The 205,522-nt window shown below is 52.7% G+C and overlaps 4 protein-coding genes and 1 pseudogene across 24 annotated transcripts; 2 read left to right on the top strand and 3 right to left on the bottom strand.

The window, feature by feature from the left end:
• LOC100510887 (leucine-rich repeat extensin-like protein 2) lies at positions 13,260–30,354 on the bottom strand. The gene is made up of 4 exons (XM_003122252.5): positions 29,975–30,354; positions 18,824–19,299; positions 17,958–18,101; positions 13,260–17,037 (listed from the first exon to the last, which is right to left on the bottom strand). Exons 1-4 carry the CDS (start codon positions 29,982–29,984, stop codon positions 16,888–16,890), a joined length of 780 nt encoding a protein of 259 aa, XP_003122300.3. The 5' UTR covers positions 29,985–30,354; the 3' UTR covers positions 13,260–16,887.
• Positions 39,223–44,672, top strand: UCK1 (uridine-cytidine kinase 1). 2 transcript variants are annotated; one of them, XM_003122250.4, is made up of 7 exons: positions 39,223–39,464; positions 39,852–40,011; positions 40,781–40,877; positions 40,961–41,103; positions 41,190–41,284; positions 43,037–43,085; positions 43,516–44,672. In XM_003122250.4, exons 1-7 carry the CDS (start codon positions 39,357–39,359, stop codon positions 43,695–43,697), a joined length of 834 nt encoding a protein of 277 aa, XP_003122298.1. In that variant the 5' UTR covers positions 39,223–39,356; the 3' UTR covers positions 43,698–44,672. The 2 variants fall into 2 exon arrangements, with proteins under 2 accessions (XP_003122298.1, XP_005654644.1); XM_005654587.3 differs by lacking the exon at positions 41,190–41,284 and having other exon boundaries at positions 39,250–39,464.
• POMT1 (protein O-mannosyltransferase 1) lies at positions 44,450–60,838 on the bottom strand. Of its 8 annotated transcripts, none has more exons than XM_013986968.1 (22): positions 60,665–60,824; positions 59,726–59,871; positions 59,427–59,581; positions 57,999–58,105; positions 57,779–57,829; positions 57,088–57,234; positions 56,297–56,408; positions 55,758–55,823; positions 55,581–55,674; positions 55,324–55,479; positions 54,235–54,365; positions 53,860–53,955; positions 52,648–52,740; positions 50,884–50,980; positions 49,273–49,365; positions 49,057–49,177; positions 48,755–48,852; positions 48,081–48,194; positions 46,959–47,085; positions 46,736–46,828; positions 45,980–46,157; positions 44,675–45,386 (listed from the first exon to the last, which is right to left on the bottom strand). In XM_013986968.1, the coding sequence occupies exons 3-22, from the start codon at positions 59,546–59,548 to the stop codon at positions 45,212–45,214; spliced, it is 2,271 nt and encodes a 756-aa protein (XP_013842422.1). In that variant the 5' UTR covers positions 59,549–59,581; positions 59,726–59,871; positions 60,665–60,824; the 3' UTR covers positions 44,675–45,211. The 8 variants fall into 8 exon arrangements, with proteins under 8 accessions (XP_020926178.1, XP_020926168.1, XP_003122297.1 ...); XM_005654583.3 differs by having other exon boundaries at positions 59,726–59,814; positions 60,665–60,743; XM_021070519.1 differs by lacking the exon at positions 46,736–46,828 and having other exon boundaries at positions 44,450–45,386; positions 59,726–59,814; positions 60,665–60,838.
• Positions 62,098–156,254, bottom strand: PRRC2B (proline rich coiled-coil 2B). 13 transcript variants are annotated; one of them, XR_002337933.1, is made up of 33 exons: positions 156,039–156,254; positions 123,965–124,134; positions 122,420–122,597; positions 119,249–119,351; positions 115,723–115,795; positions 111,943–112,086; positions 109,955–110,196; positions 109,382–109,503; positions 108,774–108,916; positions 103,180–103,270; positions 100,476–100,668; positions 95,409–95,724; positions 93,026–93,243; positions 90,425–90,620; positions 85,406–85,622; positions 82,656–84,731; positions 81,138–81,334; positions 80,680–80,825; positions 79,939–80,080; positions 77,894–77,976; positions 77,363–77,548; positions 77,027–77,224; positions 76,590–76,676; positions 75,826–75,930; positions 75,500–75,692; positions 74,721–74,818; positions 74,365–74,425; positions 73,661–73,794; positions 72,893–73,133; positions 70,209–70,385; positions 69,573–69,664; positions 67,432–67,513; positions 62,098–66,271 (listed from the first exon to the last, which is right to left on the bottom strand). XR_002337933.1 is itself a non-coding variant. In XM_021070417.1 (32 exons), the coding sequence occupies exons 2-32, from the start codon at positions 124,077–124,079 to the stop codon at positions 66,137–66,139; spliced, it is 6,726 nt and encodes a 2,241-aa protein (XP_020926076.1). In that variant the 5' UTR covers positions 124,080–124,134; positions 156,039–156,254; the 3' UTR covers positions 62,098–66,136. The 13 variants fall into 13 exon arrangements, 12 of the variants coding, with proteins under 12 accessions (XP_020926076.1, XP_020926086.1, XP_020926101.1 ...); XM_021070417.1 differs by lacking the exon at positions 74,365–74,425 and having other exon boundaries at positions 77,363–77,551; XM_021070427.1 differs by lacking the exon at positions 74,365–74,425 and having other exon boundaries at positions 70,209–70,388.
• LOC100625275 lies at positions 147,509–148,454 on the top strand (annotated as a pseudogene).

The following is a 205,522-nucleotide window of genomic DNA, read 5'->3' as shown; positions in this document are numbered from 1 at the left end:
GGCACATGGCCAGGCTCTGGGTGGAATGGCCAGTTGGGTCGTTCTGGTCCTGGGCTTGCTGGGAACACGTGAGGAATGGGGCCTGCGGCTCGTAAGGGTTCTAGTCCTGGCTCTGCAACTAATTAGCCAGATGACCTTGGGTAAGTAACCCCTTCTCTGCTCCTCGGTTTCTCTAGCTGGAAGCAGGGGTAATAACGGCTCGGTGCTTTAGACCTGGAACAGTGTCTGGTTAACCGTCACAGTTATTCTTACGTAGCATGCACTGAGTACCAAGCACTCTGCAGACAGCTTTACCCCACTGACGTCTCTTAATTTAAAAATCATACAAGTGAGATGCGACAACCATAAAAGGACTACAAAGAAGAGGTACTTGACATTAAAGAAATTAAATTTGAGGAGTTCCTGTTGTGGCTCTGTGGTTAACCAACCTGACTGGCATCCATGAGGACACAGGTTCAATCCCTGACCTTGCTCAGCGGGTTAAGGATCCGGTGTTGCTGTGGCTGTGGAGTAGGCCGGCAGCTGCAGCTCTGATTCGACCTCTAGCCTGGGAACCTCCATCGGCCACGGATGTGCCTCTGGGAAAAAAAAAAAAGAAAGAAAAAAAATTAAATTTGGTTTGAAATCCACTCACAAACATCAGGTCCAGACAAGCTTAACAGGTAATTTAGCTAAACAGGGAGCTTTAGTCTTACATGTCCCTGAGAACAGAAGGGGAAACACTTCTCAACTTGTTTTCTGAGTGGAATACAACCTTGAGTGACCTCAAAGCCAGACAATAAAAGTTCAATTAGTTATGCAACAATTATGACATAATCTTAGCAACACCAAAGCAGCAATGTATATAAATCCATACTTCCCAACCAAGCTGAGCTCATCCTCAAACACCAGGACGTAGGAGAGCAGTAAACTGGTGCGTGTACTTGACCAGATCCTGGACCCTCGTGTGGGCATGCCCAGCTGGCACAGCTTTCCTTCCTGGGGCTCTAAGAATAGGTGTGCCACGTCCACACGTGCTCTTTCTCCACCCTGGCTTACCTGGATTCCGGGTGTTGAGATGGCAGAGCCCTAAGTAGAGGGAGCCCGCCAGGGACCACTCCCCCTGCCCTACGTGGGGCTTCACATGAATGAAAAAATGAACTTGCACTAAACTAAGCTGCTGAGAGTTCAGGGCGTATAGATTTTCACAATATGGCCTAGCCTCTCCTGAATAAACCACACCAACAGACTAAAGGAAGAACACTATATAATTTCCTCAGTAGCCTTTGTTAAAAATGAAGGACTCAGTTTTTATTTTAAAAAGTAGTAAGAGTCTTTTGGTTAAGTGGAAATTGAAAACTTCCTTAATCTAATAAAGGCTATTTTCTAAACTCATACACAAACATTATACCTTATGGTGACATAGACAAACAATTTCCTTTAAAATAGAACAGGAAGTTCCCATTGTGGCTCAGTGGTAAACCCAACTAGTATCCATGAGGATGCAGGTTTGATCTCTGGCTTCCCTCAGTAGGTTAAGGATCCAGCATTGCTGTGGCTGTGGTGTAGAGGCTGGCAGCTGCACCTCTGATTCGACCCCTAGCCTGGGAACTTCCATATGCTGCAGATGCAGCCCTAAAAAGAGGAAAAAAAAGAAAAAAACAGTTGACAAGAAAATCAAAAGGGAAATTAAAAAAATTCCTCGAGACAAATGACAGTGAAAACACAACCACTCAAAATCTGCGGGATGCTACAAAAGCAGTTCTTAGAGGAAAGTTCCATAGCAATACAGGCCTTCCTCAAAAAAAGAAGAAAAATCTCAAATGAACAACTTAACCTACCACCTAAAAGAATTAGAAAAAGAACAAACAAAAACCTAAAGTCAGCAAAAGGAATGAAATCATAAAGATCAGAAAGGAAATCAATAAAATAGAGATTAAAAAACAATAGAAAAAAATCAATAAAACCAAGAACTGTTTCTTTGAAAGGGTAAACAAATTGACAGACCTCTGGCCAAACTCACCAAGGAGAGAGAAAACCCAAATAAAATAAGAAATGAAAAAGGATAATGCAAGAAATACAAAAAACCATAAGAGGATACTACAAACAATTATATGCCAACAAATTTGGCAACCTAGAAGAAATGGACAACTTTCTAGAGATATACAGCCCACCAAAACTGAATCAAGAAGAAATAGATGCTTTAAACAGACCCATCACTAAAAACGAAATTGAATATGTAATAAAAACATTCCCAACAAACAAACGTCCAGGACCAGATGGCTTCACAGGCAAATTCTACCAAAAATACAAAGAAGAATTTGTATGCATCCTTCTTAAACTTTTCCAAAAGGTTGAAGAAGCAGCAACATTCCCAAAGACAATCTATAAGGCCACCATCACCCTAAGACCAAAACCAGACAACAACACTACCAAGAAAGAAAATTATAGGCTAATATCTTTGATAAATATAGATGCAAAAATTTCTCAGTTAAATTTTAGCCAGCCAAATCCAACAACACATAAAAAAGACCATACACCACAACCACGTGGGTTTCATCCCAGAGTTCACAAGGATGGTTCATCATATGCAAATCCATCAACGCCATACACCACATGCACAAAAGCAAAGTCAAAAACCATATGATCATCTCAATAGATACAGAAAAAGCATTTGACAAAATTCCATCATCCAATTTGTGATCAAAACTCTTAGCAAAGTAGGTATAGAGAGAGCATAACATAATAAAAAGCATTTATGACCAACCCACAGCCAATATAACACTCAACTGAGAAAACCTGGGCCTTCCTGCTAACACCTAGAACAAGACAAGGATGCCCACTCTTACCACTTTTACTCAACACAGTGTTGGAAGTCCTAGCCACACCAATCAAACAAAATAAATAAAAGCTTATCTAAACTGGAAGACATGAGGTAAAACTCACTCTATGCAGATGACATGATACTATATATAGAAAACCCTAAGGACTCCACACAAAAACTACTCAAACTACTCAACGAATTCCGAAGAGTAGCGGGATAAAAGTCAACATTCAGAAATCGGTTGCGTTTCTGTATACTAACCGTGAATACTAACCATGAAACATTAGAAAAGGCGTATTTTTAAAACACCTCTTAAAATCGCACCCAGGAGTTCCTATCGTGGCGCAGTGGTTAACGAATCCGACTAGGAACCATGAGGTTGCAGGTTCGATCAATCCCTGCCCTTGCTCAGTGGGTTGGGGATCCGGCGTTGCTGTGAGCTGTGGTGTAGGTTGCAGACATGGCTCGGATCCCTCGTTGCTACGGCTGTGGTGTAGGCCAGCAGCTACAGCTCCGATTCGACCCCTAGCCTGGGAACTTCCATACGCCGCAGGAGCGGCCCAAGAAGTGGCAGAAAGACATACATACATAAAATTGCACCCCAAAATTAAATACCTAGGAATACACCTTAGCAAGAAGGTGAAAGACTTATATATGTTGAGAATGATAAAACTTTAATCAAGGAAATTAAAGGGAATTCAAAGAAATGGAAAGATGTCCCCTGCTCCTGGACCAAAAGAGATAATGCTGTTAAAATGGCCATCCACCCAAAGCAGTCTACAGATGCTGTGCCATCCCTCTCAGGTTAATCAGGTTATCCACGACATTTTTCACAGAACTAAAACGAACAAGCCAAAATTTCATATGGAACCACAAAAGACCCACAATTGCCAAAACAATCCTGAAGAACAAAAACCAAGCAGGAGGCATAACTCTCCCAGACTTCACACAATACTGCAAAGCTACAGTCATCAAGACAGTGTGGTACTGGTACAAAATCAGACACAGGGATCAATGGAACAGAACAGAGAGCCCAGAGGTAAACCCAGACACTTACCGTCAATTAATCGTCAACAAAGGAGGCAAGAACATAAAATGGGGAGTTCCTGTCGTGGCACCGCAGAAATGAACCTGAGTAGGGACCACAAGGTTGTGGGTTCGATCCCTGACCTCGCTCAGTGGGTTAAGGATCTGGCGTTGCCGTGAGCTGCGGTGTAGGTCCCACAGGTGGCTCGGATCCTGCATTGCTGTGGCTGTGGCTGTGGCTGTGGCCGGCAGCTACAGCTCCAATTTGACCTCTAGCCTGGGAAACTCCATATGCCACAGATGTGGCCCTAAAAAGCAAAAAAAAAAAAAAAAAAAAAAAAACACATATATATACACACACACACATATGTATATGTATGTATATGAAAAATGGAAAAAGTCTCTTCAGCAAGTGGTGCTGGGAAACTGGACAGCTGCATATAAATCAATGAAACTAGAACACATCCTCACACCATGCACAAAAATAAACTTACAGTGGCTTAAAGACTTAAACGTAAGACAAGATCCTATAAAACTCCTAGAAGAGAACATAGGCAAAACATTCTCTGACATCAACCAGACAAAAGTTTTCTTAGGTCAGTCACCCAAGGCAATAGAAATAAAAACAAAAATCAACCAATGAGACATAATCAAACTGATAAGTTTTTGCACAGCAAAGGAAATTTTAAAAATTGAAAATAAAATAAACTGAGTTCCTGTTGTGGCTCAGAGGATAATTCTGACTCGTATCCATGAGGACGTAGGTTTGATCCCTGGCTTCGTTCAGTGCATTAAGGACCTAGGGTTGCCATGAGCTGTGGTATAGATGGCAGACTCGGCTCGGATCCCACGTTGCTGTGGTGTAGGCTGGCAGCTGCAGCTCCAATTTAACCCCTAGCCTGGGAACCTCCATATGCCACAGGTATGGCCCTAAAAAGAAAAGAAGGGAGTTCCCATTGTGGCTCACTGGTTAACAAATCCAACTAGGAACCATGAGGTTGCGGGTTCAGTCCCTGTCCTTGCTCAGTGGGTTAAGGATCCAGCGTTGCCATGAGCTGTGGTGTAGGTCGCACAAGCGGCTCGGATCCCGAGTTGATGTGGCTGTGGTGTAGGCTGGCGGCTACAGCTCTGATTAGACCCCTAGCCTGGGAACCTCCAAATACAGAAGGAGTGGCCCTAGAAAAGGCAAAAAAAAAAAAAAAAAAAAAGAAAAGAAAAGAAAACCTACTTAATGGGAGAAAATAGTTGCAACCAGTACAACTGACAAGGGCTTAATTTCTAAAATACACAACTCATACAACTCAACAACAAAAATACAAACAGCCTGGGAATTCCTGTTGTGGCATAGCAGAAATGAATGTGACTAGTATCCATGAGAATGTGGGTTTGATTCCTGGCCTTGCTCAGTGGGTCCGGGATCCTGCATTGCTGTGAGCTGTGGTGTAGGTCACAGACACAGTTTAGATCCTGTGTTGCTATAGCTGTGGCGATTTGACCCCTAGCCTGTTAACTTCCATATGCCATGGGTGCAGCCCTAAAAAAGCAAAACAACAACAAAAACCCAATTGAAAAGGGGGCAGAAGACCTAAATAGATATTTCTCCAAAGAAGACGTATGGATGGCCAACAGGCACATGAAAAAATGCTCAACATCACTAATTATTAGAGAAATGCAAATCAAAACTACAATGAAGTACAACCTCACACTGGTCAGAATAGCCATCATTGGTAAGTCTACAAATAACAAATGCTAAAGAGGGTGTGGAGAAAAGGGAACCTGCCTACACTGTTGGTGGGAAGGTAAATTTGTACGACTATAGAAAACAGTATGGAGATTCCTCAGGAAACTAAATATAGAATTACCATATGATCCAGTAATTCCACTACTGGGTATATATCTGGACAAAACTTTGATTTGAAAAGACACATGCACCTATATGTTCATTGCAGTGCCATTCACCATAGCCAAGACATGGAAACAACCTAAATGTCCACTGACAGATGAATGGAAAGAAGATGTACATATACACAATGGAATACTACTCAGCCATAAAAAAGGAAAAATCATGCCATTTGCAGCAACGTGGATGCACCTAGAGACTCTCATATTAAGTGAAGTAAGTCAGAAAGAGAAAGACAAATACCATATGTTATCACTTATACATGAAATCTAAAATATGGCACAGATGGACCTATCTACAGAACAGACTCACAGACATGAAGAATAGACTTGTGGTTGCCAAGGGGGAGGGGACGGGAGGGGGATGGACTGGGAGTTTGGAATTAATAGATGCAAACTGTGACATTTAGAATGGATAGACAATGAGGTCCTTGAGAGTTCCCATCATGATTTGGTGGAAACCAATCTGACTAGCATCCATGAGGACACAGGTTCAATCCCTGGTCTTGCTCAGTGGGTTAGTGATTTGGCATTGCCATGAGCTATGGTGTAGGTCGTAGATGTGGCTTGGATCTGGCATCACTGTGGCTGTGGCGTAGGCCAGCAGCTACAGCTCTGATTCAACCCCTAGCCTGGGAACCTCCATATGCCGCAGGTAGAGCCCTAAAAAGCAAAGAAAAAAAAAAGAAAAAAAGACGTTGGAGACAACAAATAAATGGAAAAATATTCTACACTCATGGATTGGAAGAATATTGTTAAAACATCCATGCTACCTAAAGCAATCTACAGATTCAAGGCAATTCCTCTCAAAATTCCAATGGCATTTTACACAGAAATATGAGAAACAATCCTAAAGTTTGCATGGAAACACGAAAGACCTTGAGTAGCCAAAGCAATCTTGAGAGAGAACAACAAAGCTGGAAGCATCACACTCCTTGGCTTCAAACTATATTGCAAAGCTGTAGTAATCCAAACAGTATGACATTGGCCCAAAAAAACACATCAGTCAAACGGAAGAGCCCAAAGTAAATCCACATGCATATTATCAATTGCCTTATGAAAAGGAGCCAAGAATACAAAATGGGAAAAGGACAGTCACTTCAATAAACGGTGTTTGGACAACTGGAGCACCATCTTAGACCATACACAAAATTACCTCAAAGTGGATTAAAGACTTGAATCTAAACCCTGACACCCTAAAACTCCCCAAAGAAAACACAGGCAGTGAGCCTTCGACATCATTTTTGACAATGATTTCTTGAGATTTGAAACCAAAAGCAAAGGTGACAAAAGCAGAAACATACAGGTTGAGACTACGTCAAACTAAAGTTTCTGCACAGCAGAGGAACCAGCAACAAAATGAAATGGCAACCTACCGAATGGAGAAAATATTTGCAAATCTTTTTTTTTTTTTTTTTTTTGGCCTTGCCCACAGCATGTGGAAGTTCCCAGGTCAGGGATCAAACTCACAGCCACACTGTGACCCAAGCCACTGGACAACGCCAAATCCTTAACCTGCTGCTAATCATATATTTGATAAGGGGTTGATATCCAAAATACATAAACTCATACAACTCAATAGCAAAAAAATACAATTAGAAAATGGGCAGGTTAGAGAAGAGCTAATACCTATCCTTCTGAAACTATTTCAAAAAATTGCAGAGGAAGGAATACTCCCAAACTCATTCTATGAGGCCACCATCACCCTGATACCAAAACCAGACAAAAAAAAACTACAGGCCAATTTCACTGATGAATATTGATGCAAAAATCCTCAACAAAATACTAGCAGACCGTATCCAACAATACATTAAAAGGATTGTACATCATGATCAAGTGGGATTTATCCCAGGGTCGCAAGGGTTCTTCAATATCCGCAAATCCATCAGTGTGATACACCACATTAACAAACTGAAGAATAAAAACCATATGATCCTCCCAATAGACACGGAAAAAGCCTTTGACAAAATCCAACATCCATTTCTGATAAAAACCCTCCAGAAAGTGGGCACAGAGGGAACCTACCTCAACATAATAAAGGCCACATATGACAAACCCACAGCGAACATCATTCTCAATGGTGAAAAGCTGAAAGAATTCCCACTGAGATCAGGAACAAGACAAGGATGTCCGCTCTCGCCACTACTCTTCAACATAGTTCTGGAAGTCCCAGCCACGGCAATCAGAAGTAGAAGAAATAAAAGGAATCCAAATTGGAAAGGAAGAAGTAAAACTATCGCTATTTGCAGATGACATGATACTATACCTAGAGAATCCTAAAGACTCTACCAGAAAACTGTTAGAGCTTATCCACGAATTTGGCAAAGTTGCAGGATACAAAATCAATACACAGAAATCAATACACAAAAATTGACGGCATTTCTATACACTAACAATGAAAAAGCAGAAAGAGAAATTAGGGAAGCAATCCCGTTCACCATCGCATCCAAAAGAATCAAATACCTAGGAGTAAGCCTACCTAAAGAGACGAAAGACCTGTACTCTGAAAACTACAAGCCACCGATGAAAGAAATCAAAGATGACACAAATAGATGGAAAGATATACCAGGCTCGTGGATTGGAAGAGTTAATATTATCAAAATGACTATAATACCTAAGGCAATATACAGATTCAGTGCAGTCCCTATCAAATTACCAAGGACATTTTTCACAGAACTCGAACAAAACATTTTTTTTTTTTTTGTCTTTTTGTCTTTTTGCCATTTCTTGGGCCGCTCCCGTGGCATATGGAGGTTCCCAGGCTAGGGGTCCAATCGGAGCTGTAGCCACCGGCCTACGCCAGAGCCACAGCAACTCGGGATCCGAGCCGCATCTGCAACCTACACCACAGCTCACGGCAATGCCGGATCGTTAACCCACTGAGCAAGGGCAGGGATCAAACCCACAACCTCATGGTTCCTAGTTGGGTTCGTTAACCACTGCGCCACGACGGGAACTCCTCGAACAAAACATTTTAAAGTTTGTTCGGAAGCACAAAAGACCCAGAATAGCCAAAGACATCCTGAAAAAGAAAATTGGAGCTGGAGAAAGCAGGCTCCCAGGCTTCAGACTATTACAAAGCAACAATCATCAAAACCATATGGTACTGGCACAAAGACAGAAATCTAGATCAGTGGAACAGGCTAGAAAGCCCAAATTAAACCCACGCACCTTACAGCCAACTCATCTATGACAAAGGAGACAAGAACATACAATGGAGAAAAGACAGCTTGTTCAATAAGTGGTGCTGGGAAAACTGAACAGCCACATGGAAAACAATGAAATTAGAACACTCCCTAATACCATACACAAAAATCAACTTCAAATGGATTAAAGACCTAGATATAAGACCAGATACCGGAGTTCCTGTCGTGGTGTTGCCATGAGCTGTGGTGTAGGTCACAGACGCGGCTCGGATCCTGAGTTGCTGTGGCTCTGGTGTAGGCCAATGGCTACAGCTCCTATTCGACCCCTAGCCTGGGAACCTCCATATGCCTCGGGAGCGGCCCAAAGAAATAGCAAAAAAAGAGACAAAAAAAAAAAAAAAAGACCAGATACCATAAAACGCTTAGAGGAAAACACAGGCCAAACACTCTCTGACATAAATGACAGCAACATCTTCTCAGATCCACCTCTTAGAGTATTGACGATAAAAACAAAAATAAGCAAATGGGACGTAATCAAACTTAAAAGTTTCTGCACAGCAAAGGAAACCCTAAACAAAACAAAAAGACACCCACAGAATGGGAGGAAATCTTTGCAAGTGAATCAACTGACAAGGGATTGATCTCCAAAATTTATAAACACCTCCGCAGCGCCATACCAAAAAAACAAACAACCCCATCAAAAAATGGGCAGAAGATCTAAACAGACAGTTCTCCAAAGAAGACATACAGATGGCCAAAAAACACATGAAAAGATGTTCAGCATCACCCATTATTAGAGAAACACAAATCAAAACCACCATGAGGTACCACCTGACACCAGCCAGAATGGCCATCATCCAAAAGTCTACAAACAAGAAGAGCTGGAGAGGGTGTGGAGACAAAGGAACCCTATGACGCTGTTGGTGGGATTGTAAATTGGTGCAACCCCTGTGGAAAGCAGGATGGAGATTCCTCAGAAAACTAAACATAGAACTGCCATTTGCTCCAGCAATCCCACTCCTGTGCATCTACCCAGAGAAAACCACAACTCGCAAAGACACATGTACTCCGATGTTCATTGCAGCAATATTTGCAGTAGCCAAGACATGGAAACAACCTAAATGTCCATCAACAGAGGAGTGGATCCAGAAGATGTGGTACATATACACAGTGGAATATTACTCAGCCATCAAAAAGAATGAAATACCAGCATTTTTAGCAACGTGGATGGACCTCGAAACTATCATGCTAAGTGAAGTCAGCCACACAATGAGACACCAGCATCAAATGCTTTCCCTGACATGTGGAATCTGAAAAAAGGACAGACTGAACTTCTTTGCAGAACAGATGCTGACTCACAGACTTTGAAGAACTTACGGTCTCCGGAGGAGACAGTTTGGGGGGTGGGGGGGATGTACTTGAGTTATGGGATGGAAATCCTGTGAAATTGGATTGTTATGATCATTATACAACTACAGATGTGATAAATTCATTTGAGAGAAAAAGAAAGAAAGAAAAAAGGAAATGGGCAGGAGATCTAACTTTTTTTTTTTTGGTTTTTAGGATCGCACCTGCGGCATATGGAAGTTCCCAGGCGAGGGGTCGAATCCGACCTACAGCCGCTGGCCTACACCAGAGCCACAGCAACTCCAGATCCTTAACCCACTGAGCAAGGCCAAGGATCAAACCCTCATCCTTATGGATCCTAGGTGGGTTCGTTAACTGCTGAGCCACAAAGGGACTCCCATGAACATCTTTCTAAAGAAATGCAGATATCCAACAGACACATGAAAAGATGCTCAGCATCCCTCACCATCAGGGAAACGCACCCCAAAACCACAATGAGATCAGCACACACGTGCTGAAGGGCTACCATCCAGATGAAAAGCGGCGGCAAGTACTGGGGAGGAAGTGGAGAAAGGGGAGCTCTTACGCCCCGTTAGTGGGAACAGAAATTGGCATGACCACTGTGGAAAACAGTACGAAAAAATTAAAAACAGAGCTGCCGTGTGGCCCAGCAATTCTACTTCCAGGCATTTCTCCAAAGGAAACAAAAGCATGAACTCAAAAAATGATATGCACCCATTACACACAAGAGCTAAGACGTGGAAAAAACCCAAGCGTCCACCAACAGATAAACGGATAAAGAAAATGTGGTGTGTATACATATACAATAGACTATTACTCGGCAATAAAACATTGAAAACTCACCATTGGCAACAACGTACGTGATTGCGAGGGCGTTATGCTACGTGACACAAGTCAAAGACAAACACTGCACGATCTCATAGGTGGCATCTGGAAAATAGGAAGACGCAAAAAACCGAGTGCATGGATACAGAGAACAGACTGTGGTTGCCTGAGGAGGACAGGTGTGCAAAATGGTGACAGTGAAAAGAGAGAGGTTCGCAGTCGCACGATAAATAACCGTCAGTCATGGGGTGTCGTGTGTGGCACGGCCACTCAGTGCTGTATTGCGTATCTGAAAGTCACTCATAAGGTAGATCTTGAAGGTGTCATGAAAAAAATTCTTGAAAGTATGTGTGGTGATGGATGCTCACTGGACTTCTTGTGATCACTTCACAATATGCACAAATAGCAATCATTACAGTGTACAGCTGAGGCGTTCCCACTGCGGCTCAGCAGTAATGAACCAAACTAGTATCCACAAGGACACAGGTCTGATCCCCGGCCTTGCTCAGTGGGTTAAGGATCTGACATTGCTGTGAGGTGTGGTGTAGGTCACAGACGTGGCTCGGATCCTGTGTTGTTGTGGCTGTGGCGTCGGCCGGCCGCTGTGGTTCGATCGGACCCCTAGCCTGGGAACCTCCATATGCTGCAGGTGTGGGCCTAAAAATAGGGGGAAAAAAAATTACTTTAACATTTGAAAACATTAAGTCACCATGTTAACAGAATAAATCAGATAATCTCAGATACATAACAGTAATTCAATAAAATTCATTATCCATGCATGATTTCTTTAAAAATCTCTTAGCAAAATAGGAATAAAAGAGTACTTCCTCAATCTGAAAAGAGATGTATTTTTTTTCTTAAACAGAATACTGAGGCCTTCCTTTTTTTTCCTTCTTAGGGCCACACCTGCAGCACATGCAAATTCCCAGGTTAGAAGTAGAATTGGAGCTGCAGCTCCCCGCCTACACCACAGCCAAGGCAACGCCAGATCTGAGGCGCATCTGCAATCTACACCACAGCTCACAGCAACGCCAAATTTTTAACCCACTGCGCGAGGCCAGGGATCGAATCCATGTCCTTATGGATACTAGTCGGGTTTGTTCCCGCTATCAAGCCCCGACAACGAAGTATGACAGCAGTAGCAAGAGTAGACCGACGGGCCTCTAAGGTCTAATCCAGGTGGGTAGCAAATCAATGTGAAAATAAACCAATAAAGCTTCTAGATTTTTTTTTTTTTTTTTGGCCATGCCCACCACACTCGAAGTTCCTCGGCCAGGGATCAAAACTGCAGCTCAGCAGTGACCCACGCCACTGCAGTGACCACACTGGATCCTTAACCCACTGCACCACCAGGGACCTCTACTTAGATCTTGAGGACAACACAGGACCATATCTTCATGACCTAAAGTGGGAACATTTTTCTTAAGCCACAAAAGGAATTATCATAAGGGACAAGACGAATTTGAATATCCTAAAATTGACAACTGCTTTTCATCAGCTAACACTATTACCAGAGTAAAAGGGGAGTTCCTATTGTGGCTCAGCAGTAATGAACCCAACTGGTATCCATGAGGACGAGGGTTCGATCCCTGGCCCTGCGCAGGGGGTTACGGATCCGGCATTGTCGCAGCTCGGATCTGGTCTTGCTGTGGCTGCTGTGTAGACGGGCAGCTGCAGCTCCAATTCAACCCCTAGCCTGGGAACCTCCATGTACCATCAGTGACAAACCCGACTAGTATCCATGAGGACAGGGATTCGATCCCTGGCCTTGCTCAGTGGGTTAATGATCTGGTGTTGCCATGAGCTGTGGTGTAGATCGAAGCTAAAAAGAAAACAAACAAAAAAAAGAGTGAAAAGGGAAGCTGAAAGTAGAAGATATTTGCAATCCCAGAGTCTAACAGGACTCACATCTAAAGAACTCCTCTCAACTGGTAAGAGAAAGACAACCCGCGTGAAAACGGGCACCAGATGAACAGCGAGATCCAAACAGCTGGAGAGCGTGTGATAAAAAGCTCGGAGCATGCATCAGCCAGAAAAATGCAAATCAAAGCCACACTGAAATGCCACGACAGTTTTAACTAGCAGAGGCACAGAAATAAAAAAGACTGGCAACACCAGGGACTGATGAGTTTGTGGAGCAACTGGAACTCCCATCCCTTGCTGGTGAGATGCAGAATGATGCAACCACTTCGGAAAGGCAGCGTCTCGTTGAAGCTTTATTTTATATACAACTTTCTCAGGCAAGCCTTTTTGACAATCCTCCCAGGCCAAACACCCCTGGGCCACCCCAGCGGTTCTCAGACACACACATTTTAACATCTCTGGAAGCAAGATGCACCCTCATGCGTCCGAGGTCTCATTTCATATGTGCCCTGGCCACCTCTCCCTCGTGGCCCTTTAGAAAGGTTGGTAACGACAGCAACAAACAGCTGTAGACACACACCGCCTTCTCCACTCCCGAGAATCCTAAAGCTGGAACGACTGGATCAAAAGGCACGCACATTTTTTCCAGTTATTTTTAAATTACACACGCACGAATCCATCCATGTTGTTAAAATTCGGGGTGCTCTTCACAGACCCTTCTCGTCCCAGTCCCTCCCCAGAGGCAGCCACTGTCAGCAACCTGGAACATGTCCTTCTGGACCCTGTTCTTTGCACTAGATGCATATTAATATACGTATGGTACATGGCGTGGGTCAGCGGAAACAAATCTGACTAGTAACCATGAGGACACAGGTTCGATCCCTGGCCTTGCTCAGTGGGTTAAGGCACTGCCGTGAGCTGTGGTGTAGGTCGCAGATGTGGCTGGATCCAACCCCTAGCCTGGGAACCCCCATATGCCGTAGGTGTGGCCCTAAAAAGACACCCCCCCCAAAAAAATATATATATGGTACACATATCACAAAGTCTACTTTCCACAGAGAGGCTGGCAACCCACATCTACCAGTAATAAACTCTGAAATCCTTCCTTCCAATTTTCTCCCAATCTGCTAAGTAAAAACCCTCTGGCTTAAGCCTGTGCTTCCCTGATACGCGGCACTCAGCCTCTCCGCCTTGCATAGCGGCCCAGCCCCCTGAAGTTACACACCTACGCTGAGCTTTCATCTAATATCAGTAGAGCTTTTAACTTCATACTACATGGCTCTTTAATCCATCTGGAGTTTATTTTTACATGCAATACGAGAATAATTTTTCCAACCAGACGGCCAGCTCTGCTTACCGTAAGCCCCGCACTCCGACTCACTCAATTAAAATGCCATTTGGGTCCGACGTGAACTTCCCGTACACACTCGGGATGCCTTCCAGACGTGCCCTTTTTCTCACTGATCCGTCTCTGCGGCAAAGCCACACCGTGCCTTGATTATTGCAGCTTTATGGTAAAGTTTCAAAATCGGGTGAAGAAAGTCCTCCCGCATTAAACTTTGAAACATGATCGGCCGTCTTTGCACATTTTCCTTCCAGTTGATTTTTTTTTTAAATCAGTTTCCAACGCTTGGCTTTCTTCTTGGAATTTCATTAAATCTCTTTATTTAAGGAAGCTAGCCAGAGAGTTTGTTCTTTGTCTCTTGGTAATTTAGGAGGAGTTGGGGCTTTTCTGAACACGAGCTGTCCTGGACTCCTCCTCTGGTGCCTTACCATAAATGCTTCCCGCCACCCCCACCCCCACCCCCCAAAAATTGTTTTCTTCATTTGGACCTGGATTTTCTTAAGTTCATTCTTAAGTTTTACTGTTTAAACTGTTTCCCTGGTATTTCATATGTACTTTTACCTGAATATTGCTCTCGACTCTTGTGTACTCTGTATCCCCTTCTCTGAGTTCCCTTATTCTGATTTTTTCACTGACTCAGATATTCTAGCTAGAGAAGCATTTGGCCTCTTCTAGTTTTCATACTGCAAATTTCCCTTTGCTGTTCCACAGCGTGCAGCAGCGTGATGTGGGGTCTCAGTTCCCAGTGAGGGATCAAACCCGGGCCACAGCAGTGAAAGCACCGAGTCCTACCCATCAGACCACCAGGGAACTCCTACTTTGCTTTTCTTTACACTAGCTAGAACCTCAAAACCACATTGCATTGAAGAGAGACCCTCGGGGGCATCCATGGCTTGATCCTGTTTATAAAGGTTTCAATAATTCCCCACTTAATGTACCATATGCTGTAGGTTCATATAGCAGCTTTAGGGTCACCTAGGGAGCTCACAAGAAACACAGAATCTCAGGTCCTACTTACTAAATCAGGATCTGCAACTAATAAGATTTCCCTGATATTTCATATATACTACATGATTTCTGCCTATTCGGATTCCTTTGTGGGCCACACCTGCAGCATGCAGAAGTTCCCTGGTCAGGGACTGAACCTAAGCCATAGCAGTGACAACGAGCCACAGTGGCGACAATGCCAGGTCCTTTAAGTGCCAGGCCACCAGGGAACTCCCTTCGTCTGATTTTACGTAAGAGTTTAGTAACAGGAGCAGCTGCGGCTGTTAGGGTCTACATAGTACTTCTTGGCATCTGTCGATTCCTAAACTACAGTTTCCTCCTCCTTTTTCCTGGCGATCATGCACTATAGGGTTTTGTTTTGTTTCTTTTTACAGCCGCACCTGCAGCACATGGAAGTTCCCAGGCCAGGGGCTGAATCGGAGCTGCAGCTGCCAGCCCAGGCCACAGCCATGCTGGGTCCGAGCAGCCTCTGAGACTTATGCCGCAGCTCCTGGCAATGCCAGATTCTCAACCCACTGAGCGAGGCCAGGGATGGAACCCTCATCCTCATGGAAAGTATGTCAGGTTCTCAACCCGAGACACAAGGGGAACTCCCACTTTAGGATTTGATATCCGAATTCTGAACCAGCCCCACGTCACAGACCAGAAGTCCACCTCTCGTGCCCCAAGCATTGTCACTGCTCACTTACTTCCTCAGCCACATCTCTCCAGCTCCTGGAGCACTTCCAGAGCTGAGATGGGGCTGCAGCTCCCAGTGCTGGCACCAGGGCCGGGACCAGCACAGAGCAGGTGCTCAGACAGCACCTGGTGTAACTTGGGCTGCCAGTCTTTTACGGCTCAGCCAGGGGCCCCATCCCCGCCTCCAGCAGATGGACGTCCCTGCTCGCCCATCACCTTTGGCTGCGAAAGACCCGACAGAAATCCCCGCCGTCAGTACCCAGCACCTCCACCTGCCATGGGCTCTCCGCAAGCCGGACATGGCGCTAAACCAGCATCTCTAAGGGGCGGCATGGGAGCCCCAGAGCCCCGGTGTGGACAGGCGCTTTTCCAGCTCACCCTCAACTGCGCCAGGACCAGCAGTGGCCCCGAAGCAGCAATGAGAAGCTCTGCCCAGGGCACTGTTCGTTTACTGACCAGACATTAGGGCCTTGGTTTCTGGAAGTGGAGTCAGCTGGAGAGAGCCTGCCTCCTGGATGGGGCTGGGGCACAGAAGGACCAGGCAGGAGCCACCAAATGAGAAGAGGCCACTTTCTTAACCCCCCAAGACCAGCGGCTCTGTCCTGCGAACACAGAGCTAGGCCAGGGTATGGAGCCTGGGGTTGCTGTGTCCTTCCAGACGATTCTGAGGACAGCAAGGGTGCTGGTCTCTCAGGGATAAGGTGAAGGCCAGGGCTGGGGGCGAGGACACTGCCTGAGGCCACCTGCAGGGGCAGAGGCCCAGCTGCGGGTGTGCCGAGGGCTGCAAAGCCCACCTTCCTTTGGCCCCTACCTGGGCCCCAGCCAGGGGACAGATGTCCACTGGCAGGGAGAGAGGTCCGCAGAGAGAGTCCAGCCAGGCCGGGAGTGCCTGGGCATCCGGGCGTCCCCGGAGGGGCCACCAGCCCTCAGGGGAGGTAGAGCGCTACCACCACGTAGATGACCCAGCTCGTGGACACGAAGACGCCAAAGAGCAGGCTGAAGAGCACGAGCGAGCGGGCCTTGCGAGAGGCCTCCTCAGCGTGGGCCAGGTCCCCCCTGCCCAGGGCCGCGCGGCTCTGCAAGGAGAAGGGGGGGTGAGCAGACGTAGAGCCCCGTCTCCCTCCCGGGAGCCGCCCCAGGGCACCGACTGGAAAGCTGCCCCCGAGAGAGTCGGGGGCCTGCCCGGACCACCGCTCGCAAAGGAGCAGGGGCGATGAGGGGCTGGCTGCCAGCTCTTGGGCACGTGTCACGGGCCTGGCACAGACCTACACCCTCGGCCTCGTCTCCTAAAATCCTCACAAAAACCCTGAGTCTGGTGTCATCATCACCCCTGCTTTGCAGATGAGGAAACAAAGGCTCCGAGAGGTTAAGTGACCCACCCTAGGGCCACACAGCTGGTGGTGGAGCCAGAACGGACAGCAGCCTCCAGAGCCCCCACGTAGCAGAAGCCCCAGGGCCTTCCTGCTCTATGGGGATGTCCTTACACGGGCCTCACCCCCGGCCGGGTGGTGGTCGGTACCCACCAGGAGGGCGGGCGGGACGAAGAAGGAGGGATCTTGAGGAGGCGACGGGTGGGGGATGGAGGGTAGACGGACAGAGAGGGCTGGCCGACGGGGGCCGACAGGTGGGTGCATTAACGGATGAACAGAGAGGTGGATGGATGGGTGGGTGACTGGCTGGAGACCAGAGAGATGGCAGGTGGGTGGACGGATGGATGGGGGTCCAGACCCCCTTAAACACAAGCCCCGGCTAGACGGACAGTTCCCTGGGCCTTACTCATTCCGGTGTGAATGTTTCAGTCGAACTTTCCAGAGCCCAGCTTGAGCAGCAGGAGACAGAGACAGGAGAAGAGGGCAAAGACCACCCCCTCATCCCCAGGCAACTGGGCACTGATTTCGCAATTCCTGCCACCCTTCTGCGGGGCAAGCCCTGGGGACCTAGGTACTAGGAAGGGGCACGCGTGGCTGTACGGAGGGCCGCTCCCACCCCCGCCTACCTCGTGGGAGTAGACAATGGCGAGGAGCCCGGTGAGCAGGCAGCAGAAGAGGGTCACCAGCACGGACTCCATCATGTAGTCCTTGGGCAGGGGCCTGGGCTCGGCCGTGGCAGGGGCTGGCACACCGGCCACGGGGCTGTTGTACTGTGGGGGTGGGGGCCACGGCGCGGTAAGGCCACCGGCCTCCGGACAGCAGGGTGGGGATGCAGCCAGCGAGGGCTGTGGGGCGGTCACTCCACCCACTGCCAACGCCCACCCAGTGAGGCTGCAGGTCGCCCAGGGGCAGGTCAAGGCCCCCCTTCCACCCACTCTTCCCCGGCCCCAGCACCCCCAGCCTGTCACTCAGTCCCCAGGCGTCCCATGGCTTCTGCCTCTACACACGGCTCAGCCCAGGGTCCAGCCACTGGGGTCCCCACCACGGGGGCCTCCGAGCTCTCTTCCACAGGCAGCCAGGAGTTTGTTTGTTTTTTCCTAAAAATCTAATCAAGTTATCTCCTTCAAAGGCCCTGGGGCCCCTCACAGTGGATTCCGCCTCCCCTCCCCACCGAGTGGAACCAACCTGCATCCTCCCCAGGACACAGCCGGCTTGGCCACCCTCCATGCCTGTGCTGTGCCTCCTCTTCTATGCCTGAACTCTCCTATGCATCCCTCAGAACCCAGCTCAAATGCCCCCCACTTCTGGAAAGCCTCCTCTGCTCGCCCAACCCCCAGGCTGAGGGAGCCCTTCTCTCTTCCTCCCCTGGGCACACGGGCGTCCTCCGCAGGGATGCTCGTGGTGACTCACCACCTGTGTGCCACACTCTCCCGCCCAGGGAGGGATGGAGGGAGGGGGGAGGGGTCGTGGAGGGTGACACTGGCTGACTCACCACGGGAAAGGGCGTGAAGAGAGGCTGCACTGCAGGCGCAGGGAAGAGCGGCGAGGGCGGTGGCGGGTACAGGGCCGGGGGCGCAGACACTGGCGGGAAGAGCACGGGCTGCGGGAAGGGCGGGTAGAGCAGGTGCTCTGCCTTGGGGTCAGGTGGCGCGTAGGGTGGGGGCTCGCCCACAAAGCCGATGTTGGGGACCCCACCAGCCGTCGCCTTGGGTGCCTGTTGGGTCTCGCCCGTGGCCTGAGCCTGGGCCGGGGGTCCCAAGGAGGCCTCAGCCAGGGGGTCAGCCGGGGGGTTGGCTGGGGCTTCCCCCGGTGCTGGGGCGCTGCCTCCATCCGTGGCCGCTTCCTTGCTGGGCCCTCCGTCCTCATCTAGGAGCTGTGGGCGGCATGGGAGCTGCGGGAGCTCGGGCCGAGGGGGGCTCTGGGGGTCCTCAGAGGCTGCAGGGCTGCTGCCCCCTTTCACGTCTGCTCCTGGGAAGAAACAGCAGGGGCAGTGAGCCCCCAGACTCCATCAGGCCAGGTGGGAATCCTCCCCCTAAACCCCAAAGCACAGCCCCTCCCAGGAGAAAGTCACAATGACCAGGCCGATCCTGGCCCTTTGTGTTCAAGAGCCCTCTCCAAGCTGGGCTCTTGAACCTTCACCCGAAGTACAACAATGGGACAAGAGCCAGGCTCAGACAGGCAGTCACACAGCCAGTACAGGCCTGCTGGGATGAAAGGCAGGCCTTGCCCCTGCCTGCCAGCCAGCCTCTGGTCCAGACTGCCCCTGCTAGAGGCAGTTCTGCCCCCAGGGTTCTACCGGAGGGGCCCTGCTGCCAGAGACGAAGCTTCAGCCCAGGGTGGCCCCCACAAAGGCTGTGCTGAAACCACCCAGTGGGGGCTGGTTGAGGAAATAAGCTGAGCCAATCAGATTCTTGGCTCTGGAATGGTCAGACCCTGGCTAATGGAGTGACCACAAAAAGCCAGGCAGTCACCAAGGGCCAAGGGCCTACTGGCCACGGGGAGAGAGAAAACAGAAACATGAATGTGGTGGGAGAGGGACAGGGAGGGGCGAGGAGAGAAGCCCACCCAGCAGCTTGAAAGGGGTAGGGGAAGGGGAAACTCAGAGGCATCCAGCTGCCTTTCAGCCCTGGCCCTGGCCTCCAGCATCCACACCATACACTCTGGAGGCACCCCAGCTGCTCCCAACAAGTCCTGAAGGTGGAGGGGGGAGGAGGGGAGAGGGCGAGCGGGAGGGAGGAGGACGACTACTTTCCAATGCATTTTATGAATCCAGCATTACCTTGATACCAAAACTAGCAAAGGACCCCACAAGGAAAGAAAATTACAGACCATTATCCCTGATAAAGATGCAAAAATCCTCAATAAAAAATATTGGCAAACAAAATTCAACAATACATTAAAAGAACCATATATCATGATCAACTGGAATTTATTCCTGGGATGCAAGGATCATTCAACATCTGCAAAAACCAATGTGGTCATTGCATTAACCAAATGAAGGACAAACACATGATCATCTCAACAGATGTTGAAAGAGCATCTGACAAAATTCAACATCCATTTATGATAAAAAAAAAAAAGCCTCTCAAAGTGGGTATAGAGGAAATGTATCTCAACATGATATGACAAAGGTCATATATGATAAGCTCACAGCTAATATCATATATCAATGGTAAAAAAATGGAAAAGCTTTACCTTTAAGGTCAGGGACAAGACAAGGATGCTCGCTCTCACCACTTTTATTCAACATAGGATTGGAAGTCCTAGCCATAGCAATTAGACAAGAAAAAAGAAATAAAAGGAATCTAAATTGGAAAGGGGAAGTAAAACTGTCACTAGTTCAGATGACATATATAGAAAACCCGAAAGACTCTACCAAAAAAAACCCTGTTAGAACTAATAAACTAATTCAATAAAGTTGCATAATATGAAACCAATAGACAAAACGCCACTGCATTTCTACATACTAATAAAAATAGCAGAAAGAAAATTTTTAAAAATCTTATCATTGGGGAGTTCCCATCGTGGCTCAGTGGTTAACACATCCGACTAGGAACCATGAGGTTGTGGGTTCGATCCCTGGCCTTGCTCAGCAGGTTAAGGATCCGGCATTGCCTTGAGCTGTGGTGTAGTTTGCAGATGCACCTCGGATCTGGTGTTGCTGTGGTTCTGGCGTAGGCCAGCGGCTACAGCTCCAATATTAGACCCCTAGCCTGGGAACCTCCATGTGCCATGGAAGCGGTCCTAGAAAAGGCAAAAAGACAAAAAAATTTAAAAATAAAAATAAAAAATAAAGATCTCATTATCAAATAGAATACAAGACCTATCAAATAGAATACCTAGGAATAAATTTAACCAATCAGATGAAAGACCTATACACTGAAAATAACTAAACATTAATGAAAGAAACTGAGGAAACCACAAACAAATGGAAAAATACTCCACTCTCACGGACAGGAAGAATCAATGCTGCTAAAATGTCCATACTACACAAAGCAATCGACAGAGGCCGTGCAACTCCCATCAAAATTCCAATGGGGGGCTTCCCCATTGATATCATGGGTTAAAGATCTGCTGTTGTGGAGTTCCTGGTGTGGCCCAGCGGAAATGAATCTGACTAGGAACCATGAAGTTGCGGGTTCGATTCCTGGCCTCGCCCAGTGGGTTAAGGATCCGGCCTTGCTGTGAGCTGTGGTGCAGGTCGCAGATGCGGCGTAGATCTGGTGTTGCTGCAGCAGCTATAGCTCCGATTGAACCCCTAGCCTGGGAACCTCCATATGCCGCTAATGTGGCCCTAAAAAGCAAAAATAAAATAAAGATCTGATGTTGTCACTGCGGTGGCTTGGGTCACTGCTGTGGCACAGGTTCAATCCCTGGCCTGGGAACTTGCACACACCACGGATGTGGCAAAAAAAAAAAAAAAAAAAATCCAAAGGCATTTTTCGCAATAACAGGAGAAGCAATCCTAAAATGTGCATGGAACCACAAAAGAACTTGAGTAGCCAAAGCGACATTGAGAAAGAACAGAGCAGGATGCATCGCACTCTTTGGGTTCAAACTATATTACAAATCTATAGTAATCAAAAGAGTATGACACTGGCAGAAAAGCAGACACACAGATCAATGCAACAGGAGCGAGAGCCCAGAAGTAAACCCACACTCACATCCTCAATTCATTTATGAAAAGGAGACAAGAATGTGGTGGAGGCCGGCAGCTGCAGCTCCAATTCGACCCCTGGCCTGAGAACCTCCATACGCCGTGGGTGTGACCCTCGAAAGACACAATGGAGGAGTTCCCGTCGTGGCGCAGTGGTAACGAATCCGACTAGGAACCATGAGGTTGCGGGTTCGGTCCCTGCCCTTGCTCAGTGGGTTAACGATCCGGCGTTGCCATGAGCTGTGGTGTAGGTTGCAGACGCGGCTCGGATTCCGCGTTGCTGTGGCTGTGGTGTAGGCCAGTGGCTACAGCTCCGATTGGACCCCTAGCCTGGGAACCTCCATATGCCACGGGAGCAGCCCAAGAAATAGCAAAAAGACAAAAAAAAAAAAAAAAAAAAAAAAAAGACACAATGGAGAAAAGAGAGTCTCTTCAATAAATGGTGTTGGGAAAACTGGGCAGCCACATGCACAAGAGTGAAACTGGACCACTGTCTTACACAACAGTTAACTCAAAATGGGTTAAAGACTTGCATCTAAGACCAGAAACCAAAAAATTCCCCAAAGGAGTTCCCGTCATGGCACAGAAGAAACAAATCTGACTAGGAACCATGAAGTTGCAGGTTCGATCCCTGGCCTTGCTCAGTAGGTTAAGGATCCGGCGTTGCCATGAGCTGTGGTGTACTTTGCAGATTGAGCTTGGATCTGGCATTGCTGTGGCTGTGGTGTAGGCTGGCAGCTGTAGCTCTAACTCAACCTCTAGCCTGTGAACTTCCATATGCCATGGGTGTGGGCCTAAAAAGCAAAAAAAAAAAAAAGTATGTGTGTGTATATATATACACACACACATAATGGGAAAAAGTCTCTTTCTCTCTCTCTCCCTCCTCCTTGACCCCTCTCTCCCTCTCTCTCTCTCTCTCCTCCAAGAAGAAGTGGCCCATGTGACAGCATGGCCCTCAGTCCAACAGCCCAGCCCCAAACATGCTAACAACCAGGTGAAGGAGTTTGGGGGAGGCCCCTTTTTTTATTATTATGCTTTTTCGTCCTTTTCTTTTTTTAGGGCCACACCTGCAGCACATGGAAGTTCCCAGGCTAGGCTGCAGCCACGGCAACACTAGATCCGAGCCACATCTGCAAGCTACACTGCAGCTTGTGGCAACACTGGATCCTTAGCCCACTGAGTGAGGCCAGGGATCAAACCCACATCCTCACGGACACCATGTTGGGTTCTTAACCCAATGAGCCACAATGGGAACTCGTGGGGGCAGTCCCTTCAGCCTCTGTTGAGTCTTAAGGTGCCTGCATCCTGGCTGATGACCTGACTACAACCTCAGGAAAACTCAAGCCACAGAACCCAGTGCAGCTGAGACAGGCTGGGACCTGGGACCCTTTGCTGCAACGCAATGGGACAAACATACCCTCAAACAACGAAATACAGAGGAATTCTAAGGGACTAAAATAACTGTGTGATGCCCGCAGTTGGGGCAAATTATGGACACGGCTCCAAAAGGCCAAAAACCAACTGCCACTTCTGAAGAGCCTGGAGTGAAAACAGGGTACCACAGTGCCCCCCTGCGCATGACACCACCAAAGGGGAGGGCAAACCACCTAAGCCACCCCTCCAGCCTGACCTCTGGACCTGCTGCTACCCTCACCCCATAGAAGGAACCAGCTCATGGCCCGCCCCCAGGGAGGGCGGGAGCAAGGGAACCAATCAGTTGCTCATTTCACTCCTGCAGCAGGGGCCCCAGTAAAGCCTCGCCTGAATTTGTCTGCCCTTTTATCCATTTCTATTGATTAAGGAGGACAAGAATGCTGGAAACACAGCCACACCAGACTGTGTTGTTTAAACGTTAAGAATTGAGAGAGAGCTCCCGCTGTGGTCCAATGGGTTAAGAATCCTACTGCAGCATCTCATATTCTGTTCCCAGCCCAGTGCAGTGGGTCAAGAATCCAGTGCTGCCACAGCTGTGGCATAGGTCACAGCTGTGGCTCAGATTCAATCCCTGGCCCAGGAACTTCCATATGGCATGGGTACAGCTGTTAAAACAAAACAAAACACCTAAGTATTGAGAGTTCAGGTCTTCTTTGAGTTATTATGGGGTTACGTCCTGATAAAATCTTTAGAAGCTCGGAGTTCCTGTTGTGGCTCAGTGGTTAACGAATCCGACTAGGAACCATGGGGTTGCAGGTTCGATCCCTGGCCTTGCTCGGTGGGTTAAGGATCCGGCATTGCCATGAGCTGTGGTGTATGTTGCAGACTCGGCTCGGATCCTGCGTTGCTGTGGCTCTGGCATAGGCCGGTGGCTACAGTTCTGATTCAACCCCTAGCCTGGGAACCTCCATATGCCGTGGAAGCAGCCCAAGAAATGGCAAAAAGACAAAAAATAAATAAAAAATAAAACATTCCCTTTTAAAAAAAAAAATCTTTAGAAGCTGAAAATATCTTAAGTCAAAAATGCATTTAGGGAGTTCCCTGATGGCCTAGAAGTTAAGGACTCAGCATGGTCACTATTGTGGCTTGGGTTTGATCCCTGACCCTGGAACTTGTGCATGTCACAGGCGCAGCCAAAAACAACAATGCATGTGGCACCCTGACCTCTGGAACACCTGCGCTTAGGCTCACCTACCTTCAACGTGCTCAGAACACTTCCGTTAGGCTGCACTTGGCCAAAACCGTCTACCACACAAAGCCTATTTGGGAACACGGTGTTGAATAGCTCCTATTATTTAGTTATTTTCTTTTTCTTTTTTTTTTTTTAGGGCCACACCCACGGCACATGGAGGATCCCAGGCTAGGGGTCCAGTTGGAGCTGTAGCCGCCGGCCTACACCACAGCCACAGCCACGCAGGATCTGAGCCATGTCTGTGACCTACACCACAGCTCACGGCCACGCTGGATCCTTAACCCACTGAGCGAGGCCAGGGATCGAACCCACATCCTCGTGGATCCTAGTCAGATTCATTTCCCCGAGCCAAGACGGGAACTCCTCTAATGTCATTTATTGAACACACTCCTGCAAGTGATAAACGGAATGGCTATGTGGGTGCAGAATGGTTTGTAGGCAAACGGCGCGTTTACCCTCGTGGTCCCGGGGCTGACCCAGAGCCGTGGCCCTGCCACTGCCCAGCAACAGGCCCCAACGTCACGCCGCATCTTGCCAGTGTGGGAAGGATCAAAATCCAAAACTCGGCGTGTGGCTTCCACTGGACACGCATCACCTGCACACCACTGTCAGGTTGAACCACCAGAAGCTGGGGACCATCTGGATGTGCTGGGCAGCGACAGCCAACAGTCACAACTCCTTAGCCATAAAAAGGCCTGAACTCTGGACACACGCAGCAGCCCATGTGGATGGGTCGCTGAATCACCATGCCTGGCAAAGGAAACCCGAGGCCAGGCTACGTGATTCCATCTACATAAAATCCTAAAAGAGTTCGGCTGGTTGGCGGGGTCGCTAGAGCCCTGGGACGCAGGTTCAATCCCCAGCCCGGCATGGTGGGGTGACGAATCCGGTGTTGCTGCGCCGACGATGCATGGTTGCAACTGCAGCTCAGATGTGGTCCCTGGCCAAGGAACTCCACATGCTGCGGGGCGGCCAACAGAATAATAATAAATAAAGCAAAGTCCTGGAACAGGCCATCTTGAAGGACAGAAAGCCGGTCAACAGCTGCAGGGAGGGACACTGAAGACCACAGGGAAATTCTGGGCATGATAAAGATGGCTATTTTGATTGAACAATAACTTGATGGATGCATAACATGTCAAAACTGATCAAAAGGCACATTTTAAACAAAAATTTGGTGTACTTCAATTCTACCCCAAAGTTAAAACATTCTTTAAAGAAAAATATGTTTTAGGAGTTCCTTGGTGGCCTAGAGCTTAAGGATCCAGCATTGTCACTGCTGTGGCTCAGGTCACAGGGTTTGACCTGCTGTGGCGAGGGTTCGATCCCTGGCCCAGGGAACTTCTGTATGCCGTGGGTGGGGCCAAAAATGTTTTAAAGTTTTAAAGCACTTGCCCAGGGGGCCTTGTGCTCTCCCACTGCTGGGAATCCTTCTGCTGCCGCCAGGGGCCAGAACCAACCGGCTGGACAGGCCCCGAGAAGGAGAATGGGGGCCCCCGCCCAGAGCCCGCCAATCCCCGGACCACCCAGCCCCCCTCCCCACCCCGTGAGCTGGCCCCCAACCAGCACAGCTACCCACTGACCTACAAAATCACCAGACACAGTGCACAATTGTTGTTTTAAGCCACTGAGTTTGGGCAGGTCTGTTCCACAACAAAAGCCCGCTGGTAACCGATACGGAAAGTTTCCTCCGGCCGCGGGTGCGGGGCGTGTTGGAAGGACGGGACGGATGAGGGCAGCAGAGCGGGAAGGAGACAGAGGCTGAGCGTGGAGAGGACGGGCAGTGGCCTGAGCCAGAACGGAGGCAGGGGGTCTGAGGATGGGACATGGCCAAGGGGAGGGACTGGGGGGAGAGAAGCTGCCCTGGCTGCATCTGGAGGGAGTCGGCAGGAGCCATGGGCCGGTCAGGCCTCTTTCCTCTCCTCCCTCAGTGCCCAGAGCAGAGCTGGGGGTGGACTCCGTGGAGGCACGCGCTCAGGCGCTCCGCTAACACTGGTTAGGGAGAGACTGGGAGATGAGGAACTGGGGGGGGGGGTCCGGCCAGTTTGGGGAACATATGAGACTGGGGGGACTCACAGCCAATGAGAAATGGGGTCACATGGCAGACAGATCTGTGACTTCTAAGTCTGATCCAGAGAGAGCTAGGCACTTCTAGGAGGCCCTCCATGAAGGGCTGCAGGGCTGCTGATGTACTGGAGGGGAGGGCATGGCCTGAGCATCCCTGGGGGAGGTGCCAGGGCAGCTCCCAGCCGGACCCACCCAGCCAAGGGCTGGAGTTTCTATTTATTTATTTATTGGCTGCACCTGCTGCATGCGGAAGTTCCTGGGCCAGGGATCAGACCCCCACCACTGCATGGACCAGAGCCGCAGCAGTGAAAACGCCAGATCCTTAACCTGCTGCGCCACAAGAGAACTCCTGGAGATTTTAATCAAAGCAATAACAACAAAACGATCCCTGTGGGGAAAGGAAGAGTTCCACTCAGCTCAGGGCCACTGGCTGACGGACTTAGGAAGCTTTCAGCCAAAAGCCACCACCGCCCCTGGTACCTGAAGCAGCCCCTCTCAACCACCCTCTGGATACTTCACCAGGCAGAAGCACCAGGCAAGCCATTCAATCCCACACGTTTTTAATCACGCGCCTACTGTGGACCAGTGTTCTAGGCTCAGAAATACCACTCTGGATAGGCCGAGAGATCCTCACGCTCATTGAAGCAGGTCAGTCAAAGACAAACATCACATGATATCACATATGCGGAACGTTAAATATGATGCAAATGAATTTACAGAACAGAAACAGACTCATAGACATAGAAGACAGATTTAGAGTTACCAAAGGGGGAAGGGGAAGGGAAGAGATAAATTATGAGCTGGGGATTAACAGATAAATAAATTTAAAAAGAAGTGTCTATTTTTTTTAGGGCCACACCTGTGGCATATGGAGGTTCCCAGGCTAGGGGTCCAATCGGAGCTACAGCTGCCGGCCTACACCACAGCCACAGCAACACCAGATCCAAGCTACAGCTGCGAGCTACACCACAGCTCACGGCAAAGCCAGATCCTCAACCCACTGAGCGAGGCCAGGGATCGAACCTACAACCTCATGGTTCCTGGTTTCCGCTGCTTCATGACAAGAACACCAGATATACACTATCTCATTTGAAAGAGATAAGCAGGAGTTCCTGTCTTGACTCAGTGGTTAATGAATCCGACTAGGAACCATGAGGTTGCGGGTTCGATCCCTGGCCTCGCTCAGTGGGTTAAGGATCCGGCGTTGCCGTGAGCTGTGGCGTAGGTTGCAAACGTGGCTCAGATCCCGTGTTGCTGTGGCTCTCGTGTAGGCAAGTGGCTACAGCTCCGATTCGACCCCTAGCCTGGGAACCTCCATATGCCCCAGGAATGGCCCAAGAAATGGCAAAAAGACAAAAAATAAATAAATAAGAGAGATAAGCAATGAGGACCTATATATATATATAGCACAGGGAACTAGATTCAGTATCTTGTAATCGTCTATAATGGAGAAAAATCTGAAAAAGAATACATATGACTGAATTCACTTTGCTACACACCTGAAACAAACACAACATTGTAAATCAACTATACGTCAATTTAAAAAGAAAGAAAGAAAGAAAGAAATAGAGGAGCTCCCACTGTGGCACAATGGGATCTGTGGCATCTTGGAAGCACTGGACCTGGGTTCGAGCCCCGACCCTGCTGGGGGTTAAAGATCCAGCGTTGCTGAAGCTGCGGCTTGGATCTCATATCTTGCCTGGGAGCTCCATATACTGAGGGGTGGGAAACGAAAGAAAGGAGGAAGGAAGGAAAAAAGAAATACAATTCTGTACACAAACCCGATGAAGACACCATGATATCAGCAGGGTCAGACCCCTTTGGGGCTGCTAAGAGTTGGCTTTGCGGGTAAGATACTGGAGCGAGCAGCACCTGCAGTGCCCTAACCAGCAGCTATGGCTATCAAGCATTTCTCAGATGCCAGGCCCTGAGGAACAGACATCACATCTGCATGAACACTGAACCTGCTTTGCCACTTGGGGAACTCTGGCTGTGTGACCTTAAGGCAGGTGACTCAGTTCTCCTGCCTCCCTTTCCTCATCGAACGTGGGGCTAACAGCAATGTTCATTTCAAAACCCTAACTGGGAATACATGAGCAGACTCTGCCCTGAGAGCTCTTACAGCGTCTCGGGTCAGCCTCAGGTGCGCCTCTTTTACGATCCCCCGTTTTACAGGTGAGGGAAGGGAGGCTCACAGCAGGTAACCGGAGCCGGGGAGGTGCTCCCCGCGGCCGCCGAGCCCCTGCCCCAGTTATCATAACAAAAACCGCAGCTACCCCGGGCCGCCAGGGCAAATACCTGGCCCGATGGCGCGGAGATAGGGCTGCAGAGTAAATAAATTTGCTGGCGGGTTTGCCCGGCCCGTGGCCCCAGGTTCTCGGGTTCTCGACATCCGAGCCTCGGTGGGACATTCCAGCCGGGAGGGGGGGCCGGCAACCGGGTGGGGAGATGCTCGAGGGCCCCCGCGGCGGCGGCGGCGGCGGCGGGGGGGCCTTCCTGGAGGTCTGGGAGGTGGTGGCAGCAGTTTAAAACCAGGCGGGGCCGGTCCCTCTTCGCAGCAGCGGGTTGCAGAAGAAATCTGGTGTGCCCTCGCCCCAGGTTGAGGGGTGGGGGTGGGGTGTCAGGCGGGACCCTGCGACGTCTGCGGCTCCGGCCCGCTGCGATCACCCCCAGCCCCAGTCCCGGCCAGCCCTGGACTCCCGAGGTCTCGGTTCACCGCCCCCCGCCCCTTCCAGGGCTGGCTGCGCTGCGGGCCGCCGGAGTCGCTGGAACGAGCCTTCCCCGGTCCCACCCTGCCTGCCCCCCGTGTCGCCCCCCGTCTCACCCCCCCGCCTCTCTCGGTCTCTGAGTCCGCGAGGTCTCTTCCCATCTCTGCCTTTTTATATCTCCCTCCCTGGCCCCGTCTCTGCCCCTCTTGCCAGGGTCGACCCCTCCCCCAGCTCCAAGGACTGAACCAAGTCACCAGAAAAAGGACGGGGCGTAGGGCTGGGGCACATGCCCTCCACGTCGCCACTGCTCGGGGACCCGCTGCCCGCCCGGGGCCGCGCCGAGGGCCGCCCCTCCTCAGGTCTCCCGCAGGGGGGGCGGAGGGGCTCGGCCAAGGCGCCCGAACTTCCCGCAGCAGCCCTGGGGCCCCCCAGATCCGGGCGGGAGGGAGAGGCGTCCCAGGGCAGGGCCGGATTGGGGCCCCGTGGAACCAGCCTCGGAGCCTGGGGCTAGGTCGCCCCCATCTTCCACCCCGGGACCCCCGGGAGCCGGGCTGGGGGTGCGCACAGCGGGCCCGCCGCCCTTACCTGCGTCCATGGCGAGACCAGCCGGGCTGCGCGCCTCCCGCGCCTCCCGCCGCCGTCGGGCCCGGCTCGGCTTTCGCGGGCGGCTCAGGTTTCCTGGTGCCGGCTGCTCCGCGGGTTAATCATTGACCGCCTGGATTGCCCGCGGGTGTGTCAACAGGTGGCTCCCCGCGCGCCCCGGCGCTGGGGCCCGAACCTGGCGCGCGCGCGCGCCCGCCCACCTCGCCAGGACCCGCGCGCAGCGGTCCCCGGGCGGGAAGCTGAGCTGGAGGCGTGTGGGGGCAGGGGAGCGGTCTGGGCGGACCCGGGAAAGGGCACGGAGAGATACCGTCTTTACCACGCAGTGGTGGAGACGGGGCAAACCGGAGCCCACAGCTGGAGGCACTTGTGGGGCCAACGAGGACCGTGGGTTTTAAAATACCGAGTGCGAGGAGTTCCCCGGTGGCTTAGCCGGTTAAGGACTTTGCCTTATCATTGCTGTGGCTCGGTTCGCTGTGATGCGGGTTGGATGCCTGGCCAGGGAACTTCCGCATGCCTCGGGCCGCCTACGTAAATAAAGTAGACATTTCTTTCAGAATATATACATATATATTTCACATTATATATTATAGATATATTTCATTTATACATGTGAGATTTCTATTCCCTGAAATTTTTGCCAGACTCAAAGATTGGAAGTCGCTAGAAATGCTAGAAAGACCGCACTTGCACACCAGACAGCTAATTAACTCACAGATGAGCTCCCAAGATGTTAAGTGGGATCCCCAGAGGCCAAGGAAGAGGATGCCAGCAAGGGCGGGCAGGGGGAGGGCAGGGGTGGTCGTGCTTTGTGGTGGGTCAGTGGTCTCAGGGGTCTAGGGCTTGAGTTTTACACCCCGCTGTGAACAGGGTACGAAGCCTTGGATCTTGGCGGAGCAGGGAGTTGGGATGAAGAGAGATGAGCAGAAAATAACACCTGTCCAGGGCTCACGGAGGTGACAAGGAAGCTGGTCGGACCCAGCCTAGTTCTGGATGAGGAAATAAATTCCCCCTGGCAGTTATAACCTCAGGCCTGTGCCTCCAATGGGTGTGGGGTTCAAATTCAGCCTATTGTTGTGGTCCAAAAACTCCTACTTTAAAATTCTTTTTTTTTTTTTGTCTTTTTAGGGCCACACCTGCAGCATATGGAGGTTCCCAGGTGAGGGGTTGAATAGGAACTGTAGCTGCCAGCCTACACCACAGACACACCGGATCCAAGCCGTGTCTGCCACCTACACCACAGCTCACGGCAATGTCGGATCCCTAACCCACTGAGCAAGGCTAGGGATTGAACACAAGTCCCCACGGGTACTAGTCGGGTTTGTTAACCACTGAGCCACAACGGAACTCCCTACTTTAAAAACTAGCATTAGGGATTTCCTGCCCTGGTGCAGGGGCTCAGGTTAGATCCCTGACCCCGTTCTGTGGGTTAAAGGATCCAGCATATGCCACAGCTGTGGTATAGGTTGGCAGCTGTGTCTCAGATTCAATCCCTGGCCTGGGAACTACCATGTGCCTGGGGTGCAGCCATTTAACAAAAAAAAAAAAAAAAAAAAAAAAAAGTGGCTCCAGGAAAGAGCTCAGGGATTTTATCCAAAGCAAAACACTTCTGGTGGGACTATCCCCATCCAAGCTGACAAGATTCCCACGGAAAAAGCACCCCTGAAGATGAGGGCACACTCTCCAAAGCAAAACACACAAGGAAAATCTACCATGAGCAAGAGTCTCCAGACAACAGCAGAACCTGATAGGGAGGCAATCAGACCCAACCAGGAAAGCAGAAACCTCTTGGCGTATTTAAAAGAAACAGGAGAAAGAAAGGAAGGCAGGAAGGAAAAGGGAGAAAGAAGGAAAGGAAGGAAGGGAGAAAGAGAGAGGGAAAGAAGTAACGGAAGGAAGAAAAAAAAAAAAAACAGAGGATATTTAATGCAGGGAGCTGGCTTTGGAGATGACAGCAGAAGCAAAAGCTGCCCCAGAAAGAATGGGAATAGTCTGGAGCTCAGCATTTGAAGGATGTTACCGACCCACCACAGGCAGGAGGGCGGAAGGGGTCTACCCCGCGTGGGTGCCGCCAACACGAAGGTGCGTTGTTTGAAGGCAACAGTAAAAGTGACAAGCTGATCTGTTTTAATCACCATATGACAGTAATTCCAAATAACGCCAGTGACAGCGTACTCCCCCAGCAAAAAAAAATTTTGCTGGTCTCCATTCTAACCTGTGCTGTGGGGCTTATTCTGTGCTCACAGAAAGCCAGCAGTCAGGACTTCATCCTTGAAGCAGCAAAGAATCCTCTCCTGGGATCAAGACCAGCCCCAGAGCAACGACCAACAGATGTACAGAAATATCAGGGTTTCCACACTGAATATACCCAGCCAGGAGTTCCCCTGTGGTGCAGAGGGTTAAGTAGCTGGCGTTGTCACTGCAGAGGCTCGGGTCACTGGTACAGCTTAGATTTGATCCCTGGCCCAGGAACTTCTGCATGCTTCAGGTGTGGCAAAAAAAGAAAAAGAAAAGAAAGGATAGAAAATACCCAGGCACACAAATCTCGCCCACACGCTCAGAACTTCTACTGATCTTTCAAGTTCCCGCTGTAAAACAGCAACAAGAACAGGGACCACCCCCCAGAGAAGTGAAGAAAGAATCTCACTTGAAAGGGACACAAATAAACAAATGGGGGAAAGTAACTAGTAACTAGGAGGTAAGAGAGGCGATGCAGATATTTTAAAGCTCCGCACAGCGGAAATGAATCCGACTGGGAACCATGAGGATGCGGGTTCGATCCCTAGTCTTGTTCAGTGGGCTAAAGGATCCGGCATTGCCGTGAACTGCGGTGTAGGTCGCAGACATGGCTCAGATCTGGCGTTGCTGTGGCTCTGGCGAAGGCCGGTGGCTGCAGCTCCCATTAGACCCCTAGCCTGGGAATCTCCATACGCTGCGGGTGCAGCCCTAAAAAAAAAAAGACAAAAAAAAAAAAATTTCAGACTCAGAGAAAAGTTGCAAGAATGGAACAAATGACCCAATAATGTCTTTTCTAGTGGCCTGTTTGATTAGTTTGTCTCAGCCAGGACAGAATCCAGTCCAGGATTATGTGCTGCCCTTGGTGGCCAAACACTTTGTGTTGGTGGTGGTGGTCTTTTGGGGGCAGCACCTGTGGCGTATGGAGGCTCCCAGGCCGGGGGTCCAATTGGAGCTGCTGCTGCCAGCCCACACCACAGCCACAGCAACGCAAGTTCTGAGCCTACGCGAGATCTGCCAAAGCTCATGGCAATGCTGGATCCTTAACGCACTGAGCGAGGCCAGGGATAGAACCCAAATCCTCATGGTTACTAGTCAGGTTTGTGACCCGATCAGCTGTGACAGGACCTCTCAGACACTTTCAGAGACCTGATTTGAAATCCTTTCCAAATTGCTATAGTTTCTTCTTTGTGATTCGGTTCATGTGCCACACCTGCTGACTGTTGCACAGGAGGCAGATTTTCTCATGACTCTGGCATCTTCATGAGGTCGCGGTCAGCAGGAGGTACCTTCTAAAGGTACCCTGTGTGTGCCATGCATGTACCGTGGGATACAAGACAGACGTGGGAAACAAGACAGACGTGGGAAACAGGTGGCGCCTATGCAAGTCACCCACTGTGAGCCATCTTTGGGGAGTTTCTCCACTTGGAGTTTTGGCACCATGAGGGTGGCCCACGTGCTGTCAGGCTGTCAGCCTCCACTCTCTTGGGGTGGACGCTACCCAGAGCCACTCAGGTGGTGGGTTTTTTGTTGATTTTAGGGCTGCACCTGCAGCATATGGAAGTTCCCAGGCTAGGGGTCCAGAGCTGCAGCTGCCAGTCTACGCCACAGCCACAGTAATGTCACATCCTTAATCCACCGAGCAAGGCCAGGGGTTGAACTCGCGTCCTCAGGCCTACAGTCAGGTTCATTCCTGCTGAGCCACGACAGGAACTCCCGGGGAGGCGGTTTGTTCCAGTTTCCCAAACCACAGTCCCTTTCAGGCTCTAGCCGCATGCGCATGCACAGGGCCAGTTCCAGAAGCACAAACTCTCCTGGTCTCATGGGCAACCCGGCCTCATGGGCAACCCCTGGTGATGAGGATAAGGACCTTCCTCCCCCACGGCTTGGGGGCCAAATCCCATCTTGTCTTGGAACAGCACCGATGCACCCTCCTGTGTCTGTGTGCAGACTGGCAGCTCGGCTACCTTGACCAAAGATTCGCTTGCAGGCACAAGCCTTGGAGAAGCCGTATCATCTCTCTGCTCCTCAGTTCCCCGCTAGGAAAATGGTTTTGTTAAAATAAAAAACAAAGCCCGGGAGCTCCCTGATGGTGCAGCGGGTGAAGGGTCAGGCTTTGTCACTGCCGTTTGTGGGGGTTCCTGGCCCAAGAACCTCCGCTTGCTGTGGGTGTGGCTGAAAACAACCAAACCAAAAAACAAAGACCAGCTTTGAAAGTTCCCTGAGCGGTAGTTCCCACTGTGGCTCAGTGATAACAACCCAACTAGGATCCATGAGAATGTGGGTTTGATTCCTAGCCTTGCTCAGCCGGTTAAGGATCCAGTGTGGCCATGAGCTGTGGCGTAGGTCGAAGACGCGGCTCAGATCTGGCGTTGCTGTGGCTGTGGTGTAGGCCGGCAGGTGTAGCTCTGATTCAATCCCTAACCTGGGAACCTCCATATATACCGCAGGTGCAGCGCTGAAAAAAACCGAAAAAAAAAAAGGAAAAGGAAAAGGAAAAGGAAGTTTTCTGAGCAGACAAAACTGAGAGCTGAAGCCTTCCCAGAACAGAAACCCCTAAACACACACTCCCTGTCCTCAGCCTGCCTCCTGTCTGTACGAAAACTTTGCCTCCTAGGTCTTCCCCGAGTTCCCAAGAATAAATTTCATCAGAGAAATGAGAAAATGCGGAAAGGAAGGGAAAGAGTCAAGCAAGACAAAATAATAATAGTTTCGCCATTAAACAAAGTCAAGGATCTTTAGTTCCTCCTCAAGGGCTTTAGCTAATATTCTGAGCCACGTCCTTGGAGTTGTTTTGCAGATACTGAAACCCCCACCGGGTGGAAGAAGTTACCCCTCCGCTGCCCACAAGCACGAGACCCCAGACCGGTTGGAACCGGGGAGGCTGACGCCGCCCACGCCCGATGACCTCACCATCGACCAATCAGAAGAACGTCCACGCACTGATCACACACCGGCGACCCCGCCCCGCTCACCACGTGTCTTTAAAACCCTTTCCTTGAAAGCCTTCAGGGAGTCGGGGCCTTTTAAGTCCTGGCTGCCTGGTCTCCGTGCTTGATGCCCGGCGATAAACATGGCACTTTCCTTCGCGACGACCGCTGTCTGGAGATGGGCTTTGCTGTACGCAGGCGGACCAACTCACGTTTGGTTCAGCAGCCGCTGAGCCAGACGAAGTTTAATGTAGCTTATTGTGCAAGACTTAACTTGACTCGGGTCATTTTTTCCCTATGGCTCTGGACATTGTGAGCCCAACCGAAACGCTTTCCCGGAACCGGTGTGAGGCAGCCACTGACCTACTAGACCTTGTCATTTAAGAAAATTCTAATATTGTAACCAATCCCTGCAAAGACGAAAGGGCCTATACAAGCTGCTTTATGATAGCGTAACCTGAGCCTTATTCCATGTTTTGGTTGAAGTGCTCTCGGTTCTAGAACCTTCTTTTTGGGGTGCACAATCAGCTTTACTACTTCCCACGCTGGTGATGTGTGGTTTTCCTCCTGCTATTTCTGCACTTTTGACAGAGGGTGTGAGACTTTTCTGCTCTTTAAGGTACATAACCAAGCTTTGTTTAAGCTCAGGCTATCTTGTGATGGCCATGTCAGACCAGAGAGCAAACACCAGAATACAAACCCCCTGAGTGAGGGGTTATTCATTTGTGTGTAAGGTGCATTTTCTGCAGGGAGCAGGGGTTACACCTGTGATTAGGAGAGTGGCAGTAAATGCTCTGGGAGTTCCCATCACGGCTCAGCGGGTTAAGAACCCGACTAGTATCCATGAGGATGCGGGTTTGATCCCTGGCCTCCCTCAGTGGGTTAAAGGATCCTGCGTTGCTGTGAGCTGTGGTGTAGGTCACAGCTGCAGCTTGGATTCAACCCCTAGGCTGGGAACATCCATATGCTGCAGGTGCAGCCCTACAAAGAAGAAGAAAAAACGCTCTGATGATGACAGGCACCTGGTTAGCTCTTTAAACGCAGCGCTCCAGCTCGTGTTCAACAAAAGCTTAAAGACCCGACCGGAATGAACTGACATTTTTGCAGGTGGCGGGGCTACGGGGATGGGGACGGAGAGCTCCTGTGAACTTGACCTGGTGGGGGGTGGTGAAGACAGGGCAGAGCATCGCAGAGTTCTGCCTCACCTGCTTCTAAGAAAACCAAACCTATGAGTCTCGAGCCCATTGCTCACCTGGCAAGAAGAGATGCTGCCTGCGAGTGGCAGAGAGGTTTGGCCAAACAGGCAGAACTGGGAACAAACATCAAGTGGTGATTGTCGAATCTGCTACTTAACTGTAGCTGTGTTCCGTGCTTTCCAGGAGAAATGCGGCATCTCTGGAGAACACTGGCCTGGTCCAGCTGGGGAGGAAGCATCTTTGGGGAAGGGATGCTGGGAAGAGTCAGCCAGGCGAAGGGGCTGACCCCACTGAGACCCTGAGGGTCTCGGGGGCTGTCTGTGCCTGGGGCTTGGTGGGAGTGTGTAGGGTTAGATGGGAGGTGGTTGGGGATTGGCTGCGTTGCCTGCGAAAGATGGGCTCCCTTTGCCATCCCTGAGGATTGGCTAGCTTTGGGAGAGGAAGGATTTGTAAGGCCCCCAAATGCCAGAGCATCAAGAATACCCCAAATAAGAAAATATAGTTAGGAGTTCCTGCTGTGATGCAACAGGATAGGTGGCCTTCTGCAGCACCAGGATGCAGGTGCAATCCCCAGCCTGGCACAGTGGGTTAAAGGATTGGGCATTGTCGTAGCTGTGCTGCAGGTCACAACTGTGGCTCAGATCTGATCCCTGGCCCAGGAACTCCATGTGCCACAGGGCTGCCAAAAAAAAAAAAAAAAAAAAAAAAAAAAAAGAGAGAGAGAGAAAGGAAAAGAAAATAGAGTTAATACAGTTGACTCTGTGAGGAACGGATGTCACATAGACACAGAAATGACTACACAGAACAGGCACCTTCTCTGGGCTGGGCCTCACACCAGGCCCTTTGTGTGCCTTCTGGCATGGAAGCCTCATGGCATTTCCTGGTCAAGAGTTTGGCTCAGCCCCTCCACAGCCCTGCTGCCTGGCACCCATTTAGTTTGGCCGAGCAGCCTGCAGAGACCCGACACTGACACTAGCCCCGTCACACACGCGCAGGCCCTAGAGAGCAGCCTGCGAGTCACAAGCCAACGTCCACCCTGGTGGTCAACGCTCTCCTGCCATCCGCGCCTTCCCCTCACACGTCCCTTAGATAAAGACCCTCCAAGCCGCTCCCCAAACCCTGCTCGCTCCTTTGGTTCAAACTGACCAACACAGCCTTAGGCCAAGAACCCCAAAGCACTCCACCCGTGACCCTGATAAAGGTGTGTGCCCCGGAGCCTGCCTCTGTGTCCCCACTCTGCCTCCACCTCCCTGCCACGCCCCTCCAGCCACGCCTTAGCCTTCCTTCAAGATCTGCAAGAATGACTTCTCTATTTCAATTTCTCTTTTGGCCTGGTTTTTTTGTTTGTTTGTTTGTTTTTAGGGCCACACTTGCGGCATATGGAGGGTCCCAGGCTAGGGTTCCAATCAGAGATACAGCTGCCGGCCTACACCACAGCCACAGCATCACCAGATCCAAGCTGTGTCTGCAACATACACCACAGCTCATGGCCACGCTGGATCCTTAACCCGCTGAGCGAGGCCAGGGATGGAACCCGCAATCTCATGGTTCCTAGTCAGATTCATTTCCACTGCACCACGACGGGAACTCCTCTTGGGGTCTGTTGTTGAACCTCTGCCACCATGGGGTGCCCCGGGTTCCATTTGTATGTGTTTATTTCACAGTCATTACATTCACCCCTAACATCTGAGATGTAAGGGACACCATGGCCACATCACTGCCAAGGTCACTCAGCAGAGGCAAGGTTGGAACCCAGCTCTCCCCAGAGCCTGGTGTCCAACCTCACCGTGCTGCCCGGAAGCGTGGGAATGGACCTCCCTGTTTTGAGCTAGAGTTCCTCTCAGTTAGGGGGTGGTTTTCCCACACTGGTCAGCTGCCCTTTCATCAGCTTCCCTCTGCCCAGGTCCCAGGGCTCAGGAGGCCCGCGTCTCCTTGTACCCTCTCTGATCAGCAGAACTGTCCTGTAACCCTTCCCGAGATGGGTTAATGCCTCTGCAGTCACATGGGCAGTGACTTCACCTGATGCCCCCATGTTGAAATAGTCTCTCCTGAATCAAATTGCAACATCATCAAATATTCATGGAGAGCTCACAAGACATTAGGAGCTAGACCTGCAAAGAGAGTCTTGATACCATTGGGGGGAATACACAATTTGAGTCAATGTGTATTTGCCTTCTCTGTGCCAGGCACTGAGAGTGCAGGTGGAACCCAGCTGTTTCTTGGCTCACGGCCTGCCTCCTGCCTGAATCTAAAAAGACGACTTCTGCCCACAAGGTTGAGGAAGCCAGGAACTTGCTGCCAGAGGCAGCAGGGAGCCACGGAAGGCTCTAGCGGGGGAGCGGGTAGGTGACAGCGTTAGAAAACACTACAAAGTGCTAGGTGGCCAGTGTGTAGGCTGGGCTGAAGTGAGGGCGAGCCAAGGCAGGGCTAAGGCTGTGCTCAGCCAGGAGAGGTCGGGCCCTGATGATGCAGGCAGGAGCTGAGCGGGAAGGGGAGGTGCAGAGGTGAAGCCGCGCTCAAGGTGACCGCACACGAAGCAGCAAAACCAGTTCTAGTTTCCGACCAGCTCAGGGGGCTCAGCGCTGGCGCTGGCCCAAGTCCCCACTCTAGCCTTTCAGTCCGGAGGGGATCATTTCCAACGGGTGGAGGGAACCTTCCCGGAGGCTGCCCCGCATCTAGAGATGCCTGCAGCTAGTTACGGTACTGAGTGACTTTTGTCCTTTGCAGCAAAAACACAAACCAAAAACACAAAGCAAAAAACCTGCCACGGAGCGGCCGCTCAGCATCCATTGGGAGCAGCGGCCGGGCCCGGCCCGCGCATGCGCAGCGCCTTCGGCTGCCTGGGACTACAAGTCCCGCCGTGCCCCGCGCGCGCCCGCGGCCGCTTGCCTCCCGGAAGTGGAGCTGGGGGGCAGCGTCTCAGATCTCTGCGCTGGGGCTGGCTGGCCGGCTGGTTCGGGGTGGCGGCGGGAGCGAGGAACCCGATGCGGGCGAGCGGCACCGGGGATGGCTGCGGCTGGAGGCGGGGACTGCGAGGGCGCGGCGCCCGAGGCGGACCGTCCTCACCAGCGGCCCTTCCTGATCGGGGTGAGCGGCGGCACCGCGAGCGGCAAGGTAAGGGGCTGGGCGGCGCGGCGGGGCCTGCGCGTCACCCCGACCCCCGGTCCCTAGGGATTCCGGGGCCCGATGCGGCCTTTGTCCAAAGAGAGACCCCAGCCCCAAGCTGCTGAGGCTGGGGGCGGAGGGTCCCCCGAGGACTAGGCTTGGACCCGGCGCAGGCAAGAGGAGGGGGGAGCCGAGCCCTGGACCCTGGGGGCCACCCCAGACTCCCCGCTGGCCTGGCCTCTCGTGGCTTCTAGGCCTGCGCGGCTCCAGCCAGTGCCCCGAGGCCCTCCCGCCAAGTGCAGCCCCGCCTGCCACTGGCCGGTCTGGCAGCCCCTCAGGGAGTTGCTGGGTCAGGGTGGGCGTTTCCAGGCGGGGATCCTGTTTCTCTGTTCCCAGTCAACTGTCTGTGAGAAGATCATGGAGCTGCTGGGACAGAATGAAGTAGACCACAGGCAGCGGAAGCTGGTCATCCTGAGCCAAGACAGGTTCTATAAGGTCCTGACCCCGGAGCAGAAGGCCAAGGCCTTGAAGGGACAGTACAATTTTGACCATCCAGGTAGAGAGAGACTCCAGGGGTGAGGAGGGAGTGGGGGAGGAGGCAGACCGCAGAGACTGGGTCCGGGTTGGACAGGGATAAGAAGAGACCTGAGTGGTTCCGTGAAATCACCGCGGTGGCGGGCTGCGTGCCTGAGCCAGGAGGTCACTCCCAAGCTCTCTGGGCCCTGGGTGGCTCCCTGGGTTGGACTCGCAGGAAGTCCACACCCCAGGAGGTCTTCAGGACCACTGCTCTGCCCCTAACTTCTGTGGTCATGGAGCTGTCCCCCTGCTTCCTGTGCTAAGGGCCCTCTGCACAGGCCACATCCACTGTGGCCTTTCGTTTCCCCACCCTCCCTGGGGGGCAGAGTCCTCCAGAGGCCAGCAGTGGGGGGCAGCGTGTAAACGCGGACCAGAGGCCTTTGAGGCTCCGTTTCCTGGTCTGGTCAGGGGCCAGCGGAACAGGTCAAGATGGGATGGATAAGGGGAAGAGCCGGGCTGCTCCTGCCTGCTGCTACTAGAAGATTCCGCCCTGTGGCTGGCTCCCATCTTTACTTCATTCCACGGGAAGGAGGCCTGAGAAGCGTCAGTTTAGTTATTTTCCAGAAGGGGAGAGAAAAGCCGCCCAGCACCCCGACCTCCCCGGCTGGGTGATCAGAGACCTGTGTCTGCCCTTTAGGGTCTTTGGAATCACCAGCACCCAGCTGTGCTGACCCCGGGGCAGAGCCAGTGCCGACCTGCCCCCAGGCAGGGACAGTGGCATTGCCTGGCCTTTTCCTCCATCCCTGCAGATGCTTTTGATAACGAGCTGATGCACAGGACGCTGACACGCATCGTGGAGGGCAGAACTGTCGAGGTCCCAACCTATGATTTTGTGACCCACTCCAGGTGAGCTGGCGCCCGCGGCCCCCTCCCGCCCGCCGGGATGTGCCCCCGGCCCGGAGTCAGTGCCTTCCTGGGCTTGCCCGCAGGCTAGCGGAGACCACGGTGGTCTACCCCGCGGACGTGGTCCTGTTCGAGGGGATCCTGGTCTTCTACTCCCAGGAGATCCGGGACATGTTCCACCTGCGTCTCTTCGTGGACACCGACTCTGACGTCAGGCTGTCGCGAAGAGGTGAGGCGGCCGCGAGCCTCTCTGCCCCGGCCGGGGCGGCTGCGGGTGTGGGGTCTCGGGGTCACCGCCTGCTCCTGTCGCCGCAGTGCTCCGGGACGTGCAGCGCGGGCGCGACCTGGAGCAGATCCTGACGCAGTACACCACCTTCGTCAAGCCGGCCTTTGAGGAGTTCTGCCTGCCGGTACCGCCTCGCGTGCTCGCGGGCCTCCTTGTGCCCCCCTTTCCAGAGGGCCCGCGCCGCCCGGTCCTCGGAGAGCGGGGCTGGGGGGGGGCGCGTGGCCTGCCGATGAAGGGAGAGTTGAGCTGACTGTGCCCACGCGGCACTTCTCAGGCGTGAATCGCCCTCTGTTCTCCCCCCACCCACTGCCTGCCTCCTCCCCGCTCCAGGCCTTCGCCCCGACACCTGCACGGCCTGCGTCTCTCCAGGGCACTGCCTGTCAGCTGACTGGCCATTTCCTTACGCCCCCCCTTAGAAGAGGGGGCTTCACGGGGGCAGGGCTTTTGTCTCCTCACTGCCAGCCTGGTGTCTGGCATATAGCAGGTGCTTCATTAACTTCATCCAGCCACGTGCTCCTCTGGGCTGCCTTGGGCCGGCGTGGGCGCTGGAAGGTCCAGTTGGCTTGTGGCGAGGAGGCCATCCGTCTTTTTCTCCGTCTTGCCTTTTTGACTAGATGGGACTCATAGAGGGATTTAAAGGGAAATATAACAATATCGTGCTTTTTTTTTTAATGGCTGTACCCACAGCACATTGGAAGTTCCTGGGCCAGGGGTTGAATCAAACCCACAGCTACGGCAGTGCCGGATTCTTGAACGCACTGTGCAGGGCTGGGAGTCGAACCCACACCTCCGCAGCAACCTGAGCTGCTGCAGTTGGATTCTCAACCCACTGCGTCACAGTGGGAACACCAGTGTTTTGCTTTTTAAAGGGAAGAATACAGCACAAAGGAATTAGAATCAGGATTCCTGCTTTAGATGAGTAGGACCCATGAGTTCCAGCTCTGCTATTTTTAATGTTACATTTATGTTCTTTGAAGTTTCTGGAAAATGATTAGAAAAGTAAATTGTTGCAGTTTCTTGCTTACTTACAGAAAGACATTTGGCAAAGAAGGTAGTTTGCAATAAAACTGGGCACCCAGTGTGTCTGGTGCCCCAGGTGGAAGCAGGGCCATTCTCGGCCTGGCTCCTCCCTCCCCCCGCGTTACATACGGCCACACATTGAGGGCCGCGGAGCTGGCCAGGTCGTGGCATCAGCTTTTTGCTGGTCGCCTCCCCCTTCCCCCGGGCCGCCCACCGCAGTGAACCCACCCTGTGGGAGGCGGCCCTGGTCTTCAAGCCTTCAGTGGGTTCCACTGCCTGCAGACACAGCTGCCCCGGGACCCGGTTCCGCCCACCTCTGAGCTCACCTCTCCTCAGGCCTCCTTGGCCCAAATCCACTCGCCAGCGACGCTCTAGGGCCTGCCAGTCTCTTGGCCCAGACCGTTGCCTCCCTCGCTTCCTTCCAGATGTGGCCCCCTCAGCAGCATCTGGTTGGGGCTCTCCTCGGCTGTCACGGGGCTGAGAACACCGTGGCCTGCCCTGCTCACGCCTGGGTTCTCAGAGAAGGTTCCTAAGGGCAGCGGGAGAAGGCCACGTGCAGCGGGAGGGTGCCCGCTCCCCCGGCCCGTGGATCGGGTGGTCAGCAGGGAGAACCAGCCCCCACACGGTGTTCGTGGGGAGAGGAACATCTGAGGCGGCGAGAGGAAAGTGCCATTTCTTCCGGCTGCCTCAGCTCACTTTCCCTGACTTCTGGATCACTGTCTCTCACCCGGCTGAGAGCAGCCGCGAAGCCCCCCATCTGCCACGGCGACCCGGGCCTGCTCCCCTGAATGTAGCCCCAAGCAGGTTGAAGTCACCTCGGGGACAGGTCCTTCAAGACCTTCCTCTTGCCTTGCAGACGAAGAAGTACGCCGACGTGATAATCCCTCGAGGCGTCGACAACATGGGTAAGAACTGGGCCTGGCGGCTGCCCCCACTCCCCCCAGAGCCAGGAAGTAGGCACCGCTCATCCTGTTGTGGTTCCTGAGAGGCCTGTCCTGTGTACACCCGCGGCACAGGTTTAAAATGCACTTAGGAAAACATTTAACGCGACGTGCACCTGAAACTGACACGTCCCTTGTTCTCTCTGTAAAACTGGTAGGAAAAAACATGTACGGAAAACTTAGACAGGGAGTCACTTGTGAGCAGAAAGCACGTAACCAGGGTTAACTGGCAGAGCCTCGCTGCCCAGCTCAGGTGGGTGCTCGGGTCCCGGCGTGCACCTGTCTGGGCCGAGACTCAGCAACACGCGGACGCCTCGGTGGGGGCGAACCTCGCGGTCCACGAGGAGGCCGGGCTGTCCCTGGGTGGGCTGACCCCGCCCCGTCTCCGCTGCAGTGGCCATCAACCTGATCGTGCAGCACATCCAGGACATCCTCAACGGCGACATCTGCAAGTGGCACCGCGGAGGGGCCAACGGGCGCAGCTACAAGAGGACGTTTCCGGAGCCGGGCGACCACCCCGGTGTGCTGGCCTCGGGCAAACGGTCCCACCTGGAGTCCAGCAGCAGACCCCACTGAGGAGCGGGCGCTCTCCCTGAGACGCAGCGGACACGTCCTCTCCGAGGCTGGTACGGCCGGGGTGGGGTCGGGGTCCAGGCGTCCCTCGCCGCCGTGGGAAGCCCGGCCGGGTCACTCCCACTGGGTCTGACGGCTTCTCCGCCCTGACGTTTCCACCCGCTTCCTCGTGCTGAGGAGGCGGAAAGGTCTCTAGCTCCGAGGCAGCCCACAGAACGTGCTTCAGTGAGCCAGGCATGTGTTCTGGGGACGCTGAGGCATCGGCTGAGACCCCGACGGAGAACCCACAGCGCAGGTTCCGCTCGATGTGCTCGCACGCTGACCGAGGTCGAGTCTGAGGACGGCTCTTGCTCTGTGCGTTGCACAACCACGTCTTCTGTTTACTCCAGTCCCTGACACGCGAGCTCCCTGTGGCCACCAGTGGGTCGCGAGCCCGTCTCCGAGGCTGAGCCGGGGGGGAGCCCCGGGGAGCAAGCCTTTCCTTAACCAGCACCCGACAGAGGCGGGTCCCTCGCCCAGCCCAGGCCTGCCTGGTGGGGGTCTGCCTTCCGACAGGCACGGCGTCATCGTGCGGCCCTGCCTGGGACCTCTAAGCCCCGGCTGCTGTGTAGACGGGCCTCCCCTGATGTCAGCTGTGGCCAAGGCCGGGGCGCCCAGCCCGGCCGAGGTGTGTGGACAGGAGGTGTGAGCGGATGTCGCCGCCTCCGGGCACTAGTCCCTTGCCCACCCAGCATCCATGCCTCACCGACACGTGGGGTCCTGTCCTGGTTTGTCCTCCCTCCCTCCCGCGTGGCGGCGCCGTCTGTAGACGTGATCCTCTCCCGCTGCCGCCAGCTGTCAAGCGCCAACTGCAGTCACCCGCGACATCGGTTGCGCTTGGCTGAGCTTGGTGGCTGACCTCTGATGTCTATGTGACAGTTTTTCCAGAATCTTTGTGCCCTTGTGGAGAGAGAACCAATAAATAACTCCCAACACGGATGCCGGTTTGTCCCTGTTTAATGACACCAAGTCAGCAGGACACGGAAGTGCGTGGATGACGGAAACGCCTCTGTGGGAGCGGCTCACGCCTCGCGCAGAACCTCGGGGTGGGGGGTTTCAAGTCAGCAACGTGAGGGGAGCACCCAGGGCCCCACAGCCTCATCCAAGTCTGTCATTCCTGTAGCCCCTGAAGCCTTAGGCTGACTCCTCAGGCCTCACTGGGGTGCTGGGACAGGGGGACAGGGGGACAGGAACAAGCCGGGGGCCTTGTCTGGTTTCGCCTGAACTCGCTCCCGGCCTTCTGTCCCCGTCACCATGTCCCACACCAGCCTCCCCCACTCCGCAGGCCGGGGCGGTGGTGGGGGGGTGGACGGCGGGCCTGCTCTTTACGGCTCAGGATGAGGTGGTTCTCAGACGGCTGCTTCAAGAGAGGAACCCTTGCCAAGCCAGAGTCTCCACCAGGCCCAGAGCCGCTCCTCCAAGGCGGTTCTGCTGCGTCCTGAACTCGGCGCTGCTGTCCTTCGCCGGGTTCATGTGCACTAGTGTTTTCGGATCAAGATGTCCCAGCTGTCTTTCCAGCGAAGGGCCCTGAGCTCGCTGGGGGAGAGCGACCTGTCCCCGTAGGTTAGTGGGCGCAGCATGTTGGACACGTGACAGGCAGAGGCGAACCAGGCCACCACCAGCGCGTGGAAGAGGCTCCTCTGGAGCTGGGACCTGCGGGCCGGAGCAGAGCATGGCGTGGGGGGCTGGCACTCGTGGTCACCTGCCCTGGCCTTTCTCTTCCTGCCCCCCCCCCAATCAGCCCTCATCACATCCCGCCTGATGTGCTGGGCCCTGCCCTCCTCACGCCTGCTTCCAGAACCTCCACAGCCTCTGCTCTATCGGATGCCGGGGACTTGTCCCCCCAAAGCAGCCTAATTACCACCGAACAGCCCCACTGAGATTCTGAGGCCCCTGAGGACCAGAGGCTGCGCCCCTTGCTCTGGCCTCCAGACGGGCTCGTTTAGAGCTTCCTGGTTCATCTGTCACACATCACACCTCCAGCCACAAACACAGGCTGCCCTGGGACACACCCCATGATTCCCCTTTGCCTGCTGTTCTCCAGGCCTGAAGCTCCTTCCCCATTTCCCATCCACGTCAGCCACCTCCACCTCCCACCCGCCTTCGCTCCATCCTCTGACCCCCACGGAGCCTTGCTTGTGCCCCTTTCGTGGCCCTGACCAGTCCCGAGTCCCCGTCACACCGAGATCACCACTGGCCACGCCCCTGGACCCTGACCCCGGGGTGCTGCTGCGAAGGCCGCGCACCTGCAGAGGTGGTGGCTGACGTGCTCCAGGACCACAGGGAGCAGCAGGATCTGGAAGGCGAGGGCGGGCAGGTAGTGGTAGAGGAAGAGCGTCTTCTCCACCATGAAGAAGGGCAGGTAGTTCACGGCCCAGCCCCCGGCACACAGAGCCCCAGCCAGCACCCAGCGCAGCCAGGAGTCTGCAGGGAAAGGCCATCTCAGCCGGTGCTGCCGACGGCTGGAGCCAGGAAGCTCTCTGCGGCCCAACAGGCTGGCTGGCTTCCTTGTCCGCAAGGGACCCACGTGCCCGCCGCTCCTGATTTCTCTGTCCTCCCCCCAGCCCTTCCCAGCACCTCTGGAGGAAGCACAGACCTCCTGTAACTTCCTGCGGTCCTACTGTCCCCTTTGTGAGAAATACCAACCCCTTGGGTCCTGGCCTGGCTTATTCTCTATTCCTCGCTGACCTTGGCTCTCCCAGGAATTGGGAGCTGGGCCTCACTCCACAGGGAGCAGTGTGGGGGCAGGGGGCACTGGATCCTGCACCCGCTCAAGGGAGCAGGGAGTCAGAGGACAGTGACCAGCTTGGAGCTGAGCCTGGAGAAGGTGCCTCCCTGTCCCGATGGCCTTGGGCGCCCTGCCACGGGTGTTTGCTCGTTTCCTGTTTCTCGATGGTTTTAAGGGGGTCTCTGTCCTTGCAAACAGTCACCCTTGACTAAGTGCCTGCCGGCCACTCTGTCCCATCTGCCACTTCCAGGGCTTCTGGGATCCAGGATCCCACCTGTCACTTGCACTTCCCCAGAGAGGCCTGGAAGGCCGTGTGGGAACCGGACTGCAACCCTGTCCCTGGGGAGGCAGACATCATGGACGTTCCCTTGAGACAGAAACAGAGGTCGGCTTAAGGCCCTGCTTCCCACCGTGGCTGGGCTGACACGGAAGCCCGAGGAGCTCCTGTCAGAACCAGGAGGAAGGGGCGTGAGCTGTGCTCGGGCAGCCGCGCTCACCCTCGGGGAGGTCGCAGATGTGCCGCCGGCGTCTGAGCAGGTACCAAAGGAAGAGCAGGACGTAGGCCAGGGTGGCGAGGCTGGCCGAGGCCCAGATCACCACGTTGCCCAGCAGGTGGATCTGCGCCTGCAGGCACAGAGACACAGTCACCCCAGCCAAGCTGCTGCCCGCAGGCCCCTCCCACGTCCCCACCCTGGGCCGTGCCTGCCCCGGTGAGAGCCTCTCTACAGAAGTGCCAAGGCTCCCAGCTCTACAAGCTGAGACAGAGAACCGGGAGGAGACGCGATTTCCTTCTCCCCGCAGAGCTGCTCTCGGAGGGGCTGATGCTGAGCCACTGGGGGCTGAGCAGCCCTCATCCCAGACCCCGATTCCCAGCCCGCAATCGCTGCCCCACTCCCGGGAAGGAGCCGGGCAGCCTCCTCCACACGGCTCACGGTGGCCGAGTCCTGGGCACTGACTCTACGCTGCGTCCAGCCCCCCAGGTGGAGGGAGACGATGCGTAAACAGAGCCCTGACTGCCCAGATACCAGGGGCTTCACAGGATTCTCTTAAAAACCACGTTTGCGGAGTTCCCAGGGTGGCACACTGGTTAAGATCCCAGCTAGTATCCGTGAGGATGCGGGTTGGATCCCTGGCCTCACTCAGTGGGTTGAGGATCTGGCGTTGCGCCGTGAGCTGTGGTGTGGGTTGTAGACTCAGCTCGGATCTGGTGTAGCTGTGGCTCTGGTGTAGGCCGGCAGCTGCAGCTCTGATGCAGTCCCCTAGCCTGGGAAATTCCATATGCTGCAGGTGTGGCCCTAAAGAGACAAAACAAAACAAAACAAAACACCCCGCCCCGAACAACAAAACCAAACCACATTTGCCAGAGAAGCGGAACCACGTGCTCCCGCGTCTGCGGTGAAGCTCGGTTCCCCGTGATCTGCAGAGGCGCTGCGACCTGACGCCCTGGCTGTGTGGGAGCTGTGGCCCCACGCCACCGAAGCACTCGGAGGAAGCAAGGCCAAGGCTTTTGTTAGGAAAGACGTCGCAAGGCTGGGCCTCGGTCACATGCGACGGCTGCTCCTAAGGTCACGGGAGTCTGGGGCACGGGACAGCTCTGCGCGCACAAGCGCTCTGCTTACACTGGTCCGGGGGTGCAGCCAGTAGGCGATGTTGGTCTCCAGCGTGACCCAGTCCAGCGGCGTGGAGCTGTACTTGTGCTCCGAGTCATCGCTTCTCACTGTCAGCATCCGCCACTGCAACAAAGCAGGGGCCTCTGGGAGCCACGGCCAGCCAGACACCTCCATCGCTCAGGGATCTGCCCCTTTCACGAGCGCGTCCAACCTCCAGTTCATCCGGGTCACACACACAGCAGGGGCAGCGCGACGGGCGGGCAGGCGCGCCCGTCGGGAGACCTGAATTACAACCTGGCTGTGGCCCCACTCCCAGCGCCGGGCCCGCGTCTGTCACGGGACGGGGCTGGGTGCCAAGGACACTTTTACCGTGGGGGGCCGCGTCTGGTTCTGACCGCTCTAGGGCTGCATCGTGTTGACGGGGCCCATTCGGACCTGACCTGTGTGGCAATGTCACACTGCAGAGCCTCCTTGGTTCCCGACCGTCCTGCCAGCGAAGCCACAGGCAGGACAGCCACAGGCGGGGGCCGACAGTGTGTGCGTGTCGCTCACAGTGGACAGAGAAAGGCTCCCTCCCAGCCTGTCAGGGCCTGGTGTACAGGCCGACGCAGGGCCACGGAGTGCTACCGGCCTCGGTGCTTTGCCTGTGAGCCAGGTCGTGCTTCCCTCCGCCCGCCTGTCACCTGCAGCTCCGAGAACCTGGCCATGAAGCTCAGGTTCCTGCTGACGTCCATCTGCGTGGGTGAGTGCAGCTCCAGCTCCCTCTCCTTCTGCTCCTGGCCTGACAGACACACCCCAAGCCGAAGCCGCCGGTCAGGGAGCCTGGGCCGCAGTCCTCCCCACCGCGCAGGGCTCCACCCGCTCAGGCTCTTTCGGGTCCCAGGGCTCAGCCTGCGCTGCCTCCCGGGGCCCGCGTCCCGTCTCTGGGGGGCTCGCCGCCTCCGCCCGCCCGCGCAGGGCGCCCCGAGGACAGCCGGGGCCTCACTCTTGCCGTAGCGGTGCTCCTCCACGTTCCACACGGCGCTCTCGTGGTAGCCGCGGGCCAGCTTCTCCCCGACCACCTCCAGCTGCCGGAAGCCCCAGTCCGGGAGGTGCGCGCCGCTCAGCTGCCAGCGAGGGAGACGGAGGGCGTGACGGGGGCGGCGGCAGCTGAGTGGGGCTCGGTCCCGCCCGCGGGAGCTGGGTGGGGGCGGCCGCTCACCTTCAGGACGGCCGAGGTGTTGACGTGCACGAAGCGGACCTGGGACAGGATGGTCTTCCACACGCCCGCGTCCGACTCCCTGTTCACAATGTCCTGCAAGACAGCCGCCCGTCCTGTTCTCCTTAAGGGCGAAGCGAAGAGCAGGCACCAAACGGGGACACTGACTTCGTCTGACGCCAGGGGACAGGCCCCGAAGGGGAGCTGAGGGCCGGTCCTGGGTGTTGCCATGGACGTCATTCCTGACACCCGGGCAAGGGGGTGGGGGCGGGAGGCATTGCCATCCTCCAGAGGCTGCATGGGGGTTGCGGGGGCAGGGCCCCTCTCCAGAGGCTGCATGTGGGGGGGGGAGACCCGCCACCCTCATCCTCGGCCTCGTCCAGAGGCTTCTCAGGGCAGCCTTTTCAGTGGGGAGGGACTTAAAGATGGACGGTCCTCCTTGAGCTTCTGCAATGCCTGTTCACTGAGAAGGCTCAGCCAAACACAAAGATGGAGCAGAGGAAAGTGAGACACGGTCCCTGAAGAGATGCCCTTGGAGTGGACTCACGATGCTGGGAAATAAAAGCCTACTATCTGCAGAGCCTGGCACTGTCGTATTTAACTTATATTTAACTTACTGGTGACGCCCCCATGAGGTCAGGAGCTACTGACGAGCGGGGACTGGGGGCCTAAGTGGGCGCAGGGTGAGGCCTGGCTGGGGCCACACCGCCAGTGAGCCGTCTGCCCTGTTCCCTGAGCCTCGGTTCCTGGAAAAGCGGGCGTGTGGGGCTGAACATGGGGCCCAAGGAGCAGGACAGGGATCAGCAATGAGCCTCAGCAGCAAGGGGGCTGGGGGACCTTCAGGAGAATCCCAGGGACAAGGGGCATGGTAACAATCGCGTCACAGCAGAACCGGGCAGGAGGGGCAGAGGCAGACGGCCTCACTCACACACCATCGAGAGCCCAATGGTGGGGGCGGGGGCGCTGGTGCTACGGATGAGGCTCAAGGGAGCCTGGCTCTCCCCGAGGCTAGCCCAGGGCAATCGCCAGCGCTGCGTTGCGTGCTCCGTCCCTGCCTTCGGACGGTCCAACAGCCCAGTAACAGTCCAGTAACGCAGCTTCCCTCCCGCTGCCTTGCCCAGGGCAGCACGTGCAGCGTGGAGGTGGGTGACCGCTGGCTGGGACTGGGAGGGTGGTGCCGGGATGGCTCCACGGACAGCACAGCCAGTCCCCAGGGAGAGCCTGGCTCATCCTGAGCGAGGGTTGACGAGGTTCCCGGGCAAGGCAGGGTGGCCAGAGCCCCGATCCTGGGTGTTCACAAGGCCCAGAGCCTAAACAGCAGGAGGGCACCTTCTCCCGGCAGCGCCAGCCCAGCCCTGCGGCAGCGCCAGCCCAGCCCTGCGGCAGCGCCCCACACGAGCAGGAGCTTTGTGCCCGGAGCAACACCCTCTGATACAAGAAAACCACCCGATCCCCACATTCTGTACAATGCCGAGGCTGTGCTCTGTGAAAAGAGCTACACCTTTTTTTTGACTGAAAACCACGGGCCTAATTTCGCCCCCGATCACGTTGCTGAAGGGCGCGGTCTGGACCAGGCTCGTGTCGCCGGAGGCGGGGGCTGGGCGTGGGACTCACCAGCCTCCAGAGGTTCTGGGCAGGCATGGAGATGTTGTAGTCCACGTAGCAGGAGACCTCCTGTGAGTGGGGGCTCAGGGGGGCCGCCACATCGTGCCTGGAAAACCAAACGACGCGGCTGAAAAGCACCCACTGCCCCTGGCGGGCAAGGAGGACGGGATGTGACACACTGGCCCCTAAGCGCCGTGAGCAGCCTGTCTGTCTGGTAAGCCGCAGCATCCCTGGTACTGAGGCTGAACAAGTGATCAAGTGCTGGAGGTTTGGAGGTGAGCATCAACAGGGAAGGGTTCTTTTTTCTTTTTTGGCCACAGCACGCAGAAGCTTGATGAGGGAATCTCACTTCCCGGACCAGGAACTGAACACAGGCTACAGCAGTGAAAGCACTGAGTCCGAACCACTAGACCACCAGGGAACGCCCACTCGCTGTCCCTTTAAGGGGGAAAAAAATCCACTTTTCAGGAAACAAAGCCAGCTTGGCCTTCAAGCACCACCACGTGAAGGATGAGCCACCCGCCAGCTTGGCGATAAAGCATGTAAGCGCAGAAGCTCCGCAGTGACCAGCGCCTTCCGGGGACACAGGGTCTGGCAGGTGTCCGTCTAAAGCATGGGTCTCACCATCCCCCTTTCAAAGGATGAACCAAGCCCAGGAGCTCAGCCCACACAGGCTGGTGGCTCCCAACGCCAGGACTTGGAAACGGCTGGGGCGCCAAGAACATTGTGGGATGGCCAAGGGCTCTCTGCGACAGTGACTTCAAATGTCTAGAAACGCCAGGTCCTGCGCTCACTCACGTGGAAATCACGGTTTTCTCAAACCGCGCAGGGCCCTGTGGAGGAGCTGGGGGCCCCACACTGAGCAGAAAGAGGCCTGCACAGCTCTGCACAGCCAGACACGACCTGTGAGCGCGTGAGCGATACAAATTATGCCCAAACATGGCGGGCACAGCGCGGGCACAGTGCGCAAGAAACGCTTTTGGTGATGGGACATTTCAGCTGACAGCTGAATGTAAAGGGGGTTACTGGGGGGGTGTGGAGGGGGCACTGTCCCTGAGTCAAAGAACAACCCAGGCAGACGAGGCAAGTGTGAGGCCGTGGGGGGCTGCACATGTTCGTTCTGGGGATAGCTGGGGGGGAGTGACTGGTATGAAGTTTACCAGGGAGTGGGGGGCCCGCAGGCAGGGAGGGGTGGGTGTTATTCTGCTGTGACAGTCACACCGGAAGTCACTGCAGGGATCTCGGTAGAGAAGTGACGCCAGCAGAGAGGGTTTTTCAAAGGGAGCCGTGGCTGCTGGGTGCAGGGGATGGAGGGACACGGCTGGGGGGCTCCCAACCCCGTGGGACGAAGCAGACAGGGCCTGGGTGGGGGCGTGGGAGTGAAGAGAGAAGGAAGTGAGTCAGGGGAAGGGGAGACGGTGAGGGCCCAGCAAGCAGCTCCTTGAGGGGGCAAGGAGGCACCAATGTGGGGTCTTGAGACCCATGAGATGGCAATGATGGAGAAGCCAGGTGGGGGGAGCAGGTAGGGCTCCCCCTTCTTCAACTCCCTTCTGCTTTCAGTGGGGGCCCCCGTCTGCAAGGGCGCCCACCCTTCATTCTGGATAGGACTCTGCTCATCACCCATGGGCACAGGTGAGAGGCCACTGTCCCACTTAGGTCACTAAGGCTCTCCTCCCCGCCACTGTGCCCCCGCTGCGGCCATCGAGGGCCCCCTCCCGCGTCGAGTGCAGGGCAAGGTCACGCTTTGCTCTGCCCAGGGGAGCGGACACTCACGTGTTGAGGAAGCGGGTGGTCATGCCGTGTACGAGCTGTACCACGTCGCCGTGCCGCACGGGCCTCGGAGGGCTGCTCACCACCAGCTGGTGCCTGGGGAGAGAGCGCGGCCGCGCTCCCGGGGTGTCAAGGGCCCCAGGTAGCACGCGGCCAGAGTGGAGTTGCACGGCCACTCGGTCCGTGGGCACCTTGTGGGAAGTGGACCACGTGAAAACACAGGGCGTACACTTTGTGACAACTTGCTGCAACCTCGGGTCACTTCCCGAGCTGCCCAGTGTGGCCCGTTTGCCATGGCTACATGGCAGCTGTGCTGTACCTGCTACAACGCCTGCACCTGCCCTGAAATCCTCGGACAGACAGACTCTGGCTCCATGTTCACTCAGCAGACGAGGACTAAGGCCTGTGAGGCCTTGACCCTGGGCTGGGGCTGAGCATCAGGAGGAAGCCAGATGAGGCCACCACCCTCGGGTCACTGCACCAGGTGGGAACCACAGAGTGAGCACACAGGCAGCGGCAGACAGAGGACAGTGACAGGGGGAGGGCGTGGAGCCTTGGAGGGCAGCAGGGGTGGCCTCCCAATGCTGACCCTCACTGTTAAGTCAGAGGGCACAGCAGTGGGACCCTGCCAGGCTGTGGGGACAGCCTGTGCAGCCCGCAGCAGGCGTCGGGCCTGGCTCCAGAGATGCAGAGGAGGGCGAGTGCTGGGAGAGCGGGGGCAGGGCTGCAGGGGGGCTGGGGCCCAAGGGCATGGCTGTCCTTCTAATAGCCTCAGAAGCTGGGGGAGGGGCCTGGGCAGGAGTGTGACCTGCCACCTGAGTAGGACACCTGAGCAGCTGCGGGGAACGAGCTGTGGGGAACGGGGGCGATGGGGGAGGCGGGTGTGGAAGCAGATTGCTGGGAAGGAGAAGACCCCAAGACCTCTTTAGGATGCAGAAGCTAGAAGTGGCTGAGGAAGGTGAGCGAGGTGCGGGGCGGAGCTGGGGACATGCCTATGAACACCCAGGAGGAGATGCTGGGCAGGAGACTCGCTGGGGAGACCCAAGTCCCTGAGCTGGTCCCAAAGCTTCCAGAGAGGGAGGGAGGGAGCGTGGACAGGGCGTGGGGGGGTGGGCGGCGGGGGGGTGGACATGGAGGAGGGGGGAGGGGCGTGGACGGGGAGGAGGGAGGGAGGGTGGCTGGACTGAGGCCGAGGTGTCCTGGGCGCATGCTCACCTCCCGGGATCCTTCACGATCCACCAGTTATTGACGTCCTTGAAGGGGTAACAGGTCACCTGCTGCTGGTGGGAGCTGCCACGGCCGTTCTCATATCTGCAAGAAGGGGAGGCACCTGGGGGTGGGGCAGGTCCCTGCAGGGTCCCTGCAGCCGCCACCAGCAAGGTGTGCAGAGCCATTCACGTCCCAGAGCGGCTCAGCCAGGCCCTTTAGTGATTCTTCATGCAGAAATAATGAGACTCGTTGACAATCAGGGTCTGAGAGCTCAATTTCTTTTTGTCTCACAAGCTTCTACACATGAAGTGAAAGTTGGTAACAGCAAAAACATGAGCAGACACAACACTTAATAACCTTCAAGTTACAAACTTTCCTTACATCACGGGGTAGGTGTTCTGGTGGGAGTGAAGCCAGCAGGGCACGGGTTTGCCAAAGACGTTCTTCAGAGTGACCTGGGAACCGTAGGCCACCTCCAGGGGCTGGCCTTGCGTGATCCGCGCCAGCCCCCCCTGGGGCAGAGGCAAAGGGGTGCCAGGGAGGGAGGGAGAGCAAGAGAGAGAGGGAGGGGGGAGGGAGGGAAAGGGGGGAGGGGAGGGGAGAGCAGTTGTGGCAGCCACACCAGCACCTCTGACAGCCACTCCCCCTCCGGCAGGTGCTCGGGGCCGGCATGGTTATCACCCGTCATAAATGAGCCACAATGACACACTGTGCGACAGAGACAGAACCGTAGCCTCTACTGACTGGAGGCCGCCCTGGGGCCGGGCCCTCCGAGAGTCCCTCCCCGCCACCCTCAGCGACGGCTTCCAGGCTTCCTGCGGGAGAGCAACTGTCCCCTGACACTGGGAGTGGGTGAGTTAAGAGAAACCAGCCCGAACACAGTGCTGGCCGTCGGCAGAGCCAGCCCTCGGGGCAGGTCTGTCCACTTCCCGGCCTGCATTTCCAAGCACCTCGACTCCACGGAGCATTTTGACTCCTTCCCGCCACCAGCAAGAGCGGGCGCCAGGGCACGTCTGTGCTGTGCGGCCGGGCTCCCGCCGGCAGTCACACCGCAGAGCCCCCATCAGGGTGCGGTCCCGGGGAGACACACTGAAGCCGGGCCTCGCGTCCTGATTCGCTTCTTCCTCCTGGGCCGCATTTAAGTAGGGAAGCTGAGCCAGTCCAGCGCGGCCTTCTTTCTTTTTTTTTTTTTTGCTATTTCTTGGGCCGCTCCCGCAGCATATGGAGGTTCCCAGGCTAGGGGTCTAATCGGAGCTGTAGCCACCGGCCTACGCCAGAGCCACAGCAATGTGGGATCCGAGCCGTGTCTGCAACCTACACCACAGCTCACGGCAACGCCGGATCCTTAACCCACTGAGCAAGGGCAGGGACCGAACCCGCAACCTCATGGTTCCTAGTCGGATTCGTTAACCACTGTGCCACGATGGGAACTCCCGGCCTTCTTTCTAAGGAGGCCGGGGCCCTCTTTACCTCCAAGCTGGCCTGGAAAGCACTGGACATGATTTGGTCGTGGGGCCCCGAGCGGCAGAGCAGCACCAGGTGGACGTAGAAGAACAGCAAGTACACGAGGACGGGGACGGCCAGCAGGGCCACCGCGCGGGCGAGCAGGTGGCAGAGCACGCGGACCTGTGGAAGGTGGAGTCACGCCCGCCCCGGGAAGGCGCCTGCACCCCGGGCCTTTCTGCCTCGCCCTCCGGCCTCAGCCCACCCTCGACGGCAGCACCTACGTTGGAGAGTGTCCGGTCTCCGATCAGAAGCCAGGCGTGGACGGCGGCAACTCCAAGCACAAGCAAGTACGTGAACGCACCCATGTATTTGATGCTGCAGACACGCCAAAGGGGGAGGTGAAGACGGGACCCTGGGGAGGCTACCGATGCCGCCTCAGCCCCGTGGGCCAAACTCACCCAACTGCGCAGGAGCAGGCCACACCCGTCAGCACCAGCCAAAAGCACCAGCTCGCAGAGAAGGGCCTGGGGCAAAGCAGAGAAGCGGAGCTGGGAGCTGGGAAGGTGGCCTTTCGAGGGCCGAGTTCCAGGCACAAGGAAGGGGTTCCTTGCCACCCAAGATGGCAGGCAGTCTGGAACCAGTTTTTCTTTTCGGCCAGAACAACTTCTCAGTTAGTTTAAGTTATAGAAAGAGGAGTTATTTATTTATACCGTCATGAGCCGAGAGCCAATCTAGGTGCCCAGAGCAGCAGGAAAAGCACTAGACCTGCTCAGGTGGGCAACCCCCCACTCCCAGGCCCTTCTTTCCTTTTTTTTTTGTTTTTTTTTTTTGGCTGTGCCCATGGCACAAGGAAGTTCCCGGGCCAGGGATCGAACCCAAGCCACAGCTGCGACCTGCACCACAGCTGTGGCGATGTGGATCCCGAACCCGCTGAGCCAGAAGGGCACATCCATCCTCTTGCTGATGAACTAGCAAGGACATGTGCCAGTCTCCATACCTGTGTTTCTGGGAGTTGCAGAACTTCAGGTAAGACAGCACGGCCAACAGATTAAAAAATATCAACAGAGATTCCAAAAGCATTAGCCTGGACTGAGTGATGAGGGCGTTCTCTGTCAGGAAGAGGACACGGTGTCGGCTACAGGCCAGCGTCCACGGGAAAGGCCACTTGCCAAACGTCACAGGACGGGAGGGTGGAGAGGTTGGCCTCGGAGAGGCCGGAGGGGACGGGCTCCGGAACCACAGAAGCCGAGCCACGGCTCCTGAGGCCTAGCGACTCCGGGGAAGTCGCTGCCCCTTTCCGGGCCTCATCCCTCACCTGCAGAAGATGCGCAGACTCTGCAGGGCCACCCACGCGGATGTCTGACACCCTGGGGGAGGGGCCCAGTTAGGCTCGTCACGCAACAGACCCAGATTCTGCTCTTTTCATCCAACTCAGTTTCACCTGTTCCCAGGCCTGGGCTGAGGGACCTTTCCTGAGGACCAGCTGCAGACCCCCCAGGCCGTCTCACTGGTCAGGTCCTCCTTTTAGGACAGGTGGCTGGAGGGGGAGGCGCTCGTTGCTGGACGTGGCCTGCACCTCCGTGACGTCACAGTCTGAACCCACAACCCCCCAGCCTGGGACTGCGTGACTCCCAGAGTCCCATCTGGACGAATGGGAGGTGCTTCCCTCCGTCCCGCCAGTAGCAGACGCTGTGGGGGACACACATCTGCTCAACCAGGAGGCTTCCCGGGCTGCACACCGACTCGGGACAAAGGCTACCCCAAAGCGGGCAGGGGCCCAGGCCTCACCGATCAGCATGAGCAGAGCAGCCCCTGTGGCGGCGCAGTGCGAGAAGCCGAGCTCCCTGATGATCTGGTAGGCCATGGGCACCGACAGGGCCCCCGCGAGGGCCGGCAGCAGGCGCAGAGACCACACGGGCACATTGCTGCTGTATTCTGGAGAAGCAAGCGCAGCAGGCTGAGCACACGGGGCACCCCCCCACCCCGCCCACTCTTTTCACACAGAGCATCACGCGCACAGACTAAAACTCAAGTCTGCAAGGCCGGGGACCACGTCAGGGACGGAGGCTCTGAAAAGAGCTTCCCGTGGCCAAGGCCCAGTTCCCAGTCCACGTGGGGAGGATGCTGGGGGCTCTGCGATGAGTTAGTGCTTCTTTCCAAGCTTACCCATCTATTGCCAAAGACATGACGGCAACCCACAAAATTTACAGGGACAAAAGATGACTGCGATCCGACGCCACGTACCCAGAGTGTGCCGTGAGTACCAGAAACCAGAGACAAGAAGCTTACTGTATGTCAACACTAAGGTATTTACCAGACTTTTCGAAAATCTTTCACTTGTGTTGATACAACTTATCACACCCTGGACCCAGATGAATAAACCATAGTTGCGAAGCCCCGTGCGTGCTCCCACCTCGCGTCTCATACAATGTGTTCTAACACACACACGTTAACAAGGGAAGTGAAAACGCCATCTTACCTGCTCCAATTCTGTTCCACAAAAAGTTGCCATCGAAGCCTCCTAAATAACCTACAACGCAAGATTAATCAGTAACTATCCTTTTCGGGAAATATTTCTCAAGTACCAAACTGTGGCAGGCAACAGGGGAACACTGACAAATAAAGCATGAGACGTGGCGTCTGCCCGCAAAGCATTTCACGTCTAGGTGTTAAAGGGCCACTCCTCCTACTGAGCCTACCTCCTAAGGCCAGCAGCATGTGGCCGAAGGGCGGACCACTGCCGTCCAGAAAGAAGATCCGCTTCATGTAAAAGGAGAGGTACTGCCCGTAATACACTTCGTCAAAACTGAAAAGCAAACCCACGTTACTTTCAGCAGCCAAGACTCTTCCCCGTCAACAAAAGGCAGGAGGGGAGGTGAATGACTCTGCAGAGACCAGGAGAGGTCAGACCTTCGCCCCAATCGCTTGGTGTCTCCCATGGGCCGCATCGCACATCCCAAAGGATGGGCGGGGAAACTCCCTCCCCAGGAGCAAGCTCCCTTACATGGATTCTCTTTCTCTCCCTACGTTTGGGTCTCGGAGGAACTATGAGCCAGCCTTCAGAAGGCCTGGGGGACGCAAGGCTTATCAACCTGTCCACCAGTGCGCCTGCAGCTAAGAGTCCGAATCAGACCTGGTGACCAGACAAAGCAATCACAGGGGTAAAAAGGGGGCACGCGGGAGCCAGCTGCAGCAAAAGGTTTCCAGACAACATCAGAGACACCTCTATGACAAGGAAGAACGGCTGTCAATCTTTTAGATGCGGTGATGCTACTGCAGGCACTACTGTGGTTTTTAAGAATCCTGACTTTTTATTTATTTATTTATTTATTTATTGCTTTTTAGGGCTGCACCCATGAAATATGAAAGTTCCCAGGCTAGGGGCTGAATCCAAGCAGCAGCTGCCAGCCTATGCCACAGCCACTCCAGATCCAAGCCATGTCTGCGCCATGGCCACGCCGGATCCTTGACCTACTAAGCCAGGCCAGGGATTGAACCCGCAACCTCATGGATACTCATTGGATTCATTTCTGCTGTGCCACAAGGGGAACTCCCAAGAATCCTGACTTTTCAGAGAAAGAAACTCAGCTGTTTATGAATGAAATATAATGTCCATGATGTGCTTCAAGAAACCCCGCAGCAGGGAGGGGCTGGCTATGAGCTGGTAGCTGCTGAAGCTGGGTGACGAAATACTCTCTGCTTCTGTGTTCGACAGTTTCCCTGATAAAAGGTTAAGTGAAACGGAACACATGTACGAGCCAGGCAATAAATGGCCCTTTAATAACAATGGCGATCGCTGCCCAACATGACAAAGAACACACGCTAACGTCAGCGAGGACTCGCCTGCAAATTCCTCCATCTCCTGCCCTCCACCCTCCAGACTGTCCGTGGTCACCCAAGGCCACTGCACCCATGACAGACCAGCGGGCCGGACCCAACAGGAGGACTCTGCAGGGGCTGTCTTGGGGACACGCGGGCCTCTCCCCTCACTGCCCAAGACCCTCACCACCAGGCACCTCAGGCTTACTCTCCCACTGATGCTGTTTAAAAAGGGCATTTCTGTCACCAAGGCGCTGAACAAATTACAATTCCTTCTAATTCACCCGGAATGGAGTTGTTTGGCTTACACCACAGCCCTTGGGTAGGCAAGTCTCCACAGTCGGCTCAGTAACCCCACCACGGTCAGAGCCACGACATTCAAGTTGATGTCAGCCGTCACCACGACAGGGCGCTGCAAAAATCCCAACATCTTGTAGAAAAGCAGGGGGCCTGGGAGGATGGCCTGGAAAAGCAGGGAATAGCGAACATCAGAATGCGGGTGGCCTCCTGAAGGCGCCAGGAGGCTGTGACAGGACCCAGCATGCACCAGCAGTTAACAGCGGTGGGAACGCGAATCTCAGGACTGGACTTCCGAGGTGGCAGCAACCTGGTTTGAGGAGGTGACTGCAGCCGATCAGGTCGCTGCAGAGCCACGGATCCCGGACCAAGCTCCGTGGCTTCAAGGATCCTGAGTTGCTGCAGGTGTGACATATGTTGCAGTGGAGGCTTGGATTCAATCCCTGGCCCACAGAACTTCCATATGCCATGGGCGGCCATAAAAAAAAGGAATGAAGGAGGGAAAGAAGGGAGGGAAAAGAAAAATCTCAGGACGGAATATTCCCATCAACCAATGCGATGGCCTCCCAGCCCCTCCCTGCCTGGGCAGTGTGGCCAGCTTACAGCCTGGTGACGTCCACCCCCTGAGCCTTGGAGTCTCCTCACCTGCCCCAAGAGCCTCCCTCCCTTCCCGCCTTGTGACAGCAGCAACCCCTGGGCGCCCCTTTTCTTCCTCACTGAGGGTGCATCTGCATAGGGCACCCTGCTTCCTCCCCAAATTTCCATCTTCCCTTGGGCTCCACTTCTCTTAAGGCTGCATCTGTCCTGGGCACCCCCTTTCTAGCATCTGGCCCCTGGCGGTCTCCTTCTATCGGATAGGCTATACCTACCCTGGATGCCCGCTTCTCTCCCTGCAGCTATGTCTGCCCCGAGGACCCCTCTTCTCTCCAGAGACCCTGTAGGCCCTGGGAGGCCCCCACGCCTCTACCGGGCACTCCCTCGCCCTTCTGAGGGCGCTACTTTCCCCAAAGGTTTCTCCTGCCCCGGGGCGCCGCCCTCCCTGCCCCGGGCACACCTGCCCGGGGACGGGGGCCCACAGGCTGCATCTAACTGCAGGCCCCCTTCCCGGTGCGCCCCTGCCCTCGGCCGGGCCGCCTGGTCGGGCAGGACCCCGCCGCCAGGGCCTCGGCTCCCCGCAGGTCGCGCCCGCTTGTCCCCTACGGGCTCTCTGGTCCCGACTGAGCTCTGGTTCCCGACGCCCCAAACGTACCCGCGTTTCAAGTCCCAGCAGAGCCGCTCCCCGCCACGCCTCGGATCCGCCTGCGGGTGGGGCCGGGGGCCGGGGGCCGAGGGCCGGGGGGAAAGGGGCCTGACCGTTGGGGGCGAGGCCGCTCGGCACTCTTCGCGGCCCACTGGCCCGCTCGGCACTCGATTCACCGCGCCTGCGGGGCCCGTCGCGGGTGCAGCGCGCGTGCGCACTGGGCGAGCGCAGCGGGGGGCTCAAGGCGCTCCGGGATCGCAGTGCACGCTGAGCTTGCGGCTGTCCTTTTACAACGACGCAGTGGGAGCCTGTCCGCCTCCCGCTGTGTGGCGCGGAAGCGTGCGCAGGCGAAGGCGGGCAGGGTCTGCTCCGCGGGCTTCTTCTCCCACCCCCCCCGCCCCCTGCTGCGCGGCCTTAGCAGTCCCGGCCAAGCCAGTTCTGCAGCGCGACTAGTACCTTTGGTTAATGACCTGGCCGGTTAAGGGGCAAGCAGGCAACCCTGCTGCCCAGTGCCATCCCCTCGACTATGGGAGCTAATACCCACGGACAGAAGTGTGCAAATTAATGACTGGAATTCCGGCTCTTTAGTGTTTTCCCGTGTTGGTGACTCAACATCCAGCGTAGCGCCGGTTACTCTGGACTTAGCCAGGCAGTGGAGAGGCTCTCACGCAGAGGGCTTCCTGGGATCCGAGGGAGTGGGGTCAGTGGGGCCCTAGGGCTCCTTCGTGGCCAGGCTCCAGAACGTTCCCCAGGAGCAAAGAATGGGGGTGGGTGTGGTCCTGAGAGTTGAGGGCCGCCCCTGCCTGGGTACCTTGCTTCGATAGAAAGGAGGCTCAGTGGGAATCTGCCGGCGGGGTTTCCCCTTGAAATTAATTGGGGATGATTTTATAAGTTTCTTGCATTCTTATCTGGTGCCAGGCACTGTCCTAAGGGCTGCTGCCCGTGACCTCTTTGCATCCCCGATGCCCAAGAGGTAGGTACTGTTCACAACCCACGTTTTACAGTTGTGGAAGTTGTGATTTTGAGTGATGAAGCGTATTTCCGGAGACCACACAGCTAGTGATGGCAGGGCGGAGCGCTACTCCTTGATCCTAAATCCAAGATCTTGACCCTTTCCCCTGCCTGGCCTGTTCTTTCCTGTCCCAAAGTGTAGCAAGATCCTCTCCTACTTACAGCAAAAGAAAAGGGACAACAAAACAGGACAAATCAAATGCCAATCTCCTCTGACCCACCCACTTCTCATAGAAAGTGGGGTGAGGGCAGGCAGGGCCAAGGCCCACTGAAGCCAGGTTTCAGCCCTCCCCCCATACATCCTAAGGCATTTCAGCCTGGTCACTCCTCATTTCCAAGTAAATTAAGGAAAACTCTTCCAGCTGTAAGTCTCTAGTCAAAGGACAAGAGCCAAGGGGCATATAACCTAAAAAGCATGCTCATCTTCAGTATTTTTTTTTTACTTTTTTTTATTTAAATAAGGAGAATTCTTTCATATGGAAAGAGCTAGTACAATCACATATTTGAAAGGAGAAACAACAGGTACTGAACTGGAGGGAGGGTGAAGGGTAAGTGTGCCATCACGGCCTGGTGAACCCACGGTTCCATTTCCCATCCAAGGTAAAAAGCTCCCCCAAACAATGTCCAAACAAGCTGCACGTTACACCTTTAGCCATCGTCTGCCCTTTCAAATATCTGGTCTACATGAAAAGACAAAGAGAGGAAAGGCCAAAATAAGAAAGGAAACAAAAACAAAAACCCTCTCAAGAACAACAAAAAAAAACCCCAAACCGTTTTTACTACGCAAGGCCTGAGGTCAAAAGCTTGGAGTACAGTTTCGCCTCTAAACAATGGAAGAAAGTCATCCAGAGAGCCTTGACAGACAGTTCCGCTCCGAGGCTTCGCAACAGGCTGAAGACAGGGCCCTGGGGACACTGCTCCCATCTTGGAGGCCACCTAACTGGGGTGGAGAAACGGTGAACGGCAGGTTGGACGCGCCTGGACGATCGCTAGCCAGGTGTGCGCTGGTGGTCCCGGTGGAGAGCAGGGCTAGGGGACAGCCGGTGTCTGACCCCAACACTGAGCCATTCCTGTCCGGGTGATCTGTTTGTCTTAGGTCCATGTCATTTTTCAAACAGGAAGAGCCAGCTTTCTGGAAGTCTGCGTTACCCAGTCATCACAAGACATGACAAAGCACAAGCACTCTAGTGTCCTTGGTTGTCAAAGGCCATTTCTAACAGACCTTCTAACCCAGGCTTGCTCTGCAAGAAGGGACAAGGGACAAATACAGATTTGAGAGGTGACATGCGGCTACTTGGCAGAGGGAATCACACAGCAGGGAGGGGCTCGACCAGCTCACACGCACTGCCTCTGCGGGCCAGTTTGGAGCGTGGCCGTGCCCTCGTGTGCGTGCTCTCAGCCTCCTCAGCTCTTGAGCACCAGTCACAAACCTCATCAACTATCCGGAAGGCAGATCCAGAAGACAGGAGGGCGAGGGGAGAGCTGGAGAAGAGTGAGGCCACTATTTAGTGACAAGACATAGCCATATCCCCCTGGAAGTGGCTGGAATGACCATGGCTTTGGAAGTGGACCAACCAGTTTTTCTGTGCATTAGTCATCCTTCAGTTTTCCCCCTTAAGGAGCCTAGAGCCGGAAGTGTATGAATTTCACGTCTGAAAACAGTTACGTCAGTTAAAAGGGGGAAGCAAAGAAAACCGGACCAAACACAGCTGGCAACGAGGCCTCCAGTGGGTGGACGCGGCCCCGTGGATACAGGAACCCACGCTCTGGGACCTTACCCCACTGAGTAATGGACACTGAACACACACCACTGCAGGGTCACCGGTTGCCAAGCAACAGGCCGCACCATCCAGGACCAGGGCCAAGCAGCCTGTATCAGAAGGGAGAGTAAGTTTAGGCAGAGGTACAGTGAGAAGGCGGACACGACCCTCCCTCCATCTCAGCAGCAGAAAAGGTTAAGTGCTCGTCTGTACCTCTTCCTGCCAAAGGCCCAAGGCATTCTGGCAGGCGCCTCTGCATGGATCTGCACTCTGAGGATGGGAATTTGAAGCCCAAACACGAGCCCAAGCCCTATTACCTTGAGCTTGGCTCCAAAACCACATGAAAGGAAGAGATATTGCACCTTAAAACATCTCTGCACTAAAAACTGCATTTAATCAGACCAAGGAAGAGATGGGGTGTTGGGCAGGCCCCAGGCCTGCCCTCTGCCTCCAGAATTCAATTTAAAATCTGTATCTCAGTGGGAAAGAGACCGCAGCTTGGGCACACGAAGGTGGTAAACGCACTCAACTTCACATGCAGTTTCCTGGCCTCTCCTGCACAGAACAATTCAGACATTATATATAAATAGCGCAGTGAAACATTTACTTCTTTTTTTCACCTAGACCTACAACATCAATACATATAAATAAATTCTAGTGTTTTCTGTTCTTATTGGGGGAGGGGGGAGATACAGGGGTAGAGAAATGGGCTGGAGAAAGGTGAGCCTTTTGTTTTTCCTTTTTTTCGAACAGGACGTACTGTCACTGACGGCAGGTTCACCTGAAGGGACACAGCTTGAGAGTCTGTAACAGCATCCAGGATGCAGAGAGCCTTTTTTCCTTTTGACACTGTGCACTGGAATCGGGTGTGAGGGACCTGGACGTGTCTCTAAATGTGAGTGTGTGGCTCCTAGGGGGCGGCCGGGGCAGAGGGGAGCTGCACTCAGGCAGGGGAAGGGCGACTGGGGCACATGGGGAGCTCTGGCCAGCGGGCGGCCCTGTGAGAAGGGACGTCGGGGTACAGATTCAGGGGCTCAAAGAGGAAAAGAAAAGAAAAGCGAGTGAGAAGTAAGGTCTGAGTGGAGGCAAGGAGGGGAGTGCTGCAAGCTGTCGACGAAGCAGGAAAGCATCTTCCAAGCAAACTGGCCCTGCCCAAGGGAGGCCCGGAGACCCCACTTCCTTACGGTGGCGAAGAGCCGCAGGAGGGGACTCCAGCCGTTCCTAAGGCGCTTCTTCTCCTGTGTCCTACACTAGACACAGAGCTTAGGACCACAGCCCGAGTGGCTGTCACATCCCTGCAGGGCGACCCCGGGTGCCTGCTGCGCGTCCTTTGGGCCAGGCTGTCCGGGGCCCACCAGCCGCGGCAGGTAGGTGGTTAGTGCCTCTGAAGAGCGTGTGCCCAACCCAATGTTTCCCTCCCTTCCTCGGGACGACAGACTCTGGCATTTCCTTCTAGTTCTTATCTCAAAACCCGAAACCCAGCACAGAAGGCCTTGCATGAACACACTGGGGGAGGCAGCTCTGCAGACTTTAGAAGCTGCCCAGGCTGTCTGGGAACCACGGTCAGCCCTCCAAGCCAAGCTCCCCTTGGACCCTGCTCTGGCCCCTGTCCTCAGAGCTGGCTGCTGCCGGGGACGGAGACAAGGACGCCCTCGCCGCAGCCTCCCGGCGCCCACAACCGAACCCTGTCCACACGCCCGTCACCACGAGGGACAGGCTGCAGGAGAGGTGGAGGGACAAGGGGACCCGGAGAGAGAGGCAGCTCCGGAAGGAGAGGAGGCATGTCAGGGAGGGCTTCCAGGACAGGGGTGCCGGCGCCCCGCAGGCAGGCAGGCAGGTGCTGACGGGGCTGTGGCGCTGTGGGCGCACAGCGTCCAGGCCCCGCTGGAAACACCAGTGCCTGGCATCTCCACGATTCCCTCGGGTGCACAGCAAGCAGTGTCCCACCAGCTTTAGAAAAGTCCGGGGCAGAAATTCTGTGTAAGTCTTCGGCTGAAAACGTCACCGACGTCACGGGGCTGCCCCCCGACTGCAACACCAGCCCTCCTTCCCACCACCGCTTCCCAAGCTCAGGAGCGGAGTCTTAAATCACCGCTTCTTTTTGCCAAGTAAACTCGAAGGTCAACCAAGAGAGGGCGAGCAGGAGAGGACGCGCTCCTGAGTCCTCTCGCACGGTATCGCAGGGACGTATCAAATCAAACCAGAGAGGCGACAGGGACGAGGGAACCGAAGGGGCGGGGGAGGGATGGCAGAGGACACAGCAAAGTCCAGCTATACAGACACGGCTTGTGGTTTTGTTTTTTCTTTCTCCCTTGTAAAAACCTCAGCTGCTTTTTAAAACGAAAAGCCTCGAACGGAAGTGGCCCTGCTGCCAACCCGCCGTGCTGGGGCGGGAAGCACGGCGGAGGGCGCCCCGGCCGCGGGAGGGCCGAGGAGGGCGGGCGGGAGGGTTGATGGGCGCTGCACGGAGGCTTGGTCACTCCACGCTCGTGACGGAGAGAAGATGGGAACGGAGTCGTCTGCTTTTCTGTTTGTTTCATAGTAAAGCAAGCAGGTCAATGCCATGTATCCACGGGTGCAAGCTGGTTGGACGACGGAGCTTCCAGGAGTGAAGAGGAGATCTCGCAGTCCGGGCCAGGGGGCTGGGCGGCGGGCCCACCTGGGGGCTCCCCGGCCCCAGCGGCGTCTCCGGGGCGGGCGGGGAGCACCTTCAGGCCTTGCTCTCCTCCACCTTCACCGCCCGAGGTTTGATCGCTCCAGTTCGCTTTATCTGGGAAGCGGCTGAGGGGGCCTCCTGCAGCTTCACGGCTCCCAGGCTGGGCTTTTCATCCACTCGGTGTTTTGCCTTTGGACAGATGAATGGGGACAGAGTTACCCTTGCACGGAAACACCTGTCGGACAGTCGGTCCCACCCACCTCCTGCCCTGAGTCTCCGGGGAAAGCTACCCCACGAAGTCCGTCCTCCGTGGAAGGACCCGCCTCAGAGGCGGGTGAGGCTGCTCTGCACCCTCCCGTGGGCTGAGGCAGGAAGAGCCAGGCCCTCCGGGAAGCCCTCCTCGGGCCCACAGGCCTCTGCAGAGCGGCACGGCAAGGCCGACTGGAAGAAACTTTCCAAACCAGTGCACCGCGTGGGTCTTAGAGCTGGCGACTGTGCAAAGGGGCATGGGGCCTCTCGTCCGCCCTGGTTTCCCAAATCTTCCACCCTCGCTGACTCCCGCTTTGTGGAAACCTTTCCCGAGCCCCGAGTTTGACCTCGAGACTCCCAGTCAGGGCCCCATTCATCTGCAGAGCGGTGTGGTGTGCCCAGAGGGAGCAGCCCGGCCTCTGCCCCTCACACAGTGGTGTGAACTCTGGAAGAAAGCTTTGGAAGCTCAGTCCAAGCAACGCAAAGACGGCCCTCGGGGAACCAAGTTAGGAGAAGTGAAAAGAACAAGCAGCCTTCCACCTCCGCCAGCCAGGAGAGCTGTTTTACTAAAACTCCCGCCTGCTGTGTCTGCGCCCTGGAGCCCGGTCACATCTGAGGAGTGAAGAGAATCGTGCCGAAGGCAAGGACACTGAGAAATGGGGAAGTGTCACTCCATCTGGGTCCCACCCGGGCGAGACAAGGACGAGACAGAGCACTTTACTAGAGCCGCTCACGCAGGCACACACGCCAGGCACACACGCGCACGCAACACACACCCCGGCCTCTAGCGCTGACCCGCAGCCCTAACCGAGTCCCAGCGCCTTCACAGCCCGGTCGCTACGGAGGGATAGTCCACCTGGCGTCACCTCCTCAGAGGAACCCACATCCTCCCTTCTCCGCAGGACAAGGAAGGATCCAGACGCCTGGCAAGAGGAGAAGGGCCCTCTCCAGGAGGGACTCGGGCTCCCCGGCTCCCGGGGCCATGCTCTAGCGCCAGGGCGCGGCTCTCTTTCTAAGAGGAGAGCTCAAGCGGGCTGGACAGTCCCTCCTCTTTTGGCGCTTGGAGACGGGGCTGGAGGGGCCGGAAAGCCATCTTCTACCTGTTGAACGTAGTGTCCCTGCACAGAGCCCATGTTAACTGCTGATCCAGAGGGCTTCCCACTGGGGCTAGCAGAGCTAGGCCTGAAAAAACCAAAGGAGGGGGTGAGAACACATGCGTCACCACGGAAACGGAGTCAAGCCTCCGACACAGGAAACAGACCCAGACAGCCAGAGGGCGGGGGAGGGGTCATCGCTGTGCCCTGGCACCTCCAACCCCGCTCACGAGACGCACCTGAGGGGCAGACGCTGACCGGATGATGGACGGGCACTGACTGGCTCTTGGGGTTTGGAGGATCTGGACCAACAGGATGCTAGGACCCAGACAGAAGCCCTATAACCCGATTCGAGACTGTGGATGTGAGAGTATCTTTCCAGTCTTCCAGGGGGGTGGGTGGGGGGGGTGGAGTGGGGTGTGTGTGTGTGTGTCAAAGACAGATACCCAAAGTGACAAAAACGTACAACGTCTTTCTGAACGGGTTCCGCCGACCAGACCACTAGCTCCCAGGTTTGTTAATCACGTGCCGTGTGGGAAAAGGATTCTGCTGTCGGAAAACTGTGAGCCGTTCTGGGTGCGGGCATAGCAGGAGCAGACCCCACGCTGCGCCGTGCCCCCACCTCCCCAGTGGGTCCTCTCGGGCGCAGCACGTAGCCCAAGTATCTGACCAGGGAACCCCTTCCGACAGGGCATGCCTCAGAAGCCCTGTTTCCAGAAAACCTGGGAAACACTGCACTATAGAAACACACCAATCTCTCCAACCCCACCGAAACACCAGGAAAACAAAAGCTACTGGGCAAGGCTTCTATCTTCTACATATTCTCCAAAGAAAAAAGCTGCGGCCGTTCCTTCTGTGAATGGACACGGGCGACTCTTGTTACGTGCGCTTCCCTTTTCTGCATCTGCCCCTGAGGAAAGCTCTGCAGCTAGAGGGGCTCAAGTCGGCCCGTGGTGGCAGGGGAGTGACAAGATGTGTTTATGCTCAAAGCATCCTTCTTCCAAATCACACCCAGTGTTTGGTGCTGCTGTCTGGGTGTATTTTTTTCTTATGGGTCTGTTATTTTGGCCTATGTGGAAAATATGTTTGGGAAACAAAATAAAATAAGAAAAGCCAAGAGAGTGAAAATATGAGCAGAAAAGAAAATGAAACGGGGGGAAATTCACAAGAATCCCATTCTCAGGAACTGCAGCTGGAGCACGGACTGACAGGACGGGAAGGACCCGGCCTCCCACTCCCAGAGCCCGGGGCCTGATCTGCACGAGTGCCCGTGGGGGCCCGGCTCTGCCATGGGCTCGCGCTCGCAGGCCCAAACTGGAGGAACCTCCAGGAATCTCCCACACGTAACAAGAGTCGACTGGACCCACCCTGGCCGGAAGCCAGTGCGCACGCGGCCTCCCTGCCAGCTCGCTTCCTCACGGGCGAGAAAGGCATCAGGACCCCCCCCCTCTGACCTGTGAAGAGACTAGGCACAGCTGACCCCCTGCAGCAGGGCTGGAGCCGCATGGGTCCACTTACAAGTGGATTTTGTTTCAGAAAACATGCATGTACCACACGGCCTGCAGTGGGTTGAATCCTCAGATGTGGACCCATGGATACGAACTGCTGCCTCTAAAGTCAGGCCTGGATGTCCAGGATCCGCACCCCAAGTCCTGCGTTGTTCAAGGGCCAACTGCTACCCAACCCCTTGACTTAAGCCGCCTCGGAAGCCCGCCAAGGGCCCTGGGACGGTGACGGGAGGAAGAGGCCCACAGGCCAGCAGCACCAAGTCCTGGGAGTTGGAGGCCAGGGCAGGGATACTCGGCCGGCAGAGGAAGCTCACCTCCCTCTCCAGGGCGTGAGCCTTTTCTAAAAAACCTGCTGAGAAAGCTGTGAGGAGCCAGGGTCCGTCCTGACACTGTTACAACGTCAGCTGTTCCCTTCCCTACTTTTCCAGAAAGTTCTCCCAAACCTGAGCATTTTATTAAGACGATGAATAAAAACAAAATCACCCCCCAATTTCAGATGCTCCCGTGTCCCAGCACCAGACGTGCACAGGGACTCGCGGCTGACAGAGGCGGCCTGGCCTCAGTGCCCCCACACCACACTCCCTGACCCACGACTCCACGGCGAGGGCGCAGCTGCCAGCATCCAGGGCATCCCCTTACCTGTAGGTCTGCGGCGACGGCACGGAGCCTCCCGAAGGAACATTCTGTTTACTGTCGGCAAAGTGGAAGCCCTTCATCTCCATCTGAGAGGACTGAAGAGGGACGGGCTGTCACTGGAGGGGCCTGGAGACTGCCGGCCCCACCCAACCCCTGCGGCGGCACCAACGAGGGCCTTGGGGGCTTAGGGACAGAGCGACGTCGCCTAAAGGAACATGCCTGCCTTCCCTTCCAGGCCAGGCTGGAGGCAGGAACCCGCACGTGTTTTGTTCTTCACTAAGGGGGGGCAGCGGGCGGGAGGGGCCGTGTGCCAGCCCCAAGCACTGGCCGTGCGGTGAACACACCCTCAGCAGAACCCCGGGAGCTGTGAGGGCCACGGCCCCCACACACTCCCGCAGCCGCTCGGCCCTTCAGCCCCAGTCGTGTGCACCTTTCCCCGTGGCCTGGCGTCTACACGTGCCCAAGCCTGTTCACGTGGCCAGACCAAGGACTGCCTGGCATGGGACTGCGAGGACTTGGGAACGAACGAGCAGGCATCAGGGGCCGGGGAGGCCCGGAGCACCGCCCACAGCAGCAGTGGTTCCTGACCAGCTGCACCCGCACCCCGCCCAGGCGTCAGAGCCAGAGGAAGCAGCTCACCTCTCTGCTGGTGTTGAGGACCGAGGGCTGGGACCCGGGTGGGAGAAGTCTTCGGGGGGCCCCGGCAGAGAGGCTCTGCCCCTGCGGCAGCTGGATGGACTGTGGCAGGAGCAGGGGCTGCTGCCCGGAGCCATACCGAGGCAGAGGCAGCTGGGAGCCAGGCAGCGGCATCGTCAGCTGCTGGACGACAGGGACAGTCAGGAGGAGAGGACAGGGACACAGCCGCAAGCTGCCGTGACACCCGCGTCCAAGAGCAGCCACGTCCTACACTTCAGATTCTTACTCCGGAGGGCTGGACGCAAGGCTCTGCCAGGGAGGCGGCCTCCTCACCTCCCTGGTCCTCCCCTCCGAGTGGGGGCGAGTCTCAGGCAGTGCGACGCTAACCGCAGGGTGCCGATGGGGGGCCAGGGCCGGACTGCGGGCATCGGGTCGCGGGTGGGGACATAGGTCAGGGGAGGTCAAGACGCCTCCTCGAGGAAGAGCCAGACACCAAGTGTGTCTCTGTGCCCCTCTGGCACAAGGCAAGGCTCCTTTGTGCTTTGCCTCTAAAGCTGACGGCAAAGAAGACTCCACTGGGGCCGGGGCTTAGGACTCCTGGAAGCACAGTGGAGACCTGGATCCACGCTGAGGTTCTGTGCTGGGGAGCACGCACTGACAGAAGAACAGGCGGCGAGCCCAGGCCCCAGGGGACACTCCTCCAGCCCAGCACGGGGTGGTGAGAGGAGGGAGATGAGCCAGGAGACCCTCGGGGCAGGGAAGGGGTGGCCACGTCTGTCTCTCAGTCACGTTCCTCTTCATCCCCCTGCTAGTGAGTCCACAGTGGAGGGTCAGAAGGATCTATTGGACTTGCATCACGGAGACATGTGGCAGCCAGACCCCAAGGCCCCCTGTCCCTCCTACGCTGCTGGCCCAGGGGCGTGCTGTGACCTGCAGTGTGGCTAAAGGGGGTGCCCTGGCTGCAGTGCCGAGAACGGAAGCGAGGAGGGGATGCAGGAGCTGCTGCGGGGCCCTGGCAGGGAGGTGGGAGGCCTGGATGTGCTAAAGGATCAGTGGGGGCGTGGGGGGGCAGGGAGGTAGGGGGGAGGCAGGACTTGCTGAAGGATCAGCGGGGGTGTTGTGGCGGGGGCAGGGCCCCCGGGATGATGTTTGCTCCCTCAAGTTCGAGACACCAAGAATCAGGAGCAGAGCTGGTAGGCAGGTGCAGAGACGAATCTGGGCTGAAGCCAAAAATCTGGGGGAACTGGGAAGAGGTGAATCTGGGTGAGGCTTAGAGCCACTGGACTAGAGAGAGGCCAGAGCCCAGAGGCACAGGACCTGCAGGATAGGGAGGTGAGGAGGAGACAGCAAAGGAGGCCGAGGAAGAGGCCCCAGGGAGGCAGAAGGCAGACCAGGAGCAGTGTCCTGGGAATTGAGCGGATGTGACTCTGGAGGAAGGCGTGGCCACTGGGTCACATGCTACCGACAGGTGAGTAGGAAGAGGGCCAAGAGCCAACCGTCGGGCTCAGTGCCATGGGAGCTACGGGTGTCCTGGAGGGGTTTGGTTTTTCAAAAACCAGAGGACGACAGGGCTGCCTGGGTGCAGTGCAGAGGCCCTCACAGCCAGCAAGCAGCACGGCGGCACATCTGTGTGCAGGGGCCGTGGGTGGAGGACAGGCCCACAAGCACGCCGCCCACCCTCACCCCGGGGCCCCTTGCGGGCTTGGAGATGTGCTGGGAGCTTGAAGTTCTCTCTCCCTAGATGTTGCATCTACGTCCTCGGCGGCCCAGGACGCGTGCGCAGTGGGGGGAAGGCAGCGAGGGTGGGAGGTGCCTGGAGCCGCGGGGGTTGGCTGTCCAGAGGGGGGCTGTTTCAGCCCCAATCCAGCCTGATGGGGTCTGTGCTCCTCCAGCCGCAGGCAGCTGGGCAGAGAAGGCCAGGTGAACACAGGGAGGGAGGGGTGGGGGGCGGTGAGTGCAAATGATGAGGAGGGGGTCTGGGACCCCGGTACCGGGAGAAAGGATTGAAAGGTGGTTGGGTCACTGGAGGGAGAAGAGTCAGACGTGGTGACCGGGTGAGACCCTGCAGCCTAACAAGACGGGAGAGGTACAGCTAGCAGCAGTCCTGAGTCCACACTGGGGGTGAGCAGAGCAGAGCACTGGCAGCGAAGCAGCCACAGAACTGGGGGGGCCAGAGACCCGGAAGGGTCACCTCCAGAGACATCAAAGCCCGAGTACGGCAACAGGAGCCACCTTGGAGGCTGAGCCAGGGGCTAAAGGAGGGGCGTGACCCTCAGAACTGTCCAACGGGGCCCACGGTCCAACGGCGAGGAGGACGTGGAAGGCGAGCCGGGCCCAGCAACGTGGGGCTCACGGCAGCAATGGTGGGCCAGTGTGTGGGCTGCAAAGCTGGGGTCTGGGAGGGGGAGGGAGGGCAGTCTGGAAGCCTCAGGGAGAATGCCACGGACACTTGCCCTGCCCCGAGCCCCACGCAGGAGGGTGGGGAGAAAGGCTGCAGAAGCGGCAGTGCCCAGGGGAAAGCCGGGTCCCAGGGCTGCTCAGAGGTGGTAGAGCAGGCGGAGGACCCGTCACAGCAGCCACAAACTGCGTCTAAGTCAGCACACAAAGAGGCAGACAGAAGGGAAACACAGTCAGGAGGGAAAGAGACCCAGTGCTTTTGAGGCAGGAGGGACTGCTGAGCTCCTGACCTGCGGGAGCTGGGAGTCCAACATCTGGGAGGCGCCGAGCCCAGCGGCCTGGCCGAGCTGGCTCTCGTAGACCAGAGCTTGGTTCCCACTCATGGGCTGGTAGGGCGAGCCGGACTGGGGCTTCACCATCTCCAGAGGCTGCATGCCTGGGAACGCCGAGTAGGGGGGCTTCAAGGCTGTGCCTCCAGAGAGGATCATGGTGCTGGGTGGCGACAGGCTGGGGTGCATGTACACCTGAGATCTGCGAAAGCCAAACAGAACGTCAGGGCAGGGGCAGGGCTGCACCCGCGGAGCGCGAGCAGGAGGAGCACACACCAGGCCCCAGAGGGCCTTTCCTGCAGTGCAGAAGTCGGCCCGCCCCAAGCTGCTGACTCAGAAGGCCCGGGGTGGGGCCTGAGAACCTGCATTTAGCACAAGCTGCCGGACGGTGCTGCTGCTGCTAGTCTAGGGACCACGGTTTGCGTGTCCCTAGAGTCAACAGCCACACCCAGGCTGTACAAGGCACCGGAAAACCTGGGTGACGCCAAAAGCACAGGACGCCAGACAGACTCAGAGAGCGGGCCAAAGGGATCGAGGCGGGCGGAGGAGAGCGGCCAAGGGCCAGGAGGACACAGAGAGGGAAAGCCAGGCCAGGCTCAGTTCCTCCCCTGGGCAGTGGCCGCAATCACCCCCTCCCCCCCGCGCCCAGGCGGGACGGCACAGAGCACAGGCCGCGGACCATGAGGACGGGCGGGGCTCTGCCGCCAGCCCCCAGCCCTGGCGCCTCACCTGAACGGCTGCAAGGAGCTGAAGATCTCCTGAGACTGGGAGACGGGGAGCCCGCCCCTCAGGCCAAGCTGGGCCTGCGCTTGCAGAGACGTGTGAAGAGAAATTGGGATCTGCTGGGCAGCGGCGGCGGCGGCCTGGGGGCGGGAACCAGGCTGCTCACGGCTCGGTCCTCCCGGTGGAGTCCGCCCCGCCTCCCGCCTCCCGCCTCCCTGGGCAGCCGAACACCGCCCCAAAGGCGAACTCCAAGCATGTCCTGCCTGTGCTGCTTTTGGTCTTGGGAGAAAGCAAAAAACTGGCAGCCACTCCACACCAGGGTGCACCCTATGCTGGACTCTGTACAGCGGCGGCAAGAATGAAGCCGAGCCGCACACATCCGCAGAGGTGGCTTTCAGGAGCATAATGGCGAGTGGAAAACATACAGAAAGGAAAGTACACATGGGGCGACCCCGCTACGTGAGGATCAAGATCTTACAAAACTGAACAATGTAATAACGCTCGAGCATCTGTTTAACGAGTTCAGGCCAGGCAGCGCGCTCCATCCCCGACACTGCACTCGGCCCTGGTCTGTGCAGGCACAGGGCTGTGGGGCCGTGTGCAAGGCCCAGCACCAGCCTCAGGAGGGAGACTTCCAAAACCATCCCCTTGCAGCATAGAAAGTACACCGATCCTGCACAAAACAAACACCTGCTCGCTTCTAAAACTACCTCTTTCTAATGCATCCATGCCTGGGAGTCTAGGCCTTTCTTCTCTTCATCAGAAGGACACCTGATCACCAAAGAGAATTCCATTTCAGTGAATTCCCCAGCTAGGGTACAGGAGGGAGGAAAACTAAGCAGAATCTGGAGCACTCAGCTCCATTCCTCCTCTTGACTCTCATTTACTCATTCAACAAATACTGACTGGCTGCCATGATGTGCCAGGTGCTGGGCATCAGCGTGAGGGGTACGGAGAATGAGACAGACCACAAACAAGTCAATGAAGAAAGTCATTACACCGTGCGGTGTGCCCCCACTCTCCCACCCCTGGACCCCCAGCGGGCTACCCGGCTTGCTGTCTTCACCTGTTGGTAACTCTGCTGCTGAGGTATCGTCTGAGGAACCAGCCGGGGCTGACTTGCAAACACATGGCCGTCCAGGTAGAGAGGTGGCAGGTGGTTGCCTGCAAAGAGAAGCCAAGGAAGTAGAACAGGATCAAGTCTGGCAGTTCCGGAAGGTCCCGGGAATCAGTGGGAGGGAGGGGCTGGCTGCAGTCTGCCTCTCCCACCCAGCCCACGCGCCCACTGCCCGCACACTCAGGAGGGGCTTCGCTATAAAGGCCGGCCGCCTTGTCTCTCAGTCACGTTCCTCTTCAGCCCCCTGCTAGTGAGTCCACAGTGGAGGGTCAGAAGGATCTATTGGACTTGCATCATGGAGACTGGCAGCTGGGCCCTCAAGATCCCCACGGGCTCCCTCGGGCACCAACACAGGGATGAGGACGGTGACAAGGCAAATCAAACAGGCTACCACCTGGTGAGGTCTCTTTCCCACAAAGGGCCACCCTCAGCCTGTCTCATCTCCCAAAGGAGCTGTTCACAGGCGATGACACGGCCACTGCATGTGACACGATCTGACTGAGGCCCCGTCTGCTCGTCCCTCTCTCCAGGGGGTGGGAGAGCCTCGCCAAAGCCACATGGTCCTGCTTCCCAGGGCAGACGTGCAGGTCACCCGAGCGCATGGGCAGCCGGGACCACCCAGCTGGACGCCGGCGGCCCTCTCCCCACTGCTCCCCTGGGGCTGTCAATCCCACTGAAGGGAGTGACGAGAACGGGGAAGGCTCCGGAGCCGGCTCGGGCGGAGATACCTGGAAGGGAAGCGGACGGTGCGACCGAGGCCACAGGCAGGGGTGGCATGGAGACTCCCCCGAAGGAGCTGTAGCTGACCCCACTGGAGGCTCCCCCCGAGGACGGGGGCTGGAGGCCCGAGCCGGCACCCCCTGGAGAGCTCTGCTCCGGCAAACTGGGCGAGTTTTCCCAAGCCTTGCGTGCAGACTCCATCTTCGGAAGCAAGGAGGGAGGGGGGGTGAATCCTACTGCCTGGAGGCCGGGGGAGGGCGGCCGGGGCTGGCAGCTCCCGCCCTTCACAGGCTAAGGCGCCGCGCAGCCCTGGCTGGGCTCAGGGCGGCTTTACCTTCAGAGTGAGGTCGGCGGTGGGGAAGGACATTTGGGAGAGGCCGATGGCTCTCTGGATGTGGTGATCCCGCCGGAGGATGGGGATACTCTGGGCCAACCCCGCCTGGAGGGAGGAAACCATGCAAGGCGGCGGGCCCAGAGGAAGCCGGGCGACACTTGCAGACACACCTTCTGTTTCGGTCACGTGCACGTGAGACCCTCGCCAATTCCAAGCAGCTGCCTTCAGGGACTGCCTTGAAAGAAGGCCATGGAGAGCCACCCCTACGCCCGCACCCGAGGCCTTCTGCAGGGGCAGCTGTGTTTCGGCAGCGTAAACAGGACTGGCTGCTGGCACAGGCCACCACTACCCAGCTTGGAGGTGCCGGGCCCTGTCTCAGCCCCTCCCCATTTGTGAAAGGAGGTCCTTGGGAGTAACAGGTGCTTGAACTGCTGGACCCGGCTGCCTGCACACGGCCAGCACCCAGCAGCAGCTTAGAGGGATTCTGAGAAACTGCAGAGAAAATGCTTCAGCCCTGCATTCTCAAGGGTGTGACCCTGGAACCTGAATCAAAGAGGGCCAAATAAACCAGACCTCTGGAGTCAGACTGTCCCATCTTATATTCCAAAACCAGGATGTGTAACGAGCTAGAGATGGCATAAGCGCTCAAATCAGGCCTGCCCGTCCCAAAGCCAGGGCTGGCTCGGAACACCACACCAGGCTCTTTGTGCTCAGGGCCTGCCGGCTTGGGGACAGCAGTGCTGGAGCGGGGAGCAGAGACTTACGTTACTAGCCAGTGCGTCCTGAAGTTTGACAACTGGATTCCCTGTGGGCCCAGAAGCAGAACCAGGCTGCAAGCTGAAATCAGAGTCCTGGAAGGAAGGGAACAGAGCCCACAGAAACAATCCTGGTTCACCTTCTGGCAGAGACACATGCTAATTTGATCCACAGCCTCAGCAACTCAAAAACTCACGAAGCAGCATTCACCACGTGAACAAGATGGCCCGATGTTTCCTGACGGCACCCAAGAAAGGGTGCCACCCCCTTACCCTCTCTGCTCCGCTCCCTGCCCAACCTAAGATTGCTGGCCTGCTCAGCCCAAGAGCCTGGCTGGCATCCAGAGGCAGCTTAACAGCAGCGCCCCCCCGCCCCGCCAGCTCCCCCTTCCTCCTCAGGAACGGTGGGGTGGGGGTGGGCAGAAGGGAAGGAATCAAAGCCTCACTTTTGGATTGACTCCAAATTCAATGGGCGGCACCGGCAGCACGGCGTCCACGTGAATCTCGACGCCGTTAACAGGGGGGACCACAGCTCCTTGCAGCCGCTCGGCCCCCTCTGAGCCCTTTCTGTTTTTCAGAGAACGCTCGTTGCCGATGGGTCCCGGTCTGTGCTCCTTGCTCTGCCCCGAGCCTTGTTCTGATTCCTTGATGGAGAAGCAGAGAGGCTGAGGCACATGGCCTGGAACGACCCGCACCCCCAGCTTCTGAAGGTTGGGGAGCCGGGGAAGAAGACAGAAGACATCAGCCCTGCTGCCAGCCCGAGAGCCAGACTCCCAGGTTACCTTCGGCTCCGACTGCTTCTGAGCCTGCTCCTTGTGGCTGTCAGCCTTGGGCTCCAGGCAGGGCCCACTCACTTCCTCGGGTTTCAAGGTTCCGTAGGGGGAGCTGCGCTGTGAGGAGGTCGCAGACGACTCACGAGACTCGGCGCTCAAGTCAACACCACTGTCTCCCTGGCTGCTCTTAAAACCCTGCTGTACAAGACACATGACTCAGAGCCCGCCCTGGTGACAGCTGACCTGTCCTGACGACTGGAGATCCTCCCAACACGCCAAGTCGGCCCAAACCCATAACCCCAGGCCAACTCGCTGCACCTGGACCCAAACCAAGTGAGTGGCCACTGCCAGGCACGGGGGAGGGGCCCTCAGCTACCGCCCTACCCAGGGTGGGTGTCCCCGGCCAGTCCTTCTCCTCCTCCCTCTCACATAGACCGGAAGGCAAGACTGGAGACCAGCAAAGAGCCAGGCTCACTGCCACGGCCATGCCGGGGCAGAGGCGGACTGTGAGCAGACTCTCAGGACCCAGTGGCCACTCACCTCGGCAGTGCCAGGCTCAGTGCTGCTGAAGGCAGGGGCAGCTTTGGTCCAGGAGTCGCTGGTGGAGGCCTGAACGGGGAGGGCTGCCAGGAGAGGAAGACAGAGAGTCAGGGCGCCAAAAAGGACAACCGGGCTGGAGAAACAAGCACAGTGCAGCTCACACAGTCCCCAGTGCCCAAACTGCCCTCCTTCCATCACAACTGACACACTAGTGAGCAAGAAGCTGGTCTGACACCTGTACCTTTAGACAGAGCTCTGGAAACGTGGTTCTCATTATTTCACTGATGACGCTTTCTAGCAAACACACACAAACTTCTCATCAATTGCAATTCTGTTCACATAAGCCAACTAGTTATTTCTATAAGCTGGCACCTTCTATGAGTCTTGGAAAAACCCAAGCTGGTATTAACCAACTTCTGTTAGCTCACAGACCACCCTGAGATTCCAATTAGAGCCACAGACCCTGTGTACGTACACAAAACCTTACACGCTCTTTTAAGAGCCAGGGGCCCTCTGAAACCATCCATGGACCCCTGGTCTGAGCAACCAACGGGACACTGCAGGCTCTTGGAGGGAAAGGCCTGATAACCGAGGGTGACTCCTGAGTGAGTCCATGCTGCTTGAGCAAAAGCTGGAGGGTAGTTTTGGCCATATAGACAGTGACACCATCACTCTTACAAACAAGCTGGTATCAAAATTATTGTACTTTCAGTCAGAGGGGACTATTCCCCAGTGTTAATCTGCACTGTACTGGAACCAAGGTTTTAACCAGGAAGCTGAAAATAGGCCATGATGTAAAACTGAAAGAATTCCGGCCCCGAACCAGGCTCACAGGTGTTTGTCACGTGGCTCTGGGGTCCAGTCACTTCACTCTGGAAGCCTCGGCTGCTCTACACAATAAGGCGGACGCAGAGGATTTCTCCAAGCTCCCCTGTGTACCCCCCAGGGCACTGTCCAAAGGAGGCATTCTAGAAGAATCTGCATAGGAGTTCCCTTGCAGTACAATGGATTAAGGATCTGGTGTTGTCAGTGCAGCGGCCTGGGTCACTGCTGTCTGTGGGGCAGGTTCAATTTTTTTTTTTTTTTTTTTTTTTGCCTCCAGAAGTTCAGGGAGCTGGGCACCAAGAAGTTCTGGGGCTGGGCATTGAATCTGTGCCCCAGCAAGCTGAGCCACAGCAGTGACCACACTGGATCCTTAACCAACTGAGCTACCAGGGAACTCCCAAATAATTTTGTATTTTAAAATGAAAAGTCACGGATTTCCCGCTATGGCTCAGAGGTAACGAACCCAACTAGTATCCATGACAATGTGGTTCAATTCCTGGCCTCGTTCAGTGGGTTAAGGATCCAGTGTTGCTATGAGCTGTGGTGTAGGTCACAGACACAGCTCGGATCTGGCATTACTGTGGCTGTAGTGTAGACCAGCAGCTATAGCTCTGATTAGACCCCTAGCCTGGGAACTTCCATAGGCCACGGGTGTAGCCCTGAAAAAGCAAAAGTAAAATAAAATAAAAGGAAGAGTTACTACAAAAATAGCACTGGATAAAATTTTCTTTTCCCCAAACTTCAGGGAAACGAATTTTCTCAAAAGTAAGGGCCACCCCAGTCTGGTTTCGAGTCTCAGAAGGCATTTAGGGAGGAGCCTCCTGATTAGAAAAGGGCACACAGCACAGACAGGAAAGCTTCTGGACTCTTGCTCTCCTGAGCAGTGGTCTGCTGTTCCTCCCTCCACAGGTAAGGAAAAGGATAACTGAGGCGGGCAGGGAGTCCGGGCAGCGCCCTGAGCGACCTCCGCTGGGGTGGGGAGGGAGCCTTTTCCAGAACACTGGATATGGCATGCTTTGCTCGCCACCAAATTCCTGGCAGGGAAAATCTTGCCACATCGTGCTAAGGCGGCATCTAACACCCTGAGCTGGCAGAGAAAGCCAGGAAATGGCTACGCTCCAGGTGTGCTCACGGCCCCAAGCAGGCTGCTCCCAGGGGAGACCCTGAGCCTCTGAGGTGGCCGTGGGCCAAGCAGCTGAGCCCAGACACCAAACTCTTACCCTGGCTGCTGCTCTCCCAGATCTCGGTGCCCAGGCCATTGCCAGGCATGGTCCCATCACCTTGGTCCAGGCACAGGTTGTTTTGCTTTTTCGCGAACCGAGGAGGAATACGAGAGGAAAGCCCTCGACCTTTGACAGGTACCTAAGGAGAAAAAAGGTGAGGCGGTGCCGTCTGGACGTGAGACTGAAGAATGACGCGTTCTCGCCGGGACAACTATCCCAGACCCCACATCACACCATCAGAAACTGCTCCAGACAGGCCGGAACACCCGCCAGCCATGACCTCAACCACGTGTGAGCCGTGATGCTGAGCAACCCACCCCTGGAGTGGACAGAGGCCTGTGAGCTGAGACTCCAGGGGTGAGCGTGCAGTGCTCGGCACGGACTCTGTTTTGAGTAGAGTCACCGACCCTGGTGACTTCCAGGGTGACAGGTCTCGTCCCACTCCGGCCAGAGGGCAGCGGAAGGAAGATGGACTTCGGGACTGATGGAGACCTGCACCCTGCTCGGCCCCGTGCCAGCTGGTGTCACCCAGGACCAGTGAGCCTCTGAGATCGGGGTTCCCCATCCCCTCCCACGGGGCCGCCGGGGTTGTGCAGCCTGGGAGCCAGTGCACGCTTTGTAAACGTGCCTTTCTTCCTCTGCCATCTTGGGCTTCGTTAAGAAGCCTCTTACCCTGCTGGCTTCCCTGCATCAGTCTGCTCTCCCGTCCCTGCGCCCTCGTCACCATGCACCCCGCACCTGCACAGCCTGCTCCTTCTTTCTCCTCTCTTCCTCCAGCAGGCGGCGCTGCTTCTTGGTCAGGACCTCGATGAAGCCTTCACCCACCACGGAGCCCGCCTCACTCTCCTCCCCAGGGCTGGACCCACAGTTTTCAATGATGGCACCTGGACCAAGATTTACAAGAAGGGACAGTGTTTCCACTCGTCAAAACCCAAGAATAACCCAACATACAGGCACCTGATATCTAAGGACTGGCGCAGCTCAGAAGGCCTGGCAGCTGCCTGGCCTGAACCTTGGCACATTCACCAGGGTCCAGGGAACAAAGCGGTGAAAATGCAGAGGAACCCGGTGTTTTGCTCTTAACCCAAAACCTGCCTCGAGGCTCAGAGATTCATCAAAGGGCAAACTCAGTACCCACGGGGGGCCACGGCCCCTCTGCCTACGTCCTTCCCCAGGAAACACGGAGTGACACTCACTTCCGTAGTTCAGGTCAAACTGTGCCATGGTCTCTCCAGGCTCGCCTGCCCGCTGGGCAGCCAGCTTGGCCTCCTTCTCTGCCTTCTCACAGGTGGCTTCGGAGATGTCAGAGGTGGCATGGGCTGCCCGCTCCAGTGGGTAGTGGCCGTTCCCACCACTGCAGCCAAGACCTCCAGGCAAGGCCTCGTCCGGGGACCTACAAAGGAACGTCGATCTCGTTAGTGCAGAAATGACCAAAGGCTGGAGAAGGAGAGAAAAGGGAGGAGGGCATACACGCACTGCCCGCGCACACACGGTGCCCTGACCTACGGCCCTCCCTCCCAGAGTCCCCTGTGCTCGGCAGAAGCTGCTCACTGGTAGCCGTGTGCTGCCCGCGTCCAGGTGGCGGCCACCCCAGCGGCGCTGCTACGGCAGAGCTCACAGGGAACTGCTCTCAACCCACCCCCTTCCCAGAGCCACACTTCTCTTCTTGCCCACCGAGCGCCAACCCAGGGAGGGCTACGCAAAGGAGGAACGGGGGCGGGGGGGGGGGTCAGAACAGGGCTGCAGGACTTTCTGCTCCTCTCGCGAGACTGACCAGTGAGGGTCCAGGCCTGGCCCTACTACCAGCCTCCTGCGGAAGAAATCAGAAGCAAAGGCCAAGTGCTGGCATCTGGGGCCTGGAGAGGTAGGCTAGAGTGACGCCTGAAAGAACCTGCATTGTCTGGTGGCTCCTCCTGTGGGGGTACAATTACTTACAGCCCAGGCTCCTGGGCCCTGCATTCTGGGGGTGGGAGGTGGGAAGCAGCCCTTCTCGGCATGCCTGGAACGCAGGCTGCACGGGCCCTGCCCTTCCCGATCCAGGGCAGACTCAGGCAATGAGCTGGCACTGCACAAAGACCATCCACCTCAAAGCCTCCGATTCCAGACGAGGGATGCTCACGCGACCTCAGGCAGCCTGGCTGCTCTGGTTGCTGCCTGGCTCCTGGCAGGCGGAGGTGGCCGTGCCCCAAGCGGTACTGTCTCTTTGCTGCTGAGAAGCAGAGCCACTCAGGGAAGAGCCATCTCTACCTCTCCGCGGGGCCAGGAGGTCAGCAGTGCCCTGCTGAGGATGCTGCCTGGCAGCTGGAGCAGAGGCACCTGCTGGCCTGGGCGGTGCTCAGCAGGTGCTGTGCACAGGGAGAGCCCCCACCGGCTGCACTGGCCCCTTGGCTGGGCTCTAAGGGGACACAGAGGCTGAAGTCTTAAGACAGGGCCGGGACAGCCACACATGGGGACCACCAGGGTGGGGATTCTGGCTTTGCTTTTCAAGCAACAACAACAACAAACGCCACAAGAGAAGCAGACAGCAGTGCAAGAGCGAGAGATGGAGACGCTCGCACACAACGGCTTGGTGGGCGGTCCCCCTGGGGACCCAGAGGGAGGGGGGTCGGGGCCCTGACCCACGGCAGGACACGCATGCATGACGTGCTCCTGCAAAAAAACGGCTTCAACAGAACAGCAACGAAAAAGAACCTGGGATGTGGTTTGCGTTTTACCTTTTGGCTTTCAAAGGCGTCCCATTCTGTTGGCTCTCATAACGGGGAGACGCTTCGCCACCACCTGGCCTAACAGACTTCTCCCCAAACCCTCCCGGCTCCAGCTTTCGGCTCTGTCTGTCAACCAGGGGTCTCTGGCTGGAGAAGCTCCGCTTGGCCAGCTCCTTCTTCTCACCCACGCTCGCCCCTGGCAGGCTGCCATCGGCCTGGGGGTCAGGCTCGGGCCCGTGGCCACCTCGCCGCTCCCGCCTCTCGCTGAAGTCGCTGCTCTCGGAGGCGGTCTCCCACTCCTCGTTGGCGTGGTCCGAGGAGTTCTGGTAGGAGAGCTCGGGGGACCTGCGGCCTGTGGCACCGCTCTTGTCCCCGGGACAGAGTTTGGGCCGGCCCGGCCACTGGCCCGCCAGCAGGGGCGGCTCCTCCTCTGGCCCCCACAGGCCCAGGGACTCTCGCTCCTGCCGGAGGCGCCTGAAGCGAGGGGGCTTGTCCTGGCGCGGGGGCCGCCTCCTCCTGAAGGGCCGGTTCTCGGCATTTTCAGAATCTGCCGCATGGTCGTCTTGAAAGAAGGGCCTCTTGTCCTCCACGTGGCCGTCCTCGAAGCCCCGGGCGCCCAAGGGCTCAGAGTGTCTGTAGGCGTCTGGGATATAGTCTCTGTCCAGGGGCCGCCGGGCCCCGCACGTGTCCGGGGCGCTGTACTCCTGCCAGGAGGCGCCGGGGCTCCTGCTCTGCCAGTGGGCAGACTCTTTGGCCACGAAGGTTCTCCGGCCGTACGCGCAGTGGCTCAGCCGCGGGGGCAGGGCCCGGCCGAAGGCCCGGGGGCCTCGGTTCTTGGCATCCAGGCCCCCGTGGTCCTCGGGGTACATCCTGCTGGACCGCCAGGACTCCCTGAAGTCGCCCTTCCTCACGGCGGCCTCCTCCCTCTCCAGGCGCGGGCCCTCGTCCCCGGCCTCCGCGCCTCTCTGCCGCCGCCGCTTGGGCAGCTCCTCGTACTCGGAGCCCTCGCTGTGGGTCTCGCTGGCGATCCTCCGCCGGGGCTTGGCCCTGGGGAAGTCCTCTGGCTGCCCGAACTCCCGCAGTCCCCGGCCTCGGCTGCTCCTCTGGCTGCTGCCGTAGAGGCCCCGCGCCCCGAGGACGCCCCCGCCGCAGAGGCTGCCGCCGCCCGCGGGCCGCCCGCGGAAGGTGAACTCTCGGAATCCGCGGCCGCGGCTCCGGGCCTGCCCTCGGCCCCCGAAGGCCTGCTCCTCGTCGATAAAGATCCAGTTGTTCCTCTTTGTGGGGGGAGTGTGGCTGGCCTCCCGGGAGGGTCTGGTCTCCCAGGCCCTGGCGGGCTTCTCGTCCTCCTCGGGCTTGCTGGCCTCCCGGCCTGAGCTGGCGCGGCCAGAGCCCGGATCCTCCGAGGCGGCCGGGGCCAAGCTGGCCAGCGCAGGGTCCTTCTCCAGGTCCTCGTCCTCCGCTGCGCTGCGCCCCGGCCCCGACTCCTGGGCCAGGCGGGCCCCGGCCTCCGCGGGCTCCTGCTTCGTCTTCTCCAGCTCCTTCTCCTTGTCTTCCACCTTGAGGGCTTTCAGGACAGGTTTCTTGATGGGCCCTGATCGCCGGGTCCTGCCAGGCTGCTCCTGGTGCTGGCTGCTGGCGCCCCGGGCTTCCCGCGGCCACTCGGGCTCCAGGGCCGGCGGCTGGCTGGGGCTCCCCTCCTTCTCCCAGGAGGAGACGCTGAAGGACGGCTCCTCCCGGGGCGCCTCCTTCTCGACACTGGTGGCTGTGTCCGCGGCCTTGGGCTGGTGGCTCATGTCCCAGCTGCTATACTCGGGCTTTTTCTCAGCCGGGACAAAGTCGGGCTCCAGTGGGGAGCACCTGAGGTCTGGGGGGTGACTGCCGGGAGCACCTGCGTCCTGAACATTTTCTTGGGGTGGAAACAAAAGCTCCTGGCCTATTCTTTGAGAAGAGACACAGTTGTCAAAGTCTGCGGGGGCCTTCTTGTCAAAAGCACTCAAGAACTCCTCGCCTCTCTCCTCAAGGAGATCGCGCTGGGCACTTACGCCCCCTGACCTTCCAGGTGAGGCAGAGTAAGAGCTTTCATTCCTGAAAAGGAACCAGAAAAATCAGTCAATGCGATTGGAGCCTGGTTCCTGGTTTCCATGCTGAACACAGAGTTTAGTTTTAAAAATAAAAAAGTGAAAAAAAAGAAAATGAAAAAAAAAAAAAAAAAAAAAAAAAAACCACAAGCACCAACATGCGCGCTATCTTTAAACAGGTCTCAGAGATGCCAGGCCATGGGTTGCTGGTGGCCCTGGAGTCCAGAGAGTGAAGACATCAGTGGCTGCTGGTGGCCTCAGTGTGCCGCCCTGAGGACCGTGAGCAGCTGGGGATCCTCTGGTTCAAACAAGCTGGAGCCTGGGAGTCCAAGAAGAGTCCGGGGCTGGCAGGGCCAGCTCGCTTTGCTTGCCCAGGAAGGAGCCGGTACACACGCACCCAAGCCCATCCGCCCTGCGAGGACCCCAGCCCTCACCCTGCCCAAGGTTCCGCGGGCTCTGCCTCTGACCCCAGGATCTGTCCTGGGCCTTCGGACCCCACCCGCGCCTCTCCCACAAACGCCTCGAGCTCTCCGCATCACATGCAGCCTCCCCAGAGGCGAAGATACCCTCTTCCTCAGGCAGGGTCTCCCGGGCTGGGGCCTCCTTCCAGAGCCCATCTCCATCAGGACCCGAGACCCCTCCTTCAGCTGCAGGTCAGCAGCACCCAGTTTTGTCTCTCACCTGACGTGCATGTCCATGGCCAAAGTGTCGCTGGATTTCGGGTGGGGGAGCGAGTAGCCCTTGCTCTGCAATGTCATGTAACCCTCAGGGCTCCACACAGGGGCTGGATCCACGGCGGTCACTTTCCTTTCTTGCAGTGGGGGCACACAGCTCTGATCCTCAGAGCGGCAGCCAGTCCCACTGAGGGAATCCTGGGGCATCATGGGTTTCATCAGTCCTGAAGAAGGCAAAGAACCAACCCGTCACCTTGTTTAGAAAGCCAAAGGTCAACCACAGGCCCAAAGGAGACAAGCCTCCCCAGAGGCCTGGTGGACACGGCACCCCACCTGCTCAGCATCACTGGGCTCTCACCTTTCTGATCACGGGAGACCGAAGGCGCACACACATGCCATCTGAAAGGCCTGTTCAGAGACCTGTGAGGCCCAGTCTTAGTTCCCGGACGGGAGCCCCTGTGTTGAAGGGTATTAAAACCCTGACTACTGGAAACTGGCAACATCAAACTGAAGAGCTGCACTGTCAGAGAGGGAGATGCCTGAAGGTTTTCTGCACGGACACAAGGAGGACAAGCCGGTCGCTGAACCAAGAGGCAGCACCTACCAGCTTCCAAACCCATGGAAGGTGCCTGGGCTTTTGCTCTTTGTAATTCTAACCCTAGGATGGACACCCCACATCTTGTACAGGGAATGGTGGGGGCGGGGAGAATGTACAAGTGACAACAAACTGTTAACTGGCCTGAGGAGGCTGCGAGAAAGCTGACACCTCAGTCCCCCGGAATGAACTGGCCAGGGAAGGGCACCCCATTCCATGGCCTCTGCCCACGTCTGTGGGACAAGGGGCTAGACTGTGCATGTGACACTAACGGCCATTCTCACTATGGAGAAAAGGAGACCTGATTTCTCAAATCCCTCACAAAGCTAGTAATGACTGGCCTGCAATCTTGTGGGCCCATTTTTAAGATGAGGTAATCTGACCAAGAAAATGGTTCTGCATCAGGCCAGTGGTTTTAGGCTTTCTTTCGGCCGTGGAGTGCTCTGTTCCAGTGCTATCAATACGTGACTCCAACACAAAGTTAGCCTGAGTAAGGTGGTGGGAGGAGTGCCCCTAAAATTACACACAGTTTATCAAGGATTAATTACAAGGTGTGCAGAGCTGCTCAGCACCGTACGCTGACCTATTTTTGGCAACATGGCAGCTCCTATCACCTGAAAAAGCCTCCTGTTCATACAAATGCTACAGACCGAACATCGTAAACATTTCACTTGCAGAGCTGAGCTTCCCCAGAACCCAGGAAACCCGAGGGAGCTGAGATCAGAGCCACAGGCCAGCGGCACGAGCTGGTGCTTCCTGGAGGGGAACCAAGGCACACGCCTGTCGGACACAGAACCAATGGGCTTGGTCCTCAGCGCCTCACAGGACAGGAGCTGGGGGTTTGCTGTACAAGTCAGAGTTGCAGCTGAGCCCCTCGAAGGGCCACGGTCCTCAACCAGAAAAATACATGCTCTTGAGTACAGCGAGATGCCTGAGTTGGTCTGGGTCCGGGCCAGGGTAGGACAACTCCTCTTTGAGATTTCACAGCCACATGCCAGGGTTCATGTAGGTTTGGGGAAGGGGCTGGAGTTCAGATTTATAGCCCCAGCACGCTCCAGAAACTTCCCAAGATAAAATAAAAGGCGGCTCGAGGTTAGCAAAAGAAGAAGTTAAACCACACTGGAGGGCACACTCTCAGATCCCCAGGATGAACAAAGCTCTGCTGAGAATGACCTGGCCATGCAAAAGGACGCCAACGCCTGTGAAAGCAACTGGCCCTGAGGCCACAGCATGCTCACAGGATCACGTACCTTTCCCAAGAACTTCGGGCAACAGATTAAAATGTAAAACACTAAAAAATTACGTTTTAAATGATTAAAAGCATAAAGGAATTAAAAATTTAACAGAAAGGAGTTTCCATCCTGGTGCAGCGGAAACAATCTGATGAGGAACTATGACCTTGTGAGTTCGATCCCTGGCCTTGCTCAGTGGGTTAAGGATCCGGCGTTGCTGTGTCTGTGGTGTAGGCCGGCAGCTGTAGCTCTGATTTGATCCCTAGCCTGGGAACCTCCATATGCCGCGAGAGCAGCCCAAGAAACGGCAAAAAGACACACACACACACAAAAAAAAAAAAAAAAGAAAGAAAAAGAAAAGAAAGCAAATACCAAGACGCAAGGAAGAAGATGGAAGGAAAAGTGGCAAAGAAACTAAGCACAAATCAAATCAAATAACACAGATAATAATAACTAATTTGATGGGAATAAAAACAAGGAAGAACTAAGAACTGGGAGTTCCTGTTGTGGCTCAGTGGGTTGCAAATCCAACTAATATCCATGAGGATGAGGGTTTGATCCCGGGCCTCTCTCAGTGGGTTAAGGATCCGGAGTTGCTGTGAGCTGTGGTGTGGGTGGCAGACACGGCTCAGATCTGGCATTGCTAGGGCTACAGCTGTGGCACAGGCCAGCAGCTGTAGCTCCTATTTGACCCCCAGCCTGGGAACTTCCATATGCCACACCCGCAGCCCTAAAAAAGCAAAAGGCAAAAACAAAAACAAAAAAAACAAGGAAGAACTAAAATCCCAGGCAAAAAATCACAAGGTAATCAGAGCTCGGGTTCAGGGTAAAGACACTGATTAGCCTTTGCTACATCAAGGGTGCATATTAGAATTTAACACAACCACTCACGAAGTAGAAATGGTACGTAGAAAGAAAATAAAAAGAACAGGAAAACTCGACCCCCAAAAAAGACGAATAAGAAAAGCATAGAAAAGAATGATAATCAGAAAGCATAAAATACAAGAGGAGGACATCTGAGTACCGTAATCCCAATAAACTTAAAGGGACCAACTCTGGCAACTAAAGTGACAAATTTCAAAATGAGTAAAACCAGAGTTCCCAATGAGGCTCAGCGGGTTAAGGACCTGATGCGGTCTCTGAGGCTGTGGGTTCAATCCCTGGCCTCATTCAATGCATTACGGACCCGGTGTTGCTGCAGATAGATACAGTGACTCCAAGCCTGCACACGTCCAGACAAAGCAAAAACTGACAAGGCTTCTAAGATTTGACAAATCCACAATCATGGTGGGAAATGTCCACACACCTTTTGGTAACTGATCAAGGGGATAAAAACCGTGAGGATACACAGTCGTACAGCATGATGAGCAAGCGCAGTCTAACGCACCACTTCCAAAGCACGCGTTCTTCTCAAGCAAACAGACGTACGAGCCGAGAGAGGAGACCTCAACAAACGCCAAGCGATCTATACCAGAGGTGGCACACCCACAGCCCCTGAGTGAAATCTGACCTGGCACCTGCTTTTAAAAATAAAGTTTTACTGGCACGCCACCACACCCATCTGCTCACTACTGCCTACAGCTGCTTTTGTTCTACACCAGCGGAAGGGAATAGTGGTTCAAAACCTAAAATACTTCAACGTATTGTTTTTGGCCATATCCGTGGCATGTGGAAGTCCCTAGGCCAGGGCTCAAACCCTCGCCACAGCTGTGACAATGCCAGAGCCTTAACCGCGAGGCCACCAGGGCACTCCAAAAAGCCTAAAATATTTCTTACCTGGTATTAAGAGAAAAAGTGTGAGACTGCTGGTCTCTCTCATACACACCACATTATGCAACTACAAGGCAGCCACACGAGAAATTAACCGCAAGGTCGTATTAAAACTCCACATTCGAATAGTTGACAACATACCAGTAAAAATCGCCACTCAAAAAAGGTAACAGGAGTTCCCGTCGTGGCGCAGTGGTTAACGAATCCGACTAGGAACCACGAGGTTTCGGGTTCGGTCCCTGTCCTTGCTCAGTGGGTTAACGATCCGGCGTTGCCGTGAGCTGTGGTGTAGGTTGCAGACGCGGCTCGGATCCCGAGTTGCTGTGGCTCCGGCGTAGGCCGGTGGCTATGGCTCTGATTCGACCCCTAGCCTGGGAACCTCCATATGCTGCAGGGGCGGCCCAAGAAATAGCAAAAAGACAAAAAAAAAAAAAAAAAAAAAAAAAAAGTAACAAATCAGACCAACATTTAGAACTACACAATAACAGACTTGCGGTTATCGGGGGGAGGGGTACGGATGGATTTGGAGTTTGGGGTGAGCAGATCAAGCTGTTACAGGGAGAATGGATGTACAGGAAGATCCTACCGCACAGCACAGCGCGCTACATTCACTATCCTGTGATGAACCGTAACGGAAAAACAGGACAAAGAGAGTCTGTATACACAGCCCTGAACAACGTTGCTGTACAGCAGAAATTAATACAACACTGTAAGAACTCAACGAAACTTCAGTACAGCTTTTCTTTAAAATGTCTGCGATCCCACACGGCCCAGCGGGTTAAGGATCTGATGTTGTCAATAAAGTGGATCAGGTCACTGCTGTGTCCCGGGTTTGATCCCTGGCCTGGGAACTTCCACACGCCACAGGTGCGGCCAAAAAACATTAAAAAATCAAAATGTTTTATCTTAAAACTCATAGAGGCTCATAGCTCAGGTGAGACTTAATACACCAGAAAAATCAGAAATCAATGAGATAAATAATTAGTTAGAACATAGTTAGAAAAAGAACACAATAATTTCAATGGAAATAATGGGGGGAGGAGTTAAAATAAAAACCAGATGAAACAGAGGAATTAAGAAACCAAAAAGAGGCTTTTTAAAACGGCGCTAGACAAACCTTGGGAAAGACTAATCAAGGGAAAAGAGAGAGGAGAGAGAGAAACGAATATTGAGAATGGAAAAAGGGACAAAAGGACGCAGCAGAATACAGAACTTAAAGCAGTTTACAGGCAAGACAGACACTCCTGGTGGCGGGCGCTAGGACCCTACCCTCCTCCTGCAAACAAGGAGGGTAAACTCAGACTGGCGTGAGACTCGCAAAGAGGACAGACGGAATCCAGGGGGTCTGTCGACCTCCGAAGGCAGCACCCTTCAACCGCCTGCCACCCCGGGCTCTCCAGCGGGATGGCCCACTCGGCCACGTGCTTACCTGAGGGGTGCAGGGCCGAGGGGTAGAGGTCCACGGGGGTCCGCGCGGGCGGGATCCGCGGGTCCAGGTAGGAGGGCATCATCATCCAGCGGGGGTCGAAGCCCAGCATCTGAGGGTGGTGCGGGTAGAAGGAGCGCTGCGGGTGGGACGGCGGAGGGTACACGGGCTGCCAGTGCTGCATCTTGTACAGCTGCTCCTGACCAGGAAGAGAGCTCAGGCTGCACGGGGCTGCAAGGGGCTGCACGGGACTGCAGCCAGAGGCTGTGCGTGCGCACCTGCGCTCTTCCAGCCTCCTGTCAGGTGGCACAGAAACCCCGGCCCAGAACAGAAGACCAAAGGGGAGGCCCCAGGGTGTTACAGCGCTCGGGCTCAGGCCCCTCCCAGGACTCATGGACAGTCGCGCCATCATCACAGCTGGGCCTTGGGCTCCTGGGCTGCACAAGGCCGACTGGGTTTTCATGTAGACCACACACTCCTGGAGCTGACCTGGAAAGCACGGCTCCCAGGGCACCGCTCCCTGTCTACACCCACCACCCGGGGGTGCCCCTCCTCTCTTTCCTCCTGACGTCCGTCAATCCGCTCTCCGCAGAGATGCCCTGACCCCAGCTCTCCACCTAGGCGCCCAAATCCCACAGGCTGGCTCGTGACGCCAGGGCCTGGCAGCTCCTGCCCCACCGGCCTCTCTAATCACCTCCCACGACTGCCCAGGCTCTGGGCTCCACGCCTCTATCACCAGACTTGGTACGTAGAAAATTCACCGCACAAAAGGATGAACATAAAGTCTCAATCAAGTGTCAAAAATCAACGCCCGGACCCAGTGAGGGTTCACTGCAGACCCTGTTCCACAGCACCTGTCACCTCCAGGGCTGGCCTCACAGGTGCATCCACAGCCAGCGTCCTGGCAGGACGCCGGCGCAGAGTCAGACGAGGAGGCCAGCCGACCCGGCACGCCCTTTCCTGCCAGCCCGTTGGCACAAGCCCAGCCTGGGCTGGGTTCCCTGGACGGCTCGCCGGCACTTCAGGCACCTCTGGGAGCACTCGGCACTCAGTAAGAAGAGCCCTCCTGGCCCCACAGGAGGCCACAGGCTCTCTGCCCACGGCTCCTCCTCCTGTCTAGACCCCAGGTCCCCGAGGAATCCGACCAGACAGTCCGCCTGCCAGCACGTCCAGACCGCTTGCTGTTCCTAGAGAAGGCTTTTTACCCACCAGTGACCCCAGAAGAGTTACCCAGAGCCGCTGTGACTGCTGTGTCTACCACTGCAGGGCTCTCCCCAGTCATCGGTGGTTCTCAGCAGGCCCAGGGGGAGCGGCACTGAGCCGCTCACACTGCAGAAGCACAATGAACGTGACTTCCTGTTTAGAGCAGAGGATGCAATGAGCTTCTGGAACCCTGCTTAGGAGGATCTGGGGTGAAGGTTCTAAAGGCAAGTACAGGAGATTCTGGGAAAGGCCAGAAACTCTGATCTGTTTCCCCAGGACACCCACACCGTGAAACTTTTTTTTTTTTTTTTTGCTTTTTAGGGCCACATCTGCGGCATGTGGACGTTCCCAGGCTAGGGGTCAAATTGGAGCTACAGCCGCCAGCCTACACCACAGCCACAGCAACGTGGGAGCCGAGCTGCACCTGCGACCTACACCACAGCTCACGGCAACACCGGATCCTTAACGCACTGAGCGAGGCCAGGGATCGAACCCGCAACCTCATGGTTCCCAGTCAGATTCCTCTCTGCTGTGCCATGACAGGAACTCCTGAAACATTTTGACTGGTAATAACTTACTACACATCTAGCTGCCGAGCTAAGGTCTGTCTGTGCGTGATCTCGGTTTCCCGCAAAATGAAAAATAAGCCCCTTCTTTGATTAACTTGTAAGACAAATAAATAACCACCAGGGAGTGGTTCTGGCTGAGAAGGCGAGTGTGCCTACAGAAGACTGCTCTGCGCACAAGAGCCACCCAGTGACCTTCAGAGCAAAACGCAGGTCCTTTTTAAGGTCTATGAAACACAAACAAAGACAACACTGATAAGCCAGCTCACAGGCATCATAAAACCTGCACTGCCTGAGAGGCAGGCATTCATTCCTTCTGGTTACATGGACGTGTCCAAGGACACACGTGACCAGACAAGCGACACCATCAGGACCAGAACCCAAGGCTATCCGATCCAGAACCTTTAGACCTACACCCCACCTCAAAGCTGGCCCATCTCTCTCTCAAGCTCACCAAGCGGCTCCCAAGGCCCTCCTTCCTCCTTAGGAGGCTCCCAGGGTGGGGGCCGCAGTCAGTGCAAGGACTGGCCACGCTGTACCACTCTCAACGGAGAAAGCCACGCAGAGAGCACTACCCACTCCTTAGCAGTATCAGCAACGGGGTCTACAAACCACCACCGAGGTTTTCACTCACAGGGTCAAGTGCCTGAAGAAACCAGCAGCCAGGGCTCATGTCCCAGGGCCCCAAGTCCTGGCGTCCCTGCTGGTAACCAGGGTATAGGGGGATGGATTTTATTGTCTGTTTTCACGGAAGAGCGTGTGGGGCAAGAGAGAGGGAACACCTGCTCGACAGGCAGCTCTGTGGACACACCTCCTAGATGTCGTCTCTGTTTACCTGCTGCTGCTGCTGCTGCTGCTGCTGCTGCTGCTGCTGCTGCTGGCGCTGGAATCTGGGAGGAAGTGATTTCTGGTACTTGCTGAATTCTTGTGCAGGGGACCCAGCCTCCCTGGCCCCTTCCTCACTGCCGCCGCTCTGAGCCACAGCTGGAGGAGCTGTGGGGGCTTCTTCTGTAAACGTGGTGGAGGCTTCCTGGGCGGAGAACTCGGGGGAGCCTACAGAACAAAGATGCAGAGAAACGGCCGGATGCTTAGCTGAGCCAATGTTTCACAGCAAACGTGTCTGCTGTTGCTGTTGGCGCTTACAGTTCCCTGCTGGGCTATTCACACCCCCAGACCCTCACACGCCCAAGCGCAGAGATCCCTGTCAACGTCACTCTGAGTCTGAGGGTCTCGAGATGAGGGAACTGCCTGAGGTCACGCAGTCAGCAGGAGGGCTGGGACCTGGTTCCGGGTGGGAGAGATGCGGCTAAAACGGGCCCCAGTAAGTCAGAGAGCAGCCGGGAGCTCGAAGAGGGCCCGCACATCCATTCACCGGGCAGCGTGAATCCACATGGCCTCGGGCTGTGGGGCAAGACGACCTCTCCTGGCCCGTGTCCTCATCTGCTAGATGCGGACACGCGCACCACCCGCAGGGCTCGTGAGGATTAAATAAGATGGAACCCACATACTTGCAGCAGCGCCTGGCAAGCAGAAGTACTCCACCCAAGTTCCTACCACTATGCTCCCTGAAATGCCCTTTTTTTGGCCCAGCCTAGCTTTGCATTCTTTTTTCTTCTTGTAGCTTTACTGAGGTCGACATTTGCCCTAATTCTACAGCAGAGGGAAAACAAATGCCTAGGCCAAGCATTCCAGAGGGGACCCAGCATTCCAGAGGAACACTGAGGGGCAGGGTAGGGCAGGTGCAGAGGGCTTGAGGCATACTCCACACCCAGTACTGCCCAAGGACCCACGGGCACTGCCCACCCGCATCCTGCAAACCCCTTCCTGGACACTCCGCCACCTGCCCCACCCCCCGCGAGTCCCCAGCACCAGGCCCGGGCTTCACTCAGACCTCGGGGACAGGACATTTACAGAAGGACAAGGTCGACTGCTGCGGGTTCTCTAGCCAGAAGGGTACTGACGGACCTCCATCTGAGAAGCGTTCAGTGACTGAAACTAACCCTAACCCTAACCCTAACCCTAACCCTAACCCTCTCGACTAGCTGCCTTAAGAAAACGACAAATAAGTTCCCATGTGTGGTGCAGCAGGTTAAGGATCCGGCATTGCCGCTGCTGTGGCACGGGTTCAATCCCTGGCTCGGGAACTTCTACATGCTGTAGGTGTGCCCCTCTCAAGTGCATCTTATTTAAAAAAAAGAAAGAAAAAATAGAAAGAAAGTAAAGAAAATAAGGCATTCTGTTGTGGCTCAGTGGTAACGAACCCAACTAGCATCTATGAGGACTCAGGTTCGATCCCTGGCCTTGTTCAGTGGGTTAAGGATCCAGTGTTGCTGTGGCTGTGGTGTAGGCTAGTAGCTACAGATCCGGTTCGAACCCTGGCCTGGGAACTTCCATGTGCCACAGGTGCAGCCCTAAAAAAGACCAAAAAGAAAGAAAAGAAAAGGAAAGGAAAGGAAAACCACATAGAACACAGCTGATAACATTCTTTAAGAGAGAGGAGCTCCCTTGTGGTGCAGCAGGGGAAGGACCTGGTGTCAATGCAGTGGTTCAGGTCGCTGCCGTGGCGCAGGTTTGATCGCTGGCCCGGGAACTTCCACAAGCTTCAGGGTGCAGCCAAAACAAAACAAAAACCTGCAACAGAGACACCCTCCATCATGTAACACTGTTTGCCTCTCCTGTGCAGGAACATGAGCCAGTTCTTTTAGAATTAATCTCAGGAAAAATGTATCCCAGTATGCAGGCAGGCTTCGTTCAAAGTCATGAGAAAGAAACAAGGCCCGTGCTTCTACTCCAGCCCTCCAGCGCCTGCGGCTTTGACTGAGCAGTGGGGGTTAGGGCAACAGCAACCGTGACAGCGCCAAACCTGGTGCCGTTCCCCTGAGGACGCGCCAAACTTGGCGCTGTCACCCCGAGTTTGTGGGCACTTCCGAATCCTGAAACGTGTCGAGTGCCTGTGCGCGTGATCTCACGTGGCCCTCAGCACCCAGAGGAACCCGCCATCGTCACCCAAGCAAACACACAAGCAAACACATGCCAGAGCGGGGAGGCGCGCAGGCAGTGGCCTCAGTAGCAGCACCAGGCCGAGACCCTCACCGACCCCGGCTTCCCAATCCAGCTGTGAGCCATGGGCTGTGCCAAGCAGCCAGGGCCATGCAGACAGCCAACCAGAGACACCAGCCCAAGGTTTCTGGGTCGTGGGCCGAGGGCCCACCGCCTACCTTTGCGGACAGCAGGGCCGTTCTCCTGTGGGGGCGCCTTCTCGGAGCCTGGAGAGCAGGGGGCTTCTTTCTCCGCCTGCTTCTGGGCCTCGCTCGCCTTCTGAGCCTGCTTACACTTCTGGTCCAGCTGCTTGAGTTTGGCGGCACAGGCGGCCAGCCTCTCCTCCCGGGCCCGGCGTTCCTCCTCTTCCCGGCGCTTCCGGGCTCGCTCCACAGCCTCGGACATCTCGGACTGGATGAACTTCTGCCGTGGGGGCGGCTTGTCCTCTTTGTCCTCGACAGACTGCTGCCGGAACACGGTGCCCATGGAGGACTTCTGCCAGGAGCAGAAAGTTCCAGATGAGGTCCGGGTCCCTGTCACCTGGGCTCCACGCCTGCTCTGCCCTTTCCGCTACATGGAATGAGGTCTGGGCAAGGGCCGGCGCACACACGCCTTCGTTTCTCACGTGTAAAGTGCAGATGACAAAGCAAGCCCTTGGGATTGACTGGGAAGGTGCAGTGAGCTCTGTGCAAAGCTCTCAATGCTGTGGCTGACACCTGGGGCACACTCAGCTAAGGGACACTCTCACCACTGCAGTGGGCCCAGAGATGGGTGCCTCCGCAGCTAAAAAACAGGAGCAGGAAGCCGCAAAGCTGCTGTATTACCTCTCCCATGAAAACGTATAAACCTTTAGCTAAAAGCCCCACAGGAAATTGAAATTCACACTCGGACATAAGGTTTCAAAGGGATTCTTTTTTTTTTTCTTCTTTTTTAGGGCTGCACCCACGGCATATGGAGGTTCCCAGGCTAGGGGTCCAATCAGAGCTGTGGCTGCCGGCCTACACCACAGCCACAGCAACGCAGGATCCAAGCCACGTCCGCGACCTACACCATAGCTCACAGCAACGCCAGATCCTCAACCCACTGAGCAAGGCCAGGGATTAAACCCGCAACCTCATGGTTCCTAGTTGGATTCATTTCCACTAGGCCACGACAGGAACTTCTCAAAGGGATTCTTTACACATAAAACCAAAAAAAGTTTCTCTAAAAACATCTCTTCTGGATATTTCATCCACTTTCAAGTCTCTCATCAGTGGCCAGTTACTGGATAAAAAGCCAAGTGCCAATGACATAGTGTGAGAAACTTAAAACTGGGACGGTTTCTCACTGATCTACAAGAAGTGAAGCTATAGGCAGCATATGTAACAGCACACGTGGTGGGCAAGTTAACCGAATCCTGGATGCTGAAACTCCAAGGAGACATGACTAGCGAAAAAATACACAACTTCTATTTTGAGTGGCAGTTATACACACGTATATAATTTTCAAAAGTCATCAAACATAAAAAACCAAGATCTATGCCTTTTCTTGTACGCTGATCACACCTCCATAAAAGCAACACGTAACACAGTGACTACACAGCCAAGGAGTTTTCTCCTAAAAACTAACTTCCCACAATCCACAGACAACGACTTCAATCACCAGAGATTATAAAGTTCGACATTAGAAGCATGCAGGGGCTCTTCCCAGAACATAACCAAACTGCGCACTCTTCCTCCGCGTTGCCCTTGCGCATCCACACCTGCCGGTGCTCTGCCGTGGCTGCGCAGCGTCTCCCCGCACGGCTTCTGCCCAACACAACCTCCCCCCGGCCCGCGCTTCAACACATCCCTGCAGGTAATCCTCAGTGAAGGAAACCCGACTGTTTCCCTCAGGGTTTCCCAGAAATGAAAAAGTAGAATCAAACAGTATGTGCAGGAGTTCCCGTCGTGGCACAGCAGAAAGGAATCCGACTAGGAACCATGAGGTTGCGGGTTCCATCCCTGGCCTCGCTCAGTGGGTTAAGGATCCAGCGTTGCCGTGAGCTGTGGTGTCCATCACAGGCACGGCTCAGATCCTGCGTGGCTGTGGCTGCGGTTGCGATGTCGGCCAGCAGCCATGGCTCTGATTGGACCCCTAGCCTGGGAACCTCCATATGCCGTGGGTGCAGCCCTAAAAACAGAGCATGTGTACTACAGATGTGCCTTTCTACTCGGCCCTAAGATTAGCTCTCATTTTATAAATTATGTGTTCTGCAAAATATTGGAACTGGGACAATCTTTTCAGAAATTTGGATGCACAGAATTATACAGATTTTCGATTTGTTGACTCTATTTGGATAATTTGGTGTTGTTGGGAGCAGATCAAAGAGAAACCCTGAATACTGAGCAGCCTTGGTATATGAATTAAACTTGGATTAATTGCGAAATAATTTCCAAGAGTTATATTCTGTCTATTTTAGAAAGTTCTACTTTTGTGTCCCTGTGCCTAGCACAGGACTTACCACATAATATATACTCATTAAAAGGACTGAAGATAAAGGGATGTCCATTTCCTAAGGGGATGTGGAACAGGACATCTTAAACAGCAAAGTGCACTGAAAACAGCAAGTGTGCCGAGTGTATTTACATCAGTGCCTTCATACCCCCAGCCCCGGCCTCCCTGCTCAAACGAATCCCAGAGTCATATGACATGGCAGAGCAGGGTAGGCACCCAGTGCCTGGGAGTCAGGACAGCTCGGGGCGGGTAAGCAGAACGTCCACTTGGAGACGTGGCTGGCGTGGGAGCTGGGGCCCCACAAAGCTGCGTGAGGAAGAAACTCTGAAGGAGAGATGGCCCAGCAGAGAAATTCAGGGCCTCCACGTGGGGGGCGCTGACCCCTGCGTGGCTGCGGAGGGCGCCTGTGCAAAGGAGAGAGGGTGGTGGGTGGAGGCAAAAAAGGGAGAGCGCTTTCCCACTGGGGGAAAGGAGTCACACACGCACGGAGGGAGAACGCCAGGCTGAGACTGTGTGCTTGGTGGCACACGCACGTGCGTCTCACACGCACGTTCCCGAGCTCCGTCCCCGGAGGCGGCCCAGGAGCCCGGCACTCCCACAGCAGGAGCACGCCTAGTGCCTCCACGCTGGCTTCTAAATGTCGTCAAGGCTGATTCCAGGGCCAAGGAAGGCTTAGGACGAAATCAGCTCGGAAAGGCTTATTCTACAGAAAGCACGGAATTCCTCAAAAAAGATGGAAATGTTAAAAGGACACGGCTGCCAGCTTGAAGTGTCTCTCAAATCAAAGCCAATCGGAATTTCAAAACACTGCGAGTGATAGATTATAATCCACTAGTGTTAATGAATTTAATTCAAGGAGTTCCCGTTGTGGCTCAGCAGTAATGAACCTGACCAGAATCCCTGAAGACTTGGGTTCGATCCCTGGCCTCACTCAGTGGGTTAAGCATCCGGTATTGCTGTGAGCTGCGGTGCAAATCACAGACACGGTCGAATCTGATTTAGCTATGACTGTGGCGTAGGCCAGAAGCTATAGCTCCGATCTGAGCCTGCGGCCTGGGAACCTCTATATGTCGCGGGTCTGAACCTAAAAACAAAAATTAATTAAATTGTTTGATGAGAAACAGAATATTCACAGTCTCAAAGTAACTCCCTGGTGGCCCAGTGGTTAGGACCTGGTGCTTTCCCCGCTATGGCCCCAGGTTCAATGCCAGGCTGTGAACTGAGATCTCCTATCAAGCTGTTGCACGCTATGGCCAAACCACCAAAACCCAACAAAAACAAAACTCCCCACAAAACCATCAACGGTAAACCTGGAAGAGGGTGTGCAAATGAGTTCCAAAGTGTGAAGCCTGGGAGACACAACCATGCTCGAGGGAGCAAAGTGAAGGCTGTCAGAGGGCAGAACGCAACCACGCAACCACGGTCAGCCGGCAAGACGGAGCAAGAGGCCTGAGTTGCAGAGATTCCAGAAACAGAAACTCTATTTCTGAGGGATCCTCGCCAAAAAATAGAAACCATGAACGCAATCATGTGGAAGCACCAGAGAAACCCAACTTGAGGTGCCTTCCACGACACAGCTGGTCATGGGCCTCTGAAGTATCAACGTCACAAAACCTTAGCAAAGGCTGACAAGCTGCTTCAGACCGAAGGGGACAAAAGAGCAGAACCACCAAGGTCACATGAGCCTCTGAACTGGCTTCCTGTGCACTCAGAACAGAAATGTGACAACGGTCAGCGCAGGATGGGGTCTGAGGACGAGGTGGCAGTGACGGAGCAGTGCTAATTTCCTGGGAATGCCTGTGCTGACCTGGAGGGAACGTCGTCTTTTTGGTAGGAAATAGATAACAAAGTATCCATGACGACATGGTGACTCGCCTCTGATCAGGCTGGCGACGTACTCTTCAAATGATTCAGAAAGAAAACATTCCTTGTACTGCACTTCCGACTTTTCTGTAAGTTTGTAACTATTTTTCTATATTTTAAAAGAAATTTCTTTTTATCTTTCTGGGGCCACACTCATGGCATATGGAGGTTCCCAGGCTAGGGGTTGAATTGGAGCTACAGCTGCCAGCCTACACACCACAGCCACAGCAGCGCAGGGTCCGGCCGGAGCCATGTCTGCGACCTACACCACAGCTCATGGCAATGCTGGAACCTTAACCCACTGGGTGAGGCCAGGGATTGAACCCATGTCCTCATGGATACTAGTCAGGTTTGTTAACCACTGAGCCACGACAGGAACTCCAAAAGAAAATTTCTAAATTAAAAAAAGAGAGAGGAGTTCCCGTCGTTTCGCAGTAGTTAACGAATCTGACTAGGAACCATGAGGTTGCGGGTTTGGTCCCTGCCCTTGCTCAGTGGGTTGACGATCCGGCGTTGCCGTGAGCTGTGGTGTAGGTTGCAGACGTGGCTCGGATCCCGCGTTGCTGTGGCTCTGGCGTAGGCCGGTGGCTACAGCTCCGATTCAACCCCTAGCCTGGCAACCTCCATATGCCGAGGGAGCAGCCCAAGAAATAGCAGAAAAAGACAAAAAAAAAAAGAAAAAAAAAAAAAAGAGAGAGAGAGAAAGAGACAAATACCTCCCTAGGTTTTTCAGAAACCCAACCACTGAATTCAGTGAAACTCCAACGCACAGAACAGCCAACTAGACGACCTGCTGGCGTCACTGTGAGGCTCTACAGTCAAATGAACTTGAAAAGGTGTGCTGTGTGTGTGCGCGTGTCCTGTCCCAGCTCATCACAGGCACCGAACCCTGCCAGTGCCCTCGGTACCTGGTAGTCAGGGGCTGAGGTCCAGCCATGGAGCTTCCGGGGAGGCGGCTGGGGTTCTGGCACCTTCCGGATGACACGGGTCGTGCTCGCTGCTTCAGCCCAGTCCTTTCCTTCCTCTTGGGCGCGCTTGGCATCAGCACTGTCTGCAGAGCTCAGTGACAACTGCCTCTGCCTCCTGGGGTCCCAGCTGCTCCTAGGACAAATCACGTGGAGTGTTGGCTTTCCTGGTCGGCTCACGCATGGTCTGATCTTGCGTGTCAGGCCCTCAGCAATGCCCAAGTCAGGGAGCTGTCCATATACCAGCGTCCTTCATGCGGACAGAACCACCCCTCAGGCCTTTACAGCTGAGAGGACATGCCCTGAGCACCAGCATCAGCGCCAACGGTGACCACATCGCCCTCATACACACAGCTCTACGCAGGATGTCTCACATCCACCACTTCACTTACTGCCAAAAAAAAAAAAAAAAAAAAGGCTTTAACTGTCCCCATTTTTCTTTTTTGGGGGGGGGTCTTTTTAGGGCCGCACCTGCAGCATATGGAAGTTCCCAGGCTAGGTGTCCAATCAGAGCTGTAGTTGCTGGCCTACACCACAGCCACAGCAACGCCAGATCCTTAACCCACTGAGCGAGGCCAGGGGTCGAACCCGTGTCCTCGGGTTCATTAACCACTGAGCCATGATGGGAACTCCTGTCCCCATTTTAAAGAGCTGGTAGTTGGGTCTCAGAGAGGCTGCGGAAATATTTCCACAAGGAAGAGCTAACGGATTTGGGCCCAGGACGCCCAGATAAAGGCCCTTCTCCTCATGCTGCAGCTCCTCCCCTGTGCTTTGCATAAAGACGTTGCCCAACAAACGCTCCTCCCAACAGCAAGAGAGCTCACGGAACGGACGCGAGGAACAAAGCAGAGGGCACACAGCCTGGAAAAGGGGAAGACGGAGGCTGAACAGAGGCGACGGGAAGGGAGATCTGTGCAGCGCCCCCCTGAGGTGCTCCAGTGTAAACCCAGACACACACGAGCTCCGCCCGAGCACCTCTGCCACCCAACGTCGCGGCCGGTGACCACGGCAGGAGTGCAGAGAGAGGCACGGAGTCGGGTCTGGCCAACACCCACGTCTGCGTGTGTTCTTGTGCACACGTGTGCGAGGCAGGTGAGGAGGACCCAGAGATCACAGACAGGGCAGCAACCGCGAGTGCTCCTGACCTCACTTTGAGAGATGCAGGGACCACACTAAGGTTCCTGACCTGCCAGGAAAGACCTGTGTCACAGTGTGAAGGGCGAGGTGAAAGGAGACGAGCTGGATCATCTCTGAGGGGTGCACCAAGGAAAGGCAGCTGGTCCCAGGGGCCCCCAGAGACAATGAACAGCCAAGGACGGAGTCAGGGAAGTCTGAGGACCCATCACGGATGGGGAAATAAAGACGTCAAAGCAGGAGTCCCGAGAAGCTCGGAGAACAATGAAAAACCAGCGGTTTTAGGTAGTGGTGGTTGGCTTGGGGACTCTCAATTCAAGGTGCCCTGGGTCCAAACCCCATGCCGAACTCCCTCAGCTGAACGTTCAGTTCACATCCACTGAGAGAGACAAGGAACGGAGTGGCCTACGGCTCCTACAATAACTCTGTAAAATGTTATGTTTGACCACATCCCCTTCTGAGCTTGGTGTTCCAAGAGCTGACCCATAGCTATTTATTTCCCAAGTGCATCCAAAGTGTCGGTGGAAATCAAGCAGCAGTAAAATAAGTAAAGGGAAGCCTCGGTTAGTTACGTGTCTGTGTCACGTCTGAGCAGGAACGGCAGAGGGCCGTTACCAGCCCCAGCAGAAGAGGCGCTCTGAAGCGAGAGACCTGCAGACTCGACCACATAAACATTCAATCACGGACAATAAGATAGACAAAGGGGGAAGTACCAGAGCCTTAATGTCCAAGCAATATAAAACAGTCATCACATTTTAACAGAAAGCATAGTACGTGGAAGAGATAACTATACTAAGGAAAGAAGCAGTTCCGCGTGAAGAGCATTGATGTTTGCTAGGACTGAGGAGGAAAAAGAGCAAATTAAAGCAACCACAGGTGCTATCTTAAAAGTAGTAGCCAATGCTACTGATGTTATGCTATAAACTAGAGGGACGAGATTACAAGGAAGCATATTTTCCAACGGTGTTAAGGGTAAACTCAATCCAATGAGATGATCCAAAAAAAGAGAAAGAGAAGATTCGAGCGGTCAAGTAAGTTTAGGAAATTGGCAGATGCTGCTCGGTGCTTCGCCCGCCTCGCCCACGAGTCCCAGCACGCTTTAGCACGGAACCCTAGGTGCTGGGCAACCCCGGAGTCAAGCAGGAGCTGAAGCCAGGCCATTTCCCCAATCTGCTTGGCCAGCGCGCCTCTGGGGCACCACACGCAAAGCAAGCCGAGGAACAAGCAGTCCACACGACGCAGACGGGAAACACCCAGCACAGCGGTTAACTCCCTGGGGCTCCTTGGGGCTCCGCCAGCCTCCACGGCTGTGCAAACCCCGGCTCAGTAGGATGAGCTCCTCTCATCCGCAACACGGAAAACAGCGTCCGGCCCTGTGGGCTGCTGGGGTCACGAGGAAAGGCGCAAGGCACGGGGCTGGCACCCGGCAGCACCAGGAACACGGGTGAACTTCCACCCCGCAGCGGGCACGTTCCTCGGGAGCCATGCTGTGAGTGGGGACGGGGGTTCTTACCACTTGGGCCTGCCGTCTTTCACCACGTCTTCCTCCTCTTCATCATCACTGAACTTCAGCTTCTCGGAGTAATCCACCTCTTCATGCAGGCCTGCAACAGGAAGGCCAGGGAGAGTGAGAAAAGATACGCTACTCGGGAGCGCGAAGAGCACCACTGGGGGGCGTCCTCCGGTACGGAATTTCGCTGACCCCCGCGGCGAAGACGCACCACCTGCACCAACACTGCAGAGGAAAGTCGGGGACAGTGCTGGCTCCCTAACAGCCAACAAAAGCAGCTTGGTTAGACTGAGCCCTGTTAAAATAACAGTTCCTTAAACCTGGACAAACTATTTTGCCAGCGTATTAGAAGGAGCAGGAGAGTGAACCAAAGCAGGTGGAGACCCGACAAGAGTAGACCTCAGCCGTCCAGAACGTGAAGAGAGAGCTTTGTGAGTTGCCATGGTGCCCAGGCCCCCCCCAACCTGAGTGGCTCAGGTGGCAGAAAGCGTCCATTGCGTGACGGAGAGGTGGACAAATGTGGTAGATCCAAGCGGAATAGTATTGGGCCGTAAAAACAAATGAGCACGAACAGATGGGTGATCCTTGAAAACACGATGCTGAGTGACAGAGCCAGATACCAAAGGCCACATGTTACACCGCATGCTTCTGTTGATTGAAATGTCTAGAATATGCAAATCTACAGAGACAGAGAGTAGATGGGTGTTTGCCAGGGGGGGTGTGCAGAGGGCAGGTGGCAACTGGGAATGACTGCTGATGCACATGGGGCTTCATCTGTGGGCAGAAGAAATGTTCTGGATTGGACAGGATGGACAACTGCACAAATGTGCAAATACATTTAAACTTCTCTGAATTACAGATGCTAAAGAGGTAATTACCTTTAGGTAATACGAAAATTTGCTACATGAATTGTATCGTTAACAGGGGCGAAACAAAACAAAAGGCCCAATCCAATTAAAAAGAGAGTTAGATTTGAAAAAGAAAGAAAAAAAAAAAAAAAAAGCCTATCTGTGGGAGTTCCCATCGCGGCTCAGTGGACATGAATCTGACTAGCATCCATGAGGACGCCGGTTTGACCCCTGGCCTCCCTCAGTGGGTTAAGGATCTGGTGTTTCCGTGAGCTGTGGCATAGGTCACAGATGCGGCTTGGATCTGGTGCAGCTGTGGCTGTGGTGTAGTCTGGCAGCTACAGCTCTGATTTGCCCACTAGCCTGGGAACCTCCATATGCTGAAGGTTGGACCCTAAAAAGACAAAAAAAAAAAAAAAAAAAAAAAAAAAAAAAAAGCCTACCTGCTAGCATCCACCAAAAGAGGCTGTGAGGAAAGGATGAAAACACGATGACAACAATGAATGATTAAAGTCAGAGCAATGACACTGACACAGGACAAAACACACCCCAAGGTAAGACGAGATCAAGAAAGATCCCGCAAACAATACAGACAAGACAAGAAAGATCCCGCAAACAATACAAAGGGTCAGTGGCAGACCCACAAAAATGACAAAAGTGATGATGACCTATAACCTCTTCAAAGTAAACGAAGCAGACACTGATGGGATTAAAGGGAGAAACAGATCAATCCGCAATTCCAGTGGAGAGGTGAACCACTCACTGTCAGTAGCTGAAGAACCAGACAGCAACGCAAGTGTGCGAGATGTGCATGGCACGACCCACCACCGTGACTAAACTCGTATTCACAGAACGTGGTTCCCAACAACTCTAGAATACACGTTCTCTTCAAAAACATATCCTGTTCATAAAACAAATCTTTTTTCTTTCTTTTCCCAAGGCATGTGGAAGGATTCCTAGGCCAGGGATTGAAACTGCACCACAGCTGCAGCCCAAACCACTGCAGAGACAATGCTACATCCTTACCCTGCTGTGCCACAAGAGAACTCCAAGTTTATTTTTGTTTGTTTCTTTGTTTCCCTTTTCTGGTCACCCCTGAGGCATATGGAGTTCCTGGGCCATTAGACCTGCAACTGCAACCTACACGGCAGCTGCAGCAACACTGGCTCTTAACCCACTGTGCAGGGCTCGAGAGAACACCCACCCCACTGTACCACAGCAGGAACTCCTCCAATACGTCTTAATAAGTTGGAAAGAATCGAAGTCATACAGAATATGCCCTCTTGAGTACAATGAAATTAAATCAGAAACCTAAAAAGGCCCAAATAATTAAAAAGAACTCAAAAACCATCAATGTAGAAAATTAAAGCTTCTTTGTAAAGATTAATAAAATTAATAAGCCCTTGGCAGAAGTGAACAAGAAAAAAAGGAAATACACAAATTACCTAATTATCAGGAATGAAAAAGGATGTATCACTACAGATCCGACATACAACAAAAGGAAAAGGAATATTAACAACAACTTTACACCAGTAAATTCAACTCAAAATAAATGAACAAATCCTTTGAAAAACACAACTTATCATATACTGACACAAAGCACAGGAAATCTAAGCTAAGCAGCCCTACAACAAATCAGAGAAGTTAAATTTGTTATCACGCATGTCTTTAGAAAATTCCAGGGCCAGTTTCATTGGTGATTTTAAACAAGTATTTATGAAAAAAAAAAAAATTAGCAATCTTATGGAAAATCTTTGAGAAAGTAGAAAAGGAGTGTTTTCCAACAACACCTTACAAGCCCAGCAAAACCTGATATCAAAACCCAACGAAGGAGTTCCCGTGATGGTGCAGGGGAAACAAATCCGACTAGGAACCATGAGGTTGCAGGTTCAATCCCTGGCCTCACTCAGTGGGTTAAGGACCCAGCACTGCCGTGAGCTGTGGTGCAGGTCGCAGATATGGCTTGGATCTGATTGATGTTGCTGTGGCTGTCTGATTCGACCCCTAGCCTGGGAACCTCCATATGCCATGGGTGCAGCCTTGAAAAGCACACGCACACACACAAAATTACACCAAAGAAGACATTAAAGGAAATTGTAGACCAATATCCGTAAACACAGACACCAAGAACCTTAATAAAGTATCAGTAAATGAATCTGGACATACAAAAAGGTGGAATTCATTCTAGGAATGCAAAGCTGGTTTAGCCTTTAAAAAAATATATCAGGAGTTCCCGTCATGGCGCAGTGGTTAATGAATCCGACTAGGAACCATGAGGTTGCGGGTTCGATCCCTGGCCCCACTCAGTGGGCTGAGGATCCAGCTTTGCCCTGAGTTGTGGGTGTAGGTTGCGGACGCGGCTCGGATCCCAACTTACTGTGGCTCTGGTGTAGGCCGGTGGCTGCGGTTCTGATTCCACTCCTAGCCTGGGAACCTCCATATGCCGAGGGAGTGGCCCGAGAAATAGCAAAAAGACAAAAAAAAAAAAGTAATAATAATTTAAAAAAATAAAATAAAATAAAAAAATATATCAACGCAATACACCAGATTCCAAAACGAAAGAGAAAAATCGTATGACCACAGGAACAGGAAAAGTATTTAACAAAATTCAATATCTATTCATGATTTAAAAAGCAAACCAGAAGTAGAAGGGAACTTCCACAATCTGATAAAGAATATCTCTAAGAAACTTACAACCATCATCTTATTTAAAGGTAAAACACAAAACACTTTCCCCCTACTATCAGGAGCCAAGATCTTGAATACAACATTGTACGGAAGTACCACATTGCAATAACGCAGGAAAAAGAAATAAAAGCCACACAACTTGTCCTTTTATAAATACACAGGCAACATAATGGTTTATATAGAACATTCTAAGAAATCAATACAAAGTAGTAAAACTAACGAGTTTCTGTTGTGGCGCAGCGGAAACAAACCCAACTAGGATCCATGAGGATGCAGGTTTGATTCCTGGCTTTGCTCAGTGGGTTAAGGATCTAGCATTGCCATGAGCTGTGGTGCAGGTCACAGATGTGGCTTGGATCTGGCATTGCTGTGGCTGTGGTGTAGGCCAGCTGCTACAGCTCTGATTAGGCCCCTAGCCTGGGAACCTCCATATGTCGTGGGTATGGCCCTAGAAAGATCAAAGAAAAAAAAAAAGTTCTGCTTATCAAAACACAGTGCAGGAGTCCCCCAGTGATCTAGCAGATTAAGAATCCAGCGTTGTCACTGCCGTGGCACAGTTTCGAACCCTGGCCCAATTTCTACCAGCTGTAAGTGTGTCAAAAACAAACAGACAGACAAGGCAGGCGATGGGAAAAAAATACTTCTGAAATATAAATCTCCAAGGACTTCTATCTGACCACTCAAACAAAAACCAAAAACAAACAAACAAAGAAAAAAACCCAAAAAACAAAAAAACCCCACCAGTATCCAAATAGCACATGAAAACAGGTTCATCATCATTAGTCATCAGCAAGATGCAAATTAAAAGCACAACGCGCTACGACTAAACACCCACTGGAATGGCTAAAATTAAAACAACGAACATGACAATGTTGTGAGGACGCAGGGCAACCACCTTCTCAAAACTGCCGCGGGAACAGCACCACCCACTGCCACTGGGAGAGGAGTGGGCGGCTGTTCGACACCACCCTCTGACCCCACACCCCACTCCTGGATATTCCCTCAAGAGAAATGAGAAGGTCATTCAAAACGCAACTGCCGGACGTGTACACCAATGCTGGTATTTGAACAAATTATAGCATCTGATACGACGAAGTGCACCTCAGTAACTGAAAGCAACTGCTGACACAGCGACCACAGTGGTGCATCGCAAATCCCCCCCGCGCACCGCTCCCCATCTGCAGTGTGTCACCGGCCAGACCAATGCACGGGAGGGCCATCCGAAGGGGGGCCCTGGGCAGAGTCAGGGGAGGAGGACGGCCAGGAAGGGACTGGAGCACCAGCGAAGGCACTGTACCCCACTGTACCCCACAGGGAGGGCGCTACAGAGGCCTGGGCATTTGTTAAACACGCGCATTTCCGGGCCCTTGCATTCACAAGGGCTGAAAAGAACCCGAAAGAATTTCATAGAAAATAACTACATTGGGGGTGGAGTATGGGTGAAGGTAAGAGCAGGATTTGGTGCTTGTTGGGCTCAGTGATGGGTCGCTATCTGGAGTTCATTACACTATTTTGTATTAACTTTTCCATAAAAAGTCTTTCTAGGAGTTCCCATCGTGGCTCAGCAGAAACGAATCTAATATCCATGAGGACAAAGGTTCGATCCCTGGCCTTGCTCAGTGGGTTAAGGATCCAGAGTTGCTGTGAGCTATGGTGTAGGTCACAGATAAGGCTCAGATCCCGAGTTGCTGTGGCTCTGGCGCAGGCCAGCAGCTACAGCTCTGATTCGCCCACTAGCCTGGGAATCTCCTTATGCCACAGGTATGGCCCGAAAAAGAAAAAAAAGAAACAAGACTTTCTAAAAAGTTAACAAAATTCTCCCTCTAAGATTAAGACTATAGTCTTAAGACAGCTCTGTCAGGAAGCAGTCGCTGGTCTGACTGCCAACAAGAACCCCTTCAGGGCACTGAAGCTGCTCCTGCTGCCCCTGGTTCCATTCCGACTTGCAAGGGCAAACACACACCGTTTGTAAGGGATTTCCGCCCTTGGTGAACAGAGACAGGCCGTGGCCCTGCCTTTCTAAACTAGTCTGTGAGCCCACGGGGAGCCAGCACAACGCACCTGCCCAGCCGTCATCGGCATCGGTGTCCAGGTCATCGAGACCTTTCAGGTTTTCCGCATTGATGATGGTGGGCCGGGGAGCCCGTTCCACCAGCTGCCTCAGTGGACGGGTCGGGCGAGTCACTCCCAGCCTGTTTTCTTTGCTGAAAGAGAGAGAGAAGGGTAAAGACACAGGACTCATACATACCAAGTATACAGATGGAAGCAAAGCCAAACACTCTCCCAAAGTAAGTCCTATGTTGCAAAGGTTCATGTTCGCCCTCAATATTTAAAGCATCTCCTTTTTAAAGGACACATAATGGACAAATACATCCCAGAGAGAAGTTCTAACTCATTCTGCAGTTTTATAGGCTCAATGCCAATGCCCACGGCAATTGCAACGAACACATGCCCAGTCTGCAACTCCGTCAGGAACTTGACAGCGTCACCCCATCTCTCATCCCGCCCCAGACCCAGCCCTCCCACACCACCCTGGGGTCTTGAGGTGGTTTTTAGGTTCTCCGAGGTCCCCGGAAGACAAAGCACTTTCATGCGTAAGCCCGCTATCCTGTCCAGTATCACCGCCTGGGGTGACTGCTACGTACACGACTCTAATGCAATAGCCTTACCCGTCTTGGTCATTCATCTGGAACTGTCTAAAAGGAACCCGGGGTTCGAGACGGAGCTGGGGAAGGGGAAAGGATCCTCGTTCCACTGGACCCTGGTTCTCGGATGACTGTGGCGAACACATCTGAAACATAACACCAATGGACAGGGTTTTCTGCCAACGGCCCAGAGTCGAGGTTCCACTTGCATTAGACTTTGTTTCGGAAAATGGAAAATGGGAAACAGAAACAGGAAAGTTTTGGGGTTTCCCCATTAATCCTATCACCATCTCCCCCATTTCTTTCCTGCTGTCCGTAGGCCAATCTGGGGACGTGTGTCTCGGGGAATACCTGCCTCTCCTTTCTCTAAAGAACCAAGGCTCAAACAGCATCCACATCACCAGGGAAAGAAGCCAGAGGCCCTTAGGATTTGAAAAGGGGGAGAGAAAACGCAAAAGAAACGCAAGCCTCCAAAGTAGGGGATGAGGGCAAAGAAACTGGGAGGGGACCCAGGTGGACACTCAGCCGCTTGAAGTAGGTTCTGCTGGGTCTGAACAACCTGACCTCGTGGGGAAAATGCACACTCTGGAGACTTACAAAAGCAGGAAGCATGTCATGGTATGTAGGTGGGTGGTATGCATTCCCCATGAACTGTGAAGCCCCTTTTCGGACAGGCTGAGCCGGGCGGAGAGAGGGGTCCTTAGAATCGCTGGTGCATGCCGAGGAGGGGGCTCCGTCTCCCGCACTCGAGTTCCTGCTGCCCAGCTCAGTTGGGGAGGCGCTCAGAGACGTGGCAGAAATTATGTTTCGCCCACCGCCCTCCCTCCAGCTTGTCACATCTGGAAATTGAAAGGGGGCAAAAGGGGAGAGGAAAGAGGAGGGGGGGGATTGTATGAGGTTCTGAAGGTCAAGGGACCCCCTCGCTCACCACAAAAAATGAAAAATAAAAAAATAAAAGTGAAGAATCAGGTCCACTAGTCAAGCCTGCCCGGGAAGGTGGGGGGACCCCTGGCCAGTGAGTATCGACCTGCCGAGGGGAGTCTGACTGGGAGAGAAACCCAAAACAAGGTCCACTCAGAGAGAAGGCAAGTGTCACCACGACACGGTCCTTGTCGAGTCCCAGAAACCACACGACCACAGACCTAACGCCCCAAAGAACACGAGACGGCCCCGACGAAAACGGCCCTGGTCACGCCTTCCGCCAATCCCGACCTGGCCCCAGGGAAGCAGCACTGTGCTGGACGGACCTGCCGTCACCCCAGAGCGCCTGCTCAGCAGTGGCGCCCCCGGTCCAGTCAGGGACTCCCCAGTTCCCAGGGCAAAGCAGAGCAGCTCTCCGAGTGGGGGCCCTGCCCACCAGGCCCTCACCACCCCTGCTCCAGGGGCTGCCTGTGGGGCCCTCCCGCAGGGCAGACTGAAACCCGCCAACCCGGACTACTGCGTTAGGAATGATGCTGGCCACTGCCAAAGCCTGGTGGGATTAGAGGCCAACGAGAAATGAGATGCCCCAAAAAGACCCCTCTTTTTGGTCAACTTGTACTTAGGAGTTGAAACATGAAACGTCCCAGGACGGGAGCCACGAAATCAGAAACTGCTCCCAACTCTGCAACTACCTTGTGCCTGATGGCGGCCAAGCCCTGTGGTCACCCCTCTGGCCACCTGCTCCTTGATCTTCGCAAACGAGGTCATAGAACTGATCCCAGAAGCTTCTCCTCGTTTTAACGTTTTATACCCTACAGCAGCGCATCTTAATTAACCCAGAAAGTTAAAGCTCTTGTTCTAAGGAATCTGATTACACGTGTGGAGCACACAAAATAACCCGGAGAGGCCACGGAAAGGCCGTGTTTTACTGAGGAGCAGCGTGGTGATCGCTTCATCCCCAGGAGGTCAGTTCTGACTCTGGGATGCCTTAGATAAAAGTCCTTCGTGTTTCAAGACCTGCTCGACCTCCCACCCCCAAGGACTACTTCAGAATCCATGATTAGAACAGACGGAAAATCTCATTCTTAAACAACATCTTAACCTCCGACCACGCGAGGCCACGCCAGCAAGCGCTGCTCCACGATCCAGCGGACCCCTCGGCCAGACCCCCAGTGAGGGGGCCGAGAAGACTAGCACCAGGCTGGCTAATGCACAGGGCTCCATGTCAGAGGGAAACCAAAAACAAAACAAAAAGATGCTAATTTGGCTGGGGTGAGAGAATCAGACTTTAAAAAAAAATTCTCCCTAAGAGGTTCTCGCAAGATGTGGCTAAGTTTGGGAACCGCTGGTCTATTAGAAAATTAGCTCCCGAACCAGAAACCAAGTTAACTTGTTGCGTCTCTCCTGGCAGTGACCACCCAGGCTCAGCCGAGCACCTGATGACCGCTAGGAAGGCGGACAGGCCTGGCCTGACTCAGAGGACAGGAAAGGAGGCGTCACCTCCAGCCCAGCCCAGGGGTGAGTCCAGCAGCCATGGCATCAGGTACAGGGCAAAAGCTGAGCCTCGCCCGTGGGGAGCCAGGCCCGAGGGCTCTGGCGCCTTGAGAAGAAGGCGGACTGTGCTGCTCCCGCGGGCGCCCAGACAGGGGCTGCAGTTCACTTACTCTGCGGGCGGAGGCTTGGTCCTGGCCCATACGACAGATCTAAGACGCCCTTTTCTTTGCCAGCCTTGTCCTGCCCTCCAGCTGCTTTCAGCGTCGGAAATTCCTCGGGAGAGAAGGATAATAGTCGGCTTGAGCCCCTTAAACCTGTCAAGGGAATTGGAGCCGTGAGGAGCAGGGAAGACAGGCGCCCGCAGGCCCTGCTTCAGCAGCTGTGCCCTGGAAACCACGCCCCCTGAGGTGAGCGCGTTCCCCGCGTGCTGACTACACTGGCTTCTGTGCCCTCAGAGGCACGAGGGTCCCCTGAGGGTGTCAGGCCCCTAGCCAGCTTGCCTTCAAGAGCTGGCTGCAAAGGGCATGGGGTAAGGTCTGGGGCTGCCCCAGCCCAGATCCTGCCCTCCCGACTCCTGGAAGAAGGCAGTGAGGTCATTCTGGTGGCCCTGGCGGGCGGAGAAGTACCATCTCTGGCGAGATCAGCCCAGTGAGGTCAACGGCTCTTGGATGGAGGTGACCCCCTGACGGCCATCTGGCTGCCATCCCAGAGTGACCCTCTCGAGCGCCTCCTCATCTGCCCACTCGGGGTTCCCATCTTCTACGGAGTCCCCGAGCCCAACAAGGCCAAACGTTCCATTCCTGGAATCCCAGGAACAGTTTCTTCATCTGTTGGTTCATTCCCCACCATCTAACCTTCCTGCAGAGAAGAGGCCTTGTCTTAACTTTGCCCCTATCACTTACAGCCCTTAGGACTGGAAACCTGCGGTCGTCTTTTCAGTGAACAGATAAAAATAAATGACGCGTTTTCGGGTCTAGAGTGGGAATTGGGCCTTTCTTCTGGAGTACACAGCACATGCCCAGCACCATACAAACTTTTACTGTGACAGCAAAACCACAGTAACGCCCAAGGGCCAACTGCGGCATGCCTGGACCCTAGACAACACAGCCGAATTTGCCCCCTAGTACTTTTCTCAGCCCTGCTGATATGCAGACCTGCTAACTAAGGCAGACTCTGCCAGAACGACACCGCTGGGATCAGTGCAGACGCACAAGGTGGCCATCCAGTGACCGGCCCACTTCGCATAAAGGTCCGGGGTCCAACAAACCTGCCAGGGTGACGAGTGGACACATTAGGACCAACGATTAACCTGAGGGACAGTCGCCAAGCGTCACGAAGGAGCTCTACTGCTCTGTGACTCACAGAGTTGCTTCGTTATATTAAAAGGTCACTGGCAAGAATGAAATAGCCAAGTTGTACTTTAAAAATATGGCAGATTATTTGAAATTAAAAGAAAAAGAAAAAAACTAGCAAATGCCCAGTCATTTTTTTCTCTACCTGAACAGTCAGGCAGGTATTACTCTAAGCACAAACTAAAGTCACCCCCATCCCCCAACACACAGCTAAAAAGGATAAAGTGAAAGACTCAAAAATCTTGAACCACGGTGATGATACGTACACCTAAGGTTTCGTGGTCCTCTGAGATTCGCCCACTGATCCCCCTACTATCTTCTCTCTGCCTCATACAATCAGGGGCTTCTTCCAAGGCCCCAGATGGAGCCACTGGTGGCGTTGCTACAGCAGAGCCAGGAGCCACAGGCCTCTGGTCTCTGCCTGAACCGCACAATCAGGACTTCTGGGTCCGCTCCAGGCGTAGTGGGCCAAACAACCCCCTCTACACGGACGGCCCATCAACTCAGGAAGAAGAACCCTTCTGATTTCCAGAGAGCCATCAGAGGGTCAGGGGTCCACGGCCCCGGTGGCATCACAGGTTTGTGACCCCCCCCACACTGGAAGGGACCAGGAGCCCCGGGCCAGCCCCCACCTGGTCAGCACATGCCTGTTCTCTCCTCTTGGGCTATTGGGTCCTACTGTCTCCTAGAGGAGCTATCACATGTTCACAGACCGTTTTACTGCGTTACAGAATTATTTTCTAAATCAAGTTTCATTTTTGATAGGTTAATACAATCACAAGGTTCAAAAGTAAAAAGCCTTAAAAGGCATAAACGGAAGCCTTCCTCCACCCTCACGCCTATTTCTTTCCTTTTTTTTTCTTTTTGCCATTTCTAGGGCCACTCCCGCGGCATATGGAGGTTTCCAGGCTAGGGGTCTAAATGGAGCTGCAGCTGCCGGCCTACACCAGGGCCACAGCCACGCCGGATCCGAGCCGCGCCTGCGACCTACACCCCAGCTCCCGGCAACCCCGGACCCTTGACCCGCTGAGCGAGGCCAGGGATGGAACCCGCCTCCTCGCGGTTCCCAGTCGGACTCGTCTCCGCTGCGCCGCGACGGGCACTCCCACTGCCCATTTCTAACACCCGCACAGACAGGTGGTTCCCATTTGGTTCCCTCCTTCCTTCCTCTTGGGTTTCCTTCCAGAGACGGCACTTTTCTTATTTAAGAACACGTCCTGACGTTCTTGCCAGATCCAGAGAAAACTGTTTTTTTTTCCTTATGAGTATTTCACTAAAGTACCAAATTCCCAGAGTTCCCATCGTGGCACAGCGGAAACAAGTCCGACTAGGAACCATGAGGTTGTGGGTTTGATCCCTGGCTTTGCTCAGTGGGTTAAGGATCCGGCGTTGTTATGAGCTGTGGTGTGGGTCACAGACAGGGCTTGGATCCTGTGTTGCTATGGCTCTGGCATAGGGTGGCAGCTACAGCTCCGACTGGACCCCTAGCCTGAGAACCTCCATATGCTGTGGGTGTGGCCCCCCCACAAAAAAAGCCAAAAAAAAAAAAAAAAATTCCCACCTTACAGAAGGAGAGACTATAGAAAATGAAGAACCACTGGTAACAGTCTAGTGAATCCTCTTCATGAAGCCTCTTCAAAGCCCCCCTTTCCAGTCTGAAATACAGTGTCCAACCCCTCCAACACCCCTACCGAGCTCGCACCCCCACCTCACCCTCCAGACCAGAGGACCCGCAAAGCTCCCTGACGGACAGACTCAGGCCAAGCTTCTCCTGCCCGCAGCTCAGAGGGCAGCAGGAGCTTCAACATGCCCTGGGCACATTACTGACTGTGGTTCTCCATGAGAGATGGAGGAAGGGGCGGGTGTGTCAACCAGAAGGAGCACCTCTCAAAAGCACTTGCTGGCCCTGAGCCCACATTCTCCACAGGCTCTAGACTCCCTTTGCTCAGGACTCACAGGCTCCTGCGGTGGGGTGGGGGGACCCAGGGAGCCATAGGCCCCACTGTGCCCTCCTGCTCCTCACCCGACAGCTTGGCCGCTCGGGGCTGGGCCTGCCCGGGAAGCCGTTTCAGTTTGCTGCTCACACTTGTTCAAGACTCTGCTCGCTTTCTGCTTCCACTCACCCCTCTCCCCTGTGCTGATCCGCCACAGCCACACGGAACGGCCTGTTTTCTCAGCATATCCTCTGTGCCAACAGCGACACTGATGGTGACAAGCACCACATAACCCTCTGAGCGCGCTGGTGCCACTGTCCAAAAGCAAGCAGCTCGATCCCCAGGCCCCCAGCTAACGCCTGCAGGCAAGGCCTCCTCCCGGTGGCCCCGGGGGCGGGAGGCAGGTGCAAGCCGGCACTCATCCACCAGCCGGGGCAGCTAAGGTGCACAAGGCCAGCACCCCAGCCTGTCCACGCCTCGGGAAGACTGCCTCCAGCACGAGCTGGTGTGCTATGCCCAGTCGGCACTTCCGTGGCTAGGGACTCACAGAGCAGTCATTCGCTCTGGGCCACAGCGCTTCGGGCCAAAGACCACCTGCACCCAACCGCACAGCCCAGGAAAGGTACTCGTCCCTCCTGCCCACACACCCAGACGCCACACTCACCACCTTCGTGTCCTGCTGGCTTTCCATTCAGCTGTGCCCATGACTTTGGTCCACCTGGCACTGAATTTGTATTCTGAAAGAAGGAAGACAATGAGAACAGGGCCAGCCCAGTGGTCTGCCACCCACTCACTGAGCGAGTCAGAACAAGGGGCCCTTGGGCCCTCGGCTCAGGCCCAGACCCTCCACGGAGGCACCCACTACTACCACCCACAGGCCGCATCCAACAGCGTGGGCTTTCCACGCAGCCTCCCACAGGACGGACGGGGAGCAGGCTGGAGGGCAAGTGGCCAGCTCAGGGTCATGCAGCACAGCCAGGGCTGCGCTCCAGAGCACACTGTCAGGCTGCCTCTCACGCCCACACAGGGCTTCTCTGTCTTGCTCCAGGGATGAGAACAAACCCCAATTCTAGTGTGTGTCGCAAATGCTGGGTCCCACTGTTAACAGAACGTGAACATGAGAACGTAAGCGTGTGTGCCTGGCGTGTCCCTGGATGGGCCTAGCACCACCTTCCACAGTTTCTGTCACTCCACAAGGCCCCATGGGCTTCCGCCAAGCTGGGCTTGCCCAGCTCAGCTCTCCTTTGCCGAAAGCTCACCGTGGGCTAGGCACACCTGGGAGGTCCCAGCCACAGTCCCTCTGAGGCTCAGAAAAGAGTCACTTGGTTAAGACACCCAGCTGGGGAGTTCCCATCGTGGCGCAGTGGTTAACGAATCCAACTGGGAACCATGAGGTTGTGGGTTCGATCTCTGTCCTTGCTCAGTGGGTTAAGGATCTGGCGTTGCCGTGAGCTGTGGTATAGGCTGCAGATGCGGCTCGGATCTGGTGTTGTGTGGCTCTGGCGTAGGCCGGTGGAGACAGCTCTGATTCAACCCCTAGCCTGGGAATCTCCACATGCCGCGGGAGCGGCCCAAGAAATGGCAAAAAGACAAAAAAAAAAAGACACCAGCTGGAGAAGTGGGACTAGAACCTATCCCCGCCCTGCCTACGTCCAAAGCCCGTCAGGTCCCCAACCACTGAGCTCAGCTGCCTTTCCCCACAACTTGCAGCTTAACACACGAAGGTAAAGATACACAGACAGGCTGATGCAGCGTCATGCTTCATCACTTACTGGATGATGAGATCCCAGATTAAGCAACTGCCCCTTCCCAGGCTCCCCTGCTGCCACCGCCACACACGCCACAGACGGCCGTCCTCCTGCCTTCTGTGTTATCCTGATCAGGTGCAGCAGCCCACAGACTTGCCTTGGCTCCCTGACACGAGTGGCCTGGGAGGCCTGAAGGTCCCCCACGCAGACCACATTAGGGACAGGCCAGCAGCCCCAAGGGAGGGGCGAGGCTCCAGAGGGCCCTGGGGCACTGCCATCCCACAACCTCCCACCTGGGGTCTGTGGCCACAGGGACGGCACCTCTGCCCTCACCCACCAAAGGCACGAAACCGCAAGAGAATGCCTATGGGGCCAAGAAGGGGTCCCTAACATTGTGGCCAATCTCGTTCCAAGAGCAGAATGGCTTCGGTGCCTCTGTGGTGAGGCTGGAAAAGCTGGAAAACACTGGGAGTCTCTTCTGCAAGAGCCAAGAACAGGCGAGCACTCAGATGTGCTGAGCCATGGGCGGAACACGGGGTGCTGGCTCGGGAAAGGGCCTGATCCCGCCCACAAACAGCTCCCACAGCAAGTGTTTCCACAGATGCTCAGGACCCACAGGCCCAGCACAGGCGCTGCTCATCTCTACCAAGTTCCAAAGGTGAGTCTGACAGGAGCCAGGGCTGTAGAAACAATCACGGCTCCTTAATCTCAGTTTCAAATTCTGGGAAACATACGAACTCAATGCTACATACTCTCATCCACAGGCCCAGTGGATTCAGGCCAATGAAAATGAAGTCTCACAGGAATATGGCTTCCTGTTTTTCTTTCCCCTTAATTCAAAGGCACAGTTCAGTGTTGGGTAGAGGAGCCTGGCCCACTGGGGAGCCATAAACTTTCCCCACAGGTGGAGGCTGGCACCTCAGACCTCCTACTGCCCAGGGTGCAATACAAACGGAGGAGCTCTTTCCAAGAGAGCCAGGGAAGGCTAGGTTTCTGTCTAGATGCCTTTTGGTCTTCTAGAAGATTCAGACCTCTCATCTAGATTCCTATCTACTGGCGGGTGACCTCTGTAACCCAGAGACAGACTCCAATGGACTGGGTACAGTGTGAGCTCTTGCGTAAACCATGACTTGCTGGTTGGTTGTGTGTGTGTGTCTGCGTCAGTGGCATACAAGAGTTCCTAGGCCAGAGATGGAACCCACACCACAACAGCAACCCAAGCCACAGCCGTGACAAGGCTGGATCCTTAACCTGTTGTGCCACCAGGGAATTCCAAGACTTTCTGTTTAAACACATCAACAAATTGGGAGTTCCTGTAGCTGCTCAGCAGTTTAAGAACTGACATAGTGGAGTTCCCATTGTGGCGCAGTGGTTAACGAATCCGACTAGGAACCATGAGGTTGCGGGTTCGATCCCTGCCCTTGCTCAGTGGGTTAGGGATCCGGCGTTGCCGTGAGCTGTAGTGTAGGTTGCAGACGCGGTTCGGATCCCGCGTTGCTGTGGCTCTGGTGTAGGCCAGCGGCTACAGCTCCGATTAGACCCCTAGCCTGGGAACCTCCATATGCCGCAGGAGCGGCCCTAGGAAAAGCAGAAAGACAAAAAAAAAAAAGAAAAAAAAGAAAAGAAAAAAAAAGAACTGACATAGTATCTGTGAGAATGCAGGTTCGATCCCTGTCCTCACTCAGTGGGTTACGGATCTGGCTTTGCTGCAAGCTGCAGTGTAGGTCTCAGATGCAGCTCGGATCTGGTGTTGCTGTGGCATAGGGCGACAGCCACAGCTCCAATTCGATCCCTAGCCTGGGAACTTCCGTATGCTGCAGGTGAGGCTGTAGAAAAAGAAAAAGAAAAAAAGAACAAATAAAGGATTATGGCTCAGTATTTCCCAAAGTGTGTTCGGAGAGCTACTAGTCTCTAGAAACATTCAGTCACAAAAGGTTTCCAGGGATAAACCATTCTGTCTTTTTCTTAGCGTCACAGGGCACATCAGCGTAATCAAGACACAGGAGAAGTAGGCCGTTAAGGAGCTTGCTTAATTTGGTTTTCCAAACTCACCTGACAAATTGACCCTTCCCTGGCCTAACATTTTTTGTTCCCTTATGCACCAACCAGCTTCCCCGGAGACACGAAGGGGAACCCTGATCTGGCCTGGAGCTGGCCTGAGTGACCTCACCTAAGGTCAAGCTAAGTCAACGGAATCAAATCAGGTGTCTGTATTCTACTCTGTATCTGAGGTCTTTTTCAAAAGTTGCAGAGTCGATTCTGTCATCAGTAACCGTGCCAATTTCCCATGCTCATTTTCCCAAGTCACTCACTGGGTCTGCCTCCAGAGTAAGCAGGTCACAGAGCTACCCTCCTCAGGGACAGCCCCATCAGCCCCCAACGCAGGGGTGTTCAGAGGCTCCGACACCCGGACAACAATCAGGACAGGGTCCCAGCACCTACCTCCTGACTGGTTGACTGTGTCGGTTTCTGTAAACTGGAGACAGATTTCTGCAAACCCGGCTGCGGCAGCGACTCCGGCGGCTGAGAGGCCGTCGCACTGGAACTAGACAAAGGCAGGACATGCGTGGGGTTAGACGGACAGGGCTACCCGCCCTGCATTTCCAAGAGACAAACACTTGCTCGCCAAGAGCAAGACCTCCTCTGGCCAAGAAAAATGCCTTCCACAGCAGAGTTTCTTTTTCTTTTTAAATTGAAGTCTAATCGATTTATACTGATAAATTATAAGTGGTGTGTTCGGTTCTGATGTGCAGCAAAGGAATTCAGTTTTTTTTATAGCTATATGTTATACATATATTGCTTTTCACATCCACCTCCATCCTGGTTTATTCCAGGGCGTTAACAGCTCCCTGCGCTCTGGAGCAGGACCTTGCTTCCGCTGGCTGACGGTTACGCTGGCCAAGACGACCAAGAAACTGAACCACACATGAGGTCTCCTCACTGACGTCTTGCAGGACAGGCCTGCCCTCTGCCTTCTTGCAAAGCTTTGTCCGCAGAAACTGAAAGCTCACAGGAAACAATATGCGATGGAGGGCTGTCGAGAGGGAGGCCGCGTCCGTGCAGGCTGCCGAGAGGGGCGAGGGGCAGGGGCTGACTGCTTTGAAACATGAGCGGTTTTTTTTGTTTTTGTTTTTTTTTTAACCTCTTCTTGACTTATAAAAGAAGTAAATGCTTAGAAAAAAATACATACACACATACATACAGAACTCATCACAATCTGAAAACTGAAAGCAGATTTTTCTATGCATATCAACATAATATTTTTTTAATTGATTTATTTATTTATGGCTGCATGCATGGCACATAGAAGTTCTCAGGCCAGGGAATGAAGCCGAAGCTCAGCTGCGACCTGTGCCACAGCCGTGGCAACACTGGATCCTTGATCCACTGCACCTGGCTGGGAATGGAGCCCTCACTTCTGCAGTGACTTGAGCCACTGCAGCGGATTCTCAACCTAATGCACCACAGCAGGAACTCCAACATAGCATTTTTTAACACAAGTGGATAACGCCATACATACTGTTCAGTAACTTGCGTTTTATTTAATGCACCCGGTATCTCTTCAGGACAACACATACGGATCTACCTCTTTCTTTTTGTGACCCAGTACAGGTGGACGGGCCCTAATGCATCAATCTCTAATTTTTCTTCTATTATAGGTAAACCTGCAGTGAACATTTTTCTGTACATATCTTTGCACGCCTGTGTGAGTACTTCAGAAGTCTAAGTTCTTCAAAAGATGTTTCAAAGTTTAAAAAATATTGTGGACCTGCCCTCCAGAAAAGAAAGACCTGTCAATTACAGTCCACAAGCCAACTTTTGAGAAAAGAAAACTTCTGAAGGAAGTTTAACTTCTGTTTAACCTTCCACCTGAAGAGACTCGAGGAGGACAGCAATCCCTCGGCCAGAATCCCCCAGGGCCGGCAGCTCATCCGTAAGCGGAAGCCCAATTCTACACACACACGACCCTCCTCCAGGCTTACTTGCCGCTGAAACTCACTGTGCGGGACTCCCACACAGTGGACGCCGTGACGCCGCCGCCGTCGACTTCCGCCTGAAGCAGTGGCTCCCAGGTGGTGTCCGTGCTGTGTTCCTCGAACCCGGGCCCTGAGACCCGGTAGGTATGGCCCCACTCGGCCACCTCCCTGCAGCCAGGGGCGATGTGGCCCCGGGGGCAGAAGAGAAGCAGTGCCAGCCCCCAGCCCTTGCTCTCTCCCTCTCAATGGCAACCGTGCTGCATTGCAACCAGCCTCATGAACGCTGCCTGACGCTGCCTGTGGATGACTGGACACAAGGAGGGAGCGAGGCTTTGTCCTCTCTCCAGAACTTTCAGTAGCAGAGGCATTTCAACGCTTACGCTGTAACGGGTGGCATCAGTTCCACTACAGTTTGTAGGCTCTACGCTGCACAGAACCACAACGGCAACAGCGGAGGTCCGCCGCGCGAGGCCTCCGCCAGGCCCTGCCAAGTCCGTCACTGCATCATCTCATCCGTTTCCTGCAACGACCCCTGGGAGCAGGTACTATTTGTATCTCACAGGAGGACACTGAGGCGCAGAAGTAAGTAATTCCCCAGGTCCCATAAAGCTAAGACACGGCCTGGCAGGAAATCGTACACACACCTGTCTAGTCCTGACAGTCACGCGACCCCACCAAGCAGTACGAACGCTAAGCCAACTCCGGTTATTGCTACTTTACAGTCAGACTGAATCCTCTGCCACGCTCACATCTCGTCTGAACCACTACAGGGAGACTTCACAAAGGCAACGGAGCCGCCTCTAGCTAGAGGAAAGGCTGCGACCTGGGCCACACCGACTTTCTGGGTCCTGAGCGTCAGCAGTCAGACCACAAGGGGGACAGGGTAAGAATGTGTCTGAGGCTGGACTGCTTGTTTTCATTTCGCAGCAGGGAAACCCCAGCAGCAGGGGTCTGCCTGCCAGCCTCAGCCGGGCTCTGCACTTTCCCAATCCCCTCCCAGCACGAACCCCAAATCCTCTCTCCTGGACAGGCCATCACCGGCTGGAACGCAGTCAGGGGCACGAGCCATGGGAGGAGGAATGAAGGCTCGGGCGGGCAGCCCCATGCTTCCAGCCCCAGCCCACAACGGCAGCCGCGACAGCTGCTGTTTCTCCAACAGGGGTTTCTAGGCCTCCTAGGGCCTCATAAGCGCTGTGCTGGCAGAGGCTGGGCCTTCGGAAGGCTGCACACTGACCCCGAGTAGCGTGGACTGGGACTGCTGTGGGCGTGACGGAGTGAGGGGAGCAGTACCCTGGGAAGCCTGCCTCCTTCTCCACCCGGGGCCCAACACCAGAAAGAAGGGCTCCAGCACAGGGGCTTGCCCAGGAACCAGCTCTGAGTCATTGCATGAGCACCTCTGGGAGTGATAAGGCTTAATAAGGCACAGGGATACCGGTCACTGGCGACCAGGCAGCTCGCCGAAGCTCGCGCTGGCTCCCAAAGCCTGGGAAGTGAGTGAAGCCAGGGAGCAAGAAACAACCAAGCCGCAGGACTCACAGAGCAGGAAGCTTCCTTTGGAACCCGCCGCAGAAGGAAAGGTGCTGGGGCCGCGACACAGTCCAGCTCCCGGCCCCCCGACCCCCGCCTCCGCTCTCACCTCTTTGGGTCTTGCTGATCCTGCCTGTTTGCCCATCCCGTCCCGTCTTTGGGCACTATAACGATGTTGGGGTCGTTTCCTTTGTTCTCAGACTTCAAGCTTGGCAGGTTCGCAGGCGGTGGCATACGGCGGGCTGTGGCAACTTTCCCGAGACTCTGTAAGCCATGTCGAGGAGTAACTGCAGGAAGGGAGGGAGGAGACAGATGTTGCACAGAAAGTCACGGAAGGAAAGAGGCCAGGTTCATTAGGCTGCTCTTCCAAACTAAGCAATAGTGACAAAGGTGACCAAACAAAAAACAAGGGACAGATCACTTGCAGTGACATAAACAAGCTCGTCGCCAGGACCCCAGAGACACAGGAGCTGCTGAAGTCTGCGGGAAGGCCCCACTTCACTAGAGGCAGGGGGAGGCTCAGGCAGTTTATGACCTGGGTAAGGACCCAAGCCTGGAAACCTCCACCCACACAACAGCCAGCCCTCTGTGAGTGGAGACGACTCTGGCCTCACTAGAACAGGGCTGAAGGGACTGCCTCGACTAGACCCAACCCAAGTCTGAGCAGGGCCCTGACACTCTTAAAACCCTCATGGGGTGTGGAGAGAATCAACAGGAACTTTCCCCACCGCGATCCAGACTACCAGAACCATGAAACCTGAAAAGGGTAATTCTTTCTTTTTTTTTTTTTTATAATTTTTTTTATTTTCCCACTGTACAGCAAGGGGGTCAGGTTATCCTTACATGTATACATTACAATTACATTTTTTCCCCCACCCTTTCTTCTGTTGCAACATGAGTATCTAGACATAGTTCTCAATGCTACTCAGCAGGATCTCCTTGTAAATCTATTCTAAGTTGTGTCTGATAAGCCCAAGCTCCCGATCCCTCCCACCAGGCAGCCACAAGTCTCTTCTCCAAGTCCATGATTTTCTTTTCTGAGGAGATGTTCATTTGTGCTGGATATTAGATTCCAGTTATAAGTGATATCATATGGTATTTGTCTTTGTCTTTTTCTGGCTCATTTCACTCAGTATGAGAGTCTCTAGTTCCATCCATGTTGCTGCAAATGGCATTATGTCATTCTTTTTTACGGCTGAGTAGTATTCCATTGTGTATATATACCACATCTTCCGAATCCAATCATCTGTCGATGGACATTTGGGTTGTTTCCATGTCCTGGCTATTGTGAATAGTGCTGCAATGAACATGTGGGTGCAAGTGTCTCTTAAAAAGGGTAATTCTAATGCAAAGCAAGCTCCAGTCTACCATCAGGCTAAAAGAATCCAAGCTTCAGTAAGATGAGAGATGAGAAAATCGTCCTACTACATACAGCAGAGCCGGGCTCTTTCAGGCTCTGAAATCATACATTGCACAGGAGCAGAGGGTGGTACGCTTCCCCAGAACTATGGGGTGGCCCCCACATGCCCAGAAGACTGGTCTGCAAGGACCACATCTGTCTGACCAGACAGGGGACTCTGGGCTCTCCGGGTCCCTGACCTGGGGCTTCTCACTCAAGGAAAAGCCTGAGGAGGTGGCCTCCGACCCACCGTACCTGAGGACCTGACGGCGTCTACTGGTTTTCCTTTATGCTTGTCAAACAGGCTGAGCGTCCAGTACTTGCTTTTCCCATCCTTGCCCTTGGTTATGTGCCCCAAACGATCGGACATTGCGCTGAAATGTCATCTAGTAAGGAAATTTTTCTCGGCACCGCTCCCGATCTGCCTTTGAAATGGGAAAAAAAAGAGAGTTTTTAATCCTCTGATCTGAATCCTTGCAGGGCCATGGATCTCCCCGAAGGCTCTGGCCCTAGAAAGGTGCCCGTACCACACACAGGCGCCCCTGCTTACATTCAAGGGGTATTCTGTGGACAGCAGCCCACCCCCTCCAGCACTCAGAACGCTCCCTTCGGCGGGTACCCTATCGCTCAGCAGCCACACGAGAGTCAAGTGTCACGCACGGAATCCTCTCTCTGGGTCAAGGATGGCTCCTCGAGGTGGAAGAGCAGCTGTGCACCCCGTGCACCACATCCACAAAACATCACAAACAAGGCCGCCCAACTCAAGGATGAGCAAAACCAAACCCCAGGGAAGCAGTCAGGAGTCACCCAGGAATAGCCGGGGGCAGGCACATCCCAAACTCCAGAGCCAGCCCCGGAGGGGAAACATCTGCTTAGGCCACAAGATCGGGGCCAGCAGAAAACGGGCGCTCCCAGGGAGGCTGCACGCGGGGCGCTCGATCCGCGCCTGCCCCTCCACCTGGGGACCAAGAAAGACGCTTCCGGCCCCCCGAAGCCCCCCCACCCCACCCCCGGCTCTGAGCACCGGCCTCTGCACCTCCTCGGCCAGCCGTTCGCTCCATGCCTTTCATCTGACGCTTAACCTTCGCTTTCGGTTCTACGCTTGACTGCGGAAAATAAAAACAGGTGACGGCCCCACTGGACTCCACGGATGGAACAGAAAGCTAAAGCACCGGTCTAGGCACACTGGTTATGTCTTTCCTGCTGAAACGGAGGCGGCATCCATGATGCCTAAAGGCAGCTGGTGCAACTACAGCAGCAGGTTTGTCGTTTCATCCCATTCTGAGGCCACTGGCCAGAAAAGCACCTCCACTGAGCTGGTTAGAGCCATCCTTTAGTTCACGTCCCATGAACTCTGATACTCAAGACCGCAGCCACTGCGGCAGGTGCAAGACCAGCCAAGCACACGGGCTGCCTCTGGAAACGCTCCCACCCCCACCCCACCCCCATGGCTGCCTTGAGGTGAGCGTTCTGAGTTGGATGAGATGTGCAGGGGTCACCGGCCAGGCGGTCCCCCCTTTTCAGGGAAAAGCTCCTCTCCTCTCCACAGGGTTTCAGCCACCCTGTCCTCACCCAGGTCCCGGTTCAGCCAGCCACAGCCGGCCAAGGAAGAGGCTCACGCTCGGCGCCCAAGCCCCAGGATGCCAACAGCACTGCAGTGCCCAGAAGATCGGGGCTGGATGAAGAAACGAGCCAGCAGAAACACTCAAGGGCTCACCAAGTGTACACGTCAGAGCCACCGACACCAGCCACCTTCCCCAGTGCCCATCTCACACGCCAGGAGCAAAGAACAGCAACAACTAGGGATGGAAACCAGCCCAAAGTGTCCAAATTCAGATCCTGATGCCCACGGGTTCCAGAACATGACCCCTTACCTTCAAATCTCCCTCCCTGGAGTTCCCGTTGTGGCTCAGTGGTTAATGAATCCGCCTAGTGGTTAACAAATCCATGAGGTTTCGGGTTTGATCCCTGGCCTCACTCCGTGGGTTAAGGATCCGGCGTTGCCATGAGCTGACAAGGCTCAGATCTCACATTTGCTGTGGCTGTGGTGTAGGCCGGCGGTTACAACTCTGATTAGACCCCTAGCCTGGGAACCTCCGTATGCTGCGGGTACGGCCCTAAAAAGACCAAAAAAAAAAAAAAAAAAAAAAAAAAATCAATCAATCAATCTCCCTCCCTAAGGTCAGGTCCAGTTGTGTGTATAAGGCAGAACTAGTGACAGCCTCCCTGGGCTGTGAGACCCTCGGCAAGCAAATGGAGCTAGTCTGTCTGAATGACCAATACTTCACATGGCAAATAACCTGAAATTCTCCATTAGAAGTGGATGAGATCTAGTTTTAGACACTTTTGTCAATCAAACCAATAGAAAGATCACCGTGGCAGGAACGCGACCTTTCCCAACACAGACACACACAACTACACTATTAACAAAAGCCCTGGAGTCTTGCACCCAGGCGACAGCCACACGCGGTCCTGACTGCAGAGCTCCTGGTCTAAAACAGGGTTTTAGCAAACACTAGTTGGGGCCCCAGGCAATGGCCCGTTTGCAAGGCTCTCAGGCTAAAAATGATTTCTTTTATTCTTTTCATTTTTGTTTAAAAAAAAAAAAAAAAAAAAAAAAGACTATGCAACAGGACACATGGCCTCCACAGTTCGCTGACTCTGGGTCTAAAAGGAAAAGCCTTAAATGAGCCCCTTCAGACGTGGGAGCCTGAAGGGCACCCTGAAGAGCCTGAGGGCTCAGCAGCGGTCCAAGCAGGGCCCGCCAGGAGCAGGAAAGGGCCCAGCAAAGGGACAAGCCTTTATTCGCCAGGAGGAAGGCGTCCACGGCGTGGACTGAGACAGGATCCAGAGGACCGAGCACTCTTCACAAACTCCTGCGGCGAGCCGAGTAAGAGGGCTGCTGTCGTCCTCATTCCCGAACCTTCGGCGGCAAAAGGGATTCTGCAGGTGTGATTAAATGAAGGGGTCCTGGGGCGGGGAGACTGCCCTGGACTGAGTGGGTCCAGTGTAGTCAGAAGAGGGAGGCGGAAGCATCAGAGTCAGAGGGATTGTGACAACGGGAGTACGGGCTGCAGGGATGCTCCTTAGAGCTGGAAGGGAGCAGAGGGAAGAAGGTGCCTCTAGAAGCTGGACAAGGCAAGGGAACGATTCTCCCCCAGAGCCTCCACAACACACAGTGACTTGAGCCCAGAGAGATTCATTTCAGACTTTGGGCCTCCAGAACTATGAAAGAATACATCTGCATTGTTTTATGACACCGGATTTACGGTAACCTGTCGGAGCCACAACAGCAAACTAATACACTCTTTTATTCACCACACTGTCCTGTGGAGCAGGGCCTGGGATACAGCGGAGGATAAAATGGGACACAACCGCCAGCCTGCCTCCAGCCTGCATCAATGCTGGGACTCCTCCATGGTCACACAGCTCAAATCTTTCACTGCAGCACAATGACGGAAAATGCTAAGTCACAGCTACACCTCTGCTGTCCCCGACCACAGCCTTCACCTGATCATTGAACCTGCAAACATTTTTAATAAAGCTGGTGGTACCTCCTTCCCAGCCACACCACCTGCAGGACTACCGAGGTAGCTTCCTTTATCTAAATCCAGATAACTAGTTCTTTACTACATTCAAAACCAAACTGACAAGAGAAATAAAAATTATTTACCAGACATTCTGGGTCATCAAATCGCCACGTTAAATTTAACATGCTTGATTTAAAAAAAAAATCAGATGTCTTATAACTCTGAAACTTGACCAGAAAAATTTTTACAGATACTGCTAAAAAGTCTTCTTAAAAATCTGTTGGTCCATAGTGGAGTTCCCACTGTGGGGCAGCAGGCTAAGGATCCGGAGTTGCTGCAGCTGTGACTTGCTGAGGTTGGATTCAATCCCTGGTGCGGGAACCTCCATATACCTCAGGTACGGCAAAAAAAAAAAAAAAAAAAAAAAGTACACACACACACACACACACACACACGCACACATTTGTTAGTCCATGGGAATGTAAACTGGCATAGCCACTATAGAAGACTGTAGGAAGATTCCTCCAAAAAAATTAACAGAACTACCATATGATCCAGCAATCCCACTTCTGGTTATTTATACAAGTAATATGAAAATACTAATTTGAAAAGATGTATGCAGCCCTATGTTCATCGGGGCATTATTTACAATAGCCTAAATGTATGAATGCATGATGAAGATATGGTATATATACACAATGGAACACGAGTCAGCCCCTGAAAAAAGATGAAACCTTGCCATTTTTGACAAAGGGATGGATCTTGAGGGTATTATGCTAAGTAAGTCAGACATAGAAAAATAAATACTCTATGATTTCACTCATATGTGGAATATAAAAACACGAACAAACCAAAGCAAACGAAACACACAGATACAGAGATACAGAATAGGGGTTCCCAGAAAGGGAGGGAGGGGGAGAGGGTGACACAGGCAAAGGGAATCAACTGCACAGTGATGGATGCAAACAAAATTTCTGGTGGTGAGCGTGCCCTGCGGTACACGGACGTAGAAATACACTCAGCATGTGAAACTTTCATAACGTTCTCAACCACTGTTACCTCAATAAGAAATAAATATTAAAAAGTCCAAACTTCTGCCAGTTCACTGAGACAAGCAGAGCTTTCTTGGACTTTGCACTGCCTGGGTCAAAGGGCAGAAGAAGTTAAGAGTGGACACAGAGAGCTCTCAGAGGGTCTTCCTGGTGACACCACAATTCTCAGAACTAACCAGTCCCCACCCGTCACCCCAGGAGGCACTGGAGACCAGAGCCTGACCACAACCCCAACTCCTGGCACCCCTCAAAGAAATAAAGAAAAATCCTGGGCCAAGGGAGCTAAGAGCTGTTAGCTGGTCAACAGCTGTTGTTTCAACTATGTCCTCCCAATAATTCCAACCATTCAGCAAATACTGAGCACCTGCTATGTTTAGGTAAAATGCTTGTATTCCTTTGAACAAAGCTCCTCGGTGAAGCCAGAACAGGGAACACAGTGGACTGGCGCCTGCGCTAAACCCATACGTGCACTTTTTGGGAGTATCCTTTCTCCCACTTTTTAAGTAAGTTTTGCACCTGTTGGGCACACTGCTTACTGGCCACTCTAGACCTCCGTTTTCCCGCTTACAGAACTGGGGGGCCAAGACGATTTCACAAGTGCCAGTGGGCTCTAAACTCAAACACGCCAATGTCAGCAACACACAGCCAGGGAATTACCAATGATTTACTGTCTGGAGTTGCTGCTGTGGCGCAGTGCGTTAAGGATCCAGCGATTGTCTCTGCAGGCGCTTGGGCTGCTGCTGAGGTGTGGCTATGCGCCCCAGCCTGGCACAGTGGGTGAAAGGATCTAGCACTGCCGCAGCTGCAGTGTAGGTCACAGCTGCAGCTCAGATTCAAATCACTGGGCCTAGAACTTCCGCAGACCACAGGGGTGCCCCCCGCCCCCGGGAAAAAACCCACCGATGATCTACTGTCAAAGCAGCCCTCTCTTACCACACATGTGGGATTGGATTTGGATTCTATGTCCCTGTAGAAACCTGGGGTGCTGACAGGCAGTGCTCGAGTGACCACGGCTACGGACACAGACCTGTGGGGCAGGGGCCTGACACGGTTCATGCTAATTCTCTGCAGTGCCCCTGCAGAGACGGAGGTTCTTCAGCCCCAATTCTCCCTTAGAGCAGGGATCGGCCAATCACAGCCGGCCTGAAGAAAATGCAACAGAGGCCATACGCGGGGCAGGCAAAACCATTAACTACCCAGCCGTTATAAAATAAGATGACAGCCACCAGCCTTAGGGTGACGCAAGGGTTGTCTCATTAAGCCACATTACACTGGACACAGATCCAAAATACAAATAAAATCATTCTGGTTGCCCCAACCATAAGCATCTCCAGTAAATCAGTGCCTGTTTGGGACTTAGCTCAGCCCCACACCCATCTGGCTATTCTGCTTGTTCCTCGGTTTTCACCTTAGGCCAGGAGCACTAGCTGCTAGTAGGGGCTTAACAAGCTTCTGATTATCTGTGCGTTTCTACTGGTCAAAACACACACACGCATGCACGCACGCACGCACACACGCAAGCAAGCGCACACCCCACCAGCCTGTCAGATGGCAGACAGAGTGCAGGACAAACATCTGGGTGTGACTCACGAAGCCGGCAGAGGCAAGAGTCCAGGCTTCTGGGAGGGTTAGAGGCGTGTTCGCTCACGCCTGACACTCGCTTAGGTCAGGGTGGGGGGGAAACCGGCTGAGCCGCACCAGGTTCTTGCAGGTGCACAGACCAAGCCTGGAGGGGAGCCACAGCTTTCTCTGCTCTGGCTCCCTTTGGTAGACACCAGAATTCATTTCATTTTTTTTCCTCCAAACGAGATCTAACCTGGATCCTCAGAATTACATATAAAACAGCTACAAGCCAAGAGAGCCTCTCCTCAGAGGGAGTCCAGCCCAACCCACTCCCACTGCAGCGGGCCCTCCTTCCCACAGTGGCCACCCCCAGGCCCCAGCGTGGGGGCGCACAGGGCAGTTTAGAAATGCATATTTCAGCAAGTTACCTCAACAAGTGCTCAGAGGCCCAGGCTCCACTGAAACAAAAACAAGCAGAAAGATTCGCCAACAAAGGCAACTTAAGAACCAGGCCCTGCTGCTCCAGATGGCGGTCCCACCAGTGCAGCAGGTCACCTGCTCTCTGTTCAGCAGAGGGAGGATCTCCTGCCCTCTGTCTGATCAAAAGCATCCAGAGCAACAGGATTCATCTCACTCCTACCTGGGTTCCAGCCAGCATCAGGCACTCGCCTGCCAGGAGGGCCGTAAGTCACCAGGAAGAACCACAGCTCCTACAGCTCTGAGGCTAAGCACAGGCAGTCTGCACTCACCTTCACCCCCACACCCGCCCCAGCACTACCCCCCGAGGGAGCACCCCCTCCAGAGAGCACTCCTCCAGGGAGCAGCCCCCCAGAGAGCACTCCTCCAGGGAGCAACCCCCCAGAGAGCATTCGCCCCCTCCAGGGAGCACTCGCCCCCTCCAGAGAGCACCTCCCCAGGGAGCACTCTTCTCAAAGACTCCCTCCTAAGAGCACTCCCTCCCCCAAGAGCACTCCCAGCATCACCCCCCCCCCCGCAACACACACACACACACACACACACACACACACACACACACACACACTCCTACCCTGATGGACTCCACACAAGAGCCCCCTGTGGAAGACACTCCTGTAGTCGGCCTGCCTTACAGAGAAGGACACTGAGGTGTAATCAGGGTAGAGAAGTCACTTGGCCTGGGTCACAAGGCTCCTGAGTGCTGGAGCCAGGCAGGAACGCGAGGCTGCAGACAACCGACCTGCCGAGGGGTCCCTGACGCCAGGCTGCTGTGGCTTCGCCTGTGGGAGGGCAGGTGCATGGGTCCTGACACGGCAACCCCGGCTCAAAGGCTGCCTCTGGGCAACTGCACGGATGACAGCAGTGGACGGAGTGCCCAGGACCAACAGCCAGACTGACCTGGGGGCAAGTCCAGGGACATGAGGCCCAAATCACCTGCTGTCTTAAGCAGCCCTCCCTCCTCAGGACACCTGGAGACAGCACCGCGCGGCTCTTGCCTTTGGCCACCAACCCCGAAGGCCCCACTGCTCGCTCCAGCCGGGGCCCCACCCCCTCCGCAGAGGGGGGCCTTCCAGGAAGCAGACGCCCGGACCTGGGGTGGACAGAAAGGCAAGTTCGGAAAGGAGAGATCCCACAGCTACACAAACACCAAACCCGTGACCTGACAGAAGTGGAACCACGAGCAAGCCGGCGAAAGCCTGCAGGAAACAAGCACCGTGGGGCAGGAACGGACGCGGTCATCACACAGGACACCTGTCCAGTCTCAGTCAAACCACAATAAACCGTCACCACACAATCCGGGGACACACTGATAAAGCCATTCTTTTCCAACACGCCAACGTCTGGCTAGAAAGACCTGTAACAGGGGACTTCCCCTCATGGTTCCGCGGACACGAACCCGACCAGGAACCGTGAGGTTGCAGGTTCGATCCCTGGCCTCGCTCAATGGGTTAAGGATCTGGCGTTGCCGTGAGCTGCGGTGTAGGTGTAGGTCACAGACGAGGCTCAGATCTTGCGTGGCTGTGGCTGTGGTGTAGGCCGGCAGCTGTACCTCCGATTTGACCTCTAGCCCGGGAAACTCCATGGGCCACGGGTGTGGCCCTAAAGATAAAAAAAGAAAAAAAAGAGAGCAAGCGAGCGAGAGAGAACTGTAACACAAGGAAGGCACCGAATCACCCACTGCAAATTCCCAGCGTGCAGAGCCCATGATGAGAAGGTGACAAAAACCCGGGCCCGCCCTCCGGAGCAGGCCACAGGAGCGCCAGAGAGTGAGCACCTCTATCCCCGCCACCCAGCCGCCGCTGTGCAGGCCCAGACATCAACAAGGTGGCGCAGCTGGCTTCCAATAAACTTTATTTACAGAAACAGGAGGGGGGCCGGATTTGGGGCTGCAGTTTGCTAACTCCAAGTCTAAAGGGAGAAGCAGACATGGAAAAGAACCCATCACAGTAAAGTGGATTCACCTGAAAGGGGTTCACATGTGCCCCAGAGACGAGGCGGGAGTGGGGAGCCTGCCTGGATTTCCGGGGGAACTTCTGCCACCTCGCTTAGCAACAGCACCGCCTGACACTCCCCACACTTTTTTTTTTTTTCCCAGGCTAGGGGTTTAATCAGAGCTGTAGCCACCGGCCTACACCACAGCCACAGCAACTCGGGATCCGAGCTTCGTCTGCAACCTACACCACAGCTCACGGCAACGCCAGATCGTTAACCCACTGAGCAAGGCCAAGGATCGAACCCGCAACCTTACGGCTCCTAGTCGGATTCGCTAACCACTGCGCCACGACGGGAACTCCACTCGCCACACTTCTTCCAGAGGCTCCCTCCAGGTCCCAGTGAGGACACCCACAGTTCTCCCTCCCAGTGTGGAAGGTAACAGAACGTCTTTTCTAGCGGAGGAAATACTGGTGACTCCATTTTGCTCCCCCTGCGACCCCCTCCTCTTTCCCTCTTCTCCCAGCGACAATGTTTCAATTGGCCAACCGGGAAGAAGGTGCGCCCTGACCCGACCCACGGGAAGGGGACAGGTACACCACCTGCGTTAGGCATCAATAGGGGAGGGTCCTTTGTTCGGTGCTTGCACTCTTTGGAGTACCCGTGCCCTTCTGCAGAAGTAAAGAGCCTTATCGAGATTTCTCCTTGTCCACGTGTCTCACTTTCCGACTGGTGACCTGAGCCAAAGTTACCTCAATTTCCAACACCAGGTAGTCAGGAGCCGGCCCACCTGGAAAGCTGGTGTCTGGGCTCAGACTGCCGCCCAGCACAGTCCTTCCACCTGCAGACGCCCCAGCAGGTGAAGTTTCTGCAGAAAAGGCACGTGGCGTGCCTGCAGAATATAGCACAAACCTCTCCAAGAATAAGCTGCCTGAAAAATAAAAGGCCTGAGGGAACAAAGCAGAGGAAGCGGGGTTTTGGTAAAGGGAAACGGAAGCCACCACTAGAAGAGGGCCACACCCCCCAGAGGGGACAGCACACTTAAGAAGCTGCAGAAATTAAAAATAAGAATGAAGGCCTGTGCTGCAGGAAGCACCCAAATTCTCCTCCACGCTCCTCCTGCTCCCTGAACCAGGGCCCGCTCTCCCTGCCCGGCCCTTAAACGCCGCCACTGGAACCACACCAGGTCTGCTCCTCAGATACTGTCCACATCACCCCACTGCTCCTGGGCCAAATCCAAACCCTCTAACCCCAAAGCACCACCCAGTCGCATTCCCACTCCCACCAGGGACCCCCTGCACCTCCCAGCCCCTGGCTAGTCTCATCCTGCCTCCACACTGGCCTGTTTCCCTGTGGATTTAACAGAGGTGAACATACCATTACCCTCCTCACAGGTCCGATGTCAGGAATAAATGAGAAAGAACCAAAATGACCCGGAGCTGACGCACTCTCAGAAAGCTTTCATTGAGGGCAGCTATTACGCTGGGTCTGCACAGCTCCCCCCCACCCCAGCTGTCCAGCCCCACCGTCACCTCGCAACACTGCTCGTCCTTCCAGCCTCCTGTGCGCCCAGTGAAGCCACCATCTTCCCACCTGCCTCTAGGCTCCTGGGCTCTAGGGACCTGACCCCACTCTGGCGCATCACAGCTTAAGGGCCCTGATGCAGACAGCAGCCCTCCCGCACCAAGACCCTAAATTCATGGATGTTTAGGATCTAGTAGTGAACCCCTTCCATCAGTTCCCAGGAGGTGCACTTCAACGCTCAGGAAATGCTCGAAGCAACACTGCCAAGTGACTGCACTGTGACCAGCACCGGACGGCCCTAGTTTCAAGGTTTCCCACTTCCGGGCAGTAAGCAGGCCGAGTCAAGGCACACACGCCCTGGTGTCGGGACAGACCGTCTTATGGAGGTGGGAGATCCCCGTTCTGCTCATGGGCTTACCCATCCCAGTTTTTAGTAACAAAGTGAATATATACTTGATATAGAAAAACTAAAACTTAAAAAAATAGAGACAATTATCACCAGTAAACCAGCTACACTGCCGGATCCCTCCTCACCAGCAGGAGTCACTTAACTCTGGGGCTGTCAGGCAACTTATCTGCCTCCTGCTACTCTGTTCCACTGTTTCTGTTTCCTATTTCCAAAGCGCTTAACAATGAAGGCCATAAAACACTGTATATAAATTCTAAACAGATTTGCTCTTTTAAAAAATTATGAGAATGATCTTAAGGAACGCCTGGAGAGCCCTGCAGACAGGCGGAGCACAAGCACACGGAGGACGACGTCCCAGCCGGCCGCAGCTGTCCCCGTCCCTGTGCCCAGCCAGCCCCGCAGCCACTTTGTTTACACCGGAAGCCTTTCCCGTAGGGATGACGTCACCAGCAGCAAGCTGGAGGCTGGCTGCTAGAAGAGGGAGGACTCCGTGAAAGGATGTGCTTTTCCTCCGCCCAGGAAGAAGCATTCCTTCCATCTCTCCAAACCCCAGGTCCTCGCAGATCAGATGCCGAGAAAACACAGGCGGGCAGAGATAGAGACTGGTTCCAAATCCACCAAATGCCAGCCCTGCTGCCTGCATGAACTCACACCCCACCCCGGAGACAGCTAACCCTCTGTCCTGCAAGCAGCCCTCTCTCCACACAGACCGCAGGATGGCAAGGTGCACAACGCCACAAGGTGGAGACAGAAGGCCTACTTACTTATTTTTTTTTTTTTTTTCAATTTTTTTACTTTTTAAGGCTGCACCTGCGGCATATGGAAGTTCTCAAACTGGGGGTCTAATCGGAGCTGCAGCTGCCAACCTACACCCCAGCTCATGGCAACGCTGGAACCTTAACCCACTGATCGAGGCCAGGAATGGACCCGAAACCTCATGGTTCTGCTGCACCTCGACGGGAATTCCCAGAAGGCCTACTTTAGAAGGCTGCTGTGCGGACAGGCTGTCATGGAGAGCTCCTCTTTCCTCCCTTCTCAGGAGGGCAGGGACAGAGAGCTCACTTTGTGCAAGATGGTGTGACACATGGCCAACAGCCCAACCCACCCTTTCTCCAGGGCCTTGCAACCCTTTGTAGCCACGACAGCAAATGGCAGCTCTCCGCATTCTGATACGAAGACAACCACCACCCATCAGGGGGAAAAGGAGCCGAGAGGTGTAACTGACAAATGGGCACACACAGGTACTCAAACACACATGTGTGCCTACCCAGATGTGCCCTTACCTCCATTCCACCTGATGCATGAAAACTCTTTAGAAAACAGGGACGTTCTGGCATTTATAGCTCACCTTCCCAAAACCCTTTAAAAGGAAATAGACAACAAAGAGAATGCAAAACACAGGGACAATGGCGGCAGACAAAGAACCAACCGGAGTAGTAACAGACTTAGCAGCTCAGGAAGTATGGGGAAGGGTGGGCACCCTGCAGGACTGGGAGGGTGAGGAGCCCTTGCAGAAAGGCTGCATGTGCCACCGCCAGCCTCCCACACAGCCTTCCTGCTCCCCTAGAGGGGTCACCAGGGTCAAAGGGGCGGGGGGAGGGTGGGGAGGAAAGGAGCTAAAAAAAGAAGCTAAGTGAAAACCTGAGGAGCAAACTGTGGGGCCGAAGTCCCCTCTGCTGCTGGCCCCACGGAGTGGAGCAGAGGCATGTGCAACCTCCGGCAAAGGAGCATTCTCTCGAAAACCTACAAGACGCCCACTTGGGATATAAAAGGTCAGCTTCTCAACTACCCGCCCCACCCCCAAGAGCTCCTGCTGACCCACCCACCCAGTTTCCAATCAGCTGTGTACACGTCTAAGACCACGGACATCTGAGACATCAACTGAAAGACAGAAAGCAATACAGAGAGACAAACGAAAGAAGCTGGAGGAGACAGACAATGCCAGGAATCAAAGAGTTTTTTTAAAATACATAACATAAAACGAATGTCCTCAGGAGACTGAGACGTTGCACACCTGCAAACAAAAACAGATTGTTGTGCTTTTTTGTGTACGGGGCACCAGAAAACAGAAAAAAGCCCTAGGAAGAACTCAAGACAGGACAGCCGAAACCCCAAAAGCTCAGGTTAATCAGGAGAAAAAATCAGACAAATCCCAACTGAGGGACATTCTACAAAATACCTGATCAGTACTCCCCAAGACTGTCAAGGTCATCAGAGACAGGAAAAATCTGGCAACTGTCACAGTCTAAAGGAACTTAAGGGAGTTCCCGTCGTGGCACAGTGGTTAAGGAATCCGACTAGGAACCACGAGGTTGCGGGTTCGGTCCCTGGCCTTGCTCAGTAGGGTTAAGGATCCAGCATTGCTGTGAGCTATGGTGTAGGTTGCAGACATGGCTTGGATCCCACGTTGCTGTGGCTCTGGTGTAGGCTGGCGGCTACAGCTCCGATTAGACCCCTAGCCTGGGAACCTCCATATGCTGTAGGAGCGGCCCAAGAAGTGGCAAAAAGACAAAATAAAATAAAATAAAATAAAATAAAATAATAAAGGAACATAAGGAGACAGGACAACAAAACATGGTACCGTAGAACAGAAAGGGACATTAAATAACTAAGAAAATCTGAATAAAATAGAGACTTCAGGGTATAAATGCTGGTTAATTAGTTGGGACAAATGGACCATAATAATGTAAGATCTTTCTAACAGGTGAAACTGGAAGCAGGGTATACAGAACCTCTAACTTTACAATAAATCCAAACCATTCTGAAAATTTTTTTTAACTTCAGGGAGTTCCTGTTGTGGCTCAGCAGGTAACAAACCCGACTAGGATCCATGAGGATTCAGATTTGATCCCTGGCCTCACTCAGTAGGTTAAGACTCCGGCGTTGCCATGAGCTGTGATACAGGTTGCAGATGTGGCTTGGATCTGGCATTGCTGTGGCTGTGGTGTAGGCCAGCAGCTGCAGCTCCAGTGTGACTCCTAGCCTGGGAACCTCCATATGCCACAGGTGAAGTCCTAAAAAGCCAAAAAAGCCAAAAAAAAAAAAAAAAAAAAATTTAAACTTCAATTTTCCCCCTTTTTTTTTTGGCCACACCTGTACCACAGCTGCAGCAATGCCAGATCTTTAACCCCCTGTGCTACAAGGGAACTTCCTTAATTTCAATTTCAATAGAAGCAATGCAAGATAAAGTCAAGGAAATCGCAGACAAATTAACCAGGAGATGAATACTGGTTTCTCCCAGCAAAATCAGATTAATCCAGGAGTTCCAGAAACACAAAGGGGAGAAAAGGGAGGGAAATCATCAAATAAAAATTACAAGACAAATTCCCAGAGCTAAAGGACCCAAGACTGCAAGAGCCCTCCTCCAAGTCCTCAGAGCAATGGAAGTACAAAGTGAAATTCCAGGACACTGGGGATAAAGACAAGGACCCAAAGCTACCAAAAGCCAATCATCGCCCTCAAAAAAGGCCCCAGGGAGGAATAAAGGAGGGAGGGGCAATGAGTCTGGGAGCAACTGCGCTATGCTTACCAGCATCATTCCCTCCCCAGAAAATAATTTTCAGTCTAAAATCTAGAATCTGCTGACAGAGGCAAGTGTGAAGATAGAAAAAAACTTTTTTAGACTCGCAAAAGGACTCAAAACATTCTACCTTCTCAGAAAGTTACAGGGAAAGATGCTCTAACGAGTAAGAAAGCAAACCAAGACACGGGCAAATGTTGCAGTGGCCACGGCGGACTGACCTCCTGGAAGTCAACTCTCTCTTCTTCTTTCCTGGAGGACGTGACCTTGTCCCTTCCCAAGAAGCCTGCGCCTGGGAAGCTGACCCACACCCAGCTCCATCTAAGAGAACTCCATCCCCCTGGCCAGAGACCCACCCAGACAAGAAAGGTATCTGGACCAACCAAAGGGGAACTGCTGGAGTTCTACTTAACGTGAGCCAGTGACCTTACTGCTCCAAGGCAGCTTAAGAGAGTCGCTGTTATTTGACGTTCACACCACCCACGGACCCAAGAAACAGGGGATCCAACACAGAGGAACAAGACCCTGAGTGACAGCCAAAGAAAGCCCCAGGCAGCTGCACTGAAGGCAGGAGAGGAGCCGTCCATCCGAGGAGAGCAGGGGACTGACGGATTATCTAACGATCTGGGCAATTACAAAACAGTGTTTGCTGCATTTCATTGGAGCATTTGTAGAAAGTAGAAGAGAGAAGGCTTAAGGCAGTTCAATGTACCAATCTTCTCTATTTTGGTAGCACTTTCTGTATCCTATTTAAAGAACTGTCTTCTCCAAGACGGTAAAGATATTCTCCTGTTTACTCCAGAAGCTCTGTTTTCTCTTTCACGTTTAGCTCTATAATCTACCTAAAACTGATTCTAGACAGGATTACAGGCAGAAGATTCTCCCCCCACCTCCTCCACATGGAGAATCCAACCTTCCCAGGACCTTTTTTTGAAAAGGCCATTTTTTCCATCTGTCATGTGGCACCTTTGTCATACATTAAGTGACTGCTTCCATGCAGCCTGTTTCAAGATCTCAGTTCCATCGGTCCATTTGTCTAGCCTTTCACCAACACTGTGCTGCCTTCCTTACTGTGGCTTTTATAAAGCCTTGACATCTAGTCAGCTGAGCCCTTCCAGCGTTGCTTAGTCTTGGTCCTTTTTCGCATTTTCACATAAGTTTCATAATCGGTTTGTCAAATTTCCAAATAACCAACAGCAAAAGAAAAGTCTGCTGGGATTCTGGTTGGAATCGCGCAGCATCTAGAGATCAATCTGGTGAGAGGAGACATCTTTACACCAAGGGCTGGTGAGTGTGGGAAGGAAGGACGACACTTGTGCACTACTGGTGGGTGTGCCAATTGGTACACTCTCTGGAAAAGTGGCAGCTGCCTACTAAAGCCGAACCTATGCGTCCCCTGGGACCTAGCAATTCCATTCCTAGGTAGGAACGCAAGAGAACGCATACCAAGACACACCGAAGGACGCGTGAGCACGGCAATGGCAGCACTCTTCACCACAGCTCTAAATGGAACCGAGCTAAGTAAAATCTATCACAGCTAGAACGAATAAATATTACACTCACATAACAGAATACTATTTCACAACGAGAAGGAACAGACAGATGGTAACTAGGCTTGTCGTGGTGATGATTCTGAAATGCAGAGAAATACTGAATCACTGTACGGGGTACCAGGTACCAATACAGAGCTGCAGGTCAGCGATACTTCAAAACAAACTCAGAGACAAAAGATCAGACCTGTGGTTATCGGAGGCAGAGGTGGGGAGGGGAACTGGATGAAGGCCGCCAAAAGGTACAAACTTCCAGATACAAGAACTTGAAGAACCAGGGATACAATGTACAACATGTAAATATAATTAACACTACTCTATGTTACATGCGAAGGTCATTAAGGTGTAAACCTCACCACGAGGAAAAACCATGTGTTTCTACGCCTTTAATTTTCTATCTCTGCGAGAGGATGGATGCTCACTAAATGTTACTGTGGGCCTCATCTCATAACGTATCTCAGTCAAATCATTATCCTGTTCACCTTGTCAATTACACCTCAATGAAACAAAGCAGCAGCAGCGAGAAGGAATAAACGCACCAATGTGTAACCCTGCATGAGAGACGCCAGACACAAGAGAGAAAGAAAGGAACAGGAGAGTCATTTTGCCTCGGTGAGGACAACCATCCGCCATGGAAGCATAAGGGAGGAGCAAAACCTCTACCGCAGAGCAACTTTCAAAGGAGAAAAAATCCCAAGAGGGAGACGCTGGAAAATACAGAAATCCCTACACCTTGGTAGACCAAGGCCCATTCAAAACAGAAACAGTAAGAGCTGACCTGACCAAGGTAGATCAGCAAATATGGTCAAAAGGTGGCAACAGGGAGTTCCGTCACAGCACAGCAGAGTGGAAAGGAATCTGACGAGCATCCATGAAGACGCAGGTTCTATCCCCGGCCTCACTCATGGGTTAAGGATCTGGCATTGCTGTGAGCTGTGGTGTAGGTCTCAGATGAGGCTTGGATCTGGTGTGGCTGTGGTGCAGGCCACTGACTACAGCTCCAATTCGACCCCTAGCCTGGGAACTTCCATATGTGGCAAGTGTGCCCCTCAAAAAAAAAAAAAAAAAAAAAACAACAAAAAAAAACTACACGTGAGATGTTAAGGAAAACCCCAAATTCTGAAAAGCAAATGTCTCTGTACAATAAAACAAGATATAATGAGAGCAGAAGTAAAAATAACCCAGAGTTCCCATAGTGGCTCAGTGGAAACCAATCTCACTAGCATCCATGAGGATACAGGTTCGATCCTTGGCCTCACTCAGCGAGTTAAGGATCCGGCGTTGCTGTGAGCTGTGGTGTAGGCCACAGAGATCCATCCCATATTGCTGTGGCTATGGTGCAGACTGGCAGGCAGCTGCAGCTTGGATTTCACCCCTAGCCTGGGAACTTTCATATGCTGCAGGTGTGGCCCTAAAAAGCAAAAATAAATAACACTGTCAGTTGGAAAACTTAAAATTCCCTCCTTGGAGTTCCCATCGTGGCGCAGTGGTTAACGAATCCGACTAGGAACCATGAGGTTGCGGGTTCAGTCCCTGGCCTTGCTCAGTGGGTTAAGGATCCCGCGTTGCCGTGAGCTGAGGTGTAGGTTGCAGACATGGCTCGGCTCCCTCGTTGCTGTGGCTCTGGTGTAGGCCGGCGGCTACAGCTCTGATTCAACCCCTAGCCTGGGAATCTCCAAATGCCGCGGGAGTCACCCTAGAAAAGGCAAAAAAAAAAAAAAAAAAAACCACAGCTATTGAATACCTAGAAAATAGCACAGATGGAGAAAGGAACATTACACATCAAGCTTTTTAAACAAAGACAAATCTGTACTTAGAGGAAATTTAATCATCTAAAACCTTAAGATTCCTAACAGAAAAGGAAGAAATTAAGTTAAGCATTTGATACAAGAAATCAGGAAAAAGACACAACTGAATGTGAAGGAAAACAGAAACAATTAATGAAGAAAAAGCCAAAAGAAATTTAAGGAATACACTTGAGTAAAGCTGAATTTTATTTTTTTACTTTTGAATTTTAAAATGGTTCTTTGGGAGTTCCCGTCGTGGCGCAGTGGTTAACGAATCCGACTAGGAACCATGAGGTTGCGGGTTCGATCCCTGCCCTTGCTCAGTGGGTTAACGATCCGGCGTTGCCGTGAGCTGTGGTATAGGTTGCAGACGCGGCTCAGATCCCACGTTGCTGTGGCTCTGGTGTAGGCCGGTGGCTACAGCTCCGATTAGACCCCTAGCCTGGGAACCTCCATATGCCGCGGGAGCGGCCCAAGAAATAGCAAAAGACAAAAAAAAAAAAAAAAAAAAAAAATGGTTCTTTGAAACAAGACATACAATAGATAAACCACTAAGAGAAAGGTATTTGCACCCTCATTACAGACAAGACACCAAGGCTCAGTGAAGTTAAGTGACTGGCAAAAGGCCACCATCTTCAAGTTAGGGTACTGCAAAACCTGAACTTGAACCCAGGTCAGTTTGACAGCCAGATCTGCTCTGGAAGTGTGGGCAGTCAGTGGACAGAGAAACACTTGCTATAGCGACTGAGGTCCATGCTGGCCAAGAAGCCCTGGGGCCCAGAATCAAACGCCCACACAGCTCCCAGGCCCTGGCCATACTCCCGGGGCGGTGGGAATGGGCAGGCAAGTCTGGCCTGGAGAGGGGTGGGGTTGGAGTGGACACTGCATCAGGTGAGGAACTCTGCTCTTAACACAGGGTCCAGGAGTTCCCATCGGGGATCCATGGACACGAATCTGACTAGTACCCGTGAGGCTGCAGGTTCAAGCCCTGGCCTTGCACTATGGGTTAAGGATCCAGCGTTGCTGTGAGCCGTGGTGTAGATCACAGACGCGGCTTGGATCTGGCGTTGCTGTGGCTGTGGTGTAGGCCGGCAGCTGTAGCTCCAATTGGACCCCTAGCCTGGGAACCTCCATATGCCACGGATGCGGCCGTAAAAAGACAAAAACCAAAACCAAAAATAACTGTTATGGCTCTTTCCTTCACGGGCCATGGGGTCAGTCCCTATCCACCCAGCTCACAGGCTTGAGCTTCAAGAAGCCTGAAAGGACTCTAGCTAAAAATCCTCTTACAGTCTCCAAAGATTTACTGGCTAATTTCACCTTTGAACATGCAGTTAATTTAGCAAGTAACACAAAATTTAATTAAAAAATTTAAAAGTAATTTCAATATACAGCTGGATGGACAGTTGGACAAATGTGCCATACCTACAGGCCTCCGTGCCCCAGGATCTGGCAAATCAAAGACACACATGACACAGAGCTCGATTTCGACTTCTCCTTCCTTCCCGCCTCCGGGTGATGGTGAATTAGCAAGTGAGAAGCCCTTTGCAAATGCCATCAAAATCTCATGTTCCATACTATAAAATCTGATTTAGCAGAGAACAGAAACTGGAGACAGCATTTGCATCGGATTGTTCCTTCTAACCACATCAACAGAGCGGTTTCCAAGGACCAGTGACACAGAAACAGGGACATGATTGAATTGGCTGAATTCCTGCGAACCACCAGGCACCTGGCCGGTGTCAGGAAAGCCCCAGCCCGCAGGCCCGGCCCACAAGAGTGTCCCTCTTTAAAATGTGTACCTTTGTGATTCGTTTTCTCGGTAACTAACATGTGTTCCCAAAACACATTCAGTGTGACAAACTCAAATGCTATTAAAGTATGCCAAACAAGACCATCCAACTCACATGACAGCCCACGTCCCCACACCTTCTTTCTCAGCCTGCATAAAGCTATCAGCAGGCTGTGGTCTTCAGCTTCCCTTCTACAAACGGGGGATGTTACTACATTATGCTGCAACCTGCTTTCTTTTATTAATACACGATGGTCATTTTTTCAAGAAAACACATCCCAATCTGAGACTCTTTTTAATGCCTACCTAGTATTTCGCTGTGTAGTTGTGCTGCATTTTATTTACCCGTGCACCACGGGCAGACATGTAAACCATTTCCAACTGTACGCTATGATAACCCATGCAACCACCAACGTTCCATTACAAGTAACTTCATGCTTGGGCCAATGTTCCTGTAAATAATTGTTTTTCTTTTTACAGCCACACCTACAGCATATGGAAGTTCCCAGGTTGGGGGTCACATCAGAGCTGCAGCTGCTGGCCTACACCACAGTCATGGCAACATCAGATTCAAGCCATATCTGCAACCTACACAGCAGCTTGTGGCCTTAGCCCACTGAGCAAGGCCAGGGGTCAAACCCACATAATCTCAGACACTATGTTGGGTTCTTAACTCACTGAGCCACGAGGGGAACTCCTATGAAGCACATGTCTAGTCTGTGCCCAAAGAGCTGAAAAGCAGACAGAAAGGTGAAGAAGGAGATGACAACTGTGGCCGTGCCTGTCCAGAGAAACCAGCAGTGCTGCGGAGCGCAGACCTCAAACCAGACACATCATACAGGAGGTGGGGGCCTGCACAGCCACTGCCCACAAGGAGGCAGAACACAGCGCACTCACAACAACAACAACCCTCCCCCTCCCCCTCCTCCCCCGGGGGCAGCCCTCCCATCCAGGAGACTTCTTAGCAAGCGACCATTAATAGGAGCGAAGGACTGCTCCATCAGGCTGGGAGAATATTAACTACAAGTGCGCAGAGGGTCCTGCCAGCAACCACTGAGGTGGCTGTCCTCACTGTCGCCCCCACATGACTGAGGAAATGGAGGGTGAGCGGTGAAGAACCAGGCCAGGTGGTGCCGTGCCCTTTCTCCCCGCTACCACACCATCACAGGCAGGTCACCAACAACTAACCCCCCAAGCCACCTTCTCTTTGAGGACAACAGACAAATCCAAGTAGACTGAGGCGAGGGAGGGGGGTAAGCAGAGGACTCAAAGGGCTGGGCTGATTTAAATGCTCTCCAACAGAGCCCCAGAGCCCACACCCAGCCCCAGAACCCACACACCACTTATTCTCCAAGCCTCAGACACTAGAGGAAACAGGACGATGACAGTCACCGGGCCACCAATCTGGCAAGACCAGGTCTGCAGTTACAAAAAGGAAGAACCCAGAAATAAGGGCTCAGGGGGCTTTCGGAAGGATGCTGATCTGTCATTTCAGCAAAAGGGAAAGAAGGAACCAGTGCCCTCATGCAAATCCACTGCCTTCCTCATGGTTATGATAAATGGATTATTACAAAGACCTCACCAACCCCACAGAACTCCATTCTCAAACTCCCAGTCCCACCCCCTCCATCGTCTCTCCCGATTCCTAAATCAGCACAGTGGGTTGCCCCTTCACCCTAACAAACGCACATCGCAGGGCACAGGGCCCACCTAGCCTCTGCACCCCAAACTCCCAGGTCCACACCAAATCACGTGGCCTTAAGATCTCTGGGGAGCAGCACTTACTAAATCTACTCTCCGCCAGTGCTAAAAGGACCAGTACGCCACTGCGACTCAATCGGGAGGACAAAGAGCTACCATGGCCCTTGCTTTTTTGCCCTTAAGAGGACGAAAAAGGCCCAAGTGACAATGCTGGGGAGCCACATATTGAAGAACACCTCTAAACAGTCCTGTCTCCTGTTTTCCAGTGGTCACTTCAGAGCTCACACCCACAGTGAAAACATTCCCATTAGTGGAAAACAAAGTTGCTTTCAAGCTAGCATTCACCTCTTGAAAGGGGGAGAGTGGGCAGGAAGCAGTGGCTTTTATTTTCTACTTTGTATACTTTCTGAAGAGGCTGGGATTTTTGTAACAAGCCTGTACTATTGACTGCTACATTGTTTTTAAGGTCTGGTAAAGTGAGCAATATAGAATCAACACCTGGCACTGTTCCTGAGCTGAGTAGGTGCCATCACTGCACAAGGCTGTGTGACAGCGGCATCTCCACCGGGCAGATAAGGATTTGGAGGCTCAAAGGGGAAGGGAGACCTGTTCAAGGTCCAGGAAGGTGTGTACGGCAGAAATGAATACTCCTGTCTGCCTGACCCCGATTCAGGGCCACAGCTGCCAAGCTGCAGAGCCTGCCTCCCAGCTGGAACCCATGAACTTTTTTTTTTTTTTTTTTTTTTTTGTCTTTTTGCTATTTCTTGGGCTGCCCCTGCGGCATATGGAGGTTCCCAGGCTAGGGGTCGAATCAGAGCCATAGCCACCGGCCTACACCAGAGCCACAGCAACGCAGGACCCGAGCCACGTCTGCAACCTACACCACAGCTCACGGCAACGCCGGACCGTTAACCCACTGAGCAAGGGCAGGGACCGAACCCGCAACCTCATGGTTCCTAGCCGGATTCGTTAACCACTGTGCCACGACGGGAACTCCGGAACCCATGAACTTTGACAAACCCATCTTATTCCTCTCAAGACATTTACCTAAAGCTCTCCAAGAACAGAATAGACTCGGTGAAGGGCAGCAGCCAGCAACCAAAGGCTCCTGTTGGGCATATTTACCTTGGAGAGAGATGGACAAGGCAAAGAGCCGATGCACCACCCTGTGGGGAGGCTCCCGGAGGTGAGGGCAGGGGCTGTTTGATTTGGGTCTAAATTTTCAGCACAGAGCACAGGGCTTAGCACACAATTAGAAACACCAACATCTAGTAAACAAAAGAGCCCCAAGTGCATAAGCCTGCCTACTCCAAACCCCCAGGTCCCCAGCTAGCACTGAATCCAGGAACCATTAATAGCTCCTGTTTACTGGCAGCCCTATACCAGGCACCTCAGAAACACTTGGGCGTAGGACCCACTGGATCCTCCCCCAATTCTAGGAGGAAGGTGTTACTACGACATTTTGCAGACAAAGAGAACAGACTCTAAAAGATGAGACAATCTTTTTTTTTTTTTTTTTTTTTTTGTCGTTTTAGGGCCGCACCAGTGGCATGTGGAGGTTCCCAGGCTAGGGGTTGAATTGGAGTTGTAGCCATCGGCCTACACCACAGCCACAGCAATGCCAGGTCCAGGCCGGGTCTGAGACCTACACCCCAGTTCATGGCAACGCCAGATTCTTGACCCGCTGAGCGAGGCCAGGGATGGAACCAGCAACCTCATTCCTAATCAGATTCGTTTCCGCTGCGCCACAATGGGAACGCCAAAGATTAGAGAATCTTAGTCACCCAGCTTGCAAGCAGCAGAACCTAGATCTGAAGGCGGCTGACCATCAAAGCCAAGGGCCAACTCTCCCTGTAAATTCACTCTGGGTCCCAGCTGATAGTAACAACCCACCAGGGCCTGCACTGTGTAATTCCCACAGCACCTCCTCTGAGGACTCACCTCCGCTGAGCACAGGTCCTTCCCAACCTGGCCTGATGAAATACCACCCAGGCATTTCCAGGAGCAGCTTTTCCGCAGTCACTTCACCCACTAGGTGTGATCTACTGGAGGCACCAGGTGGCGAAAGGAGGGGCCCAGAGGCCTCGTGGCTGAGTAGGACCACGCCGGTCTGCAGGGCAGCGCACCAGGGGCTGGGCCTCCAGAGAAGCCCACACTGTAAGAAGCATTACCAACAAGACCGCTAAGGGTTGGAACTCTGAGCCCTAGAATCTGCGGCTACGTGAGGACTCCCAACAGAGGAGGGCTCCGAAGGCTCCCTGCCAGCTCCAGCTCCCTGCCAGCTCCAGCGCACAAAGAACGGAGGAGAACACCTGGGCCACAGACGGTCATTTCAGTGGCTAAGGAAAATCCAACTGCATTCTGGCTTCCTGTGCCTCTCCCACAACCCCCCGCTGGACCCCCACTGGCCTTACCTAATGAGACGCCTGGGGCCACTTCTGCACTGAAGCCCACAGCAAACACTGTTTCTGACATGCGTGTCCACGGGGACCAAAGCCTGAGCTCTATGACTAAAGCCGCAGCTTTTCATTTGGGAAATGTGCATGCCCAAAATGACCCCAAAATTATTCATGTAGGGAAGCCCTCAATTCAGAAACACCTGCTCTCACATGCTATTATCCATAACGTGGCACAAAGTTTTTGAGAAGGAATTTAACACAATTCGTACCAGGATGCTATTCAACAGCAAGAATCCACACTACAGAAACACACACTCACAGGCTACTACATACAAATTATATAATGCTTTTAAAGAGAGATTTGGCAGAATTTTACAAAAATTGTAATATCCAAAAATGAGAAGTAGCTCAAATGTCCACTGATAGGAAACAGGCTACATCAACAAAATCCACAGAAAACTCCCTGAGGTGGCTAAACAGATTACATAATCCATCTATGCAGGCTGTCGTGGAGAACAACGGCAGCCAAGCGGAAAGCTGAGCGCACTTCAGGAAGACCCCCCCCCCAATCCAGAGCGGTGCTGGCCCGCTGCAGTGGCAGGCCGCTGATTCGGAGCTCTGCTCTGCAGGATGGGGTTTGTAAAAGTTGTCAAGAATAAGGCCTTCTGCAAAAGGCACCAGGTGAAATTTAGAAGACAAGAGGGCAAAACTGACTACTATGCCCAGAAACAACTGGTCATCCAAGATAAAAATAAGTACAACACGCTAAAATACAGGATGACAGTTTGTGTAACCAACAGAGATAGAATGTGTCAGATTGCTTACACTCATATAGAAGGAGATATAGTTTGTGTAGCTTTTGCTCACGAACTTCAAAGTATGGTGTGAAGGTCGGCCTGACAAATTACGCTGCAGCCTACTGTACTGGCCTGCTACTGGCCCGCAGGCTTCTTATTAGGTTTGGTGTGGACAAGATTTACGAAGGCCAGGTCGAGGGGACTGGAGATGAATACCATGTGGAAAGCACTGATGGTCAGCCTGGTGCCTGCACCTGCTATCTGGATGCAGGGCTTGCCAGCACGACTACTGGAAATAAAGTTTTGGGGGCCCTGAAGGGAGCTGTAGATGAAGCCTGTCTATCCCTCACAGTACCAAACGATGCCCTGGTTACGATTTGGAAAGCTGAGAATTCAATACTCAAGCACACTGAAAGCACATCCTGGGGCAGAACGTTGCAGATTATATGCGTTACCTGACTGAAGAAGATGAAGATGCTTACAAGAAACAGTTCTCTCAGCACATAAAGAAGAGTGTAACTCCAGACATGACAGAGGAAACGTACAAGAAGGCTCATGCTGCAATACCAGAGAATCCAGTGTGTGAGAAGCCTAAGAGTTTAAAAAGAAGAGGGGGAGTCATCCCAAAATATCACTTGCCCACAAGAAAGATCAGGTTGCTCAAAAGAAAGCAAGCTTCCTTCAAGCTCCGGAAGGGGCTGCTGAGAGTTAATAAACCGGGCCATAGTTTTCTATGATTTTTTTCAAAGATATTAATAAATGTACCAATCAAAAAAAAAAAAAAAAAAGATGTGTGTGTGTAGATGGAGAATGTGCACAATTTTTTTTTTCTGTTAGTATCACAAGAAACTTCACACAGTGGTTTCCTTTCCGAGAGACTGGAGAACCACCCTTACGTCTTTCAACACACATTGAATTTTATTTTTCTCTTTTTTGCTTTTCAGGGCCACAAGTGCAGCATGTGTAAGTTCCTGGGCTAGGGGTTGAAAGGGAGCTGCAGCTGCCAGTCTACACCACAGCCGCAGCAACACCAGATCCTTAACTCACTGAGCAGGACCAGGAATCAAACCCGCGTCCTCATGGATACTAGTCAGGTTCGTTACCACCGAGCCACAAGGGGAACGTCTCTAACTACTTTTAAAAAGTCAGCTGGGAATATCTGGGCCAAGGGATTAAGAGCTATTTTTGTTTCCTTCTTCCATACAGTTGCATAATTTTTTTTTTGTCTTTTTGCTATTTCAGCTGCATAATTTTTAAAAAATCTAGTAAGTATTATTTTTAAAATATTAAGTGTGAGTAGATCTGTATATATTAGTATGGAAACATGTTTATGACATATTTGAAGCTGAAGAAAGACTAGCATGATCCCATTTCTGTTCTTTACAAACCAGCCTACAAAGGGCCGTATTCATGTGGAGGATAAACACCCCGAACCATAAACAGTGATTACAGCCGGGAAGCTGGAGGGAAGAGCTTTCGTTTTTCTACGTACACTTGTCTTTTCTTTTTCCATTTTTTTTTAAACGAGTCAGTATACTTTTGCAATTAATTTTATATCAGAAAGAATTCCACTTTATGCTTCAGGGCAACGTTCCACTTCCCCAACCATTTCTGAACACTCAGACCATTCAGTCCCACTGACAGGTCGGCGGGGCAGCATTGAGGGCGCCCCTCCCAGACTGGCCTGTGTGTTCTGCACTGCCTGGAACAGAGCAGCTCTTTAAGCTCTCAACCGGCTGTAAACAACACCTGCCGAAAAAAGCTCTAAAGACACAAAGGAATCATGGAAAGAGCGCTGGAGATAACCTCCTTTTTCCAGTTGGTCTGCAGTGAGATCCACCCCACCGTTGCACCTTGGGTGAGTCAAAAAGTACGCTGACCCACCAGCTTTCTTCTCTTCCTGTACATCTCTGATTTCAACTTAGAAACACGTTTTTTATACTCCACAGCTTGCTTCTTAGTTCCAAGAAGTGCTCCCTGCAAGTCTGCTAGGTCTTGCAGAGGCTTTCCCTGGCCCCCGGGACCCCGGCTGAGCTTGACTCCTGGGTGGGCGCCCACCAGGCCCTCTCTACACAGCTCCGGAGCTGATCCTATGCCTCTATCTGTGTGAGCCCCAGAGCAGAGCGCAGCAGGAAGCAACACCTTCTGCTGCAGGTCACACTCACTCCACGGGGGCAGGGTGATTCAATACGTGAAAGCAAAATGTATGTTCCTCATCAACAGATGAGTGGAGAGACAAAGGGGGGGGTGATGGACTATTACTCAGCCTTAAAAAGGAAAGGAATTCAGACACATGCCGCAACACAGACAGATGAACCCTGAAAAAGTTAGGCTAAGTAAAAGGAGCCACTGACCAAAGGGCAAATATGGGATAATGAAACTTCCAGGAGGAACCCAGACTGATCAAAGTGAAATGGAAAGTGGATGGCAGTTGTCAGGGCCTGAGGCGGGAGAACAGGGAGTGTGTTTAACGGGTGCAGGGTTTCAACTTGATAACGTGCTGGAGGTGGAGAGCAGGTGCACGAGACCGCGAATGCATTTAATGCCACTGGACTGGACACCAAAAATGGTCACAATGGCAAATGTTATTTCTGTGTATTCTACCACAACAAAATAAACAGTTGTTGAGAAAACCTGTGCTTAGGAGCTCCTCTGTGGCACACAGGATCTGTTGTCGTCACGGCAGCAGCTCGGGTTGCTGCTGTGGCTCAGGTTTGATCCCTGACTCAAGAACTTCCACATGCCGTGGGCGTGGTCAAAAGCAAAAGACAAAAACACCTGTATTTAAAGTTGTGAAAAGTTATTTAAAAAAAAAAAAAAAAAAAAGGAGGAAAAAGGGGAAAAAAAAGAAATTAACAGGGGCTAGGCAAGAATCATGGGAGGGAATGAGCTCTCCGGCTGAAGGGATTCCAAAGGCCTCTTTAAGGAGGTGCTTGCCCTCCCCCCACCAGGCCATGAGCTCCAGGACACAAGTGGGGCACCCACATCCGTGTCGTCAGAACGGTATGTTTTAAGACACCTGTTCAGACCCAAACCGGGAAATGAGGTCAGACCCTAAGCCTCACACATCAAAGCGCTTCACCAGGACTGAGACACCCAGAATTCAGCGGCCCATGAAGGAAGCTACCTCTTGAACAAAGCCAGAGGCAGAAGTGACAAGGGCTGAAGAAGAAAGCTGGTGCTGTGCCAGAGAGCCAAACATGCAGGCCGCACACCCTCCGACCTCGCAGGGAATGAGCAGTGTGGATCATGGTTTACTCGCAAGGATGCTCCCTGACGTTTTGTTCAGGAGGAGGAAAAGTGGGTAACGACCATCTAAATGTCATGTTACAGCAATTATGCAATTAATTAAGCTCGTGTTTTCAAAAACTTAGGGCGACAGAACATTGAGAGGAACTATAAAGCGTGAATAGTGTATCTAGCAGCATTTTCCTAATTTTGTTCATTTTGTTTGGTTTTTCTTTCTTGGGCCGCCCCGCGGCATGTGGAGTTCCCAGGCCAGGGATCAGATCTGAGTCTTCGCTGAGGTCTATGCCACAGCTGTGACAACACTGGATCCTTAACCCACTTTGCTGGGCTGGGGATCAAATCTGCACCCCAGCACTCCCAAGACGCTGCCTATCCCACTGCGCCAGAGCGGGAACTCCACATTTTCCCAGTTTTGAAAAAAATACGGAGTTCCCGTTGTGGCGCAGCAGAAACAAATCTGACTAGGAACGATGAGGTTGTGGGTTTGATCCCGGGCCTCACTCAGTGGGTTAAGGATCCCGCAGTGCCGTGAGCTGTGGTGTAGGTTGCAGACACAGCTCGGATCTGGCGTTGCTGTGGCTGCGGTGTAGGCTGGCAGCTGTAGCTCCTATTAGACCCCTAGCCTGGGACCCTCCACAAGCCTCGGGTGCGGCCCTAAAAAGCACACACACACACACACACACACAAAACGACGACAAAAAAAAAAAAATGTAAAATCAAAGGAAAGAAATACCCCAGTCCTAAGGTAGTTCTCTCTGGATGGTGAGATTACAGGTAATTTGTTTTCATTTTTGTCTTTCTTTTCAGTATTTTGCAATTTTTTCCAGTGAAAATATGCCTTTCATGAACAGGGAGAAAATGCCCTTTGGAGGGCCTTGCACTGTCTGGCAAATAGGAGATGCTCACGGAGTATCTGATGTACAGCAGTGACTTCTAAAAGCAACACATACGGCTTCCGAGCCACCGGAGAGGAGAAAGGATACAGAGCAGGGCTACTAGACCAGCGGCAGGGGCAGGAGCGGAAGGAAGTGCTGAGAGAGACCGCGAAGGACTGCCTGCAACTTCAGACAGACTTATGCTTTGCCCACAGACACCGCCTGCTGCGTGCACAGCCTTACAAACCAACCACGCTGCTGGCACCTTACAGAAGCAACCCAAGCCTCAGCTCAGGGCGACAGGGAAAAAACACAAAACAGAACAAAAATCAACAGCTAAGGAACAGGTTTGACCAGGACTTCTGGCTCGAAGAGTCACGAAGGCAAGACTTTTTCCTGGTAGATTCCCACATGCCTCCCACAGAGAGAGCTGGTGAACACACTGACAGCAAAGCCCAGGTCTGTGCTCCCAGGGGGAGGGGGCCGGTCCAAACTGCACCCCACGTGCCCAAAAGCTCATCACAAACAACTTTATTTCACCAGAAGGCTCGCCATCTCTCACCTCTCATCTCCAGCACCATAGGAGGCCATACCTTTCTTTCTTTCTAATTGAAGTATGGTTGATTTACAGTATGTGCTAGTTTCAGGTGTACAGCAAACTGATCCGGTAGTACACATATTTTTTTTTCTTTCTCAGGTTATTACAAGATATTGAATATAGTTCCCTGTGCCATACAGTAAATCCCTGCTGTTTAAATTTTTTTTTACTGAAGGATAATTGATTTACAGTATGGTGCTAGTTCCAGGTATAAAGGAAAATAACTCTAAAGTTCTACCAATTTTTTTTTTCATATTATGCCTTTACCTCTTTGACCAAACGACAGACCCAAGGTTCCCAACTCTACACAAGCTCAAAAAAAAAAAAAATAAAAAAACTTAAGAAGAAAATAAGTTATGACTGGAAAAGAAGACAGTCTAGTTTGCCTCGACTAAGACATGAGATTCAGACCACAATGCCCAACGGTTCTCTGCTGGAGACTTTCTTCTTCGGGGGAAAAGCTCTGCTTCAGAATCTAGCGTAGACACGGCCTGTTTAACAACTGCCCACCCAAAACAAGACAACACACATTTGACAGGCGAGAAGCCTCATTATCAAATTTAGAAATACGAGTGCTGGCCCAACTGGCCTATTGTGGTTTGAAACAAAAACCAACATAGAAGTGAACAAGCTTAAATGGTAGAATAATCAGACATACACCCAGCATACGGCCATTAGCAACATGAGTCAGTACTTTGTGCAAGGCAAAAAAAAATGAAAAGAAATTGAAAGTACAATAAAAATAACCCTTCAGGAAAAAAAGAAGAACTGAAATTTAAAAGGACTGGGGGATGGGCCAACCAAGAGACAGAACAAAAATTCCTAGGCCAGGCCCCAGGCAGCTAGACCAACTGTGCCGAAACTGGTTCTGACTTGCCATTCCTGAAATTCCTCTCTCCCAAGGTTTTCTGGCTCTTCCCCAGGCTCCCTTTTTGCCCATTTGGGCTTGAAGGAGACTGGAGAGGACCCAGAATGTTGGAGGAGATGACAGGCCCCTCCATCTGCAGGCAGCATCAGGGACCCAAAGAGAACTGAAATTCACAGGTAATTAAAAAGGTTCGTGGGAGGGGCAGCTAAGTCATCAGGGGCCCTCACCAACCAGCTAACCAACAACCCAGAGCCAGACTGGGCCAAGACCGGCCAAGAGGCGGGAAGCAGAAAAACCTGAAAGGATGACTTGACCCTGCTGAAACCCTGTCTCAGCCACACAGCCTGGAGGCCTGAAGAAGGTTCCAAAGAGGTCTAAAAACAAAAACAGAGCAAAACAAAGCCAAGATAGCTGTGGGAACACCAGAACAAACTGAGACAAATCTCTGCAAACTGCAGAACCATCCGAGGTCCAAGCAGAGTGGTCTCCAGGACCTTTTTACAAACAAGCCACAGGTCTGGCCCAGTGGTAACCAGGTCTCAGCCCTCACCCTGGCCAAGCCTGGGGTCCATCGCCCCCATGGTAGCCTGAGCCTTTCCTATGGTCTCCAATAAACAGCAGACACCCAGGCTTGGCTGAGGAGCCTAGCTCTTTAGGCCATTCTGGTGCTTCCAATACCAGTCGAGCTATCAAAACATTAGCTGGGGATAGACCCTGGGGCGACTCCATCAACCAACATGCCAGGAGAAAAAGATCAGGAATGAGGAAAAAGAAACCTGAAAACTAAGTAACCAACAAAAACATACATTTTCATCACCCTCCCATGGATGGAAGAGCTTTGTTGCAAACAGCATGTGAGGCTCCCAAGGGCCTCAACAGATACCCAAGACAAAGCATAATTACTCCCATTTTACAGACTCAAGCGCTGAGGTTGAAACTTGCCTATGGTAACCTCATGAGGACCAGAATCCAGGCTCCAAGAGACACACTTGCCCAAACAAGCAGAGGCTCCCCACATGATTGTTTGCCATTCCCAAAGGAAAGCAGTTATCCTCAAGGGGCAAGACTCGCTGTGCCTCTGCCTGTTGTCCTTAGCAGCGTTCTGCTCTGCCCTCAACCGGAGGGGCGGGCACCAGGGATCCAAGGGCAGACCTACCCCGACACAGCCCGGGGCCATGTAGTTCTCCGGGGCTCCAAATGCTACTCTCTCCCACCCTAGACTCCCCACAGAGGCCCAGCACTGAATAAGCGAGAGCCCAGTGATGCCGGGAAGTCCTTCTCCCCCTGGGGTCCATGCCACAGCTGGACACCAACAGCCATGGGAGAAACCCACTACTAAGCCCCAGCTGTGTGTCAAGCCCTCTTCTAGATCCTTCACCATTTCCCAACAGGACAACGGGGCGACGTCGCGGTGTCCCTATGTGTGCCAGGGAAGGTTCTGAGAATCCCAGAGTTCTGACAGAGGCAGAATTTGCACCCCAAAGCCTGGGCCTCCCGAGTCCCGCCTTAACACATAGCACTGCGCAGACATGGCTGGATGGCTGCAGCCGGATTTGGAGAAACCACGTTAAGGCTTCAGACGGATGCTTACAGAAACCAAACTGGGTGTTATGATGTACAAAGCCACTTAAAGTGCACACAAAACCTTCAAGAAGGGGGGAAAAAAAATCAGGGGCAATTTCACAATCCTGTAAACCAAAGCCTTCTAAAGGTTTCTTTCTCCCGGGCAGCCATTTAGCAAATGACACACTCAGGAGAGCCTCCCAGCCCCCTTCTCCCACTTCCTTCGAGCTAACCATTCCCTGGAAAAACACCTCCTCGGCTTGCCTAAAGGTGGGCTCGGAACTCCCAAGATATCAGAAGAGAAACGAAAAACAAACGCCTTCCCACTTTATGTAGGCAAATGCACTCTTCGGAGGCCCGCGATTTCAACAGTGCTGTGTTTTACTCAGGAGGCAGAAGGGAGGAAAAAAAGAAATAGGAAGAGAGAAAAAAAAAAATCCATCTGGCAGGCCCTGAGAAGCGACATCCTGTTTATTATTAAACATGTTCAGCAACAGAGCATTAAGTGTTTTGAAAATAATCCTCCCGGTCCCGCACTCAAACCGCGGCCGTCTGGGCGCCTGCTAACCCCCCCAGCCCCTCGCACACAGCCCAGAAGCCCCTGACCGCCAACTTCGGGGACCCCCGGGGGACCCGCAAAGGCTCGGCGGCTCCACCCCCGCCCCCCGGGGCCGCTTCGGCGAGCAGGCAAGATGGGGCCGGCGGCAGGAAACGGCCCCCGCGCCCCGACCACCCGGGTCCGGGCAGAAAGGCGGCTCCGGGGACTCGTCCCCCGAGACCCCCGGCCGCGCGGCGCCCAGGCCCGGCCTCCGGGGCGCGGGAGCAGCGGCCCGACCCCGCCGCCCGCCCGAGCCGAGGCCGCGCGGCGCCGCCACAACAATGGCGAGCGGGTCCCCGCCGCCCGCCTGGCCGCCACCCCCGCCGCCCCCGGCCCGGCCCCGCAGGCCAACGGCGGCGGCGCGGGGCGGGCCGAGCCCGGCGCTCGCGGACAAAGGTCGGCCGGGCCCGGGCTCGCCGCTGTCAGTCAGCCGCCGCCGAGACAAAGCCGGCCCGGCCGCGCCGCCTCCATCTTAGCGCCGCGCCCGCCGCCGCCGCCGCCGCCGCCCCGGCCCGGCCCCGCGCCGCCCCGCGCCCCGGGCCCACCTGGTCTGGTTCCGCGGGCGCGACTGGGCCGGGCGATGGCGGTCGGGCGGCGGTCGGGCGCGGAGGCGGCGGGATGGCGGCGGATTGCGAGGCGGCGGCGCGGCTGCTCGCTCGCTCGCTCCCTCCCTCCCCGGCTCGCACGTCGCTCGCTCGCTGAAGCCTCGGAGCCTGTGTCTCGCCGCTCGCCTCCCTCTCGCGCTCGGCTCCCCGCCCCCCGCCTGCCGCCGCCCCGCCTCCTCCCGCCTCCTCCTCGCGCCGCCGCCGCCGCCGCCGCCCGCAGCCGCACCTCCGCCCGCGCAGCGCCCCCTGCCGCGCCTCCCGGGATCCGCGGCGCCCGCCCCGCCCCCGGGCCTGAGGTGGGGGCTGGGGTCCCGGGAGGGGGAGGGGCCGGGCAGAGACGGGGGAGGGGGACAAGGGGGGGACTGGGAAAGGCGGGGTGCGGGGAGGGGCCTGGGGAAGCGGAAAGGGCGCGGAGCGGGGGCTGCAGGGACTGGGGGACGGGGAAGGGGCCTGGGAAGGGGGAACTCGGGAGGAGGGCCCCAGAAGCGGCCAGGGGAGAGAAGGGGGCGTCCGTGAAGCGCTGGGAGGGGAGGAGGCCCAGCGGAGGGGGCGGGGCGAGAGGCGGGGAGAGGGGTCCGGAAGAAGGGGGGCTGGGCTGGAGGGGGCCGGGGGCGGGGGAGGCCCTGTCGCAGGGAGGGTTGGGAAGGGAGGGGGGAGAGCCCGGATCTCCGCCCCCTCCCCCTGCAGAACTGCAGCGCCTGCTGCCAGACCGTGAGCCGGGGTTTGGTTAAAATATGTATTTGATATGTGCACCGAAAGGAAACTGAAATAATACATTGTTAATTCCAAGGCAAGGTTGTTGCACAGTCTGGATACTTTATTCCATTTTCGTAAGAGGAAAAAGAAGAAGTCAGTCCTCCGGAGTGTTTTGTGTATTTGCGTGAATGCAAAACAAAAGGTCAGGGAGAGTGGGCCCCGCTCTTGGTTACCTCCGCGGTCGCAGAGGTCTGGGGAGGACTCTCGATGTTTACTCTAGGTACTTTGGCAATTAGAAAAACAAGCAGTGTGAAAAAGCAAAGACAAAAAGAAATGTATCTGGAACCTGGAATACGAATCATCTTTGGCCCTCGTCCATAATACGCTGTAAAGAGCGAAGAACGCCAGCCGCAGGGGAGTGGTTGATCTCATTCAATCCCAACTCCGGGGCAGAAAATACTTTCCAATTCGCGGGTGACCAAGAGAGACAGACTCTGAGAGGTTAAGTAACCCGCCCAAGGCCACACAGCCGGGCCTGGGAGGAAAGGTCACCCACTTCAGCCTAACTAGGTTTAGAGTTGAGGTTGTGGTAAGCACAATGCCTGGCACATAGTAGGCATTCAGTAAATATTGATTGGTTTCTTGAATGGAGGAATGAGCGTCTGGCCCTTGACCTTGTTGGCGGCGATACAAGGGACTCTGGGACTCTAAGAATCAGAAGTTTGGAGTTCCCCAATGTGGCACAAAGGAACTGAATCCCACCGGGAACCATGAGGTTGTGGGTTCGATCCCTGGCTCAGGTCCGGCATTGCCGAGAGCTATGGTGTGGGTCGCACACGCGGCTCGGATCTGGCGTTACTGTGCCTCTGGGGTAGTCCGGCAGCTGTAGCTCCGATTCCACCCCTAGACTGAGAACCTCCATGTGCGGCGGGTGTGGCCCTGAAAAGCACAAAAAAATAAATGAATGAATAATCAGAAAGTTACCTCTTTCTTTTTATTCTCCACCCAGAGAGAACCAAAAAAGATGAAAAGCGTGGAGGGCTTTGAGTGCTCTGGAGGACAGATGAGGAACTGCTAGAGGTGGGAAGCAGGGAGAAAGTCAAGTGGACCCGTGCTTTGCTTCCTCTGGCACATCTGGAAGGGGAGTGTGACGCCCTCTGGGGACAACAAGGGCTGTGAAGTCCCTGCGAGTTAAATGGCAGCAGATGCTTCACGTGTACCACAAAACCTGGGTTTGTCCGGGATTCAGGAAATCATTTCCATTCTGCACATCTCTGGGGTAACAATGCCAACAGTGACAGGTACTGTTTACTGAGCACTTCTCCCGGCTGGGCATGCTGCTAAGCACTTTGCAAGAGATAACTCAATACTCAGGAGACAGTTATTACTGTTCCCACTTTCTGGATAAGGAAACGAAAGTCACTAATGGTACAGGTGGTGGGGCAAGAATTTGAACCCAGCAGTGCTAGTCTCTGACCTTTGGGCATTTTCTGGGGAAAACAAAGACAAGAGGCTGGGGCAGGGAGTTCCCTGGTGGTCTAGTGGTTAGGATTTGGCGTTTTCACTACTGCGCCATGGTCTGGGAATGGAGATCCCACATCAAGCCGCTGCACCCCGCCGAGGCCAAAATAAAAAAGATGCTGGGGCAAGTAGGGGAGGCTGGTACCTAGGATTTATTTCCTCAGAGCCTTGAAGATGCCTACCCAAGCTCTCCCACGACTCAGGACTCAGAGAAGACAGGGGTAGGAAAGGAGGAAGGAGAGAGCAGAACATGAAGGCTGGACCTTGGGGTCCTTTAGCCCCGGGAAGCTGCCTGTGACATAGGGGGACCATTCAAGGAGACAGTTTCATTAAGTCGAAGTCGTTAGAAACAGCAATATCCAGCCCTGGAACACTGAAAGACAGGACAGAAGGAGTGGGCTGAGCAGGACAAAGCTGGGGGAAGCAGTGTGAACCAACAGAGAAGAGTGTGTTCAGTTTAGAGGATTTTTTGCCATCTTTTAAATATCAGGAAACCTGCAACTCCGCTTATGGGTGGAGAAATCTCTTCGGACCCCCAAACTGAGCCAGAGGGGGGATTTCCTCTCTCTCACAGCCAATTGCAGATTTTATGAATAAATACACAATCTTATTTGTCCCCAAAATGTGCTGTTTTTGTTACACTGACATTTAATAGTTTTGTATAATACTTATAAATACATTTATTCATGATTTTCTTTTTTAAATCATATTACAGCTAGATATGGATCTCCCCCCCCCCCGCTTTTTTTTCTTTTTAGGCCCACACCAGCGGCATATGGAAGTTCCCAGGCTAAGGGTCAAATCAGAGCTATAGCTGCAGGCCTACACCACAGCCACAGCAATGTGGGATCCGAGCCACATCTGCGACCTACACCACAGTTCACAGCAATGCTGGATCTTTTTTTTTTTTTTTTTTTTTTTTTTTGTCTTTCGTTGTTGTTGTTGTTGTTGTTGCTATTTCTTGGGCCGCTCCCACGGCATATGGAGGTTCCCAGGCTAGGGGTCGAATTGGAGCTATAGCCACCAGCCTACGCCAGAGCCACAGCAATGCAGGATCCGAGCCACGTCTGCAACCTACACCACAGCTCACGGCAACGCCGGATCATTAACCCACTGAGCAAGGGCAGGGACCGAACCCGCAACCTCATGATTCCTAGTCAGATTCATTAACCACTGCGCCACGACGGGAACTCCCCGCAACGCTGGATCTTAAACCCACTGAGTGAGGCCAGGGATCGAACCTGCACCATCATGGATACCTAGTCGGATTCATTTCCACTGAGCCTCACCTGGAATTCCCAATATGGATCTCCTTTGCATTAACTTCACATGGAATATGGAAAGCCCTATTACTGATGGGATTCAGGCCTTTCTTTTTTTTTTTCTTTTCATTCATTTGGAAAGTCACCTCTTTTTAGGCTCCCTCTTTTCTTTCTTTTTTTTTTTTTGGCTGCACCCAAGGCATGTGGAATTTCCAGGGCCAGGGATCAAACCCATGCCACAGAGGTGACAACACCAGGCCCTTAACCTGGTGAGCCACAGGGGAACTCCTATACTTCCTCTTCTTTCTTCTCTGACCCCCACTGGCACTCTCCAAAATCATGGACCCAGACTCGCTGGTGGTCATGATGTTTATACATATCTGTGTCCCCTACAAGACTGAGAGCTCATCCAAACAGAGTCACTGAATTATTCTTTTTTCTTTTAACTCCCCGGCCACCTAGCACACCATCTGTAGCACATTGTAGGTGTTTAATGGGAGATGATTGAATGAAAGAAGGAAAAATGAAGGGAGAGACTCAGAGGAAGAATTTGACCTCTACTGGTGCCACGTCCAGTTCTGGCCTCCAAAGGAAGCCAGAAAAACATCCCTTCATGGCTCGATGCCTGGAGAGTCTCTAAGACTTTGCTGGGCTCCTTTCTTCTCTCCATCAAGAATAGCCACAAACAGAACATAGAGAACAGACTTGTGGTTGCCAAGAGGGAGTGGGATGGACTGGGAGTTTGGGCTTAGTAGATGCAAACTATTACATTTAGAATAGATAAGCAGGGAGTTCCCACTGTGGCTCAGTGGGTTGGAACCTGACCAGTATCCATGAGGGTTCTGGTTCGATCCCTGGCCTCAATCAGTGGGTTGACGGTCCAGTGTTGCTGAGAGCCGCATTATAGGTGACAGACATGGCTCGAAGCTGGCATAGCTTTGGGGCATCGGCCAGCAGCTGCAGCTCCAATTCATCCCCTAGCCTAGAAACTTCCATATGCTGCAAGAAAAAAAATTTTTTTAATTACAATGGATAAGCAATGAGGTCCCACAGTATAGCACAAGGAACTACATCCAGTCTCAGGAGAGACTATGATGGAAGATAATATAAGAAAGAGAGAGAGTGTGTGTGTGTGTGTGTGTGTGTGTGTGTGTGTGTGTGTGTGATTGGGTTAGCACATTATAAATCCACTATACTCTAATAAAAATTTGTTGTTTTTGTTTTTTTAATTTTTATTTTTTGTCTATTTAGGGCTGCACCCACAGCATATGGAAGTTCACAGGCTAGGGGCTGAATTGGAGCTGCAGCTGCCCGTCTACACCACAGCCACAGCCACGCCAGATCCAAGCCACGTCTGTGACCTACACCACAGCTCACAGCAATGCTGGACTCTAACCCAGTGAGCAAGGACAGGGATCGAACCTGCCTCCTCATGGATCCTAGTCAGGTTTTTCTTTTTTTTCTAGGGCCGCACCCATGGCACATGGAGGTTCCCAGGCTAGGGGTCGATTCAGAGCTACAGCTGCCAGCCTACACCACAGCCACAGCAACATCAGGTCTGAGCCATGTTAGCGATCTAACCACAGCTCACGGCAACACCAGATCCTTAACCCACTGAGCGAGGCCAGGAATTGAACCCTCAACCTCATAGTTCCTAGTCGGATTTGTTTCTGCTGTGCCACGATGGGAACTCCCTAGTCAGGTTCTTGACCCACTGAAACACAGTGGGAATTCCTCTAATAAAAATTAAAAAAAAAAAAAAGAGTAGTCGTGATTTATTGAGCACTTTCATGTAGGGAAATTAAAACCCGGATTCGCGAAGTTCCCAAGTTCACTCAGAGAGCTGGGGACAGAGTGGAAAAGAGAAGACACACCTGTTGAGGACTTGTGCCTGTACCCACTTTCTGGATATCACAGCCTCTTCACCATGATTTTGTGAGTTAGGGTCTATCGTCAAGCTGATTTTACAGAACAGTAAGTCGAGGCTCCTGGACCTTCACCTGCCACAGCCTAGCCACTGCGGACAGATGCACCTCTCTGGTCATCCAGGGCACAAAAGCTCTGGCAAATCAATGTCTCACTGCAGGGGAGGGGCATGGAGGGCCCCTAGACACAGAACACAACAGGGAGCCAGCCTTCAAAGTGCCAGTCCAGGCACAGAGCGTAGGGACAACCCAGAAGCCGCTCCAATGGGCCCCATCTGGCTTCAAAGCCAAGCCTCCCATCAGCCACTTGGAGCCTGAGTCTTGTTCACAGCATGGCCACACATGCCACCCAAGGGTTCCACAAAGCATAGAGGTGAGGTCAGTCCACTCACCTCAGCTCACCTCATCAGTGGGTATCCAAGCTAAACCCAGAAGCAGGCACTGGGTCTATCCCCCAGCATGGAGCCATGGTTAAAAATGCAGAAGTTATGGAGGTCCTGAACCCGACTAGCATCCATGAGGATGAAGGTTCGATCCCTGGCCTTTCTTAGTGGGTTGGGGATCTGGCTTTGCCATGAGCTGTGGTGTAAGTTGAAGATGTGGCTCGGATCCCATGTTGCTGTGGCTGTGGTGTAGGCCAGGGGCGGCTACAGCTCAGATTCGACCCCTAGCCTGGGAACCTCCATATGCCACGGGTGCGGCCCTAAAAAGAAAAAAAAAAATTTTTTTTAAGTGCAGGAGGTATGGAGTTCCCATTGTGGCTCAGCGGTCACGAAACCACATAGTATCCATGAGGTTTTGGGTTCAATCCCTGGCCCTGCTCAGTGGTTTAAATATCTGGCGTTGCTGTGAGCTATGGTGTAGGTCAGAGATGAAGCTTAGATCTGATGTTGCTGTGGCTATGGCGTAAGCTGGCAGCTGCAGCTCCAGTGTGACCCCTGGCCTGGGAACTTCCACATGCTGTGGGTGTGGCCCTAAAAAAAAAAAAAAAAGTTACTTCTCACAATTTGGTAGGATTTTGGATGATTCTTCTGTGCCACCTGGTAGTGACTGGGGTCATGCCACAGCCCTGTCCCTTCCTCCACAAGCTATCTCATACTCCAGCATTCTCCTTGTGGCTTCTCTCCAGCAAAATAGTCTGTGCTTCCTTATAGCCTGGCAGCTGGGTTCCAAAGGCATGAAAGTGGGAGCTCAGACTCAAGGAGAGGGAAGGTAGATCCCGCCCCACTTTGGTGGAGGGAGCGGCATTTGCATTCGGGAAAGGGAATGTTGGTGACATTATTTGTAGATCCTCTTCCTGGCTCTCAGGGCTTCTTGTTTTCCCCCACCAGTGCCTTATCTAAACCTCCACGCTTTCTGTCTAACGAAGACACTCCATCCAGCTGCAAAAAAATATTTATGGAGTTCCCGTCGTGGCTCAGTGGTTAACAAATCCACCTAGGAACCATGAGGTTGTGGGTTCGATCCCTGGCCTTACTCAGTAGGTTAAGGATCCGGCGTTGCCGTGAGCTGTGGTGTAGGTCGAAGATGCGGCTTGGATCCCACATTGCTGTGGCTCTGGTGTAGGCCAGTGGCTACAACTCTGATTGGACCCCTAGCCTGGGAACCTCCATATGCTGCTGGAGCAGCCCAAGAAATGGCAAAAAGACAAAAACAAACAAACAAACAAAAAAAACACTGAGTAGTTTACGGAGTTCCCGTCGTGGCGCAGTGGTTAACGAATCCGACTAGGAACCAAGAGGTTGCGGGTTCGGTCCCTGCCCCTGCTCAGTGGGTTAACGATCCGGCATTGCCGTGAGCTGTGGTGTAGGTTGCAGACGCGGCTCGGATCCCGCGTTGCTGTGGCTCTGGCGTAGGCCGGTGGCTACAGCTCCGATTCAACCCCTAGCCTGGGAACCTCCATATGCCACGGGAGCGGCCCAAGAAATAGCAACAACAACAAAAGACAAAAGACAAAAAAAAAAAAAAAAAAAAAAAAAATTTACTGAGATCTATAGTGGTAAGGCTGGCCAGGATACTGAGAAATGGCAAGATGAAAAAGAAATCATTCCTCTGTTCAAGAATCTCTCAAGGGGCATAAAAAACCAAACAACAGGAGTTCCTGTCGTGGCTCAGTGGGTTAACGAATCCGACTAGGAACCATGAGGTTTCGGGCTCAGTCCCTGGCCTTGCTCAGTGGGTTAGGGATCCGGCGTTGCCGTGAGCTGTGGTGTAGGTTGCAGTCGTGGCTCGGATCCTGCGTTGCTGCGGTTCTGGCGTAGGCCGGTCTTTTTGTGTTTTTAGGGCCACCCCCACAGCATATGGAGGTTTCCAGGCTAGGGGGCTAATCAGAGCTGTAGCCGCCAGCCTACACCACAGCCACAGTGATGCCAGATCTGAGTCACATCTGTGACCTACACCACAGCTCACGGCAATGCCAGATGGATCCTTAACCCATCTGAGTGAGGCCAGAGATTGAACCCGCTGCCTCATGGTTCCTAGTCGGATTCATTCCCACCACAACGGGAACGCCAAGAAATAGTGATTTTATTTGGAAAGCCAGCAGTTGGAGAAGGTGGCGTCCCAAAGAACCATCTTGCCTGAGTTGAATTCAGGCTTCTTTGATCCTAAAAGGGGAGAGAGTAAAGTCAAACATTTCCTGGCTCCCATCAGTCTCCGGAGGGGATGTGCTAATTTCCTCCTTCCCGCGGTCATTCACAGGTGGTCTTGGTCAGGATGTTTCCTGTAAGCTCAACAAAGGTCTTTTAGCTGAATGCTCACTGCCTGGGAAGCAGGGTTCCTGGAGATGGGCCACTGTGTATAATTTAAGCTTATAGGCAACATCCCTCTGGTGATTGAAGCATAATCGAATACAAAGGTTTTTCCTTGTTACCCAGCAATGGGCCTGAGGTGGGTCTGAATCATCCAGGGCCTTGTTATGACCTGGTCGGCAGGAGACTGTGGGCCACAGGCCCACCGCTAGCTTGCAATACGATCCAGGGTTGGGAGCCCTATAGCCTGTGTAGTGATCTTGTGTGCCAGGATTCCTGGATGGGCCTGCTTTCATAGTCTCTGCACCTGTTCTCTAAAAGGCAACTGTACTAATGACAGAGAGCATGAGTCACAATTACAGTTCAGAAAATGCGGTCACTTTAACGGGAGGGGAAAAAAAAATCATAGTCCAGGGAAAAATTGGTTCCACCTGGGGAGGCCAAGGGAGGCTTCCTGGTGCAGGTGCTTTTGATATCAGGCTTTGAAGGAAGAGTGGAGTTTAATCAGAGGAGACCAGGGAAGAACACTCCAGATGGAGGGACCAGCTTGAACAAAGACCCAGAGCTGGGAGCATCTGGGCATTGGGAGGGGACCACGGGCTGGCTGTTGGCCATTGGAAAAGTGGCCGCATCCCAGGGAACGTGCGTTCTGGCAGGAATAGAGCCTTGAGCTAAAAATATGACACGGGTCTGAACAGGCAGCAAGGGGCCCTGCAGAGAGCTTGGTGCCCACACCAGGGTGGGCAATCTGAGTCTCAGCACCTGACGTATGTGGACTAAAAGCAAGGTCACTTTTGAGGGGCTCATGACAAAGGAAGCGCAGCGCAGGGAGTGCTGGAAATTCCTCTCCCCATCACACCTGAATCTTGGGAAGTTGCCCTTGATTTTCGCTGAGGAGAAAGACTCAAGAGAGGGAAATTGCTGGAGTTCCTGTCATTGGGCTCAGTGGTTAACGAATCCGACTAGGAACCATGAGGTTGTGGGTTCGATCCCTGGCCTTGTTCAGTGGGTTAAGGATCTGGTGTTGCTGTGAGCTGTGGTGTAGTCGCAGACACAGCTCAGACCTGGCGTTGCTGTGGCTGTGGTGTAGGCTGGCGGCTACAATTCTGATTAGACCCCTAGCCTGGGAACCTCCATATGCTGCAGGAGCGGCCCTAGAAAAGGCAAAAAGACAAAAAAAAAAAAAAAAAAAAAAAAAAGAGAGAGAGAGGGAAATTGCCAAGACTGGGGAATAAAAAGAAATGTGAGAATAAGATTGGTACCTTCAGGAGTTCCCACTGTGGCACAGTGAGTTTAAAATGCTGAAGCCAGGTTCAATCCCTGGCCCAGGAACTTCCATGTGCCTTGGGTGTGGCCATAAAAAAGAAAAAAAAAAAAAAACTTGGCAACTCTGCCTGAGAAAAGGCAATGAAAAATTATTGAGGGATAGGTCTTGGGAAGGGAAAGGGAAGAAGTTCGCAGAGGAGACTCCTAGATGAAGGCCAGGGAGGAGTTCCCGTTGCGGCTCAGTGGTAACAAACCCAACTAGAATCCATGAGGATGTGCGTTCCATCCCCATCCCTGGCCTCGCTCAGTGGGTCAAGGACTCGCATTGCCGTGAGCCATGGTGTAGGTTGCAGAGGCAGCTGGGATATCAAGTTGCCCGTGGCTGTGGTGTAGGCTGGCAACTGCAGCTCTGAATCCAGCCGAAGCCTGGGAACCTCCACATGCCGTGGGTGCAGCCCTAAAACGAAGAAAAAAATAATAAGAAATAAAGGTGAGGGATGCTGAGTGCCAGGAAGTCATCCTACCTGCCCCTCTCTGTGCCAGTGGCAAATCCCCCAACTGTGGTCCTCCTTCCCAAAGAGCCTCTTCAGAATCATCCTCAACATGCAGCCGTACCCTCGGTGGGTTAAGGACCCAGGGTTGTCACTGCCGTGTGGGTTTGATCCCTGGCCCAGGAACTTCCACATGCCAGGGGCAGGGCCAAAAAAGGAAAGGAAACAAACAAATGCGGAGCCAAACCAACTAATGGAGCTGAAACATGCGGTGGCGGTGAGGATAAATGTAGAGGAAAGTTATTGGCAGGAGAATTGAGGAACCAGGTCTTGCCCGCTGGGGCAGTATCCCAGAAATATGAGATCTCAGAATCCATCTTTCTATCAAGAAAGGGAGACGACAACCCACAGGTGGGAAGAAATATTTGCAAACCCTCTATCTGATAAGGGTCTAACATCCAGAATATATAAAGATCACTTACAACTCAGTAACAAGAAACAACCCCATGGGGAGTTCCCTTCATGCCTCGGTGGTTAACAAACCTGAACCCGACTAGGATCCATGAGGATGCGGGTTCTATCCCTGGCCTCACTCAGTGGGTTAAGGATCCGGTGTTGCTGTGAGCCGTGGTTGTAAGTTGAAGATGAATCTTGGATCCCTCATTGCTGTGGCTGTGGTGGAGGCTGGCAGCTGCAGCTCCAATTCGAACCCTAGCCTGGGAACTTCCATGTGCCATGGGTGCAGTGCTAAAAAACAAAACAAAAAACCAACCCCATGAAAAAGTGAGCGAAGGACGTGAATAGATATTTAGCCAAAAAGATATACAAATAGCCAACAGACATCTGAAAAGATGCTCAAGATCATTAGCTATTGTGAAAATGCAAAGAAAAAACCACGGTGAGACACAACTTCATACCCACTAGGATGGCTGAATGGAAAATAACCAGTGCTGGCAAGGATGGAGTGACACTGCAATACTCATACACTGCAGGTGGGAATGTAACATGGTGCAGCTGCTGTATAAAATCGTATGGAAGTTCCCAGGCTAGGGGTCCAATCGGAGCTATAGCTGCCAGCCACAGCCACGCCAGATCCAAGCTGCGTCTGCAACCTACACCACAGCCCACGGCAACACTGGCCCCCCCAACCCACTGAGTGAAGCCAGGGGTCGAACCTGCATCCTTATTGATACTAGTCAGATTCGTTTCCCCTGTGCCAGGATGGGAACCCCCGGACCCAGCAATTCTGTTCCCAGGTATTTCCCTAAAAGAGTGGAAACTGGATGTTCAAACAAAAACTTATACATGAATGTTCATAGCAGCCTTACTCGCAACAGCCAAAAGGTAGAACCAACCCAAGGGCCCTACTCCTTTGCTTGAGGAGTAGATAAACAAAATGTGGTCAATTCAGGCTGATATATAATTTAACCATGAAAAGGAAAGTACTGTTACATGAACCTTGAACATATTATGCTAAGAAGCTAGATGCAAAGGACCACGTAATACATGATTCCATTTATAGGAAATATCCACAATAGGCAAATCCATAGATGGAAAGCAGATGCGTGCTTGCCAGGAGCTGGGAGGAAGAGGGATGGGGGAGAGTGACTGCTCTAATAGGTGGGGGATTTCCTTTTGGGGATGATGAAACAGCTCTGGAACTAGTTTTTGTTGTTGTTGTTGTTTTTTGTCTTTTTGTTGTTTTAGGGCCAAACCCACAGCACGTGGAGGTTCCTAGGCTAGGGGTCACTTCGGAAGCCACAGCTGCCAGCCTACACCACAGCCACAGCAATGCCAGATCTGAGCCTTGTCTTCGACCTACACCACAGCTCATGCAACGCAGGATCCTTATCCCACTGAGCGAGGCCAGGGATTGAACCCCCATCCTCATGGATGCTAGTTGGGTTCATTAACTGCTGAGCCACACCGGGAACTCCAGTTCTGGAACTAGATGGGTGTGATAGTTATATACAACATTGTAAGTGGACTAAATGCCACGGAATTGCACACTCTCAAGTAGTTAAAATGTTAAATTTTGTTATATGTATTTGACCGCAATAAAAATAATCTAATTTGAGGAGTTTCTCTGTGGCACAGCAGGTCAAGGATCCAGAGATGTCATTGCAGCGGCTCAATCCCCAGACCGTGGCAGCGGATTAAAGGATCCAGCGTTGCTGCAGCTGTGGTGTAGGTCACAGCTGTGGCTTGGATTCAGTCTATGGCTCCAGAACTTCCATATGTCGCGAGTGTGGCCCTTATAAAAACAAAATGAGGGACAGTGATGATGGTTGGCGCCTTTTCACAAGGGCTGGGTATACCGGTCTTTATCGTCCCAGGGGAGGAAGAGACAGAAACAACAGCAAGAGGAGGAAGAATGTCTTAGCGGGGCCCAGGTGTGGAATCTAAAACACAGCAGAATAATGAGACTATTGGGCTTCCCTGGGCTGGGTCCCCACAGGTCGGGGGCCACACCTGCAAAAGTTCTTCCGGAGTGGCTAGGACTGGCTTTTCCCCAAGAGGCTGCGCTGAATCACTCTGGAGGTTGCTCCTCTCCTTTGCAGGGGAGGCAACAACCAGTGAAACCCCAGTTGTTAGTCTTGCCAGGTGATCATTAATGCCCCAGGCCAAGCTCCCTGGGCTTCCGGAATATGATCTGGCCCCTAAGGACGGCTCTCGGCTTCTCTCTCACCCTCCCTCGCTTTCCAGATTTATGGCTTCCTCTCACCTGCAGACTTGGTACCCACTGTTCCCTCTGCCTGGAATAAATTGTCCCCAGCCCCACACAACCTCCCTCGCCCGGGGGAACCCTACTCAATCCTCAGGACTCAGGCCGGACTTCACCACCTTTAAACCTTCGGGTGTAGCCAAAAAATGAATAAATAAATACAAGGAAAGAAAGAAAGAGCTCAAAGAGGGCTTTACAATTCTGTGAAGAAGCAGTGTGCACACATTTTACTTTTTATTTATTTTAATTATTATTATTATTTTTTGCTTTTTAGGGCCACCCTAGGGGCATGTGGAGTCTCCCAGGCTAGGGGTCCAACCGGAAGCTATGGCTGTCAGCCTACACCACAGCCACAGCAACGAGGGATCTGAGCTGCATCTGCGATCTACAGCACAGCTCACGGCAAGGCCAGGTCCTTAACCCACTGAGCGAGGCCAGGGATCCAAACTGCAACTTCATGGTTCCTAGTTGGATTTGTTTCTGCCACGACAGGAACTCCACGTACACGCATTTTAAATGCCATCACCAGAGTTCCCATCATGGCTCAGTGGTTAGCACACCTGACTAGGATTCATGAGGATGCAGGTTCGATCCCTGGCCTTGATCAGTGGGTTAAGGATCCTGCGTTGCTGTGGCTGTGGTGTAGGCCGGCACCTGTAGTTCCAATTTGACCCCTAGCCTGGGAACCTCCATATGTTGCTAGGGCAGCCCTAAATAAAGGAAAAAAAAAAAGCTATCACCAAGTGCATACCTTCACAATGTATAACTCTTCTTGTGCCTTCTGAGGCCAGGAGTGTTAAGGGGTCAAAAAAAAAATAGTACAGTAATAATAAAAATGACCGTGTATCAGGTTGGCTAACGGCTGCGGCCAGCAACCCCAACATTTCAGTGGGGCATCTCAATAAAACTGATTTTTTATTTCTCTCAAGTGGGTTTTCCTGGTTGAGCCGCTCTGTTCCAAGTGGTGCTGCAGGGATTCTGGAACCTCCCCTCCTCTGGTTCCAGCATCACTCCAGAGAAAGGCAGGCCTGGAAGTGGATACATCACTTCTGGCCTCATCGCACTGGCTCGTACCCAGTTCTTGTGGTCCTACCTGGCTGTGTGGGAGGTTGGGGACTGTAGTCTCGGGAGTGCCCTGGAGGAAAAGGAAGTGGGGAATGATGAACATGCTGCCACGGCTTTTTTTTTTTTTTTTTTTTTTCTTTTCTGAGAATCTACTAAATGTCATAAGTTACACGCTACATAAGTTCCACGCTACATAAGTTACATGCGTGTTGTCATTTTATCCTTACATCGTCCCTTGTTTACAGGGGAGGAACCTAAGGCTCAGAAAGGCTAAGTCAATTTTACGAGGTGAAAGGCTTATGCTTGGAGAATCATTGCGTAACCAGATCATTCTGTCTCCAAAGCCTGTAATTGAAAAGAAGTAAGGCCAGATCAACAGAGGGAGCTGCTCTGAGACCACACCCACTCGTGCAACCTCATCAACGGTCAAGAGCTCACTGTGTGTGTGGTTAAGCATTGTTCTAAGCGCGCTCATATGAACTCAGTCCTCACACGGCCCCTAGGAGATAGATGCCGATGCTGTTAACACTCTTATGTTTTTGGCGGCGTCTGGGGCAAAGTTCACAGGCCAGGGATGGAACCCGTGCCACAGTAGCAACTGGAGCGACAGCAGTGACAATGCAGTATCTTTAACCCCTGAGCCACCAGGCAACTCCAATACCATTGTTTTAAAGAGGACGACATTGCACAGAAAGGTTAAGTGACTTGATGAGGTCATTCTAGGTAGTGTTTCTCCAGAGTCGACAAACAGCTTGGCCCAGCTCCTGCCCCTGCAGACAACAAAAGGAATTCTTGTAGGGCAGAGACTCAGAAGGGAGGAACTAGTATCCTGGGGGGGATTCAGGCTAGTCCACGGGGGTGAAAGACGGAAATGTGATCCTTCTATTCATCTTTATTTTTATTCTTTTTTTTTTTTTTTTGTCTTTTTGCCATTTCTAGGGCCATTCCCTCGGCATATGGAGGTTCCCAGGCTAGGGGTCGAATCGGAGCTGTAGCTGCCAGCCTACGGCCAGAGCCACAGCAACGCGGGATCTGAGCCGTGTCTGCGACCTACACCACAGCTCACAGCAACGCCGGATCGTCAACCCACTGAGCAAGGGCAGGGATCGAACCCGCAAACTCATGGTTCCTAGTTGGATTCGTTAAGCACTGTGCCACGACGGGAACTCCTATTTTTATTCTTAAAAAAAAATCAGAGCGATAGTAAACTTTGCCAATGGGTATGATGCATATTGACCCTGTTGCCCTCTCAGCTGAGGATCCGTCTGAATAATCCATATTAGTAAAATTTAATATCGCTGATTTTTTGTTGTTGTTTGCCTTTTTAGGGCTGCAGGTGGCATAGGGGTTGAATCAGAGCCACAGCAACGGGATACCAGTCATTCTGCAACCTACGCGGCAGCTCCCAGCAACAGGGCAATGCCAGAACCCAAGAGGGATTCAAACTCGCATCCTCAAGGATACTAGTTGGGTTCTGAGTCACAACTGGAACTCCTGATTTTTTAAGAACAAAAACAAATGTCACCTGCAGTGTTTAGATAAGTGGAACAGTGTGGTAAACTTAGTTTGAACTAAGCTAGCTCTCACGGTGTGGACAAGTGGTTTTAAAAGATTCCTGTAAAGGATTACGGACGACTGGAGTTCCCGTGGTGTCGCAGCGGAAACGACTGCGACTGGGAACCATGAGGTTGCGGTTCCATCCCTGGCCTCGCTCAGTGGGTTGAGGATCTGGCGTGGCCCTGAGCTGTGGTGTAGGCGGCTCGGATCCTGCGTGGCTTTGGCTCTGGCGCAGGCCGGCAGCTGTAGCTCCGATTGGACCCCTGGCCTGGGAACCTCCAAATGCCGCAGCCCTAAAAAAACAAACAAAAAAATTACTGACAACGGACACCCACCTTAAGCACCACCTCCATCGTAAACGCCCCAGGCGCCCTCACGCATGCTCGGAACCGCTACCTCGTAGGCTGGAAGGCGGAGCCTGTGGCCACACCCTTTCTCTTTCTCCCGCCTTCCTTGTTCCTTCCGGAGGTGTCATTGGCTGCTCCACTTAGCAATTGGGCGAGCCCCGGGTTGTCGGAGGGACACAATTGGGCAGGGTCGCCGCCTCTCGACCGGTGGGGTCGGCTCGGACTGGTCAAACCAACCCCTCAACCAAGCCACGACTGGAGGAGTGGGCAAGCTCCGGGCTTGGGCGTTTGCTTCCAGGTGCCAGGTTTAGGGCGCCACGCTGCTGGGGGCCAGTAAGGTGGAGGGGTCCGGGGAGCCCGGGGCTGCCGGCGAGGCGGGATGGCAGCCGTTGCCCCCGGAAGGACCTGCCAAAATGAGGACGGGGCACCTTGGTGGAGGAGATTGCGATGAAGCTAGACATCGTGGTCCGACATGGGACCCCTAGCGAGGACCCCACCTTTCCACCTGGGAAGCCCTAACTGGATTGGAACCCAAGATTGAGGGGTTCTGCTCAAGCAGATGGCCCCACCTATCAAGAGCAGTTACAGGAAATCGAACAGAGCAGGGGGAGCTTCTGCAGAGGAATGACCTGCGTGCCAGAGGTTTATGAGCGAGAGAACTGGAAGAAACAAATCAAAAAGCTAATGCTAACAGCGAGGCCTCTCAGCCTGCAGACTCATCTTCAGAGCCAAGAGAGGAAATTGAAGACATTTGGCCAAGGGAGAAGGATCCAGGAGAAAGGTGATCAGATATCTGTGCACACGGATGTCCTGTCAGTGGTTAATGAACCCGACTAGGATCCATGAGGACTCAGGGCGTTGCCCTGAACTGTGGTGTAGGTCGTAGATATGACTGGGGGATCCGGCGTTGCCGCGGCTGTGGTGTAGGCTGGCAGATGCAGCTCCAATTCGACCCCTAGCCTGGGACCCTTTATATGCCTCGGGTGATGGTGCAGTGGTTACAAACACGACTTGTATCCATGAGGATGTGGGTTCCACCCCTGGCCTCAGTGGGTCAGGGACCATGTCCTTGCCATGAGCTGTGGCGTAGGTTGCAGACATGGCTCGGATCCAGCATTGCTGTGACTGTGGTGTAGGCCAGCAGCTATGGCTGAGATTCGACCCTAGCCTGGGAAATTCCATATGCTGTCCTAAAAAGACACCAAAAACAAACAAACAAACAAACAAACTCGTCATAAAATTGTTGAAGAAGTTAAACAGAAGGCTTCACCCATCACTACAAAAAGCCAATAAGCCGAAGCTCACAGTCCCATCTAGTGAAGATCCATGCAAAGGGTGCCCCCTAGCCTTGAACAAGGGTAACATACCATTGAAAGGACAAAGCGATGGAATTTCTGCAGTGGTGCAGTGGGTTAGGAATCTGGGCGTTGTGGAGGCTGGATGGAGTTGGTTCCATCCTTCCCCTCCCAGTGGGTTAAAGGATCCAGCGTTGCTGCAGCTGCATTAAGTCACAACTTGGCTTGGATTCAGTCCCTGGCATTTCCAGATGCCTGTGGGTGTGGACATGAAGTGGAAAAAAAAAAAAAAAGACATAATGACACCAATGTCCACTAAGCCACCTTCCTTATAGTATCTCCAAGAGACCCACGGAAACAGTGAGGCTGATGCACGGGAGGGGGCCCCGTATTAAGACAAAACTTGAACAGCATTCTGACTGACACTTGTTTTGAAAATGCTCTCAAACCAGGGGAGTTCCTGTCGTGGCTCAGTGGTTAACAAATCCGACTAGGAACCATGAGGTTGCGGGTTCGATCCCTGGCCTCGCTCAGTGGGTTAAGAATCCGGCATTGCCTATGACCTATGGTGTAGGTCGAAGACGAGGCTTGGATCTGGTGGCTACAGCTCCAATTCGACAGCTAGCCTGGGAACCTCCATATGCCGTGGGTGCGACCCTAAAAAGACGAAAGCCAAAAAAAAAAAAAAAAAGAAAAGAAAGAAAATGCTCTCAAATCAGGTAACGAAGAGCATTCCAAATCATTCCATTTTTCTTTTTTTGGTCTCGCCTGCAGCATGTGGAAGCTCTCAGGCCGGGGATCAAACCCTCTCCAAAGCAGCAACCCCAGCCCCTGCAGTGACAATGCTGGATCTTTAACCCACTACCCCACAAGGGAACTCCATTAAATTTTTCTAGGAAGATTGAAAACACCTGAGATGATTCTGTCAGTATAGGACTACCCAAATTTTAAATTTTTATCAAGTAACTAAAGCTGGAAAGTGAAAAATGCCTTGTGTTCTTCCAAACCAGCAGGGGGCGTACATGCTGAAACATCAAGGATAGTAGTTCACAGGACACAAATAGCCAAGGCTCTCTGCCTGCAGGCCTGGGCAAGTGCTTTGTATGCATTAGTCTATTAGGTCTGCACAACGACCCTATGAAGCAGGTACTATTTTTCCCTCTACTTGGAAATGAGGAAACTGAGGGCTAGAGAAGTGAAGCAGTTTGCCCAGCTTGTAAATGACAGAACTAGGGTTTAAACCTAGGCAACTGACCACAGATTTTCTATTTTCAATTATTGTGCTACACGGCTTCCCCAGGACAGGGTGGACGTGCTCTGGCAAAGAACGAGAGTGGTACATTTATACCATGGCACGTTTGTATAATTTCATTAGCAGACGTTAATATCGATATTAGCTTTCTCAAAATGATCCAGTTTGAGTAAGTAGGTTGTTGTCAGGGATGAATGAGAATTCCTATAAAATGTAAGGTTTTTAAAGTTGTTGTTGTTGTTGTTTTGCTTTTTAGGGGCATATGGACGTTCCCAGGCTCGGAGTCAAATCAGAGGTGCAGCTGCTGGCCTTCACCACAGCCACAGCCATGCCGTCAAATCCGAGCTGCGTCTGTGACCTACACTGCAGCTACAACAACACTGGATCCTTAACCTACTGAACAGGACCAGGGATCAAACCCGTGTCCTCATGGGTACTATTCGGGCTTGTTACTGCAGAGCCACAATGGGAACTCCCAAAGCAAACCCTTTAAAATCTAAAATTCTTGTGTGTTTTAGACAATGATCTGATTTGAGAAAAACAAATAACAAACTAAATAGAGGATCTTGCGTGTGGTTAACCTCTTCTTGATATCTTAGCACTATTAATAGAATCATCCTCTTTTAGCAGAATTCTTATTCTTTGGATTACTATTATATATCAGGCTTTTCTCCAACCCTACTTTCCAACCCTCACCCCTAACATATGGCTGATGAAATGCTTTGGGCTAAGAAACCAAATAAGTTTATTATTAACCATATTTTTTTTTTTTTAGGGCCACATCAGTGGCATTTGGAGGTTCCCAGGCTAGGGGCTGAATCGGAGCTGCAGCTGCCAGCCTATGCCACAGCCACAGCAATGAAGGATCCGAGCCGAGTCTGTGACCTACACCACAGCTCACAGCAATGCCAGATCCTTAACCCGCTGAGCGAGGCCAGGGATTGAACCCGCAACCTCATGGTTCCTAGTCGGATTAGTTTCCCCTGTGGGGCGATGAGAACTCCCTATTGTATATCAATTATACCTCAGCAAAGCTGTGAAAGAATCATGCCACCATCTAGGAAAAAGTAAGGAATAGATGAGGGTAGAACTGATGACACGAGCAGGAGATGGAATAAGAAAACATCAGGGAGTTCCCCTTGTGGCTCAGCAGGTTAAGGATCTGGCATTGTCACTGCTCAAGTTGCTGCTGCTGTGCGGGTTCCATCCTTGGCCCAGGAACTTATACATGTCGTGGGCACATCCCACCCCCCCCCAAATGTCAGAGGTGACCCTTCTCCCAGTCTCAGCATTTGGATGAATCCAGAAGACTGTTTGAAATGTGCATTGAAATTTGGTCTCTTTAAATGAAGAGACTCACATGGAAAACATCATTCAAACTCTAAATTTTTCCAGCAATGTTTAAAATGATGTCATACTCAATCCAGTACGTTCCAAAATTTCTTTAAACTTAATGAGCAGTGTTTTGAAGCCTTTATTGAGTGTTCTTAATAGCCAAAGCAGAAACTTAAGAACCACTGGGAATTAGTTGTCCTTCCTGATGTGGTTAAAAACATCTCCACTAAAAACTGTATCAAAAAATAAAAAACAATCTGCAAAGGAACTAAAATATATTTCCCCAAGCAAATATTATGGGAAGGAAGACGGCAGAAAGCATGGCTGAGAAACACATATTGGGACAAAATAAGCAGCCCACCATACAGTCAGATGGAGGTTACAAATTTTTTTTTTCCCATTTTTGGCTGCCCCGCAGAATACGGAGTTCCCTGGCCAGGATTCAGATCTGAGTTGAAGTCTTGTCCTAAACTACAGCTGTGGCAACACTGCATCCCTAACCCACTGTGCTGGGTCGGGGATCGAACCCATGTCCAAGCACTCCCAAGATACTGCCAATCCTGTTACACCACAGCAGGAACTCCAGGTTACATATGTTTTTTAGCATGTCTCCACTTGTGGCATTTGCTAGATTCTGCTTCAATAATGAAACATCAAAGCAGTACTTTTTTTTTTTTTGGTCTTTTTGCCATTTCTACGGCCGCTCCCTTGGCATATGGAGGTTCCCAGGCTAGGGGTGGAATCGGAGCTGTAGCCACTGGCCTACACCACAGCCACAGCAACTCGGGATCCAAGCCTCATCTGCAACCTACACCTCAGCTCACAGCAACGCCAACGCGGATCCTTAACCCGCTGAGTGGGACCAGGGATCGAACCCGCAACCTCATGGTTCCTAGTCGGATTCATTAACCACTGAGCCACGTTGGGAACTCCCAAAGCAGTACTTTTTTTTGGCTGCCCCTGTGGCATGTGGAAGTTCCCAGGCCAGGGACCAAACCTATACCGTAGCAGTGACAACAGTGACAATGAGCCACAACAGTGACAATGCCAGATCAGTGACAATGCCAGATCCTTAACAGACCACTAGGGAATTCCTCAAGGCAGTGCTTCTAGATTTTTGTGAGTCCTCTAAGCAAAGATGACTCAGAGGAGATGCAGCCTCAGCAGGGACTCATTTAATAAAAACAATGATTCATGAAAAAAGTGTGATTATTGATGGAGCAGCTGCTCTGGACTGGAGTAAAGCGAGGATCCTGGGATGTGGTTATTGAAAGAGCAGCAACACAAAATTCACTCAGTATCTCACTCCTGTCAAAGAAATGAGGCCAGAAGGGCAAAGTACACTTTTTTTTGGGTCTTTTTGCCTTTTCTAGAGCCACTCCCGCAGCATATGAGATTCCCAGGCTAGGAGTCTAATCGGAGCTGTAGCCGCCGGCCTACGCCAGAGCCACAGCAACGCGGGATGCGAGCCACGTCTGCAACCTACATCACAGCTCACGGCAACGCCAGATCGTTAACCCACTGAGCAAGGGCAGGGACCGAACCCGCAACCTCATGGTTCCTAGTCGGATTCGTTAACCACTGCGGCACGACGGGAGCTCCGGCAAAGTACACTTTAAACAGCAGCATCTTTCTATACTTTCCAAAGAGGAGGGAAGTGACCGAGTTTTTGGTCACCAACAATTTTTTGTACCACAGAAAATCTCATTGGTTAGCTCAAGGCAAAGAATCTGGAAGGACTCTCTAAAACATGAGTTTTGCATTTTTCCTTTTACAAAAGATTCTGTGTTCCAAGTTTATTGGCTCATTCTTTCTTTCTTCTTTCTTTCCTTTTTCCCTCCTCCCGCCCTCCCTTTCTTTCTTTCGTTCTCTTTCTTCCTTTCTTTCCCTTTTTCTTTCTTTCTGTCTTTCTTGCTCTTTCTTCATCCCTCTCTCTTCTTTCTTTTTCTTTCTTTCTTTCTTTTTTTCCTTCCTTCCTTTTTTAAAACAATGATTTTTATTTTTTCCATTATGGTTGGTTTCCTCCCTTCCTCTTTCTTTCGCTGTGCCCCCAGCATACAGAAGTTCCTGGGTCAGGGATGGAACTGGCTCCACGGCAGTGACCTGAGCCACAGCAGTGACAATACCTGATCCTTAACTGTTAGGCCACCAGGGAACTCCTTTACTGGCCTTTTCAATGATGACAAGCAGCCATCAGCAGTGTGCCATTCACCAGAAACTTCATCATAAATATAGACAAACACATACACCATCTGAACTTTAATGGGCCATTTTACCAAAGAACAGTACAAAAAGAAAATCTGGCAGAAATTTTGGCCATAAAGAGGGCATTGTGGAGTTCCCGTCGTGGCGCAGTGGTTAACGAATCCAACTAGGAACCGTGAGGTTGCGGGTCGGGTCCCTGGCCTCGCTCAGTGGGTTAAGGATCCGGCGTTGCCGTGAACTGTGGTGTAGGTCGCAGATGTGGCTTGGATCCATGTTGCTGTGGCTCTGGCGTAGGCCGGTGGCTACAGCTCCGATTCGACCCCTAGCCTGGGAACCTCCATATGCCGAGGGAGCGGCCCAAGAAATAGCAACAACAACAACAACAACAAAAGACAAAAAGACAAAAAAAAAAAAAAAAAAAAAAAAAGAGGGCATTGTGAAAAATGGATGTTGAGGATGTTTCCAATATTATATGACTTGGTCACATGTAAAAGCTCTCATACTTAAGATAAAGGAACTCGAAAATGGAATTTTCTCACCTGTTTAAAAATCTCCCCAAAAATTGAAGTGGATTTTCAACCCATTTATTAATATCATAGAAATGTAACACCTTTTAGTTTGTCAGAACAACTGTTGACATCCTGGAAGATGAAACGTAATCAGTCAAAATTAGGTATTTAGAATCAACATCTGCTAATCTTACAACAAGAAAGACAGCTAGACATGGTGTGTCTCTTAAGGCAATAAAACAACATCTCTTGGAGTTCCTGCTGTGGCGCAGTGGTTTAAGAATCTGACTTTAGTGACTCGGGTTGCTGCAGAGGCACAGGTTCAATCCCCAGCCCGGCACAGTGGTTTAAGAAGATTTGGCATTATTGCAGCTGTGGCTCAGATTCAATCCCCTAGCCTGGGAGCGTCCATACCCTGTGGGTGGGGCCAAAGAAACAAACAAGTAAATCTCCTAATAAATAGTTTCATAAACCAAAAAGAAAAAAAAAATTGAATCTCATCAAAGCCTTCAGATCCACCTCTCAATTTACTTATTCATTTTTTTGGCTGGACTTGCTGCATGCAGAAGTTCCTGGGCTAGGGATCAAACCCGAGCCACAGCTGTAACCAGAGCCTCGGCAGAGATAATGTGAATCCTTAATGCACTGAGCCACGAGGGACCCCCCCAACTCTCAGTGCAAAGGAGTAGCAGAGGACAAAGCAACACGCTCAAGTTTCAAGGGGATGCAGTCAGCACGACCCAAAGTGTGGAAAACCCTCCAGGACAAATGACCACGTTTCTGCAACAAATTACAAAGAGGGGGTGCTAAGGACTGAATTGTGTCTCCCCTCATTCATATGTAGAAGACCCCACCCCTAACATGACTCTACTTGGAGATGGGGGTCTTTTTACTTTATTTTATTTGCTTTTTTAGGGTCACACCTGCTGCATATGGAAGTTCCCAGGCTAGGGGTCGAATCAGAGCTGCAGCTGCTACGCCACAGCCATAGTAACACAGGGTCCGAGCCACATCTGTGACCTACATCATAGCTCATGGCAATGATGGATCCCTGACCCCCTGAACTGAACGAGGCCAGGAATGGAAAACCCATATCCTTATGGATACTAGTCGGATTCATTCCACTGTGCCACAATGGGAACTCCTCAGGGGGCCTTTTTATTTTATTTATTTATTATTATTATTTTTTGGTCTTTTCTAGGGCCACACCCACGGCATATGGAGGTTCCCAGGCTAGGGGTCTAATTGGTTGTAGCCGCTGGCCCATACCACAGTCACAGCAATGCCCAATCCAAGCTGTGTCTGCAACCTACATCACAGCTCTCCGCAATGCTGGATCCTTAACCCACTGAGGGAGGCCAGGGATCGAACCCGCAACCTTATGGTTCCTAGTCGGATTTGTTAACCACTGAGCCACGACGGGAACTCCCCAGGGGGCCTTTTTAAAGAGGTGATTAGAGTTAAATGAAGTTAGGTAGGGCCCTCATGGGAGAGGACAGAGCGAGAAGGGGCCGTCTGGAAGCCAGGAAGAGAGCCTTCACCTGAAACCAACCCTGTTGGGCTTTGATCTTGGACTTAACCTCCAGACCTGTCAGAAAATATGTTTTTCTGTGGTCTAAGCCATCTGATCTGTGGATTTCTGTTACGGCAGCCTGAGCAGACTTAGTACAAGAGGGGAGGGGAGGGAAGAGAGGGAGGAAATAGGAACCGGAAACCTCTAGACTAAAAGTCACTTAAAACCATACCAATCCATTACGTTTATTTTAATGCAAAAAACAAGTAAAACAACAACCAGATCAATCAACCACACTTGATACCTTATTTGGATTCTGATTAATAATAATAAGCCTCTTATGCAATTATGACATTTGTGAGACAATAAGGAATTTGAACAGATTGGACATTGGGTGACATTAGGGAATTATTATTTTTAGGTGTGATATTGGTGTGTTGTTGTTGTTGTTATTATTATTTTTTGCTTTTTAGGGCTGCACTATGGCATACGGAAGTTCCCAGGCTAAGGGTTGAATCAGAGGTGCAGCTGCTGGCCTGCACCACAGCCACGGCAATGCCAGATCTGGGTCGCGTCTGAGACCTACTCTACAGCTCATGGCAATGCTGGATACTTAACCCACTGAGGGAGGCCAGGGATCAGACACATATCCTCATGGATTCTAGCTGGGTCCACTACCGCTGAGTCACAGCGGGAACTCCCAGTGGTGGTGTATTTTTTATAAAGGGTCCTGGAGTTCCCTTTGTGGCTCAGCTGTTAATGAACCTGACTAATATCCATGAGGACACGTGTTCTATCCCTGGCCTCACTCAGTGGGTTAAGGATCCAGCATTGCCATGAGCTGTGGTGTAGTCGCAGATGTGGCTTGGGTGCTGCATTGCTGTGGCTGGGGCCTAGGCTGGCAGCCGTAGCTCTGATTCGACCCCTAGCCTGGGAACCCCCATATGCTGCTAGTGCGGCCCTAAAAAGCAAATAAATAAGTAAAATAAAATAAAAAGGGTCCTTATTTTGAGAGCGCCATACAGGATTATTTGTGGATGAAATTACACAATGTTTGGGGGTTTTAAAAAGTAATGTAGGAGGAGTTCCCTTGTGGGGCAGTGAGTTAAAGATCTGGCTCTGTCACTGCAGTGGCTCAGCCTGCTGCTGTGGCACAGGTTTGATTCCTGGCCCAGAGAACTTCCACGTGCCGCAGGCACACACCCCCCCCCCAAAAAAAAAGTAGGAACCAGCAAATGCCTGGGGCAGGCTTGGCTGAGTATTGCTGGGGCTGGGTGTTAGATTAGATGGAGATTCATTATACGACTCTGTCTACTTTTGAATGGATTTGCAACTCATGGTTCATAATGCAGAGTTAAAAGCCAAGTTAAGCTAAAAGTAACCAAGACCTTTAATATCATTGGTAGATAGAACTGAAAAAAAAAAAATAATAATGGCACGACCGACTGGGCATGGTGGCGGTGCTCATCTTCCTTTCAGATCTAGTATGTGTCCTGACAACGTCTTTTCTCGTTGTCATGGACATTAGGGCCGAGTGTTGAAATAAACTGAATTTTAGGGAATAGCCCTATGAAAGCATTAAACCAAAACTTAAAAAAATAATGTATAGTATTGTTACCTTCTGAAAATACTTTAAATACTATTTAAATGTGAGAGCTGAAATGTTTTTGTATATCATAGAGAAAATGAAGTGCAAGTTATTTAAAGAAGACTGTTTATTTTATCCCCCCTTTAAACTTCAGTTTTTCTCAATAGCCAAGATATGTCCATGAACAAACAGATGAATGGATTAAGAAGATGTGGTCACAGGAGGTGAAAGACTTGTATCTCTGAAAACTATAAAACATTAATCAAGGAGGATTCAAAGCGATGGAAAGTTACCCCATGCTCCTGGGTTGGAAGAATGAATATTGCTAAAATGGTCATACAACCCAAAGCCATCTACAGATTTAATGCCATCCCTATCAAATTACCCATGACATTTTTCACAGAACTAGGACAAATAATCCAAAAATTTATATGGAATCATAAAAGACCCAGAATTGCCAAAGCAATCCTGAGGGGAAAAAACAAAGCAGGAGGCATAACTCTCTCAGACTTCAGACAATATTACAAAGCTACAGTAATCAAGACAGTGTGGTACTGGTACAAATCAGACATACAGACCAATGAAACAGAATAGAGAGCCCAGAAGTAAACCCAGACACGGTCAATTAATCTCTGACAAAGGGGGCAAGAATATAAAATGGGAAAAAGACATTCTCTTGGAATTCCCATCGTGGCATATTGATTAACAAACCTGACTAGGAACCATGAGGTTGTAGGTTCGATCCCTGGTCCCACTCAGTGGGTTAAGGATATGGCTTTGCTGTGAGCTGTGGTGTAGGTTGCAGACATGGCTCAGATCCCATGTGGCTGTGGCTGTGGTGTAGGCCGGCAGCTGTAGCTCCCAGTCAGCCCCAAGCCTGGGAACCTCCATATGCTGCAACTACAGCCCTAAAAAGACAAAAGACAAGAGATAAAAAAAAAAAAATTCATTTCAGCAAGTGGTGCTGGGAAAATGGGACAGCCACATGTAAATCAGTGAAACTAGAACACATCTTCACACCATGCACAAAAATAAACTCAAAATGGCTTAAAGACAAACAGAAGGCAAGATACCATAACATTCCCAGGAGAGAACATAGGCAAAACATTCACTTACATCAACTGTACAAATGTTTTCTTAGGTCAGTCTCCCAAGGCAATAGAAATAAAAACAGAAATAAACAAATGGGACCCAATCAAACGTACAAGCTTTTGCACAGCAAAGGAAACCATAAAAAAAAAAAAAAAAAAAAAACCACCAAAAAGACAACCTATAGAACGGGAGAAAATAGTTGGAAATGATGCACTGATAAGAGCTTAATCTCCAAAATATACAAACAACTCATACAACTCAACAACAAAAAACCTCAAAAAACCCAATTTAAAAATGGACAGAAGACCTAAATGGACATTTCTCTAAAGAAGACATACAGATGGCCAACGGGCACATGAAAAAATAACCAATCATTAGAGAAATGGAAATTGGAACTGCGGTGAGGTGCCACCTCACACCAGACAGAATGGCCGTCACTAATAAGTCCACAAAGAACGAACGCTTCAGAGGGTGTGGAAAAAGGGAACCCCCCTACACTGTTGGTGGGAATGTATATTGGCACAACCACCATGGAAAACAGTATGGAGGTACCTCAGAAAACTAAATATAGACCTACCATAGGACCCAGCAATCCCACTCCTGCTCATATATCTGGACAAAACTATAATTCAAAAAAACACATGTATCCACATGTTCATAGCAGCACTATTCACAATAGCCAAGGCATGGACACAATCCAAATGTCCTTTGCAAGAAGAACAGATTAAGAAGATGTGGTACATATACACAATGGAATACTACTCAGCCATAAAAAAGCACAAAATAATCAACATGGATGGAACTAGAGACTCTCACACTAAGTGAAGTAAGTCAGAAAGAGAAAGACAAAGACCATATGATATCACTTAGATGTGGAATCTAAAACATGGCACAAATGAACCTATCTATAAAAGACGCACACTCACAGACACAGATAACAGATTTTGTGGTTGCCAAAGGGGAGGTGGGAAGGCAGTGGGATGGACTGGGCGTTTGAGGTTCATAGAGGAAAACTATTCTGTTTAGAATGGATAAACAACAAGGTCCTACTGTACAGCACAGGGAACTATATACAGGCTCCTGGGACAGACCATGATGGAAAATAATGTAAGAAAAAGACTATATATAAGTATGACCGGGTCACCTTGCAGTACAATAGAAATTGGCACAACACTGTAAATCAACTATGCCTTAATAAAAAAATTTTCTTAAAAACCCTTCATTTTCTTGTAGGGGTTCAATATACTACACTAATATAGTTAAGGGTTTCCTTCAAGACATGTCCCTGGAAGGGCAGGAGCCCAGCCCATGGGAGGCACTGCACCATCACAGCTTGCTACAGGCTCGTGCCACAGGCTGCCAGGCGGTCTGCCATCAGGGACTCAAGCCTTCACGTGCAAAGGCTTTGGGGCACTTGTCCAAAGTCTGGTTTCAAGCCACAGCTGAGACCAGCACTGCCTCTCACCTGCCCGCTCTGGCAGTTGGGTGGGGCATAAATACTATGGTGGGTTAATGCACTGGCTTCCTCCCTTTCCACCTGTTTCTTTGGCCTTACAAGCACACACTGTAATCTCCTGCCTGAATCAAGAATCAGGCTGAACTAGAACAGAGAGTCTGGTGTGGGTTCAAGACCCAGGTTCTGCAGGAGCAAAGTAAGGATGCTGCTTTTGCTGCTCCTATTCCACATTGTACTGGAAATTCTAGCCAGAGCAGTCAGGCAAGCACAAGGAATCGAAGGCTTCCCCACTGGAAAGGAAGAAGTGAAATTATCTCTATTCGCAGATGACATGATCTTATACATAGACAATCCTAAAGCAACTACCAAAAAAACGCTATTAGAGCTAGTACGTGAATTCGGCAGGGTTGAAGGATATGCAATCATCATTCGGCTATCAGTTGTATTTCTATATGCCAAAGTGACCAATCCCAGAAAGGAAATAAAGAGAACAATTATTATTATTATAATTTTGGGGGGGTCTTTTTGTCTTTTCTAGGGCCGCTCCTGTGGCATATGGAAATTCCCAGGCTAGGGGTCTAATCAGAGCTGTAGCCTCCAGCCTACGCCACAGCCACAGCCATGCCAGATCCGAGCAGAGTCTGCGACCTACACCACAGCTCACGGCCACACCGGATCCTTAACCCACTGAACAAGACCAGGGATTGAACCCACAACCTCATGGTTCCTAGTCAGATGCGTTAACCACTGAGCCACGACAGGAACTCTGAGAACAATTATTAATTTATAATCACACAAAAAGAATAAAATGTTTAGGAACAAATTCAGCAAAGAAAGGGTAAGACTTGCACACTGAAAACTACAAAATATTGCTGAAAGAAATAGGAGTTCCCATCGTGGCTCAGCAGAAACGAAGCTGACTAGTATCCATGAGGATGCTGGTTTGATCCCTGGCCTCCCTTGGTGGATTAAGGATCTGGTGTTGCTGTGAGCTGTGGTGTAGGCCGGCAGCTGCAGCTCCAATTCGACCGTGGCCTGGGAACCTCCATATGCTGAGGGTATGGCCCTAAAAATACCAAAAAAAAAAAATGTATATATTGCTGAAAGAAATAAAAGGAGACGTACATCAATGGAAAGACATTGGATTGAAAGACTTAGTGTTGTTAAGATGACAATACTACCCAAAGAAATATACGGATTCAATACAATCTTTGTCAAAATTTCAATGGCTTTTTTTGGGGGGGGCCGTGCCGGTGGCATGTGGGTATTTCTGGGCCAGGAATTGAACTTGTGCCACAGCAGGGAATGGGGTGCTGCAGTAACAACACCAGATCCTTAACCAGCTGTACCACGAGGGAACTCCTCAATGGTGTGTGAGCCCGAAGCAGGGGGTTTAAGCTCACAGGATGTCCAGTCTGGGGCAGCAGCAGGTGCTAGGAAGCAGGCAGAAGACACGCTGGGTCTGCTGAAGGCAAATGTTTCACTTGGGGACTTCCCTTGGGCCCTGGCAGTTAAGGATCTGGCGTTGTCATTGCTGTGGCTCAGGTTTGATCCCAAGCCTGGGAACTTCCACATGCCACGGGCGAGGCCAAAAAAAAAAAAAAAAAAGAAAGAAAAATTCCACTTAGGCAGCCCTGGAAAGGACCCTGCCGCCCCAGGACCCCAGGCCTCGCCCTCTCTGAATCCACCACCCTCAGGGCCGCTGGCTGGAGTGAATCACAGTCCCCTAAGTGCTGGTGGGCCAGCACCTGGTCGGCTGCCACTTCCTGAGCGCCCAGCTCCTATGCTGGTCTTCAAGGCTTCCTGTTTGTCGATGAGGTCTCTGAGGACCAGGGCGGTGGTGGCTTGACCCTAGGGTGGAGGGGGCTGGCGCACAATGGGGCTGATGCCAAACCAGCCTGTCGTGTTTTGAACTTCGAAGGGAAGGGAGTGGGTCTTCTTCCTCGTTGCCTGCCCTGCCAGTATGTCACAGGGGCCATGAGCTTAAGCCAATCCGAAAGGCGACATCTTGGACCTTTTGGGGCTCAGAAGCAGAGATGCCCACACAACCTGCAGGGAGTCCCTGCAGGAACCACCTTTTCCCACTAGAGAGCGCTGTGGGACAGAAACCCAGTCCAGAATGGACCATCCAGCCCATCAGCTGCGACAGTGGTGATGACAGGTGAGGAGGAGCTGGCATTCCTGGAACTTGCCCTTTGCGACAACCACCTCATTGGATCCTCACACCAAAGCCAGGACTAAGCTGTTAGGATCCCACTTTGAAGATTAAGAAACCACACTCAGCATTGTTAAGTGATTGGTCCCAAGTCTCCAAGTTAGACGTGGGAGAGCCAAACTTGAACCCAGACCATTAACCAATGACCCTGCCTCCCCCAGGCTCTTTGGTTCTGTCTCTCCTGCTTCGTCTCTTCTAGATGCTTCTAAGCTCAGTGAGATTTGTCCAGGCCCACTCAGCCGTGGGGAAAGTTCTCCTCACCCCCCCATAGCCCCATGAATTACTGCCAGGAGAGGCTGGGCTGGGGCAGGCAGAGGGGGAGGGGCAGGAGCTGGGGCCATGGGGCCGGCTCTGGACATTGGGAGATCCCAGGCCACTGGGCTAGAAGTCCTTCTGCTCTGGCCCCAGGCAGAGCTGGTCCCCTGGGAGTCCGCCAGGCTTATTAATATCCTGCTGAGTCAGGGGGCTCTTGAATTTCAGCATCACAAGACTCAGAGGCTGAGCCCAGCAGGAATATTCTTGACTCCCCAGCGTCCTCTCTCCCCCCGGCACTGCCCACCCCAGGCTGGAGGCCCTGCGGGTCTGAGCTGCCAGGTGGCCTGGGGGCAAGTCACTTCACCTGACAGTGAGGTGGAGATAGGAAGCCTGTTCAGGGCTGTAGCGAGGCAGTGCCCTTCCATGGCTGGGCACACGAGACGAGCCAAGGAGCAGGAGCTGCTTTTCCAGAAGAGACCTTTTCTGGAGGGCCTGTGGCAGCCTGTCCTTGTCACAGAGGGTGCCTCAGTGGGGGCAGCCCAGCCTGGTTCTCAGAGAGCTCCCTGTCTGCCTGACATGGGGTCCCCAGCTGGCAGCCAAAGTGGACTGGGCTCAGCTGGGGGCCCAACAGAAGCCAGGTCTGTCCATGGCCCCGCCGATGAGCTCTCGGGATATTTGGAATTAGGTCTCAGGGAATCTCGCGTGGGATGGGCGCTGTCTGAGGGAAGAGGTCCTGGATGCAGGTGAGGGGGGCGGTGGGGTGGCCATGGCAACAGAGGGAGCCAGACTGCAGAGGGTGAAATGAGCCGGATGCAGCAAAAGAGAAGAGCCAGGGAGTTCTCTGATGGTCTAGTGGGTTCAGCTCCTGTGTTCTTCACTGTGTCTCTGGTCATTGCTGTATGGTGCAGGTTTGGTCCCTGGCCGGGGAATTACCACATGCTGCCTTGTGGCAAAAAAGACAAAAAACTAAAAAAAAAAAAAAAAAAAAAAAAAAGCTAGAGAGAGAGAGAATCTAAAATAAACATTACACTCATTAAAAAAAAAAAAGACAGGCGCCCCAGGAGAGAAGCCTTCTGGCTTCTGGCTCAGCCTTCTGCACCCACTTTCCCACAGGCTCCAGGAGGCTGCCCACACCCCACCCCACAAGAGCCTCCTTGTCATTGTACACAGCCTTGCAGAGGGAGGTGGAGGTGGGAACATTTCTCCACCACCCAGCCCTTGAGTTCCCCAGTTAGGGTTTATAACGATTTACCTTCCAGGCACCAGGGCGCGGCCCGAGATACCCATGTCCCCTCCTCGAAGCCTCACAGGATACCTGTTCTCCCCATCTCACAGATGAAGAAACTGAGGCCCCCAAGGCAGAGTCAGCTGCCCCTCAGTGACAGAGCCAGGACTCAAACCCAGGTCTTCTGCTTCACCTTGGTTCTAGATGCGCTCATTCAGCTCAGCATCAGTTTTCGTGTGTTTTTCAGCTCAGCATTTGTTGAAGGAAGGAATCCAAGTTTCATTTCTAGAGAATTCCTCTTTTTGTGTCCTCATCCCCCGGCCCCTGAGCTGGGTCCTTTCCTGCCGCCCCCAACACTCGGCCACCCCAGGTTGCGCCCCCTTCACATCTGATGGATGGGAGGAAGTGCTATGAACCTTGGGCCCTTCTCAGACGCCGCCCAGAGCTTGTCCAAAGGGGGCTTTGGCTCCTGGCCTTATCAGCCAGCCCCACATGTCTCAGAGAGCCCACGACGGGAGCCCGCCCTGCCCCAGCCCCTCACAACCAGTTGTTATCAGAGGACACATTCCAGCCGGGCGGCCCTCGGAAGGCGCGGAAGATAAACCTGCCACCTTCCGGCCCCTCTTCCGAGTTGGGCCAAGTGGGGAGGGCGCTCCAGGGGCAGGAAGGGGGTTATCACCACAGGAAGACCTGGTGTGAGAGAACCCTGGGAGCTGGAGCGTGACCCTTCAGAGGAGGGGACCCTGCTGGCTGGGGCTGGGAGAGGGGCAGCTGCTTCTTTGGAAGCCCAGATGTTTGCTCTGGGAGCCAGGAGGTGCCTGGTGAGGTCGGTGGGGCTCTCGGCCAGAGGCTGGAGGGCCCTCCGGGCAGGGTCTCAAAGTGCCGCCGTCTTCACACACCTGTCTGTCCGCCCCATTAAAGATAAGAGAATTGATGGAGTTCCCGCTATGGTGCAGTAGGATCAGGATCAGGCATTTTCTCTGCAGTGGCGCAGGTTCGGTCTCTGGCCCAGCATGGTGGGTTGAGGATCTGGTGTTTGCCACAGCTGAGTAGGTGTACGCAGAAAAGAAGAAAAAGAAAAAGAAAAAGATAGGAGTTCTTGTTGGGACTCAGCAGGTTAAGAACCTGACATAGTGTCCATGAAGATGAGGGTTTGATCCCTGGCCTCACTCAGTGGGTTAAGGATCCGGCGTGGCTATGAGCTGTGGTGTAGGTTGCAGACGTGGCTGGCATCCCACGTTGCTGTGGCTGTGGCATAGGCCAGCCTCTATGGCTCTGATTCAACCCCAAACCCGGGAACTTCCATATGCCGCAGGTGTGGCCTTAAAAAGAAAACAGAAACAAAAATAAACCAAAAAAACGGATAAGAGAATCAAGGCTCCAGTGACAGATAATGGAAGCTCTTAGCTCTCAGGGCCGTGAAGTAGATGCGAGCAGAGGGCTCAGGATGGAGCGTCGCCTGGACAGCAGCACTGGAAACGCTCCCTGTGGGTCACACGCTCAGACACACACTGACTCAGCACTACCTGTACGGCAGGTGTACGCCTGCCTCACCACATGGACAAGCAGGGTCAGCGTCATCAGAGCCCTCGGAACGAGAGACCACTGAGGTTCCCACTATATGGATGAAGAAACAGAGACTTAGACAAGCGAGGCTGCTAGTCAGGGTCCCTCAGCTCTAAGCAGAAGAGCCAGGGTTGGGTTCCGGTCTGTCTGACCTCAACGCGCAGGCTCTCTCTTGCCACCGTTCCATGCCTTCAAATAATTTCACTTATCACCTTGTCTGCACAGCAGATGTTTCATGCTCCAGCGGTCTCACCCCAACCATGGACACGAAAACGTGCAGAAAAAGGTCCCTGCTGGTTACTGTCAAACTCAGCGAAGAAGGGGGGTGCCTTGGTCCCTGATGAACCTGCCAGGTCTTGGCGCAAACCACAGTCAGGCCTGGGCCCTGCCTCCAGCCCATGGGAAGATCAGAAGCAGCAGACCCACAGGTAAGGCAGGCTCGGCCACAGACCATGTGCCCCTGAGGGTCTGGCAGCAAGGCAGGTGCAAGAGAGCTTTCAAAGGGAGGCATGAGAACCCTGAAAGCAAAGCAGGCTGGCTCTTTGGTGTGGGGCAGATAGACTGGGACAGGTCACCAGCCCTTCAGGGTATCACGGCAGAGTCACCAACAGCAAGAAGCTTGGGATACAAGAGAGGGTCACGGGGCTCAATTTTCAGTGCCTGAGATCCTTAGCTTTTGAATTCTGGCTGTGGACGCTCTAAGAAACATACCTGTCCCATAATAACTAGCCCTGGATGGAGAATGTTTTGGAAGCATTTCAGATCTCATAAAAAAAAGGAGAAAATTCCAGGAGTTCCCATTGTGGCACAACAGGGATCAGATTCAATCCCTGGCCCAGCACAGTGGGTTAAATGAGCCAGCACTGCTGCCGCAGCGAAGATTGAAACGGCAGTTCAGATCTGATCCCTGGCCCTGCAACTCCACATGCCTCCAGGCAGCCAAAAAAGAAAGAAAAAAAGGAGAAAATTCTGTGGAACCCTCGCAACACAAAAGACACATAAGCAAGACCCGTGAGCCGGGGCCTCAGGGATGGAAGAGTGGCTGGTAGCCAGGTGCTGGGACCACAGGGGTGGGGGCTGAAAGCTCTTGGTCCAAAGGACCTGAGACTGGTCCAGCCTAGCGGGCATCCAGGTAGGCAGGGATGCCTGGAGGCCACCCTCCTATGGCAACATGGCTGGGGGCGTACCTAAGCCAGTAATAAGGGCAAGGGACACAGGTAGTGGTGGGCTGACTGGGGGCTCCAGCTCTGAGCCTGGAGTGGACATCCTGAATACAAACAGATGCAAAGCCAGTCTTCTCTGAGGGAAAACGCCATGGCCAAACTAGGCTCCCTGGGATGCTGGTAAGCTGATGGCTTGATCTTAAGGATTAATGACCCCATGGAGCAAGTCCGTAGAGACAAGAGCACTGAAGGACTGTGGATTCTGGGATGGTCGGATGCAGAACGTAGGACAGCTGATATGTTAAAGGGAACGAGAAGAAGGATGCATGTGATCAAGCCGACACAAAGGACCAATCAGGAGCAGACAGGCGGATTTAAGAAACAGACACCGACGGTACGTCTAGAAATGACAAACTGACCTGAAATCCAGAACCTGTAAAATGACTAAAGAGATCAGAGACAACCGGAACAAAAGCAAGTGGAGTAGAAGACGTGTCTGAATTTCTTTTCAAAATGCAATAAAAAAATAGAGAAGGGTAGGAAACTCTGAAAGCCAGCCGAGGCAGGAGCGCTGGAAGGGGGCTGAGCACGTTTGCACTTGTAGATAAACACGACCGCCTGCGAGGTTTGCAGCCACCTGCTCTAAAGGAACGGCTTGAGGATAAACTTCAGGAAGAAGGAACATGATGGGGGCGACCTAGGGCCCGAGAAGGAAGAGCAGACAGAGAGTTAAGCACAACAAACACTGTGAAGCAACAGGGGTTTCCTTTGGGACTTCAACAAAAGGACGCACCTGACTTACCCGACAATCTATACAAACCAGATTGGGCGGGGTGTTGGGAAGGAGGGCAAAGCTGCAGCATTTAGACTGGAAGCTAGATTTACCCGCTAACACTCTGACAGTGCCAGTTAAAGCAAGAGAAATCAGCAGGGAGAAACGTGAAAAGAAAAAGTCAGCTAAAACCCCAATTCCAAGACGGGCAAGAAAGAAGAAGAAAGAAACAGGGAAAGTAGAACAAATAAAAAAAAATTTTTTTAGGAGTTCCCGTCGTGGCGCAGTGGTTAATGAATCCGATTAGGAACCATGAGGTTGAGGGTTCAATCCCTACCCTTGCTCAGTGGGTTAACGATCCGGCGTTGTTGTGAGCTGCGGTGTGGGTCGCAGACGCGGCTCGGATCCCACGTTGCTGTGGCTCTGGCGTAGGCTGGCAGCTCAGCTCCGATTCGACCCCTAGCCTGGGAACCTCCATATGCCGCGGGAGCGGCCCAAGAAAAGACAAAAAAAAAAAAAAAAAAAAAATTTTTTTTTAAAAAGATGGTAGGAGTTCCCAGGTTGCTGCGGAGGGGCAGGTTCCATCCCTGGCCTGGCGCAGTGTGTTAAAAAAGGATCCGGGGAGTTCCCGTCGTGGCGCAGTGGTTAACGAATCCGACTAGGAACCATGAGGTTGCGGGTTCGGTCCCTGCCCTTGCTCAGTGGGTTAATGATCCGGCGTTGCCATGAGCTGTAGTGTAGGTTGCAGACATGGTTCGGATCCCGCGTTGCTGTGGCTCTGGCGAAGGCTGGTGGCTACAGCTCCGATTCAACCCCTAGCCTGGGAACCTCCATATGCCGCGGGAGCGGCCCAAGAAATAGCAACAACAACAAAAGACCAAAAAAAAAAAAAAAAAAAAAAAAGGATCCAGTGTTGCCGGAAAATTCTGTGTGCTGTGGGTGCAGCCACGAAAAGAAAAAAAACATAAAAAAAAAATTTTTTTGGCCGAGTCCGTGACATGCAGAAGTTCCCAGGCCAGCGATCAAACCTGCACCACGGCATCAACCTGAGCCGCTTCTGTGACAACACCGGGCCCTTAACCCACTGTGCCACCAGGGAATCTTCTTTTGAGTATCATGTCAAGGAATAAAAGGGTGAAAGAAAACACCAGGAGTAGGTGATTTACAGGTGAGTTCTATCAAATGCACAGAGAAGCACAGAGCTTTCTAATGTCACATAGACTTTCCCAGAGAACACAGGGAGAGTCAGTCCACGGGGCTGGTACTAATTAAACCAGACAAGAATGCATACCAAAGGCAAATTATAGCCGGACTGCACTCAGGAATATAAAAGTAAAAAATCTTAACTAAAATATTAGCAAGCTGAATACAATAGTGTATAAAAAAGGCTAATATACCTGATGGAATTAGCACTATCTGAAGGCTTCAAAGGGACGGTTTAATATTACAAAAATCAGTGTCATTTAATATATTGACTGATTAGAGGAGGAAAAACTGCAGGATCATCTTAATAGATGCTGAAGTATTTTCCTTTTTTTTTTTTTTTAGGGCATACTCGCAGCATATGGAAGTTCCCAGGCTAGGGGTCAAATCAGAGCTGCAGTGGCCAGCCACAGTCACAGCCACAGCAACCCTAGATCAGAGCCGTGTCTATGACTTATACCGCAGCTCACGGCAATGCCAGATCCTTAACCCACTGAGGGAGACCAGGGATAGAACCCGCATCCTCATGAACCCACTAGTCAGCTTTGTTTCCACTGAGCCACAAGGGGAACTCCAATGCTGAAGTATTTTTTTAAATTCAATGTAAATTCATGTTAGGCACTTCTCAGTAATTCAAAAATAGAAGGGAATTTCCTTGTCCTGATTAATGGGGAAACATTAGCAGTATTCCTTCTGAGATTAGAAAGAAGAAATGTTATGTTTCTCTTTATTATTATTATTATTTTTGGCCATGCTCCCGGTATGCGGAAATTCCCAGGCCAGGGATTGAACTTGTGCCACAGCTGTCACCTGAGCCACAGCAGTGACAATACCCGATCCTTAGTGCTGAGCCAGCTGGGAACTCCATGATTTCCAGTAGTGCTCCTGCTCAATATTTCAGTCCTGGAGGTCCTCCCCCAACAATAAGACAATAAAAATAAATTTAAAACACCTAAGAGAAAATAGACACATTATCTTCAGGTTGGCTCAATGACATAGAAAACCAAAAGGAGAGTTTAGCAAGATACATAGATATAAGAACAATACGCAAAAGTTAACTGCTTTTCTTCTTTCTTTCTTTCTTTTCTTTTTTTTTTTTGCTTTTTAGGGCCACACCCACAGCATATGGAGGTTCCCAGGCTAGGGGTCGAATCGGAGCTGCCGCTGCAGGCCAACACCACAGCCACAGCCATGCCAGATCTGAGCTGTGTCTGCGACCTACACCGCAGCTCATGGCAACACCAGATCCTTAACCCACTGAGCGAGGCCAGGGATTGAACCCGCAACCTCATGGTTCCTAGTCAGATTTGTTTCCGCTGTACCACGATGGGAACGCCTAACTGCATTTCTAGATGCCAGAACAAGCAATTGGAAAATCTACTTTAAGAAGGGGGGTGAAGGTGGGGCCAGTCCCAGAGTATGAAAAATGTATCTAAGAATATGTCTAATGAAACAGGTAAGAATTAGGTAGAAGATGATACTATTTCATGAAAAGAAGTTAAAGAAGACTTAAAAGGAGAGATAACCCATGTGTAAGGGCAGGAGGGTCAGATAGCACGAAAACGACAATTCTTCACAAACTGATCTGTAGACTCAGGGAATTCCAATCAGAGGCCCAGTGGGGGTTTTGTAGAATTTGATGTGGTTCTAAAGTTTGTATGAGAGATCAAAGGACCATGATACTCCGGGTGATAAAGGAATATAAATGGGAGCTTGACCCATCTGATACCAGGACCTGTGAAGCTATGATGTTTGGGCAGCAATAAACAAATTAACCAATGGAAAAGCATAGAGAGTGGAGAAACTAACCCTCACATGTATGAAACTCTGACTTATTACAGAGGTGGTGTGGCAGATCAGTAAGGCAAGGAGGTCTGATAATTTAAATTGAAATAGGACAGGTGCTTATCCATGGTTCCTAGTCGGATTCATTTCCATTGCGCCATGACGGGAACTCCCATTGAACATACTTTTTATTTATTTTTGTCTTTTTGCCTTTTCTAGGGATGCTTCTGTGGCACATGGTGGCTCCCAGGCTAAGGGTCGAATCAGAGCTGTACCTGCCGGCGGGATCCGAGTCATATCTGCAACCTACACCACAGCTTACGGCAACGCCGGATCCTTAACCCACCGAGTGAGTCCAGGGATCGAACCTGCAACCTCATGGTTCCTCATCAGATTCGTTAACCACTGAGCAACAACGGTGCCTCTAAACATACTTTAAATATGGGTAACTGACAAAGGCTTAGTATCCAGCGTGTATAAGAACACTTACAGATCAATAAGAAAAAAGGAAAAAATAAGAAAATGGGGAAGAAACATGAACAGGTGTGTCACAGCAGAGGCAACACAAATAGCTAATGAGCAAGAAAAGATGCTCAGAGATGAGGGAAATGCACGTAAAACCTAATGAGTTATAACTCACTCATTCCATTGCAAAAATCAAGACGTCTGACCCTGCCCAGTGCTGGAAAGAACACAGACCAATCAGCTCTGATTACTCACGTGGACATAAATTGGCCAACCACTTGCACAATGGTGGGGCAATCTCTTGTAGTGTTGATTATTCATGTAACATTTGACCCAGCAATTTCACTTTCAGGTGGCCTTGAAATACTGGAGTCACCTGAGGACGTGTGAAAAATCCTTGGTTTGCCCGAGGGCTTGTAAAGCATGTTGGTAGCAGCATCAATAACATTATAAATAACATTACCAAAAAGCTGAACACGGCATTCCTGCTGTGCCTCAGTGGGTTAAGAAACCCACATAGTCCTCTGAGGATGCGGGTTCCACCCCTGGCCTGGGTGTTGCTGTGAGCTGTGGTGCAGGTCGCAGATGCAGCTTGGATCTGGCGTGGCTGTGGCATAGGCTGGCAGCTGCAGCTCCAGCTGGACCTCTAGCCTGGGAACTTCCATATGCTGCTGGTGCAGCCCTAAAAAGAAAAGCTGAACACAACCACAATGCCCATTGAATAAACGGGGGCTTATTCGCACCATCAAATACTATACAGCCGTGAAAAAGGAATGAACTACAGCTATAAGCAACAACACAGGTGACTCCTGTTACCATAACATTGGATGATAACCATTTTTATATAGTACAAATCAATTAAATCTAAAGATATATTGCTTGAGCCTACTTAAAAGTAATAATACTCTTTTTTATGATAAACACAAAATTGGAATATGGGGAGGAGTACATAAAAATAAATATGTAGGGTCATGTTCTACTGGTGGTGTGTGTGTGTGTTTTTTTTTTTTTTTTTTTGGTCCCACCCACAGCCTGTGGAAGTTCCTGGCCAGGTATTACACCTGCACCACAGCTGCTGCAGGGACAATGTTGGAGCCTTTTTTTTTTTTTTTTCTTTTTGTCTTTTGCCTTTTCTAGAGCCGCTCCCATGGCACAAGGCTAGGGGTCTAATCGGAGGTGCAGCCACCAGCCTATACCAGAGCCACAGCAACGCCAGATCCAAGCTTGTGTCTGCAACCTATACCACAGCTCACGGCAACACTGATCCTTAACCCACTAAGCAAGGCCGGGGATCGAACCCGCAACCTCATGGTTCTTAGTCGGATTCGTTAACCACTGAGCCACGATGGGAACTCCCAATGTTGGATCCTTAACCTGCTGCACCACAAGAGAACTCCTTCCTGGTGGTTTCATGGGTATTTATTACTATGGAAAATAGGTACATTTTAATTGAGGTATGGTTGGCTTACAGCACTACATTAGCTTCGTGCCTACAACACAGTGATTCAAAATTGTTATAGATTATACTCCATTTAAAGTTATTATAGTGACAATATTGTAAATTAGCTATATCTTAAATAAAAATTTTTTTTGTCTTTTTGCCTTTTTTCTAGGGCCACTTCCGCAGCATATGGAGGTTCCCAGGCTAGGAACCATGAGGTTGTGGGTTCAATCCCTGGCCTCGCTTAGCGGGTTAAAGATCCAGCGTTGCAGTGAGCTGTGGTGTAGGTCTCAGACACGGCTCGGATCCGATGTGGCTGTGGCTGTGGCGTATAGGCTGGCAGCTGTAGCTCTGATTGGACCCCTATCTTGGGAACCTCCATTTGCTGCTGGCACGGCCCCAAAAAGCCAAAAAAAAAAAAAAACCAAGTTATTACAAATATTGGCTATAGTCCTAGAGCTGTGTAACATTCTTGTAGCTTATTGATTTTATAGGTAGGAGTTGGTACCTCTTAATTCCCTACCCTTATCTTTTGTCTCCCCTTCCCCCTCCCTACTGGTCACCACTAGTTTGGTCTGTCTTTCTGTGAGTCTGTTTCTGTTTTGTTATATTCATTTATTTTATTTTTTAGATTCCACATAAAAGTGACATCATATACTACTCTTGCTCTGACTTATTTTACTAACCATCAATACTTTCTGGGTCCATCCAAGTTGTAGCAAATGGTAACATTTTATTCTTTTTTTATGGCTGAGTAACACTGCAATGTGTGTGTATGTATATATATATTACTATATCTATACATTATATATATGTATATATAGTATGTGTGAGGTGTTTTTTGTTTTTTGTTTTGCTTTTTAGGGCCGCACCCTCGGCATATGGAGGTACCCAGCCTAGGAATTGAAGCTGTGGCCGCCAGCCTCCACCACAGCCACAACAACGCTAGATCTGAGCCACGTCTGCAACCTACCCTACAGCTCACGGCAACGCCGGATCCCCAACCCACTGAGCGAGGCCAGGGATCAAACCCGCAATCTCATGGTTATTAGTTGGATTTGTTTCTATTGTGCCACAATGGGAACTCCTATTTGTGGTATTTGTTTGTTTGTTTGTTTTGACACCTGAAAGACAATTTATTAATTTACTTTATAATTACAACTGCCAGGCGGGCCAAACATTCCTATTGGCCTATCAACCCATCTCTCCCTGGTAGATAAACTCACCAAGGAATCCAAATTACGACCAGAAGGTTGGTTGACCCTAGAGCTGGTCCAAAAGAAATGACTTGCTTTTTAGAGACCCTGGCTGTGAGAGCCTTGACGTGTTTACCATACCTGGCATCAGCCAGACCTGCCTGGTTCACGACATGGCCTTGGTCAAGATGTCACTGCAGCTTTTTCCTGCACATTCCTGGGGACACAGTGACAACAATGTAAACTCCATAATGATCACTTTCCTGGTTGATGTTTCCTACTGCCCATGTCACTAATGTGTTCAAATATGTTGTAATTTAAGTTTTTTAATTATAATTTTATTCTTTTTTTTTTTTGTCTTTTTGCCTAAGGCTGCTCCCATGGCATACGGAGGTTCCCAGGCTGGGGGTCGAATCGGAGCTATAGCCACCGGCCTACACCACAGCCACCGCAAATCGGGATCCGAGCCGAGTCTGCGACCTACAACCACAGCTCATGGCAACGCCAGATCCTTAACCCACTGAGGGAGGCCAGGGATCGAACCCACAACCTCATGGTTCCTAATTGGATTCGTTAACCACTGAGCCATGATGGGAACTCCTATAATTTTATTCTAATCTGACTTTTTAGTGACATCTGGAGGGGATCCTTAATTTAAATTTTTATTTTCTTTTTTCTTTTTTTTATTATTCAATGAATTTATTACATTTATAGCTGTACAATGATCATCACTGTTTGTGGTCTTTTTGATGATGGCTATTCTTCCAGGTGTGAGGTGCTATTTCTGAGGGGTTGATTTGCGTTTCTCTGATGATTAGTGATATTGAGCATCTTCTCACGTACCTCTTGGCCATCTGGCCATTTTCCTTTGGAAATATGTCTATTCAGTTCTTCTTCCCATTGAAAATAAGTACATTTTATTTTTATTTTATTTTTTGTCTTTTCTAGGGCTGCACCGCAGCATATGGAGGTTCCCAGGCTAGGGGTCTAATTGGAACTGCAGCCGCCGGCCTACAGCACAGCTACAGCAACGCGAGATTCGAGCTGCATCTGCGACCTACACCACAGCTCACAGCAACACCAGATCCTTAACCCACTGAGCGAGGCCAGGGATCGAACCCTCAACCTCATGGTTCCTAGTCGGATTCGTTAACCACTGCGCCACGACGGGAACTCCAAGTACATTTTAAATAAAAGCAAACAGAAAAGCATCAAGCCTCAAAAATTAGAGTTATTAACCAAAGATGATCATTAAACCAATTCTGAGTCTCTGAGATCCGTTAATAAGAAGTGCAGCTCACCATCTGACTGTGGGACCTTCCCATTGTAAGCCTAGCAAGTAAGGACAATAGCAGCCCGAGTACAGGGCTTTGGTAAGTGTCAGCAACAGCATATTTGGTGGGCTTTTATCAGTGGAAGCTATTTTTATCCCGCTTGCCTCTGATCACCCCAGCTTAGAGACAGAGCTCTAATCTAGCTTCTCGTCGTTTCCTGGGGAGGGGGTTGTAGGGTGAGGGATGGTCTGGTCTCCTGTGAGCCTGCTCAGCCCCAGCCTGAAAAAAGTGCACAGCCTGCACTCCTATGACTGTTTCCCAAGAGCCTCCTGTTTGCACCTGGCTCTGCTGGTTGCAAGTCACAGAAACCCATCTCCAACCAAAGAGATTTGAACCGCTCACCCACCTGAGACATCCAAGTATCAAGACTCCGGGGTGGCTGATCCTCGAAACAACTCCATTCTCCCCACTTCAGAGATGCCCAAACTGAGATTCCGAGCAGCCAATAGATGTTCCCAAGGTCGCACAGACGCTGATAGGGGCTCGGTGCTGCAGCCCAGTCCTGCTGACCCACAGCCTGTGTTGGGGTTCAACTCCAGGAGGAAACACGACTGCACTAACAGCCCATCTCTGACAGTAGCACGTTTTGCACAAACCGCAACCCGGAGGAGAACCTCCCCTCCTCCCCCGCCACAGCAGGGATGGTAGAATCAGGCGCCCAGACCTTCGCAGACCAGCCTGGACTAAAGGCTCTGAGGCTCTGGCCGCACCCTAGGTGGATGCCGCTGGCTTCTCCAGCTGAGGGTCCCAGAGGTCAGGGTTGGTGGTTCTCAACTTTGGCTGTACGGGAATCACCTGGAGAGCTTGACAAAACCCACCACCCTCTGGAGACCACACCCCAGACCAATTACACCCAAACGTTTGCAGGTGGGACCTGGGCTTCCTTATTTGTGATCATGGGAAGCCTTGGCGTTGCCCACTTTTCCATGAATAAAACTGCAAGTCTCTAAATGATTCAAAAAATGAAACAGTGACAGATTTTTTTTGTTTGTTTAAATAGGAAAGCAATTTATCCTAATGATTTGTATTTTTTCCATTATAGCTGGTTTACAGTGTTTGGTGAATTTTCTACTGTACAGCGAAGAGTCAGTCACACATACACATTCTTTTTCTCTGATTTTATTTCATAGGCATAGCTCACTATTGTTAAGATATCAGTTATTCTCTGGAGTTCCCGTCGTGGCTCAGTGGTTAATGAATCTGACTAGGAACCACGAGGTTGTGGGTTCAATCCCTGGCTTTGCTCAGTGGGTTAAGGATCCGGCGTTGCCGTGAGCTGTGGTGTAGGTTGCAGACGCGGCTCGGATCCCACACTGCTGTGGCTCTGGTGTAGGCCGGTGGCAACAGCTCCGATTCGACCCCTAGCCTGGGAATTTCCATATGCCGTGGGAGCGGCCCAAGAAATGGCAAAAAGACAAAAAAAAAAAAAAAAAAAAAAAAAAAAAAAAAAAAAGATATCAGTTATTCTCAACTTGATTTGAACATTCAATGCAATCTCCATCAAAATTCCAGCAAGTTATTTCATTGGGATTTCGTTCGTTCTTTTCTCTGTGTGTGTGGGCCCCTGGCAACCCTCTTTCTCTCTCTCTCTTTTTTTTTTTTTTTTGTCTTTTTCTGCTATTTCTTGGGCCACACCCTCGGCATATGGAGGTTCCCAGGCTAGGGGTCGAATCGGAGCTGTAGCCACCGGCCTACGCCAGAGCCACAGCAACGCGGGATCTGAGCCGTGTCTGCAACCTACACCACAGCTCACGGCAACGCCGGATCCTTAACCCACTGAGCAAGGGCAAGGACCGAACCCGCAGCCTCATGGTTCCTAGTCGGATTCGTTAACCACTGTGCCACAATGGGAACTCCCTCTTTCTCTTTTTTAAATGTAAAAAAAATTTTATGGCTGCACCCGCAGCATATGGATGTTCCCAGACCAGGGATCAAACCCGTGCCTCTGCAGGGACCCACATTTCTGCAGTTGGATTCTTTTTTTGTCTTTTTAGGGCCACATCTGAGGCATATGGAAGTTCCCAGGCTAGGGGTTGAATTGGAGATATAGCTGCTGGCCTACACCACAGCCACAGCAATGTGGATCCTTAGCCCACTGAGGGAGGCTGGGGATCTAACCCAAGTCCTCATGGATACTAGTCGGGTTTGCTACGGCTGAGCCATGGTGGGAACTCCAGCTGGTGCCTCTAATAAGGACACTGGTCACATTGGATTAGGCCCCACCCCAAGTACTTCGTTGTCACTTAATTGCATCTTTAAAGGCCCTATCTCCAAATACAGTCCCATTCCGAGGTCCTGGAAGTTAGGGTTTCAACATGTAAATTTGGGGTGGGAGACACAAACCAGCCTCTAGTGGTTTTCTTAGCACAGTAATTATTATTTTCCTTTTTTAAAAAACCAAACAAGGAGGAGTTCTCACTGTGGCGCAGTGGAAACGAATCGGACTAGGAACCATGAGGTTGTGGGTCCGATCCCTGGCCTTGCTCCGTGGGTTAAGGATCCAGCGTTGCTGTGGCTATGGTGTAGGCGGGCAGCTGTGGCTCCAATTCGACCCCTAGCCGGGGATCCATATGCCTTGGGTGCGGCCCTAAAAAGCAATAAAGAAATAAATAAAATCAAAAAAGGAAACATCAAATCTAATTTATTTATTTATTTATTTGGTCTTTTTGCCTTTTCTAGAGCCACTCCCACGGCATATGGAGGTTCCCAGGCCAGGGGTCCAGTCGGAGCTGTAGCTGCCAGCCTACACCACAGCCACAGCACCTCCAGATCCGAGCTGCATCTGCGACCTACACCACAGCTCATGGCAACGCCAGATCCTCCACCCACTGAGCAAGGCCAGGGATCGAACCCACAACCTCATGGTTCCTAGTTGGATTCGTTAACCACTGAGCCACGACGGGAACTCCATGTCAAATCTAATTTAAAGAAAAAAACAACAACCCAAAAACTGATAAAACGATGGAGCAAATCAACTCCTGAAAGAAAGAGGCTTGCATCTTGGGGATGACATTTGTTGGACGAGTAGAAGAAAAATAAAAATGCAGTTTAGCTTAAGAATTTTTGAATTATCTGCAAATCAGCTTATTTTGGCAGTAGAGGCATTCTTGGGTTATTGGTTTTTTTTTTTCTTTTTGTGGCCGTGTCTGTGGCACATGGAGGTTCCCAGGCTAGGGGTCGAACTGGAGCTACAGCTGCCCGCCTACACCACAGCCACAGCAACACGGGATCCGAGCCACATCTTCGACCCACACCACACAGCTCAGGGCAACGCTGGATCCTTAACCCACTGAGTGAGGCCAGGGATGGAACCTGCAACCTCATGGTTCCTAGTCAGATTCGGTTGTGCTATGCCACAACAGAAACTTAGTTGTTTCTTAATATCAGAATATACACAGGTTTCTCTTCTGGGCGTCTTCTATGTTTCAAGAGCCAGTGACGTTATCTCCCATTTCCACGCAGCATAAATCCTTCGTTTCAGCCAACTCTCAGTGGCGGGGCAACTAGCAAGACACCATCTCCCCACACAAGGAGCATCAGAATATTCTCTTTCGTTGATTTGTATCTATTTCTTCATCAATGTCTAGAGCTGTCACACTCTCCTCGGCATCTGCCAATGTCATACTTAAGTGCCGATCATAGGCATGTCTCTCTGTCGCTTCTCGTTTGCACAGAGGTCAGCTCATCCTGAGCCTCAGGCGATCTAGGGGCCCTTCTACTGTGTTGGGAGTTCTTGCCGGCCCACCTCGCCTGCTGGGTTTCAAACCCTGCGCCCTTTCCCGCCTCTCGCGAGAGCACAGAGCGCAGCAATTGTAAGAGGCAAAAATCCAACAAGGGAGTTCCCTAGTGGCCCTAGCGATTAGGGATCTAGCATTGTCACTGTTGTAGCCTGTGATCGATCCTTAGCCCAGGAACTTCTGTATGCCTCCGGCATGGCTGAGAAATAAATAAATTAAAATTAAGCAAGGGAATATAAACTTTTACAATCAGGTTGACAATGTTTATAAAGATATATATATATATTTTTTTTTTAGGGCTGCACCTGCTGCATATGGAAGTTCCCAGGCTAGGGGACGAATTGGAACTACAGCTGCCGGCATACACCACAGCCGGAGCAACGCAGGATTGCCGACCCACTAAGCGAGGCCAGGGATCAAACCTGCATCCTCATGGATACTGGTTGGATTTGTTTCTGCTGAGCCACAATAGGAACTGCAAAGATAGAAAACTTTTATTAATGTTCACTTTCTTATTGTCCTAAAGAAAGAGTCAGCTGGTAAAACTTCTCTGGTGGTCTGTTGGTAACACCGAAAATCTTTTAAGGAATGGTACACACACACACACACACACACACACACACACACACACACACACAGAGCGTGCGCGCGCCCAGGCCCACTGCTGGGCCTAACAATTCCACTGCCAGGACTTTAACACGGCAAAAGAGGACTACTGTGCCGAGAGGCACAGACAAAGGTTATACCTGTGTTACCTGGATTTGCAGAGAATCTGAGGTCCACTGGGACGCTGCAAGGAACAGCTGTAATGTAAGCACAGATAAGTGCAGGCCAGGACCGGGCGGGGGTGGGGTGGGGGGACCGGACCCCTCACCCACCTCTGGAGGGAGCGTGAAAAGGCACAGCTCCTGTGGGAAATGCTGGGGTGGTTCCTTCAAAAGTTACCCGTGGAATTACCAGGGACCCACAGTTCCCTTCTGAGACATGTGCCGAAAAGAACTGAAAACAGGTTCTCAACAAATTTTTCGGCTCGCGTGGTCATCACAGCATCGTTCACAACAGCCAAAAGGTGTGGACAGCCCACATGTCTACCAACAGAGGGGTGAATAGACAAACCATGGTCTAGCCGCACAGTGGAATAGTACTCAGTCGTAAAAAGGAGCCAACTATGAATACCTGACACAACATGGATGAACCTTGAAGACATCATACTAATTGAAAGAAGCCAGACACGGAAGCCACATATTCTGGGAGTTCCTGTCGTGGCGCAGTGGTTAACAAATCTGACTAGGAACCACGAGGTTGTGGGTTCAATCCCTGGCCTTGCTCAGTGGGTGGAGGATCTGGCGTTGCCATGAGCTGTGGTGTAGGTTGCAGATGCAGCTCGGATCTGGAGGTGCTGTGGCTGTGGTGTAGGCTGGCAGCTACAGCTCCGACTGGACCCCTGGCCTGGGAACCTCCATATGCCTCAGGAGCGGCCCAAGAAATGGCAAAAAGACCAAAAAAAAAAAAAAAAAAAAAGAAGAAGCCGCATATTCTATGATTCCATGTATATGAAATGCCCAAAATAGGCAAATCCACAGAGAGAGCAGACTGGTGTTTTCTAGGAGCTGTAGGGAGGGAGAATGGGGACCAGCTGCTTGACAGGCATGGGGGTTCATTTTGGGGTGACAGTATTTTGGAACGAGGCAGAAGGGGTGGTGGTACAGCCCTGTGAATGAGCTAAATACCACTGAATCGTACTCTTTAAATCAGTTAATTTTGTTGCGTGAATTTCACTGTAATTAAAAAACAAACTGGTAGCAATCTAAATATCAAAAAAGAGGCTCTTCCATACAAGGAATCACTTGAGGCTGCTAGCAATCAGGAGGTAGATATTGAATTATTATTATAATTTTTTGGCCACAGCCACGTCATGCGGAAGATCCAGAGCCAGAGATCGAACTTACACCAAAGCAGCAGCAACAGCAGGTCCTTAACCCACTGAGCCACCAGGAAGCTCCTAGATGTTGAATTATTGATACAATAAGATGTTCACAACATGTTAGTAAATGATAAAAGCAGACCATAAAACTGTGCCATATAATCGCCTTTTTTTGTCAAAACACCTCTCTTTGTCGATGAATGCAGAGAAAAATGCCTGATGGGAGTAACTGAAAAATGTTTGCTTTCGGTTTTCCCGTATTTTTCATGAAATAATAAAAGTGCATTCTTATGTAACCAAAAAACTATGATAGGCAAGGAGATACTTCCTTAAAGAAAATCATTCTGTTCTTTGTGAGGCTCTTGGGAGACTCTGCACAGATCTGCTGGCTCCGTGCCTGGGACTCCTGAAAAGGAGGCAGGGGGTGGGGCAGGGGGAGGCCACCCAGCTCACAAGGGGAGGGGCAAGTCTGTGTCCACCCACCCCCGGGACCCCCTACCTCTGAGCTAAGATCCTTCTAGAACCTTGCTCATCACTGTCCCTCTGCAAACTTTTCTGGCTGAAGGATTTAAGCTGAGCAATCAAGACGACAAGACGCCCTTGCCCCGACGTGCCTCCCAGCGGTAGAAGCAACACCAGATGGAGACGAGGCCAAGCCGGGCCCCAGGGGGCTCAGATTGCATCTCTGACCCCAGCTGGATGTCCCTCCTTGGGGCTCGGCCCCAGGCTTTGGCTCGGGGTGGAGTTCCCAGGGCTTGGCCGCTGCTCCAGACCTCGCAGCTGGGCTGATGGCAAGAGGAGTTTTCCCAGGGGTCCCTGGAAGCCCCCTACTCCTGCTGGAAGCCCTTCCTTTTCCCACCAGCAAGCTGTCCAGGGCCAGGCTCTCTTACGCCGTAACAGGGGCCTGGAGCTGCGCTGTGGCCAAGGGAGGAGCTGTGGCTCCAATTACCAGATGGAGAGAAGGTCTTAGAAATTCTCCCAGGGCAACAGCAATGGCAATGACCTTGGCTGGGCCTGGGGACCCTGATGGCTTCATAAGTTTGTGTCCTTGTGTCTGTGCATGCATGCGTGTGTGCGTTTGTGTGTGTGTGGATGTATACAAATTAGGCTTGCCGAATAAAATACAGACATCTGGTTAAATGTGATTTTCAGATAAATGAACCATTTTTTAGTAGAAAGTGTGTCCCAAAGATTGCATCCTGTGTGTTTTTTCTTCTTTTTAGGGCCATCCCTAGAAATTCCCAGGCAAGGGGTCGAATCGGAGTGGCAGCGGCCAGCCTACGCCACAGCCCC

This window comes from Sus scrofa, chromosome 1 (assembly GCF_000003025.6).
Source record: "Sus scrofa isolate TJ Tabasco breed Duroc chromosome 1, Sscrofa11.1, whole genome shotgun sequence".
Taxonomy (NCBI): Eukaryota; Metazoa; Chordata; class Mammalia; order Artiodactyla; family Suidae; genus Sus; species Sus scrofa.
Note: the sequence above shows the minus strand (reverse complement) of the source record. Positions and strands in the feature narration are given on the sequence as shown.

What these genes read in the sequence shown, in the direction of transcription:
- LOC100510887 (XM_003122252.5), bottom strand. An exon ending in TCTTCACGCCCTTTCCCGTG is followed by an intron (nt 18,102 to 18,823) that starts GTGAGTCAGCCA and finishes CCACCCCCACAG; the next exon opens with TACAACAGCCCCGTGGCCGG. An exon ending in CCATTGTCTACTCCCACGAG is followed by an intron (nt 17,038 to 17,957) that starts GTAGGCGGGGGT and finishes TTCTCCTTGCAG; the next exon opens with AGCCGCGCGGCCCTGGGCAG.
- PRRC2B (XM_021070407.1), bottom strand. Translation starts at nt 124,079, where the DNA reads ATGTCCGATCGTTTGGGGCACATAACCAAGGGCAAGGATGGGAAAAGC. An exon ending in GATCAGCAAGACCCAAAGAG is followed by an intron (nt 119,352 to 122,419) that starts GTGAGAGCGGAG and finishes GCCTTTGTCTAG; the next exon opens with TTCCAGTGCGACGGCCTCTC. An exon ending in TCCTCAACACCAGCAGAGAG is followed by an intron (nt 69,665 to 70,208) that starts GTGAGCTGCTTC and finishes GTCCCTCTTCAG; the next exon opens with TCCTCTCAGATGGAGATGAA.
- UCK1 (XM_003122250.4), top strand. Translation starts at nt 39,357, where the DNA reads ATGGCTGCGGCTGGAGGCGGGGACTGCGAGGGCGCGGCGCCCGAGGCG. An exon ending in GCGGCACCGCGAGCGGCAAG is followed by an intron (nt 39,465 to 39,851) that starts GTAAGGGGCTGG and finishes CTCTGTTCCCAG; the next exon opens with TCAACTGTCTGTGAGAAGAT. An exon ending in GATTTTGTGACCCACTCCAG is followed by an intron (nt 40,878 to 40,960) that starts GTGAGCTGGCGC and finishes GCTTGCCCGCAG; the next exon opens with GCTAGCGGAGACCACGGTGG.
- POMT1 (XM_005654585.3), bottom strand. Translation starts at nt 59,548, where the DNA reads ATGTTGGGATTTTTGCAGCGCCCTGTCGTGGTGACGGCTGACATCAAC. An exon ending in TGCAACTCCCAGAAACACAG is followed by an intron (nt 55,824 to 56,296) that starts GTATGGAGACTG and finishes GCTTTGCCCCAG; the next exon opens with GCCCTTCTCTGCGAGCTGGT. An exon ending in GAGACCGGACACTCTCCAAC is followed by an intron (nt 55,480 to 55,580) that starts GTAGGTGCTGCC and finishes CACCTTCCACAG; the next exon opens with GTCCGCGTGCTCTGCCACCT.